This window comes from Strix aluco, chromosome 26 (genome assembly GCF_031877795.1).
Source record: "Strix aluco isolate bStrAlu1 chromosome 26, bStrAlu1.hap1, whole genome shotgun sequence".
NCBI classification, from domain to species: Eukaryota; Metazoa; Chordata; class Aves; order Strigiformes; family Strigidae; genus Strix; species Strix aluco.
In genome coordinates, this window is record NC_133956.1 from 761,757 (window position 1) to 1,049,230 (window position 287,474).

Genomic DNA, 287,474 nt, shown 5'->3' on the forward strand with positions numbered 1-287,474 from the left:
TGCACTTCCAGCAGCCAGTGCTTGGACACAGCCCACGGTGACACTGAAGTCACCGGAGGGGTGGACACGGCAGAGCGCCGTCGGGGCGCTGGCAGCGTCTCCCACCGTCGGGACCCCTCCTGCGCCGGCGGCGACCAGCCCCGAGGGTGCCTGCACTGGCCACACGCCGGGCGTGCACCGGGCGGGAGGCCGGACTCTCTGACACACCGTCTCTTGCACCACTTTGATCCTGACGTGATGCAGGTGGCTGTGATTCAGCCGGCGGAGGCTTTATCAGCCCGGGCTTTCGGAGGAGATAAGAGCCGATAGGAAGCATGTGTCAGCCACCGGGACCTGTCCCCTGACTACTCGCTAAAGCCACCCCTGCAGACAGTACGTAACTGCAGGAATTGAACTAACATTTCACAATGTGCAGAAATTTTACGTCTCTGACTTCTGATTAATCATTCCTAAACAATTTAATGAAGGTAGTTGCAAATTTGCTTCCCTGAGGCCATGTACCAGAGCCCGGCTTAAGAGCAAGGGAACTCTCCCAGTTACAGGAATACATTTGCATTTATCTTCCTTGTGGTTACCCTGAAACAATCATTTTTTCTTGTCTCTGGCCGTGTCTGAAACCGCACTGTGTACTCAACAGTAACACACACACAGAGGCTAGATTCAGATCAGAGATAATATCCTTAGTCAGTACTTAAGTAGGTGCTTTCCCAACTCTTCTTTCCCTTGGAATCTACTCCAGTCAGCATGAATTTAGCATTGTTTGTGTGCTTTTGCTTCCAGGCTAAAGTCTATTGCACCAAAAAGTATGGCCACAGATGTGCTTTTTATAGGAAGTACCCCAAGTAAGAGCTACAAAGCTGGATCTTCTGATTTATGCAAAGCAGTGACAGCAACTGTGTGCTGCCTGGTTTGATTTGGTGAAGAGAGAAGCCAGGATAGAGAGAGGGGCTGTTGGCTTTTCCACCCTAAAACTCAGAAGGGGTCACAGGCTGGCCACACCCCAAAACTTCCACTGGTTACTTTTGATTTTTTTTTTTTAACTCTTTCACATTGGCAAACTGCTTTGAAGAGAAAGTGCTTCAGCTGTTTGGCATTGCAAGGGCTGTTGTGGAGGCTGCAGCTTCCGAGGATCTGAAGAGTTCCAGAACAAAGCCTCTGCAGGACCAGGGATGCACCCAGGCCTGTCACTACAAGGCAGGAGACTGCTTCTGCCCTGAGGCACAGGAAGGGTCCCCTGGACAGGGAGAGGGGCTGCAAGAGCAGAGCTGTCCCACAGTGCCGCCTCCTCTGCTGCTGAGAAAGGCTCCTACGGCTTCTCGGTCCAAAGGCAGAACCCGGCTCTCACTTAACTGGTGTGATGTGAAAGTGTATTGACCCGTTGCACTATGCAGCACGGAGGTACTGCGGTTAAATTCCGTGTGCCTGGAGTGTCTTCGGGGACAGTCACGCCTCTGCTCCGCTGTCCCCCGGCCTCACGCTGTGTGGCTGCTGCCGCCTCCGCCGTGGCTTCAAGAACCAGCTGCGTCCTGCTTCCTCCCAACGCCCCGAGGTCTCTGTCCCTCTGCTCACCCGGTGCCGTCACTGCCCGGGGAACAGTAACTGTGATCGCAGCAGCCCACTGGCCCGGAGCGTGGAGCCGCGAGTTGCCCTGGAGTGGGGAATGCCAGAGGAGCTGCAGAACGGGGCATCGGGCTGGGAGGAGGGAAGGCAGCCCTATTCAGAGGAGCCTAAATAGCACCGAGTCTGCCAGAGACGTGCCAATAACCATTTCATGGATTGCACAAGGGGTGCTGAGCACCTCCACCGCGTTTCACTTTCCAGCTCGCACGCTCTGCTTCCACGTCCAGACCCCAGCAAACGGCCCCCTGCACCGCCGACCTTCGGCGCTGCGCACCAGAGCTCAGGCCCTCGTCTCTGACTTTCTGTCGGGCCGGGGGGGTTGGACGGGGTGCGGGGGGGACACAGTCCCGGGTCCCTGGTCTGAGGCACCCGGGGGGGGCTTGGTGCGGCGGCTCGGCGGGGCTGCATCGTCCCCTTCCCGCCGCGGGACGGGCCGTCCGCCGGCACTGCTGGGCCGTGAGCGGTGCTGGTGCCGCCGTCCAGCTGCGAGGGATCTGCCCCACAGGAAGGCGGTGGAAATCCCCTCCGCAGCGGGCGCGTGCACGGGGCCTTTCCTGAGGAGGAACTTGTCAGAGCGAGGGGGAGGGCAGCGGGCAGGCGAGGCCAGACCACGGGATGTGCCCAACCGTGCCGGGCTGGGTGTCGAGGGTAGCCAGCAGCATCTCACGCTGCCGAAGGGTTCTGTCTGTCCCGGGGCTCCCAGTGAGTGAAAAGGAACAAAAGCGTCTGGGGGCAGCGCTGACAGCGGGGTAGTAGGAGCCCTGTCCCAGGGATGGGCTCAGTCCCTCCCAGTCCTCCGTCTCCTTCCAGGTTTCTGCTGACTCAGCGTAAGCTTTCCTCCAGTCTGGTTCCTTGCTCATGAACAAGTCTCATAAAATCCTGACATCACATTTTTCTAGGGATTTTTCTAGGGATTACCACTCCCATGTCCCAGATTTTAAAGGAAGAGCTCGTCCTCTGGCAAAGCCTTTCATCTCCCACTCATACATTTAACGCAGTCAAAATAGGTGGTATTCAAGGATCTTATTATCTGCTGGCGGGGAAGAAGCTGGCCCCGTGCCAGCTCCGTGGGAAGAGATGCCAACGCTACAAAACTATTGCTAACCAGCCTCAATCAGGAGCCTTGTCAGCAAAGTGGCCGTGGACCTGGCTTGCCTACTTAGGGAAGCTCAAGGCAGCTAACTCGCTCTTAAAAATGGGCTAATTAAACCTCATTTATAAATGCCTATATGGGACCACTTATGTTAATTAAAGACAATTTAAATGGCCTTATTTAGTAGCATTTGGGAGTAAATTAAACTGAATTAAGGCCACTTTAATTCTGAATGAGGGTTTTATGCAGAATTTTAATGCTCTTTAATCCACTTTAGATTTAGTTACTTCAGTTTAACTTTCCTAAGAGTCCTGTGTGGACAAGCCCCGAGCAATGAGGGGCAGGTACCTGCTCAGCTGCCCTGGGATCTCTGCGTTCCGACAGCTCTGGCTTCCTAAATCCCCTGCTCATCTGGGGAGTGACCTACAGGCTCGTCTCACTGCACTTACCAACACGTGCTCCCAGGTGATGCGAATGATACCAGGTAGATTAACTGAATCCTCCCATCACCTGTGACACAGGGATTCAAGGCTGGCAGAGCTGCATCTGAATTTTCTTCTACAGTGAGCAGTATAATTTATTACGCAGTACTCAGCTCATCCAGAAATTAGAGAAAAAAACAACTGATGATTTATGCCCTTTCTTTGGAAGAGGGTCACCATGCCTCATGAGGAAAGCCGAGCAATAATGCTGGAAGGAAAGCTTAGCAACATCCCTTTATAGCAGTTTGCTTTTATAGCTGCAACCACTCACATTTATGGAGATGCTGGCTGAGAGACCATCTGCTGCTCTCGCTTGCCTCAATAAAGACGTCTCTGGTGGCAGCATCAGAGCTGGTTGCCAGAGTGAGATCCCATCAGCTGCCGCATCGCTCCGGTTGGGAAGGGTGCCAGCGGAGGCACCGCTGGGAAGGTCGGTCGCTCCCCTCTCGCAGCCCAGCTCCACTCCCGTGCACACGCACTGGGCAAGAGCTCCTGGCCTCCCGACCCTGGTGATTCAAGAGGAGAAAAGGTGGCTCGAGTCTCCTCAGAAAAAAGGAAAATGTAGGAAGGGGGAACTAGCGGAGATGCTAAAGAAGGATTTGCAGAACCTACTGACTCCCGTTTTGAGCCTGGATGCCCACAGTGCTCGTCACACCACTAGCTGGCTTCCCAGTGCCACTTCATCCACGCGTACGGGATTCCTCTGCAGCTGCAGACAAACAGACTGATCTTCTTTCTGAAATATTCTCTCTTGAACTTACTCCCTGGCTTTTAAGGAGATCCTCATAAGCACGCTGCAGAATAACTTACTCCCTGCGTAGCCCGAGGGCTCCTTGCAGAGCAGACGTGGTTTGGAGGCAGTCGCTTGCTCTGGAGCAGAGCGCACGCTCCCGAGGGGCCACGCCAGAGTAATTGATTTGGCTGTTGCTGCGGCTGCCCGTGTGCCTGACTAGACACGGCCTTCGGTACTACTCCGAGTAAGCAGCCTTGATCCCTACCTTTGGTCTTAGTGAATGATGGCATTAAGTTATAGGAGGACGGGCTTATTTCCTCAGTGACAGATGGATCGGGCACACCCTGACTATTTTTTTCTCTTGCGCTTCCGTCAAGGAAAAGAGCCATCCTTTCAAGGTCCTTTTGACTATAAATCTGTTGTTGTTGAGGGTTGAAGCGGCAGAAACAGCAGAAGCCTCACTGTGTGCGTGAGTGTACGAGGTCTCGGCTGACCAGCTGGGGATGGTGACCCTGCAAGGGGTCTGCGAGACGAACCCTCCCCGACTGCCCCACTCCAGGGCTGTGCAGCTCGGCGGGCACCTCCTGGGGTCTTCCAGCAAAGGTGAAATCACACACCAGCCAGGCACTGACAAACCATGGCTGGTGTCTGCTCCCATGAAACCCTGTTGCCAACCATCCTGGCTTGGCTGGGCCTGGGAAAGTGGTTCCCCCACATCCCTGCACCAAAGCAGGGAGGATTGGGCCCACTGCCCCTGCCCAGGATGCATCAGTGGCTCAGTATCTGGGTGATTCCTCCCTGCTCTGATCACCTCGTCCCAGCAGATGCGTTTTCCAGAAGTACCCAGAGCATTTGCACTCAGGGAACACCCTCTCCTTTCCAAAGCAGCGCTTCTGGCTTCCCGGGTAACCTCGGGTTTACCACGGCAGGGTCAAAGGCAGAGAGAAGCAACAGACAAAACTAATAATCACGGGGAAAACCAAGCAGTTACGCAAGTGTCAGTGACAGCAGCTATTTACCGTTTTGCTAAGCCCTTCCCAGTCACGGCCCCTCTGCCGGAAAATGTCAGCTTCTCCAGAAACATCCCTGCCTGCTTAGCCCAAGTTTTGTTCAGATGCAGCATCTGTAGCTGTGGATTTGCTGTACTCTGACATGCCTGGAAGCGTTTACTACTTCAGAGCTAAAAGAATAATAGAAGTTGAACAAACATTTCATGGTATTAACATAAGATGTTTAAATAGACAGTCACAGAATATTTTATCTCACCCAGAGCAATGTGAAGAGCAGAGGATTTATGCCTATTGCTGAGCAAATACCTCCTGAGAAGTCGCATGCATCTGGGAAGCGGTTTTTGTTCTAAGGAACTGACAGCAGAGCACGCCTGAGACAAGCGAGCGGCGGGCAGCAGTGCTGGGAGCTCTCCTGCTCTTCCCTGCCAGGGGTGGTGGGGGATCCTGCAGAGCCGACCTCGCCGGCGGGCAGGAGGTGCCGAGCTCCCCGTGCCTACGCTGTGGGCGTGCAGAGAGGAGAGGGCACAGCTACACCGCCCGAGCCCCCAGAGAAGCTGGCAGGGGCTGCCCCTCACTCTGCAGGGGACGGGAGACCTGTTTGCTCTCTCCCTGTGCTTGAGCCTCCCAGACCACCCAGGGCTGAGATCCCTGCGGGGCCCAAGGGAGAGCCCTGGGGCCCACTCGCAGCCTCGTGGCAGCGTATCCATCACGTGCCTCCAGCGCGCGGGTACGTGGTGACGTGGGGGCCCAGCTCAGCAGGTGGGCTGGGAGCGAGCCGGCTCAGCAAGGCTGGCTTAGCACTGGGACGGCGCAGTGCCGGGGCTCGTAGCTCTTAGTCACCCGTAGGCACGATGAACGGAGATGCGTAGCAAAACCCAGAAGCGTCAAACGCTTCCTGAGCGAAGGGACACCCGTCCCCGTGCTGTCTGCTCTGCGGTTTGTTGTTGCGTTTCCAGCCCCGAGAGGAGGAACATCTCCCCAAGTCCTGGGGACGTGCTCTCATCTGGCAGCTCTCGGTGCCCGCGGCAGGAGGGAGCAGCAGAGGGGCAGCCAGTCACGCCAGCTCCAGCCCCCAGCTCCCCCTCCGAGGGCACCGGTGCCAGCAGCTGCTCTTGGACAGGCCAGTCCCGAGCTGCTGCACACGCTGGTGCCGCCCTGCAGTGGGGGTGTTACAGGAACAGTGTCCATCCAGGACTAAATTCCAGATGTTCCCAGGCTGGAGGAACTTCTGGGCACCCGGCAGCTCAGGGACGGGCAGCTCCAGTCCTGCTCTTACGAGCCCTGCTGAGTCTACAAACCCGAGGGGTTAATGCCTCGACAGCAGCTCAGGGGCCTCTTGAGCTGACCAGGCTCCCTGTGAGCCTCTTGGGACACAGCCTGGGTCTCCCCAGGGCTCCTGTTAAAGCTGTGTGGAATGGGAGGTCGCGGCTCCAGCGCTCATTGCCGGTCAGGAAACTCATTTCCTCCTTCTTGGGTCAGGACGGCGGGATCGGCGCAGACCCCAGACACGGGGGCCGGGTGTCAACACCGGGGCTGTGCCGCTGCCCGCCCGCCCGCCTGCGCAATGTGGGGCAGCCCTGCCTGCCCCGGAGCCCTCCCACGAGACGGATGTGTGTCACCGGGGCCGAAAGACAACCAGACGGCGCAGCTCTCCGCTCGTGGCTCCCATGATGTCAGTGGCAGCGGGAGCCGCTCCTGCTGCCGATCTGATCTGAGTCAGCCTGTGGCAGCCCGCGGGCCGGCAGGAAGGGTCCAAGACGGGGTTTCCTACCTGCTCGGGCTAAACGTAGAGAAGGTGTTAACGGGCCCGCGGAGCAGGGGCAGAGCTCATTCCCTGCGTTCGGTGGGCGGCCACGAGCGCGGCCAAGGCCCGAGCTGCCTGGGATCAGAGGGAAGCTCCGCGTCTCGCTCACCTGGCAGCAGTTGTGCAACGTGCACAGCGCAGAAGCACAAGCGGGGCTGGGCTCTCCCTGTGCTCACACAGCTGCTAGAGCAGCTCCACGAGGCAAGACGGCGCTTTCGCTGCCTTTGGCTGGGGATTTCCCCGGCGCCAGGAGGGCCGTGCTGGAGCAGCCTCCGGCTGCGCGGGGCTCTGGCTGCTCCTGGGGAGCTGCGGATTCCTGGAGCATCTGGAGCCCGGGGAGCTCCCCCGGCACAGCACCGGCTCAGGACACCGTGGCCGGCGCCTTGGGCCCCCGCCACCTCCTGCGCTGCCCGGCCCCGTCCTGGTCCGCTCAGTCCTGCTGATGTGCCGCAGCGGGAGGGCACAGCCAGGCCCCAGCCTGTCTTTCCACTTTTACACAACAGAGTACAAAAGGAGTGATGCATTTATTGCAAAACAGCATCTGGAGCAGAGGACTCAGGAGACACAATACTCAGGAACACGTGGGATCTGAGGTCTCTTTGTCAGACTATTTCAGTTAAAACCTCGCAAGCCTTCGACAACATCCTCCCAACCCACACGCCTGATTCACATCTGACAGCAAGCAAAGAGGGCAAAGAAGGAATTGCACTTTTAGTTTTGTTCCTTGAGACAAACTACCCCTTTTCTAATAATTAGGTTTGTTTTCTCAGCCTCCCACCTAGGACTGAACAAGGTTTTACAATTTAGTTCAAACTTTCTGACTGATTGTCCCCAGCCTTGTGGAACGAGCCTTTGGGATGAAAAGGATGATACGATACACAGCAGGTTACTGAGAGGCAGAGGCCCAGTTAATGCCACCTTCCAGTCATGCTGATAAACACGTGCTGCGTTTGTCCAATCTAATGTGCAGAAATGGAACTATTTCCTTTGGTTTATAATCCTGAATTCTCTGTACAGTAAATACCAACAACTTCTGACTGCTTAGAGCAGAACGTTAGTCTGGTGTGCCTCTCCCAAGCCCCTGTTTGCTATCCTGCCTTGAACGAGCAGCACATCCTTCTCTTCCTTCCTGACCACAGTGTTTCTGTGATGGGTGGAAAGTTGGCTGTTTACCAGCGATAACTGTATTTTGGTAGAAAACGTGTTTTCGTGAAAACAGAAGACTGGCTTTCGGTTTCCGTTTAGGTCTGCTTTCGCAGTGACTCTGCTCATTAACGTGCTGTTGAAAGGAAAAACCCGGGCATGCAACAGCTCCTTAAAAAGTATTAACAGAATCAACCCAGTGGTCTACTCTAACTTCTTTCTTGGGAAAGAGTCTGAATTCCTCAGCCAAATCCGTTTGGAAGCATCAGGCCTCGTCTCAATTTCTGGGTGTTGCTGACATGACACGCTTCAGGCTGCTCCCACACAGCCCCGATCCCGTGGGTCCGGGGGCAGCTCGTCCTGCGGGGGGGCCTGCAGAGCCACTCCAACACTTCCCCGAGGGATGGGGATGCGCTGGGGAGAGCTGTGGGGTTCGAGTGGGGGGCACAGGGTGCGGGAGCAAAGGCGGAGTTCAGAGAGAAAGTGCCCAACCTCACCTGGACGGTCCTGCCCTTGGGGGACGGTGGCCCGGGAGAGCCGGCGGTGCTGTGGGAAGGTCCCTGTTCACCCCCCGGACCCCTCGCGGTGCCCAGTGGGGCTTGGGGGGTCGGTGCCCCCAGACTCCTGCCTAGAGGAGCCAGCCCGGCATTGCAGACCCGTGAGATCTGCACTGAAAGCCCCCCAAAATGTCTTGGGGTGTGTCGGCAGGGAGTGGGCAGGGCAGGAGCGCCCCCTTCCCCTGCAGACCCTGTGTGGGGGCTGACACAGTGCAGGGTGAAGGCTTCTGAGCTGTGCTTAGCACAAAGCTGCAAATACTAATCCATTTAACATGACTATTAAAAAAAAATCCACACTAATAACCTGTTGCAGCTTAAGGCATTTAGACAATTCTCTATCTTTTTGTAATTCTTTGTAATAATAATTAAATGACCTTTAAAATGGCAGTGGGTGGAAAAATTCAGTAGAGCTGAATAGCAATTCAGCAACTGCCAAAGAATATTGAAAATCAAGGAGAAAAAAACCTCACTTTGATGTTAAGGGATGAGGAAAAAAAAAAAGTGAAGCAATCCAGTGTGAAGCTGGAAGTTTGTTCTTTGTTTGCACTGATTTACAGATCCCATTGGGCACAATAAATATGGGAGCACTAAAAACCCAACAGATCCGTAAACCACCCACATCGCACAGGAACCTCGACTGCCCTCAGAATGGGTTTAAACTCACAGAGGGCAGATTTAGATCAGATCTAAGGCAGAAATTCTTCCCTGTGAGGGTGGTGAGGCCCTGGCACAGGTTGCCCAGAGAAGCTGTGGCTGCCCCCTCCCTGGAAGGGTTCAAGGCCAGGTTGGACGGGGCTTTGGGCAACCTGGGCTAGTGGAAGGTGTCCCTGCCCGGGGCAGGGGGTGGGACTGGATGGGCTTTAAGGTTCCTTCCCACCCAAACCAGTCTGTGATTCTGTGACTGACCCAAAGTTTGCCTCACAGGGAGCTTTGCCATGACCAGCAGCTTTGGAGCGGGGCTGGGCCGGGACTGCTGAGGGCTCAGCTCGTTCTGAAGGTCCTTCCCGAGAAGCTGGTTAAACCGTCTGTGTGCGCTCACAGCCCAGGGCTGACAAACCAGGGCTGGAGGGGAGGGTGCTGGTCCCTCTGCCCCGTATCTGCCTGCCAAGCAGCACACGTCCCCTCTGCCCTTCTCGCTTCGGGCACCCATTTGCCCCTTGCCCACAGAACGCCAGGGCAGCCTCGGGCCTGACCCGAGCACCAGCGATGGCTTCACGGTGTGAGTGCCTCCCACCTGAGCACAGGGACCCGTCTCCCTTCGGCGCTCCTGCTCGCTGGGGGGGACAGCGCAGCCGGGGAGGCGGCTGGAGGCACCCGGGCTGGAGGGGGCACCCGGGGCTGGAGGGGGCACCCAGAGCTGGAGGGAGGCACGCGGGGCCTCCTGGGTGCTTTGCAGCGGGTCCCGGGAGCGAAGCGGCGGGGGGTGGCGGGGGCCAGGCCAGGCAGAGCCCGCGCCGTCCGGGGAGAGGAGCTGTCGCCGCGCCGCCGGCCCCGCCGCCTCGCAGTATCGCCGCTGTGCAGCCTTGCCTTGGATTTGATCCCCTACAATACATGGGATTTATCTCTCTCACTTTCATGTGCCTTTAAGGAAACACCACTTTTTATCTCATTTCTGCTGCTTTTTATCATCACAAAGAGTTTTTAATGAAATGAGAAAGCGTCTGTTTCTGCAGGCCGGAGTGGCGTGGGTAATTTCAATATAAAACAAACAAGGCGGCTTTCAAAATTAAAATTTTATGTGTGGCATTTTCTCATTTAACGGAATGCACAAAGACGGGCAAAACCAATTAACAGGAGGTTGAGACTCAGCACTCGGCAAAATTAAACAACAGGACTCTGCAAAAGGAATGATTTGTTCAAAGGGAGCTGGAGAAAGGGATGGAGAGGAGGAGAGGAAGGCAGGCGGCTCTCAAAAATTCACCATCTCTTCAAAAAATAAATGCAAACAAATCTGCAGCTTACCTCAGGCTCCTCAGATGGGCTTCAGAGCCCCGCAGACCGGGTGGGAACACTGGGAATGGCAAAGATAATGTCTGGGAACGCCAGCTGCAGGGGCGAGCCGGGAAGGGCCTTGTCAGGGCTCGGGTGCTGCGGGCGGCGGGAGAGGTCGGCTCCCAAAATGTACCTGCCCCGGGCTGGCGGCTCGGGCAGGGTGCAGGGCTCCTCTGGAGACCCCTCAGGAGGGTGCTGCTACTGGCCCCAGATATCCCTCTGCTCCCAAATCCCCTCCCACTAAGAAAAAAATCAGTTCCAGCAGACGTTAAGCTGGAGACAAAAAGGAAACAAAGGTGGAGAGGAAGAAGGTGACTGAGCAGGAGCAGGAGGGCAGCGACGCTGCCACCCGCCCCGGGCATCGCCCGCGCAACTGCACAGCTCCCGCGCAGGCCGTGGGTAGCGGTGGGGTTCGTAACGCCGTGGGGGCTCCGGATGAACCATCTTAAAAGAGAGGCAGAGGTGGAATTAAGGCTGATCACTCATTATCAGCCTGGGGCCTGTGCCTGCAGAGTTCAAGATCTGCAGTCCCTGGGAGCAAGTCTGAGTCGGCCTCTGATTGCTGCAATCACTGCAAAATGGGGATGGGGTTTATTTGCCTGTTCTGCACACAATTTGTGGGGTGAAGTGCTGAATTCTTTAAGGTGGTGACGTGTCTGGACGTATTTAACCACCGATTTAGCCCTGCTGGGCCAGAGCAGGGGCTCTCAGTCCTGCCTTGCAGCATCACAGGCGTGAGTCGAGCGTTTACCTCGGGTGCGCTGCCCTTTGCCAGAGCGGCAGAGATCACAGGGGGAGAGTCCCTCTGCCTGGTGAATAAAATATGGAGCAGCATTATTTACCTTCCAGCTCTGGTTTCCACAGAGCAAGTGATGCAGGAGGCAAAAGTCACTTGTTAACGAGGGGCAGCAGCAGTCCAGCCCCAGGCAGGAGCCTGCTCCTTGCACATAGCAGCTCTCAGCTCCGTGTCTTGAAAGAAGAGGCGATTCCTGGGAGGAACTCGGGAAGGGACGGGCTGAGCAGCGGTTCGGTGATCCCGCAGATCCCACAGCAGCCTGGGCAGAAAGAGGCCACGAGTGCTTTACACCCACCTGCGAGGGAGACAGAGCGAATGGAGCACTATTTCAGCCCAAAGCTATTGATGACTGACAGTCTGGCGGTGCTGGATGAAAGGGGGGAGCCCCAGGCCTGGGTTTGGAGGGGACCCCAGCTCCCAGCCAGCTCGCTCACTGGCCACTCTGGCAGAGCTGCAGGCAGCCGGGGAATGGCCCGAGGGTGCTGGCAGCCGCCGGCTCTGGGGCTCCCAGGCATGCTGGGGCATGGGCACGGAACAGAAACCCTCCCGTGTCTGGAAAATGAAACTTTTCACCAAAAGGAGAGAAGAAAGCAAGCCTGTGGAAAGAGAGGAACAAGCTGCCAAGCCAGGTAATCCATCTCTGGAGTGTCTGCGTCAAGATGATTCATGTCTTCCAATTTACTCCCAGCTCAAATCTAAAGTAAATCAGCCCAGATTGTTCCCTGCCCCATGCTGGGGGACGCAACGCTGGGGTGCGGCGGCACATCCCGCCCATCCATCTCGCTGGTCTCGCAGCTCCTGACTTCAGTGCTTGTCCTACGTAATTAGAGCCAAACTGTCCATCTGTTGATAGGTGAAGGGAGGGGAGGAGGTGCCCTGGGAAGGGAGATGGGATGTGAAAGGGGGGGATGAGAAGGGATTTTTTTTAAATACGCTGTTCAGTTGCTTTTCTGCAGCAATTCCTTTCACATGAGAACAGCCCAGAAGAACATTATCAATATTAGCTCCCATCTGTAATAAGAAACCCCCCCAGAGGTGCTGGGCAAAGGGGGTCGCGGCTCCACTGCAACTCTGCCCAGCCTGGGGGCGCTCGGCCGATGGGCTGTACCCAGGACGTGTGTAATGGAAAGGTTTGGCTGCCAGTCCTGGAAACAGGGACAAAGCACACTCAGTCTGCTAATGAGCCAGACACACTTTAAACACTAATTCACTTTATGATGAGAGCGCTGTTGCTGTTCAGATTCAGTATTTATCTACTTGTTTAATGCAAATCAATAAATGAGTAACAGTTCGATGGCAGTGACATTTGTGGAACTCCGCAGTCGTTTGTAACTAACTCGTGTTTTAATGTCTTCCCTAACGAGCAATACTGCTCCACACAGCTCAGGCCGTGCACCGAAAGCAATGATCCTGAGCAGCCCATCCCCAGGAGCTCCCCTCGGTGCGCCGGCCCGGGGACCGTGTCCACGTCTGCTTTCCAAGTTCCTCCTTTCCCTTGGGCAGCAGCGAGCCAAGGGGGCGGGAGGCAGCTGCCAGCGAGAGCGGGAGGCGAAGCCAAGCGCCGCCGAGCGCTCAGCCGAGCATTGACAAGGGCTGGGAACCGTTTTGACTTGTTCTCTACCAGCGCTGCCCTTTGCAGGAGCTGGAAGAGTTATCCCTGAAAGCCTTATTTTCATTTTGCTTCTATTATTTTGAGCCAATGGGTTTGGAAATTGTTGGAACATGGGACTTGCGTGCCTGGATGAGGCAGGACTCTGCAGAGCTCAGTCGTGTGTCTCAGGCAAAGGCAGCTTCTGGGTGAGAAAATGCAGGAGAGAGTCAGGGAATTGGAAAACGTGGGAAGGGCAGGACCTCGGGGTGCCTGCTCAGCCCTCTCCCTGCTCAGGCCCCGTCCATCCGGGCTCTGACAGACCTTTTTAGGGCAGTTCCTAAAAGAATCCATGAAGGAGATTTTTTAGCTGCTCTTGGGCAGCCCCTATCGCTTAGCATCCTGCAGACATGGTTTCTGGAGCTCTGCCTCCAAAGTGTCCTAGAAAAGGTCCCCAGAAGAAATCGCTTCCAGAAGGGCTGGCCTTTATGCACTCCAGCCATGTTTAATTTACTGAATATTTCATGTTGTTGTGTTTGCTAGCTCTTCTAACTCCTCAAAAGTGAGAAGGCAAACTTTAAAATCTATTACCTTGGGCCATTTTGCATCTGTTACCCCATGGCTGCGGTCCCAGTGCTGGAGGCACCATATGGCTCACATTGTTATTAGAAAAGCAGCATAAACGCAAAGAGCAGTAGGACTGAAAGAATGGTCTGGAATTAAAATTCACCTTGCTGCTAACTGCAGACTAAATGACTAAGCCAGAGGGACCGGATATCTCGTTGCGGTGGTTAGAGCGGTGTTTATTTCTCTTCTGAAGGAGCCCTGAAGTATTTCTATATTGTGTCTGATTTAAAAACACAGGAGTCGCTTCCACTCCAAGTGCAGCACAACGCGTCCTCCTATTGCTAATGAGAGCTGCACAAATATGAGAGCGGTAAAACAGGCCCTAAATAGTACTTACATATTTCATGATATGGGAAATAACAACGTCCCTGAAGGGAGCTGCTTCTGTTAAGTACTGGCATGGTGGAAATAATCCGTTCATGCAGCAAACCTGCAATTAGCTACCTGGGTGAGCTGCCCGTCCTCCTCCCGCCGAACACGCCGCAGCCGGGTGCAGGGAGGCTGCAAACAGGGTCCTCCCGGACCCACTCTGACTCCATCAGTGACAAAAGCGTGTGGCAGAGTAAAACCCGTCCGGCCCCTGGCTCTGGGCACTTCCCCCGGGAGCTGGGGGTCCCGTTGAGCTGGGGGCTCTGTTCAGCCTCTGCCTGCGGGTGAAAACTGCAGCCCAGACCTCCCTTGTCGGAGGTAACTGCGTCTCCCCAGCCCAGCCCGTCGAGGTGCTCCCCTCCGTGTGCAGGGCGCACACTTCTCTGTGCTTTGGGTTGAATGCTTGGGCAGACCTGGGTTCAACGACCCAAGGCATCAGTCAGAGGATGCGTCCTGTTAATGAGATCTCCGAGGGTTTCTGCTTTCACCTTTCTCCACTCTCCTCCGTATTCATAACAGCAGCCGGGCTGGCGGTGCCACCAGCACCTCCTGCTACCACGCAGCTCTCAGGCCCTCGCAAAGGGAATCTGCTGCGGAACTTGCTCTGCAAGCTGAAATCTGGCATTAAAGAGTCTTCCCTCCTCCTCAGAGTTGAAGCTAAGAGCAGATTCGAAACGTGGTGGTTTGAGGAGGGAGCACAGGAGTGAACCAAGTCCCGAGCTGTGCCATCGCTCTGCGCGCTGGACCGAGCGGATCCCAGGATCAGGTGGATCCAACCACACACAGGAACAGAAGCTGTTTTCTCTAGGAGCTGTGCTGGCAATGTTATCTGCTCTTTTTGAAGACAGAAAACACTGCTGCCTCCCTCGTGCCCTTCTGACGGTGCCGCCACCCCAGCGGCCCCCCGCAGCACTGAGCACCTCGTCGTGTCCTTCCCCAGCCAGGCTCTGTCTGGCCAGGCCAGGGCAGGACTCAGCTTTCAGCTCTGATTTCCTCCACTCTGTTTTCTCCCTCTGCATGGAGGTTTTTTCCAAGACTCGTAGCTGTCTTTGATCTCAGAATATTGATGTAAATATTGTATGATCCTGCCTCAGCCTCCAGGAAACCCAGATGTTCAATTGATTAGATCTTAACATCGAGTTCAAGAACTCTGAAAAGCACATGAAATAATAAACTTGTTCCAGTGTGAAGTTTCTCTGTTCAGGATCAAATTCAGGGTCAATTCATTATTCTTGACAGCTATTGCAGGAGACGGAGCAGTTAAGTAAACTAATTGCAGGGTGGATTCTGCCTGAGCTGAAGCCAACAGGTCACATACAATTAATATTCGAATCAATCTGGCACAGACAGGCGTAACACGCTTCTCATAGCTGTGGACTGTGTGCAACCTGTGAGGAGGATTGAAACATCTCACAGGAGGAACGGGGAGGACTTGAGGACTGAAGCAGGAAGCTGAGATGACATCTAACTGCAGCCACTGTCCACGTGCATCCCTTCCCAGCCAGCGAGATGTTCTGCTGAACGCTGTCACCTCTGCCGGCCCAGACAGGTGGAACTTGCTTGGAGTATCCTTATGCATAAGCCTGGCTTATACTTCCAGAGCAGGGAATCCAGCTTTGTTTTTATCTCTAGAAGAGACAATTAATCATTTTTGGTGTCGAGAGAATGTTCTTGCCCTCAACACCTGAAATACTCGTTAACGGACAGTAGCAAAACCTGTCTCTTACCTGGCTGGGGAACGGCAGGGTTTGAGCCCTGGTAGCGTTAATCCTTCTGACGAGGGAGGGGTTCTAAGACAAAGGGAAGTGGAAAAAATTAGATGTTAAGAGTTACAGTCATCATTTTTACAGCCCAGCCAGGGACACTGTCTTCAGGCTCATCACAGTCAGACAGGCAGTGAAATTGCTTCTCCGCAGCAGCAGCGGGTGCAGTAAATAGACCCGTGGCAGAGCACGAGTGTTACAGAACTGGGGACCCAGCTACAAAGAAAACAACATATTCATGAAAGTCGCCTCTGGTTTAGGTTGGCACAGGTGACCCAGCATGGGTGGCTGCCCCTGCCCCGCCCCAGGGCTCCTTCCCTGGGGCTCTTCCCAGCCCGTGTCCTCCCCCACGCGCTGTGGGCTCCCTGCCCCTCCCCAGGCTCTCCCGCCCGCTCACTCCTGTGTGTAACAATCCCCCCCAGCTCTCCCCGGCCTTTCCTGCTCCCTGCCTGTCAGCCCTGGCAGCCGCCTTCCTGTCGTTTAATTAAGTGTTCAAATATCCCGTCCAGGGACGGGATTTGCGTGTTGGGTGCCGGGGTCCCAGCACGCCGGTGCAGGACGCGTCGCTGAGGACGCAGGAGGCGGAGGGACCGCTGAAGCTCACAGGTGCTGTGGTCACGCGGGGATGGGGGTCACGGGAAGGCAGCTGCCAGCCGCTGCTCTGTGGCTTTTGAAGAGCGAGGAGGTGTCTTCGTTCAGCGTTGGCCTCTGTCCTGCGCCCTCCTCAGCTCGTGGCCCTGCGCCATGCAAGGCCCTGCCCCACTCCGGTGCCGTCCCAGTGACCAAGGTGATTAGAGAACTGGAATGAGACGTTCCCAGCTCGCAGCGTGGGGCTCTGTGGCTCCGCCAGACACGGGCACAGTCATCAGGCACGTCACCTCGCAGGGGTTTACTGCTCCTTACGCCTGGATTTGGAGCTGGCGGGATGAGGAAGGTGGCAGGGACAGCCCCAGTTACATCACGTCGGACTGGTTATGCCGGCTGTTCTGCCCGGCAGTGCTGGCGAGGTGCCGGGAAGGCAGAACTCAGGGCTGGTGTCCGACGTGCCCGGCGCTGGGCTCAGGTGGAGGCACCGAGCTGCTCCATTTGCCGCTCACCGATGGTTTCCATGTCCCGGCCCCGCCGCAGCGCGTGGGGTGCCAGCGCAGGGACCCCCCTTCCCCGCACGGCGAGGGCTGCCAGAGGAGCCGCTGAAGGTGCTGCAGTCCCAGCCCCGGCTGAGGAGCGAGGGGCGATGGGGCCGTTACGGCGCCGAGCTGCCTCCCAGCGTGGGCGCGGGGGAGCCGGAGCGGGGCTGGACCCCGGCGCAGCCCCGCGGGATCTCTGGGTGGAAAGCTGAGTAAGGCTGAGCCCAAGTTTTCCTAGAGTTCCTCGTGCTGTTGTTTAGATAAGTTTAAATGAGCTGTGATTAAGCTAATTTCAAGCTAATTAACTCCGAAAGATATCCTCCACTTTTTAGAATTCTAAGTGGTTGTTCATTAGGAGCAAGTGAACGGGTAAAAGCTGCGTCACTGCAGCACGAGGAGCTAAATGCAGAACAAGCAGCAGAGTCATTACTGAAATATGAATATTTGTTATCTAATTAAACGGCATAATTAATGGACTGTTACTGTACTGCTGCTGTGGGGATGCGTGCCCTCGTGCAAGCAGGGAGCGAGGGATTTGTCTCCTGACCCCCCACTGCCCTCCCGGCCGCTCCGCACAGGGTTGGTGCTGCCGGACGCCCCTGGGCTCGGCCCCGCATGGTGGGTGCCAGCGCTGGGGGCGGCGGCAGTGCTCGGGGACCAGCCCTGGGTGCTGTCTAGCCTGGCCCTTGGCACCCCTGCCCAGGACACAGAGCAGGAGCCTGCCTGGAAATACTCCCCACTTAGAGGCTGGCTTGTGCCCAGGGCAGGAGGCCACGCGCACCCTTCCCACGTCAGTCTGCTCAAAAACCAAGATGGAAAAACCTGCCCCAGCCACGCTCCTGGGATGGCTGAGACACGGCTGCACCCCAGCACTGCCAGGGAGATGAAAAATGGATGAAAACAAGATTGGGAGAGGAAGGCGCCGGTCTGTCCCCACTGCCTCTGGGCTGAATGAGTCTGGCTGTGCCGTTGCTGAGATCTAATGGCTTTTGCGGTTCGGTTTCTGGCTCACTGGAGCATCACTTGATTGAATGCACGGAGGAAGGGCTGGGCAAGCCCCAAACCATCTTGGCCTTCAGTTCAGGCTGAGCGAGCAGCCGGGAGCGGAGCAGCGCAGAGCGGCTGCCTGGGCAGGCTGCTGCTGGTGACCGGGGTGTGGAGCAGCCGGGGTCCCTGGCCCAGCCCTCCTGCACCCTGATGCTCTCCCTCTGACACTGACAAATCCCCTCGGAAAGGCGGCGAAGGAGCTCTGGCTGTGCCTGGCAGAGGGTGAAGCGACAGCGGCGCATCGGCGGGGGGGATGTTGTGAGCAGCAGACGTTGCTCAAGTAGGTGACCTCCGCATTAAAAACCCACAAAGCCGTAACACAGAGCATCACGGGGTGCAGCAGAGATCTAAACTGTGTCTCATCATAACTCAGAGCTTTCCTTTCCTGCCCGGGTCAATCTGCGTTGAATGGAAACTAGAGAGCTCTTTCCTTTATTCTTACGTCCTCCTCTCCATAGCTCTTGTTCCTTCAAGTGAAAAACCTGAAAATCCCTGAGAAGGTCATGAAATACAGTTACAATGGAGTGAGAGGCATTAGATTGAAGAATTGATCCCGGCAGCAAAGCCATTTCCCTCTGTTGTGCACATATAAATAAATCTGGATTGTGTGTTGAGTGATGAGCTGCCTCCGCAGATGGGCTCTTGGCACAGGGAGGGGGCAGAGCAGGTTCTGCGCCATGTCCCCGGGCTGCCAGGGCTGGCCCAGCCCTCAGCCCTCTGCGTGCTCCTCTCTTGCCCCTTGAGAGGGGCTGGTGACACCGGGGGGGTCCTGGCGGGCTCTGTGGTGCTGGGTGTCCCACCAGTGGGCACCAGTCTGGGTCTCTCTCCAGCTCCTTTTGCGTGCAGGATCGCCAGCCCCGGCTGCCAGAGGCAGAGGGACCCCCACCCCCGCAAAGCCTCAGCCCCCCACAGGCCTGGGCTGGGAGGAGGCGCCTTCAGGGCTGCTGAAGTTTAAGAAAGGGCTTTGGAAAAGAGACCTGATCGTTCACATCTGACTCATGCATAAATGGGTAAAGGTAATCAGAGGCTCTGTCTGGGTGCTCTGAGCTCTCCCAAGCACTCTCACTCCGGCAGAGGGTGCAGGTGCTGCCCTGGGGGGGTCCTTCTGCCGGGGGAGTGTCACAAGATTTCCTCCAGGATTCAATACGGTGAAGTCAAGTGGACAAGCAACGTGGGCACAACCTGGCCTTGGGATCCTTCTGTAAATTCTGCCCTGAGTTTTCCCAAACCAGACAGAGGGACCCTCTGGGTGTCTGGGAGCCTCCGTTTCCCTGCCTCGTCTGGACCAGTTCGGGGCCACGTGCCTCTTCACTAATGCCAGGTCTCCGATCTCCCTCTTCCCCCCAGCTCTCATGGGCAGGTCCCCTTGCAGCCCTCCTGCAGGGAACATGGTGGCCCAGCTCTGGGCCTCCCGCTGCCCTGATTCCTTCCAGCACCCCACAGCAATATCATTGAAATTTCACAGTCATCAGTTTCAGAAATTATTTCTGAAGTTTCCACTGCTCTTGGAGTTGTAATAATTTATTCATACATTTTCCTCCAGGAGCAGGGGAGCGGGAGCCGCCGTCCCTGTCAGCAGCTCCTTCCTCTGATGTCTTCAGGTTGCAACAGACTTTTTTCCTTGATAGGTGCAAACAATAATAACACCCCCCAGAGCCTGCTCGCCCCTCTTCTGCTCCTCCCAGGGAGACAAGAACACCCACCGCTGAAGCTTTAACAGCAGGTTTCCTTCCTCCCTCGCCACCCGGCTGACGATGCACGGCCGTGCTGCACTGACACAGCTCCTGTGCTGTTAAACTCAGCTTAAATGGAACAGCACAGCAAAATGTCTTTCCACAGGATGATAAATCAATGCTAAAATCTATTTTGCCTCATAACGCAATGATATCTTCTAGCAGGGTGGAAGACACTATTTCGAAGGCGATCCAATAGGAGCTGCTCCTCCCTGGCCTTGCTCTCCCCAAACCTGCTCTGGCTAATCCAGCCCGAGCCGCGCGGTTTGGACAGCTCAGGTCAGGGGCTGTTCTGTGCGTGGGAGCTCTGCTTACAAGGCTGTGTAGTTTGATGCTAATTTGAGGTAATGAATTGAACTTAAAAGTCATAATCTCCAGTTCTGCGATCTCTCATCTGTGGCTTCAGAGATTTATGAAAGGTTTAGTGCAAACTAATTCTTTGTGAGAGCTTGTTCTTGTGATTAGAAGTGATGAAGGGAAACACCACATGATTATTTCATAACTCTCAGAAATGCAAAGAGATTTTTTCCCCCTCTTGCCTTCTTTAAAGGGAAACAGAAACAAAGCTGTGAGGGAAGGGCAGAAAAACCATCCTGGTTCTGGACCTGGCGTTGTGCTCCAGCTTCCCCTGCAAAAGCCGACTCTGTTGGGCCTTGCTGATGCTCCCCTTGTGCCGGGTGACGACCAAGCCGAGGGTCCTGCTGTCTCCAGGACGGCTGCGATCTGCACTCTCCTGTGAAGGAACAGCCTCTCTGCACTTCTGCTCTTCTCGGGGATGCAGAGACTCCAGGCGGGGGAGGAAGCCCCGCTCAGCTCCGCGCAGGCCGCGCGCCGCCAGCTCTCCCCTCCCTCCTCCCAGAGAGTTGCCTTCTACTCACTTCTCTGCACTTCGGTTCAGCCTCCGCCCGCCGTGACGCTGTTTTACTCCGATGGTTGCAAGTTTCTGGTAGGCAGAGGCGGGTGAAAGAGGCTCAAACTCTGGCAGGTCCCAGCCCAGCTCCTTTCAGCCCAGCATCGCCAGGTCTCCTCTGCCGATGCCGCCAGCTGGGCTGGGCGCAGTGCGGACCCCAGGGGACAGGGCCGGGAAGACAATAAATCAGATCGACAAACACATGATATTGCAGAGAAAAATACCCTCTTTCCAGGTTATGGAGACTGAATTGTCCTGAGGGACCCTCTCCACTACGAAGGAGGATGCTGGGAGCTGGACAGGTTTGCCTGAGTACAAGGAGGGCCCTAAGCTGAGATTAACAACTCTGCTGACATTATCTGCCCCCCCCAGCCCAGGACCCCCGATGCCGTTGGGGACAAGCGGCCACGCTGGGCCCCTGACACAGTGGCACTGCTGGGGCTGTGCCACTGGCCCCCGCCGAGTCCATGACCTGACCCCAAAGGGGACAAACTCAGACGCTTAAAATGAGTCAGGTGCCTCGTTGGGTGGCGATGGGATTACTCCTGGCATTTAAACGAGGGGCTCTCTTGGCACCCTGTGAAGTGCAAAGGTCTGGCACTACAGATCTGGGAGAAAAAGCTCCTCATCTGAATGCAGTTCATAATGATAATGGCAACATATGGCAAGTGACATTTCAGAGCATCTAAATCTCACCAAGGCACAGGTAGGCTTCCTAAATGTAAAATATTCAGCCTGCTGCATCAGAAAACGTGAGAGAGACAGAAAATCCAGCACTGACAATGCTGGGAGTTACCAGAGTCCCTGGAAAATGACTTAATAAATGATACCAAAGTTCACAACTTTAAGAGTCTTAAGAGCGCACCTTCCCGACAGCTGAACATTTCCTTTAAGTCTCATCATCTTGTAACAAATTAAAGGCAAACAGGCATTCATCAAAAGGGAACATTCTCAATTGTTATAGCAAATTGACTTTAGATTATTGCTAGAGATTGAGCATGTCAGGAGGACAGGGGCCCTGGGCTCCAGCTCCCCGAGCAGAGCAGGGAGGACAGGTGCTGGCGGGGGAAGGATGGGTTAAAGCACCCGCCGGCCGAATCAGAGCCACCGCTGCGACACCTCTGCATCGCTCAGCGCTCCCCTCGCACCCCTGTTGGCTCCCTGGGAGCCCCCCAGCCCTCCCCGACAGGCCCACCGCCGCCGAGAGCCGCCCCCCCGCCACGCCTCAGGAGCAACCGGCCGCTCCCTCCAACAGCCAGGCAGGATTAAATACTTAAATGGATCTCCAAGCACAGGGGAGACCAACCCCAAACTCAAGCTGTTCATTGTTCCTGTTTCGTGACTGCCCCTGATTTACTGGCAATTTTGGTCTCATCCCGAGCCTCATCTCTGTGTCCGCAGTGGAAAGCCGCGTGCTTGTGTGGAGGAGCAGCGAGCAGGCACCGACGGGGCGAGGAGAGGAGACTCTGACGCAGCCATGTAGCTTCTGGGGCTGTCGCTGTTCCTGAGGCCTCAGGACGGGCTCTGCGGAGCCAGGCAGGTCTCTGGCACTGCCCCGTCCATGCAGCTAATTCGGGATGGAGCCAGGTGTGGAGGGGCCGTCCCTGCCCTGCCCCTGCCCTGCCCCTGCCCTGTCCAGTCCCCCAGGCAGGACCAGGATGGCCCTTCAGTATCAAACTGCAGAGACACTCGGTTGCTCGGCCCGGGCCCTGCCAGTGCCGTCGGTGAGGTCCCCAACACCCACCTTGGGTTTTAGGGAATTGCTTTAGGATGGGCTACAGAGGCACAAAGCAGAAGGAAAAGAGTGGTTTTGGATCAACCCGTAGGAAATGTTTGATTGGACAATATCTTCCAAAGAATTGTTGGGAAACATTGCTTTTTGTGGTTCCTGGTAACTGAGAAAATGTTTGGGCTTCCTTCCCCCAGCAGCGAGGGGCCGAGCTGGTGCCGGCTGCCCTGCAGCCCCCAGGATAGCCCGGCAGAGCTCCTGCAAGGCTGGCTGGCTGTCCATCTGTCTGTCTGTCTGTCCATGTAGCTCTGGTGGTTATCACCATCTCCACTCCTTGTCAGCTTTATGTTTGTTAGTGTGGTTGAGCAAAACAATAGTGGGTTGTTGTTTTTTTTTTTTACCATTATAAAACAGCTGAGATACGAGTGGGTGAAAAATGAGAGATGAGCGGAAGCAAATCCTCCAGAATCATAAAAGATACCAGAGGGGAAAAAAAAGACTTTCTACTGTGATTGTGCAGAAAATCAATAAAGCACCACTACAAGGCAGTGCTGCAGATAACAAGCAGATTATATCAGTTTTCATGGAACATATTGTTTGGCAGGCAGAATGCTCTCAGAGGCTGTAATGGTGCATCATAAAGTTTAAGTTAGTGTTGTTGGCTAGGAGATTTAAATAAAACCTAAATGCTGACATTTTTGATGGGTATTATTTATTCAATAGCCTGAGATGTCAAACCTTGTTGTCTTCAGTTTTCTAAGCAAGAGAAGCTCCAGGCAGAGGCCGGTGATCCTCACTGGGTGATGGACAGCCGTTTCATCTGCGCCTCGGCACAATCCTGGGTGAACACCTGCCCAGAAACGGGCTCCAGGGCAGCCCCAGGGACACTCTCCCTTTGGACACAGAAAATCCCCACAGCAGCAGCACCCACCCGTGCCCGCAGACGTGCAGCCCCCTGGGAGCATGCCCAGGGCGAGCAGGGTGCCAGCGGTGGGTGCTCCATCCCCGCGCTGGAGCTGCTGCCACTTGCCAGCCCAGCACCCCACGACTCCGTCTCGTAACCGCTGCGGGAGGTCAGACAGGCCAAGCATTAATGGGATGGGCTAATTATTGCAGAACTCCATGGTTTACCCTGCAAATCAAGCTGATCGATGCCACGCCAATGACAGAGGAGAAATAAGTTCGCCCTGAGCAGCTAACCTTCCCTCCCTGCCCCTAGATCATCTGGGACATCAGATCAATAGAAGAAATATTATTGGTACTTAAAGTCAAACAGTTTCAATCTACCCAGCTGAAACGCTATTATTTTTTCTCCACAGGACACGTTTTTAATCGGCCCGTTGCCAATTGCAGGCAGTTGCAGAGCGCTCACTCTTATGCTAATTGCAAAGCTAATTGTTCTTATTGCAAAACCCATTATACAGTATAGTTATACTGCAGTTAACGAGATGTTTGGATTAAATGGCTCACTAAAGTCAATAAAAAGAAATTTGCTTGACTATTCCTTTAATTTTTCAGATGCAGTATTAATATACTGTTAATTCTCCCTGAAGGCCTGGATTCATTAAACTGCTCAAAGCAGGGCTGATATATACAGATGCGCGTTGTGCAGCTGCGCTAGCACAGAACACCGCAGCGGGACGGTGGGACAGGCCCCACGCAGGCGCCACAGGGGCGTGCAGCTGCCCAGCAGAGCTGGCCCCCGCGATGGCACCGGGTGCTCCCCGGCAGAGCTGGCCCCCGCGATGGCACCGGGTGCTCCCCGGCAGAGCTGACCCCCGTGATGGCACCGGGCACTCCCTGGCAGAGCTGACCCCCGCAGTGGCACCGGGTGCTCCCCGGCAGAGCTGACCCCCGCGGTGGCACCGGGCGCTCCCCGGCCCCTGGCAGCGTTCGGCACCGCAGAGCAGCTCGGAGCGCGGCCGCCTGCGCTGGCTCTGCGGCGAGCGTGCAGGCCTTTCAGTAACTACCTTTTTGTTTGGGTTTAGCGTTTCGCCTGCGATTTCTGAAAGCAGATTGTCAGCCTTTCGGGACACAACAAAGCGCAGCAGGAGCAATTTGAATATATCTCCTTGCCAAAATTAGATGGAAAAGCTCGTAGCGTTTTTAGAAAGAATCCCAAGCATCTGAACTCTGAGCAGAAAAGCCTCATTTCACCTGTAATGAACTACAAAGAATGAATAAATGCCTTTTATACTAACTTGTCTTGTAAAAAACCCCTTCCAACTTCATTCATCTCATTGTTGTGGGCACTCCATGGGACGCTGCCGTCGGGTTCTCACCTGCTGCTTGACCAGAGCTGGAGCCACTCAGAGAACTGTCAGACCCCGTGTCTGGTCTCGGGGAGATTCAGGCCAGGTGGGCAGAGGTGGGTGCCAGATTTCTGCACAAGAAACATTTTCAAGGGCAAATGCAAAACAATCTGGTGAATACCAAGAATATTTTAAATAGAAGTGAATGTGCAAAGGAAATCCTTTAGTCTCACTTCCCACTTTGCCTGGCACATGCTCCTGACATGCTGCCAAGCAAGATATGACAGAGAATTACACCGTTAAATATGAACAGAGGAGTGAGAAGCTGAAAAGGAGAAGAAAGGGGCAGTCACACTCCAATTGCCTGAAACAAGGCTGTTCCTAGTGACCCAATGGCTTAATTAGCTAACCCCAGCCCAGAGAGAAACAGGAGAAATGAAGGATGCTGGTATCACTGGTTCTGTTCCCAAATAGGTGTTGCTGCTCCCAAAAGCCAAGCGCTGGCTCCGCCACAGCAGAGTCACCGGGGCTGCCTCGAGCGCCGCAGGCTGTGAGCGTCCCTGAGCACGCGCTGCCACAGCGGGGCTGCTCCCGCTGCCGCCCCCCAGCTCCCACCGCTGCCCTCGCACTTCTCAGGGTGTTTCGGGGCTCTTTGTTCTCGGACAGACTCACTGTAGTTCTGCAAAAAAATAATGACGCTAATCCCCAGCGCTGCAGCGCCCTGCGCAGCGAGGTACAGCGTGCGGCACTAGGGCTTAGCGACTTCAAAGTGTGCAGCAGAATAAACAAGATGACAAGGAACCATGAAAGGCACAACACGAAATGAGATTTAACGAGAGTTCAGAGTCATTACCTAGATCAAAGTTAGACAGGACACGGGCGTATTCAGACATCGGCCGTAAGAGCTGAGAGCGAACGGCAGAGCTCGCCGTGCCCCCGCGCCCGCTGGCGAGGGCGAGCAGAGCTGTGCGGCACCGGCCCCGGCTCTGCCGCTGGGGACACCGGCCAGGGGACCAGGGGCTGGGGAGCTGCTTTCAAAAATTCAGCGTGGCTGAGCTGATCCAGCAGAGGCTGCAGGAGCAGGGGCAGGCGTCTGCAGGGAAAGGCGTGGACAGGAAGGTACCGCGAAGCTCGTGTCACATTTGAGCTGGTGCCAAGTGCCGTGCCACTAAAGCCACCAAAGCCCAGGTCCTGTACGGTCCTGGCCAATGCTGGGAAGGGAGGGGAAGGGAAGAGAAGGGAGGGGAAGGGAGGGCAGCTGAGAAGCCCCTTTGCTCCCCTCGCCCCAGCCTGGCCACGTGCCCTGGCCCCAAGGACTTTCATGGGACACACAAGTGGCTCGAAGGGACGGGAGGAGCAGCGCTGCGTGGCCAGGGCGTGAAGGTTGGTCTGTATATTCTGGGAGCAAATTACACTACAGTTAAAAATCAAGAAATACATCAGGGATCTCCAGCACGTACTTCTGTGAGCACAAAAGAGAAAGAAGAGCAGTGAGTAGCAGGACAGCTGCTATGAATACGCTGTAAATCAATTTAAACCCCAGAAACCAGGATCTCAGTGCATCTCGCCCTTCAAGTTCATGATGGAAATCGCTGCATTTTGCAAGTCTCAGTTGTTTCTCCACGTTACAGGGCATCACTCGAGAAAGCCAAGCCATGAAAGGCTTCCCACCATGTTTTATATTTTACTCTAGAACTTATTCCAGTAGCAAGAGAAAGGAAAATAAAAACGCAACTTTAAAATCCCCCAAGGTTACGCTCAGACTCCACTGAAAACCCTTCCCAAAGCGCCAGCTCCTGTTCCAACTGGGAAAAGACAGGGAGCAATCCATCACCCCCGAGAGGCAAATGGCAGCAGTCAAAGCCCCGGCTGCGAGGCTGCCAGTCTGCAGGCCCGGCTGGGCCGTGGCCAGTGACCCGCTGGCCTTCGCTGCGCGCGGCTGCGCCGAGACAGACGGTGTCGCGGCGGGGAGGGGGCCGAGCGCTGGCGTGGGCGCTGGTACTGCCGGGAGCGATGCGGCCCTGTGCCGTAACGCCCTCGTGCAACGGCCGGCAGCTCGGAAACGCGGCTTTGGGAGAGACAGGACCCTCGGCGCCCAGCGCTCCCACGGATCGCTGCCCTCTCCCCCGAGCACCCTGAAATGCCCCGTCCCCAGGGGACACGCGCTGGGGGCGCGGCTGTGACCTTGGTGGCTCTGGCTGCGGATGCACCCAGCTGCCAGCACCTCGCTAATCCCACAACTCTGGAAATCATTACTGCTGCTGAGGAGGAGGAGGAGAATTCTTCCTCGGTGAGGATGCAACCGCACCAGAGGAGATGAGGGCTGTGCCCCGGGCAGGATCCTGGCCAGCGCCTGCAAACGGCACCGTGTCCCCATGGCCCCCGCGGCACCCCCAGCTCGGCTGGCTGTGCCGGGGCGGTGGGGACAGCAGCCCGGCCAGCTCTGGGTCCTCCCGCTTGTCGCCCACCCCAGGCAGCTTGGACCGGGCTACAGCAGCGGGGGCCTGCATGCCAGAGACCTCGCTCCAACCAGGAACAGAAAGAAAACGTGGAGTAAATGAAGTTTTAAAGTTATTTTCAAATTAAATTACAGTGAATAGAACAGGATTAAGCAAATGCCTCTATTACTTCCAAGAACCGGCTTTGCACTCTAACTTGACATTGCTATTAAGAAAATGGGCGAGATTTGTCAAACCTTCTCTTTTAGGAGGCTCTGACTGCAGGACCAGCGGGACCTTCTCTATCAATCCTCCTTCCAAAGTGGGTGTTTGGTGGGTCTGAAATACACCCTTGGCAACCTTTGATAACCCAAGTGTCCCCAGCCTGCCCCTCGCCCCCTGGCACAGCGCTCAGCCATCCACCTGAAGTCAAAAAACCGAAATCACCACATCGCTGCAAAGCTGCAGACCCAGGGAGAGAACGTCATGAATAATTTAACGCCAGTCCCACCTCAAAACCTGGCTGGGCAGGAAGCTCTTCTCCCTCTCCAGGGGCAGCTGCAGGGAAGTCACATTCAGGCTCAGCCTAAATATTGTTGCCCTTGGTTGCCCGTGGCCTCCTGCCCCCTCGCCCCTGGCAGGGGGTTCCCGGAGCCCAGGGTCGGTGCCTGCCGTGGGGCGAAGCCCCCCCTGAGGAGCAGGGGTGGGGGACGCACTGCCAGGCCCCAAGCGCCGCTTCGCTGGCCGGGAGCTGGCAGAGCGGGGTCTGCAGTGAACCCCGAGCTGTCTCGTTTGCCCAGGACCTGAGGGGGGTCGCTGGCCAGCTGATAAAGTGAGCTCCAGCCAGCAGGGACAGGAGCAGGAGGCAGGTGATGATGACACATTTTACATTTCATAAATAATGAAAGCAGCCAAGGGACAGTATGTTAAATCACTCACTGAGGAAAGTTCTAGTGCGTGCCTGAGTTAAACACAAAAGACCGGTCATCTTCCCTTGGGGCAAAGCTTGCTAGCCTGTCCTCTTACTGCTCGCTGCGGCTGGCTCACGCCTTCGTTTTTAATGAGCAGACTTGTGTTCGAAAGAGAGGAGGCAGGCAGGAGGGAAGGGTCCTAACTGCTGCTGTAAGAGAGCGCCCTGCTTTCGGGGAGGGGATGGCCAGATTGATATGAGGCGACTCTGAACTCATAACAGATGCCGGGAGCGTTCCCGGGATCGTGGTAATGGGCAGATCTCTCTGGGGGGTCAACCCGCCCCACCAGCCGCTGCCCGGAGCCACGGCCGAAGGTGGCAGGGTGTGGGGGGGGGAGGCAGCCCGGCTCCATGTCCCTTCGCTGACGCCTCGCTGCCTTTCAGCAAGGGCCACCCTTCTGCCTTCTTGCAAACTTTTACCAAAATCCCACTGTCAATCAGCCTGGAGAGCAGCGTTACCACGTACCCAACGGCAGGACGAGCCTGTGCTGCACGACAGCGCCTGCCTTAATCATGGAGCTTTGCAGAACATCTAATTAATTAGTTAATGATGACGAAGTGCTCTGGCCAGCCACGCACCGTGCCACCACTGCAGAGCAGTCACCAGGACCAGAGCCAGCCGGGGCAGGAGCTCGGGCTTCGGGCCGCTCGCCGGGGCTGGCCCACGCCGGGGCTCCCTGCACCCGAGGGCAAATCGTCTTATGGAGAGACCCAAACCGCTTCCCATCGGCGAGAAACCTCCCCGCCGGAGGGACTTCACTGTGCCATTTGCATTTCCCCACGTTCACATCACTGGTCGTTATTGCCTTGCCAAGAAACAAGCTTGTTCCGTAGGACTAATCTTCAGTTTCATTAAGAGCAGGGCTTGATTACTAAATCTTTAACCAGGGGAAGCTCCCTAGTCCATTACTGCCTTCCTCCCATGTTTATTAAAGCAATAACTTTGTTTTTAAAAGGGACATGTTTCCCTTGAGCTCTCTCACACTTTGGTGCCCTGATTAAAAAATATAAATTAGAGATTGAGCAGGTCTCTTGCTTCAAAGGAGCGTAAATTGGGAGGCTCGAAATCCTGGGGAAAGTCAGACCATGAAACGCTCTGAGATGGGTCTGCAGATGATGGCGTGTGAGATGAGAAGAGGATGAAGGTGTAGGTGGAGCAGCGCACTGAGGCCCTTATTTACAGCTCTGCACACTTTGTGGAAGTTCTGATTAAAATTTCATTACCTCTTTCTTTCGCAGCGAGGAAGGGCTCTGCAGGATGCTCTGCCGGATGGCACAGCGCCCTGCCTCCAGCGCCTTTGAGGAGCAGCTGCTCCCGCGTCCCCCGGCCCCGCATCCCCTCCAAGCTCCGCTCCACGTCCTTGCTGTTGAGTTTTGCAGCCCAAATCTGAGGGACAAGGAGCAACCTGGGGTGCAGGCGGGCTGGGGCTGTCGGGCAGCAGCGGTGCAGATGTCCCGCAGCGGTACGTGGTGGAGGCAGGCTGCAGGGATAAACCTGGAATAAAGGGTTATTCTAACGTGGTATGAGCATCCTATAGGGGATGTGCTGCTTTAACTGCATTTGAAATCTTGCTTTAATTTCACCTCCTCAGCAGAATGTAATCCCTTTCAACAGGCAACACAGGAGATGAGTTAGCCTGATCATCTCTGGAGACCCTGGCTCCTCTCATAGCTCCTGGTTCTGCTTTCTTGGTGGAAAAAAAATGGCACTTTTAAGACTGGATGGCTGAGAATCACAGAATCATTCAGGCTGGAAAAGACCCTTATGATCATCGACCTTCATAATGCAGCTGCTCCACAGCCAGAGTCTTTGGCAGACGGACGTGCTCTCTGCACCCTTAACCTGATCACTCTTCCCATCTTCCAGGATTAACAAATTACCTAGAAAACACCAGCAGCCTGCTCTTCACAGCTCGTTAGGAGCTGCAAGTCTTCAGTGCCTCTGCAGACCAGACAGATCTCTGGTCTCATTTTCTGAAGTGTGGGGAGTTTTGTTCGAATCTGGAAAATGACCATGTGGGAGCTCTTTTCATGGAGCAGAGCCTCAACGTCAGAACCTCTTCCCACAGCCTTTCACTTAATTAAACCGGGCACGTGGCGGCGGCCTTGCACGGAGGCTGAGCGACACGGCCGTCCCAGCTACGCGCGCTCAGAGTGCCATGGGGTTGTTTTCGTTTTCCCATTATTTTGACGATCCCGTCTTTCCTCTTGGATGGTGTTAGATTTGTTCCAATAGCTCTGGACCACTTAGTCGCCTTTTTGACATGGAGAGTTTGTTTTCAGTGGGCAATAGCCCTGAAATACACGGTCCCCATTTGTCCCTTATGAGCCCCGTGAAGCTCTTTTGATTGCCACGCCACTGGGCTAATTTAATGAAAGAACTTCAGAACCCGGCACTGCCGCTGGGGTCGGACAGGAGGGCACTTGGTTTGCTTCTGCCTGCAGTAACAGGAGGTCTTCTGACAGAAGGAAAGCTAAAATGCCTGCACAGAGCTGAGTGATACTTATCTGATGAATGAAGTACTCAAAAAAAGGCAGCTTCAGGTTGATTGAGATTATTCATTATGTTGTGATGAATTTAGAAAATCATTTCAGACAAAAAAATAATTTTATTAAATGTGAAAAATATCAAAAATTTCTAAAGGGAGCATTGCAATCTTTCATTTTTAAATGAAATGATCAGGGATTTTATTTCCTGTATTTACTGAAGGAAGGAAACCTTGAATGCAAAGAACATTGAAAGGTTTAATTTCACATTAACCCTAAATTATTTGTTAATTATTTCTCCAGGTCGCCGCTGTAGTGAAATCGCGGGGCTTCCCTCACACAGCCTTGTTCTCCCCCTTTGTTCCTTCCCGAGCTCTGCAGCGGCGCTTCCCGCACGCACCCGAGTCCCCCCCACAACGCCGGGCACAAACCAGAGCGCGGTGGGGACGGGGGGTCACGCACAGCTCGAAACGCTCCCCCGAGATGACGGGGATCCCCGGGGGCAGCTCTGTGCCCCCACAGCACCCTCAGACCCACGCCTCGCCGCTGCTGCTCCTCCACGCCTGCTGGAAAGGAAAATCGCAGCAGGGATCTGCTGAGATCCCCAGACAGACCCGGGTTAAGGGCGCTTCAGCAGTACTGATCGTCGGATTTAAGCTGTTAATGTATTTGCAGACATGAATTCACACGTAAAGGACCAGGAGTAACAGGCGCCAGGATTTCTCAGCTGTGCAATACTCAACATTACCAGTGTGAGCCCAACTGCCTGGAAATAATTCTACACGACAATATCTTGTATATTCTGAGGGGTGCAAATCCATCACTGGCATATTTATTTACTTCTGCTTTATTTCTTACTTTTTAAAAGCTGTGTCATTATCTGTTGCTCCTATTTCAACATTGTGAAAGCTTCATGGATATTTTAAGGCCGGTACTGCACAGACATACTAATGCAAGCCTACGCACGGCTGCCCCTTTTATTTTTTTTTACATCACATGTACATATTGATTGACATCATGGGAAAGGCATAAATCAGAGTCCTCTCAAACCACCCGGAAGCCACGGGAGCAGCCCTTCACCCCACTGGGCCGGGCTCTGCACAGCCCGACGCCCTGTAAGGCCGCGGGTTAAAGCCCAGCCTGGCTGGAAAGTCCCTGGATTGAACCATCTCAGTCCTGCGCAGGGAAGGGCAGCAGCAGCCCAGGGACAGAGCCCATCGCTCCTTCGCTGCGGTGACGGGATCCCTGAACTCAAACCCCAAACGGAGAAGGTGCATTTTGGAGAAAGTGCTGGGGAAGCTGCATGATTTTTCAGTGCCGGGGATTCCTGCAAAGGCTTCACTGGGAAGCAACTGTTTCTTGACAAAGCTCTTCCCACCACAGTCAGGGAGGAGGAACATGTACTTCTGTGTGGTTAAAGCATCAAACCACCCAGCTGTCCCGGTGGGGAGGGCCGCAGAGTGCTCCTCCAGCAGCCGGAGAGCGGGCTGTGGCAGGGAGGAAGCATCCTTCGTGCTTGCAGATCCCCACAAGCCTGTCCTGGCCCAGGGTCATCGAGCCTCGCTCTGCCCGGGACCCAAATCTGGACCACGACAGAAAACACAGACGTTCAGTCTCTGCCTGAGCAAGAGGCAATTGCTCTTTCATGGCCACAGCCATAAATTGTGCTGTTTGGGAAAAAAAAAAAAAGAAAGAAGGAGAGAACAGCTGACACAATTTAATTCCCCAAATCTCCAGCTCTGGAGCCAGAATGAAAATACCATTTTCTTTGTCCTTCACATCCTGCGCGCGCTCCGTGGTGGTGGGAAGCCGGGGCTGCAGTGTGGGGGGACGTGTCTGCAGGAGGAACGGCCCCGGGACGGGTGGCGGGGACAGCCAGTGAGCAGGGGGCACGCTGGTATCTTTGCATTATTACAGTTTGATGGATAGACAGATCAGGGTTTCTATGAGCTCTTTTCTGACCTTAAACTGCTAATTCATGCCCGAGCTCCTCTCTTCTATTTTGTTTCTACAAATTCAGTCAAGTGCTGATGAGATGAAGATTTAATGTCGAGCAAGAAGGAACAACCGGCTGGAATAAAAACATTCATCACAGCACGAGATTTACGGGGAGCAGGCGGGAGAAAACGAGTCACATTTGATAGTCAGATGCCAGTTGCCTCCCTCTGCCCGCAGCGTGAGGGAGCCAGCACAGACCCCGGCGCTGGGGGGGCATTAACCCCTCCAGCCCTCTCCCCTCCGCGCCCCCCCGAGGGTGCCCACACCCCGCGGCAGCGCCGGACACGCGCCCCGGCCCCCGGAGAGCCCGACCCGCAGATTTCCCACATTCCTTCAGGAAAACACCCCCTTCTCCCCTCGGGACAGCCCGGCTTTCCTGCTCTGGGGTTTTGCATGATTCAGTCTTACACCATTTACAAGTCTGGAAAAACAGAATTTAGTGTTTGGCCACAAATAGATAATCCTGGCACTTTTAAAAAAATGGTATTTCTTCTGAGGTTCCCGTCACATTTGTATTTATGTATTCACACACACACACACACACACACACACACACACACGAACCCCTCAACCTCCTGGCCTCTGGCAGCCTGGCCCAGGGCCAGCCTGGTCGCTGCTGCCTCATACATAACCATGGCACATACATAATACATGGCTGCCTCCTGCAGCCGGGAGATGTGACCGGACTTTTCTCTGTTATCTTCCTGTTTCCATGGTAATAAAAGTAGCTTCTGATAATGGCTATTTCCTAAGTATAGTGAGGTTTGGTAATTTTAGAAGCATTATAGCACAGACTTAAAACGTTCGGTGCTGCGCAGGGTTGTTCTGACTCGGGCTTTTAATTGAGAGTGGATGCGAGCAGGTCCCCGGTGTCCAGGAGGACGCGGCCGGGCTGAGGTTTCTCGAGTTACCGTTACCTTATTCTAGGAAGTCTGTTCCCAAGGGTTAAAGCCCCACAAGTGACCCACAGGACTTTGCTCAGTCTCAGGCATGTTCTGGGGCCACGGCGGTTGGTGTGACCCTGCAGGAAGCCGTCAGCTCCCTTCTCCCCTCAACAGGCCTTGCAACCAGCAGCTGATTTACTCATTACCATTAAAAAGAAATAACGCCTCGTATTTCCCAAAGCCTGTAATACAACTGTGTAAAAGTGATACCCAATTCATGTACTGTAGGATGAAATCCAGCTCTGCCTGGGTCATCACAACGACTATTGATCTCTGCGCTCCGCCCCCGACGCCCCCAGCGCCGCGTTGGCTCCCCCATAAGCTCTGACCCGAGCCTGCACAAACACACACACACCCCCCCCGGGGGCCCTTTGCCAGGCCAGGGATTTGCGGGGGGAGCACAGGACCAGGACCCTTCTCCTTCCCTTGGGCACGTGGGGGCTGCAGCTCATCCTCCGCCTCCCGCGATGCTGCCCCAGCGGCTTCACCACGCAGAGCCCCTGGTCCCCCGTGAAACAACCCTGGCAGGAGGGAACAGCCCATTTTTTTCACATTTTCAGTGCCTAGTTTGAAGATTTCGAGGTGATTCAGTCCCTCGAGCAGGCGGGTGCCCCGGCTGCAGCCTCGCTGGGGGGGCTCAGCAGCTCTTCCCATGCCCCTCCCGGGACCTCACCCAGGTGGCATCTTAACGAACCGCGTGGCAGTGTGTAATTTAATCAACAGATCTGCTGAGAATAATTCTGACCTGCAGAATCAAATTTCCCCTACCCTCAATAAGCCAATCTTTAATATGAAGTGTGAACCTTTTAATTTAGTGTCGTATCAAATAATAAATGTCGTGTTTAAACTGTTGCTAATATTAGTCAAACAATCACAGATGAAAGCCAGGGGCTCCTTGTCTCTCTCGTTACCACATACTTGCAATTAATATTTATAAAGCAGGAGGGATTTTTTTTAAAAGGGAATTTTAAGTTGTCCTTCGTATTTTCAGACCCAAGCTGCAACATTTATAGGCTCTCCTGCACCTTCACTCTAAGAGAATGAAGCTTTTCATCAGACATGTTTATACTTTCAGCCTGTAGGGACAGACACGAAGCCAACCAGGGCAGCGACCGCAGCGAGCTGGGGAGGGGAGAAGCCAGTGGCCCCGGCCGTGGGTCGGGGGGCTCAGCTCCGCGAGGGCCACGGTCCCGCTGTCCCGCAGCGACGGGCACCAGCAGCCACCGGCACCGATAGCGACGGGCACCGGCAGCTTTCACCCTTTGGGGAAAGTTTTAATAATTTCCCATTGCTCTGTGTGGAATCTTTACGACTATTTATTCACAATATTCCTGAACATCTCATTGTGAAACTAAAATTAAAACATCCCAACAGACTATGGCAGAAACCTTCGCATAAACCTGACAGGATTTTCTCACAGTAATAAGTCCTCAAGATAAAATAAATTACAGAAGAAAATGTTTCAAAATAATTTCCCAATTAAAACTTCACCCAGGTCTTACATTCCGCGAGGACTCTTTTTTCAACACAATAAGCACAAAAATGACACATTCCCAGCCAACGAAAATGAGCTGATAAATCAAGTGATTTATTCCCTCTGCCTGTCTAAAACACCCGCCCCGGGGACACGGGCCCCTCTCCCCCCTCCCTGTGAGCCGCACTGACACACCGACGCTCTCGCTGGCCAACGCACCCGCGCACAAGAAGGCTCATACAGACGTGTGTGTGTGCGCGCGTGTGTCTGTGCATGTGTGTGTGTGACACAGTGACACACAGGGCACACGCAGGCACACATGTACAGTGACACAGCGACACACGGGGCACACATGTACAGTGACACAGTAACACACGGGGCACACGCAGGCACACGTGTACAGTGACACAGTAACACACGGGGCACACGCAGGCACACATGTACAGTGACACAGCGACACACGGGGCACACATGTACAGTGACACAGTAACACACGGGGCACACGCAGGCACACGTGTACAGTGACACAGCGACACACGGGGCACATGCAGGCACAGGTGTACAGTGACACAGTAACACACGGGGCACACGCAGGCACACGTGTACAGTGACACACCGACACACGGGGCACACACAGGCACACGTGTACAGTGAGACAGCGACACACGGGGCGCCTGTGCAGGCACAGGGATGCACACACGCGTGTGCACACCAGGAACCCGTCCCCGCTGCCGTTACAGGACAAGGCTTGTTCGGCCAAACCCTCCTCCCCCAGCAAAGAGCCAGGCCGCGGGACGATGTAAAATGTCCGTCTTGCTGCGGTCCTGGGCAGGGAGAGCAAAGGGGAAGCAGGGAAATGCAGAGTGATGTTTCCTCATCGTTCCTGGGCCATCTGGATTTCGGGATGGGTAACACGATGCTTCTCCTTCTCCAAGCACTCACGAAGCCCAGCCCTCGCCACCCTGTTTGCCGTGGAGCAGCCGGACGTGCCACCCTCGCAGGGCACACAAAGGTCTGCGGTGACCCGGCCACAAAGAGCCTTTCAGAGCAGCCGCCCCGCTCAGCCCCGCACGCAGGGGCAGGGAACGTCACCCACAACTCCTGCCCGCGAGGAAGGTGAGGGCGGCCGCTCCGACCCGCGGCCCTTGGGCGAAGCGGGAGCTGGAGGAGCCGGCACAGCCCCGGCGCCAGCCCCGACCTGGCTTGGGCGAAGAACAGCCCAGTGCGACACGACGCTCTGTGCTGGCTGCCGAGCCGGAATGGCCAAACTCCCTTCTGTCATTTCTCACTTCATTATTCCCTTGCATTTTTTAATTAATATCAATAAAAGATACATTAGAATTGCAGAAATCATGGAAATGTCAAACATCTCTCACTCGCTTTGGTAAGAACTTTGTTAAGTACCAAATGCAAATGTGCAGCTGGTGCCTTTGACATTTTGGTTCCTTTGCTGGCACAGGCTAATCAATTCAGCTTCTAATTTTAATTTTATCAGCAGCAAATCTGTTAGATTTTTAAGGCTCTGATGTAGGCCAATTAATTTCTAATCAAATTACCTATCTTCTGATAGGTTTTGCCTGCGCCCTCGGCAGCGCTGTGAACTGCAGTCCCAGGTCTGCAGCCCACGACCTTGCCGGCGGCAGGAGGGAGCGATGCCTCGTCCTGCCCCGCTTGGCGAGGACACGTTAATTAACTCATTAGCGGTGGTGAGGGGGCGGAGGAGCCCCCCCCCCCCCCCCCCCCACCTGCTGCAAATGCTCAGCCCCAAAACCGCGCAGCCCCAGCCCTCGCTGCAAACCACGCTGGGATCTCCATCCTTCGCACCAGGTGGGACCTGCCCTCGCCCACCCTGGGGAGGAGCCGCTCGCGTCCCCTCGTGCCACCCAAACCGAACTCAGCACCGCCATGGCCATGCCCCTCGCTGCCCCTCGCTGTCCCTTGCTCCCCCTCGCTGCCCCTTGCTGCCCCTCGCTGTCCCTCACTGCCCCTCACTGTCCCTCGCTGTCCCTCACTGTCCCTTGCTCCCCCTCGCTGTCCCTCGCTGTCCCTCGCTGTCCCTCGCTGCCCCTCGCTGTCCCTCGCTGTCCCTCGCTGCCCCTCGCTGCCCCTCACTTCGGGCAAGTGGAAGGATCTTCACTAAGCTCGACCGTGGGATCTGCCGTTAACGGTTTAAAAGCGAGGGGTCCTGCCCAGCGGTTCCGGGGCCCTGCGGTCCCCTGCGTCCCCCTGCCTGGCCACAGCCCTGGGGACAGACCCTGTGCAGGTCCCTTCCTGCCCATGACCCACAGCAGTGAAAGCAAAGTCCCACTTTCTGCCGAAAAGGGCCCCTGAGCCAGGAGGGTCCAAGAACACGAGCACACGAGCAAGTGCGTGAGGCGCTTGTTGCTGGGAAAGTTTCTTAATGATAAAAAATTGTTGAGTTTTTAGAACTGCTAGAATAGGAAACAGAATTGGAAATACGGTTCCTCTCAGTGTTGGTTAATTTGCTATTTAGATGCTTGTTTTAAAAAATCTTAGGTGATGTACAGCAGGAGTTTGTATTTATTGTCATTTTAATTTTTTAAGCTTTTTTTATTTTTGCCTGCAAGTCTTTTTGACGAAGGGTGTTATTAGTGCAGCAATTAACCAACCCGGCTATCAAACTTGTGCAATGCAGCATTAAATAAATGGCAGAATTGATTGCTTTCCAAGCCTGAAGAGATATGTATGTGTCTATGTGTGCATATATATACATAGGCAGAAATATCTGTGCCTATGTGCGCCTGCTTGATTGTCAAGTGGGAATGAATCACAGCTACGGCTTGATTTTACTTAAAGACACCTTTAAAAAGAAACACTCTTAAATATCAACATTATCACTTACAAGAAGTATTTCCTATAAAAAATATTACATGTTTAAAGCAGGGATGGCACACCAGGACAGACAGACGGGGGCCGGGGCTCCCGCTCAGGTCACGCACGTGGCCACAGGGACCCTGCCCGGGGCCGAGGCCCCTCTGCCCACTCCCCCCCCAACTTCTGACAAGGGACCCGATTCTGACTCTTGGAGGTGATTTTCTTACATAAAATGGAATAATTTCCAGCGAGCGTTTTCAAGCCCATTTGCTTGATGAGTGGCAACAGGGGGAATGCAGAGATTTGTTGGCTGATGGGCTAAACCCAGGGGCTCCCCGTGCTGAGCCCTCGGGTACTGGTGTCCCTTACACAAGGGATCGGGGCATTTGCTCAGGCAGGTGACACCTCACCCCGCTCTCACCCCGGGATGCGTCACTCTGCCTTGCCAGGACAGGGGAGAACTCGCCTCTAGGATCTCACTGCCCCTCTGCGCCGAGCAAACACCAGCGCGACACGTTACGGAGCGCAGGTACAGTAAAGCAACCTCCAACCAAATGGCATCTCTCAGGGATGTCCCCATGTCCCCGGCGGCACAGAGCAGCTGCCGGGGCTGCCCCGCCGGGCTGGGGGGGCCCTTGGTGTTCACGTCCCCCTGGGCCCAGCCCAGCCCTGCAGCTGCCGTCCAGCCTTTTTTCTGGCTTAAGGGCAAGACAGGAGGGGGAATTAGAGAAAGTCTTCCAACAGCTCAGTCTGTGGAGCAAACATCAGAGCAGAACAAGGGAAGGAGCGTGTCTCCTAATCAGGAGAGACACCAGCTCTTCACAGGCAGATTAGCCTTTTAACTGGCTCTCCAACAGCCAGTCAAACCCAATCCCGTCTCTCTGCTGGCAGTTTTGCACCACCAGCCAGCTCTGCTCATGCACGCGCCTGCCCTGCTTGCATCCACCAAGGAAGGTTTGTCTTCCCTCTCCTCTCCCCTGGCAAAGGAACCCCAGCCAGCGTCAGGACAACGACCTGTTATGCTGCAGAGCTACGCAGGCTTTAATAGCGCTGATGGAAATATCAGCAACTTGTTCATTTACAGGCCAGAAAAATAATGAGTTCAAGTCTGAACATAATGACCAAGGTTGGGTGACATTTACCTCTCATGACAGCTCTTGGAGGATTATTCAGGCTGGGATCATTTTCTCTTCACCTTGTTGGCCTGGCTCTTCGTAAGAGTATTTGTTTTCCTCTGGAGGCCAACTTTTCAAAGCCAGGCCTTGAGCTGCACACGCAATATTAAGTGCACATCGCTGCCTTCGCGCCTACACGTCTATTCCCGCGTGCAACAATCTGCCCGTGCAAAAACTGATGGTAATGAAATCAGGTGGGTTTGGGGTCCAGCCCTGCCAGCCACCCACGGCGCTTCTGGCCAAACGGCTCCTGCAGACACTCCAGGAGAAGCACGAGGCGGTTGTCTGAGGAATGGCACCGCAGCAGCGGGACTCAGCCCTGCCTGGCCCTGGGGAGGAGGGAAGGAATCACCCCTTCGCTCAGACCCTCGTCCCAGCACTGGCAGCGCGTGGTGATGTCCCTGTGGGCCCAGAACAAGCCCCCGGGGCAGCGCAGGGAAGCGCTGACCCGCTGTGGGGACAGATCTCGATCTTATGTCACAGGCACCAGTGTTCTGCTCCGCCGGCCACCCCGACCCATGGCGCAGCCTGCCAGGGCACACGCTGCACCCACAGCGCGGAGCAAAGCCCCCGGGACGGGCTGTAACACAGCTCTCCTGCTCGCACGGTCACTAAGTGGCCTGAAAAGCACCAGCTTTATCATTTCAGATCCAGCGGGAAGCAGTCGAGAGCACATCCTACCCCTGCTCCAGGTTTGTATCTGCTCCATCACTATCTGCAGCCCATAGTAATCTCCAATCTTTATACTTCAATTTGTAAGTCAAACAAAGAGGTTTTTTCAGCCTTTCATGTGCTGAATGACAGGCTCAGGTTCCTCCCCAAGCATTTCCTCTCTGACTCACTCATTAGAGGCTATTTTAAAATGTGCTAATGACAAAAAAATATGTTTTGATCTTTACTCTTGTAAGTAAAGAAACTCCCATTCGGGGTATTTATAAAGGGTTTTGTCTCTTCCTACCCCACATCCACCGGCCGCATGCTGTGGGACGGAGCCGGGCCATGATGCAAAAGGGCTTTAAGTTTCTTCACAGTGACAAGCAAGACTCGCCCAAGCTATTCATGCAATAAAGTCTTCACTCCAACCAAGGTTAGGGTAGCAAGCCAAAGCAGGAGAACCAAATTACTGATTTTCTCACTACACAAGGGAATTTTGCCCCTTTTATGAGCTGTCCTGGTCAGAGACTTTGCCCTCCTCCCTCTCTGTCTGCAGCCCCAGATGGGGTGGGAGGAGAGGGAAACCTGTCTCCATCGCCCCAATTTGCAGGATAAGTAAGTGGAAGCTCTGGAGCCAAGATGTTTAAATCATGCATCCTAATGCGATGTTGCTGCGCAACCGGAGCAGAGCAGCAGGCGTGCCTGGAGCGGGCGGCCCCGCGGGAGGAGAACTTGCATAACACAAGTTTCTCTATTGACGGCGCCGATCCCGCGCAGGCTCGTTCCTCCTCCCCACGCCTTTCCCTCCAGGACGGCAGCTGCTGCTCGAGTGAGCCCAGAGCCTTTTTCGCCTCATCAATCCATCCTGGTGGGCCTTCCATACATTTCTTATTATTCTGCCTGACATCTGTTCACAATTTGTTTCTAATTTCTCACTCTGCTCCTCCTTGTCTGACTCCGGCCGTAGAGCTGAGATAAACTTCTTACGCAGACCTCAGGCACGTGCAGCTTGCTGGGGAAAAAACTTCCACCCCACCCCGCTGTGCCCAGCGTGGGAGAAGTTGTTTCTCTCGGAAGGTGAATCTCTGCAGCCCAGCCCCGCGCAGGGCCGGGGCGGTGGGATGGGGCTGGGAGCAGGTCCCCACCTCCCCTGGACCACCAGGCAGCTGTGGCATGGCTCACCAGGGAGGTCTGGGTTTCAGTGGACAGCTAAATAACCCTTAATAGCAGCTTTTCAAAGGACAACGTCAGCTCTGAGTTATTCTGGACACATGCAGGTGCAAGTGAGAGCCAACCATTGCCCAAAGTTTGCAGGATGCTTTGGATCCTCTGGAACGGGAGATAGAAACTAAGGGGTGGATGCCAGCTGCTAATGGTAAGCAGATGGCACGAAGACTGCTGAGAGAGGACTGGTTTATTTACTTGCTTATTCATTTATAGACCATATTTTGGGAAAAGAAAATGAACCTGACTTTGTACCACCCACCTGCACACAGAGAACAGGCACGGGCCACGGCTACCTGTGCCTCTCCCTACCCCTCCTGCTGTGGGCTCCTGCTCTCTCATATTTATCTGCTGTTGATGAAGGATCAAGGATCGGGTCCTTCCAGTCTTCTGCACAGCTCTGCAAAGCCAGGCCTGATCCTAGAGTGGAACTGGGATGTGAAAACTAGTAACGAGCACATCAGAACTACAGAAAGACACACTGCGAGGGGCCACTTGCCTGCCTCAGGCGAGAGCGGCTCCGCTGCGCCATTCCTGGAGATGCTTATTTACCCCGTTCTCAGAAATCAAGAATCCCACATTCTCTCCAGCAACCTGCTCTCATGGTAGTTGTCCTTGAGTTGAAAATCCCCTTTGTTACAAGTGAGGACTTGCTAGCATCCTGCTCCCTCCCAGCTCTGAGCCCCACTCTGCTTGTTCCCACATGCGAGACCCTTCAACTTCCTTCTGCAATAACCCCTCTATGCCTCAAAAATGTCCCCAGTGTGGGAAACCCCGTCCCACCCCCAACTGCTACACACCTCACCTCCAACACCGGAGTCTTCCTAAAACAGCAGGAGAGCACCGTGAGCCCAGGGCCGACAAATCCCACACGAACCCCCGGGCGAGCCAGGTGCTCTCAGGGGCCCGACAGCGCGGGGAGCCGGCTCCCGGCCAGTGTCCAGAGGGACCTGCCCGGCTGGGCCCCGCCTGGGCCAGACCTTCACAGCACACGGGGCTGATGCTGGAGCAAAACCACCACGAGAACCCGACCTTGCTACAGCTTGCTCCCCCAGAGATGCAGTCTCAGTGGCAGCAACACTTTTGCCTTTCAATTTGAATTTAATTACAACATAATTAACTCAGGAAAAATTCAGGAGTCATTTGGCACACGTGCCTGTCTCATACACGACTGCAGGAGCTTCCCTTTGCCACTCGGCTGGCTTTTGCTAGCCGTGCGGGGAAGTCACGAGGCTCCACACCCCTTCCCCTTCCAGCCACACGACGTGTCCCAGCTCGCTGGATAAAGCCACCTCCGGGCTGATCTCGCGTTCAGCCACCCTCAGCCTCAGCCACCATCCACCCGGTGCCGTCAGCCTCGGGGTTTAACGGAGGGAGGTGGCCAAAGGGACAGGCCCAGTGGCCCAGCCCTCCCCGGCCCCCCGGAGCCCACGGGCGATGCTGGTGGGTTTTGCTCCCGAGATGCGGGAGGAGGGCGGCGACCCCCTGCCCAGCCCCGGCACCGTGTGCGTCCCCACCTCAGCGTGCGCAGCAGGGACAGGCCGGGCGGGTGCTCGCCGCCGCTCAGCAGTGCTAGCCCAGCTTCATTTGCATCGTCGCTAATTGAGCTTTTCTTCCTCCCTCTTGTTTTTGCTCTTAGTAATTAGCATTAATAATCCCCCTCCCCTCCACGGGGAGTATGAAACAAATCCTCCCGCGAGAGCACGCCGCCTCCACGCCGCTTGGCCCCGCTTGAGCCCCACGAGGCCGAGGCAGCCTCCGCACCCCCAGACCCCACGCACCCACCTCCTGCGGCTGCCGTGTCGGGGTGCAGAGGGGTGGTGGGAGCCCTCCTCCTCCCACCTCGCCTCCCCGGAGGTGGGCAGGGACAGCCAGGGCGGCAGAGCCTCTGGGAAGGAGCTCGCCCAGAAACTACAGAAAAGGATTTCGGGAGCCAGGAGAGGAGGAACTCGGGTGGGGAGGAAGCGCGGAGCCTGGGGAGCCCTCGGCCACCCCGCGCCAGGCATCGCCGCGGCGTCTGCGTGAGCCGACCCCTCAGCCCTGAGCGATACCTGTCTCCCACCCTGCGTTTGCTGTACGTTTTTCGCCTTCTTGATGAAAAGAAGTTCTTTTCTGATTGAACTAATTATGCTGATTGAATTTCCTCCCTCTCTCTGTCTCTGAGTGTGAAAGGTTTCCTTAATTTGATGGGGGTAATTGTTATGCACACACTGTCAGATGTTAATGCAATTCCATGATTGACAGGTAATCAGCACATCAGTTGTACAAAAAGAGTGAATAAGTCTGTAATTTTATTTCCCCTGATTCCACTGTGTGGGATGGCATGAAAATCTAAATTAGCAATCAGGGAAGGCAACCCTGCTCCAGTGCAAGCTGCTAACAGGCGGGTGGATGGCAGGGCCGGGCCTGCGGGGCCTCACGCCGGCTCTGAGGGGGTCACTCGCTGCCCAGCGCCGTGCGCCTGCTCTCCCGGGAGCTCGCTCGGGGCTGGGATCGGCTCCCGCCAGCGCCTGCAGCCGCGCTCCCGGGGTCCCCGCGCGTGCACGGCTCCAGCAACAGTGGGAATGCGCTTCCTACAGGGAGAGGCAGAAGCATTCCCAGAAACCTCAAGGTTTTGGTATCCCAAAGCTCCCCCCTGAGAAACCTGTGAGCAACGTAAAGGCCTGTGGGCTTTGTGAAGCAGGAGGATAAAGTCACAGGACACCCAGCTCTTGGGCCATCCCCAGGGTGAGAGCACACGCTGCCAGCAGCTGCCTCCAGAGAACCTGAGGCGCAGAGGCTGTCAAAGAGAGACCTGCTGGCTGGGCGCTCCCCCGGCCTCCCCACCGCCGCAGCTCGGAGATCTTGGCTTTGCACCTTCCATGCGGGCTGGCGGAGCTGAGTGACAGCGGAAGAACTAGACCGGCAGCGGCTGCCCATTTCATTTACTGCTTGTCAGCTGCTGGCAAGCCCCAGACAGGCAGGAGGTAGGAATGCCAAAACATAAAATTCTCCAGAACATTTTCCAAGGCTTCTTATATTCCTGCTTTTCTTTCTTTAGTAAGACCCTGATGTAATTTTTTGCTCATCTCCTAGCTTGGATCCCAGGGATCTCACCCCGTCTGCACAACAGCACTGCCTAGAAACGCCGAGCAGAAACACCGTACCCAGAGCTGTCGGCTCCTGCTGCCGCGGCTGAGGCTGGTGTGTGCACACACACGCTCCGGGTACGGCCTCGTGTGTGCAAACAGCCGCGGAGCCGTGCACAAGCGCCCGAGGAATTGCAGGGTGTCAGCTGCCCCGGGGCAACTGGTGAGCCTGGAAACCCCCCCAGAGCTGGAAGAGAGAACCGCAGGACATGGAACCCTGCGACCACCTGCAATGCCCCAAACAAACGGGCTCACTTCTCCCTCCTCTCCTCTGTAGCCAGAAGAGACCCATGGCGGGTCCCCCGGGGAGCGGGTGCTGCGGGAACCACCAGCCCCGGGCTGGCAACTGCAGCCTGGGTCCCCCAGGAGCTCCCGCAGGCGAAGGACCCCCGGCTGCCCCTCCCAGTACAAGGGGCGAGCCTGGGGCTGGGGGCTCGGGGACCTGCAGCTCAGGGGCTGGGGGTCACCGAGGGTGAAATGGAGAGGCTGAACGAGATTGGAACAGCATCCCCTGAACGCTTGTATTAACATAATAAAGGGTCAAATCCTGTGTAGGAAGAGCTGGGAGTGAATAGCTAGATTTACCATTAGTAAGATTTATCTGAAATACTTAAAATCCCTTTTGGAAGGATTTTAGTCTTTAGCGAGGCTGGTTCTCTTCCCCAGAGCATGCACAAACCAGGCTATTCAAGGGAAAAAAATCAGTGGTGATTCGGATGCACAGCACTGCCCTGCTCTTCAGCAGGACTGAACAGGGCATAAGCCAGCGCAGAGCTCTGCCCATAACGGAGATGATACAGGAGACTCAAGGAGCTTAGTGGTTCTTAGGGAAAGAAACAGGGTGTGAGAGGAGAAGATTAGAGCTGGACCTCACTGTAGTCAATAAATTCCAAGGAAAAGAAGAGAGCACTATGCTGGCAGAGCTCCCCTCATATTGTAGAACACATAAAACACCATCTCCAGCTAAAAGGATGTTTCACATTGGAGAAAATTAGATAGCCTTCTTTTTATCCAGTGTAAGTCAGTCACATGTAAATTAAATTGCAAAGGGCAGCAGCAGGAGCAGCTGGTAAAGACAGATTAAAAATCAGATTTAGACAAGCATCTTCAGGCAAAAAAGATACTTAGGATTAGGCTGCTAATTTGTAATCACAGATGGGGACAGGGCTGTGCTGTCTCGGCAGCGTAACCAGGCTGGAGGAGGAGCACCGGGCACTGCGCACGCAGGAGGCAGGAAGGGGTGAATGCGCCAGGAGGAAAACACCTGCGTCTGCGGGGCTTGTGCCGAGGGCCAGGGTCACCCCAGGGCTCGGGGCTGCCCGGGGACCCCAGCAGTGCCCCTCTCACACGTACCAGGACGCAGCAGTTGCCCCCTCGCACCGCAGCACAGAGGTGCTCACGACAATAAAACCCAGTGTGTGAATCGTGGTTTCTTTTACAGCCTAGAATAAAAGATTAAATATTAATTAAGCCAAACTCTACAGTGTGCTGAGGGCCTGACTGCGGGGCTGAAGGCCGTGTAAATACTTGGGAGCAGCAGAGATCCATGTAACTTCTCTTCCTCAATGTGAAGGTAATTTCCACTTCAGCACAGTCTTCATTTGTCTTTTTATGACCTGAATCAGAAATTTTCTGCTGATCGGTGCCTCAAATACTCTGGAATACTTGTGAATTGATGGGGGTCAGGACAGATTAAACAAATCGACTGTAACTCTCCCAGTTTATGCCTTTCCAGGCACCAGCAGTCCCAGGCTGGGGGGTGGTTTATCTCAGCGCAGCTGCCGGGTTGGGCTCAGGGTCCCAGCCGGGGTTTTCCAGCAGCCGGTACCGCTGCGGCGAGAGCAGCACGGCCGGGAAATGCCGAGGGGCTCAGCCTTGGTGTATCTGTGGCATCCACAGAAAACGTGCTCAGCGGACACGTCCGATGGGTCCTTTCCACTTCAATCCCAAGCCTCAGACAAGCAACATGTTGCAATCAAGGACAAGGCAAATGATAAATAATAACGAAGCAGAGGCAGCCCCGGTCCCAGCGGGTCTCTGGGCTGCTGGATGGGGCTCGCTGGCTCCTCTCTCCCACCAGCTCCGACTGGGAAGAACAAACCCACCGCGCTTCGCTTGCTCTCGCTGGATTTACCAGCTCATCCCAGCCTATCCCATCCCCGGGCAGCAGCAGGGGTTTCCTTCGAGGGGAGACCCAATATTGCCAAAATTGCTGCAATACTGCGGCTTCGTCCGCCTGCCCCGGCCCAGCTGCAAGCGCGCAGGCGGGAGCGCGAGCGAGCGGCGTTGGAGCTGCAGGAGCTTCCCGCTGCCGAGCAGAAATGCGGGAGCGGGGACTGTAGGTGGCAATCGCATCTTGCGGGAGGGAGGGAGGCGGGTGCTCCGGCCGCTGGCTCTGCCCGAGGGCAGCGAGCTGGGGAAGGGGCTCCGCTGCCGGGGAGCCCCCAGCCCACCCTCTCGCTCGCGCCGTGGGGAGCAGCTCTCCTCAGGCCGGCTGTGACACGCTTGCTGCGCTCTGACAAAGAGCCAAGGCTATTTCCTCAGCAGGGAATAATTTCCAGACAGGAATAACTTTCCCTTCTGATGCTGAGCCCTTGCAAACTCTGTTTTGCAGCTGCAGGCCAGGTCCCGGGCAGGAGCCCCCTCCCAGCCCAGGGGCTGCGGCACAAGCTGCTCTCACGCAGGCTGCCCTGCTGCGTGCGGCCGCGCTCCCGGCAGCCCCCGCGCACAGTGTCGACGCAGCCGCACCACTCGGCAGAGAGAAAGAAATATTCACCCACCCGAGTGCTGAATCATACAACCCTACCCAGTGCTTCCAAGAAGCCAGAGGCGCGTTAGGGTCGGAGTATCGCCTGCTCATTCATTTCCCCACAGCGTGCCAAAGCCGCGTGTGTGAGGCCTGAAAGGAGCCGACCTTTGCTTCCCAATTCCTGATGGCCGGGTGGTGCAGCCAGGCCATCAGAGCAACCGGTTACGATTTCTTCCTGCTCTCACGCCTTTGTGCTTTCTCTCACACGCACACGTGGCTTTTGTGCCGCTTCTCCGCTCTGGCACAGACACACGCGCGCTGCTCCTGTCGCAGGCAGGCACTGCAGGGGAACCGTCGGGCTTTGACACCTTTTACCCCCCTTCAAGCTCCTGTTCCTTCTTCTCACGCGCAGTTCACCAGCTACAGCTTTAATTTAAAAATGGAAACCCCAGATGTTTCTGACTGTGGCTTATACGGGGTTATCCCACCGCTGGAGTGGCACACACAGCTCTCGGTAGCAATGAAAATCAGACCCAGGAGCTATAAATCACTCCTGTTTGTCAAGCTCCCCAAGCATGAAATAGTCTCGCAGCGGCTCCACGGGCTGCCAAACCCCGCGGGACGCCGCTCTGCCTGCGAGGCAGCCGACCTGCACCTCCTGCCTCCTGCCAGACCTGGCTCTGCTACGTCTCCGTCTGGACGGGACACCCACCGCCACGCCGGGGTCACCCCTTCCCACGGGATCGCAGCTCTGCCAGCCGCTACGCCGAGTCAGCCCGTGGGAAGCAGTCAAATGCTTTGGTTCCGATCCCGTTCCCGTGCCTGACGGGAGAAATAAAATAATTTCCTCTGAAATTCATTTGGAGCGGGTGGCCAAAGACCCTGAATTCTTCGCCCCCCTTCCCTTATCTTGAAGAACAACTGACATCGAACCCAAAGGGACAAGCGAACGCCCAAGCCTCTGTATCTCTGAGCTGGAGGAAGCTGCTAAGGAAAATATTGGCTTGAAAAAGTGCCAAGGGAAAAATCTTCCGTGAGCGACAGCAGCACAGTGCTCATGTGCAAGAGGAGAGACAGAAATGCTGGAAGGAGCAGAGTGGAGAGCTGACAGCGGCCACAGGAGCGTGCCGGCCGGAGCAGCCTGAAACCACAGAAGAGTCTGGGCTATAAAAATCTGTGTCCTGGGGCGGCTTTTTAATTTACTGGTGAAGAGCGAAGAGCTGAAAGCGGGCCACGGGGATGCCTGCCGGTCGGTGGCAGCTGCCTGCCAAGGGCTCCATCGCTGCTTCGGCCACGGGACACCGCTCCGTCGGGGCTGCGCAATGGCAGGGGGGTGGCTCATGCTGGGTGTGAAGATCTTATCGCGCTGGTCTCGCACCACGACAGCTCAACAAGCCCAGCATGAAGCGTTAAGTCCTTCCCCAGTATTTTAACAGCATCACAACACTTCAACACATGGATAAGAGCCTTGGGTGAGAGTCGAGTGCCATCCAGCTGATTTTCTCTGCCCTGTAGCACCTTGTGCCCCTTCCCTGCCTCGCCCCCAGCCCTCTTCGAGTCGATGGCCTCGGGCTGCTGGTTTCACCGCAGGCAGCTGCTTTGTGCCTCCCATTTCTGCAGCAGGAACACATTTAGCTCTCCATTCCTCTCCCCCCGGGGCCGGGAGTGAGGTGGGCTGTGGCTGATGCCGAGTAGCAGCTCTGAGCATCCTTCTGGGGCAGCCGCAGCACCCGGCAGCGCTGACTCACGGGCTGAGCCGAAGCCGTGAGCTGCCAGGGTTGCTCCCTCCCGCACCGACACGGCGCTGGGCTCGTTTGTCTCTAAGCTTACGCTAACCAACGCGCCCGGGCGCGTGGCATTGGCCGTGCAAGCTGAGAGTAATGCAGGCCAAAACCAGACTCAGGTCTTCATTTTCCCACAACACTTGAAAATCAGCACTGGGTAGATCAGAGGAAAAAATGTCATACCAGTAAAAACCAGAAATAGAAGCAGAACTGAAGACCCTCTTTAATCACTCAGCTAACCTGCCCTTTCTTGGGAAGGGCCCTCGGGCAGCGCCCGGCTGGTGAGGAGCCGCCGAGCTCCACCAAAACCCTGAAGGATCTTCCCCTGAGCCGCTCTCGTGGGTCCAGGTGCCGGTGCTGCAGCAGGTTGGGGGCACCAGCGTGGAATTCTAGGTCAGAACTCACAGAAAACGGAGCTACTGAAAACAGAAATTCCTGGAAGCTGTCCCCTTTCTTCAAAATATTTAGAATTTTTGTCAAAAAAAAAGGCTGACAACACCCAAACTGACTCTTTTGGACTGGCTTCTCTCTCTCTGCAGTTTTCAGCCAACATTTTTCAGTGGGTTTTGGCAGAAAATCTTTGGGTTTTGACAGTTGTTCTTTTTTCAACGACAAGCTGACATCTTCCACCACATTTTTTTAGAATACTTCTGAGTTTTGGTTGTTGGAATTTGACTCAAGAAAAAGAAACTGATTTTCACAAACTCTCTAGATAATAGAAGTGAAACTATCAGTGGGTCCAGGGTGATCTGACGCGGTGGGTCACGGGGAGCCCTCGGGCAGGTGTCGGTGGGGAGAGGGAAGGGAGCACAGAGCACGACCTTCGCCTTCACGTTCCTTACAGCTCAGCCAGGAGAATCAGATTTACTGATCATATTTCAAACACTTGTGTCACTGTCACCTTCTGCCTCTGAGGCTGTGAATTCACTGACGCCTGCCAAGGCCTGGAACAAAGCGAACGGCTGACTTGGGTTTCTCGGCTGCTGCCCTGGTTTTGGGGTCTGCTCCGGTCCAGACTGAGCATCACCAGGCTCCTCCTCACGCTGCCCTCCCTCCATACACCGAGAAGTCATCGGGCAGCTCCATTTGATAAAACCTTCAGAGCACTCACGGGAAAAGCCCTAAATGCACCTTCTCTGGTTCAGCTGGACATGACCAAAGTGTTTGAGTTTGTTCCTGCAGCCTCCCGGGACTTCCCGGTCCCTGAGCTCCCGCTCCTGCCTGGCCGGCCTTGGCAGTGGAAGGGGGTGAGCCCCAGCCCGGAGAGACTCGACTGTCACGTGTGCGAATCCTCTGTATTAATGTTGCCCTGACACGGCTTTTTACAATTTATTATATGCAGATGGACTCTGTGAATGTAGTTGTTTTAATTACAGTGAAACGCCAGGCAAGGTTGGTTATGCAAGTCAATAAATCACTCAACTGCACTGATTAAACAGGAGTAATATTTTGAATAAGTGACTGTCTCAGGAATGATCATTACTATATTACATTATCATTCTCCTCTACATGTATACTGCAAACAAAATTAAATGAAGATGTCAAGTTGCAAGAGAGACTAGACACTAATTAAAACGAAAGCAGCTAGGTCCTTTTCCCTTTCTCAAAAGTTGAGAATCAGGTGCAAGAACAACAGTGAACACCGTCTGCCGAGTGGCTTTTCCCATCGGTTCTCTGGGCTTTGATGCTCACCTGCAGATGCGGCCGGTGGCTCCGCTCCACTCCTGGGCAGCGTCTCCAAAACACGGTGACAGATGGAAAGAGGATTAGGGGAAACGATCACGTTAGGCAGAAAAGAGACGGGTGTCCTTACGCCACATGAATGTTCTGCCCAGCGACGGGCTGTGCTCTCCACGGCTGGGAGAGGAGCCCAACCCAAACACCAGTTACGCTTTAGTCAACTGCACAAGAGACGTGGCTCCACAGACACAGCGGGGTGAGGTCTGGTGGCCCGTGTTATAAATGAGGTGAGAGCAGATGACCTAGTGGCCCTCTCTAGTCTTAAACCCTCTGAAATTACAAATTATATCAGACATTCCAGGAGAACGTTATTTATTTGATCTGATTTTCACAGATAATTCATTTCTCTGAAAGTAACTAGTGGTACCTTTAGGAAGCATTGGCATGTTCGTTATATTTATAGCTTCTTCCTAGGTAATTACCAATACATGAAAGATCTGGTTATGGTCCCTGTGATGAAAGGCAGCAGTCTCCTGGGAGGGATATACCAAATGAGAGAAAAGCCCGTATTAAACAAACTGCCCAAAATAACTGTAATGGTGCATCTGAGCCAGTTGCCAGAGAAGATACAAGGGAATATCATCAAGGTGAAGCACTTTCTGATGAACGTCTTTTATGCTGCAGAGCCCCAGCCAGGTGCTGGAAAGCCTTCCAGCTGACCTGACGTTAAATCCTGCATCAAACAGCGGGCTTTTGTTCCAGTGCTCATCAGCTCGCCACTGCTCTTCCAAACCACCCGGAACACACCGTGGGGCCGGTCTGACTCCTCAGGCTCTAACTCCCTGCCGCCCCGCGCTGCCGTGCCCTCCCGTGCCCTCCCGCTGCGGGCAGTGCCCTGCCTGCGCCGGCGGGGACGGGCCGAGCCGGGGCCGAGCTGGGGCTGAGCCCCCCACACCGCGCCCCACACACGCGTTTTGTCATCAGCTGCACTGAATTAATGTTTTAGCACCAGCCGGCAGATGGGGTGTTAAAAGTCAGGAGTGCAATTTGGGGAGTTTGCAGCAGTCTGGCATGTTTCCTTTATGTATTTTTTATTGCTCCAGCCTTTCCTAGCTGACACGGACGATAGTCAGGGCTGTTATCAGGCTGGTTACTGCTGCCTGTTTCCTGGCTGCTTGTTTTCTGTGCCACAAGCCTTTTTGTGGGCATCAGAAACACCCGAGTCAGTCTGACCGGCCTTGGCTCACCTCTGCTGTTGTCCTCACTGTCATGGACATCCACATCCACACCTCTCCCTGCGCCTCCCCCAGAGACCCGGGCATCTCCCTCCCATCCCCTCCCGTGGGTGCTGGTCTGTGTCCCGGGACGTGCTCCTCTGCCTCGGCCTTCCTCTGCCCGAGAGACCGTTGCCGCTTTGAACCACGCCACGTGCCCCTGCTGCTGGGATGGGTTTGGATTTTACACTGGGGGAGTCTCAGCCGAGCTGGAGTGGAACACTTCTGGTTAGTGTCACGTTGCATTATCAATAAAAACTGAGCCTTGACGAATAATTTGCCAAAAAATTGCTCTCTCTAATGAAGAATGCCCTATGGACTGCCAGCAGCAGGCTTCTCCTGCAGAGCTAGGAGAGTAATGCAGAACTGCAGAACTCCCACATCACATTCATTAAAATAAGGTGAATTTTTAAGGTAATTTCTATGTCATTCGCGTTGTCTTTGGACCATGTCTCATCTCCCTTGCAACAGCATCCAGATATGTCTCAACTGTGCAACATGCTGAGATTTTTAACATTCATTTCCATCCATTTCTCTTTCCTCTTCCTTTGCCCTGTGGGGCTCAGAAAGAGCCAGGAACGTCTTTTCCGTGGGACAGGCCGGGGTTGCTGCAGCAAGGGCTGCTCCACCCGCACCACAGCGATTCCCCCCTCTGTGAAATGAGCAGCAAACCCCCACGAACGTGCGTGCGGGTCGGCGCTGGTGCTGCTGCGAGCGCAGGGGGCGGCAGCGCTGCTGCTCTTGCACCGGAACCCCCCAGATTTAGGTACTGCCACAGGGTGACCCCAGCGAGCGACCTTCTCACAAGGAGCCTGCCTTGCACTGCCGGCACGGGGTACGTACGTACGAGTAGTCAAATATCTGTCGTCAATAAAAGGTTCATCGTCCTGATGAGGAAGGCGAAGCTGGCAGGATGGCAGAGGGTGAGGGTTCAACAAGCTCTCGCAAACGTAAAGAAAAGAAACGACTTTCTGGAAAGCACTGGCAGATCTGATGGTCAGACCTGGCTCTGCAGAGGCATTTATCCAGAGGAGAGGCTCGTTTAGGCTCTGCTGGGGTGAGATGCAGCAGCTTAAAAAACCTGACACATTAAATAATTCACCAGGCGCCCAGCAGCACGCTGGGACCCCTCGGAAAGACGCTGGGAAAGAGGCAGTTCATAAAAGCATTTACAGCCCGTCGCCAGCCAGGCAGGGATCAACACAGCAGCTACAGCCAGGAAAGGAATCGAGGGAGACACGTCCCCACATCGCCTGGGGCTGGACGCGGCTGGACACGAGTGTCACCAGGACACAGGTCACACGGGCACAGGCTGAGGCGTCCCGGCCTCGGTGCGCGGGTCTCCAAAGGCGATGGCATGTTCACCGTGCCGGGAGAGAGCTCAGGCCTGTGCTCCCCCTCCCTCCTTCCCCCCGCCGCCTCCTCTCCCTCTGCCTCCAGCCTCAGTTCTGCAATGGTTAAAACGCAGATATTGCCTTTCTGCTCAGTGAACCAAGTGATAGGATTGCAGTTAATGGTAATTTGAACATGTTTGGTCAACTAGAAATACATAACTAGATTGAAACATGAAAATGCCCTATGAATTTATACAACTGATGCATTTGAACGCAGTCAGCTGTTAACTTCATTGCAAGAAGGATGGTAGAAATAATTTGCAACAACCCACACATTTTTTATTGAACCTTTGCAAATAGGAATAATGTATCAAATGTACCTATATGTCTGCCTCACACCTACATATAGCATCACTGCTCAGATATTAGGAAGCTGCAGCATTCAGGACCAGATATGAGAGGTTTTCAGCTACAAAAGATCTCTCTCTCATCTGACCTTGCTGCTTTGATTGCCAGAGCTCTCCTGGCGGCTGCGGGCACGGTCACGGTCTGCTTCTCCTCCCTCCCGCTAAGTCAGGGACCTCGCTCTTAAGTTTAACTTTGAGTTGCACAATGACCATCAGGCCATCCTGCTCATCCATTCTGCCATTTAAAGAAGACTCTGCTGCTGTCATGGCCACACGCAGAACAAAGTATCCAAAACCTCCTTCCCACTTGCAGCTCTCAACGAACCTGGCTAGGTTTTGCTAAGAAATGTGTCAGAGAAATGTAAGCCATGCCTGCCTATCACCCAGCTTCCAGGAAAGGAGGTGGGAGCAGATCTAGCTGGGATCCCCCCACGGAAATTCACTCCTGTGCAGAGCTTGAGGTATTTCATGCTAGAGGTGCAGATGTTTCTGCCAGGATCTGTTCATGGTACCGTTATCCAAACCTCCTATCCCATCCCATCCCATCCCATCCCATCCCATCCCATCCCATCCCATCCCATCCCATCCCATCCCATCGGGTCTCTCTCGTTCCCCTGCTGCGTCTTTTCCCTACCACTTGTTGCCTTCCCTGAGAGGGAGATGAAGCTCTTGGATGGTCCGTCTGTACAGCGGGAGAGGGGCGGGAGGCTGGAGTCAGGGCGATGCTCGTGCTGAGACGAGCAGTGATGCTGAGGCTCCCCGTCCCTCTCTCATGAGCTTGAGAGGCTGGAGCCCAGTGAGTTGCCAATAAATGCTCCAGCTTTCCTTATTTAGACTTCGCCATTTTCTCCTCTCATCTTGTTAAAGGATGTAATTTATGTTGTGTGTGTCCATTTATGAGCCATTATATCCTAAATGAAAGAAGAGACGAAACATATTCTCTATTTAAAGCTTCCAAAATAGGCCTGATTAATATGTCCAATTGATTGTTCAGCTGTTCTACTTGCTAATCTGCAAAAACTAATTAGGCAAGTGGGAAACCAAAATACTGGGTCATTTCCATCGTGTGCTAATGAATGTTCTTCAGTTTTGCAAATGTTTTGTTTCTACCACGGAAAAAGAATAACATTGGAGATAGATCTGGCTGCCATATAGAGAAAGCTGTGCTACCAGTTAGATCCATAATTGATAAGTCTGAGTAGACTGGCCTGCAAAAAATACGTATGGACTCACTAGGAAGCCCGTGTTTTGGGCCAGACTGCAAACCAGCTTTCTGGGTTGAATCCACTCAAGAAAGACGCTACTTCAGTCCGATTCCCCAGCTAACGGCCCTTCTTTCTCTCTCACATCACCGCCCCAGCTAATAAAGTGGTTTTGCCCAAAGGCTGCCTTCCTGAAAGTGTCCTAGAGGGGCTCCAGATATTCTGGGAAGATCTTCTTCTTCCCTAACAGAATTATTTCAGAGATTGTTTCCTTCATCTTTCCATTTGCAATTTGCTGCTGAATAAGAGGATTTGCTCTCGGTTTTTCAACTTTGGAGCATCTGCACATCACATCCTTAATTGTCCTAATTGCTAATAAGGCTGGTGGGGGCTGTGTCATCTCAGGCCTTCGCTACCTTAAAATGTGCCCCTAAAAACGTGGACACTAAAAATGGATGACTCCGAACAGAACGAGGAGGCAGAGAAAGCTGTGCAGGATGCAGGGAGGAATTTGTCTGCAACCCAGCAGCAAGGAGAAGCCAAGTGCTCATCTCCAAGTTTCATTAAGCCAAGGAGAGTTAGTTGAGATGCAAATGTATGCACTTTGTAAACAACCCTTTTTACTGCAGGTTAAAAGCCAGTTTCTGGAATCACATACAGAGGAGACAATTAAAGCAACTCCCAGCCTCTGACTTGCATCAGATCAGCATGTGTAGCACAGCTCTCCAAGAATAAAGAGCCCTTCCTTGATCAGCTTTATCCTCTCTTGTTTGATCTGGAACTTACACAATGAATCTCTCATGCCAGCGTGCTCAGTACCGCGACTCCTTAAAACTGAACAACTGATTCCATTAAAAGGGCATTAGCTCTGTACGCTCATAATTAATCTCCTCCAGAGAACTAATAGTTCAAAAGACTTGTATAGAGCAAGGACATTTTACATCACACAGCTCATTTTTCCTAATTGATTAATTTAAAGCAATCTCTAGAGCCGGGTTTTGTGGCAGAGAATCTTTTCACCCCCCACACAGGGAAAATAAATAGCTATCAGCCAGCGACTACACCACGTTCCTCGAGCCCTGGCGAAGCGGAGCACGAGCACAGTGTGCACGGAGTCAAGAAAAGGCTTTCAGGAGCCCTCACCGTGCCGGGGCCGGCGGCGCGCGGGGACAACTCAGAGCAGCAGCCGCCTCCGCTCATTCTGTGGCTCTGCTCCGTCCCCTGGCCTTCTCCTGCAGCGTTTCAAAGCAGAGAGAGCGTCTGAAATACCCTCGCTGCTGCCCTCTGCCCTTTCATGAGCACGTTGTGGAGAGTAATGGCTCTTCGCTTGCAGACACGACACAGCCAGACACTGAGCCCGGGCTGCAGCAAGGAGAAGGCGAAGGTGAGAGCTCCAGCCTGTGTTAACTCCCTGCAGCACCTTCCCGCAGCGTTTGCTCCTCTGTACCTCCCTTCGTGACATTTTCAATGAGCGTCTTGTTCTTCCCCCACTGCCAAGACACGCCGGCGCCTGCAGCCTCCCCGGGAGACCCGTTTCCCCGGGGCGCCGGGTGCCGCAGGGCTGCTGCGGGGATTTCTGCTGCACGGCCAGTGGTTGCTCTCGTCTTCTGCTGGGGCTTCGTATCGGCCAGCTCAGCCTTGCTCTGGGCACTGGCCAGCGGCGCGAGGAGAGGAGCAGGCCAGGCGGCTGGTTTTCCAGGGCACCCCACCAACGGGGGACGCAGTGACCCCCAGGGCCCACGTGAGCGCTGTGGGCTTTGCAGGACACGGAGGGTGTCAGAAACCCGCAGGGCGTCTCCTTCACAGGAGAGGACGGCTTCTTGCACCGCTCTGACGGGCGGCAGGAGCGCGGGCGGGAGGGCACTGGCGTTACCTGGCGATGCCGGAGGAAGCATCACCCGCAGGAGAAGGCAGGAGAGGGAATTCCCCAACACTCCCCTGCCCGGGGGCTAAACCCCCGTTAATCGAATGTCCTCTTGCTGTGCTCCCTGCGGCTTGCCGGGGAAAACTTCTATCGTGAACAGAGCACTCTGCATAGCTGATTATATCAATTACTTTTCAGAACATGATTTTGATCCCAATGCTGCTTCACTGGATCAGTAAATAGAATGTGCTCGCAGAGAAAAATGGCCTTTTTTGTAACTGGCAAAATGCTGCTGCTGATGATGAGAGAAACCACCCAGAGAGTGCGGTATAGCACATGTGATACATAACTAACCACAAGTATCATCTGCTAAATTGAAAACCGTAATGTTGTCTGCTCAAACCGAACATTAACGTGGTGTTCTGCCACGGCCGCACCCCCGGGGGTGCTCACTTAGCTAGATGTTGGCACCATCTTTAAGTTATTTGATTAACTTCTTATAATCGGAATTAAGAAAGGAATCATTTTACTCAAAAGTGAAGCCACAGGAAAGATGAAAGCAACAAACCCAGACCCCCAAACAAGTCTTCGCTGCTCAGGAGATCCTGGGAAGGTGTTCCAGCGGGATCAGCTGGATCCTGGGGGGATCCCTGGGCAGGAGCCAGGGCTGGAGGAGCGCAGAAGCTGGGGTGTAACACCCCCCCTCCTCACCCCCAGCAGCGCATCACCCCTCCACTCTCCTAACAGGATAAAGGAAGTGCATCAAAATCACAAAGAATTGGGGGTTTCACTGTTTTAACTAGGAAGGACTCAGATGCTGCAAAACAGCACCGAGAGGGAGCGGCTAAAAGCGCTGATCACCCTCTGCACTGGCTCCTGGGGCAAGAACGAACCGTTACGTTAGGGGGGTGCCCTCCACACATGCCCGTGAACCCACAGCCTGGCAAACCTGCTGCTGCGGCTGCTGCCTCTGCCAAGTTTCTACCAGCACATAAACCACTTGCAGAAAAGTTTGAGTGTAGCTGGAAAGAGGCTTTTTGTCTTCAGAGTCGCAGCAGATGCTTCGCTGCAGTGCTGGGCGCTATTAACGTCATGGTGACTGTTGCATTTTCTGCAGAGCTACATGTGCTGGTCTTGGAAACCGTGTCTGAGTTTTGAGCTGAAATTGTTTTCTCTCTGTATCCCGCTTTGCCTGTGCAATCTGCTGCCGCAGCAGAGAGCGACGGGCTCCGAGCGCAGCTATTTCTGCTCCAGAGCAGGGCTGCGCGATGGGCGGTTGTTATCACCACCAGACGTGTCTGTGTACCAAGTCCTGGAGTGGGATCTCCATCGTACCCAGTACCTCCAGCTATGCCAGAGCTGTAAATGAAATGCCAGCACAGGGGAGCTGCCGATCGGCACCCCTGCAACCCCGTCTCCACGGCACGGAGCTGCCGCTGTGCCTCGTCCCTCAAGAGCTCAGTTAAGGCCAGAGGGGCTGCTTCTGCCACATGGAGCTCAACACCACCGCCCCTTCCCTCCGACAGACGATACACGACTTGTGGGTTTTACCCCTGACACCCCAGTTTTGAGGGTCCCCAGGTGAGGACGCCGCGGGGACGCTGCCGTGGCTGTTGTGGCAGAGCTGCGATGCTCGGCGGCAGCACCGAAAGGAGCTGGGACACGGCGTGGGGGAGCCCAGCCGGGTGGGACGGGTCCCCCTCAGCGCACAGCCACTCCCAGGGGAGGCAGAGGTATGGGAAACCACCTTTCTCGTAATTAAAAGGCGTTTCAAATGAAACCGAATTGCTCATGATGCTCAGAGCCAGATACCGGATGAACACGGTGTGTGCTGGGTTACCAACACACCTTATTTACAGTAGTGCCTAAAAGAACGGACAGTCTTTAATAGCTGCTGCAAATGCTACATAATGATTTTCCGTTATTTAATTCTCCAAGAGGTTTGATAGCTTTCCATAAGTCAAGGTTTATTTGCCTTTCCTTGAATGTCACACATAATTCTTGTGGAAATGTTTATTTGCCTAATGCAACTTTTAGTGTCCAGGTTATTTATTCCTTCTATTTGTCAGCTAAAAAGAAAGCTACCTTTAGCCTCAAGCCTGATTACTTAAAGTAATACAGTGGCTCAGGCTCTTTCATCTTCTCAGTGTGACGGAAATGCATTTACAGCTGAATGGCTTATCACAAAAAAAATCTAATTTTAAAAAGTATACTACATTTTAATACACTTTGCATTGCACATAAGTAATCTGCAAGCTAAAACCTGATCAGAAACATCTATTTTGTTAACTGTGAAAATTAACCATTAAAGGGAACACATATAGGGAAATGCAGAATGAGGGAACTGTTGGTTTTTCATCACCATTATTTATGTGACAAGTCCCCACCAGGCCTCACTCATGGCACCTCACCGCAGACACGGAAGGGCCGTACATCTGCGTTACCAGTGCGGTCCCACGTCCCAGCTGGAAGCTGCTCAGCAGCCCAACAATTCCCCCAGCACCCGCTGTCACGACCTCGCTCCACAGCCCCCGGGCCCGGTCCCTCCTCCACCCCCTCAGGTTTTCCACTAAACCTGCAAAGCCTCTTCCCGGGTCTGAGCCCCCCGCCCCGCTGTGCTCCCCGCTGGCCCCACTCCCCCGCCGTGTCTGGCACCGGCCCTTCCCGTCCAGGCCCCCCAGCTCCCCAGCCCAGCCCGCTGGAGCAGCCGGCGCCCGGCCGTGGGGCTCCGCAGCACCCATCGCTCCTGCGGGCACACGCAGCCCGACGCTCCCAGGAACCCGCCCGCTCACCGGCCTCCAACACACGGAGCTGGTAAAAAGAACAAAAAAAGTCCTGCTAGAAGAAATTACTGTATGTCAAAAATAATACTTTGCCCCCGGACTTTCTGCTCCCACTGACAATGAATCATCTTTCGGCATTAAGCAGCCACAGCTTTGTTATTAACGATCAATACCATTAAAATACACCTAAACCCTGACTAAACGCAGTCACGGCACACCAAAGAATATTACAGCTTGAGGGGTTTCACAGGCCGCTCAGCGAGGATCCTGAATCCCAGGCCTCGGCTCCTGCTCCCCGACGGGGCGAGAAGCTTCGTCACCAGTGAGCCGGGGCAGCGGGAGCAGCGAGCAGACGCTCGGGGACAGCGTCCGGGGGGACCAGGGGGTGGACGCGGTCGCTACGAGCCGAAGCACCGTCCCACCGCATCCACAGCCCGCCCAGCACAGGCATGGCCCTCGGCGCGGGAGCTTAATTTAGATGTTCAACACTGCAGAATTAACTCGGTGCAAAATAGCAATTAGCATAACAATGCTTCCTGCAATTAAGTAAAAAGGAGCTCTGTCCAAGAGGAAATTATAGAGTGAGGTCTTCTCGCATTGTCACCCACGAGCGTTGGGCTGGCCGAAGGGCCGCTGCTGCGCGGTGGCCGTCCTTGTGGGACAGAAGAGGGTGGGTTTGGGACGGGGATGGATCCTTCTGTCCGTAGACTTATTCTGACGTGGTATGTGTGCGTGCATTAAAAACACAGCTTTGTGCTCACTGAGAATGAATTCAACTTTGCAAGCAAGCTGTCACCTGCTCTGAGAGGTGTGAAAAAATTATGAGCTGCATTGTACTGGAAACTACAAATAGTGCTTACTCCCAGGAATAAACACATACATTTGAGCTATGAAGTTGAAATTAAGTTGTATACAGAATGTAGATTTATTTGGTGGGTTTGCGAGGAATTGGCATATTATATCACTTCACCCATGGAAATCAAAGCTCCTGCCTATCATTCATAAAAATAATCACATCTATTACCCTGCTTCTCCCACGGCTCCAGGTATTTGTACACCTGACCCCGTCCGCCCCTTCCAGAGCCAACTTCAGAAGGTGCAGCCGCCCCAGGGGCCTTCGGCATGGCTGGCCCAGCCGCTCGGCTACTGGCCCGTTTCATTGACGAGACCTCGGGGCCAGCATGTCGAAATGAAGCCCCTGAAGCGCTTCCGATGGGCCGGCTCGGGCTGTGGGCGCGTCCCCTGAGCACCTCAGCCCCTCTCCAGCCCGGGCACGAGGAGCAGCCCCGGCTGCCCCGGGAGGAGACACGACTCCTTCCCTTCCCTCCACCTGCCCCGTCACCCACAGCCGCAGACAGAGCGGTTTATGCCTCGTTTGCTTTCTGTGCTCTTAATGCAAGCGGAACAGATGGAGAAATGTTACCTATTTTTATCCTCTTACACTGTGTGTAGTATTTTCCCTCGGATGAGGCTGTCACAACACCTACTGCTCCCTGCGCCAGGTCGGGCAGCCACGGCTGTGGTCACACCAGGGACGTCCAGAGCTCCCGCTGGGACAGCTCTGCCAGGGGGGTTCAACCATGACAATACAGTCATCTGCCAGCAAAGCGGCCAGTTTACACTGGCTGCAGGCAGCTTATTTTTTTGCAATGCCATTCCCACTTGCTGGGGAAGAGCTATTTCTGTAGGGAAAGAAAAGGCAGAAGGCAATGTGTGAAACCTCTCAAGACTGACTAGTCTTTCCGCAGAAAACCACAATCCTTCCTTCCAGTTGCCTGCTTTTCCCCAGAAGGAATAGTAATATTTTTCCCCTGAACCGAATTAAGAGAACACTTTTCCTCAAGTCTGAGCTGAGCTTTGGGCTGCAGCCCCCCGAGAGCCGGTCGCTCCCTCGCCGGGACAGCACCCGCAGCCAACCGCCGTCCCAGGACACCTCTGCCCGGGTCCCCCTGCGCTCGGCACGTCCCGGTGCTCTGCCGGGAGAACCCGACGGATCCCTTCATCAGTGCGTCCCTGCTCCTACCTCCAGCCGCTGGGAGGGAGCTGTGGGCCAGGCACCTCCCCTCGTCCCCTGCAACCCGGCGTGGCTGAGGGACGGGGCTCCTCCAGGCTCTGTCCCACGATACCATGTGGCCCACACGCAACTGGGCGGTCGGCAGGTCCTCGGGTGGTGGCAGCTGCCGCTCTGCCAGCCCTGGGGCTGCCTGGGCTTACGGATCCGACCCCTTGAAACTCAGTGGAAAATTCGGGAGCCCTTTCCAGTTAGCTTCAGATCCAACAGCAATTATCTGGTGTGACTCACCAGCACCCGGCGGTGTCTCTCCCTCTCTCCTTCCCCGATGACTGTTATTATGACCAGCAAAACGGTCCTTCTGAAGGATCTCCTACTTCTAGCAGGTGTTTAATTGCTCTTGCAGCTGGAGGAGGAAGGTCACAGCACTGGGGGTTTCCAGGACCTGTGCCTTCTAACAACTCACTGCTGGAGGTGGGAGGACTCTCAGTTTGCTCCAGAAAACCCCGCTCACATCCCTGCACCAGCCGTGGCCCCCAGAGCCGCCCGCGCTGACGGGGGAGCAGCTGGTAACTGGCTTTTCGGTTTGTGTTCGCCCAAAAGTCTGAATCCAGCGAGAGGGACCCCGGGTGCTGCCGGCGAGGAGCAGCGGGGCCAGCGCAAGTGTCTCGACTGATTCTCACTGAAGGCATAGGAAAGAGAACCCACTCGTAGAAACCTCATTATTTTGATTTAAAATTTAAAATATTTCTTTGCAGCTGGTTGGACATGAAGGAACGCTTAAAATTACTTTTAAAATCAGAGTTGCTTTTTCCATGCCACAAACACACAAGGAATGTGATGTGAATGTCCTGGCTTTGCTGTAACAGCGAAACTGCTGAAATCAATCAGCCAGTGGCAAACGTGTGTATCCAGGAGTGATCTGAAGGTTGCCAAATGCAAAGCATTATTATTTTTTAAATAACTGTTAAAAAATGCACCAACTTAAGCATTAAAATAGCTTCTATTAACACACATCTTGCTGACATGTTTCAACATGCATTATTTGCCTTGTGAAATCCACACGAGCCCGGGGCTCAAACCGCCGGGGTTTTGTCATGCAGTTGGGGTCAGAGGAGAGGTGGGGAGGGAAAATGCTGCATATTCAGATGGTTTGAAAATCGCAAGATAGAATAAAGCCCTGAGAGGCGCCGGCCTGGGAGCCCGCTGCACAAAGGCGAGCCCAGGCACCAACGTCCTCGGGTGCCTCTCCCCGGTCACCCAGGCTGGAGCGCGGCTGCGAGGAGGGATCCTGAGGACGATTCGTGGGGGGCGGGCGCCAGCCTCAGCCCCTGCCTCAGCTATTTTAAAGCATCAAATCGCAAACAAGGGGAAGGAAGCTGAGGAACTGCAGAGGGGCTACTATGTAATTAATCTTTAAACATTAAAAACTAAAATTATATCTTCCTTATTGAAAACAGGCATTTAAGAGCTCACAGTCCTGGAAGCATCTCAAGGGTAATGGCAGCCACTCATTAAAGCAGACAAAGGAAGCATGGGCTCTAATTTGTCTTTAGTCAACTGTCTTGGGCTTGAAGGCCGTGGAGCTGGTGAGAAATGCTAGTATAGTAATGAAGAAATTAAGGGGCTTCTAAAATTAAGCAAAATGATTTTACCTCTGTTGCATGAGGTTGATCTAAATATAAACAGAAAGGAAGGAAAACTCTATGCTGCTTATCTAAAGCATCAGAAAAAGTCTTAAGAATTGATCCCTGCACTTTATTTTCTAATTTTTATTAAATAATTCTATCATAATGACCAAACTGATGAAAATTTTCTTTCTCTTCCTCAGCTTTTATTAATTTGCTATTAGTATTTTATTCAAATAAAGACCTATATTCTTGTCCAGAACAATCTACCTGTTACCTAAACAGGCCAGTGAAAAGGTGCCACTTATCAGTTTCTTTTAAAAATTAAATCTTCCCAAGCACGTGGATGTTGGAGTTTTTGACAGACTCTAGAGGTAAGAAAGCAGCTCCCATCCCATCCCCAGCCTGCGAGCAGCAGCAGTTATCAGCTCAGAGCATTCACCTTTCAGAACTTAATGCTGTGACTCAAGAAAGACCATTGAAATCAAAGGATTGCTTCAAAGGATTTTGGATTACTCCCTAATAGCTTCGGGGCCTGCAAAATGCTTAAGGGCAGGAGACCCCATTAGGTTCTCCAAGAGCGGCTCTGGGGTCCCCTGGTCGCTCTGGAGGAAGAGCAGATCCTTAAAGAGCTTCCCTGCTCACTTCTGCCGTTGCAAGCCCCGAACGCCCCATCAGCGAGCGTCCTCCCCCCGCCGCGCCCCGACATACGGGGGGAGCAGCGTGCCTGGCTTTCAATAGGGGACTAGCATTTTACTCAGCACCCCTTGGGGAATAAAGCTTTTGAAATCTATAGGGTTTAAAATGGCCTGTATGGATTTTCTATTTCCTTTGCATGTAAGGATGGAGATTACATGCGCATTTCTCAGAAGCCAAGGAGCTGCACACAAAAGCCTTAACAACGCCTATTGTCAGGGGAGAAAAACATTCCCCATCCATCTTCGATCAGCTTCATCCCAGCCCTTTGAAATTTTGATTATGCTCCAGTACAATGAGGAGTACGTGATGATGGGGGATGACATTAGGGACAGAATCAAGAGGTGAGCGTTTCATTATGATGAAAATACAGGATTATTTGCCTGCAAAAAGCAGAGAGCTGCTCCTGCTCCGCAGGCAGTTTCCAGGGTGAAGATATCCAGGTTGAGGCGATTCACAGAAGCAATTTCTCCTCCAGCCAGTTCCCTTTCACACCAGCTCCTGGGTTCAGCCAGGACAAAGAGGACCTACACAGGAATGTGTCAGAAACCACAAAATGTTGGCTTTTAGGGCTCTGGGAAACACCCGCTATCCTTCGCACTGAGCGTCCCTCAGTTGCTGCTGAAGTGTTCCCAGTTTTCAGACGCGCCCGTACACAGCTGTTCCCTCTCTGTAGATCCCCCACACCGATCCCCCATTCTTCACTCAGTGACTTACAGTGTATCCTCTGCCCGCGCTAACGGCACGTCGCATTCGCATTAATGCTGCGTTAATTCTTCACTATTAGTATCCAGAGATTTAATGATTGGCCACTTACTTTGAAACAATTATTTTTATTGTCAGTCATGTAAATCTAGTGAAATAATGAAGCGTCAAGAGATTAGGCACTTGGTACTAATAAAACATACCACATAGGTAATAATAATATAAACAAAGTGCGGGAAACAATAAAATATGTGACAATTTATTTCTACACTTAATGCAATGACCTTCCTGACTCTCTCCCGAGTTAGAGAATGACTTACGTCCTTCAACCGCGTGAACGCGCTGGATTGTGGGACTTCTCCTCTGTCTTTGCTCTCTCGCTCTCCCTTCCCGTTGACAAACGCTCTGGCACACCCTGGATTTAGTCTCGCCTGAGCCCCCAGACCCACCGCGCTTTGGTGGTGCCGAGAGGCTCAGTGCGGGGCCGGGCACCGCTCCGACGCCCACAGCCCGGCGCCCCAGGGCCGAGGAGAGGCCGTTTGCCTCCCACCAACCGCGGCCGCACCAGCTCCACACCGACCCCGCACCCTGCACCGGCCCCGGCCCCCGCGCCGGGAGCGCAGCCCCCACCTCAAAGCACCAAGACCCCCCCCGGGCCGAGCCAGGAGCTGCCTGGGGAGGGGAGCGGGGCCGTACCTGCCCCACGGCCGCTCCCGACCGCGCGTCTCCCCGGGGTGTGCAGCTCAGCCGAGCTGGGACCCTCGGGGTGATGGCAGCTGTTTGTTACTGAACTTTGCCAGGGAGGAGGAAGAGTGGGCGCGTGTCACGAGGTGACAGTTTCAGATTGATGAAGGGGATAATGAGAGATGCAATGACATTATTTTTGTACCCCGGAAGGCTGCGTGTGAAGCGATCGCTTCTCCAGCACCTCGCGAGCTCCGCGCTGCGCAGCCGTGCCGAGGCGTCGGAGCTGGGCAGCCCCGAGGAGAACCAAGAGCAGAGACCCCAGTCTGCTTCCTCTTCTCCAGGTACAATGGTGGTGGTTTCTTTTAAAAAGATTCGTTATTTTGGTAAACGACCAGACAATATAAAGTGCCTACAAACCCAATCCAGCCTGCAGTTCGCTGCGTTCCCAAATACCCCCCAGCCCCCCCGGGCTCCCCGGGCCGTGGCAGCGGGGCTGGTGCTTTCTGCAGTCAGAACACGACATGAACAGAGCACAGCAATTGAAGCTGGAACTTAATGAAAACCCAGGCACTCCTCTTAGTATCATTCATTTACTATTCAGCTCAACCTGTACATTAGGAAATTAGCCGCAGAATTAATTTTCTCAGGGAATGTCAGTTCAGATCTTGTGCTTGTTTCTGAGAAGCAGTTTCATCTCCAACTATTCCAGTTAGAAGCAGCAGAACATTATTCCTTGAAAACGGGACGACAGCTCTTTCTGTGGCTCGTGTTACCGCACTCACCGTAACCGCAGAAGAGGCTGCGAGAAACTGCTCGGGAGAACCCCCCCCGGTCCCCAGCGTCGCCGGCCCCGCCACCGCAGCAGGGCCCCGCACAGCCCCGCGCCCCCGCCCGACACGGCGCTGGCAGGGGGACGCGCAGCGAAGGGCGGCCGGCGGGGCAGCACACAGGTAAAGCCAACGCGGCCCAGCCGCCGGGCACGGAGCGTTACGGATCTCCTGGGCCTCCCCCGGCTTTCTGCCATCACAGAGTTCTGACCTGTTATAAACCCGGCGTCCTTAAAACACCCCTCTCCGGTTTAAGGAGAGAGGCTTCACCGCAAAGGAGCCTGACAGCCCCTTCATTCCTGCCCCAAGGGGTGAAAAATTGCTGACCCCTACAGTAAAACACTTAAAACCATCAGTGGCTGCTTTGGTGGCAGACTATGACACACAAATTTCTGCTCAGAGATTAATTTAATCACAGTAAATGATTCCACTGTTCACTTTGTGGGAGTTGATGAAATAAGAGAATTCAGTTCTTTTCTGAGTTACATTCTTGAAAAGCAAATTTTTGGCACAAAGTGAAAGTTTAATTTAATTACAAAATTAAACTCACTTGCACTGGAAGAAGCAGGGCTTCTTCAGAAACGTCAGGAGACCAGCCAAGGAAAAGAAACAGCCTCCCGGTACCTGGGCTGCCAGCCCCAGAACCCAAGCCTAGAACAGCGAGCATCAAATAAAATGAAAATCTGTAAGCATTCAAAAAACCTGAAATCTGTTCCTGCTAATTACTCATCAGTTTAATATGACTGAACAAAGGAGTAAATAATCTGTTCTTTCATAGAAATCTCTGTAGAGGAAAGCTTTAACTTGCTGGATAAACTACACCTTACAAATTATTGCCCTGCACCATTTCTTAGAAATATGGTATTGGTTTCATTCTCAACTTAGAAAGAGATGGGAGCACCACGAGATCAGAATTAATCACACTTTTTCATATTAAAGGCATGGACTGGGAATGGGCTGCAGGAGCCCTGGGCAGCTGGACGGGGGAGCAGAGGGGACGGGCGCAGCGGCCCCCCCCGCTCTCTCGGAGGGTCTGTAACCCTGGGGGATCAGAGGTGACTGGGGACACGGAACCCCGCGGTACCTGGGTGCCAGACGTGTGGCACCTCGGGGGCGGCCACAGCCCCTCCAGCATTTCCGAGGATGGAGAACGCACCCCAGAGTGGAGCCCCTGCAGAAACTGTAAGAACACCAGAATTAGTCTCTCGGCCGTGGGGTCTAACCTGTGCCTGTGTTTGACAAGTGGCTCCTGTCATTCCTGTCCCCCATGTTCGGTTAAAGAGATTTTTTTTAAAAAGGCATCCAGGCTCCTCCTTTTCACATTAACCAAGCTGATGATCTGAAAGCTTTCACCCCTCCACAGGCCAAGAAAGCTGAACTCCTTCCGAAAATGCCTCAGAGCTATATAATATCATCATCAGAAAAGGTAAAAAAAGTCACGAACAATTATTTATTGACTCATCATTTAAGAAAACACTGTTTCCTTTCTCTAGCAGAATAAAAGGCTCTAATGCTATTTCTCCCACTCTTCAGTCAATAACTTCAACAATAATTCAGCCCCTCTCACCCCGGCCCACACATCCAGCCTCATTTCTCAGCGCTTTTGATGAGTCTGGGAGAATAGAAGGATGCTGAATTACACCAACCGTATTATATGCAAGCGATGGGAAAAATGCCGCAACCCCCCATGCACCAGCTGCTGGCTCAGTCCATAAATTCAGCGGCGGTTTCCCCTTTAGGTGGGTGCCACATCCCCCGGCAAAGCGCCGTTCCCGCGCGTTGGAGAGATGTCGAAGAGGAGACAGCGGCTCCCCGGTCACGATGAGCAGCACAGGGGTGCCCGCAGCACCCCTCCACGCTCCCTGACGACAATACCCCGGCACAGCTGGTTTACAGTTGCCGTTGGGCTCCCCGGGCTCGGCCTGAGCAAGGTTTTGCTTGTCAGAAATCCTCAGCCCGGCGAGATGGCGACTTGTGACTCTGTCACCCGGCTTTGAAGCAGCTGCGCAGGGGCGCGAGAGGAGCACGGCCGGGCTGGCGATGAGGCTCATCATCACTAAATGCCAACGTTGCTCCCGGTTCGTTTCTCAACCTCATTTTCAAGCCTTTCATTTCACGGCAGGCTCTTGACTCGCGGTGACATTTACAGCTCTCCATAGCATCATGACTCCATTACACGTACATTTATTTTGGTGGTCTCAGATAATCAGCTCTAGGATTCACCAGCTTTCTCCTTGACAACCAAGGGCCCATAAGGGATGGCAGAGAGAAAACCCCCTCTTTCCCCACAGCAAAGCTTATCTCTGGAGATCTGTCAGGGAGATCACGGGGGAAAACGTGGAAGCCAATAATTAATAAGTCATCTCAATAATTGAGATTTTTCTGAAACAGCGAGCTCCGACTCTGGAATATCTCAAAAAGCTGCCAGGCTGTGCCGATCACAGAATCACAGACTGGTTTGGGTTGGGAGGGACCTTAATGCCCATCCAGTCCCACCCCCTGCCCCGGGCAGGGACACCTTCCACTAGCCCAGGTTGCCCAAAGCCCCGTCCAACCTGGCCTTGAACCCTTCCAGGGAGGGGGCAGCCACAGCTTCTCTGGGCAACCTGTGCCAGGGCCTCACCACCCTCACAGGGAAGAATTTCTGCCTTAGAGCTGATCTAAATCTGCCCTCTGTCAGTTTAAACCCATCACCCCTCATCCTTATGTCGGTGCCCCCAGAGCTGGACCCAGCACTGCAGGGGGGTCTCCCAGAGCGGAGCAGAGGGGGAGAATCCCCCCTCGCCCTGCTGCCCACACTGCTCTGGGTGCAGCCCAGCACACAGGTGGCTTTCTGGGCTGCCAGCACACGTTGCTGGCTCACAGGCAGTTTTCCACCCACCAACACCCCCAAGTCCTTCTCCTCGGGGCTGCTCTCATCCCCTCCTCGCCCAGCCTGGGTTTGTGCCTGGGATTGCCCCGACCCATGGGCAGGACCTTGCCCTTGGCCTTGCTGAACTCCATGAGGTTTGCCCGTCCCCCCTCTCCAGCCTGCCCAGGTCCCTCGGGATGGCACATCCCTCCCTTCAGCGTGTCCCCGCACCACCCAGCTCGGTGTCGGTGGGGAACTCGCTGAGGGGGCCTCGATCCCCCTGTCCATGTCCCCGGCAAAGCTGTTACACAGCGCCCGTCCCAACCCCGACCCCTGAGGACACCACTCGTCACTGCTGCCCACTCAGACATTGAGCCCTTGACCCCCAACTCTCTGAGTGCGACCGTCCAGCCCCTGCTCGGACAGGGCGGTGGGGTGAGCGTTTGCACCAGATCTGTCACCGCGTTACCCCCGCACCGACACGCTCAGACTTCACAGCACCCTCTGACGAAAAGTCCACGAACAGTTGAGCATCACCACAGCGGTTTTGTTTTACATCCCCCCCATCCTTATTAATATGATTAATAATTAGGGAAAAATGCACTTCAGCTTAGGATAAAATAAACATGTGAATAAAAGACAGATCTAATAAACCTGGACAGAATTTATGATTTTCTCAGACATTGCTTTGTGAGAGATAATGTTGCATAGTAATGCTGATTTGCTGGATGAGAACCATATAATTTATCCTGTCAGTGAACATAAGAAATCTTATCTATGCAGGGGATGACTGATGGTCTCATGAAAACTGGCAGGGAAGCAAATAAAATAATTTTGTCCGTTAAAAAATAGGTAATTATCATGTCCTTGTTTATGACAATGCATGAGGGTGAGGACTGTGTCAATACCTACAACAGATTTCGGGTTTATGCTGAAACTTTCTTTTCATTTCAGAGTTTTAGAATTTTTAAAGCTAATAATTACAGCTGTTAGTTCTCTGCTCTGATGTAAGCTCTCCTTCATGAGAGCAGCTCAGACACCCGAACTGACACAGCTTTCCTCAGCCAGATCTGCTGGTAACTCACCTACATAAAAAGCACAAGCTCAGAATTATCAAAACCCCGTGAAACAGCCTGTGCCTGTGCCGGGAGGGTTGGACGGGGCTGGGGCACGTTCCTTCAGGTGCCCGTACAAGCACTGGTGTGCCCGGACGCGGGCGCTGGCTGTGGTGGGGCAGAGCCGGGCTGGCAGAGCGGGGAGGCAGAACGACGCTCTCGGAGGAAACGCGCGTCAGCGGGTGAAGATGCCGCGCCCGGGTCGGGAGGGCAGCAGCCCCCGCCGCAGGCAGCACGTGTCTGCTTCGACCCCGCACGCGCGCACACGGCGCCCTTGGCCCCTGCCACACGTCCTGCAAAGCGTCGCTCCCGCAGGCCTGGGCCGTGGCACGGGGCTCTGGGGCTGCCGAGGGCTGCTGCCCGCAGCCGGCCTCGCCGCGGGAGGAGCAGCGGGCAGAGGACGCGGGCAGAGGCGATGCCGCACACACCAGCTCCCGGGAGTATCTGCTGCTCCCACACTCCCCCAGCCCAGCGTCACCCGGGCAGGATTCCTTCCCCTCTCCCTTGGTGGTTAAACCAGAGCGCTAATTAACATTCTTCCCTGAGAAAAACTGGTCCCAGCTGAAAGCAACCTCTTCCACAAAAAACCATACTGCTTTGGATTAAAGTCTGAGAGCTTTGACAGAAATTTTTTGCTTTTGGATTTTTGGAAAAAAAAATATCTGTAATTTGATATTGCTCTCCCCAGTTTCCCCCTCTTTTTATTACTGAAAGAATACACCACATGAATAAGGTTAGATGGAGAAAAAGGAGGGTTCCCATCACATTCTCCCTTTTCTCTACAAATTTAGAAGTCACTGAGTAGGAGAACAAGGCAGGAGAAAGCATTTATTCACTTTATGTTAGACTGTGGCAAGAGAGGAAAATCATCATCAACAAAACCTGACGAATCTTAAAATAAAAATGCTGTATCTTTTTTAACTTTCTGAAATGGGAACAATTTTTACATTACAAATATTTTTCCATGCACTAACGTTTCTATTTTTCAGCTAGTGCCAGGGAGCCGCGGCAGGCTCCCCGTGCAGATAAACCCACAGAACGTCAGTCGGTCCAACCTCCGGTGACTCCTGCTATTTTGGAGGAAACCTGGCAGTAGCCACCGAACGCTGCGGCGCTTCCCTTCTGCGCGTCCGGGTGCGACGGCGCGTCTCTGCCGGGTCGGGGGTGCTGGTCAGCAGCACCCCAGCGCAGACGGGTCCTGGGGCCACCCCGCACCCCTCCACCGACACACCGTCCCGGGTTCCCTCCTCCCCACCCTCCTCATTTTAACTCAGGTTTGGCACAAAACCATTATTGCCTTATTTCCAGACGTGGCACCGCCAGTACGGCGCTGGCTGATCCTCAGCCAACACGAGGGTTATCCGGGCTGGGGGGGAGCACCCGGCACCGGCTCCGCGGGTGGGAATTTGGGCTGTCACACGGTCCCCAGGCCAGTCCCAGAAGAATGTCACACAGGAGGGAGAGGAGAATTAAAGTAAACAGAAATGGAAAGTTGAAAAGCAACGTGCTGACGAGAAGAGCTATAAAAATCCCCATTTGCTGAAATTCTGGGAAGAGAAATAGAAAATGCACTTACATCTTAAAAGTCACTGCAGCTAAGAGCTCGGAAGGTCACAGGTTTTGCATTTTCCTTGCTGCTGGAAGGCCTGCTAATCGCTGTTTAAGCAGGGTTCATTGGTGAGGAATGGTTTCAGTGGCAGGGCTCATTCCTCGCCGGGAAGAGTGGAGCTAGGTTAATAACACCTTATTCTGCAGAAAATTCCACTTCACTGGAGCATGTGCGAAAAGGACTTTGATTTGAATGAGGATTGATATCAGTCCCGCAAAGCAGGGCAACTAAAACAGCAACAAAACGAAGCATTTATAACCAAACTACCGAGCTGTGTGCTAAATTGTAAACTTATCACCCAGGCTGATTAGTTTGCAATAATCTGAGGAAAAGGTTTGTGCTTCTCTGCCCAGCAGAGATACACTGTCAGGTCGTAAAGCCTTCCTGGAGCTGGAGCTGCGTGCGTGGGCTAATTGGCATAATTATGTCTGATAAATTGCCAACAGCAACCATTGCTCAGAGCGGAGCCGCCTCCGCAGTCCAGGGGAACGTCCTCATCCCGGGGTGACGAGGCCGCAGCGGGACGAGCTCCCCCGATCTCTCCAAGGCGGAGGCTCCCGGCTGGCCTGGCCCGGGGGCTGCGACAGGCCAGCCCGGACAGCCCCTGGCAAGCTGCACGCCCACGAGCCGGGCTGTTTGCCCCTCCACTGCACCGTGACACCGATGTCGGAGCAGGGCTGGACAACCTGGCAAGAAGCACGTTCTCCCCCAGGCAGGGAGGAGCGAGGGATGCCCAGGCCAGTCCCACTCCCTGCTCCCCAGCCCCGGACCCCGCACGAGCAGATCCTGGGCTCGCACCGACCCAACTCCGCCGCATCGGGTGGAGGTTTCCCGCTGCCGTGAGGGCACGGAGACACGCTGGGCATGGGGCTGCCCCTGGGCCGCTTTGCTGCCAGCGCTGCAAGGAGCTGCGGTGTTATTTTTAGAACACGTGTGTGCAGCTTTTTTGGCATCTATCTTCTCCGTACTCCCTTCTCTTACTTTCATCTCAAAGCAGAGAATGACACAAAGGTGCTTCACTGTCCTCACCTGGAGGTCCTGGTGCGGGACCAGAAGTGGCAGGTGCAGTGAGGTAAAATGCCAGGACGAGGAATTGAAAATAATAAACAGGGACAACAACGCGATAAAGTGGATTAAATCAGAACAAAATCAGGTGACATTTATGTAGAGCATCTTCTTTGCAGATTACTCATGTACAAAACGTACCCATATCATCACACAGCTCAGTTTAGCTCCACGATTAGATAATACTCAGGCAAATGACTCCCATAATTCTGCGTTATGTGTTCCAGAGTGGATCCTGTCGGGTTCCAGAAACACTTTTGCATCCAGCTGCGAGGGAAGACACGGCAATACCTGTGTCCCCGCTGGGGGGTGCCCAGGGTGGGCAGGAGCGGGCACAGGACGGGGTCTGGGCACGGCACAGAGTCCCCCTTCACAGACCCAAGCTCTCAGCCCAGGTTATCTTATTCCTGTGGAACAATCATTAGGGCTCAGCACGTGCTAATTACTGAAGCACCACTTCAGGGTTTGTGACATCCCCTCCCAGCCCCGCGCTGCCCATCGCTGCAGCCAGCAGCAGCTTCCATGTCCCCCCCGGCGCAGCCACTGAGGTTTCGGCTGGTCCTGATCGCTCCCTGCCTGGGTACCGGTCCTGACACCCCTTCACAGGATAATCCTGGGTGCTGTGGACCCTGTTTTTTTAGAGAGAAGGGTAATCCCTTGCCGTGACTGTGGTTATGTCCACGAAATAAAGACTGTGCCCAGCCCAGCAAGGTCCTATTCGCACAGAAGCCAATTCCCTGAAGCACTCATCTGCTCCACTGTCACCTTCATCCCCACCCCTAAAGCCTCCTGCAACTGTTCAAAGTTCAGGGTACGAGACTTTCCGGGGGGGCAGCTCTTCATGACACGTTTGCACAGTTTAATGAGGCCAGAGCCTAATCAATGTCTTCAAGCACCACCATGCTGCTGGAAATCACGATAAGGTGTGAGCAGGAACATCTCCGTTTCATCGCTGATTCGCAGCAAGGCGTTCAGGGCTATTCTTCTTGGGAATCTCTGTGGAAAGTGTACTCTGTGAGTGATAAGGGCTATAACTTTGCTTTATTTTTCCCCCCATGCTGCTTTTGGCTCACACCCTATGTGGTTCTTTGTGTCATTTTTATAGTGACTTATAATAGCCTCAGCGGAGTTAGCCGTGATTTACTTCTGAGAGAGACAGCCTGGCTTTTGTCTGCTTGGCGCTGAAGGGGAAGTTTTCCCATTGTTGAAACCTGTATGGCACTTAGCTACATAAAATCAGGCAAAAAAATGAGGAAAACACAGATATTCACTTCATATTAAATAATTATTTTGTCCTCAGAACACTACGACTACTCTGCATTTGCATGCTGCTGCAGGGGCTACTGTGTAAGGACTTCAAAATGCTGATGCACGTTCAACACCTGTGCCCAGGTGCACATCACCCAGGTTGAATGAGACGCACCCCTGGCTGGACGTCCCCTCACGCTTTGACACCAACACCAGTGACCCCAGCAGCTGCCCCAGCCCTCAGCCAGCCCTCGGCCCTGCTCCTGGCTGCCTGCTGCGGGGTCCCAGCCTGCCCGGGGCCACGGCAGGGAGCGTGGCCAGGCTCCAACCTGCCCTTTGCCGCTGCACCTTCAGAGCAGGAGAGGGGCTGTGCGGGGGCTCACGTCCGCCTTTTTGCCTTTACACAGCCCGAGACGCTCCAGTTGGGCCAGGCACTAACCCGGGACCCACCAACCCACCTCCCCCAGGAACCAGAGCACGGGCAGGCAGCTGGAGTCAACGCACGCAGAACAAGGGCAAAGAAAATCCAATTAAAAGATCCATTTGCAGACGGCTACTAAGTCGGACTGTCATAAATAAAAGCTCCATTTCCTCCTCCTGACCCGGCTGTGGGCCCCAGCTTAGCTGTGACCCCCCGAGGTGAAGGCAAAGGCACATCTTCCTTTTACCTCTGTCTTGGGCTGTCAATCTCCCCCTCATTAAAGCTGGAGCAATATGTCAAAGGTGGCAGCTCCCTGCTACTAAATTCCATCCCTCATAGCACATGTTCCCCAAGCCGGTGCTTCACGTTCGTTAAGGTTCATTTTCAAAGTCGCTGAAGCCCGTGCTCTCAATAAAGTGCAAATGCCAAGCTTTTGCAAGAGATAAGGGGAAGGTGGGGGAGATCCCACCATCATACCCTCTTTAAAAATTGATAAAAATAAGATTAACAGATGCCTCTGGCTGTGAGACTCCACCACTTGAGCATCGTGCCCGCGCTCAGCACATCTCCATGGCAACTCGCTTATGTGGCCTGAATAGATGTGTTGGGAAATTCGGGGTTCACCTGGACTTCTGGGGTGTTTCAGCCTGGTCAGACCTTGCACCCGCGGCCGAGGCAGTACAGAAGTGGGCAGAGGTGCCGGCTGCGCAGCCTCAGGGAGCAGCGGTGGGACCAGCTGCTTTCAAACACCTTCATTTTTGCTGAAATCACCCAAGTAAATCAGAATCGCAGGCTCTGAAGCAGGGAGGGATCTCGGGGAGGAAGAGCGGCTCCATGGGTGGGACGGGGCAGGGGCGAGCGGCATCGTGATGAATCCGAGATGGAGACTCCAATTCAGGGCCGGGTAAACGGGGCAGGACAGTCTGAAGGAGACCCGGGGGGGCTCCGGGCTCTGCTGCAGCCCCCATCCAGCTGCCAAGGAGCCGGCTGCAGCTCCGCAGGGCTCGCAGGAAAGCGGGGGCACCAGGGCCCCCCCACCACACCCCACCGCCTTCATCCCCCAACACGTCCCCCCAGAGCTGGGCTGACCGGTTCCCCACCTGCACACGGAGCAGCACGGATCCACTTGGGTGGAAATATTCCGTTTGATGCTTCACATCCCCTTTTTAACATTTCCTCTCCCTCCCTCCTGCCGCTCCCTGCGGCTGGAGCAGCCCCCCGGCCCCCCGCCTTTACCACCGCTCCCCTCGATGCTCCCCTCTCACCAGTCAACTTCACTTTTGGCCACGAGCAACCCTCGCTTTTGAGCTGCCTCTAAGTCACACCAGAAAACAACCGTGGCATCGCGCATGCACGCAAGGGGAAGGCTGTGTCCCTGAGCGGGTCCCTGAACAGCGTTTTCTGAGAATTCGGTAACTCTACACTCATGAGTGCCACAACTGCTCTTTGGAGAGATATTTAGGATCCAGCTGTTGAAGCAGGAATACTGGAAATCACAGGAGCTGTTTAATTCTCACAAAATTTCAAGTGTAAGACAAAAAAAAAAGCCTTGGGAAAGATCCAGAATTGCCCTCCCAGTTCAAACCAAGATTATTTCCTTGTCCCAGGCTTGTCCAGCACCATTTGTCTTTGTTTAACATTCACCTAAACTGCCCTTACTGCTTTTGGAGGTTTTAACTTCCTTCTGCTGATAAATGGCATTCAGTAAAGCACGTGCTAATGAGCCAAGATCCTTCATTTCACCCATGAAAAGATTAGTTATTGACAATAATCAAAGAGCAAATCTGTAGCTGTGCAAGCTGAGTTAATTCTGTTACACGGAAGAACATTGATTTGTTGTCGCAAAGCATTTGTTAACCAAGAGGCATTTCGAGCTGAAAAGAGAAGGATGGAAAAACCCTGCTGAAGTTTAAAGTTCTTGCAAATTAGACAAACTTTGTTTTACAACCAAGTGCACGTTTTCCAGTGGAGGGAAGGGCAGAGATGAAATCTGCTGATGTCGGTGCAGTTTCCCCCCCGTAACAACACCCATTTCAACGAACATGAGTTATATCAACACCAGCATCCGCACATCAGGTGGTGTTATTTTCTCATCTCTCTTTGCAAAAATCTTCACTAGTGGCTGTCTGTCCATCCAGGTCCTGTCCTGTGGCCACTTCGATGGCACCGGCCGTCCCAGCAGCTCTGACAGCGACCCTCGAGTGTACCCTCCCCTTCCCGAGCGCAGGCCCAGCGCAGGGACCGGGGGTGAGCTGCCTCTCACGAGCTGAGCCCCAAGGAGCTGCCCGGCCCCGCACGTCTGGCAGGGCGAGGGCATGGAGCCCACCGCGGGCACGGGGCGAGGGCACGGAGCCCACCGTGGGCACGGCGTGAGGGCACGGAGCCCACCGCGGGCACGGGGCGAGGGCACGGAGCCCACCGCGAGCACGGGGCGAGGGCACGGAGCCCACCGCGGGCACGGGGCGAGGGCACGGAGCCCACCGCGAGCACGGGGCGAGGGCACGGAGCCCACCGCGGGCACGGCGTGAGGGCACGGAGCCCACCACAGGCACGGGCTGTGCAGGGGCCTCCGCTTCCCCCCAGCCCCAAGCTCCCCTGTGCTCTGCAGGGAAGTTAGTTTTGCTTTTAAGTTACATTTATTTAAATGTAAAATCCTCAGCTTAAATTGCAGCAGGTTTTGTGATATTTAATATCCAAAGCTAGGAAAGGTCATGTCTGTCGGAAAATAAAATGAGGTTTAATCTGGAGATTGTGTGTGGCAGGTTTTTTATGAAAATTTGGTTTAGAAATAGATCTTAAATCCATAAGGTCACCAAGAGGAACGTTTTTCTTTCTCAGAGACTTATCACTCCTGTATCTCGGAGGAACAGAGGATATTTCAGAGAAGAGGAAAACAAAATCCTGCACCTTCCCTTCTGTTCATTTCTGCACCTGCACCCAGAACTGCTTCCTTCTATCTCCATTCGTCACACTCCTCTTCTTCTGTTTATCTGAATATTTGTTTTCAAGGTGTACCAAATAAGAGAACCTTTGTTGTATTCCTCCAATATTTTAACACTATTTCTCAGTACCTCTATGTTAAGTTCACAACTGCTGTTTCAGGGACCCTGCTGTACAGCCTTGCAGAAGCTGTTCTAGCTGAGCCCGAGAACTTCATCTTTCTTAATAAAAACATCATTTTGTATCCTGCACTGTGGAGAACACAGCACTGAGAGACTTTACCCCCCAGGAAATTTCAGAAACTTTTCAAAATCTCATTGTTCCTTCCTTTTCTGAACAAGAACAGAAGCCAAGGGGCTGGAAGGAGAGGCAGCTGCGGGTCACCCCACCTGGCCGGGGATGTCAGAAATAGCACGTTCGAAGCGTGCAAGCCCGAAGCGAGCGACGCAGCCGCTGCTCCGGCAGCACCTGGACCCCGCGCCGCGCTGCCGGGGAGGCCGGGGACCCCTCTGCGGCTCCGGCCGCCCGAGCCGTGCTTCAGCTTGTCCTCCCGCACCAACTCTCAGCACAGCCCTTTCAGGACCGTTGTCAGAAGTTATCCCGTGGCTGTGAACGTGGGACACATCCCCAGCGTTGCCTCCAGGGCCCTTCGTGTCCTGTCCCGGCAGCTCCTGGGTGGCCACAGCAGCAGCATCCGTGAAGGACAAACCTACCAGTTCCCAGCTGACAAACCCTCCTGCTGAAACCAAGGGGATTTTTACTGCGACGTGGCTCCAGGAGAAGCCGGGAGGAGCCTGACTGCCTGTGCCTGCTCCCAAAGCTCCGCAGAGACCAGCCTGAGGGTGCTACCTCCTGGCAAACCCCTCCAGCCACCGAAACCCCGCGCCGGGAGCCTTGTGGTAACAACCTCCTCCTTGCAATGGGGACGCTGCGTTGATCCCTCTGACAGAGGTGGGGAAGGACAACAAAGCAATCCTAAGAGTATCCTAAAAGATTTTTTCTAAAAACCCAATTGCTTACCTTCATTCTTTGTCCTTAATAGCACCCTTAAATCCCCCTGCCTGATGCCCCTCTCCAGCAGGATCCGTGTCCAGCAATCTCATATTCTGGACATGGCTATGGCATGAAATGCCCTTTCATAGCTCTGCTTCTGGGTCCAGGCTCCTCGGTCTGCACATGAGCTGAATTCCCCTGCAAACTCTTCCTGCCTTGCAGACTAACGGAGAGCTCCATAAATTTAATCATTCATGTACTTAGCATTAGAGCCAGGGAATCACACATAACACAAGGCTGCATTATACAGCAGCGTGAGAGCTTCCTACTTGTGCATGCAGCACTTGAGTAATTGTACGGTGTAAGATCAGATGCCAACCCCTGTTCTGTGCCGATGAGTTGTGTCGTGCTTAAACATCATTACTCTGTTATCCTTGCATTTCCTCCGAGCAGTCTCCTGTCTGCTCATTTACTTGACCCGTTTTATCTTACGTGGGCGCGCCGAGCTAAAACACAACCCGAGGAAAGGCAGGGAGAAAGAAGAGCCTGTCGCTCTCCCCGGGCCAGACGTGTTTCACCAGCCCGAGCAGCTGCTCGTGGCAGTGCAGCATTGGGGACAGGGACGGCGCTGGGGACAGCGACCACCTCGCCCAGCCCGGGGGTCCCCGAGCAGCCCTGGGCCGGGAGATTCTGCCCCCCGGCCATCAGCTCCCTGGGCCCTGCTGAGCCTTCGCCTGCCCCAACGCGGCTGTGCGGGTGCAGTCTCTGACTCATGCAAAAGCACTTGGAAAAAAACCTCCACATTCTGACCAAATTTGTTTATCAGCTTCAGTTCCTGTGATGCAGCGGGTCCTTCCCTCACAGAGCACCCCCCTGCAGCCAGCGTCCCTCCTAACCGCGAAAGGTGGATACATACATCTGTTCCAATAAATGAGCATTTTACGGAACCTTTTACTGGTATTTCTGTCATTCTGTTTGATCTTGTTAAGAATCAAAGAAAGCAATTACATCCTTAATCTTGTTCTGTAAAACTGTAGCTACAGATAAAACCACCATGGGTAACATGGACAGGAGCACGAACACAAAACAAAAGAGCAGAAATGACATGTGATCTTTGATGCCTGACTTAAGACACCTAGAAAGGAGCTTCAGAACTCCCTAAAATTTCAGATCCCTCTAAGGCAGCTTGAGTGCAAGTCGCAAACATACAGGCTTTTTTCTGGCACTTGTGTACCCAGAACAGAAAATACCAGCAAGGCCTGAAGATAAGGTTTCCTTCTAATTCTAGATACATTTACTGATACGATGGCGTATCTCTGAGATTTCAAGGGCCCAAAGGGGAAGAAAAACAGAAGAAAAGAAAAAGCTAAGAAAGAAATCTCAGCTTTATAAGTATGAGGAAGAGATAAAACTCAAGGAGCGTTGTGCATAGCATTTCTTTCGCTGAAAAAATAATTTTTTCACTTTGGGTGAAATCCAGCACAGTGGAAGCGCTAGCTATGACTTAAAAATCTCATTTTAGCACCACAAAGCCTATTCCCGTCCCACAGCAGAACTTGTGTGGCATATATGCCTTGTGTTGGCTTTTTGTGCTTGCATGAAGTCACTCATGATAGAGCCCCAGCGTGGGAAACTGGGCGAGCAGCACAGACGATATTTACTTTTCACTAAGCACCTGACTCCTTGCAAAAATACCTGCTCTAAAACAAGAAATAGAAATCCATTGTTCCAGGTGATTCCAGACACCCGGTGTCCCTGAAAGAGGAACAGCCTGTACGGACGAGGAGACATCACCTACGGCGGATGGGAAGCTCGGCCCAGGAGACGCTCGCCAGGGGAATGTGCTGGCACAGGCGCGTGGCTCGGCTCCAGGCAAGGCACGATTCCGTCAGAGGCGAAGAGCAGCACTGCGTGGGGCGGCGACAAGTCACCCAAACGGCGGTAAGTCACCCAAATGCAGCCCTTTGCGTGGCCTTGGCTGACACGTCCCTGCCCAGGCTGGATTTACAGAGGAGGCAGAAAGCACCACTTTGTTTACAGTGCAGAGAAGCAGGGGCAAGTGTCACCCTTAAAAAACAAACCAAATGTAAATAGTTTTAAACCCATTCCTGTAATGAAAGCAATCACGCATAATTCAGTGACAACGGTGACGTGGAGATGTTAAAAACCCAACGCACTCAGCCCTTAAACCTCAGAAATATCCAAGTGGCCGCTCCCCACCGAGAGCTGCCAGCAGGAAGCCGTTGCCGTGGGGAGCCCAGGTTCGGGGCAAACCTCGGGAACCTGAGGGCCTTCAGCATCTCCCGCATCAGCTCAGCGTCCCTGGGACTGCGGGGACTGGGGCCTGGCAGCGTCACATCCAGCTCAGCTACCGCATTTCCACCCCCATCCCTGGAGCACCCGGCCGAGCACCCGCTCTCCCCCTCCGGCCCCCGCACCCCACCGCCGCCCCACGGGCTCCTCCCGGCCGCTCCTGGGCCCTGCGGGGCGGAGGACGGACGGCGGGAGGACCCCCATCACACGGTTAAGCCCAGCAGGCCGGGAACGCATTAAAACCGGCATTTGGAGAGGAAATGTGACACCTGGATATTACACGATGTAATGGAATCAGCCAAGTGGTAAATGTAGCTTTTAAATAGATTTTGTGTTCCCCATTAGCTTGTCTGATGCTGATTAGTTCTGACGGGGGAAAGGGCTGGTCAGCAGCTTTTCCCGGCGAGGCTGCTCCCGCGCCCGGACGGCCGAGGAGCCGAGCGGGACCCAGCCGCTCCCGGCACCCCCTGCACGGGGTGAAGGTGGCACCCGGCCGTGGGACCCCTCTATGCACAGCATGGGCACCCCCCTGCCCCCCAGTGGGTTGGGGGGACCTGGGGGCCCAGCTCTGGCCCCCCACATTTAGCGAGAGGGGCCCAGGGTGGAGGCAGCAGTGCCCTGAGGACAGCAGGTGCTAAAAGAGAGCGGCAGAAAACAGCAGATGCAATTTGGGGGGAACTTCTGGCGTTGTGTAATGGCAGGAAGACAAACGCAGGTGCCACGGCACACCAACAGCAAACACCCCACGCACCGGCTCGGAGGCTCCACACACCCATCACAAATCAGGAGTATGTTTTATTCAAACACCTAAATATTATTTTTCTTAGTATTTTCAAAACACGAACAGGTGGGGAGGAAAACATGCGGGTGGGAGGTTGGGCAGCCTCAGCGTGTACCTGCCGGCTCAGACCCTCCCGTTTCCCCGCGCCCCTCGCGGGAGGCCCCGCTCTTCACCCCCAGGGACACCAGCCCCTCCTCGCTCCCCAGGGCAGCATCGCCTGCCTGGGTCATCCCGCGCTGCCTGGGGGGGATGAGGGGGAGAACGGGCCCATTTCATAGCCCTGGAGCGAAGGTAGTGAGCGCGAGGCCTGGCCAGGGTCACCCACGGGGTCCTGGCCCTGGCTGTGGCTCCTGGCCCCCGGCCCAGCCATGCCCCAGGGCGGCACAGAGGGGCAGGGATGGCGGGGGACAGTCGGGGGGCTCAGCCCCCCAGGCAGCCGCCTCCGCTCTGCTCCCCGTGACTCACTGCCGCGCTCCCACCAGCCTTGCTAACATGGACTGGAGACAGAAACCTGTCTGCTGGGTACCCCGGGCCCATCTGTTCTCCTTAAAAAAAAAAAAAAAAATTTAAATTATACATTCTGGAAAGATCATCTGTATAACTACTTTCTCCTTAACAATCTGGGCTTATGTGGGGTTTTTTTTCCTCCTCTGTGCTTTCAGCATTTCACACTGATCCAGTGCACTCTCCCCTCCTCCTTCTCCGGGAGGGATCAATCAGTCCTGAAACTCAAGGCTCTGCAATTTGGGAAGAGAAGGACACAGAGGTCTTCTGCTGTTTCATTCCACTATCAGCAACACGTATGAGCACTGCCACAGGTTTATCTAGTGCTGCTACTCTTCATTTTTTTCAGCCAGACAAGGTTTGTGAAAAGGTTTTATCTTCATTCACAGTTTCTAATAAGAATAGACCTAAGATTTCCTCATTGCTTTGCTTTTTACTATGAGCTTTCCAGTACTTAACAGATTTTCAGAGCTACACAGCAACTGCCTTTATTCTTTTCACTTGCAGTTCGCTCTCTCATGTTTTCCCAGGATAAAGCTTATTAAAAATGCATAGAGAATAGAGGCTTATGTAGAAAAAAAATGCTAAGAAAAAATTCTAGTTAATTGGAATTTGGAAAGAGTTGTACTATCACAGGTTTAAAATCCAAACCAGATTTCCAAACCCAAGCTGGTTAGATTTGCTTTGGCCCAAAACCTGTTTTTAAGAAAAGTGTTTAATGAAAGTGTTAAAGGAAACATCAAGTCTGAGTTTCTTAAAATTCTGCAGTAAAGATGTTTGAAATGAAAAAGCCATTTTGACTCAACATGTCTAACTTCTAGCCTAAATGATCCCAAGAGAAATCTTTACATTTTCAGGTTTGTTGCTCCTTGTCCCGCGCACGACACCCTTCCTGGCTCCTGTCAGAAACGTTTCTGCTTTGAGGAATTGTTTCTGTTCAGAAGAAAAAGCCTCGGGAAACTTTTCTCCTGACATTTTTGGTAGAAGGCGGAGGGTTTCCGGCCAGCCCCAGCGAGGGGCAGTGCCCGTGGCCCGCGTGGTGCTGGCGCTGGCCCCGCACCGGCAGCCCGACCCCCTTTGCCAGCGTCAGGCGGGTTCGCGGGTGTCCCGGCCCCGACGCCAGCAGATTTCCTTCCCTGGAAAACAACAATACCCAAACGACAGTAACAGCTAGCTTCATTGTTATTTCCTTATTCCGTCATTTCTCAGTAAGATTAAGTAAAAGCCAATATTTTAATTGTACTATAAGATCTTTCATAAGCAATCATAAAAATTCACAGACATTTCCTTTTAAAACGAGAACATTTATTCAAAGTAGGTAAGAGAGCCCTCTTTGCCTAGCATGATGCTGAGAAAAGAATATTGCTTTTTTGCTAGAATAACTCCTGCAATTTATGCAAACACTGATGTATCACTGATACGCTGGGAATTTTCACTGTCTGTTTATGAACTTACAAGCCTAAAATCTATCCCATTCAATCTACTAAGAAGTGTTGCCATACGAGTGCGTACTGGATTCTCAACCAGTTACTAAAACAACAGCTCAGAGAACTAATTAGAGCCTTCATTAGGCAGCAAATGTTACTCCATAGCTCAAACAGCAACTGGCTTCCAAGAGGGAGCCCAGCCTTCAGCAGCGCAGACGTGGACGCGCCGTGCACACACCATCCAGCAACACCAAGTTCACTTTGAAAGGTCTGGCTGGAGCGAAGCACTTCTGCAAGCGCGTACACTTGAGAGACTTCAGAATGTTAGAAAAAATATCAAATAGTCCATCAGTTTTAGTTTTCTTCTCTCTATAAAATACCTCAAGCAAAGCTCTGCAAATGAAAAAAAAAGATTTAACAGATGTGCTGTACTTTTTAACCCTTGCTTACACAAAGAACATCAGATAACACACGGTACTTTCCAAATTTACTCCCGAGCACCAAGAACTCCTCCGTGCTGGCACAGCCTTTACTCAGCCAGAGCTCTTTGCGCAGAGTCCGAGCCCCGACGCTGCAGGTGATGAAGCTGCTGGGGCTGTTCACAAGCACCACCAGCACAGCCGTGCCTCAGCAGCGCCGCTTCCACCAGAACCTTCACTTCTATTTTCAATGTGGCTTATTTTCCTTATTTTCTGTGTCAGAGTTTCAGGCACAGCTGTGTTCCCTCTAATTTGTCCCATTTATGCACAACGCTGCCTATTCCCACTGCACTTAGCAATACCCTTTGAGAATTAGGAAGCATAAACCATCGGGTACTTGCCATAGTAAGTTTTTACACAGGAATATTTGGGTCTTCTGAAGTGACAGTCAAGAGTTGCTAAAACACAGCCTAAATGTGCCAACATAGCAAATCCTAAACCTTGCTTATAAAAGTCATAAACGCAACACTGATGCAAGGAATACTGGTTTTAGCTAAATTGCTCCGTTCCTTTCTAGCTGCTTCTAGAAACCCAAACCCGGATTTTAAAGTGATTATTCCAGCAGCTTGTAGCACTGCACAAAAGAAATCAGAAGGACTTTTCTAGGCTGTGAGGCAGCCAGGAGACAATGGCATCCAGGGGAACAAAACCAAAATCCTTCTTTACAGGCTCTAACGAAATTGCCTTAAGGGTCTACGCAATCAATAAAATATCACTGCAGATGTATCTAAGCTGGAGCTTGCTTTGCCTTTGCTTTGCATTTCAGGTAATGTTTCCTGAGGAGGGCTCTCGCCAGTGCACCGCTGCTGCGATTTCTGGCTGGTGCCCGGCATCACGCTGCTGTGATCCTCCCTGCGCTCGCTCTGCTTTGGTGGGTTTTTTTTGCCTGAGCCTACACAGGCTCTTTAAAGTGTCCCTTAAAAATAAAATGCTACCGGGGCAGCGGTGCTGGAGATGCAGATATATTTGCGATGGTTCTGGGCTGTGCCCTGAGGGGGTCAGAAATGACTGTGCAGATCTGGCAGCACGCTTCGCCCCGTCTCCCGCTGCCTGGCGCGGCACCAGGCACCTGGGGCCCGGCGAGCATCCCCGCGCTCGCTGCAGGTGCGAAGCCGGCTGGGCGAGGAGGCTGACAAGCCCCAACGAGCACGAACAATCAATGCACACATGAAAGAACACCAGACGCCAAGGCTGAATTATTAACCAGGGAGCACTTTTATCCTGGTTACTTTCTTCCAGTCAAATAATAAATAAAATGCTCTCTGGCAAGGACCCGCACACGCTTCAGAAGCCCGGGAGCATCACTTGTGCCTTGGACCTGCAGGTCCAAGCAGCACCTGGGGGTCTCCACGACCAGGCCAGAGTGGGGCTGCGGGGCTTGATCTGCTCCTCCGCTGCATCGCCACTGGCTCCTCTCCCTCGCAAAACCCTCCCCGCGCTCCCCTGCCCAGCAGCCGGGACCAGCCGCCGCTCCTTCCCCACGGCTGGCAACAGCCAAGCCCCGAATCTGCCTCTGCTGCTTCTCCTGTTGTTAACCGAGAGGAAAACAACACGAACGTGTGTTTGTTCTAAAAGTGGGAGGAAGAGCGGTACCTGGTGTCCGGGTCACGGCTGCTGCCCGAGGGTGCTGTGGGCACGTCCCCTCCCCAGGGCTGGAGCACACCGTGGTGGTGGCCACCCCGTCCGTTGGCTACAGCCCAGGGGAGGCACCGAGCCCACCCGCGGGTGGGACGTGGGAGCAGCTCCCTTGGGCGCGAAGACCGCCGTGACAGAAGGGCTGGAGGTCTCCGGTGCAGAGACACCCCGTGTCACCCCGGGGGGACAAAGCCTGATACACGGGCGCCCTGCCTGGGAGGCGCTGGAGCAGTTACCTGCCCGAAGAGACATCGGGGCAGCTGTCACAGACCTGGGTTTAATTATTATATTTGACAGGCAGAAGTACTGGGGATCTCATCCCACAGCACGAGCTGCTCCTGTCTGCACCCCCAGCCAGGCCAGGGCTCCCCGGCCCCGGGAGCGGGAGCGGACCCCCAGCCAGAGCCCACCCCTCTGCTCCTGGTACAGAAAAAGGCAATTTTGGGTTTAAACAGCTCTGCCTTTGAACAAAACCTGTGGCTCCCGCCCAACTGCCAAATCCCAGTCTTTCTTCAAGGAAAAAACTACCAACTGATTCTCCACTTTTACAAAATTCTCCCTTCCTAACGTGTTTATATTAACCACAAATTGGCTGATTTCCTGTAATATGACAGCAGTCACATTAATATGGCACATTTGGCTGAGACTTTATGCTCTTAAAATCTGGAATTGAAAAGTTCTGGTTCCCACAGCAACCACAGGTAGCAATTATCCTGGTTCTGCAAATTTCTAGAACAGAAGGAATATTTGCTTTCTGCACTGCTCGTCTAAATGCACAGCAAAGGATATGTCTCTGTGCATCAAAATGAATTTATTTTTATTTTTCTGTGTTTGTATCTCCGTTTGCACCTTAGAAATCTTTTCTATATCAACATTTTTAGACAGTTTTTTGTACCTGCTACAGAATATAGAACCTCCTAAAACACATCACGCTTAATTTATTTCCACTTAGCTCTAGTCTTTGCAACAAATACAATTCATTGCACTTGCTGCATCACGTTTTCTCTCTGTATATCACATATAATGAATATCACTACAATAAAATTCATAGTTTGTGACACTCCTTATTAATACCAGCTTCTCATGGAACAGAGAGATTACTGCAGCGATTATGAATTTATACAGATCTTGCTTTTCCCATTAGAAGCCACCCAGCGATGCACGCTGCCTTCCGAAAAGGAAGGACCCTTTCACGCCCGCTCACGGAACGAGCGCCGAGGAGAGACACACGCGAGCACAAACCCACGCACGCACCTTCCCGCGCGGTGGAACAAGCGGCCGCCGGGATTTGCAGCAGATCAATGCGCTCTAAACGCCACGCTCTCAAGAAAGCAAGAGAGGAGAAGCGCAGTGTTTCTATCAGGATTAGAAGTCGCGCGGCCCCCTGAACTCCCCCCAGTATATTACTGTGACTAACAGGCCAGTGGCTTGCTAGGCATTTAGTGGGTTTGTTGTTTTGGTTTTTTTTTTCTTTAATTAGCCAAGCTCCCCTAATTAGTAGTCCTTTATCTCCAGGACCCGATCTCCTGAATGCAGATCAGTTCTAGGAAACGCTGAACAGAAACCACGCTGCTACCTGGCCTACTTTGGAAAATGCTCTTTCATTTGGGGAAGTTCAGTAACGTTGCAATCACCTGGAAAACACTTACTGTTGCTTTCAACTTAAGATGCAGTTACATGCTCACTCTGCTGCTGCAAATTGCTTTTGGGTCCTCCCTACCCTTCCCGCATTACTGTCTAGATCACAAAGATTGAAGCCTGCTTTCTAATTGACTTCTGCTTTATGGGAGCGTGAGTTTGCCGGGGCTCTGTTATCAGCCCCCGTTAAACCTGTCTCCGTCCAGGTCTGGCTCACGGCCTGTCAGCATTAAACAACCCCAGTTCTGCCTCCCAGACCCTGACCCAACAGCTCGGTTCAGCTCTTCCTTCATGAAGTTCAGCTTGTGAGAGAAAAGGAATAATTACTGTCTACAGCTCAGCAGCCTGCCTACGCTTAATGGGTATTAGTGTTGCAAACTGTCCTGATCGCTTTAGTACATTCATTATGTACTCGGTCCTCCTAGAGCCAAGATACAGCACTTGATTTAAATTTTTGCTGTCAGACCTGATTAAAAATTAAGTTGAACACAGTTGTAGGAAAACTAAATTAACATTCTTTTTGAGTAATACCATATAATTTAATGCAACAATTAATACAATTGAGTCATGAAACTGCTAATATATATCTGGTGGAGCTTCGGGTTGGAAGCAGGCAGGGACTCATCGCTGATTTTGCACTCCAAAGGAGCTCAGGCAAAGGCACAAACAAGGGAGCCCACTGTCATTTCAGCACTCCAAATTAGAGGAAAGTGAATAGGATACTGGAGTTCTACAGAGTTGCATTTCAAGGAGGCAGTTCTCATTGGGCACTCTGTGTAAGGTGGGTGGAAATTTCCATCCTTACTTTTATTTTAGGATTTTTGGAGAACATTCCCAGAGTCAGATGAACACCAGATATGTCTGGGGATCCCTTATAGCCCAACGCCAGCTGACAGAACCTTGCTTATCCTTCTCCTCGTGCTGCACGTGCTCCCTCCCACAGACCATGTGTCCCATTGCAGACGACTTATGTCATCCTGACGGGATGAGTATTAAGGAATTTGTCCCCCCTCACCCTGAGCAAACACTCAGTGGCAGAGCCCTCCGCCCCAGAACTGCAGACAATGGAAATTCAAGACCGAGCTGCAGCGAAGCACAACTCGCCCCAGTGCCAGCTGCCGCGCGTTCCGCTCAAACACCACACAGGCGCTTCCCAGCGTTTAGCTCTGAGCACGCCGGGGTTATCAAAACCCATCGTGAGTCCACGTGTGAGCACACACAATTCAGGTACCTCTACCCCCAGGGTGATGCGAGGCAGCACGTGACCCTGGCGCTTTGGAAAGGAGCGTTGGACTTCACCATTCGTTTCTGACGGGGCTGCTGTAGCAGAGCATCTGCCACGAAAAACAGCGTCTGGGAGAACAAAACCCTCCGTGGAAGGAAGGGGGAGCCTTGCCCTGGTCGGGAATCAGAGCTGGGCTGCCCGGGCACCCCGACAGCTTCTCATTAACAGAATTGACAGCGCGGGGAAACGAGCCTGATGGAGGGACAATGCTTCTGAAAGCTGCAGTCTGTGCCCAGAGCGGTTCCGTATGCCGGCTGCACCCAGTGCTGATATATATTATCGCTGGTGGATCCCAAGCAACTGTCAGTTACTGAATAACACAGCGCGACATTACAGAGCTCTCTGCAGCCTCCAAGTACCTGCAAACCTCTCCAGCAGCCCCTGGAAGGACAATCTGAACATGCAACAAGGGTTTGCTTTACTCACTCTGCTCTGACAAGTTTAATAACGCGGTTTATTTGTAAGAGGTAAGAGCCCCAGGATATGGGATTCACAAACACATTTGCCACTTACTGTTTGCAAAAATGGCTGGAGGCAAACCCTGCGTGAGACACTTGCAAGGTGCCGCCGTGCTCAGCCGGGGCTCCCGGTGCCGGCAGTGCCCGCGCCGGGTCGGCAACGGGGCTCCGGACAGTGACGGGTCGCAAAACGTCCCCAGGCAGGGCTGGACCCAGGGGCAGTGCTGTGGTTTTTTGTGGTTGTTTTTTTTAAGGAATGAATTATTCAAACCCTAGTGACAAGTTTTCAGCTGTGACCACAAGCCTCTCCGTTCCCAAACAGCATCCCCGCACCTCGGCAGCGCTGCCTCCCGCCTCCAGCGCGCTCATCAACACAGCGAGGCCTCTCCCTGGCGCGTGGCAGGATTGGGCCCAGGGCACTGTCAGGGGCCCACGGACTGTGTCCCTGGGACTCTGGTCCTGCCCTTCCCCCCCAGCGTACCAGGGCCTGACACGCAGCACGGCAAGACAAGCTGCCAAGGCCACAGGGGGTCTGTGGTCGAGCCAGACGAGAAGCTCAATACCCTCAGTCCCAATCTCATAACCATAAAATCATGGCAGCTTTGCAGCAAGACGTAGTTAAAAACAGCTGTAGAGAAAAACATCCCCTCTCTCCCAGAGGGTGAGCAATTCTGGACAGCTTCTATTTCTTTGCAGCTTTCACACTGAATGGAGACAGCTCATACGTTGGGCTTTCAATACAAGGGTCATTTAGGATTGAAAAATAGCGATAGGTTTATATACAAAACGGGAACATTTCACAAAAACCCTGTCTGTCGCTCGCTCTCCAAGAATTATTGTCCCTTATTATGCTGCAACAATGGAAGGATTCACTTCCCAGCTAAGGTGAGCATGATCAGTTCTCCTGTCGTTGTGCAAAATGGAAGAGGAAAATAATGTTGACCTGAAATCTGAGCCATTGAGGCTGAGGATGCCATGAAACTCCAGAACCCTTTTGTCTGCTGCTCCCCACCCTCCGCAGGCAGAAAAGCACCAGGGAGAGAGCAGCAAATGCACAGCGCGACGGAGAGGCCACCATTAGCTGAACTCAGGGGTGCGAGTCTCCGTGCCGGCAGGACGGGATGATTCATTCGGTGACAGGGACTCTGTTAAACATGGCAGCAATTTTTTGCCATTAGCAGCATTCTGCAAATGTCATTCAAGCTGCCCATCATTTCTGTAGGTATTTTTGGCTCTGGTGAGCGCCGAGGTTCATTGTACAACCCACCCAGCGCCTCGACTCTGCGCGTCTATTTATATCCACATCCGCACAGGCCGAGAAAAGGCTGGTTCTACAGGCAGCCAAGAACTAAGAAGTTGCTGGTCAGCAGGCTGCCCGTTGCTGCCTTCTACTTATTTTCACAGACTTGCCATAAAAGCAGCTTAATGTTAGAAAGGCAGAGACATGGTCTGGGCTAGGTGCCCTTGCTTTGATCCAGCTGGATGAGACAGATGCAGAAACGGATCTGGGAGTGCTTGATCCTGCTCTCCCGTTCCCCTCCTGCGGGGCAGCTCCCAGGGAGCCAGGCAGGAGCTGTTGGTCCCGCCAGCCCGTCTCCTCCCTCCCAGCAGCCGGAGAAGGGAATGGGCTGGGAAGTGCTGGGACACTTCCAGGTGGGCCCTGCTGCCCCATCCATTTCTGCCAGCCCCTCGCCGGGCTGCGTTGGTGGGTCAGAAACGCTCCTGGGCCCTGAGGCACAAGAGCTGAGGCCAATATGAGAATTACACCCGACACGGCTGGTTCTGCTACAAGTACTGGTGTGTGTCACCGGTTTCTCTACACCCGTGGAGCCAAACGAGGATTGTGCCGATGGGACCGATGGTTTTGTGTGGCCCTTCTCGCTCCCCGGGCAGCGGCGGCACCGACCTCCGGGGAGGAAACTGCTCTGTAGGGAAGGCCAGGGAGCAGCTGCTTGGGATTCAAGCATCCATCTCGCCCATTAGTAAATGCAATTACTGTACAGGTGGCTTATTATGGGACACAGCAAGGTCTTCCTTCCCATACCAAAGGGCACAGAGATCCTGCGGCACCAACACACCACAGAGATGAAGCAGAAAGGAACCAGATTGGAAATCGTGACCCAAAGCCTCGGCACAGCTTCCGCCACCGTTGCAGGATCGCTCGACAGGAGAATGTACACAGAGAGGTGGCAGAAACTACAAATTTCTTTCCGTGCAGCAGCCATAGCAGGTCTTTCAGATCTATTTTAGATGTAATTGGAGGCATCTATATTAACAAATGTACCTGGAGCTCGCTAGCAAACCACTGCTGTGGACCTTCTCTGCAACAGGCCCGTTCGCGGCGCAGCCCCAGGATCGCCAGCGCAAGAGCGAGCGGCTCGGACTGTCAGCGCTGCGCTGCGGGGGTCCTCGCGGGAGCAGAGACTCAGGATCCTGCTGCGTTACCCACTCAGGCACGCAGCCAGCTGGGGAAGCTGCATGACTTTCTAAATGCCTTATTAGGTTTTATTAATTCTTTTCTAGAAAGTGCTGCCAAAATAGGTGTTGAGCAATTATCTGTAGACATAGCTGCCACCAGGAATAAACATCTGCAAAGGGACCTATCGAAAGAGCCCTCCTGCCTTTGAAAATGTTCAGTCATGACAATTTACAGCAAATGAAACTAGTGAGAGGACTGCAGCAAGAGGGGCAGAAGCAGGGTCTGCGCTCAGAGCAAAGCGGTGTTACTGGGAGTAGGGAGGGCGTGAGGTGGGGCCGTCTCCAGCAGCAGACCCCCATCTCCAGCGCCTGCACCACTGCGCCCTGGAGGGTGCACGGTGAGAACTACGGCGCTTCACCCCTAAACCTGCAAAAGCAAACAAATTCCATTTCTTCATACTCTGTAGTCAGGGCTTCAATGGGCATTTCTGCAAAACAAGGCTGAGGTGGGATTTGGGCCTGCTGGCCAGTCATTTGCTAAAGAGAATACTTCACCCTGGATGCTTTCTACCTGTCAACTCAAATTCTGACTCGGCTTTTCCCCTAATCCTGAGGCTGCAAGGTTTCAGATGAGAGCTGGCAGATTCTGTATCCACAGGCATGGAAGATAATTTGGCCGGACTGGCCCCTTGAGACCTGTCTGTGGCTTGGCCCCAGGGCAGCAGCACCCCCGCAGGACTCTGGCCCTTCCTTGCTGCAGCTCCCCGCCTTTCCCACGCTGGAAATCGCCTCTGAGGGCTCACACGCGCTGTAAGAGGCAGGAGTGCTCTGGGTACACGAGCTGGAGAACGTTCTTCTAGAGGCTGCAGCCCTACCCCAGCCCAGCCCAGCCCAGCCCCAGCAGCTGTCTTGCCTCATCCAGGGGAGAATTTCTGTTGTGTGAACCTGAGAGGTAGAAGAGCTCTGTCGCGCTGTAACGGGCATTATTCATTTATCGCTTTGCAGAGGTGCTCAAATTCTTCATCCCTAAAATTAATGCCTGGCTCTTTGAATCTTGTTCAAGGTGTCTTACCCCGTCTCCCTTTGCTCCTTGCAGTGTCTCTGCTCCAGAATATACCAGCCGAACATTTTTGCCTTAGGTCTTTAATAAGAGAAGTCTTGCCATAGCTTATTATCGCTAAAATTAAATGTCACCTTGGGTTTTCCTCGCTCACTTTAGCACACTCTGCTGCTGTCTTCTACATCTATAAAAGGAAACTTTATGGCTCTTTGCTCTACACTTCTTAAAAATTGCATGCAAAGAGAAAAATAACTCCTTTTCTTTCTTTCTTTTTTAAAAAAATATGCAGAAATAATTTGTGTTGCAAGTTCATTGTACAGTTGGTGCAAACTAGGTTTTACAGTGGCAAGAAAAATATCAGGGGAAATAAAGATTCTTCATTGACTTCTTGGACCTCTGGGGTTTTGCTCCACTACTTCATAAATTAAGGTAGTGTTAACCTAAAAAGAGCTTCATCCTGACCTGCTTTTACTGCCTTAACACTAAAATTACAGTCTGTAGTTGGTGGGGCAGAGGGATCCCAGAGGTACCTGCTTAGGTCTATAAGGATACAGGGATGTTGCTAGACAAGCATTTCAGAACAAGGACATTTAAGCCCAAATTCCTTAACTGTTTTCCAGTGAAGCATCTCATGCCACAAGACTGTCGGATTAACCTGCCTGACATTCCTCTTCTCTTTTACTAAGGTACTGCTGGGGCAAGAAAAGCCACTAAATAACAGCCCTGCTCTGGCTTAAATCCACGGGACACTCCAGGAAGAAAACCAACCCCTCCAAAATATCGAAGGAATGCAGAGAATCACAGTATTAATAACCTAACACAAAAGTTAATTTTTTTTGTTCTACTCATTCACTGCTCTTTCAAACCCAAAGAGACATGGCTTTGAATGATGTAACATGGACCCTCCACAGATCCCACCAGGATTTCCCTGTCACCAATCATTAGTGTCATTTCCACAGCCTTTAAAAAAAATAAATAAATAGAGCTAAATCAGAGTCCTAGCACTCCTTTATGCAAGTGGATGTATGGAGAGAGAGGACAAGGTGTCATGCACAGTGACATTTCCTCCTCTCTACCCTTCTAGCTTTGTCAGAGATTCAGGAATTTCCTGGTGGATTGGGCTGTCAATGCTACCCGCCACCCGCGGACCCGTCCCCCGTGTGCTTCATCTCCTTCCCTCCTCGTTTATACTCCTCGCTCCACAGAACCCAGCGGCAAGGAGCTCCATACTCCGAAAACAAGTATTTCCCCTCATTTTACACCAGCTGCCCAGTAAAGGCAGCAGATGCCTCTTCATGGGAAGACCACCAAATCCAAGCTCTCTGCACTAGGAAAGCTTTGCCTGGGATGTTGCTGATCCCGCTCTCTCCTTCCTGAAGGCAACACTTGGGTCTGTGTGAGTTCAGGGGCTACACCCAGCAGCTATTTGCAGGGTCTCCAAAATCCACAGTCAGATTTTTACCATTCGTTTCAGAGAGGATCCCGAGGCAGGCTGCCCTTTGCCTGGGACCAATCCTGCCTTTAAACTATTCTCAGATGGATCCTTTCATCCTGAGAGAACGCAGCTCCTTTCCCCCAGAGTAACCAGGATACTTTTGAAGTTGTTTTGCCAGCATCCAGATCAAGCTGGGTTCATTTTTAATGATATCCTTATACTCCTGTTGCACAGCTACAAAGATTGTTTTGATACTTCAAGAATATTTGACTCGCTAGTCAAGATAAAGTACTAGAAATTGAATAAAAACTACCCTTGAATAAAGAAATCGCTTATTAACATGGGCTTGTTCTGCAGGATACGATCTGGACTGACTCCCAATTAGCTCCGATACTGGAGTCTGTGGTTGGAGCCAACTGCACAGGACACAGGGCTGTGAATTAACTGCTGCAGCTTTCTTCAGCTTTTGTCAGCTCCTAAATTGATTTTTCTCGAAGCAACAGGGTGCGTGTATAACATAAGAGGGCAGCTGGGCAAAACAGGCAGCAATTCCTCGCCCCAGAGCCAAAAGCGTCACCATGGTCCCGTGTTCCTCACAAACCAGCGCTGGGATCACCCCCCTGTGGATCGTCCTTCAGCTCGGGGCTGCTGGGCCAGGCTCCATCCTCGTCTCGGTGTTAAGCCTAGTCTCACCGAGTTCTTTGAATACAAAGCCTAAGGAGCTGGTTTCAGGTTGACAAATCTTCCACAAGATTTCGTACAAAGTTACTCTGAGAAAGATGCAGAGAGTGCAGCACCCTGATCCTGCAGATCTGGGGCCGTCACCAGCCCGACGCGTAAGGAAAGAGGCACCCAAGAGGCGGAGAACACCAAATCCTTACTGCAGCTCTGTGTCGCTAAGCCAGCCTGTCTCATGCTATTTTTATTATTATTATTATTGCTGAAATGCGTATGAATTAGTTCTCTAGGGGCTTTGCACAATTTCTTATTTTGCTAAGCTGCATTTTCTTTTCTAGAAACCTTATTTTGATGTAAATCTTGTAAACAGGGGACTAGTTTGTTCAAATGCTGAACACAAAAGCTCTTCCAGAGAAGTAGATCAGAAGTCTGCAGTTGGCTCAGTGAAAGATAGACTGACAATTAGGTTGGGAAAGTCTGCATGGATCGGGGGGGGGAAAAAGACAGATTCAAGGGTTTATCAGCTGCCTGGCAGTACATGGAAGGAGAGATGCAAAACAGCAAGAAAGGGTGTGGGGGATGAACCCTTCTTCATTTTTATTACTATAAACGCCCTCGATGTAAAATGTCCATTGTTAACGCTTGTATGAAATGGCTGCACAAACGCTAAGTGCTGAGGAAAATAGAAAATTTAGACCTTTAGAAAAATTGTTCAATATTTAAAGTGTTTTCTTTGCAATCAGGTGTACCCATTTTGATTTCTTTTCAAGTTGCGCACCATTCCTGAAACGACTGCTAGGGGATAATTACAGTACTTCTCACAAATGAAGTATAGAGGATACAAGAAAAGCCGCCAAGCTGTCGATATCTGGCAATAATGCCCACACATTGTCTTGCCGTGACACCGACAGCATCGATCCTCCCTCCGCTGCCACTAACAACATGAAAGAAAAGGAGCGGGGAGGATGGGGCTGCGCTGGAGCAGCCGGCTCGCGCCGGGAGAGGCTGGGTGGCAAGAGAAAGCTCTTAGCTCCGGTTTGATCATCCCTCAAAGCTGGGTTTGCTTAGCTTTGAGCTTCGAAGGGGTCAGCCATTTCTTTCCGGGGCAAAACCAACCCAAGAGCCACACCTGGAGCTCGTTCTGCGGATGCTGGCCCTGCGCTTGCTCAGGAGCGAGCCGCAGCTCCCCTTGGCCAAGCCCTGGGGCTGCGGGACCTGCCCACCACGCTCCCACGGATCTAACCACGAGCAGCACAACGCAGGGAAAAAGCCCCAAAACACCCAGAAGTTTTATCTGGAAGTGAAGTCTGCACGTTTAAGCGTTCTGCATGTTAAGCTCTGTCACCTCATCTCCAAATAAAGAGAAGCAGAACAGTTAAAGTTGGAAAGGAAAAATGATCCTGCTTTTGCTTTTATCTAATCTTAGCTGGACACAGCAGATTATGCAGAATACCAAGGAAAGCATTATAAGCAAGATCCTTTGGTACTTGAAATTATCCACATTATCTTAAAAATAAATCACGCCTATTGCCCCTTTGAAGTTCTGTCACTATTTTTAATCACGGAGCTGGGGCTCGGGTTTTTAGGTGGATTCATCAGTAATTTATGCTAATAGATTTCTGCGCTGATGCTGTACGTGTATCTCCATGGCTGTCTAGATGCCAGCGCCACGATAACCACAGGCACATCAGCACATTTTCCAGCAGCCCCCGAGGCGGTGAGTGGAGCACCACTGCTCCGCCACGTCCGAGGGGGCCGTGACACTCCAGGGGCCAAAGCGCATCCCCCCTCCGCACCACACAACTAAAAGGTACAACTTAAATCTGTACATTTTGTCTTCTCCAAAGGAAAGACCATTTGAGGCCAAGGTTGCCAATTCCCAGTCTAGGGAGTACTCAGAGACCCACACAGGCTGGTAACGCACTGACCCACCGCATGCTGTGGCCGTCCAGGTGGTAACAGTCACTCGAAGGGGTAACTCCTTCAGAGAAAATAACAGGGAGTTGCTGCCAATCACCTATAGATGCCGTGCTGTGCACATTACTTTTGGGGTAAATCCTACACACACGCCCACCTCTCTCCAGAGCGTGGCAGGGATCCTGAAGAACAAGGTTTTCTTTCATCAACCCTGTCTCCTCCTGCCTCCTGGCAGCCATAAAAGCTGCCATAAAAGCTGCCAGGAGCAGAGCCCAGCACAGACCCGCGCTCAGTGCCCATAGCGAGGACGGTGACCAGCGAAGGCACTTTGCTCCCAGCTTCACTGCAGACTTTTTCCTCCCCTCCTCTGTTCCAGTGCCCTTCATTTCCCAGTCGCCTCCATTTACTGGGAGGAGGCAATAATTCCACCACCTTTGCCGGTGTTGGGAGGTCTGCATCATCCCTTTATCGGAATCATTATCTCACTGAAATCAAATCTATCCAAACCCAATATCTATATATAGAGAGGTATTTAACTGTAACATCTGTGACAGGCAATGCCAATGAAGTGACATTCATGAAAAATCAACAAAAACGTTATTTATGTATTTTTAAAGGACAAATGAGCAGGCTTCAGGCCCAAATCACATGCATCATCATCTGCATTAGTCAAGCACAGAAGTACATGCTTGACCTTCAAGCCTGTAAATGAGTAGCTCTTTACATTTGATATTGGCACACAGGGACCCGGAGCTGATTTGGTTTTGTTTGCATAACGCGCCACAGGTGAACTCAGTCCTGCAGTGGCCCTCGTCCGCCCGACCCCCCCAGCGAGGCTCAGCCCGAGCCAGACCCCGGCACCTGCTGACACCGGGCTGGGGGCCGCTGCCCCAAGAGCTGCTCGGTTCTCTGCGGGCTCCTCAGCTCAGGACCGACATCAAACCCACAAGAACCTCCCTCTGCTCTTCCTTCCTCGGCTCATGATAAGCCTCTAATATCTTGAATTTATTAATTTTTTTTAATATCTACAAAAGCAACACCTCCGGGTGTTTTTCTGCTTTCATTGTCACTTGAATGTCACTGGCAGCAAACAAGGACTTTTCCCCCTCTCATAATGGTCCTGGCACGAGGCTGTGGCATATTCAAGGATCGTTTCATTAGAGGCATAACACACTAATCTGTTTGGCTCAAATTATTTAGCCATATGATATATGTAAATCTGACCAACTCGCAGCAGCTTCAGGCCTTGATGTGTTTGTAAGTAATTTTGATCCTGCGATTATTTTGCAGTTTTGAATCTTTACTGTTAACAGGAGGATCTGAATAACAAACCCCTACAAATCAGTGCTGAAGAGAAGCCTGCTCCTCTGGAGGGCTGAGCTGAAGCACACCTGGTATTCTGAGAAATCAGAAACACGTAGACATTATTCTAGATTTGCCTTATCACTTGGAATTTGATACCCACAGCCAGACCCCCCGAGGACTGGCCCTGGCACCAGGTAATGGCCCTCCTGGCCCCAGTGTAAAATCTTTGATAACCGACATGATGGCAGACACCATTAGCTCCCCTTAAGCAGGGCCACATCGCCCTGCAGGGGATGCCAGGAAAGAAAAAAAAAAAAAAAAAAAAAAAAAAAAATCTGGTTTCACATCATATTTCTATTGGCAGTAGGGAAGTATTTTACAAGGAAAATATAAACACTGTCGAAGTTAGCATAAAATAACTGGCACTTGTTTCACATTTTTGGAGTTGGGGTTGGTTTGTCTCAGTTTACCTCCAGCACCGCTGCTGAGCGCCTCCCTCCAGCCTCACTGAGCACTTGCAGGAGGCTGAAAGAGGAGAAATGGGGAAGGACCCAGGTTAACTCCCGTCCTGTGCGAAGCAAACGCCGCCAAGCCCCAGCCCGGGAGCGGCGGCACGCGTGGGCACGGCCGGGACCCGCGGCTCCCTCCACCGCCACCCAACCTCGGCGGCTCCTGGACACGACGCCCGGATCAGAGAGGGAGCAGCAGCCAAAGCTCCCGCAGCCAGCAGAGTCTCCCCGTTATCTGAAGCAGGCAAAGCCCCCGCGTCTTCACTCTCCCTCGCTAACCTCTGCTGGAGCCATTTCTCATGCAAAGAGATTATACAAATGACTGGTTAGATCAATTCGGGGAAATTACCATTCGTTTCTGTAGAGTTCTCTTCTATTTCCTCCAAGACACAATTTCAGCGCAGATAAAAGTGAGGAATCACTTCCATGGTCTGGGGAATCAGCGCCCTGGTGATGGGCACGTCTGCAGGTGCCCAGAGCAGCCCCGGAGCAGCAAAGCCCCCCTTGGCCCACCTGTCTTCTCCCCACAGCAGGCACTAAAAATTTACAGTGAACCAGTTTAATGTAGAATAATGTGAAACGAAGCCCCTCAGAATATCCCACCTGTGAAGGGTGATTCCATCTCTTTCTCATGTAAGAAGGACCTTAAATAATCTTAGGTCTTACAGGCTTCGCCTGTGGTTTTGAGGAGGAAGAATAGATGTGTAACCTTCATGGATGAGGGGCTGCATATTTATTATCTTGCAACGGAGGAAAGGAAGAGCAGATAGATCTGTTTAGAAGAAGCACGGGAAATGAATCACGGAAGTGGAAGCAGTAACATCGTTATTTGGCACCAGGGAGGGAAAGCCAAGTGCACATGGGAACCCCCCAGCTCAAACACTTCTGAGTTTGTGCAAAGTACGAGTCTTCTGGGAGAACCCCCCCTCTGCCCCCACCCAGCGGGCCAGGGCAAGGAGCCCAGCCCAGTCCCACCACATTTGCACTTCCAGACTGGGCTCCAGCAACACAGAAATGATCTCACAAGGTCCTGCCAGCCCCGTTCACCCAGACTGGGTGCTGGGAACAAGGACATCCTGACGGCTCATCCCACCCCGGAGCTCCGCAGCTCCAAGCGCCTCCATTTCTCACCGCGGCATCGCCGGTCCAGGCACCTCGTGAGTCTTTTCGGACACGGCACTACCCACCAGCCTGCCAGGCTGCAGAGCTTTAGGGCACTGGTAAAGTGAAGCCTAAATACCTATTTCATCCAGCTTCTCACCCCCTTGCTGAGACAGGGCATCCCCACTTTTCCCTGGACTTGACAGCCAGCCTGAGAGTTCCTTGTCTTGCCAAGGGGCTGCTGCTGAAACTCTCCAGCCAGAGCCCCAGCCCCCCCGGCCCGGAGCACCCCCAGCTACAGGGGAGGGTGCTGGGATGCAGGGGGGAAGAGCCGTGGCAGCACAAGCCACCCCCTCCTCAGCCTGTGGTCACCACAGGTCCCCGATGGTGACAAGCGATGGGTTACTGGGGATTTCATCGGGCAGCTGGAGAAGGAGCTGCCCCCACACGTTTAACTCTCCTCTTCACATGACACCAGCAGAGAACGTGGGGAGGCCGGCAGAGACCGAGCGCTGACAGCAAATGAACCCCCTGGAGCCAACACCTACAGAAACACAGCTCGGGTTCAAATAAGGGGGTTTTCATGGAACAGCCTAACAACCGTTTAGGAGCTACACATCTGAGCTAGGGAGTGCTCTGTTTGCAAATACAGGCCTCATATCTCACAATTAAAAGGTTTAACGATAGTATCTTCACTGCAGAGGAAGGACAGTGAGGAGGAATTGGTGACAATCGAAATATGTGGTGGAGGAGAAAATGAATTGGGAAGCTGGTAGTAGCACCCCCTGCACACCTGCCAAAAATCAGTAGTCTCTGGCCTATAAGATTCATATTGAACTCTGGATTTATTTCATTTTTCCCCTTCTCTAGAGAATCTGTGAAATATCCAGTTTCAATGGAGCTTGTGCCCTTCGGCATAAACTTCCCCCAAGTTTTAGTTCAGCTCCCATGCCTCCCAACCTCTCCTACAGGAACAGAGAAGTGGAAGAGAAAGAAAAAGCACTAATAAATCGTAAGTTAAAAATCAAATCTCGAATTCTACTGGAATTTGCTCAAAAGGAAAGGGAATCAATTGCAGCCTGTTCTCAGTTCTTTAAGGCAGCCTTATATCGTTTCTAACGAAACAAAAATCAATAAGAAATGCTTCTTATGGTTCATTTTTTAAAGCTCGATACCAGCTATGCAATTTGGTTGACAATTATGAATGATCTGTTATGTCATCCAGCCCTTTTTCTGCTGCCCAGCTTGCTAAAGCCTGCAATCATGTATTATTGCTTGCAGGTACATCTTTAAATATTGGTTTGCTTTCCACTTTTCTATAATGATCATTCAAAAATAAACTGAATTTGCTGATCAATTCCATTGACTTGAAAGCAACAGTTATTAATGCCTTCAGTTTGTTGCTGGCTTCTAAACTTTTCTGATCCATTAGTTATAAGCCCCCATTGATTGAAAACACACATCCTCACAGCATTGTTTTTTCAAGAAAAAAAACCAAAGAGCTTTTTACAGTCACTCTTCCCCAGGAGGCACAGCGTGGTTTTTAAAACCAGCACGAGATGATAATGTAATTTCACCACAATAACTTCCTTTGTGAGTAAAAGTGACAAAGCTGTTTTTGAAGTGCTTCATTAAAGATGACTTCATTTTATTTCCAAATCATGCACTCTTCTCTTTCCCCTCCCGCTTGTGCTTCCCTAGATCTGTCGCTCCGACCCTCACGACGTGCGTCCTACCCAGCTGTGGGGCTTCTCTCGGCTCCTCTCTGCAGGGCTCCCACAACAGCCAGAGGTTTCCCTGCCCGGGTCCCAGCGAGGCTTCCCGGGTGCTGGGCGAGCACGAGCAGCAGATTTTCTTTCCTGCCGCGGAAAGCAAGTCGGGCTTTACCAGACCCCGCTTTGGGCCTTGTCCCACCAGCCGGGGCCGTGCACTCAAACTGCCCTCAACACTGTGAATTAGGGGCTCCCCCCGGCAGCGAGGCAGCCCGGGGGGGGTCAGCCTGGGGACACGAGGTTTGGAGCGAGCGCAGTTCCTCGCCTCGCGCGGGGAGCCCGGCCGTGGCGTCTCCAGAGCCAGCCCAACCACGCCAGCAGCTCCGCATCTTGTACTGAGGGTTTGTTCTGAAAATGCATCGTGATCATATTCACTTTCAAATATAGACACGGCTTTGTTAAAAAAATATTAGGTTTGTTTTCCCCCAACACCAACATCTTCCATCCTCCAACCCATCTCAGACAATCCTTCCGGATCAAAAGGAAAGCTGGAATATATTCATTTTGGCACAACATACAACCAAATGCTACATGTCCCCACTGAAAATCCTCAGTGAGCACAGTCCTGGTCCTGTCCCTGGTCAGACAGATTTGCCTCTATCAGATGAGGGGGGTGAGAGAGGAAACCTCCTCCTCTTCTTCGTTCAGAGGACAGCGTGAATTAGATGCCCATCCCTGTTAAAGATGCTTTTCCTGTGAATAATTTTCAGAGTGCAGAGGTTGTGCCTTGTCCTTGTTTTACCAGGTGGAAAAGAGAAAAATTCTTGATCTGAATGAGAGAGGAAGAACAGAGGCCCTGGGGCTGCCTGCAGGCACACCCCGCACTGCGGGAAACAAAGTCCACAAGAAACACCAGATAAAGCAGGAGATTACTTCAGGTTACAGGAAGCACAAAAGGTGCCTCACTGAAGCAGGACACAGAAAATCACGAGTGCAGAGAGGGAGGGCAGGGACACTGCGTTAAGAGGCCTCCTGCCAGCGGTCCGGGGACAGGGCCTGCCCTGAACCCAGCCGACCCTCCGCGTCGTGAGGCAGCGCCGGCACACAGCGAGCGGCCTGGCCGGCCATGGCCTGGGGGCTGCGGCCTGTCCTGCCCAGCACCCTGCCCAGCACCCTGTGCCCTGTCCTACCCAGCACCCTGCGGCCTGTCCTGCCCAGCGCCCCGCGGCCCGTTGGAGGAGATGAGCCCTTCGGGAAAGCAAGCCAACCCTTCTTGGGGAAAGGAAATGAGTGCCTCAGTATTTTTCCTTATTAATGGCTTGTGATCTGGAGCATGTGATGTGTGCACTCGATGGTGGATGGGAGGAGGAATGAGAGAGAAATTCCCCCCAGCCATTTCTGCTCACTCTCCTTCTCACTTTTGGAGCATCCTTGGGGACTGCCCTTCTCACGGCAGAGCACGGTTTGGAGGTGAAAGAGGGTGGCACATTCTGGAGGAGGTTATTTACAAGTGCTCTTTCCTAGAGATCAAAGTGTTGAGCCTGGTGAAGAACGATTTCAATTTTGCCTTTAAAACTTGGATCAAACAATGCTGACAATGCAAGCCTCCCTGCCATCCAGAGATTAAACTTGTTCTGCTGTTTTTAACAGCGGCCCGAGTGCACTGCTTGCCAGCGGGCTCTTGGCACCACGCTCTTTGTCTTTTAGCAGGTTCTGAGAGCACAGTGCAGAAATAACCCATTTGCATCCACATATTGCTCAGGATGCTTCAGTGCTGCGTCGGACCCGGGAGCGCCCCGCAGGACAGAACTGAAAAAGCATTTGGAAAACTGGGAAAACTGAGTGCAAAGAGAAGGCAAAACTACGGTAGTCAAACAAAGTGGATTTAATTCTGGGTTACTACAGGCTCTTCTCATGACCTTGAACAATTCACAGTGATTGAGGGCATGATGGCAGCGTGAGGACACAAGTGTCCTGTGCAGTGTTTGAGTTTATAAGAGGTCTATATTCAAACATCCAAAGCAATTTATAGCAAGAGGTACCCTTGGCATACAGCATCTCCTGGGAAATGACTGTCGAGCTGAGGTTGATCACCCTTGACTTCACCTAGAGCTGTTTACTCCCTGAGCCAGCAATTAATCCCACTGTCTCCCCACCCCTAAGACTTGGCTGTTAAAAGCACACACCCAGTAAAGGCAGTGAGTTGCTGCTGAGGTGAACCACATCTCTTATCTAGTGGTAGCTACACCCCGCTCTGTAAGGTCCATTTCCCAGCCCTGTAATGCAGTAAACCAGTAGATGTAACGCAAGAAACCAGTAAAAATCCCAGGGATCTGATGCTTTAGTAATCACAGAACCCACTTGTGCCAGGTTTTGCAAGGCCTCTCTAACATACATATAGTTCATTGCCCAGGGAGGAGCAGCTCACAACTCCAGCCTATTGTTAAGCACTTTAGCTGCAGAGCCAGGGCACCCGAACGCAACCCGAGTTCACCAAAGCCTTTTTGTTTGGAACAGTGAACGCGCTCCCGCTGTCACCCCGTGCCTGAAGGACGGCTCGTAATCCCCTGCTAGGATCACACTGGGGTATTTTTGTTTCGCTATGGAAGTGATAAAAGCAGTGGGTCACGCTTTGGTGCAAGTTAAGGAGCAAGCAAGCAGCATCTATGGCCACTTTGCTAAATGCAGACGAGACCCTTCAGCCACAGAAGCAGCACAGCAGCTTGCTCTCCAGGGAGTACTTCCCAAAGCCTTCAATGGCTTATTAGTTACCTTCAGCTAACTACTAAATCGCAGCAAATAGGATGGGAGGCATTTTGGCTTTTTCCAGAAAAGCACAATTTCTAAAATATTTACTTTACTCGTAAAGGGCGAGTCTTTCCCAAGGAACTCCAGAGCATTTGTTTCCCAAGCCTGTCCCCACTGCAGACCACAGCCAACGTGACACCGCACTGTGCTTCTGCCTAGAGGAGAACGCCCTTCACCCCGATTTGAAAGCCCAGCACTAAAAGGCAGTCTACTAGAAGAGTCCTCAGTCCAAGCTCAAGTCGTGAAGCAGATTTAGGTATCCATCGTCTTGCACGTGGCTATAAGCTCCTCCGGCAGCGCGCAGGCTGCTCGAGCACTGGTACTGCTCGTTACCGCAGCACAAATAACAAGTGACCATGGACAAGCAAAGCTCCAACTTCTCCCTTTAATCCTTGATGCCTACAGCATTTCTCTCCTTCACCCAGGAGCTCTGAGCCCAAACTCAGCACCTATTTTATGGGGCGCTCCCCTCCCAGCTGGAAGGGCTGAGGGGGAGCGGGCGCAGCTGAGTGAGCTCCCCGGGGTCACCTCTCCCGCCGCCGGCTCTCGCTGCAGCCACGGCTCATGCTCCTTCCCGAGTCGCTTTTCATCGCCTTTACGGACTTACTGGGTGTGCTGCTCTCTCTTTGCTTGCTCTTCATTTAGCCTCTGAATTGTAAAGCGTTATTAAACTTGTCCTTAGCCACTTCAGAGCGGCAGACAAGGCTGCCACGCTTCGCCAGCAGTTGATTTATTAGTCAGTTCTGCAGGACTTTAATCTACTTGGAGGATTTTTTCTTTTTTTCCAATTCATACATGGGTATCTTTATATTTAATCTCTAGTCAAACTACTCCTTACTTGATCTCTAAACTGTTAACATGAGGGTATGTAATTGCATCTCTCCAGGGCCACATCCTCCAGCAGCAAGCATCTGAGCCCAGCGGGCGCTGGGAGGGCAGAGCCGGAACCTCCCGCTCTCGCCCGCTTTCAGGCTGTATCTCGCCAAAATATGCGAAAGTGTCATGAGAGAATGGTGATTGCTGTCTGGGAAAGATAGAGATTCACTTCCGATCAAAACAAAGGCACTTGACTCCCCTGTTCCCTAAGGTCCGACGTGCAGACAAGCACTAACTGACTGATTTCGTGTGATTTTGGCCATCATTTATTAAGAGCAGCCACACAGGACAGCAGAGTCAGCCTCCCCACGCCTCGGGACAAAGCTGGCATCACCACAGCCAGAGCCTTATATGCACTGAAGTGCCTCGGGGATAAAGAAACACAGTAGGATTTTGGCCAAATAAAAATTATACAGAATGAATAATTTTGGCAAGACCTTGCTCTCCCTTCCCCCAGTAAATGCTTATAAAACAAAAATACAGTAATGCAAAATTATTTACTTTTTGCTTTTATAGCTTTAAAAAAGCCAACACAAAAGACTTCTCTATATACAAACACTTTAATATTTACTGGTCACAGTTCTGGTTTTTTCCTTTACATTTGAAAAAAGCTAAAGCTTCCCATAGAAAATTATGGAAATAAACTATAAAGAGAGGCTCATTATTTTTCCTAGGGTTTTTTCACATCAGGTTTCAATATGCAAGTCACGTTCCCACAATGAAGTGGAAGGCTGTGCAGAGCAGATACAATCTAGTGAAGATTTTGCGTACACTGTCTAAAATAAAGCTGCATCAGCTCTGTTTCACTTGTACTAAGACCTGCTTAAAAATATTATTCTTCTATCTCATCCCCAAACAGAAATGATACATAGAAATAGTAGCAGTGCAATTTAAACTGGGTATTTCAGATTCCAGTTCAGTTATTCTTGTGGCTCTAAGCCCTGTACGAGGCACCTCCTCAGCCGCTGCCGGGTGTCGGAGCAAGGGACCAGGTGTCCCCAGACAAACAAAAATTCACAGGTGGGTTCGTAACCTCCTCCCTCCCCACCCGCACGTGGGAGCCCTCCTGGCTGAACCGGGGGCAAACCCCAAACCAGCAAGTGGTCGCCCACAAGACGCCGCAGGCTGGTCCCTCTCTGCTGCGCCAGACAGGACACACACGAGAACTACTGGTAAACAAAGGAGATTAATTTTATATTCTTTCCAGGTGCAAGAAAAACTTGGAGATAAAACATTAATGAACTCGGAGAGTCAAGTGCCTTGTGTTTGGTTTGTGCCGATGGACCAGAGGGGAGAGCAGCTGGAAGACCACCCGGCTCCAGGTCTCTTGCTGCTTTTGTTCCCAGCTGTATCTTTCTCATCCCTCCAGCTCTTAGAGCAGAAGCACAACCAAGTTATCTGGAAACCCTGGGTGAATTTTGAGCCCTGCACCTGCTGTGTGGACAACAGAAGCCTCTGAAAATGGTTTACAAAAAACCAGACACGCTCAGCACAGCCCGAGGCACGTCAGCTTTCGACTTCTCTTCCACAGTGAAGTCAGCAGTTGGTGAAGTCGCTCGGTGGCACCGGCCGCTGCCGGAGGAGAGGTGGGGTCCTGGCAGCACCAGCCAGACACCGGCACGGCCACTGCCAGCAGCGTGTCCCTCGCCACTCACTGGGGCCACTGGGAGGAACTGGGAAAACCTGAGAGCATCTAACAAGTTACAATTCAAACCCCATTTTGTTTTCTGTCTTTTAATGTTCGTTTTCTCTGTTTTCTTAACACCTTTAAAATACCAAATAAACATCAGATTTAAAAAAAGATAATAAAAAGCAGCTTTTCTCTCTTGCTGTGAATAGGACTGCAACGTACGCGGGAAGCCTCCCACACTCGCCTTTCGATCCACAAATACGACGTGCTGCACAGCCCCCTTCAACAGGGGAAAACACGAAGCTGTTCATTGCTTGCTAAGCTGAAAAGCGCCAAAATTAACCTCGTGCCCAAGCACCGACAGCCATGAATAACAAGTATTTTACTGGCGCAACGGTCTGGTTTAGCACCGGTTTTAAAAGGAGGCTCACAGCAGCTTAAAGCAAGGCCGCTGGACCTCTGTGCTCGGCGCAGGCAGGTCCCCTCACACCCCGCGGTCCGAGCGCTGCCGGCAGCAGCCGATGGAGGTTTTTCCCTCTCCCATCGCCTGTGTCCGTGCAGATGCATTTGGAGACGGGCGGCATGGGTTTTGACCTGAACACCGTTTGGTCACAGGCAGAAGCTCTGGAGACCCGGGCAGGAATATCTGTGAGTGGTTTCTCCCCCTCTGCACTGACACCTGCGCCACTGCCCACCCCCAGCCTCTGCCGAGCCCCCCAGCCCCGCGCGGGCACGGGGCTGGCCAGAGCCCACAGCAGCAGGAGGTGGGTACGGCCAGGACCACGCGTGGGCTCATGAATTGTTAATTCATTATCCAGGCAGGAGAGTGGGAAAAGCGTGTTTTGCAAATGTTACAAAACCTTGAGGTTTAAGCTGAGATCGCATGGAAGTGTTGGGGGGGGGGGGCCCAAGTAACAACACAGTTCAGAGGTGCAGGGGGCAGATAAATACAAGGATGATCCCAATGCCCAGGTCTCCTCGGAGCATGAGGTGGCACCTCCTGCTTCCCCCACCCGCTCCTCTCTGCTCTCGTACGCCCCTTCCCAACGGTGAGAGCACGCAGTAGCTCAGGGCCAGGACATTTTCCCCCACCACAGGCACATACTTTTTGCCTCCACACATTTAACACGCCTCAATCTTTGACCACATCTTGCCCATAGCCAGTGCCCGCTGCTGTTTTCTCCTGGACACCCCGTGCCCTTCCCGAGGCAGGAACCTCCTTATCCCCGATGCAGCAGGTCTCCCACTGACGAGCGATGCCTCATCGTGCCTTGCTTTGTTCTGAATAGGTATGGCCAGATCCAGCCACAGCTTCCCCACCCAACATTTAAACTTTCTCTGAATGTGCTGGAACAACCGAGAAATTTGCTGTGAATTGGAAACAGGCCTGAGTTTGCAAGGGGATTGGGAAAAAAGACTGGCTGCAGCTGGCCAAATTAATTCCCAGCATAATTCCACTGAAGTCCGATTTTAACAGGCATTCGAAATAACGTGCTCTTTTCTTGCCCTTTGCATGGGTAGAGAAAAAGAAAGGTATTAACAACTCATTCCAAATCTTTGCATGGGTAATTAGACATGTGGGTAGTAAAGTGCCCTGTGCACTCGTGGGCTGGCAGGTGACCAACCTTCTGCTCAGCCAGTTGGTACACTTGTACAGGAGCAGAAAGGAGGTACCCTTCCTGGGTTTTGTACAATGGGCCACACTTTGAAGCTGACAGGTTGAAAATAAATCACATGAAAATTTATCAGAAAGCCAAGGAACATACCAAATTTTTTGTAAACTGGTTCCATGTAAAGATAATTGCAAGCAGAGTCTAATTCTGCAGTCTCTAATTTTCTTGTCTGACTAAGCAGGCATAATTTACACCCATCAGTTGCAAATGGCTTCTCCCACCAATCCTAAAGATAGAGGGCTTTTTTTTTTTTTAAAGAAAAAAAAATATTTCCTACCTCTGCAGAAAGCGGATGAAAAACACATGCAAAGGCTGTCTGACACAAATATGTATTTCCACTCAGCCTAGTTCAAAAGATTGTACTGCAGCTCAGAAAGGGAGCACTTGGCGGAGCTGACTGGCCAAAACAGCTTCTCCTGTCAGGGCACGAACATGTGGTGTGATAAAGATAATAATTTAAACCGGTCTTACTTACTCATTTGTTCCCTGTTGCCCTTTTCAGCCTATACGACATCTTACAATTGTACAAACCCGCCTGCTCGTCGCGTTCTCCCCAGTTTCTGCTGCCTCGGTGCCTCTGCGGGCGGGGGGAAGCGCAGCACCTGCTCTCCCAGGGCGAGCACCAGCCCATCTCCGGGTTCAAACCCAAGACAGTCTCCAAGGAAGCGGCCGATGGGATCGGAGGAGGCCCTGCCAGGGTCCCGCTGCCAGGGCTCCACGTGATGCGGCACGGATGCGGCCACCCTGGCATCAGAGCCAAGGTGGCTAAACCCACCTCCCACCACCACCGGAGGGTCCCGCACTCCTCCCGGGCGAGCGCAGCCCGAGCTCCGAGGGACAGATACCCCGTCCGACAGCGGCTGGGCGCTGCCGCCAGTGCCAGGACCCGGCTGGATTCCTGCCAGGCAGGTGACACCGCTGAGAGCCGGGAGGGGACCCTCACACAAGGCAAACTGTGGCATAACTGATTAAAAATAAAACAAGATTCCCCCTTGCTATTTTCTCATTCGAAGAGCCTTCATTAGCCTGCAGCTCCAGGCAGGAACGTCTGGTGAACTTCTCCAGTGGCTGCTGTTTCATAAGGGCTGTGCTGGGGCTGGGGACCCCGTCTCACCCCCAAGGCCTGCCCCAGCTGGAAAGGGGGTGGTGGGAGGAATTGGTGATGCAAATACCACCCGGGTGAAGGAAGAGCCTGTTCCCATCTCCTGCCGGCCAGGGGACATTGGGGACAAAACCTCCTGCCAGCAGAGACCGGCGGGCAGCAGGGAGCAGCGCGAGGAGGGGGCTGCAGAGAGGCGGGCGATGCCAACTGCTCCACAGGCAGGAGCGGAGGAGCCTTTTGATCCGTTGAGACACTCGGGCCCCACACGCGGCTCGGATCAGAGTTCTCCTGTAGCACCGGCCCCTGCAAACACCCCTGCACAGGAACAGGAGAGCAGCAGTTGGTACCGACTCCCTTCTTGCTTTCGCAGTTTCTGCAGAGCGTTTCTGCTCTCTGGTTTGACAGGAGCTCGCATTCTCCCAGTGCATTCGCCTGACTTTCACGATAATATATTCAGCAGAACTGGATTCATTTCAAACCAGCTATTACACCACAGTATGTTCCAACACAAATATATGCAGTGTAGTGCAGCAACAATTCTTCTAGGAGTATTACTCTGTAACACAGATTGCAGGAAAAACACATTTCCTTCCCTGCCCGATGCCCGCCCGGGCCCGGACACACGGAGCAGAGCGCGCCGCAGAACGCGCTGCCCTGGCAGGCTGTGCGCGACGTTATTCAGAGAGAATAAACCTGGTAAGAATTTAAGAAGCAGGAACTCTCCAGACGTTCAAATCACCCCACAGTGGGGGTGCCAGAACCGCCCGGTGACTCCGTCCCCCCCGAGCATCCTCTGCTTGAGCTGTGGGCGAAGCCCGGGGAAGCACAACGCCCTTCCCACTACAGATGAGATGCCGAGTAGGAAGTGGAAATTTTTCCTCTCCCCCCCCAGAAGCAAAATCTAACAGAAAATTACAATAAGTTTGAGGGGACAAACGCGGTTTCTTGCTGTTTGCTTCTGCAAGAGCTCCCAGAGCGTGGGTGGCACCGGCACCTCATCCCGCTGCGAGGCGTCAGCGCCCGCCACACGCCCGAGGCGCCGAGCGGCCCCGCGAGCTCTGGGGCAAAGTCGGCCTCTGCCGGGGCATTGCCCTGCCCGTGCCCGGCCTCACGCAGCCCTCGGCCTGCTCTGACAGCTCCCGCGTGACTATTGCCGAAGGAATCCTTGCTAAAGTATCTAAAGTTGCTGTTTAAAAAAAGGAAAAGCTACTGTGGCATATGCAGAGCTGCAGGAGGAGTCGGAATTAAAACCAGAGCGTTGAAAGAAGAGAAGGGAGAAGACGCGAGCGCGTGATCAGACAGGGGAGGAAAGAAAGGAGGGATTCTTCATAATGGGTGAACCCGTGAACCGCAGGCTTAAATTTAATTTAGCAACCCATCAATCAAGCTGCTGGGTGTCAGAGCTAAGGGCTACCCGGGACGGTTTCAGTAGAGGGCACTCAAGTCCCAGAAATCTGCATTTGCCAGCCCCGGTGTGTTTACTCCGGTGTTTTAGGAGAGGACTTCAGCACATGAATCTCGGTAATGGGAGCACTGGGCCTCATAACTCACGTTGATTGTAGTTATATTACACCTGATGCATATAATTCTAAACAAAATGCATGTGGATGTGGCTAATTCAAATGAACCAGTTTAGATGCCATTAAAAAAAAAATAAAGAGAAGCCTCTTTTTCTTCGTTAATATGGAAAAATGCCATAGCTATAGAAATGCTTATGTCTCTTTCTGCAAGGTTCGTACTTCTGCTGCTGCTCTGAGGCATGAATCTTATTTGAAAAGGTCCTTTGTCAATCAGCATTTTTCCCTAGATATTAATAATTTCAACATTTTTTCCACTTTCGCAAGCAGTTCCTTTTCATACTCTTACGTCCATAGTCTTCAGAACATCCATAAATCTACAGCTTTATTTGCAGGCAAGAGAACTGAGATTTTTACATATATAAAAACCCCATAAAACGCACACAATTATCTGAGTCCTACCTGTGTAATAAATGGAGCTCTAAATACCACGTGTACCCACTGTAACAAGGCAGCATGAAAATCTAACGCATCCAAATACCCTTGTAACAAGCTAGGAATAACCAAACAACTTCTTCTAAACGGTACACTATGTTCATAAGTTATAAATACAGCAGAGAATTTGCACTAATTGATATAAATGAAATGATGAATTACCACATTAAAGCTATTTTCACAGCAGTTGTGAACCGGGCAAATATATTTTTAGCATCACTGTAACAAATCGTAGCAGAACGCCAAAGCCCTTGTGCTACCTCTGACTGTCCTTCAGCAAGGCACCAGCCCCAGCCCCCCCCGTGAGATCCTCCCTTACCCCAGAACAAACCCCCCGACCACGGGCCGAGCCCAGGCCAACACCAGCCGGGCGGTTCAGCCTCGTGCCTCCCCCAGTCCCACACCCCCCCCCAGCACGGGACGGGGCCACACTTACCCCCAGGGCAGCACCGAGACGGGGCTCTGGTCCTGCGAGGGGCTCTGGCAGCCCCACAGCCCCCTTCCCCTCCCTTCAGCCACTCTGTCGTTGCTGTAATTCTGCGCTAACGAGTGGCTCCACCACAGCTGCTGGAGTTTGGCCTAATGGCTAAAGGGCTCTGCCCGCAGGTGGGGGCACCGGGCAGAGCATCCACAGGTGACGTATGAAGCCAAAGAGTCTTCGTGGGGGTAAAAAAAACAACTAAGGCAACTGTGGTGCAACATCTAAGAGTAGCTTCAAAAACATCCTCTTTTTAACCAGAGGCAGAGCAGCCCTGGGATCCCCTCGGAGGGCAGCTGGGGGGGGGGGTGGGCGGCGCACAGCCAAGCCCCAGGCCCGGCGGGGGAACTCGGGGGTCCGGAGGAAGGGAAGGGCAGCTGTGACCTGCTGCTCTGCTCGGAGCGCTTCAGGAAGGAAAGGCCACGCAAACGTCCAGCAAGGAGACTGCAGCTGTGGAGCCCCTCTGCCCGGGCACGTCTGGTTCGGTTTGTTATCTAACTTGTGATAAGCGATTGCCCCTTCCCGCCTCTCTGAGCCGCACAGACTTCCTCCTCTGGCCCACGTCCATGGCAAGGACTATTCGTGACCTCCATACACCCATCAGATACTAATCAAATCAGATAAGAAGAAATAAACTATTTGTGCTGGTACTGCAGTAGGATCCAGAGGCTGAAGCAAAGGTTAGAGTCTTATTAGTGCCTGGTGCCAGCAAAAAGGCAAGAAACAGCATCTTGACACTAACGAACTAACAGAATACATCATCCTAGCCACATTTTAATTTAAACAGTCCACAAAAATCTGAACCTCTTGTTCCAAATTACTGGAAATGAAACCTCTATGTGCTGGAGTCTGCAAAGAACAGCTACAGATGGAACAACCCTCTCCCTCCCAATAGGTTTGTGGGGCTTTTTTATCTCCAGGTGCAAAGACTCACCACGTTGTGACATTTAATTTTATAACAAGTTCACAGAAACAGCTGTCCTTCATTTAAGCAATAAGTAAAGAAAATTTCTTCCATGCCCTTTTGCTAAATCTTATCCTTTTTGGTGTCATGAGGGATAAAAATATCCTGAACATGAGACAGCCTTTTCTATAACTGTCTTTGACACTGGTAAGAAGATTTCCTGCTGGAAGCTGGAGCCTCAGCCTGCCCACAATAAACACTAACAACGGATCTCCGAGACTGAACTTCTGCACAGTGCTTTGGAGGTGCTGAGCGGTGCCTTTGCCTCTCTGCCTTGACTCTGAGGAGTCAGAAAGCCTCCTCCACCATGTCACAACACCGAGACCCCAGGCTGTGCTCAGGGGTACCTTCCCATCACCCCAAAAGGAGCCCGACCCGGACCAGGCTCCAGGGAGGCACCGCTGCGGGCAGCCACAGCATCTCCCGGAGGGGCTGGTCCTGCCACGGGCGTGCAGATCCCCCCATGCCTCTGCCAGCTTCGCCTTGAGGTTCCCAGACGGTGACGGCTCCCAGATGCCCCCGCCACCCCCCCGCTGCTCCTGCTGGGCAGCAACAGCCAGAGACTGGACACCCCCGTGATGGGCGCACAGGGGGTCCCCTGGCACCTCTCCCTCCCCGCCTGCTCCCAGACGCTTCACCCGGGAGCTTTGCTGTGGGTTTTAGGCTGGTCACGGTTTGGGTCTGTCCCCCGGGCCGGGTCACACGGGGCTGGCGGAGGCTGAGCTCCTGGCAGCGCAGCGCAGGCCCAGCCCGCTGCTGGGAGGGCGACGGCCGGGGAAAATTAAAAAGATGAACAGATACGGAGTAATAGTATGTTTGTAAGAAAATTAAAGATTTGCTCTTCAGATGTTCCAGGCGATGTAGTTAGCAGACAGCTGGCAAATGGGAGCGATTGGAAATGATGGAATAGATCAAATTATTTAAATGAGAAAAAATAAATTCGCCCCAGCCTAGCCCAGCAAGTTGACAAAGCTGCCTACTTATCTGCCGCGTGTGCGGCCCTTTGTCTCTGTCACCGAGGTCATTAAACTCTCGGCGGTGGAGCCCGGGCTGGGCGCCCGCCCGCGGGTACGGTCCCGACACCCCGGTACCCCGTACCCCGGTACCCGGCCCCGGTACCTCGGTACCCGGCGGCGGGGCCGTCGGGGACACTGGGGACAGCGGGACCCCCGGGGACACAAGGGACAGCGGGGTGTCCGGGGACAGCGGGACCCCCGGGAGCTCGGAGGACACCGGGGTGTGCGGGACGGGGCTGCCGTCGGGGGCAGAGGGACGCCGGGACCCCCGGGGCTGCTGGGCCCCCCCCTCCCCCGGTGCCGCCGGTGCCCCGCGGTCCCCGCCGAGGGTCCCCGGCCGCCTCCTGCCCGCGCCCCGGAGGGGCGGGCGGGGAGCAGCGGGTCGGGGTCGGTGCGTGTCGGTGCCGGGGGGGGTTGGGGGGGTTGGGGGGCGGTGTGCGTGTCGGGGGGGTGGGGGTGTGCGTGTGCCCACGCTCCACTCCGGGGCTTGGCGCGAGCCGCGCGCATCAGCGGTAGGAGGGGACAGAACCGCTCCCGCGGGCGCACCGGCAGCCCCGGCTCCGCAGGTGCCTCCCGACCGGCACCGGCACCGCACGGCCCGGCCCGGGGCGGCTCGGAGCGGCTCGGCACGGAGCGGAACGGCACGGAGCGGCTCGGCTCGGCACGGAACGGCTGGGCTGGGCTGGGCTCGGCTAGGCTCGGCTCGGCGCGGCGCGGTTTGCCGCGGGACGGCCCGGCGCGGCCGCACTAAGATGTGCCATGAGCGGTCCGGCCTCGGCGCCGACCGGCCGCTCCGCCTGAGCCGCGGGCAGCAGCCGCCCGCCCCCCCGCTGCCCCTGGGGCCGTAGGGCCGCGCCGGCCCGCGCCCTCCCCAACGATGCCCCATCTCTGGCCGGCGCTCCGCGGCGTGCTCTGGGAATACTGGGCAGCGCTCCTGGTCGGCGGCCTCTGGGGCCAGAGCTCGCACGGGATGCCGCATGTCATCCGGATCGGTAAGGCCGCCTCTCCCCGCGGGGCCGGGGCCGGGGGGGCGCCGGGCGGGACGCGGAGCGGAGCGGGGCTTGTCCCGGCACCGAGCGGTGCCGCGGCCGGAGCGAGCGGCAGCCCCGGGCTGGGGGCTGGGGGGGTGCTGGGCACCGTGCGGAGAGGGGTCGGGGTGCTGAGCACCCGGAGAGAGGTGCTGAGCCTTTGCAGAGAGATGCTGAGCCCTTGGAGAGGGGTGTTGAGCCCCCGGAGAGCGGTGCTGAGACCTTGGATGAAGGTGCTGAGCCCGCAGAGAAGGGTGCTGAGCCCTTGGATGGAGGTGCTGAGCCCCCAGAGAGCGGTGAGCCCCCGGAGAGGGGTGCTGAGCCCTTGCAGAAGGGTACTGAGCCTGCTACGGGGAGGGCAGCGGTGCCCGGTGCTCGGGGGGTGCTGAGCTCGCTGCAGTGGGGGTGCTGTGCGGAGGTGCTGTGACCCAGGGCCGGGGGTGCCCAGCACAAGGGACTGGCAGCCCGGGGGGGCCCGTGGACCCTGGCCCTGCTGCCCGTGGGCTGGCTCCGCCGTGCTGAGGGCCAGGCGTGTTTCATTAAACTGCTGAGGTTCTGGGGAAAATTAATTTTTAATAGTGTTACATAAAGTAATTGCACAGATAGCAGCTTGGGAAAGAGTCTACGGTCCTTCTAATTAAAGGAGATACTTGTTTGGAGCGTGGCGTGCGAAGGACGGAGCTGATCTGCCACATCCCGAGTCCTTCGCCACCCCTGCGCCTTCCCGGGGATTTGCTTCTGCCCAGTAAAAATGACCCGGCCGGGTTTTACTTCCAGGGACCAGATCCCGACCCAGAGAAACGAGTGCCAACTGCATCCATCTGCGAGGGCTCTGAAGGGGGGAAAAGGGTCTTATTTATCCCGGTGCAACTGCACCGCAGCAACGCCAGAGCCAGCCAGACACGGGCGGCTGCCGAGGGACAGTCGCCTTCCGAAGGGAACCCTGTCACCTCCAGCGCGGTTTGGGCGACTGCGCGGCCCAGCTCGTCCCTCGCCCAAGGGCGGGTTCCTGCCGGGCGAGCAGCTGCTCTCGCCGGGCTCTGGGAGCCCCACGCCAGGCAGACCTGGTCCTGTGCCTGTCCGAGTGCCAGAAATGTCGGTGGGAAAGGTTAATGGCCCTGCCCCCGGGGCCTGGCCCTGCCGAGCTGCTCGACGCGCTCAGCCGCAGCCGGGAACGGCGGGGGGGGCTCTGCCAGACAGGAGCCCCCTCCCAGGAACGCTGCGGTGGCTTCGCCGGTCCCACCGCGCCAGCGGGGAGCAGGCGTCATCCCGCCTGCCGTGGCAGAGCGCCCCCGGATGCCGCCGGCCTGCCCCCCCCCCGAGCACTGCCGGGGGTCCCGGGGCAGCCGGGCCTGCAGCTCGCCCGGCTTTCGGCTTGGCCAGAGTGGCCAGGGCCGGCGAGTGGCCAGAGCCGGCGAACTGCCAGGCCCGCGCCGCAGAGGGGGCGTGCGGGGGGCTGCGGCCGTGCCAGCGGGGCTGGCAGGGAACGGGCGGAGGTCGCCGAGACCCCTGGGAAGAGCAGCGGGGCTCGTGGGGGACGCTCGGGCCCCGGAGTGTCCCCGTGGCGAGGGTTAGTCTCAAGCCCAGGTGCCCCAGTTGCCCTGAAGATGGATTTTCTAGACGGCTCCATGCAGTTGCGGGGCAGGATGGAGGAGCTGCCAGCCCGGCGCTGCTGCCAGCCCTGCCCCGGAGCCACTCGCCCCGGCTGGAGCTCTGCTCCCCCCTGCCTGCGGCTCCCCGGCTCAGCTCGGGGGCCACCAGGACCCGGGCGAGGGGTCACTCAGCTGGGCTGGGGCAAACACAGCGAGGCCGTGGGCAGGGAGGTAAGCAGGCAGGGAGGTGGGCAGGGAGACAGGCAGGCGGGTGGGCAGGCAGGCGGGCAGGGAGGTGGGCAGGGAGACAGGCAGGGAGGTAAGCAGGCAGCAGGCAGGCAGGGAGGCGGGCAGGGAGACAGGCAGGGAGGTAAGCAGGCAGCAGGCAGGCAGGGAGGTGGGCAGGGAGACAGGCAGGGAGGTAAGCAGGCAGCAGGCAGGCAGGCAGGGCTGCCCACCGTGGGAGCACTGCTCTGCACCGCCTCTGCCAGCACTGCTGTGCCTTCTGCAGGAACAGCCTTGCTTTAATTGCTGAGAAATACCCCAGCACCCAGCACCTCATTTAGCCTTTTTCTTGAGCAGTGAAATAAGAAACTTAAAGATCAGAAAAAGGCTTTAAACGGAGCTGCAGGGAAATCAGTGTTTACCTTCGCTCTCAGCTAAACCTGGCATAATTCTGACCTCTTCTTCAGCCCACTGGAAGATTGCAGCTTTTTCCCCCTGCATTAATTTGTGCAAAGCTGCCCTGGCTTTCAAGTAATTCTTTTAATTATTAGGTTATGCCAAGAAGGGAGAACACTTAAATAAGTATTGGTTTAGAACTGAAAATCAAACCAGAGAGGAAACAGGTAACTTTTCAAAGCTGACTATTAAAATAAATACAGGGAGAGATAGCTAAGAAAGGGAAGGAAAAGCCGAAAGCACACTTTCTCTCATGAGTAAAATATAAATATTTAATCTACACATCTAAACATAATCTATACATATACATGTACAACGAGAATCTGCCTCATTACTGGATTTTTGTTATTAAGTAGGAGTTTGTATCTGAAGCTTATTCAACACCTGTTCAATTATTATGCAATCTGTTAAATATTTGAAAATGCTGTATCAGAGAACACCATCTAGATCCACTGCAAGGTGCTCAATTCATCCCTGAGTTATTCTGGTATAAAGACAGATAACGGTAACGGTGTGAGTGGAGTTACTCCGTGTTTACACCAGTGTGACTGAGAGGCAGGCTGTGATGCTGCCAGCCCCGACTGCGGATGAGATCAGTGAGATTATACCTGTTATTAAGTGCTGCACCGAGCAGCTGAGCGTTTGCAATATCGCGCCCCTCATATAGCGAAAGCAGGGAGTGCAGGATGATCGAGGTACCGCAGATAGCCTATTTATCTAACCTTTCTCTTAGATTAAAAAGCAGTAGTAGCACCCCTTCAAAGTGACAGACAGAGCTTGATGCCATTTTGTAGAGCCCGATGGCACAGGCCCTAGCGAAGCGAGGCGGGATGACTGGGCGCGGTGGCGCGCGGGGAGCCCGGCGTTTCTCCGCAGACCGGTTTCCGTTGCCGTGCTCTGCCAAAGCATCGTCAGAAATTACTCACAGTGATTATTCTGATGGACGATGTGTTAGCAAGACATACGTGCAGCTCAGACGGATGCCAACGGTTTGAGATTAATAAGTAATTGTAAAAAACAGGCCACAGGAGCCGTCAATCCAATTTTAGCACTTGTATTTGTTGATTAGTGGTTTTGTTTGTATTCAAGTGCTGCTGAGGTGACGCCAAAACCACGCAGCCCCGCTGCCATCGCTCCCCTTGGCCCCCCTGCTCCCGTGACAGCAGCAGTGGCGCCTGCCACCGCCTCTGCCACCGCCTCTGCCACCCCCCCTGCGGGCGGGGGTGACAGGCAGGGAGGGTCCCCAGCCTGCCCAGCCCGTGGGTCCCCCCAAATCCCCGCTGCACGCTCGCCTTGCCCTTCCTCTGCAGCAGCGCGCCGTGCCTGGGAGGGATTTCATTTTGCTTTCTACGTTTTAAATGGAATCACCTTCACCTCTGGGTTCTTGCTTTTGTTCTGGGTTTTTTTGCTAAGGTTGTATTCCTGCTGATTATTTGTGGCAATAATTATACCTCAAGCGTGTTTGAAAGTCCCACCCTTGTATCCCTGAAGTCACTGTGAACAGGATCGGGCTCCAGCTAAGCTTTTAAACAAACAGTCCTGCATTGAGGAATTTATCGGATTTTATTTCTTGTAGTCTCTTTCTGAGCTGTGTTTGCATAGAGAAGGGGTCAGGGCATCGATTGTTTGTATGATTTGCAAGTAACACAGAAAAGACAATCAAATTGGATTGGAGTCTGTGTGGAAAAAAAATCATTGATTATTTTATATAAATACATAGAAAACAAAGTCTGTGGATAATTATCCTCCTCTGTGTGATTGGCTTTTCTGAGGCTTATTATGCCTGTCTGGAATTTTATTTTGAAATCACCTTCCCACACTCTGCAAATGAAGTTTTATTTTTAAAAATAAAGGCAAAAGCAGGCTTTTGCAGGCTGAAAAAGGCAGTGCCCGCGGGGCTGGGAGCTGCGTGGCTGTGGGGTACGTGGATGCCGGGGAGGGAATCCTCAGCAAGGCAGCTCCAGCGTTCCTCCGCTCAGCTCCGGCCGATGGCCGGTTTGGCCGGGGCCCTGCGGGGAGGGGTGGCGGGACGGCCCGGCCGGTCGGATGGCACTTGGCTGTGAGAGGGGCCCGAGCCCCACCTGCACCCCCAGCCCCGTGGCGGGGGGGTTCTCACCCAGAAATCGGGGCGCTCGCTGGCTGAGATGTGACTTTTTACCCTTTTCCTCTGAAACGCCAGCAGAGTGTGTCTGCCTGCAGCCCGAGTGGGGCTGAGCCCCCGCTGCGGCCTGGGGGTCACTGGCTGTGAAGAATGAGAAATTCCTCTCGGTGGCTGGTGAGGTGATGGAACGTGGCGGGGTAGGAGCGGGCAGGAATTGAACTACGATCGATACGCTTCCCCCTCTGTGGAGCAAACAGCTTCAGAGAAGCAGCTTCGCGGCACCTGAGACCAGCCCACAGGCTCAGAAAATGTTAATTGGGGGGATCCTCCCCACGGGCAGCCTGGCTGCCCCCATCCCGGCTGTGTGCTCCCTGGTTTGGAGGGTGAGCACCCAGACAGCGGAGCTGGGCGTCCCCTGGCCAAGGGGCACCTCGCCCCGCGCCGGGAGCAGCTCGGACGGAGCCCTGGGTGCTGCAGGTGGGAGTCTGCAGCGGCGCCGACGGTGCCTCACGCGGTGCTGAGATGGGGATCTGGCCCCCGAACCTCCTGGGGCCGAGCACGCTCACCGGCTGCCTCAGGATTCTGCTTTCTGCATGTTCACTGTTGCAAGTAAAGTGCTATATTTTTTTGTTTTGTTTTGTTTTTCCTGTTTTTAAATCACTCTGTTGCCTTTGTGGCTTCTCCTGCGTTTCCATGCCTGTTTCTGTGGCCACACACCCACCACTCATGCATTTAATGGCTGATGAAGTTATTTCAGGTCATGAGATGCTTTGTGTGTCAGATAACATATTCCAGTAATTTCAGCAGGATATAAGGGTGGCAGTGTAAATTGTTTGGTGGTAAATTAATTCTGAATACATTTGAATAACAATGTTACCTCTTTATCGCAGAATAGTCTAATTATTTGATCTTGGCATCCTCTTGAGAACTTCATACAGGAAATTAAGATCAAACCACAAACCAGAATAAAATAGACCCTCATTCATCATAGGGCAGGAGTACCGCCAAAATAAACAGACCTACTTAGTGCTGGGCTGCTTCCTCGGAGCGGGCGCTCCCCCGCCCGCGGCACCAGCATGCTGCCATCCCCCGGGGGCTGGAAGGCGGCAGATTTGTGCAGAACTTGAGTGGCGAAGGAGCCTCGTGTGGACTTTGTGCGTGGGACAGAGGCGGTGGCTGTGCAGCGCCTGGCACCTCTGTCCCGGGGGGACGCGGCGCGGGCTGCCCGCTCCGGCAGTGCTGCTGCCTCTGGGTTTGCTGCCAGCCAGGTGTAAATCCACCGCTCCAAACTTAATTTCTCCATCTCTGGCTGTTTTTATTGATGAAACTAAATGGAGGTTGACATTATGAAAAGATTTCTGTAAGGCCTTTACGACGCAGTCACGCACAGAACAGTGCTGAGAGTAATTCAATCTACAGCAAAGTTGGGTCTCTCTTGTCCTGGTTGATGAAGAGCTCCTGGGGTACAGGTAGCAGTTTCACTAAATTCGCAGTCCTGACCCAGCCCAGCTCCTCCGGCTCTCGGCGGAGGCTCAGCCTGCGGGCCAGCATCAGCAGAGGGCACTGCGCCTCGCCGCTCCCACCCTGCCTGCTTCTGCCACCTTCCTCCCAGCGCCGCTTGCTTCTAGCAGCTATCATCCCGAATTTCCAAGCATTTGCAGGGAGCAGCTCTGCCAGAATAGCTTCGATGCTGGAGTCTCTCATGGAGACACGCTATCAACTAAAACCCGACGCTGCGCACTCTGTTTGTAGCAAGCACTAAGCCTCATAATCCCGCGTATTACGTTTCTCCCCCAGTTACGCTGTGCAATCTCCTCTCCCTCATTTTGGCGAGAGGTTTAATGTGATGCTGTCTAGACTTGTGTTTTTCCTTTGCATACTCAGAAGACGGACTGGTGGAATTCTCTGGGTACGGCAGATAACGAGTTGAAAGCACCACAACTCAATGGGCGAGGGGGGGAGAGGCAAATGCTGGAGGGGAGCTGAGGGCTGAAGGCGAGGAGAAAAACTGCGCTATGGCGATGCTGCCAAAGGGAAGAGATGCGACATGAGGAGCGCTGGTTGTCTCAAAGCCATGAGAATCGAAGCTGCTGTGACTGCAGACATTGCAGTTTGCAGTGACTGCGTGGGGGACCCTGAGGCTCCACCAGCGAATTCCGTGGGCTCCCACGCCCCTCAGACACTCGAGGGGGTTTTTTCAGGCAGGGCTTGTCTGGTTTGGGCTGGTGTAGCGGGAATTCCGATGTGGTGGGGTTTCACATGTTACTACTGTTGTCATTAACAGTAAAAACAGGGATAATGTGCTGGTACTTATGACAAAGCCTAACACTGATGCAGGTCCTTACCACAAACAAGAGCTCTTAAGGCAGGTGGGAGGCTCAGTTCACCGCTTTGTCTTTGCTCCAGCACCAGCTTTTCTTTGTGGCTGCCTCTGTTAGCCCCTTTGCTCTCGCCTCCCGCCGCCCCCCCCCCCCCCCCTTCGCTGTGCTGCCCTGCAGGGAACCTTCCTCTGACATTACAGCTTCATTTCTCAGGTTTGCACTACGAGGCGCTCGCCATGTCGAGTGTTACCTGAGCGCTCAGCAGCATCAGTCCTCGTGCTTTAAATCGGCAGCTAGACATTGTGCATGAATACACAAATACGGACGCGACTGCTCCGTTATTTCTGGGAGGGAGGATAATCAGGAAAATGCCATTTGGTTGCAAACGCTGCTGAGGAGAGCCGCGGGGTACCCGTGCGTCAGACGCAATCCCCAGTGCTGCTCTGAACTTCCCTCGACACACCCCAAATCGTTCAGCCTCTGCAGCAGTGCGAGCGAGGAGGGGACAGCAAACCCTGGCCAGCGGTGACAAAAGGCCACCTTGCTGGATCTGTATTATTTAATGTTTTAGCCCAGGGACCCGGCCAGCCTTTGGGTTTTGTTGCTGTGCCCCAGCCAACAACCAGCACCCCTCAGTGTGGGGGCAAAGCCATAGAATAAAAATCAGAATTATGAAGTAGTAAGGGAGTGACCGGCACGTTCAGTATTACCCGCCCTGGGCCTGGGACATTCAGGGAAGCGTCATGACCTGGGAAACAGCCGCAAGGGCTGGGCTGTGTGGGTACGGCCCCAGCGTGCCCCTGGCTGGGCAGGCACCTCCCCATGGCCCCAGGATTGGGCTGCGTGTCCGGCGGCACCGCACGTCGCCCTTCTCAGCCGCAGGACGGGTTATTCGGGGCACACAGTTTGGGGGGACAGCAAATACCTCGGTGCTGTCCGTTTTTAAATAGCAAGCTGGGCTGGGCTAATTCACCCAGGACACCACCATGTCTGATGTAGAAGACCCACCAGTTATTTCACTTTATGAGGCTGTTTTCTGTCACTATGCACTTCTAGTAAATACCCCCCCGGCACGAACCCGTCTGGCTGGGGGGGCAGGAGAGGAGGATGGCAGCGGGGTCTGGGGGGGCCGGACAGCCCGCGCAGGGCAGGGGAGTGCGCTGGGTAACTGCAGGTAACGAGGCACCAGCACGGGAAGAGAGGGGTCCCTCGGTGATCACAGGGTTTAAAATAACGAGATGAAGAGGGTGCTGTGGGAGTGGAGGAATACATCTGCCACAGTGCTTAGTAGTGCAAAAGGAAAAGAGGAGGGAAAAGGAAGTACGGGATTTCTGGCTTCTTGATGAGAGGTTCCCTAAATGGGGGGACAGCACAGCCTGGCATCAGGAGGAGTGAGACTGCACAGTAACTACTCCCTTGAGAAGTCACTCTGGGGAGGCACGGGGGTGCTGCACGATGGTGATAAACTTAAAGATCTGGGCGCAGCAGATTTTGGAAACAGGGCTCTGGTTTTCAGCTGTAATTTGTTCCTGCCTGTGCCCTCTGGATTTCCAGGTAAAGGCTCTCCCAGGCAGCCTGAAAGATGCTGTAACACATTTTGTCGGCTGCCTGGGCAAGAGCCTGACTTTGGTGCGAGGTGGCTCACTTGGGTGTCGCAGAGCGGGAGCAAATGGAGCCCCCCTGCCAGCCCCCCCTGCCAGCCCACACTCCAGGCCGCGGGGAAGTGCTCCTCCACCTTGCAGCAGCCACCAGCGCTGCTGGGGAAGGTCTGGAGAGGCACCGGTTGGTGTCTGGCTCAGCCCTGCTGGGAAATGATGCACCAAAGATTCACCCACCTGGAGAAGAATCCCCAGGGTTGCTTTTTTTTCTTTGAAGTACAGCCTGGCCTTTTGCTCTAGGCACACTAAGCCTAAAGAGTACACCAAACTAAAGAGCATTTGCACCTTGGATTAGGAGTTTAGTCTGTGTAGTTACTGAGTCAGAAAAACATCACTGTTCAGGAGAGGTTTTAATCAGACAAATAAACCAGCTAACATTAGAGGAATGAAACAGAGACTTACAATTACTTAACTGTTCAGATGAATTCCTGAATTTGTGCCCTGCACTTTGTTCACCACTCTGGAAACTGGGCACCCAGGGATCCCCACTGAGGGGCATCCGGATTCCCAGGTACCACAGCACTAGGCGTGTTACAAAGGCTTTTGAGACAGATTGAGTTAAATTACCCTTCCATCCTTGACATCTGCAAACAGTAGCTTCAGGAGCATTCATTAGTGCCACTGCAGCAGTTCGGGTTGTAACGGAGGTTCCTGTGTCCAATAAGGAATGGGAAGAGGCCACTGACTGCTCTTACATAGGCCACTGGATACTCATTAGCTGGTAATGACGTTTGATTGCTACAGCATGTCCTTTGTTCGAATTGGGGACTTAGAGGTGAACAGACCAGCTCTTCCAACTCACCAATACCCAGGTGAATCGGAACATAAACCGTTCTTAAAATAACAGAGCTGGTACTGCAAAATCCAAATTCGATTAAAGATGTGGAAGTGTATGGTGAGAGAACCGGCGTCAGCTGTGGGCGGCTTTCCTCCACTTTAATGAATAGATGGCTGTCATCTCTTACTTATCTCCCAGGATGAAACAGTAAATAAAATCTGGTATAACCCACAAATTTAGCTGAGTTACGGCTGTCTATTGGGACTGAAGTGTTAGACTTGTTGGTTAGTTTTGCAGTGAATTCAAAGCACTCGGAAGGAAGTCACAGCAGTAATTTTAAATTCCACCCCCTGCGAGACACCGCGCCTGCCTGGGCACACGGGCTGAGGGAATTTTTCCCTGGCTGCAGCAGAAGTTGCACGTCAGAAACAGGGCTGGTTTTGTTATGAACGGAGCAAATGGCTACAGCACCTGCTCGGCAGAGGATCCGAGAACAGATTTTCACATGAAGGACAGACCCAGGCTCTGCTTCGGGAGCCGCACGCCCCACAGCTCCGGGGGTGCGAGGCTGGGGGGGGCTGCGCTGCCAACGCCAAACGGCCTCTGCCAAAGGGAGCTGCTCTGCTGGAAAGTTGGCCTTTAAGTCATCGGTGAAGAATAATGTGTGTGTCTGTATCACTACGGTGTCTGGGAGTTTGAAAAAAAAGATGGCTGTTTTCATTGCCATATAAATAAAGGTTTTCTTTAAAGTGAACAGGTGCTGCTCGGTCTGAATCTCTCTGATTCATGCCTCACTGGAGGGGAATTATTAATCTCTCATATTCTGCACAAAGGTGGCTGGTATATATTTTCTAGTAAAACTTAGAGCAGATCAAGACCATTTCCTAATGGTTTCTATAACCGCTTGCATTTTTCTATACACGGAAAGAGTTCTGACAGCGTCACAGGGCTGCTGCTCTTCAGGTGACATCTGACCGCAGCGCGGCAGCGACAGACACAGGATCCCCCATGGTGGAGAAGCAAAGACAAGCCCTGCCTGAGGAGCACAGCGCCAGCCCCTCGCCCATCGCCTTGGCTCCAGCTTTACGCTGCAGGCAGCGGAGTTTCTTGGGCAAGAAGGCGGTTTCCAGAGGATTCGTGTTTCAGCCTTCTGGGGCAGTGTCAGCCCTGTGGGACTCTCGTCAAGTAACGTCTCGCAGCAGTTCCCAGTCGCTGCCAACACATGACTGGGAGCAGTTGCTCTGTTTTCTGTGTTGAGAGTCACGGGAACGTGATGGCACCAGGATGCGACCTGGAGATTTTTAGAAATAACTCAGCTTGGCAATATTGTAGTCATAACTTGTAGGAGTATTTGTGTTCTTTCCTCCAGATTCCTGTTACAGGAAGTTTATCACAGACTATTTCAAACGCTTTTCCCCAGAGAAAGCATCCAGCCATTAGGTATTTCCTTTCTAAAGCATGTCTCTTAGCTTAGCTTTTGCTGTTATTTATTAATACTGCTATAAGGCATTCCAATGACATGTTTTGCCCGAGTTTTTTAAAAGCCTCCGACTTCACCTAGTTCCTACTCCTTTCCTTTGGAAGCAGAAGTAAGGTTGCTACTGGGAAAGAAACATGAGGCCAACCTGCCAAAGCCAGGCCTAGAAAACCTGCTGGCCAGCTCTCCAGCGGGACACAGAGGTGGATGGTTTCTCTGAGTCCTAGATATTCCATTTTTCCTTTCAGTTTTCCTTTGTTCTCCTTTTTTTGCTCCGATTCCTGTGGCGTTCCCACTCCCTCGGCTCTGCTCTCCCCCCACACCCCATAGCTCGGGGTGCACAGGCAGGTCCCCCCCTCTGCATGCCGCCGGTGCGGGTGCTCCCCACCCCCGAGCCAGCTCCCGGCAGGCTGCAGCCACACTTCACTCTCGAAGGCAGAGCCTCCGCGCAGCCTCCCGCCTGCTGCGGCATTTTGGGGCACTTTCTTCCTCTCTGGTGGTCGTCCGTGGCCGCCCCGGCTGGGCAGTAGCGCGGGGGCTCACCCTGCCCGTCAGCTCGCCACAGGAACAGCCGGGGCGGCCTCGCAGCCACGCAAGGACAGTTCACGTCCTCGAGAGCTTTGGGAAGGAAAACGGGTCATTTAGCGCTGCCGAGATGTTGGTCTTCCATTGGATGTGCAGCAAAAGGTACATCGTGATTAACCTTAAAGGTATAAGCTTTTTCTTTGCCTGTGCGTGACAGATTTATAATATTTTCTCTTTCTTTTTTAACACCGGATTCTTAGTGCAGACAGTGATTTATTGAATAATCAATTTCCTTATCTACGTAATACATTAAAGTGATCCATCAATGCCAGATAATCAATCCAGCCTGGGATTTTAAGTGTGTAAGAGTGTATGTATGTATACTTGTATATATATTTTCCTCCTGTATTGTTGTCAGACCAAATAACGTCTCCCTTTCTGTGCTCCTTTTTCAGTGACTTTTGTTTATGGTGTGTAAAAGAAAAACCACGACATTATATTACACCTTGTAAGTTTTACGGTACTTGAGAGGTTTATGTGGTATGAATGTAAAGGGCAATGCAATAATGCAAAGGGCAGTGAGACATTTTTAAGCACAGAAGGATACACAAGGAGCTGCAGAGATAAATCTGGGTGGATAATCATCCCACAGTGTCTCTCCTATTTATGAGAGAAAAAGACATTCACTGCAAATCATGCTTCAGGTCACTTTTGCCCTGGTTTCTGGCTCTGCTTTGCGTTATAGGCTGCTTAAATTGTTCCTAATCTAATTTGGGATCTCTGCCCTGTGCTGTGTCCTGTGCCCAGCGGAGGTGGGCTCGCCCCCGCTGAAGGACGATGTAATTCCCCATCACTGACGTGGTACGCTGGGCTTGTGCAGTTGAGTAAATGGAAGATCGTTTGGCTGTCCTCTGTGAGCCAGGAGAGGGTTGGTCTAGAGAATTAACCATGGGAGGAAGTAAGAGGAATCAGAATTACCAAACCTGAAGCTTACGGATAGTTTAGATGAGGAAGGAGAGCCCGCGTTCGGTCTTCCCCCAGTTGGGGGATTTGCTGCTGGTGTCTGCTCCCTTCGAGCTGGGCAGAAACCGCCTCTGAGAGCAGGTCTGGGAATTTCAGCACCGTCTGTACAAAGGGAGAAACTTCACGGCATCTTGCTGTTATTAGATTTCTTAAACATTTAAGCAGTGAATCCTTCTCAAATGTGAATATTCAGAATTCGGCATTTGTAATTAGTAGAATTGGAGACAAAATGTCGTTCTGTTCTGAGGTCAAGATAAGTTTTATACTTAGGTCACTGTTCCATGTGCCTCATTCAAAATGCAATTTGTTTTGTGGGCTTACAATGGCAGAAACACTGATTATTGTGCTGTCTCCACATGTTCCGTACTTTCTGTTGCAGGAAAAGATTTTGCCTTAATTACTTTCAGTTTTAACTGTCTGGCACAGAGACGGGGTTTTCCTGATTTGAACCATCTCATCAGAAGTTGAAAACTTAAGTGGTGCCCAGAAATGCCGAGGCGTGGCGAAGCCCCGCGGGGTTCCCAGGGGCAGGAGCAGGCTGAGGGTGGGCAGCTGGTTCCCCACGGCAGCAGTGGCAGCTCTCCTGCAGCCAGCACTCGGCAGCCAGTCCACAGCAAATGCGGGGCAGGCACGCACCTGGGACGGGAGAGGGGAGAGGAGAAGCCGCAGGAAAATCCGCTGAATCCTCGTCCCTCTCCTCTGGGCTCCAGTTCTGCAGAAGCAGCAACCTCACTGGAGCTCGCTGCAGAGACCTGCACCTCCTGCAGCTCTAGATGCCATCACGGTGCAATTTTCTTTTGCAGTAATGCCATTACCATTTTAAGCTGAAACAGGGACACGTAAAAAAGAGGTTCTTGGTTTAAATTTCTGGTCTATAAAATCTTAAAGATCTGTTCTTCCTTTATAGGGAAAGAAAACCATTTTCTTCCTCATTTTATGCACTTTTCTTCTTACGCATTTTTATTTCTGCAAAATCAGTTTTTGTCATCTTTACTTAGAAGAAATTCAAAATGAGTCCTTGGACGTTTAGCTTCAGGGTGATATCTAGGCTTGGCTCATAATATTTGAATGGAAATAGGATCTTTAGTTGCTTTTCCTATTCATCTACATCATGGGGAAAGGGTTATCCAGAAAGTGTGTTGCAAGATCTCAGATGAAGCCGATATCATTTTTTAAAATGTAGAGCTTGTCTTTGCACAGATTATCAACTTCACTTAAGATTAAAGTTATAAATAAAAGTGTCAAATATAAACAATCCTCTGTTCTTCTAGCAGCTACCTTCAATCCCAGTGGTGTGTTTCAGTAGACAAGACTGACTTTGTACATGTGCCTGTCTATTTATAAACTGATCAGTAAAGAGACAGTTACAGCCACATTTATTTAAAATTCTTATACATTAATGTGGTGGTGGTTATTTGAAGAAAAAAATCATGAAATATTTTCTTGTCTGCAGTGTAACTTTATATGTTAAGTGTGGCAATTTCAGTTGCTGGATCAATTTCCTCCAATTAGAGGGAGAGCAATAGCATACTAAAATCTGAAACCCAGCCTGTTTCAATATCCTTATCTTTACATTATGAATTCGCATTTAGTTTTAGTAGTTTTTGGAGGCAATTCTAACCTAATTAACTTTCACTCCTTCTCTCTCGCTTACTCCAAGGAAGTCCCCCATACACTTGGAGTGAAGCAACAACTCAACCTCGCAGATGAGCCCCAAGAAAACCCCACGGTTTGCCCAGGATTTAACTTTGGCAGATGAGATCCGCCCCTTAGTCTTGCCTAAACAACACCCTCAGTCCCCCTGCACTGCAGCTCCCCCACCCACCTTCGCTTTGGGTGCTGAGCTCCACTCTTCACCCTCTGGCCTCAAAAGTGGAGGGAAGAAATTAATGCAGTTTAAATCCTGAACAAACTGTACCTTCTCCCGTTTAAAGAAAAAAACTGCACTCCCAGGCTTCCTCAGCAGCTGGTTGGGATTTTTGCTTATTGTCAGTGTTGGAAACAAAACGCTCAACATGTTCCTTGTCTCCTAAAGATCCTGCGAGGTGCCACCAGCCCGGGTGACGGCCCTGAGCACGCCGCCCTCCCTGCGCCGCAGCACACCTGACTCCACGCACACCCGGGGGTTTCCCCCGCCCTGTGACCGTCTATATTTAGTACTAGTCCCCGAGTCTGATGTATATTTTTGGACTGCATTATTAAGGTCATTCTCTGTGGTTACATGACTCTTGGTGCTTTGTGAGTGTTTGTGGGGAAACCTATTTCCATATGAATTATGAAAGTTTATGCCAACAGGACTGTAATTCGTAAATTGTTATGACAGCAGCATTTTGAAAGAAAACACAGAGAAACCAGGGTAATAAAACTTGCCATTAAGGGAGTGGACTTGTGAGTCCTGGAAAGAATTCTTGTCCAAGGATTATTTATGATTATTACACAGCAGAATGTGTTTTTGCATTTTTATTGCTAGCAAATTACTTGTAAACCCACGAGGGAGCTAATGATTTTTCCTTTGTGGCCATGCTATTTCGGTTTGGTTTTTTGTATGTACATTTTTGCGACCAGTTAAGCCATCACTTTTGATTTATAGTAACAATAATTATTTCTAAATAGCCTGGGTGTTCAAGGGTTAACCATCCTTTGATTTCAGCTGACAACAAGTACATGACAGTGATGGATTTCGAAGGGAGAACGGCTGGTGGTGCCTGGGCAGGTTCCATTCTGGATTGCTTTAATGGTGCTAACTACCTCTAATGGGGAGCACGGATTATTTATGTTCTTCAGTAGCTTCTCAGTAATTTTACAGTGCACTTGGTTGAAGATTCCCGATTTCTTGGCTTCTTCATTAGTGTTACCCGCTCAGCTGCAGGTCAGGGGAGGGTCTTCCTTCAGAAAGGAGCAATTCACGTTCCTTCAGAGGAGTGAAGTTCTGGGTGCGAAGCTCTGGCAGCTCCGATGAGGAGGTGGGAGCAGGGGCAAGACCTGAAGGACCTTTCAGTCTCCCCAGTGGCTCTGTGGGGACTCGGTGCCCCGAGCTGCTGGCTCCGCGCATCCCTCCTGCACCGCCGGCTCGTGTGCTCCCGTCGCTGGGGGCCGGTGGCTGGTGCTGGACCGTTCTGGATGCGGCCCCAAGAGCCCCGCTGCTGCCCAGCCCGGAGCGCGCGGTGGCTCCTCCGGCCCGCGCTGGCGAAGGGTCCCGGTGCGCGGCGCCGCCAGTGCAGCCGGCGTTCGATCACAGCACAGAGCCGCAGGAAGCTCAAGATCAACCTTTGTTCGAAGGTTCAGCGAGTCCTAAATTATTCACTGCCACGGCTACGGGGGTGATTCCGCCTGTTGTTTGCGATGTGCCGCCTGAGAAAGACCCTCCTGGTGCAGCCCAGGGCAGAGCTGCCCGGGATCGAGGCCAACTCCCGCTGTCCCTCCTGGAGCCCCTTTCCCCCTCTGGTATCTCCTGGACACAAGGGTGGAAGCGTTCATTAGATTTTGGGGATGGTGGGACGTCTGTACGTTCATTACCAATGTCAGTGACAAAACCAGCATACGACTAATTGCATTTTTGATCGTAATACAGCAATTTGTTAGAGCCGCATTTCCTTTACAGATTTTCAAAGCCTTATTTTTAGAAAAGTATTTTTTGATCTTTCGTTAGCTCCTGTTCCGCTCTGTTACAGACTCCCCGCGTGGCTTTGAACAAATGACTTTGCTCTTCTGTGCCTTAATTCTGTACTTGTAAAACAGGGCTAAGCACACTCCCTGCTTCTGGGGGCTGTTGTAACGGTGAGGGGTTTAAAGACTGTGACGTGCGGATGTAAATAGCTGCGATTGCTGCACCAAGGCAGGGTCTTTGAGGCAGAGCAAATAGGTATGAGCAGGCACAACTCTATTAAACTAGTGAAATACTGAGATTACAACCCGGGACTCTCTGACTGGAGTCATTCTGCAAAAAAACGAGTATCCTAAATATGCTTAACTGCTTATTTAATGTAGATTAAAAAAGTTATTTATTGAAATTTAACAACTGTTTACTCAATATGGGACTGTAAAGCCTTAAAAACATACTCTTAATAATCCCTTGGTATTTAACTAATGAACAATAGTGTGTGCTATTACATCCCAATTAAATCCCTATTTGAGACACTTAATTAAAAAGGAGGCTATAATAAGCTCCCGATCATTTGGCTCCCCAGCCAGATCCGGGCGATCAAGGATTCTGTGCGTCAGTCGGTGCCAGACGCAGGCCGGCGCAGACGCTCCCGTCGCGCAGGGCTGGGCCGCACTGGGCTGCACTGGGCCATGCTGGGCTGTGCTGGGGGAGGCAGCGAGGGGGTGGTGCCGCCCAGAAGGACAGTGACGGCACGGTGCTCGCCGGCCCTGGGAGCAGTTCCTACCCTGTCCAGCACAGCGGCGACCCCGGCGTGCGGCATAGCCAGGGCGCTGCCGGAGAGGGCTCGGGCCACGGATACTTCACATTTCCAGACACCAGAGCTCTCCAGGGGTGGGAAAACTCCCTGGGTCCCCCTCAGGGCAAGGACAAGCTTCAGAACCAGGAGCCTGGAAGAGCAGATTTGGCTTTACTGCTGCCGTGGGTCGCAGCGTCAGGCCATTCCCCGCAGGAGAGCCACCAGCTCGGCAGCTCCTTCTGGCCAGAAGTCGTGGTGCGAAGGAGCCGTCTCAGAAGGGGCACCCAATACTGCCTGATGTTTATGGGAACCTTGGAAAGCCTGCGGGGTGTGGGGACAGCACTCTGCCCTGGTCGCGTCTGCAGCTGGGAGTGACAGGCCTGTGTCATCCCGTCCCGTGCCAGGCTTGCCGGGCAGGCTGCGTCAGATGGAGCCCACAGGACACCCGTCTGAAGACGGCTGCTTGCCATCCAGCCAAGTGACTTCCCTCTGCCTCTCTTCAAAAAAAAAAGTAATCCAAGCCCCCTTTAAATCAAGCCTGTTTGAACTAGGAAGTGACAATAGCTTTGTGCGAGCTCCACAGCATGATGTGATGTTAATTTGTATAAGTGATTTTTTTGTTTTTAATTATCAGCCTGAGATTCAGAGCTGAGGAATATGGGGACCCCATGAGGCATGCTTGACTGTTTCAAGGATGGAGTTTGTTTGTTTATTCAAGTGCTTAAATATAGCTCTTAATTGTGTGGCTGATATTGGAGTACAGTGCAAAAATAAAAGGCAGGATAAGAGATTGGCATCCAGGAGCCCCAGGTCAGATCCCAGCTCTGACAGAGACCTTGGGTAGCCTGAGGCAAAATACTTAAGGAAAATACTGTTCCCGTTTTGCGAATGGTGGGCAGGATGCCAGAGAGAGCAAACGCTGCTGAGTCCCGTGGGAAGCACACTCTGGCTTGGGTGGACCTTGGGTCACCCGCTGCCACGGCCCCTGTTTCCCTTAAGCCGGTCCTTTCCCTCAGCCCCAAGGCCAGGGCTGGGCCGTGCCTGCCGGCACACGGGGCGATGGAGACCCCGGGCTACACCGTGAGAGCAATGATGTGGCAGAAAAAGACGCTTTCACCTGTATTTCTGGGTAAAGACCTGCCCTTTGGTGTGTAACTACCCTCTCCCCCCAAATCCAAACGCTTCCAGGGACGGGAGGCTCGCAGGTTTACACAGCACGTGGGTCCTCGCCCCATCCTGCACCGCCACTGACGGCTGCGGTGAGTAAGAGAGGAGAGGTGGGACAAAGGGCTCCTAAAGCAGCTCCGCCGGCAGCACCGAGACACCTCGGCTCTCCGGGCCAGCGTCCAGGCCTCGCCGTGTCGCCTGGTCCAGCAGCTCAGGGCTACGAGGCACGGAGCAAACCAAATGGATTTACAAGCGTGGTGTCATTTCTCGCAGGGAGATTGATGCCCTTGTTTCCTTTTGTGGGCAGATAAAATAAGTACAGAGGGATCTGTGATGTGGCAGCTCTTTGGATGCTGCAGAGGATTTTGAGGCAAGCCATGGTTTATGAGCAGCCCATTAACACAGCGCACACTGTGTCTCATAAAAAAATCCCATTTTCCCCATTTCAGCTCTACAGTTGTATTTCATTTGCAGTCTAAATCTAATAAGAGGATGAGCGGAGGTTTTGGCAGGGAACCGTCCCTGTGCTGGGAGCGGTGGCGGCGGCAGCCGCGTCCTGGCTGGGCGGGTGCAGGAGGGAAATCCAGAGCGACCTGCCCTTCCCTCCCGGGGGACGCCTGTTCTCTGGGGACCTCGTGAGGAGAGCAAAGACGCTCCAAGTGAAAGGGAAATATGAACATCTACTCCATTTTTTTTGTTGTTGTTCCAGCTCCTTTAAAATAATGTTTAGATTTTGTGTATTGCTAATTACATACACTAGTGTGGTATTTAATGCCAGCCAGTGATGGATGCTCTATAATCTTATATAAGAGACAGCACATTTGTTTTCTAAGGCTAACTGCACACAATCTGTTATTGTATAATGCTGAATACTTTGAGGGTTGGTGCCTTTCAGTGTTGAGCATAAAAGCCAGGCCTCCCCAACAATAACCTTCATTAATCAGGCTTCCCTAGTCTGCAAGCATCGGAGACCACGATGTCTTCTTTGTACGTCAAAGCTTGCTAGGATTACACTTTGAAAAGCCTCCCACCGATCTTCCATTCTTTCATTTTTCTTTATTTGGTTTAAATGGGAAAATATCCTCCCAGTACAGCTACCATCATTTCAGTTGCATCTCCACACATTTCTTTTAAAGTAATAGACAGCTTAAAGGGGGGGAGGGAAAAGCAGCTGCAACTTGCTGGGAGCGGGGTGAACTTCACTTAAAGAGGATTCAGCTCCTTTTGTTTTTCATAAGAGCTGTTGAGTGTTCAGAGCTTTAAAAAATACGGCCACTTATTCAGACTCCTGAAACATAGATTTAGGGAAGAGGTGTTTTGAGGGCTTTCAAGAGATTTAGAAGCACGAGTGAAGGTCACACAGAGCTCTGCTGGCTGGCGTGCTCCACAGCACCTTCACCAGCTCCTGCAGGAACCGAAATTTTGGTGCTTCAGCTCGTTTTCACAGCTGCCTGGAGTCCCTAGCTGTGCTTTTAGATACAGCCCAAACTCCCGAACTCCTCTGAGTGCATCAGAATTCCAAGGTGCAGGATCGCTCCAAAATGAGCCCAAATATGTCAGGGCTTCCAGAGCCGCTTCCCGGGTGGAATCACCCCAGTGGCGGGCGGGGGGTGGCCCGAGTGAGGCCGTCAACTGTCCACTGAGAGGCAAGAGGGAGTGTGAGCGGGGAAGGGCGCTTTGCTCGCCAGGCTGAGACACTGGCTTTGGGGAGCCCCGACCGTCCCCAGGACACAGCCCCCCTCAGGGCGGCTCCTCCGTGTTTCCTGGGCACCGTCCGCGGGCCGTGCGAGCAGCGCCCGGCTTTGCAGCCGCGGCCCACAGCCAAGGCGTCGCTGGTCAGCCAGTCTGCCCCTTTTCCGAGGGGTGGGAGAGGCAGCGCTCCATGGTGTTCCTTAGGGAGAAGGACTTGCCACCGTCATTTAAAGCACTTTGGAAAAAAAACAAAACAAACAAGAAAAGCCAACGAAAATCGGACTGCGGCTGAGCACTTCAGTCTTGAGCAGCGCGTAACCCTGACCTCACTCAAGCCGTATTCTTCTCCTGGCAGTCAGTCTCAGAGCTCCCCGTCTGTCCGCGGGGGGCAGCTTCTCAGTGGAGGCAGGACTCTTCGAGCTGCTAGCCAAAATAAAACTAATTGTTAGATTGTGTCTGAGCAACTCTGAAAGTTCCTAGTAACAGCTATCTCAGGCCATTACAATCAGCACAATTTTAGCTTTAATTGCTAAATATTGCTGTAGAAAGAACAGTTGTCTTCCTGCTCTGAGTCTGCACAGTTGCTCTCCCAGGTTTCAAGATGCAGTGAAAGTTTTTGGGTTGTTTTTTTTTGCACTCTACGTTTCAAATGCTTCATTGTCAAACTGGTTAAAAGCCCTTATTTATAAAATGTGTGCGTCTCTTTCAGCTTAACTGAAAAGGCATTAAAATAACTGCAGCTGTGGAAAGAATAATTACAGCGAGATTTTGTCAAGGACTCTCTTGTCTGATGTTGCCATCTGTGACATGGTGAATGCAAAGATCATTTTAAACATAGGCAGTTAACGTAGAGAATAATTTGAGAGCTTTAGATATTTATGGTAAATTATTTAACTTTATTGTTTGGTTTTATGGTCTCATTATTCCATGTAGTAAGGATCTCTGCATTTTGTGTTGTTCTGCACTTTGATTTTCACTTTGTGTCAGAAAAGTACACTGCAGTAAAAGTAACACTTCACACGTTTCAGAAATGTTTCAAGGAGACATCATATTAATCAGATTATTTTCATGCTCTTCAATATCATTCTTGATGCCTTTTAAAAAAAAATCTTTAGAGAAAGATCTTGTTATTGACCAGGTGTTAATAGTCAGTCCTTCAAGCATGGGCAGTGACAGGGGCTTGTAAACACCACATTTTCGCATTAATTTTCTCCTGTCTCCTAGAATATTGTTTTTGAGACTCCCACTAAGAGGACATTGCTGCATTATTTCCTTCAACAACCCCCTAACTGCCAAATTAAGAACAGACTGTCGCACTGGAGATGAGTAATTGGCTGCCAGAGACACAGAAAAAGGGGACTTGGCCTTAGCGATATTCGCTGCTCTGTGGACGGGGCTTACACCAGGGCGAAGCGCCTGCGCTTACGAACCAAAGCTGGGCAGGAGCGGCCGGGGGCTCTGCCGGGCTCCCCCCTCGCCTGCCCGGCCCGGCCCGGCGTCACGATGGGCCGCAGGTGCCGTGGGACGTTTCCCTCCCAACAGCTCCGCGTTGCCATTCCTCCACCCGGCTCCGAGCGGGGTTTGCGCAACGTTCTCCAGGGAGGTTGTGTCCAGGAGGAGACTGAGGTGGGGCGCGGGTTACCCCGGGCACGGCGCTTGCGTCCCTGCAGCCCACGGCCTCTGCTCCTCGCTATAGCTCCTGACTCTAAACACCCGACCAGCTTTTAACGGGCAGTCTGGGGGATGGTTCTGCTTCCAGAGGATGAGTTTGCTCCTTTGGGGAAACTTAATGTGGCTCCATCTGAAAAGTGTCTAACAGCACGTCCCTGGTGGTGCTGCCCAGCGCGTCCTTAACGTCACAGTGAAGCCCAGCAAGTGCCTCCCCCCGTCCTCCCCTGCTCCTGCACCGCCACAAGCCCAGGGACACCCGGGACAGCCCAGCAGAAGTATCTTGTCAGCTGTGAACTTTCAGTGGAGCTGAGACCATCTCCCTGAGAGCTGAAGGCCGCAGCTCCGGTGTGTGGCTGCAGTCCTTGGCAGCCACCTTCGGAGTCTGCAAAATGGAAATGGGAAGGGAAGAGAAACCAGCCCCTCCGCACCCTGTGGCTGTGTGTGCCCTCTGGATCTCTCTCTGGCTCATTAAGAGGCTCTGCCCACACTAACGAGGAGACCCCACCGCTGGCCAGCCCCCCAGAAAGACACCACTCACCCATCGGCCGCCAGCCTGGGCAGGGCACAGCCGCTCCAGCTCAGAGCGCTGCCCCGCACATAAACGTTTGTCCCCAGGAGATGAGAGGGGGCGGATCTGGAACCATCTGAGGGAGCTCAGATGCTGCTGGAGGTGACAGGGGAAGGTGAGCGGCGCTCAGACGTGTTGCTGCAAGTGCGCCAGAAATTGGGGCGTAGTGCAGCTAACAGGGCAGGGGGGGCAAATCCAGCAGCTGGGGACTTACTACAAGGTGAACTAAATTGGGAACAAATGTGTGGGCTCCGGACTAGTAGGGAAGAAACCAGGTAACATTAATTCCCCTACCTCCGCTCCAGCCCCGGGGCGATTCCCTGTTTGCTCTCAGCTATGCAGGTGACACAGGAAAGCCTCGGGAGGTTCTGCCTGAGCCTCGCTTTCCACTCCAGGCTGTAAAGGAGGCTTTGCTACATTTGGCTCAATCTTTCACATTTCAGTCCCTAAAATTAGACAGCTAACTCCATCCCTGTATAATTGGAGTACTTAGCTTTAGAGAGGCCAACCTGCAAACATTTGAGAGCACCTGAAGAAATATTTAAAGAACAGCATTTGCAAACCCCTGGAAGTCAGACACTGCCAGGTGTTCCTTTGTTTAAAGGAAAAGTAAATTTGTGTACACAGGTGTTTTATACTATTTAGTAAATTTTGGTAATTTGTGTGAGTTTGTGTATGCAGGTGTTTTATACTATTTAGTAAATTTTGGTAATTTGTCTATCACTGGTAACTCGCATTGCAAAACAAAGCAGCTGTTGGCCAGCGGCGGGTAAACAAGTCTGGCTTTAAATGAGACCTCTCCCAGAGACCCGTCCGTTCGCCGCTCCCACCCTGGTATTTTATTCCTCCCTCGACCACCTTCCTTGCCGGCGCAGGGTGGAGGAGGCACCCGCCAGGCGCGTGTCACACGGGATTCGGGGGGTGGTCTCCCCGCTCTGCTCCTCCGGCCGAGCCCGCAGCTCCTGGGCAGTTCTGACAGCCCCGGGGAAGGTGGAGGCCCCCTGCTTCTTGGCTCTTCTCAGAGAGAACCAAAGCAAATGAATTCAAGAGAATTGTGCACAGCTGATGAAACAAGGGGAGCACTTGTGGACAGAATGGTTGTCACCACTAGCAACTCCGGGTTTTTTCCTCTGAGCAGTGATGGTTTCTAAGCAGTAGCATGTAAGAGAGTGAGAATCCCATGTACAGCTCAGCCCCAGACGGAGAAACAACCCGCTCCTGCAGTGCTCAAGTCTCACCAGCCCACAGCAGGAGCGGAAAAACACCCGTGGGGATGGCAAACCGCCGGAGCCCTGAGACAGCCTCGGATGAGGAGCGCAGAAGATCATCCTCAGGATTCCTGATCTCTCAAGGACTGTTTTAGTGATGGGAATGTAAAGGCCACAGAAGTATCTCTACGCAGTGAAACGTACTCATCACATTTGTATCTCTCTTGCTTGGCATCTTTCAGTGCAGGCAAGGCCAAAGACTTCACCCTTTGTCAGCAGTTATTTTGATAGATGGACACAGAAGCCAGGAGCCAGCAATAATTCCTCAGTTTGAAAGGCTATTTTCTGCAACCTCACCGTTTGTGTATATAAAGACAAAATCTATGCAGTGTTTGCTTTGGCCATATGGAGGTGGAGCAAGAGGGCCCGATGATTAATGCAGGCATTAGGTAGAGAGCGTGGTGAGACGGGCCAAGCTGACTCGGCCCGATTCCTGGGCGTAGACAGCAAGGTCAGAAATTTCTCTATTCCCCCAATTTTGCGTTGTGAATTGAGGTTTGTTTACAGCCACTGTCTGAGCCCATGAAGATACCATTGGCTCTTTTTGACACGATGCTGCTTAAAGATCTGTCTTATAGGAAGAGCCTTTCTCTGAAGCTCCCAGAAGCCTGTCCCCATAGGTCTCTGCCGGCAGCAGAGGCTCCCTTTGTCCATACGTTTCTTTCCTCTGTACATAAAGGCACAGATGGCCAAGCCCTGGAGGCAGGCATGCAAAGTGTGTGAGGGCACGTGTGTGTCTGGGTGTGCACGTGAATGCACACTTGTCTGAGAAGAGCCCGAGCGTGTGCAGGGCTCTGAGCGCTGCATTTGCTGCTACTGCTGCAGCAAGAAGTAACAAAAATGCCAGACTTAGTGCTGATTTTGGTGTTGACCTAGACAGCAGTTTTTCAGCTCAATACCACTACAGTATAAAGGTGCATAAATAGATAATTGTGCATATAACAGCCAATACATGTCTGACAGTTGCAAAGCTCATTCACCAAGGTCCTTGGACCCGAAGACCAAATATTACGAAAAAGCTTTTACTCTTCTATTCACAGTGGTGCACTGTGGCTACACTGGACCCGCCGACAAAGGCACTGAGGATACTTAAGAATTTAAGATACTTCTACCTTCTTTCAATGTGACTCTGTAGCTGGAAACAATGGGAAATGGGGTAGTATGATGGGATCAGAAATACCACCCAGCCGAAGCGTGAGCTCTCCACTGCATCCATCTCGCAGTGGAGAATGGGAGCAGGGAGGTGCAGGAGAACATCTGTACCACGTGGTACAGCCACGGCCACGTACAGCAGGACACAAGCGATCCACAGCACAGAACTTGCTAATGCAACACTCAGACACGAGCCTGTCCCGAGCCCCCCTGGCCAGCACCGGCGTCCCCGCTGCACAGCCCCCACAGACGGACCCGCATTTGCCAGTGCTACACCGAACGCCCGCAGAAACCCGGGCTCGCTGGGCAGTTACTAGTAAAAACGGGCAGGAAAAGGCCCTGCGCTTGCTCAGAAGCTAGAAGTCCTCATGCTCTTTGGTTTCTTTTCCTCTAGCTATCATACTGGTTAACTCAAATTAACATTCATAATGCAAAATCTATTGGAACATGCCTTCCAGACTCACAGACATTTCTGTTATGGTCAGGATTAATCACAAGGGATAATTAGAGTATTAAATGAAATAATTATAACATTATGACTCTAATAACCAAATTCATGGATATTAGCTGCTGAGAAAAGACAAATATGGGAGCTAGAGAAGTTTTGATGGATGCCTCTAGCTACATTTATTTTTCTTTGCATTTTCGATTAAAAATTCCCAAACATCTGCCACACTGAGACAACTCACCTTCATCTGAGAAGACGAGGTAGCGTACGAGCCACGGGGCTGACAGCGAAACGGGCTGCTGCAGGAACACCCCACAACTGCTCCTCGCTGCAGGCAGCCGTGTGTCGGGCGCCGGCCCACGATGAAGACCACGAGGCAGCGATTGCCCCCGGACCAAAAAGCTGCCTCCAGCACCCTGCCGGGCAGGTGTCGAGGGAGGAGGAGATGCTCTGGCAGCCCCACAGCCTGGGGCTGGGCGCTGTGGGGCGGAGAGGCAGGGCTGGCAGAGCTGGTACCTGCGGGGAGGGTTTGTGTGCATGGCAGATGCTGCCCGCCCCCAACCAGCGCCGCTCTGCCAGCGCAGAAACGCTCGGCAGGTCCCGCTCAGGGCCAGGGCCACGCTCAGCCAGCTCGGCTCCACAGGACAGCAGGCTCTGGCAGCATCTCCTGGCCCTGGGCGCCACCTCCTCTGAGCAAATGGGAGATCTCCGCTGCCTCCGAGGGGGTGATTATCCCATCTGACAGACCCTGTCCCCCAGGACAGCCAGTGTCCCCCAGGGACCCACACCAAAGGGCCGGGGCTCGTCAGCACGATTGTCAGGGGCCTCCTTGGAGTTTCTGCCCCTCTAATGTATGCACAGCCTCTCGCCAGTATTCTGTGTCGTGCTACAGCGGAATAAATGAATTCATTAAGGTATTATGCAATTGCAAATGTTTAAAAATACCAAGTATGTACATTTACGTAAGCCTACATAACAGCACAGAGCCAAGCACTGCGAGCTGCCGGTACGTGGATCTGCACGTCCTCAGTGTTCGACGTGTTCCGGGCGAGGGGATGCAAAGTGCTGCCGGGAAGCCGGCGCCGGCGCTGGCCCTATTCCGCACACACCTCTCGGTGCCTTAGAGATGCGACCAAATTTAAAATCCACAGGCTAAGCAATTTCATCTTTTCAACAAGAGATATTAATTCTAGATAATAAATTACAGTTTTTATCATATCATTCCTCAGTGATTTAGAGTACAGCCAAATTTATATTGAGTATTTCCTCTATCAGGCAACAAAAGAGAGAGTTCCTTCTGGTACCTGGAAGCAGTTCCTATGATCTGTGGAAGGAATCATCTCAGTGTGAACTATTAATATGCCACACTCCATATATAACCTAGTATCTCCATTTGCAGTCTGCATATGCTCGTCTAAGTTTCAGTATCAGCCAGTTCCAAAAAAGAGATGTGACTTACAGAGCAGTTACACTCCAGAGCACACATACATATGCATTGGCTCCTCTGGACACACAGGGCTCCTCCTGTGCCATGTGCCGTCCTGTTCATGCGCAGGTTGGCTCAGTGCAAACCCACACAACAGCGATCTGGTTTGTATTTATGTGCTGTTCTGGAGTCCACTGCATGGAGAATACATTACACCACTTTGGTTCCTGAATTTCTTCACAATATTAAATGATAAGAAGTTTTTTGCACAGTTCTGACAAAGCAGTCAAAATCCAGTTGCAAATGCTATGCTGTTTATTGATAGCTCCATAATACAGGCGAGGTAGGTTGCCAGACAGCTGCATTTCCTGGCATTTAAAAAGAATTCACTGTAATGTATTGTAATACATTAGCATAATAATTGGTAAGCATTCGCAGATGAATAGTTTACTGACTGATAGATTTTGTACAGAAACTGTGAAGGTTACATGGAGGGTGAAAACATTTCACTGTGTCAATGAACATACTTAATTTTTCTGGAAGTGCTATTTAAATTGTGCGGTGCCGGGACATTAGCATAACAAAGACATAACGCCTTAGTTTGTGCTGTAACAGGGAACACTGCCCTGCGCTGCTCCATCAGGTGACCCGTGAAAGATGGGGCCGGAGTCCTCCCGGACCTGGCTACTGACACGCGCAGACTCGTGCTGTGGCCGTGGCTCCCTCCCGCCCCGCGCGCCTCTCGCAGAGCTCTCGGCTTTACGGACGCCGCCTTTGGATCCCTCTGGTCCGTACCGCTACGTGGCACCGGGCTCGGGGCAGCCCGCGGCCCCGGCCCTGCACGAGTCCCTATAGCTCTCTCTCCGTCCCCTTCTTCTCTCGTCACTTCCATTTTAAATCCTTCACCATTCCCTCCCGTGCGTTTTCATCATGAATGACTTGGTGGGGAACCCCGGCCCCTCCTGTAATTCCGTGGTGGCCCTGAGCCACAGTGGCTCCGTTTGAAGTCACAGGGGGTGAGGAAGCTCCCTGTGGCTCACAGAGCCTTCCTCCCCACTCCAGCAGCTCCCGCTGGGCTGGCGGTGGCTTTCCCTGGCCCGTGTCCCCGAGCCACCGACGCTTTGCTCTCCAAACGCGAGCCGTGGAGCTCTGCAGCCGGGGAGGGTGCGGGACTGAGCGGAGAGGGTGAAGGTGGACGGCACCCAAGCGGGTTGGGGCTCAGGGGGAGAGGAGTGACACAGAGGAGCAGATTTAAATATACAAGACGTGTCACGCGCGCCTGTGCCCTTTCGGTCAGGGCGTGGGTACAAAGACCTGCTCATGGACAAATGTCATCTCCGATCGGGATATCTTGGCAAGGCTTGAATTTAATCCCAAGTTTTCTCTGGGTCTTCTGAGTTCTTGGGCATGAACAGACATCACCCGGTCCCCTCGAGAAATACGTGACATCTCTGAATAATTTACACCCTTTGGCTTCTGCCTCAGTCTTTTCTCTCCCTCGTTTTACAGCAGACTGTCAGAATGACAAGTTTGCAATTAACTTAGAAAAAACTGAAAAGCTAATTGAAGGGGACAGAGCTGAATCTTTTGGACAGAAAGTTTTTGAAGATCATTTTAAGTCAGACTTTTGCTTGCCATTATATATGTTAATTCCATTGTCATTTGGAATAAATGGGGGAAAACAGATGTGAGGAGGAATGAAATATTCCAGCATATGAGAAGACAAAGCTTTCATCTCCACTGTCACCAAATGGAAGGAGATCAGACACATGCACAGACTTTGCTGGCTGAGGGATCCCAAATCGTTTTGCCACAGTTACCATTCATCTCCACATCAGGAATATGATTTTTTAAAAATATCAAAGGAGCTTTTTGCCCAGGTGACAAACCAAAAATACCTTCTTTCAGCACAACCATTTGACCTGCAGTTTCTACCAGAAACGTACAGATTTTAAGTGTTTCAAGATTTCAGCTGAAAGCCTCGTGAACAGCAAACTCTGGAGTATAGTTCAATGCATTTCTTCCAGGAATGATGGAAAGATGAATCAAACCTCATTTACAGAGATCTTTTAATGTTGACACTTGTGGCTCTCGCTTTTCCTTCTCAGAAAGTTCCTATGGCACAAAGAGGGTAGGTGCAAACAGGATCTGTGCTTAACTTCAAACTTTGTCATCAACAAGACGCCTTTCTGAATATTTGTAAAACCACCCTATAACATGAACACATGGGATATAAATTAAGGATTAAGAAAATCTTCCTAGAGGTAAGAATATTTAATTGCTGGGAGAGGTTCCCGATTTAAGAACAGGGATCTTCAGGGCTGTGGGGAAAGAACTCCGCTGCTGAGGAGTCCACAGCCAGACAGACACCCTGGTCATCCCCATCCCCAACCAGACCGTTCCCCCTCGCCGTGCCTGAGCACCAACCCCTTCCCTCGAGAAAGGCAGAGTAAACAACCAAACAGCGCTTGCTCTCGTTATTTTAACTGTGAAAGCTTGTTCCTGACGAGCTGTATACAAATATGACCTGTTTGACTCTCTTAGTCTAATTGGTTATAAGGAAATCGAAACGCAATTTATAGTAACAGATTTCTTCCTACTTTACAGTTGCAACGTGTTTCATTAACACTTTGGCAGCAATTTGCACTATTAGGGACATATTTGCTTCCATTAGAAGAGAGGAAACCTAACAGTGTGGAGTGTGAGGGGTCAGCGTGCCGCGGTGCAGCGCTGCTGCGGCGCCCAGGCCCCGGCAGGGAACTGATGAGCCGGTGTGATGCGAGGCCTCTTGTAGCAATGTCATTACTGGTACTTTGTATTACTGGAGTCTCCAGGAGTCACCAAAAAGGGCAAGAACCCTGTTGGACAAGGCTTAATGCACCAGAATTGGTGTGTAATGGGAGAGGTGATGGCGGGTCCTACAGGCAAACGTCCCAGCACAGGTTTATTATCGAAAACGGGCAACACTACTAGAAGTGCATCAGTAATTACACTAAGGAGGGAATATAATTTTTCTCATTCTTCCACAAACCAATTTCTGTATCTGTAGTATAACACTCATTCCTTTGTAATTCTTAATGACTTCACCACATTTTTTAACATGAAGGAAGAAGAGAGAACATATTCCCCAAAACACTCTCTAGAGGAGGATCGTCCCGTGTCCCGTCTCTCAGCCCACAGCTCCCAAGACCCGAGTCACTGTGCTCTACCAAAGCAGCATCAGAGGACCCTTTGGCTCCTTGTGCTAAATAAAGATCTCCGAGGAGCTCGGAGCTGCTCAGACAACAGCAGCAGGAACCACGCCAGGACCTCGACAGTCCTCTTCCGCGTTACCACCCCAGTGCCGGCTCTACCTGGTGCGTAAGGCCACGCAATAGAGATAAGAATACTTAATGCCACACGTTGTATTTTAAGAGCATAGTCCTCACCAAGAAAGGGCATCATATTGTGAGATGCTTTGTGAACTAAACGCTGCTGTTATTCCTAAATATACCTTCCCGTGAAGGTGTGAAATTAGCTCACGAGGAAGCGAAACGATCAAGGTAACTGGAGCAATTCCAGTTTGGGTTTGCTGAGGCTTTGGAGGGGGACCAGGGCTTTCTCCAGGGACAGGCTGTCTCAGCGCAGCTCTGGGCCTTGCAGTTTGCTTGAGAATAGCTTTATAAAATACTGTATTTATTAGCCAAGGACTGGGTTTGGAGAAGAGCTTGACTGCTAATGAGAGGCGACAAAAGCACACGGCTGCCAAAGCCCGGCAGCGGCAGAGGGAGCGGCGAGGGGCCGGTCTGGAGCGAGCGGTGCCGCTCACTTCGGAGCTTTGAGGTTTTGCTGGCGGGGAGGATGGTGCCTGGGGCTCAGGACGCGGTAAGGCCACTGCGACTTCAAAGGGGAAAACACACCCCAACACCAAACACTCATTAAATTTTACTTCTCCTTCTTTAAAGGAAATCTATTATTTATTTCTGTTCAGATATGTTTAACAATTAGCATGAAAGAGAAATCTAGCAGCAGATGGGGACATTCCTGGGGAAAATTTCAGTGGTGAATATTTCATTATGTACAAATGTAACTTTCAGCCCTTTGCTTCAGACAGAATACGGCTGCAGACAATGTGGGAAGCTGCATTTTTTAAAAAAAAAAAAATGCTATTTGTTTAACAAATAAATTGTACTTTATTTAAAAACATGTTTTTAAGTAGTCCTGAGGAGTATGTTCAAATTCATGTTAACAACTGTTTTACTCCAGATGAAAACAGATCACTCCTGCAAATGAAAGTGATGCTAATCCCTTGATAACGTAGACAAAATCCTGCGTATGGCTGCGAGGGGGGTTGCCCATGACAGCAGTACTTTCTCCTTGCATGAAATCCCAGGGATTTCAGAAGAGTCGGCAATTCTGCCAATTTTAAACACAAAGCTCATAATATTTTGCATTTGGCTTAAGACCCCAGGTGATGGTGTTCTCTACTCAAGGACCAACCTCATCATTCCTTAACAGAAAATACAATTCTAGTAATTTTTGTTAGAGGAGGGTAGACCTTGCATGATCAAATCTTGGTAAAGATGCAAGAATGGTCCCCAAACTTATAAAATATCATGATTTTCAGTCCAATGCTTCCGAGTTGCTGGAAAAGGGTATGAAAAGGCAGCTCAGCTTCCTGCGTGCTCCCTGGGATGGCTTTTTGGGTTTAACTGCGTCTGGAGTGATGAGGAAATTCCTGGTCATAACTGTGATTTTACAAAAAAGAAAGGAAGATGTCGGCAGCGATGCTCATCCTGCCGCCTTTTCAAGGCCAGTGGGGCATGCGAGCTGTGCCTGGCTTCAGACAGGACCATAGATTACCGCACTTAATTAGTTTCTATCCCAAGGGAAGAAAATTGAAAAGTCTCATTCTTGCTTTTGTTGCTCTGGGTGAATCACTCCCTTGCTCAAATTGTCAACTGTCAGATCGTAATCAGAAGATGATAATGTGTCTGTCTGGCAGCAGCTCTGCAGAGCTGTGCCTGGGACAAACGCTGGCGACTTCCCGCTCCTGTTCAGACACGGGTCCCCTTTGTCCCCGGCGGCACGGCCGGACCAGGCTGCAAACCAGTGACGGACTCGCCCAGCCCAGCAGCGCCCTGGAGCACCGATCCGGGGCCTGAAACGTCCCTTAGAAATTAGTCAAAGTTTGATCAGTTCTTCAGTGTACTTTTTCAGGAAAATGTCCCTCAAAATTTAACAGGTTTCTCTCCCTCGGATTATTAAAATTCCCCCAAAGTTTGAATGTTTAAAAGTTAAATTCTACCTCAGTGTTGTAAATATACTTTGCCAAAACCACTGTAATCGCAAAGGGTACGAACACTCCCCGGGCGCCCTGAGCCCTCGCGGGAGGTGCTGGGAGAGGAGGATGGGTGCCGGGTCCTCCCGGCACTATTGGCACTCCCCGGTCCCGGTCCCCACCGCGCGGCGACGCCAGCGAGCCTGCCCGGCACAGGCCAGCGCTGCCGGCTGGGGATGAATTAGTGCCCTCAGCATCGAGAACATCCTAGAAACGAAGAGAGCGGTGGTACGCCGTAAAGTTGTGTCCTGATATTAGATGCTTTGTGTGCACAACACACTAGGCTGCCCCCATATATATTGGGTAATAAATGCCCCTTTGGTAGGAGGAGACAGTATTTCATTGCAAAAGTAAAAAATAATAACGGGGGAAAGTGCTATCTCAGCTTGCTGCATAAACAGCTAAAATAAGCAATATGCAGGCATATCATTTGGAACACAGATTAATAATTTCTGTTCTGAGTAGTGGTAGCTAGCCTGATTTATTGTGCTGATGGTATTATGGTCCCAGAGTTTATTGTCCTTTAAATTATACTGCAGTCTATACAGGAGGCAGACAGGGATCTAAATCAAGTATTATTGCCTGTAAATTTGGAAACAAATAGTAGTTTTCCCCCCTTTAAATCACTGAGTTTCTGTGTTTTACAAGGTGAACGTTACGACTTTTTATGTGACCAAAGTTTTTGTTTCCCTGCTTCGCTTTTCCCAGCCCGCGGAGTCCACCTCCGCTCCCTCCCCCCGTCCCTGGTGGTTTTGCAGCCGCTGCAGCTCCACAACTGTCTCCATTTTCCTGTGTGGCGAGATGGGCCGAGGAGTTTTGCTCCTTTAGGATTTCTGCATAAAGGAGATGCTTTTCACCTGACTCAAAGCCACGCAGCTACCTCAGGGCAGCCAGAGCCGACGCTCGCTGCGGCTCCCCTCCCGCACGTGGCCGGCGGGGCAGCAACCTTCGCACGCAGGTGTATTGATATTAATTTTGCATAAAGCAGCCGCTGCCCACACCACCGGGAAAGCCCTTTCCCCACTGCCAGGATGGAAATCCAGGGCTCTGGGTACTCGGGGATGGACACAGCCCCATGACCCGGGGGCAGGGGCAACAGGAGAGCAATCACTGCGCCAGGGGGATTGAGTGAGGGCTTCAAAACCTTCTCAGCTGGTCTTTGTTCTTCACCCCTTCCGAGGAGAGGGCCAGTCACTTTCTATCAGGGGCCGGTGACTTTTCTGCCACCCATGAGGTCCACTGTTCAGCAGGTAATTGAAAAGATGATGAGAGGAGCTGTCATTCCCCGTCAGCTCTGCTTGCCTGGCTGCTGAATTGCAATTCATTTGCAGGCACTAGCGTGCTGTTTATGTTTTTGTCATCTTATACCTGAATGTCTGGATCAGACTCTTTATTTTTGTCTTGCCCTTTGTACTGCTCGGTGTATTTGCAGTCTCCCTGTCTGTTTGCTGCTTTGATTACACCGCGGGCGCCGCTCGCTCCCGCCGCCTGTGCCGGGAGCTGGGAGCAGAGGGAGGGATGGCTCCGACAGCCGCCGGGATGAAGGAGCAGAGACCACCTGTGGCAGAGCCATGCCCGGCGCGTCTCGCTGCACCAGAGATGCTCCCGACTCACGGCGCAGTGCAGGGCCAGCGCGGGGACGGGGACACCGAGGAGGTTCCAACATCAAAAGGGCCCTATCACAGGAGGGGCTTTACAGACACAGGGCGAAAGGCAGTCGCGGCTGTGAAGAGCTTCTGATGGAAAGAGCCGAGAAAAATAAAAGAGGGGGAAGGAAAGGGAGGGTGGGAGCCTCACGACGCAGATGGAGGAAAGAGTGGCTGGAGCATGGTGGCGGGGAAGACGGCATATGGCACGTCACAAAGTGAGACCTGGAAAGCGGGTGCAGGAACCCACCCCTTCTTTCAGGCTTCCCTAAGCGCAGTATTTCAGCTGTCAGCTCAGCACAGAGGGAACCGGGCAGATCCGCTGCTCACCAACCAGGGGCTGGGAAGGCATCGGTTCAGTCCTCAGCCCCGTCCTGCGTGGCACAAGCCTTGGACAGCGGGTTACAGGCAGGGCAGCGGCGACGGGAGGCCCCAGTCTGGTAGGGGATATGGACAGAAGGATTCACAGATTTTTGTACATTAGTTGAGGGTTGTGATGTTGCTTTGCAGACCCTGTGATGTATTAGCCTGGCCTCCTCTCAGACAGGAAGAAAAATGGGGTAGGCAAAATGTTTCTGTATTAGTAGGCTTAGAACAAGTCACTTTTATGTTATGAGCAGCTGTAACCATTAGGGAATCCTGGCAGCCTTAAAGAAGAGCTGCAGAAAGAAACCTCCCCCTGAGCTCATGTGAAACCCCCCGGGAGCTGCTGGGCCTGAGACAGGCTGTCCGCAGCGGGGGTGCGGGCTGGGGGAGCTGCAGGTCCCGCGGCCGCAGCCACGGGCGCCCGTATCGCCCAAGAACTGCCTGGCGCCGGCACTCGTACAGGAGACGCAGGGAGGTTCAACAAGCTGAGCAAGAAACGGGGTGGCACAATAGTTTGTTTGCTTGTCGTCTGAGCTGGGCCATATTGAAGAGCTGATATCTGCTCTCCCAGTCTATCAGCACCGTGTTTGCCAAACAGCTCTTGGCAGAGCCAGCAGACACAGCCCTGCCAAACTCCTCCTCAGCACCCGGGAGCGATCGCGCTGTGGGGGCAAGTGAAGATGTCCCTGTGTGGGGAGGGGGAGGGAGGAAGGAGGGACAGGGCTCCCGAACGAGATGACCTGGGCCCAATCCTTCACTCCCTGTCCCTGGTGCAAAGCCGCCCGCGGTCGGGGGCTGCCAGAGGAGCTGCAGAGGGAGGAAAATCAATCTCTGGGCATTAAACGCTTCCCTTCCCAGTGTGCTGGTTTCAGTCTAACAAAAAGCTTTCTAGTAATGCTGTCTCCTGTTCAGCATAGTATAAACCAAAGCCTTAGATGTAAATAAACAGAAGAAATTACTTACATTATCACATATGCACATTTTAGTCAAGTGAAAGCCTGAGTTACATGCAGCATGAAATGGCCTTTAACTGCAACAAGTGGGCTAAAATCCCTATCAGTAACCCTGTCCTGATCTCTTAAGTGCTCAGTGCCCTCAGAGAGGAGAAACAACTACGTTACCTTAATACTTAATGTTTCTGAGACTCCTCCCGGTGTTCATTACTCCTCCTGTGCTTTCAGGCAATTCAGCTTTCAGCAGCTTTCTAGCCTGTGCTGTGCTTCAGCAGAGAAGCCCCAGCACAGCTGAGCAGCATGCAGAGGCAGCACAGGCAGTTGACCTGCTGTTCTGCTCTGTGCTGAAGTAGAGATCTGTACTTGAGAGATGCAAAAATGGTGTAAGATACCACCTTTCTGAGGTGTGTCTTACACTGCCCCTGCACAGGTAGAACTGCTGGTAAGAGGCCCCAGACCTTGGACAACTGACTGTGTCTCGCCTGCTCTCTTCTCCCTCTTTGTTCAGGCACTCAGAGTTATGACACAGACACTATCAAGGCTGAACTTAAGATGACTGAGCTGAGTTTTGAGCCCCTGCTTTTTGAGAGGGTTCATAAATTAAGCATCACATGATTTCTTTTTTTCTTTTGTGATCTATAAAAAGCAGAGTGAACAGTGCTCCAGCAGGGCATCAACACCAGAATGTCGCTATTGTGAGAGCAATTTCCCTCTGGCTCCTATTTTTAAACCACCTCCTGGAGTCCCTCCTGCCCACGTTCTGGTAAAAGCACTCCAAAGCTTAACAGGTTTGACATTTTCATTTCTGGTTTCCTTGAAATCCCTAACATCATCTGATTGAGCATTACAGCTCGTCTGCGTCCTATTGCCCGCCAATATGTATCACAAGCCCCAACACCAGAACCACAAGGCAGCGAGGCTGAGACAGAGACGTCCTGATTAAGTGAGTGATTGCAGATTAGCTGCTGCAGACCCCCCGTCTCTGCGCTGCTCTCCTCACGGTCCTTCCTGTACGTGATTTGCTTTCTGGGTAATGGCTTCTGGCATGTAGCGCAAGAGGCAGGTTTCTATTTCATGAGCACCGTGGAGCTGCTGCCCAGACTCCCGTGCTCCATTTTGCTGGGGACACAACTTTGCACTTTCCTCCCATCAGCTGCTGCCACAAGTGCATTACGGACTCTGTGCTATTTAGTGTCTCCCCTCAGCATCCCACTCATCTGGTACAAGCAGTTGGGAGCAAAATGCAGCCTCCCTCAAGTCAGCCTTGCCCTTGACTGTATGTCGGTGCCTCTGTGTCAGTAGATGGAGCTCATTCCAACCCGCTTACTGCTGGGAGCTTCTAACCACAGAGCCGCTGCTGGGAGCGCTCTCCTGTTATTAATACCCATATACCTACATATTCAGACATGAGCAACGTGCTCCTCACCGCTCTTTTCAGTTCTTGTCCCACAGCTCTGAAACATCATCTCCCACGAACTTGAGCCTCCTGATGTAACAGACCCTCTCGGCGGGGTAAGGGAAGGCGGCGGGGCGAGCACATGGCTGCTCCGCGCAGCTGGTTCAGCGGCAGCCGCAGCCGAAGTGCTGCTCCCCTGCCTTCCCAACCCGCACTGAGCCATGGCAGCGCCCGCCGCCGCCGGGACTCCCAGGAGCGGGGGGAAGAAACAGCACCCATGTAGCTTTGCTGCCTTCAGAGCTGCCCCTCTTACTCCAGCCCTTACCCCCGCCGCAAAGCCTGTTCTGCTTCCCCCTCCACCCTTGGTTTCAGCAAACCCATCACTGACAAAGGGAGGGCTACAAAGTCCCCAGCAATCCAGAAGCTCTTCCAAGCCCCATCATGTTTTCCAAGGCTAATGCACTGGACATCACATGAACCTGCTGCCCCTTTCACTGCATAGCAACTAATCCTGCCAAAATTATTACAACGATTGCCATAATTTCAATGCCATGGGTCTCTCCCCTGGACCGGCAGCACGGCAGAAGAGCGAACAGCCCGTAGTATGGCGCCAGGGACACGTCAGTGTCCCCTTCACAGGACATCTGTTCTGTGTGCCAACACATTCCAGGGATTCATTCACCTTTGAGCTTTGGTTTTTTAAGCTTCTCATCTCGTGAGCAGAGATTCAAATCTGGGTATTAGGCCAGCCCTTGCCTAGATGACACGCTCTGCTCTCGGCACAGCAGTTTCATCCGTGAGCAGCTCCAGTAGAGGTGGCACCTATATGGCTGTACTCGCTTTTTCTTTCCTTTCCTTAGGGGGCCCAAAGCATCGCAGGGTTCAAAGAACCCCTGGCAATACAGCAGCATGCTATCATCTCTGGGAGCATGATTACAGCTAGGACTGAAAATTGCACAAAATACCTCCCCAATGATGAAGATTGCAGGGAGGCTGGGAAAATTACCTTTTTCATTATGTCTTAAAAATACTGCAATCTCAGCCTGTGCCTGAGATTCTAGGAACTAGTGTGTTATTCAGAACAGCCCTGCTGGAGCGGGCTTGCAGAGAGCAAAGAAAATGGAGCCTTCTCTTAGCCAGGTACATCAGGACCCCCGTGACCGCTGGTTTTAAATCCCAGTACTTTAAATTTACCATGGCAGTTGAAAAGCTTTCTGCAGCTCCCACTGAACAGCAGCAAATGCTGTAGGCATCCTGGAGGAGCTTTAAAAGAGGAGGAATTGGACCCCAACAGACGCTTTTGCAGGGTCTCAGAGGGTGTATCCAGCCCTCCACTAACCCAGGCCAGGGTCTGCAGAGGACCTGGGAGGCAGGAGCCCGCTGGAGCCCGCACTGGGAAGGGGAGCATCTCACGCCAGGCTGTGCCAGCGGCTCCTCGCCCGTGCGTGTCCCCTCCCGGCCTGCAGAGAGGTGGGAATCGTGCAGCAGTTCAATCGGCACCGCAGATGAAAGCACCCAGAATTCCCATTAGCAAAAACCGGCTTATGCTCAGCGGCAGGAGGACATATGCTGAGGTGGGAGTGCCGCGGGTGCCAGCCGACGCTCTGCGCCCCAGCCCTGCCAGGGTAAGGCAGGATCTGCCAGCAGCTCCGCCAGCCGCCTCCTCCTCCTGGCTCCCTGGGCCAGGACCAGCGCGCCCCGCAGCCTTCGTCCCCAGCACACATGGAACTTGGACACAGGCTGGTCAGGCACCCGCGAGGGTGGACACGGGCTGGCTTGATTCCCATCTGACTACAGGAAAAACCTGCTCAGAAGTGGCTGGATAAGGTGCTTCCAAGTCCCAGAAGCAGCTACTTGGTGTCAGCCAAGGAGCATCTCCCTGGAGCAGAGGACGAGCACACCAGGAAAAGACCTCGCCCAAAAGGAGCTGAAAACACCCGTCATTGTGGTGCAGTCAATTTAAAATACAGTGTATATAGATGCAACACACCAAGTCGTTTCATCTTCCTGAGCAACTTTCTGGTTCCGGGCACCTGCTGACACAGCGCTGGCACCAGAGTCCTGGCCAGCGGCTCCTGGGGAGCCCTCACTGCCCCTGACCCCAGTGAGACGGGGACACTGCGACCAGGCAGCTTCGGAGAATTTACCAGAATATGGAGATACATTTTCCTTGGCAAATCAGAGAAGAATATAGCTTTGGCTAGAAGCCCATCCTGGTTTATTGCTGAACTGAAGCCAGCAATAAAATTAAAAGCCAGAAACAAAACACAAAAAGCATAAAGGAAAAATATTAAATTGGTAACAATAAAGATAAATTAGAAGTTATGCAAAGTAGAAAATTTATTAGAAAATCTAAAGACATCCTGGTAAAATATCCATAGTTAGCAAGGTAGAGAATAAGTGAAATCCTATGAAATGCTACTAAATCAATAGGACATTATTAGTGAATATGATGTAATTGTTAATAGTGCAAAGAAAGGATTCATACATATTTTCTGATCTTTACAAGAAAAGAAAAGTAATATCTAGCCCCCAGAGGGATGCTGAAGTGTATTTCTTCCCATGGGTATTGGAGGGGGAGCCCAGACGTGGTTGCAAGGAGAGATTCAAAACCCAGAGAAGCTTCCCCAGGCCCGGGTGGTGGCCGAGGGCAGCGCTGGGGAACCACGGGCCCATTTCAACAAAATGGGCAAGAGGCGGCAAGTTCCCAGAGCCGGGGAGGCAGCAGCGTTAGGAGAGGAAGGCAGGATCCACCCCTTAACGTAAGCTTGGCAGAGCTGACAGGAAAGTCAATTAATGAAGCATTTAGAGGTAATACTAATGTAATGACTCTCAACACATTTTCCTGGAAACCAGTTGTCAAACAAACTGACTTCGTTCTTTGATGAGGTTTGGGATTCGGGCGCCACGTCCCTCTCCCTTAGTGCTGGATTTTAGCGTCAGTGTGAACGGGGGCAGAGCTGCGTGGAGCCCGGAGGAGGCGACTGGCGTGAATTAATACGAGGAGCTGTTTGGGAGGATGGTGAAGGCACAGAAGCTGGTAAGGTGCATCTGGAGGGGCCGGCCTGCACAGCCCAGGTCATGGGTATTAAGGTGGAGTTTGGCATTTCTTGGTTTCTTGTCAAATTTCAGGGAAAAAAACCATCACTATAAGACTAACTCTGAAGCCTCCCTAGAGATGACATCACCTTGGAGTGCTTTGTGTTACAAGTGGAGAGTTCACACAATTCTAAGAGCAAGGGATGAAGGGCTCTATTTTTTACAGTGGATATCTGAAAATGTCACCACCACCAGGCTTCTGGACACCAGAATCAGAAATTGGATTCTGGAAGAAAAGGGACTCAAGGGCTATTTATTTTTCTTCTTCGCTTTATTTGCTTTAATCACTCTTCCCCCCCAGGACCTTCCCATCACTGGGAAGTAACACATCCTACACGCTCCTGAACCAAGAGCTCTAAACAATGTGCCATCTTTAGCTAAGTGTGAATAAAACAGAAGCCAGCACATTTTTTAAGCAGTTAGTGCTTCTGCTATAAAAAGAAGTTTATATGAAGTGTGCTAGTGTGGCACAGCTGCTCAGGTTACTACTGTTGCTCCATACATCCTTCCTCTGCCTGGATCAATTTTTTCTGGCATTTTTATCATCCAGTGAATCCTACTTCTTGAAACAGTATAATAGTAGGGTGCTAAATAATTTCATTAGGGGAGGTGAGAACAGATGCATCTTGTTTTTGAAAACATTATTTCCAATTGAATCAGCCAGGCGAATTCACTCTCAGCCTGTGCTATAGGGACTCTTAACAATAAAGGTTCCTCCTCTTTAGTTGCTTTTCTAGGGCACAAATCTAATATATGACTTCCAAATTCTTGTCCTTATTGAATTTGCACTGACTTTTTTCCTGGCTATCAAAAGCAACAAAAATGGCCCCAGACTCAGGTGATTTGTGGCTATTTGGAGGAGCCAGCGATTTCCCCCTCTAAGCCAGTTGTTCCCAGACACTCAGAAACCCCCGACTGTGCTCAGACACGACTGCAGATCTGCACATCATTTAAAGTGCTTCAGTTTGGCTCATGAGTCAAACTCTTTCAGGCCAAGGGCGGGAAACAAAGGGGATGATTGATGCAAGACCTCCAAAGGGTGACGAGGGTCACGCTTGGATGCAGGAATGATCAGGCAGCAGCTGGTGGCTCAAAGGGGCTCTGCAAAGAACCCCATGGCACTCCTGCACGGGCATGGCCACGGGCACGGCCACGGGCAGCACGAGCGCTCTGGCTGATACAGGGGGAGCTGATCCCATGCACAGGCAGCGGGAACACAGGAGACACGAGCAGGGCTTCCAAAGCACCTCAGTTCTGCCCGTGCAACCTTTGCTCAGCCCCATCTCGCCCACCCTTCCCTCCCTGTGCTCCCCGCGTCCCACTCGCATAACGGATTCAGAGCATCTCGGGGCACGGCCTTGCCTAACAAGGTGCCCTGCTGAGTGTCTGCAGCACGCTTAAAACGATGAATATCAATGCAATCATAAGGATGCACTAATGCAGAAAAAAGAATAGCAAGTATACAGCACCCAGCTGAGAAGTCAGGGCCAGGCTGACCCTGGGTGTAAGCGATCTGCTTCCCCGTGGCCACCGGCCTTTCTCCCAGCACCCACAAACCCCGCCTGTAACACAGGCATGAGATTTCCAAGATGAAAGACAGGAGAAAGACTGGCAGGTTAGTGACTGAAGGCTGGATTTGGGCTGTGTGTGCGTGATGCATGAACAAAGCAAGACATTAAAAATTAATAATAATAGCAAAGTCTCAGCTACCGGGAGATGTCATCCTCTTCTGCTGTCTGCTTACCAGGTTCCCGACAGCAGAACAGCTTCTGCACCGGTTCTTTATTTGAATGTCGTTGTGCTGACGCTGAGCAGAGCCGAGCTGTGGGGCCTGCTCCTCACCACGCTTCCCATTTGACTTTGGGACCAGTCTTAGTCCTTACGGGGCAAAGTGGTTTCTCCTTCTGTCAGAATTAACTAAATATCGGCCCCTTGGTGAAATGCAGAAGTGAAAAAGCACGTATCAGACTAAGAAGCATAAAACACTTTTTTTAGCTGGGTTTCTGAAGACTCTGCATTTGAAGTCTGCGTCTCCTATCAGTCCCGTGGCAGTTGAATACCTGTGATTACGTACTCTCATTAGATTTTGGTGTTAATTGAAAATGCTTTTGAAAGCCATGTAGTGTTGTTGTGCCGTCACCTAAGCGACCTCAGCGAGGTCTGAAAAAAGGAGCTTTTTCCTTTGAAGAACTCAGGGAAGAGATGTCTGTCACCAAGATGCTCAGAAAATTTGCTCTATTATTATTTTAGAAGCAGAACAAACCTAGATTTGGCATCAGCAGCAGAGAGCATCTGGCCTAGGTCAGTATTTCTTGCTTGTGCTTTTTCCGTTCAGATGCCCATGCATCTCCTGGCACCGTGCACCACAGCAAAAACGTTTGTCATTACTACACGGCATCAGAACTTTCGGGCAGCAATTACTGTCTTCCCATTAAAGCCCACTGGAAAAGCCGGTGCTCAGAAAGCTCTTGGTTATCTGCAGCCTCGTGGGCTGCCTGCGCCAGCCGAGGAGGAGCCAGCACAGGGTGGCACCGCGTCTGCCGAGAGGCTCCAGGTATTTGGGAGAGGCACCGCGCAGCCACCACGGCCCAGGGCGAGCTCTGACCGGAGGGAAAGGACGTCAGAGAGGAAACGTCCTCCCGTGTCTCCTCGGGCTGGAGAGCTGAAGTAAGCCAAGCTTGGTGGGAGTCGGTGATTCGAGGCTGGGTTTTACCCTTTCAGGCACCTACACTTCCTTCTTATTCAGGGCGATACATACAAAAAGTACTTGACTAAGACATGGGGTTTCATGCAGAAATCAAGTAAAAGCTTTTTTTTTGGGCTCTGATAGGAGGCAAATAAAGAGTAATTTGGGATGAGTTTTCCTTTAAGTTTCTTCAGAAATGAAACCTGAAATGACAAGGAGCATGAGGAAAATTGTGCCTGTGTATCCCTGAGAGCTGAAATTGCTGAGTATTGCAGAGCTTCACCAAATCCTCTTATTCAGGACACACTCTTGCAGTATTGGTAGATGGGACAGGGCTGAGACTTGAAAATGTCACAAACAGCACAATGAACAAGCAGAGGCTCTTTTCTACCCAACATGTGCATACCAACTACAGTAGGCATCATATTTCAAAATATTCCTCATGTAAAATTGATTATTTTTTTTAATGAATCTATTTGCCATGTATACACCGTGCCTGCAAATAGACAAGGGACACCACTTTACAGACACGAATGTTTGACGCAAGCTAATTTTACCACTGCACTCACAGAAGACCTGTATTTGAGCAAATTAAGTCTATATGGGCACCAGAAGTAACTATTTGGTCATCCAGTAGAGCAGAGAACACGCACTGGGCAACCTCCTAAGAGTTCAGCTTTTGAGATGGGACAATCAGTGATTAATGACCGTTACCTCAGCATATTTTCATACTGTCTAGAAGAAAGTTATCAGACTCTGAGCCAGGGGTCAGCTCCAGCACAAGAAAGTTTCTCCTTGAGATAAATCCCTGAGCATCAGCGAGGGGAGGCTGCAGTACACACATACACGCTTTCTTTAGGTCAAGGTTGAGGTGGGCTCTGATTTTCTGATAGGGTTGGGAAACAAAGCTCTTCTGGCCTCGGGTCACTGCTAAACACTGTCCTGTGGGAGAAGGTCATGCTAACAGACAACAAGCAAAACACATCTGTTGGGCGTTTTAAAGGGTGCTTTAAAAAATTAAGATACAAGAGTGCCTGCAAATCTAAAATACCACGACCATGTCGGTGGATTTAGAGAACAGGCTCAATAAACAATGGAGCATCTGTTTGCAAAAAGCAGACAAAGCCAATAATCAGGCCTATGCTTATTTTTATATCATAATTCACTGCTGGAGTGCGAGTGGCTGTGGCTGGACTCCTGATAAGCAGCAGCCAGACAGAAACGTGGTCACCAGCTGGTGCTGCTGGCAGCGCTGCCGGCACTGCAGCAGGGCTGGGGCGCAGGCAGACGGAGCAGGGCAGGGGCTGCCGAGTCGCGCAGAGAGAAAGGACAGCAATGCCCTTAGAGAGGAAGGACAGGGCGGGCAGCTGAGTCATGTCCCTGGTGCACAAACGTCCCAGCCATCGCCTCATTGCCGGGCCAGGCCGAGGGCAGTGGCGTGCCCTCGCCGTGCCGAGAGCTGGTCTGGGGAAGGACACGAGACTCAAGAGCCCGAAGGACAAGGTATTGGCAGAGAGAAGAAAAACGACCCAAATATAAGTGACAAGTGATGTTCAAATAGGAAACAGTGTCGCGCTGAACTCTGCACATAAAATGAGTGGAGAGAGTGGAAAATGTCTGAAGCAATTTGAGGAAGTTTATTTAATCCCCGCAGGGAGTGTGGTTTGTGTGGCTAGCACAGCTTTGGTTGCTCATGCAAAAGCTGCCCTGAGTTTTCTGGAGCACTTGTGATAATAATGGTGTTTGCTTTTCTCTCTCCCTCCCTCCAAAGACACTTGGATATTCTCTTTCCCCACCAAAGCACTACCGGGGCCCCTCTCCTCCCAGTGCCAACACCAGTGTCGGCAGAGAGGAAGGTGCCCTCCCTGTGCAGCACAACAGCGTTCCTCCCCCCTTTCCTTGTTCTTTGGGAGTTAAAGACTCATCTTCAGATCCACACTTCTGGTTTATATGATGCTTAAAGCCGCCTTTGTGGCCTCTATAATTAGACAATCTGTTGTCATTGAGCTGTAGGCTGTTTCATTAGGTTTGTAGCCACATTAATGCTTGACATAGCATTTCCTTTGGGGGATGAGAACCACAGGGCTGCTCCGGGCTCCTCTTACAGCTTCCTCTGCTGAAGCCACTCCAGGTACAAGCCTCCATCCTGTCCCCAGTCTCCAGTTACATCCCCCAGTAGTTTAAAAGCTTCAGGTTTAAATCACATCTACAAGATTCGCACAGTCCTGTCACAGAGCACAGCTGTCCCCTGTAAACCCGGAGCAAAGGCATGGGACAGATGAGACCATCTCTTCCCCAGGCTCCATTTTTCATGGTCTCTCAACCTCAGGCTGGAGCACCAGAGCCAGACATTTGACTGGTGTAGAGCAGATGAATCAAAGTCCAGAGGAGTTCCGAAGCAGCTCGTGACTTTGCAGAACATCTCAGAGGCAGAGAGGTGTCTTTCATCAGATGCACATGCCAGCTAGTGTTTGCTTCCAGTTTCCAATTGTCTTTCCCCCCCCAGATATGCTGTGTTCTCACTGTATTCTACCTAAAGTAGAAAAGTATTCGAGGTTTTCTTTTTTTAGTCATGCATTTTTAATTGGACTATAAATTCCACTTTGTTGTGTTCTAGAATGTTGTTTTTATTTTCCAATAGAACTGTCTCTTCTTTGATGAGGGCAGAGATTTATTACCCAATTTCCAGCTTTATGTTTCCCTTTTGGTCTGTTGTTTTAGCTGTTTCCTAGTTATACAGACAACCCCTTTTCCCCATTTTTTTATAGTTGAATTTCCTCATGTCCTTATTTCTGTGCTACTCATTAATGCCCATTTCTTTTACCCAGTCTCCTCAGGATTCATCTTGGATCCATCCATAGAGCTACATTTCCACTTTATATCTTCTTGGGGATGTCTTTGAGCTTTCCATAATTAGACAATATATTGTCATTGAGCTGTGTGATGTTACAATGATTTTACGGCCATGTTTATGCTCTGGGCCCCTGCACAATGCCTGCACAGAAGTACTGAAAGGACGTCTTATGTGTTTATTTTTATACACCCATGGAGAACATAACACTGTGACCTTCAATCCAGCTTGTGGTTATTAATCAGCAGATAAAGCCACAGCCACCTCCTAGAGAACCCATTAGAAGTCTGCACTACTACGTGGTGTTTTAACTCAGTTTGGGTAATGGGAGGAGAACGGAGCCAAAGTTAATTTAGGCACAAATACCTTGTAACCCGGTAATTAAACCAACTCCCTAGTGCTCTGCCCTAAGCCACCTTCTCATTAATCGGTGCAGGCGGCACAGGGGCAGCGGCGACACGAGCAGGACAAAGCTGTGCTGTGGTGGAGGGTGTCCTGCCTTGGCCAGTCCCCCCCAGGCCGCGGGGCAGGGGCCCGGCAGACGGTCACAGACCCGCGGTGAGCTGACCTGCCCGAGCGCGGAGCTTGGCCTGGGTCCCAAAGAGCCAGGGCGAAACACGGCTTGAGGCAGCTCCTCCCCGGAGGGCAAAGCCCAGGAGAGGCCGAGCACTGGCCACGCTGCGGCCCAAATGCAGCTTTGAAACAGGTTGGGGTTTCGATACCAGCCTCTGCGCTGGCATGGGACTCGGTTTGCTGACCTCTCTGCACACACTTGCCATGTTTAAGGAAAGCCTTTTTTGCTTCTAAATTGAAGAAACAATCATCATCTTTTGATACTATTTTAGTCTGTTTATACAAAGTGCATCTCAATGCAGACTTCAAAGGTCACAGGAAAACTCAGAGTTAATTGGCCCCGTTGTTTCTGATACTGCCTCTGACATGAGGAAGATTCCTTGTTATTAAACCAGGAAAAGGCTTAGTTATTAGTACCTGATACTACTTTAAAAAAAATGAAAATTTATAGAAAGAGATTCAGCACATGTACTCTTCAGCACAGCTGAGATGCCTTTTCCCCCTCCTCTCCCGCAGAAAAGGCTGCGTTACTGCACTGGTGGTGGGTGAGCGTCAAGAGGATGAGAGTGGTTAAGGCAGGCATTTGTGTTTATCCCTTCAGCTCCATGGGCAACCCTCACAGCTCTCCCTGTGACCTTTAACGTACGTCTCTCCTCCAGAAACAGACATTTACGTATCTTTGTTTCAGCTCTTAACAAGCAATGATTATTTAAAGAACTCTTAAGAAAAAAATAAGTTTCTTATATTCATGCAATATACTCTGTAATAATATGTTCCAGATTTGCTAGGAAGATCTATTTGAGAGAGATCAAAAATACAGGCTTCTGGACGAGGAAGCTAAAATAGCATTATTAACAGTAAAATCTGCATAGAAGGAAAAAGCAACACCTAAGCACGCACATAGAATTATGAAGTCATAGAATCATTTAGGTTGGCAAAGACCTTTAAGATCATCGAGTCCAACCGTTAAGCCAGCACGGCCAAGCCCACCACTAAACCATGTCCCCAAGTGCTACATCTACACGTCCTTTAAATACCCCCAGGGATGGTCACTCAACCCCTTCCCTGGGCAGCCTCTTCCAGTGTTTGACAACCCTTTCAGTGAAGAAATATCCAGTCTAAACCTCCCCTGGCGCATCTCGAGGCCGTTTCCTCTTGTCCTATCACTCGTTACTTGGGAGAAGAGACTGACCCCCACCTCACTCCACCCTCCTTTCAGGGAGTTGTAGAGAGTGATGAGGTCACCTCAGCCTCCTCTTCTCCAGGCTGAACCCCCCCAGTTCCCTCACAGGACTTGTGCTCCAGACCCTGCACCAGCTTCGCAGCCCTTCTCTGGACACACTCCAGCACCTCAAGGTCTTTCTTGTAGCAAGGGGCCCAAAACTGAACCCAGTATTCGAGGTGCATGGCTGCACACCTCCCCGCAGCACGTTCTTTGCTCAGGTCCCATCACCGTAGCCGCGCCACAGCAGAGGGGGGCCACACCCGAGGGGACCCCATAGCGACACGGGAGCTGCTGCCTCCTCAGTGCCCAAAGCCGGCCACCCCCAACCCTGTGCTGACTGCACCAGCGAGGTGATCCTCAAAATGAGAGCACTGGTGACCCATCCCTTCATTAAGGGATAAAGGAAATGAAGATGGGTTATCTCTGCTGCCCAATCCAATATGTTCCCCCTTCCACTGGGTCCTATTGACCAGCTTCAATTGCTGGAGAGATTAACCCGGCTGCTCCTAGGATTTGTGTCTGGATTACTCTACCGTAGGAAATAAATAGTTGTACACTTGGTTAGGTGAGGGAAAATAGAGAGACCAAACTTACATTTCAAACCCATTCACTTGTTTTAGCAGCACATTAATGAATGAAGTCGGAGAAGCTCTTGAGAGCAAAGGAAGCCCAGCTGGAATAGCCGGTTCAGCTATGCTAATCCAGCTCGGGCTTCCCTACCCCTCTGGGAGGGTACTGCAACATCAGTACTGCATTAAGGCTCAGCTGCACAAAGCAGAAGGAACAGAGGTTGAACCGGTGGGATTTTTGGTTTCATCAAGCCTGACGTCTGAGATAACGCATCATTTTCACCTCCATTTAAAAGCATTAATAAAAATTTGTTAGTTCAACATGAATACTTCAGGAAGAGCCTCCCAAAACCAAAAAACTGAACACAGAGCTTGAATGCACCAAAATGAAGTCCTGCTTATGGGGGAAGCAAGCACTTTATTACTACAACATGGAGAAGGATCATGGCAATTAGAGTCTCTCAAGCGAGGGGGTAGGGTACTGTCAGGGACACGCCCCAGGTTTTGCAGAGGAGGATTTGCAAGTCACTGTTTGTGCTGAAGCCTGGGCGAGCAGCGGGGCAGCTGGGCAGGCTCAGCTCAGGCTGGGCAAGGCTCCCCGGGGCCCAGCAGAGATGGACACACACAGCAGCAGCCTGCAGACCCTCCCTTTGCTTTTCTGCATCCTCAAAAGACAGATCGCTCCTGCTAGGAAGCAGACAAGAAAATCTGATTTCCACTGCTCTGTGCATTTTGCCCAGATTTCAGCACTTCAGTCTGGATTAAGTTCCAGAAGTTCTGCTGCACTTCCCAACGCTTTCAGTTACAAAACCAGTGCCTTTCCAGCTCATCACCTTGCCCTCCAGTGACCTGTCCATGTGTACGAAGCCTCCATCGTCACCGGACCCCGTCAGAAAGCACGCACCTCGGGAAGGGGTGTGCCAGCACCTGGAAGCGCCGTTTGAAAGAAACGCTGCAAACCAGCTCGGTGTCAGAGCCCTGCGGTGCTGAGCAAGGGCGCTACTTTGCTAGTCCAGTCGATAGCTTCTCCTTGTATCATTCGCTCAATGTCTTTAGTCATTTTTCCGCAGGAAAAACCCTGAAGTGAGGGCATTTAATATCAAGCACTGCTTCTCCTTCCACATTAGCCTCTCCTCAAGGATAAGAAACACCCGCGGATCACCAGGCCACTGGCAAAAGCTCTTGTCTAAAAATAAAAGCGTTTGTGAGCGAGCAGGAGGCCAGGCAGAGCCTCCCCCAGTGGCCGCCCTCCCTGGGGACCCCTCACCGCTGGGTGCTTCTCCCCCACAGCCCGGGGGGAAGCCCCTTGCAGGGTCTCCTGCTGCATTCCGTGAGCATGAAGGGATCCCCCCAGCTGCGAGTGTGCTAACATGGCACCAATTTTATTCCCAGTTCCCACTGCTGTTTCATCTGAGAAAAGCAATTACAGCTCAGAAAAATCTCCACATCACCGCGTTGTGCCTGTCATCGTGGGGGAAGCGTTCACTGCCGCAACCTGCTCGCCAGCCAAACCCTCTCCGGGGAGCTCACCTCCAGCAAGCAGGACTCGACCTGCCTGATGGGGACACAGACACTACCTTGAATCTTTAGTCACTGCTGGCAGGTCGCAGTAACACAAGGGAGGCAGCTTTAAATTTACTAATATTGATAAGTGGAGCAAAATTTCGACCCTGGGAATCTTTGTCCTTTCTTCAGCTGAGTGGAGCTTTCAGTGTCCTAAAGCTCCTCACAGTAACTCCAAAGCAGCATAAAACCCAAGATTCCTGCAGAGTGAACTAAGATTTTTCCTCCCAGTGATTTTCCAAGTGCTTTCCTGGGTGGCAAAGCATCACAAGTCATTACAGCACGGCTTCCAGACACTCCCTCCCATTTGCTCTACAACATACCAGGAGAGCATTTAATAAGTTTCCTTTCCTTAAAAATGTAGAAGTGAGGGTTTCTTTCACTGTGAAGCGAGAGATTATTTCCTAAATAGGTGTCCCTCCCCAAACTGCCCTCTTGGTCCCCATCACCCCGCAAAGGGCTGAGAAGCTGCAGGAACAGGAACGGGAGCGGGGTGTTGGGAGAGGGGAGGCCGCCGAGGACAGAGATCAGCGGGATGAGGTGCTGGTCTGCCTGTGCCTCGGTCTGCCAGGATCCATCTGCAGCCTCCGGCATTTCCAGGGAGTTTTCAGCCAGGGGTGACACAGGAGGTGGAGTGTGAGGGGAACAGGCTGCGTGTCAGGGCAGGAGTCAGGGAGACGCCGCACCTCCTGCCTGCAAGTGCTGACCATCAAATGGGAGGGTGACGCTTGTCACAGGTGGCAGAAAGGGGAAAGAGCTGAGCTGGGTCTCCGCAGGAGGACGGGATGCTGAGGAAGAGGCGGCAATTCTCAGAGCTCACAACCATCCCCCTACTTTGGGACTGAGCTGTCAGCGCAGCCAGCTTGGCTCTGAGGTTAATCCTCTCCTGCAGTCGGTTTAAAGAGAGACAACTGGGAAAGCTGGTTTATTTAATAGTTGTGAAGCACCTGGTGCATCTGAAATGATTTCTCCAGAAGCCTGGGACACTGCCTGGTCTACAGGGAAGAAGCGGGATGCTGCTGCCCTGCAGGTTTCTTGTTCCATCACCCTCCCTGCACTGCTCTGCCAAGGCGAGTATCTAAATTAAAGCATTGCTCCCGATCGTGTCACACGTATTGCGGCACACCCACTGTGATTTGGGGTTGTCTGTCAACTGAAAGCAGTTTTTCCTGGCTGTAGCAGTTCCCAGGAGCCTGATTTATCCTTCAAGGTCTCTGGCTGGGCATTCCTAAGGACACAGGCCAGGAGAAAGCAGAAGTGGGGGGACAGCAGTGGGAGTTTATCTGCAGCATCAGGAAGATTCCCATCCCAAGAGGCTGTGCCTTCTGTCTGTTGGCTTTGCAGCAAGGAAGCTCTTTCTGAAGTCCAGCCTAAAATTTCCATCTGATCTTCACTATCTCCGCTCACCCTCCTGGGATCTGTGCAAATAAGAGCTGATGCCTTCCGAACACTTACAGACAGTTGTCACATCTCGCTGTAGTCCTCACCCGGCTGAGCTCGGTCCTGTCCTCCTCGGGGAGCTGGGAGGGCCGGGGGGATGAAGCTCAAAGCAGCTGCCACAGAGCTGGTTTGCTCCCTGCGATGGAGCACATGTCTCACAGCATGCTGTGGTACTGGAAGGGCTCTTCTCTAGCAGGAGGGGCCAGGCGGGTGCTGCAGGGCCCCCAGCTCCAGCCAGCGAGTCCCCGAAACCTGCCGGCAAGGCGGGAGGGAGGGAGCGAGCTCACACTGCAGGTTGGGTACCCAGGACTTGGTGCCAAACTCACTGCTGGTCTTGAGCAAAGAATTATCTTCCTGGGCCTTAATCCTACCACCTGCAAGTTTTAAAAGTCACATCTCTTCTTCCCCTTGCCTTCTAGCTGGTGTCTGGTTTTTCTCTTTACACTATAAAGCTACAGTAGTCTCTTTATACTACAAAGCCAAGTGAAATGCTAAGCAGTAGGGTTATTCCAACTCATTGTCTGGTGAGATGTGACTTAGGTCAGGCCTTGAAGTATTTCCATAAACAGTATTTAAGAAGTAAAATAATTCACACTGCATTTCTTGCAAGTAGTTACCCAAGAGGGACCTGAGCAAAGCCTGGAGATCCGCACTGTTCCCCGCTCAGGAGAAGGCAAGGTCATCTCCACGCCCGAGAACCTCCTAGTAGCTGCCCCCCTCCTGCTCCAAGGAGGCTCTGCTGGGGCAACAGGGAGGGGGCAAGGACTGCACCCGCCCTGCACAGGGACGGGGAAGGGAAGAGCACACCAGCATGCAGGAGCCTTATATCTCACTTCATGTTTTAATTTCAGATTTTTTTGGCATTGTTTCTACAGCAAGGTCCACAGCATGACCAGAAATAATGCTATTGATTTCCAGTGCTAACTCATGTATTTTCATTATTACAGCTCCAATGTGTTACTAGTTGATTTTAATTTAGGGAATCCATGGAGCGCAGGGGCTGCAGGCACCCCCGGCAGAGCGGCTGAGTTGTGACACCAGCTGTAGGAGTGCAGCACAGAGCAGGCTGTGCCCCCGGCCGGGCACCGGCACCCGCAGAGCTCCGCAGAGCCAGCAGCTCGCCAGCCCCGCGGCTCCTGCTGCCACACTGGTCCCCCCCGCGCTCGGCACAACCGCTCCAGGGCGGAGGGTACCTTCGCACATGATACACAATTTCTAGAGCTGGCTCAGCGCCCTGCAGCTTCCCCCAACCACCCCCAGGAGTTACTGGGACCGACGCATTTGCAGTAGCTTAATTCAGGATTTTGCGCAGGGCACGGACTGACACTTCGGTCTGTCAGATTCACGTGCTGCTCCCCAGCAGAGTCCCACTTACTGCTGGGCTAGAAGGTGCTAGAAATACCTTTTCCAAATAGCCTTTAAATATATTACACGCATCAAGAAGAAAGCGATGCATAAACCAGGTGCTCAGCACTATTGTAGGGTGCATGTCTGCAGCATCCTCTCGGAATTTGCTTTCAGAGGGACTGTTCTACTTATTAATCTGGGTTTTTCACACTTAGCTCTTTGAAACTGAAGCGATTACTAGAGCTCTGCACCGCTCATCTGTACATTAGAGGATAAGTCGGGGACACAGTCCCTGATCCAGCTCTGCGGCCCAGGCAGGGCAGTAGTAACCCCCGTGGGGCTGCTCCACAGCTGCTCATCCCACACGCCGGAGGAAGAGAGGGAGGATTGTTTTGCCCAACTTCATGTGGTTTCCCCACAGACAATCTGTTTACTGCAGACCCACTGTGGGGAGGAGGAACGCCAGCTCATGTTCACTGGTTTATAAATAGGGTGGGAAATAGGAAACCTTCACTCCTCGGCTTTCCTGTCAGAAAACTCTTCCTTGAATATGCTTTTTAATTAAAGTCAAATTCAGCTCAGCCACATTTTAAGCTCCTTTTGCATCTCCCACTCACAAGTATCCCTTCCTCCCGAGCTTACTTAACTTCTGTCAAATCATTTTTTTCTTGATGAATTCATGCTACTCCCAGTTTACTTTATACCATACAACCATTACACAGGAGATACTGACTCACCTAAAATGAAAGAAATAGCAGAAAAAAAAAATCCAGAAAAAAAAATGCAAGGAAGTAAGGGGTTATTTAACACCCCACAGGAAGCCAGTCAGTTTACCTTCCACAGTCTCACCCACAACTTCTCACCCCGTGTACTACCCCGACAGACCTGGAGCTAAGGCAGTGACACGGGGGTACAGAGATTGCGGCCGAGCTCCCCGCCAGGCCCTGACCACGGCGAGGCCCCGGTCCTGAAGCTGGAAGCTCCCAGACTCGAGCTGCCTTCCCAGGCATTGCCAAGTGCCTGGCCAAAGCTCGATTCCTACAAAGGCCCCTTTAGCTCCAGAGCTGGCACAAGGAGCTAATTCCAGTATCGCCTACAGGAGGGGCTCCAGATAACAAATAAGAAATTTTTATCTAAATAAAGTTCAGCAAGCATACCTTAGATCTACAGGTCTGCCCTATGCTCTGATCACTCCTCCAGCTCCTCAGCCTCTCCCACTGCTCTGACAGAGGACCCAGCTGCCCCAGGGAGGCACAAATCCCCACCCCAAGGCCGGGGCAATTAGAAGGGAGCGATAACCCGCTGCAGCGCGGCCCCACAGGCAGGTGCTGCTTTTCACTTCAGAGCAGGTATTATCCCATTAACCCTTCCAGAGACCTGCCCCCACGCTCCGTGCTCCCTGCAGCAGTTTGCTCGTTTGCACTAACGAGGCATGTGTTATTGCTCATGTTTATGATTGGGTGATGTATCTCATTAATGAGCTCTGCATGAATCAATAGGAGCCACTGAACACATAATCCTTGGTAATTCATAATGCTGTAGTTGAGGAAACACTGTCCTTAGCATTAAATAAACAGTGATCACTGTGATAAATCTTGGAATTATCACAAAATGTCAAAGCTTTGGGGTTTGCTGTGAACAATTAAGTGGTTAGGTCACTGCTGAGCAGACAAGTGGTACCGTCACATCCATTGTCATTGATGACAAAGGTGTGAAGCACTATACGGTGACTAACATGCATTTTTAATTGGATTTGAATCTATTAATAAAGTTTTCCTATTCCACCTCCTCTATAATTGGAATGGTCTTCAAATTTCCCCTTTTCTGAGCTACCAAACTAATAATTTACCCACTTTAATTTGTGATTCATTGAGTTTGTTTAGTCATAATAATGAATATTCAGCTTCATTAGCACATATTTGGTTCAATTCATACTGAAACGCCTTCAGCTCTGTCAGTGTGACAGTTGGATCCCTGCAGAGCGGCGGCTCCCGGCTCTGGGTAGGGACATGCTGTAAATGGCACCTGCAGCTCGTCACCCTCCAGGAGCCGGAGGGGAGACGTCAGCGCGGCCTCGCCGGGTGCCCGGCAGCGGGTGCTGCCCTTCCCGAGCGGCCATTGGGTCTGGGCACCCCCAAACCCCTTTTCCCACGGGAGCAGAGGTCGGCACGGACGGGACCAGGGCCCCGCTCTGGTGTGACACTGGTTCCGCAGGTGCCACGTGCCGAGCCCCGGCCTCGGGCAGAGGGGCCGGGGGCAGCGTCAGACGCCCCGGGCAGCCGGGAAGCGTGGCCGGGTGCAGATGGGTGCCCACCCCCGTGACGGGGACCCCGCAAGCCCCAGAGCGAACGGTGCCGCAGCCGAAGGCACTGACGCAGCCCCACACAAGCTGCTCTTTCATGTGCACCATGTTCTTTATCAGATGGAAAAGATTCTTAATAGCCCATTTTGATCATTTAGGGGAACGTAAAAGTCCTCTGCAGCCGCGCTGCTGGGCAGTTCAGCGCATCCCTTTGCATCCCCTGCTCTCTCTGTAGCTGTTTGTAAATTGAGAGTACAGATGACAGGAAAATAATGAAAGCATTTTTCAGAGCAGATCCTTTTGTCATTCCCTTTTTTTCTTTCATTCCCTGGAATAAAGTGCTGCTTTTAAGTCAGCAAATCTTTCAGCTGTAATTACCCTGGGCATTCAGGATTGACAATTAAGAAATGAAAAAAAAAAAAAAAAAGAAAGGAAGGAGGAATAACCATTCATAAAAAATTTTGAACATTGCACGTTTACAAAATGCCTACCCTAGGCAGATCTTTCTCACCGTGAAAGATGTTAGTCAAGGTAGATTGTGAAGGAATTTCTAAAAACTCCTGAGCTTTGTCTTCTCACAAAACACCGGATCCCGCAGACGCAGCGGCCGCCCTCTCCCCAGGATGCTCCAGGGCTGCGTCTGCCCGCGCTGCCAGAAACGCTCCCCGTTCCTCCCTCCTGCTTGGTCAGCACCGAGTAACCATCTAGGAACAGGGGGGGGAAACCCCATCTCCACAGAAATGGGCTTGGGCGTTATTTTCCCCAGCATGGCCCAGTGTGGGACAGGGAGCACAGGGCCCAGGCCCCAGCGCTGCCCCCCAAGCCCCTGCCTGGAGCAGCCCCCTGCTCCCCACCACCCCCCCGCTCCCAGCACGCACAGTAAGAGCCACATCCTGGCAAAGGCTGGTTTTTAATTCTGTTTAACGACATTAAAATAGGAAGATGAAAAGGCTAAAATAGGTGTCTAAATCTCCCAATTACATCTTTGGCAGCCCCGAGCACCAGCAGCACAGGGCAATTTAATCACTCCAGCCGTGAACTCCTTTCTGCACCACACACCTCTTGGAAACCTGTTGAAATCTATTACAGACCTTTGATCTTTTCCTACGTAAAGGTTTTTCTGTGGAGAGTAGATGGGATTAAGCAGAAACAATTTTTCCAGAGAGCTCTGTGGGTTTTTTTTCCCCTCTCTCTGCTTTCTTTTAGAAAGAGGGGGAAAAAAACAGAAGATGTTAACAGCAAAGACCCTGACAAGGGTTTGGGATTGTCAGCTCCTGAATAGAATCCATTTCATCAATCAAATTCCGCATCTATCAGGAGCAAATTCTCAGCATGTGGCATAAAAATCTTGTAAAACTGAACTGTTAAATATTTAGGGCAGATGACAAACAATATGTCATAATATTTGCAGAACTCCATTTGTTATTCAGTGCATCATCTTACTTAAAGCCCTGATTTTTTGAAGCATCAACACAAGAATGAGAAACAATCGGTTGACTGCCGCTATTGGGTTACACTGTAAATGAAGTATAGAAGTTAATTTAGATTTCTTAAGTTTAATATTATATGCTACGTGCCAGGTAGGTATGAACATTTATTAAGCTGGGGCTTAGCAATGAATATTTAAGAAGAATTTAATTGCCCTGTGTCCATCCCTACGTGTGGCGTTTCAGACTGGGCAGGGTGTGTTGGCTGGTCACCAGCTCAGGACCTGAAGGTGGCCCGAAGGTGGTACCTGTGCAGAGGCCACCCCTGGTTTCAGCAGTTCTGTGCCCCAGATCCAGGGCTCCCTCAGGGCAGAGCCTCGAGATTTGCAAATCCCAGTTTATCTGAGAAGGCAATTTTTTTCAAAAAAAAAAGTGGGTTTGGTTTTCACATCCTGTATTCAGTTTACAGCAAATTTTCACAAATTAACCAGTTGGACCCAGTTTGCTCTGGGATAAGTGAGAAAAGCATTTGCCTGCCCGGGCGGAGGCTCGACTCTGGCACCCATAACTAATCACCCATGAGGGCCCAGGGCAGCGGCGGGGGGCGGGGGCCGAAACTGGAGAGCGTGTGCGGAGAGACGCGGTGCCAGCGCTGAGCTTCGCAGCACGTAATAAAGACAAATCTGAAGTACTTGATCATCCTGCAGGTTTTGTTACAAGCCCAGTCAATCACAGGCATGAGCCTGGATTTATTTCAGTCGTGGCCTTGCTTCTCTGCTTCGTATTTCGCTCGAGCTGTGCGCCAGATGGACACCACATCCCACACTAGATTACACCGCAGGCCAATAAAACACAGTAGAAAGAGACACTTACAGCTGTGTCGCCTAAACCCTGTATTATAGATCCTTAATAATTTTAAGCTTTCAAACATTTTTTTCTCCCATATATTACACTTTAAAATGTGCTTATAGCCCAAAGCACGACCATAAAAGTGACATCTGAACATGCCTGATTTATTTGGTCATCGGTGATTGCCAGGACACATTTGCTGACTTTACGCAGGCTCAGGAAGGTCTGGGGAGGGTGTTGCTCATCGCTCAGAGCAGGTGAGGGCCCAAGTGGACTCGCCTCCTTCCGCACCCTTCTCCTGCAGGGCAGGTCTGGGCATCGGACTTGACCTTCGCCGGTAGGCACGGTCCAACCCAGCTGTTCCTCCCCAGCCGCAGGGTGTCATGAACTGGAGGCATGAATAAACACTGCAGTTTAATTCTGTACTTGTGGCAACCCACACACAAAAAATCTGAATTGCTAATTAATCAAAGTGAGCCCAAGTATTTCACAGAATCACAGACTGGTTTGGGTTGGGAGGGACCTTAATGCCCATCCAGTCCCACCCCCTGCCCCGGGCAGGGACACCTTCCACTAGCCCAGGTTGCCCAAAGCCCCGTCCAACCTGGCCTTGAACCCTTCCAGGGAGGGGGCAGCCACAGCTTCTCTGGGCAACCTGTGCCAGGGCCTCACCACCCTCACATTTCTGCCTTAGATCTAACCTAAATCTGTCCTCTATCAGTTTAAAACCATCACCCCTCATCCTTATGTCGGTGCCCCCAGAGCTGGACCCAGCACTGCAGGGGGGTCTCACCAGAGCGGAGCAGAGAGGGAGAATGCCCCCCCTCGCCCTGCTGCCCACACTGCTCTGGGTGCAGCCCAGCACACGGGTGGCTTTCTGGGCTGCCAGCGCACGTTGCTGGTTCACGGGCAGTTTTCCACCCACCAACACCCCCAAGTCCTTCTCCTCGGGGCTGCTCTCATCCCCTCCTCGCCCAGCCTGGATTTGTGCCTGGGATTGCCCCGACCCATGGGCAGGACCTTGCCCTTGGCCTTGCTGAACTCCATGAGGTTTGCCCGTCCCCCCTCTCCAGCCTGCCCAGGTCCCTCAGGATGGCACATCCCTCCCTTCAGCGTGTCCCCGCACCACACAGCTCGGTGTCGGTGGGGAACTCGCTGAGGGGGCCTCAATCCCCCTGTCCATGTCCCCAGCAAAGCTGTTACACAGCGCCTGTCCCAGTAGGTGACGTCATTGCTCTACCTGCACCCACCAGTGCTGTAACCCTGTCATAGAAGGCTGCCAGATTCGCCAGGCACGAATTTGATGAGGTATCTGATAGTGAGAACAATTCGAATGCGAGTAGCCCAAAGCTTGCAAGATCTACCTTTTGCAGAGAAATAAACCTGCTTAAAGTAAAACTGCAGAGCCTGTGCGAGCCTTTCCCAGCCACCACCAAGGGAAAGTGGTGGGACTGGTTGTCACTGGGCTCCTCCTGGCAGCTCTGCCCCTTGGGGTTTTCTCAGGCTGCAACACACTGGTCACTTGTGGAGATCTGCATTATGCTGTGAGTTGTGTGTTGGGTAAATTAAAAATTTCTTGGCATTTTCATTGCCCTTATCTTGATGGGAATCCATTCCTAGAAGATTATGATGCTGGGTTTTTTTTTTTAATTAATTGAGCCTGCTTAAAAAATAAAAATGCCCATTTCATTTTAATCATGTATTATGCAAATTAAAAATGTAAATATCATAAAGAAATCTGTTGCTAACTTAATTTATTTCTGCTGTAGCACTGCTAAAGGCCTTTGATCTCAGATTAGCGCTTTGATCCGCTCCCTCGGTCAGGGTTACGCACTGCTGCTGTGGTAAATGCTCTTTCTCAGATGTAAAACATGCAACACCAGAACAGCTTGTTCAAAGAAATGGCAGAGGAAACATTGCCAATTAGGCCAAGCAAGTAGGAGCTGGGAACCAGGAGTTTGTTTCCCGGAGCTGCAGCCCCTGCCCGCGCGCGCCCAGCGTGGCCCAGCCGCGGGGCTGAGCTGTGCCCAGACGTGCTGACGAGGACGCGGAGGCGTGTGCTGAGCAAACCAAAGCTGCGTGGCCCGTGGAGCAAACGGGTCATTTCCATTAGAGGTGGCATCCCTTTCCAGACCACCCCTATCTACTTTTCATTAAAAAACAAGCCGCCATATTCTATTAATTTCTCATTTAGTGTGAGTAAAGTGCTGATACGTACATTTTAGCTACAGTGTTTTTAATCAGTTAATTTAACCAGAAGCATTAATAATGTATTTCTTTGCCACTTGACTGCTCATCTGTTAAACAGCTTATACATAGGAGAAGAATGTCACCCCCTGTGACATGAAGTACCTAATACAGTGCAAATTAAATAGGATTTTGCATATTCAATATCAAAGTGAGAAAAGAGGGAGACGCCGTCTCCTGGGAACGGATCAACCTGCTGCGATGGGCTCCGTCCTGGCAGGCGGGAAAATCCCTCCTTATGGGACACACGCGTTTTGCATATCTGATTTTCTGGTTGAATTCATTTTCTTGGCATTACTCAGCAAGTACGTGGCCTTTCATTATGCTGCAAAATGTAGTGGAATCTGAGGTCCTGGGAATGTCGCTCAGTCCATCAGCTCCTCCCAGCAGCTGCTGTGGGGTCCCCAGGCCCCCCCCAAGAGGTGAGCAGCACTAGGGGAGCCCGGCTGCAGGCAGGCAGCTCAGAGCTGGACTGTTCCCCTCTAAAATTCAGCCCGGTGCTGAATTCTGCCAGCAGCGGCTGCGCGGCACTGCTGGTTAGCTCACAGGGGTGCAAAGCAGAGCGAGAGTTGTCTTCCCTGCACGTCTGGCCTCTTCCGAAGGGCGTTAGGGAGCAAATCTGGCAGCATAAGCCGGGCATTCCCAGCCCCCCAGGTAGGCTACCCGAGCAGGCAGACAGACCACAGAGGGGCTGCGCTGAGACCCCTTGGCTCCATCGTGCTGTAGGGTGACGTGGACACAGGGGAAGCTTCCAGCTGGGAAGGGACATCATGGGCTTCATCAGTCCATGGAGGAAGAGTGAACCTGGGGCCCTCAGAAAATACAGCTGGAAATACCCAAATACAGCTGGAAATACCCTGGACCTTGGAGCCAGAGAAACTGCCAGGGGAGTGGCGTTTGTCTGCACGGGAACAGGCCCGATTCCTTTTTAATTCCTATGAAAAGAGATGGGTGATGAATACAGGCAGCGTGTGAGCGTAAGCAATGCAGACACACCGGCTCTGAGGTTAATCCTCTTCCCGCGTTCCGACTCGGATCCTCCTCCTGGGTTTTTAGCAATTAGCATCCAGAAAGCATCCTCTGCGGGCAGGGGCAGCTTGGGCCCGTGAGCAGCAGCAGCAGCAGATTCCTGCACAGGGGCTCTCTTGCGTGATGCATGTTTATGAAGCCTGAAATTGCTTTGGATACGTGGCTGTGCTGCATCACATTAAGCAGCGCCACACTGAAGTGACAGGGCTGATGCATGATCAGCAGCGGTTTAAGGGGACAGGAGCTCAGATCCATCCTGCCGTGCCGTTGTTCTGTCAAAATCAGAAACTCACTGACAGGCCTAAGAAATTATTTTCAGCTCCTTCCCAGAAGGTTTGTTTCAGTAAGTTTGCAAGTCCTGTTCAGTGCCTTTGCGCTGAGCCCGTCCGTGGTCCTGTGGCGTCGGATGGGAGCCCATGGAGCATCAGGGCAGGGGCTCCACCGCGCCTCTCCGGCTGCACGGACTTCCCGGGTGGGAAAAAGGGCTCTCGAGTGAAGAGGTGCCGAAGGGTGGCAGCCCCCAGCGCTCCCCAGCACTGCCTTCCTCACTCATCCATTTACAGGAGGCTTTTGTTTCTGCCTGGAGAACACCAGTTGGCATCAGCACCAGATCCCGGGGCCCCACTCAACGCCTGGCAGAGCGAGGGACCAACTCCAGCTCCAGCTGCATTTACTTGTGGAGTGTTTTATAGTAGCAGCTTCTTGGGAGAAAGTGCAAGGAGAGATTTCTTGTGAAAAAATATGTCATTGCTTTGCCTTTTTTTTTTAATATTTATTGCCTTCTGGATTTTGCTGCTTCCGCTGCATTCAGTATTATTGCACCAGAGACTGTAACAGCCCCACGCTGGCGGGAGGTCTCTGGGAGTTTTAGCTCCATTCCCAGTGCACAACCTCGTGCTCCTGAGAACCTTCTTTTACTTCCCACCAGTGTTATCTCATTTCTCTTTATCGGTATAAACACCAGCCCTGGAGGGACCTGGACCATGACAGGGAAATATTCTCCACCAGACTGGTCAGATAAGCAGAAGCATCAATTCTCAAAGCCTCCCCGGGGCAGGCACGTCTGTGAGGAAGGGCTCTCTCACCCTCCTGCTCTGGGTCCTGCCCAGTGGCACCCTGGGGGAACTGGCACTGAATTACGTGTATCGGTCCTGATCAGCCCGTTTGCTAATATTGTCCCCAAAACAGAGCCCATCAGAAGAGGACAAATTGCCATGTCACAGCCAGCCATGTTGTTCAACAAGAAAGACATTTTGTAACCTCAGAGAAAAAAATACATAAAATACAGATCCCTGGGCATGAGAGGTCTGTGAGACGGAGGCAGGAGCTCAGGCTGGCTCCATCCTCAGTAAGAGCTATTTCAAAACAAGTATTTCTTCCAGGATGTCACATGGAAAGAGACTGTCAGAAAGCTGTCTAAATGTGTTAACAACACTGTCAGCGGGGGAGAGAAAAGTGTTATCAGAAATAGTTGTTCTTCAAAGCTAAGTAACTCAGTGATTTTATAAGGAGTAAAAGATAAGAGATCACACCACACACTGAGGGCTGTTGGAATTTTCTTTCCGAGAATGAAGCTGTTTGTTTTGTTAAAAAGGGGAAGAGGGGAGAAAGTGAAAACCTAAAATACTTTGACTTTCTTGACTTAGCTTTCGCAAAGCTAAAAATAACTTGGATTGCACTCAGCCTGCGCAGCCGCTGCTCAGGATGAGCTAGAGCACTGGAGAAGGATTCCCATCCCATCCCATCCCATCCCATCCCATCCCATCCCATCCCATCCCATCCCACTGACCAGGCTTCTCCCCGTCTCCCTCCCGGGGCCATTCCCAGGTCTTCCCATGTCACCACCTGGGGATGGGAGCAGTCTTTGCTTGACACAGACAGACTTGGGCCTGTTCTGCTCGGCATTAGTGGGATTTTGGGTGTTTTGTGGGATCCAGATTCTACCCCGAACAGAGAGGCTAATTTTCTGCTACTCAGAGTGAGATCCTCCGTGTCTTGCAGCTAAACCTCCCTTCACGTGCAGCGTCAGCCTCCTTCCCATGGCCCTGCCCTACTATCGCTCTTCTGGGCGAGATTTAAAGCAGAGTTTCAGGCATTTGCTTTGGATTCTTATTTTGAATTTTTAAAACTCCCCACTTCAGCAGCAATGCCAGTGGTCATCAAATAAAATAACATAAAATGATAAGACGTGAAGTTGATTCTCATTAGCGTGTTTTCCTGTATGCTGATTGACATTCTCTGGAGAGCAATTAGCCTGCTTTAAAGGTAAAAGACAACTGAATAATTATTTAACCTGCTTGGTGATTGATATTTAAAATCCAAGAAGTCAGATGTAATAACGGATGGCTCCATCAAAAGCTCATAAAAGTAAGTGATAACGGTTGATAGCATTTGATCCTGTCCTGCCTGAGAAGATACCGACTGTTTGTGCCGAGGCAGCTCCTACAAGCTCCTGACTCCCAGACCCAGACCCCACTGCACTGAAGGCCGTACAAACATGGCGTAAAAAAAGGTTTTCAGGGAAGAACTTATATGCAAATAAACTCAACCTGAAGTTGATAAACCTGAACAACACAGGGCGTCGCAGTAGGGAGCCTGTGGGCTGCACTGACCAGTCCAGGAAATGGCACAGGCCCTTCCTGGAGAGATTAGGCAGCAAATACTCTCGTGAACCTCAGGAGAATGTTACAGAGCATGACAGACCTCAGCACGGCCGTCTTTTATCTGTCTGCAAAGCTACGGGAGGTAAAGAAAGAAGGAAGGGGAACTGGGACCTGAACAGACAGAGGCAATCCTGGGAAAAGGTCGTTAGCACCAGGTCAAGTGAGCAGCATCCATTAATCTCCACGACATTTGAAATAACTTCAAAAATAGGGCAAAGGCAGAAATGGTTTAGAGAAAGACCTTTAGTTTTACTATCTCAGATGAAAAAAAAAATGAAACTTTTTTATAGGTAGTATATAAAAGTGGAAACTGTTTTGTTGTGCCTTTTTATAGCCCATTGACTTTCTATACTTTTATAAGAGTAAAGTCTCAGTGAGGTTACTGTCGCGAGAGCCCCATGCGATCACTCTCTGGGGACACAGGGAGAGCTGCCCAAGCGAGTTTGTCCCGACACTTTGGAGCAGATTGTCCAACTTTGCATCGCTTCAGCTTTCCTGTTGAGGGTTGGAGGGGACGCATGGGGTCCCCCAGCCCGGCGATCAGCCAGCTGATGTCACATCCCTCATTCTCTCAACAGCACAAGCTGATAGTCTCCATTTTGCTCAAATGGAAAAGCTGCAACAATTATTTTCATAATTAGCTGGCTTTTCAAATTAATGCCAGTTATGCTATGTAATCATGATGAAGATTATGCATTAATCAGCTGTTTCAAGCCGGTTATTAGGCTCTTTAAATAATGATCCGAATGAACATCTCTGAAGGAGAGGCGTGCGAGCCAAGAGGGACGGCAGCGTGCGATCTCCGGGAGCGGGGAGCCGCAGCGGTGGGACGGGGCTGTGCTCAGCACGCCCGGCTGCACTGCAGAGCTGCGTCCGGCGCCCTCTGGCCCCCGAGTTTCTGAGGAAGGAGCAGGCTGTTGCATGTGGTGGCTGCTCTTCAACACCTTAGCAACTGCAGCAGATACCACATTGCCCCAACATACTCAGCACCCAGCAGTATAACCAGAAATACATTACTTCTGCCTGTCTGCTTTCTCATTGCCTGGCACTAGATTCAAGGTACTGGGTGGCTGCACAGAAAATTCTTTTCTGTCAAAAAGCCTATTACATCCAGTTGGATGTCTGGAACATGAATTTATTTGGGATCAAACACCAATAATCCACATACCCAGTCCTATATTCTATCCTAGTAAGACATGCTCCAAAGCAACCCTGAGAGCTCTGGGCGAGGGCAAAGCCTGATGTCAGGTAGTTGATAATCAATGTAACATGAACCCAGTTATCACTTCAGGATGATGCTAGAAAACAAAAAATCCCTTGCTAAAATGTTCTGGACAGTAAAGCTTTGAACGGAAAGACAGGGATGAATCTCATACTCACTTTAGTTTTGTTTATTGTTTCTGCTGTAATATTGTGTATGAACTTTCTCTGCCCTAAGAGTCTTAGACTGAGCTACCAGCATGCGCAAGCTTTGATATGGATGAATGATTTTCCTTGCACTGGTCAATAACCAAATGTTTTGGCATGATCCAGTGAGAATGAAGTACTTGGACAATTTTGCTAGGCTCCTGCCTACACTGCTGGGCATTCCAGATTGAAAACCTGGTCCTAAGTGAGTTGCTGAAGATTGCACAGGACTGAAATGGGTCTCCAGAACGAGCATTCAGCCTCTTTTTTCTTTACTCTTCCCCCTATTACTGAAGTTAGTACTGAGATCAATAATATTTTTTTCTACCAGAGACATGCAGTGAACAGCTCAAATGATTCTGGACATTTATGAATGTAAATTAATTACCACACTCACTTTACAACTGGGGGCACAGATGCACAAAGTCTGCAGGGGAAGAGGAGGGAAGTGACTTGCCACAACTATGGGGAGCAGAAAAGTCAGAGGCCTTCTGCGCCTCCCTTTGCCCCCTTGCTGGGGAAATCTCCAAGCACTGCGACTGCGGTTCGCCCAGCCCACGGCCTTGGTTGGGTTCCTGGGAGGGCACACAGGGCAGGGCTGTCAACAGCTCCTGCCAAACTGGCACTCTTGGCTAACACCACATTGCCACAAAAACGACAGAGAATGTGTTCTGGCTGCTGGAGGAGGATTCATGCAGTTGTTTGAAAGCTAGGAGGGCTGAGTAGACATCTGTTGTCTATAACAAAACATTTCAGGACTACCTTAAATTGAAGAGGAAGATTTTCCTTCTGCTAATGAACCCAGAGACCATCTGTTACCAATTGCACTTGCTTATCTCACTCATCCATTAATTATTTTGGTTTACTTTTTAATAAGATAGAGCAAGGTTTATGTGTCTTTCCATGGCTCTGTAAGGGGCACAGGATGGTGCCTACATCTCAGCGACAAGGACATGCAATTACATAATTTACGCCTGCACTGAGTCACTGCAATTAGAGTGGCTGTCAGTGGGGAACTGAGGACAAGACGCCCAGATACGGAGCCAAGAAACCCAGCGATACCGTGACATGAGCTTGTTGCCCCTGGGGAGGTGTAATGGCATTAACAACTTTTGAACACAGGAAAGCATGCATTCACGATGTGCATTATTGAGCAGATAAGCTGTAGGGAAGGCAAATTCAGAAGTCTCTGCTGGTCTGAATCAAGAACCTGGATAACTAAACAGGAAGAACAATAAAAGATGACAAGGGCACTAAAAATGGCACTAAAAATAGCAAGCAGCAGTGCTGCACTGCCTGCCTCCTGCGTGAGGACTTGGAGATGGGTGGACGAGGCAGGGGGGGGGTCCGGCATGGCACGGGGCAAGCGCAGTGCCAGCTCCCTGCTGCAGACACCCCTCGGAGCACAAGCCCAGAGCATCTCTGCAGCTGAGCAATAACCCTGTCCACGCTTCCCAAGGTCTGGTCCTAAAGTTTTACGGGAAGCCACTCATCTGTTTCATAAAAATATTCCAAGACTTTAAATTTGTCCCCTATTGCCCTGCAAAGCTGGCATTCTGAACACTTTCATGGACCAGCATATAACAAAAAAGCCAAATGTTTTAATGTCTTTATCTCAGTCCAGGAAATGTCCTGGAGCAAGCCTTGTTCAGCCTGCAAATGTCACAGCTCTGTCCAAGGGTTCTCTCATCCTTGCTACATATGACTATGAATCAAACTTTATGTGGCTTAATGCTGGTTTTCTCTTGTTTTGCAGGAGGAATCTTTGAGTATGCAGATGGCCCCAATACCCAGGTTATGAGTGCTGAGGAGCAAGCCTTCCGATTTTCTGCCAATATTATTAATAGAAACAGAACTTTGTTGCCTAACACAACACTAACCTACGACATTCAGAGGATACACTTCCACGACAGCTTTGAAGCAACTAAGAAAGGTAAGAGCACAGCACAGCACACTTCTTAGCAGCTTTGTTTTTATTCAGCAAAAGAAAGGCACGGTTTCACTTGAGACCCAGCAGCTCATTTTGTCCTGCACTAGTCAGTGACTGAGATGAGAAGTCCTCCAGGAGCTGACCTTCCAGAGGCATTTTAATATAAGGGGAACAACTCTTCTATTTTCCCTCTGCAAACCTCACAAAACTCCTTTCAGTGTTTGCTTCTAATACTGAGCAAAGGTCTGTAGGCCATGCCTTTGTTTATTTTACTGTATCCCTGGCAGTTGTAACATCCATAGCGTAGACATTCTGTTCTCTTCCTAACAGTCAGTTTTTAATATCAAATAACAGCAGCCCACTTGAATTACTGAAGGGGAGGGCAGAGATGGGACTACACAGCAAAGGCTGTGGAGCTGCTGACCTGAGGGCTGCTTGAGTTGGCTTCTGTCTCAGGAGAAATGAATCCTGCTGCCTGAGCTCGCAGCTGGAGGGGCAGCACCAGAGAAGGGGGTTTTCTGCTCACAGGTGAGCTCACTGGCCCCGGCTGCCCCTTTTTAAGACTGTTTTGTTGTGGAGGTTCCCTCGGAGCTCTGCCTGGCACTCCTCTGTGCCGGGCTGCCAGGAGCACCCAGCCTGGCTGCGCCGAGTGCCAGGACGGGAGCGGAACACGCAGGACCCGCGCCAGGGACCCGTGAGAGTCGGGGGGACCCTCTGCCCCAGCTCCTGTCCACGTTCGTGCCCCTGGGGCTGGGAGCAGTTGCTTCCCTAAAACCTTGTCATGAAATGTGCCCATCACAAAGCCCCTGCTGACAGCACTAAGCATTAGCGTTCTGTTTGGAAGGACCTGCAGAAGCAGTTGAGAAAAAATCTGTTCCTGTTCCTCTGAAAAACTTTTACTTTTTTTTCCCTCCTAAAAACGCAGCCCCAACTGCAGCTGTTGTGTTTTAATTTCTCAGTGAAAGTTTGAACAAAGCTATGAAAAGCATTACTTTGCAGGAAAACAGTTCTATTAAAACTGGCGGAAAAACACATTTGTCAGAGCGGTTTTGATCATCTTGGGTATTTCCTTCCCAACTCTGGAGGCTCAGCCATTTCTGTAGCCATATTCCCTCCTCTGGACACGTCCTTGTGCCACTGGCCCAGACACTCACCTGCCAGAATTCCGCCCCCCCCCACCCTCTGCCCCTCGTCACTGTTGTAATTACCTATTGCCTGTGCTGCTGTTAGTGCCCAGGAGCTTGTCAGTCAGACCCGGGCTGCTCCACGGCCCAGGTCAGGAGGGAGCTGTCTGTGTCCCCAGGGCTGCCCCGTCCGGTACTGACTGCTCCTTCCCCTCGTCCCCTTCCCTTTCCAGCCTGTGACCAGCTCGCTCTGGGGGTCGTAGCAATATTCGGACCTTCCCAAGGCTCCTGTACCAATGCTGTCCAGTCCATCTGCAACGCCCTGGAAGTCCCCCACATACAGCTTCGGTGGAAGCATCACCCTTTGGATAACAAGGACACTTTCTATGTCAACCTGTACCCCGACTACGCTTCCCTCAGCCACGCCATTCTGGACCTTGTGCAGTATTTGAAATGGAGGTCAGCCACTGTGGTTTACGATGACAGTACAGGTAGGTAAAGGAGGGGCTTTAAAGGAGGAATCCAGGAGATTTTTGGTTGTGGGTCCCATTTAGGAACTTTTCTAATGAACCCCTCTATAGGAGCAAAACACAATAGTCAGGGCACGGGGGCACAGTGGTTCCCAAGCACTCAGGCGAGCGTTGTAGAAGGCCCTGGGATCCTTTCTGAAGCTTTTCATTCACAAAGCGCTTAGAAAGTGGGTAACCCTCAGCAGCACCCCAGCTGACAAAGGGTCAAGGGGAGGATTAATTGGCCGCTGGGGTGACCTGGCTCAGCTCGGCTGCATTTGGCACCGCGGTGCCCATCTACACAAGCAAAGACCTTGGGCTGCGGCTGCCATTGAGGGTGCAGTTTCCCAGCTAAAAGCAAAAGCGTTTCTAGAAAGTGTTTTGTTTTCTATAAAACATAGCTGAGAAAGTTTTTCACATAAAGCAAGCTGTTGATGATTAAACAAAACAAAGCACTGCACAGCACTATAGATAAAACCCCCCCAAACAAAAGACACATTGGATAGCCTGTCCAACCTAATTCCACTAAACCAAATGGTTTCTTTAGGGGAGGGCTGATGAGAACGCAGTTTGACATTCCTGTTTGGCAAATGTGGGTCACAGTATGTTCCCTTCGTGGCATATTCTAATGTATTTCTTCTACTATGCAGAGGGACATGCTTCTCTTTTTCTCCTTGCAATAGGCATCTGCTGAATTTCTTCTTGCAACATTAGATACCAATAATTCCTGCTCAGCTGCATCCAGCATGGCTTTGTACCTTCTGCATAAAAAAGAAATTAATTCTAAGCGTAGTAAGAAAGTTACAAGTTGTGATTAAGTGACCGTTATGAACTACGCTATTCATAAATCTAAGTGCATATTCATTTTTTTCTTTTGCTGTTACGCATGGTAAATACTGCAGATTTTAATTTGTTGTATAGCTGATTATCACATTCTGCCCTTTCTCAAGGGCACATTTGCTTAAGAAAATATGTTGTGATCACAGAGATGTCAAAAGTTCGGACCAATCTGCCATTATCCTCCTCCTACCTAGTGCAGGGACCCCAGCTCTACCACAGCTGGGTGCGGGGGCAGCAGGGAAACACCAGGAAAAGCCAGCTCTGCTCTGGAAATATCTGGGGGTTTAATGGTTGATAAATGACACCTTGGCTTTGATACGCCTTTAGCAATGGCCATTTGAGGGAGGGAGGAAAGCCCTGATTGCATTTTATAAAATAATATAGGAAGAAATAACTTGCTGTGACACGCAGCTGCAGGGCCAAGGCAGACTCCTGTAACACTGTGGGTTTGTCTTTGTGCAATGCCTGAAGGCCTGATCCGGCTGCAGGAGCTCATCATGGCCCCATCAAGGTACAATATCCGGCTGAAAATCCGCCAGCTCCCGCTGGACACCGACGACGCCCGGCCGCTGCTGAAGGAGATGAAGCGGGGCAGGGAATTCCGCATCATCTTCGACTGCAGCCACTTGATGGCGGCTCAGATCCTCAAGCAGGTGAGTGGGGGGCGAGGGGGTGCAGCCCCCGAGGGGGGTGGCCGAGCTGCAGGGAGAGCCCCACGGCCGGGCTGCGGGCCTGCAGCTCTCCCTCTGCCCACAAGCCACGGCTAAAAGCTACCGCGTGTCCATTCTGCAAGGACACTACTGGACTTCTACAGAAAACGCAGGTTCCACTGAAAAACTGGAGGTATCAAAAAGCGACTGTCGGTTAGAATGAACAACTGTTACGGGAGGAGACGGTGCGGAGCACGGCGGTGCGGAGCGTGGCGCTGAGAGCAGGGAGCAGGCGGTCGCCCCGCGTCCCTCCATCCCCGCTCTCCGCCCGGGCATCAGGCAGCAGCACCGTGCTCTGGGCCGCAGCTCCCACCTTAGCCCTGGCCGGGCCCTTCGTCCTTGCCATTCTAAATATCTCCTCGCCTTCTGTGCTGCGCCGTGCCCCCAGGTCTGTGCAGAGGGGCAGGGTACCAGCCGCCTCGCCCTGGGCAGCTCTGCCCCAGCGGCTCTCGCAGCCCCGCGTCTGCTGCGGTGGCCAGGCCTGGGCCAGCCGGGGAGCGACGGCATCCTCGGCCCCTTCACGGCCACCGTGTGCAATTCTTGGACTTTAAGCCAGGTGTCAGTGATTTTCCATTCCTTTGGTCTCTCCCCTTTCTCCCCGAGTTCCTCCACTAGCAGGAGGTTTGCTGCTCACCCCAGTCCTCCTCATCCAAGCGCCTTTAGATTTCAGGGTCAATATGAGGCAGAGGAAAACACTCTCACAAAGAATGCTAAAAACCGGCCGGTGGAAGTGTTGCTCGTATCAGCCCAGCAAGACACTACCACAGAGATTAAATAAATCCCCTGAAGGGCTGAGAAAGCAAGCACATGGAAGGAGACTTCTCTTGCAGCCTGCTTGATGCAAAATGAAGGGAAGCGCTCAGAGAAATCAGAAAGCCTGGGAGGGATTATTAAAGAAAGCAATATAAGGGACTCATTGTCTTCTGCCTATTATTTTAACATGCTGGCTGTGTTTGGTGCTGTTCACTTATTATGCAGTTTATTATAGTTTATTGTGCCATCTGCTCTGCTCGTCACTGTGAGTGCAGAGTGAGGAAGATGGAGGAGAGGGGGGACTAGGGGAAAAGAAGTCTCTCTAAGTCCTTCTGGCTGGTTTTGTGTGTCTGTTGGTTTTTTTCAAGACCCAAAGCCATAGACTTCAGCTTAGCAATATTACATACTGTATTTTTACTCAGGAAAAAACTGTTCAATGTTTTCAGAGTTTGGGCAGATGCACAACCCCAACCACACCCTGATGGGCCCGTGCACACCTCTACGCTCCGGTGTCTCGGTGCGGTGCGCGCCGTGACCCTCCTGTCTCTCCCACTGTTGGCACTCGCGTTTGCTGAAGAATTAGGAAGCCCAGAAATCTCCTTTTTTCCTAACTTTTCTACCTGTATCAAGAAATGCACATCTAGAGGTTCCACCTTCACTTGTGAAACAGCTTTCTTCTTTTCAATAGGAGGGGATAGAAAACCAGGCTTCCCGACCCTCCTCCACACGCCCTCCTCCCGCTCTGCTTTGCACATTCACCAGAAGTAGGAGCTGGGTAAAGCCAAAACCGCCTCCTGGGAGAGGGGATTCTGCTTTGGCTTTGTGGTGTTAGAAGAACAACACACAGAAAAAAAACTGGACTGCAAAAACAGTCAGGGAAGAATGGCCTGGCCTTCTGTTTGTCCCAGGAACACGAATGTTCATGTATCACTGCGATTATTTGCCTTTTGTAACGTTTGGTAACTGCACCAGTCAGCTTTGCAGACGCCTGGCCTCCGGTGTTTGCTCCAGCCAGGCACCATCCCTGGAGCCTCTCGGCTGCGCTGCCCACCCCGGTGCCGTGCCGATGGATGGCACAAAGGGTCTCTCAAGACTTGTGCTAAAATTTCCACCGCTTGGTACTGATTTTAACTGCGCATCTTTAGGTAACATAGAACGGTCTGACCAACCCCAGGCGACATTCACTGAGGTAGCTCTGACCAAACACACACCATCATGACAGTCCAGATCTTGCTCCCAAGTTACCTGAGGTAACGTGCTCCCACAGCACATGAGTGGCAAGGCACTTCACTGATAATCTGGGCAGTATTTTTAAACTGGACTAGTATAAAAAACCCCATGTCTTAGTAATCCATGAATAAAATGCAAGAGCTGGCACAAAGATGTACAGATGACATTGCCACACACTGCTCCAGTCTGGGTTCCTCGGAGTGACTGAGACATCAAACCATTCATTATTTTACCCTCCTGGACAAACAAATCCTTGTACAAACCTATCAGAGAGCTAGGCCTGCTCGTGAGGCCTCCCCATCCTACCCCAGCATCTCTGGCCTTACTCATTTTTGGTCACTTGTTAATGCTTTACATCTGTTCTCTGGCTTCCCAGCTTCCCTGTTCTCCTTGGCAGCTGTCTCTGAACAGTTGCTGCACTCTGCAGTGCACAGATGTGCCTGTCTTGACTTTAATGGAGCTCCCATCCTCATCATGGCGATTGCCTGTAGCTTATCCACCAGGTTCATCACTTATTCATTTCCCCACCAACCCAGATGTACCCTGCACACAGGCTGCCAGCACTGGGAAGCTGGAGCTCGCTTCTTACAGCAGGTGTGGACTCTTCATCCACCATCGAAATGATCCAGCTGTAGAATCTGAACTGGAGTCTCGTGATTTACTCCCAGTTGGTTTCACATCATCTAACTGATGCTTCACACACCGAGGTGTCGCTCCCTGCTCCAGCTCTTTGCACCCGCGTGTGCAGGTCGGGAGAGGGCTGCGAGCAGCCCCGCAGATCCACCCCCCAGGCAGCGAGGGGGACAGACGGCGCAGAGACAGCTGCCGGCCTTCCAAAGGTATTTCCAGGCCAGGAAACGTGGGGTAAAATCACACTCTAGAGTTACAATATCTAGGCTGGTAATCTAGATCCTTTCCTTTTCCCTTGTTTTTTTGACATCTCACTTCTTTTCAACCTGTCACTTCCTTCCTCGGAGCTAAATTCTGCCCTAGTAATTTTAGCAAAAACCAAGAGAAGCAAACGTTTCCTGGGGGGACTTGAAATCGCTTTCCCATCGGTGGAGATTTTAAAGTGCTCTTGCATGTGTTTTCTCCAGAAACCGTGCTCACAGAGTCAGCACCGCAGTCAAACCCACAGCTATCTCTTTCCTTTAGCCAGCCACTAATTTCAAGGTGACTCTTCTCACAGGCAGAAGCGCTGTGTGGGGCCTGGGCAGGCTCACCCAGCCGAGGTGCCTTCAGCTCACGGTCACCCTCTGACAGACCTCCCAGGACAGCATGTTCTCTCCACTGCTCAGTTGTGCAAATCCCAGCAATCTGCACGAACCGTCCTCCGTGTCGGGGCTGGCACACCTACAGCCTGGGCTCGCCAAGAGCCCTCGGGTCCGGACCATGATCTCCAAGGGCTGAGGGACGGGAGATGTCCCCGCTCCCCAGCCCTGGGCCTCTGCCTTCACTGACCCATTTCTAAACCAGGCACGACGTTAGAATCTGGCTTTTGCACGCAGGAAGGAGGGACTCGCAGAGGAGAGCTACAGGTACACGTTATACAAACAGACACTGAAGGGGAGGGAATGCAGAGCACCAGGAATACACATATGATTAATAAAAAGCCTTTTAAGTAGCTTCTTAGCCAGTACATGGACTTGTAACCATAAGAACAGGCTGCTTTACAGTCATTCTGCATGGGTTTATGGCAGGTTGCTCGTTGTTTGGTATCTGAGAAGGAAAGGCAACTGCCTTTCTCCCAGTTGTGTGGCAGAAGCAAGCCTGCATCCCTGGAATATTTTGCCCCAGGCGTGAGCCTTGAGCACGGCGCTGTGCCGCAGTCGGTGTCCCGGCTCTCTGCGGCACAGCAACACCCAGAAACGCCACCGGCCTCCGCAGGAGCTGGGCACTGAGGCTTTGCCACCATTCCAGAAAGGTTCGAGGACCACAGTTCAGCTCAGCACTTAAGCACATGCCTCTCGCTGGCTAAGCAGGTGCTTAACTGCTTCACGGGACTGATCCAAAATCCAGCCTCTGTGTTCCTGGGTCTGCCTCCTGCCGCACTTCCTAGTCAGCTCTTTAGGGGTTTATGTTGCACGACTGTTGTTATTATATTCTTGTACCCACTCTTACTAACCTCCTTTCCCTACTCTCCTCAAGGCCATGGCAATGGGAATGATGACAGAATACTACCACTTCATCTTCACCACTCTGGTAACGTATCTGATCTGCGCAGACACCCTCTCCCCTCGCTGCGGGGCCGGGAGGGAGGGCGAGGAGGTGCTCTCAGCGGCAGGAGGGCGGGCTGGGCGTCCCATCCCGGGCGTGCAGTGCACAGCCGCAGGACGCTGAAGCGGTGGGGTGGGAAAGGCAAGGGAAAGGGAAGTCTGGAACCCTAACAGAAGGCGAGAGCAGGGCTAGACTTAGCTTCAGGTTAGAATCAGACCGCAGTGATTTGGCTGTAACATCTCTGCAACTGCAGCACTGCCCGGGTGCTCATTCTGAGAGACGTCAGCCTTTTCTTTCGCTGCTTTTGGACTGGCTCACTCCTTTGGAGCTGCTCCAGCTTTGCACAGATGTAAGTTCTGGTTTTATTTCCCCTCCCAGTCATTCTGATTTCAGTGCAGCTACCCACATGCTGAAAGATGAGCATATGTGTGAATTTGCGAGGCTGTAGTCCCACAGACAGGATTTGATGGGACCATGCTGCAGTCAGAACTGGGAATGTGTTTCTGTGTGTTTGTCTAGGTCTCCCTTAGGAGCCAGGAGCAGCCCTGCTGTGGTCGATAGTTCAGTACTGCAGGTTTATTTTGCATGAGAAGAACCCAGCTTGAAATTAACTCCACTCTCATTAAACACGGGCCAGTTCTTCTCTGACTCCAGGAGGCATTTTGGGTTTGGTTTGGGTTTTTTGGCATGCCACTCTTGTTTCCCTTTAGGATGCTATTGTCTAGTATACTGTGGAATTCTGTGTGATTTTGAAAATCCAATTTATCTTTTTTCCTTTAGGAAAGAAACAGACTAAACTAACCCTTAAAAACTGCAAAATTTATTTTTCAAATGCAAAAGACATTTTAATTACCCCTGCTGCCATTATCTATTCCAGGCAGCTTTACGCATTTCCCAGATAACCTCCTATTAATCAGCCCCAGCTGAGCCTAGAGTACATTTCATGTGTAGGTACAGCCTGGAGGTGGGAAAAGAAGAATTATAATAAATTAATAGATAAGCAATCACAATTAATGCCACTTTCCTGAAATAACAGTTATATCATGGGAAAGATATTTTAATCTGTCATTCCTTAAGGCAATGTTTTCCTAGCTTGCAATGCATGTGCTTCAGCTTCTACAGTACTAGACCCATGGGGTGCTAATGAATTAGTCTATTATGTTATACTGAATGTTTCTAAAAGGTCCCTAGTCAATACTGAGCACAGTGTATCAACACTTGGCATGAAATGCTTCAACATTTTGCTAGGCAGCAAGACTACAGTTCACTGACTTCAGCATGAAGAGCCCCATCAGCCTTTTCTACCCGAGGAAGAAGAGGAACTCTTCCGAGCCTTTGTCTAACGCACGGCTTTTAAATCTTGCGAAGGCCCCAGCAGTGACACCCCCCTTAAACTCAACACTTCTAGGAATTTCTCAGCAGCTTGTAAAAATGAGTCCTTGCAAATACAGAAGTTTCCCCACTGCCTGCTGCCACTTCTGGGGGTGTTTAGCCTGGAGAAGAGGAGGCTGAGGGGAGACCTCATCACTCTCTACAACTCCCTGAAAGGAGGTTGGAGCGAGGTGGGGGTCGGTCTCCCAAGTAACAAGCGATAGGACAAGAGGAAACGGCCTTGAGATGCGCCAGGGGAGGTTCAGACTGGATATTGGGAAAAATTTCTTCACCGAAAGGGTTGTCAAAGCACTGGAAGAGGCTGCCCAGGGAAGGGGTTGAGTGACCATCCCTGGGGGTATTTAAAGGACGTGTAGATGTGGCACTTGGGGACATGGTTTAGTGGTGGGCTTGGCCGTGCTGGCTTAACGGTTGGACTCGATGATCTTAAAGGTCTTTGCCAACCTAAATGATTCTATGATTCTGCTGCTTACAGCATTACAGACAGGCAGAGCAGGAATCTCTTCCCATGCTTTGAGTCAATATAAACAAGAATTCCACACCCAGCCCACCTTCTCCCGATGCAGCACTAAACCAAACCAGTCCATTTTCCACTGGCACTGACAATCAGGTACTCGTTAAACTCCTGCCCCTGGGGCTCATGACATGACACGGGGGCACCCGTGACTGAATACACCAGAGGTTATTACTCAAACAGTGCTGTACGTGCCACGGCCCACTACGGCCACGGCCGCTCCTCCCAGCGAGCGCTGCCCCAGCAAACCCGTGCCCAGACAGGGATCCTTGGCACGATATCCGCGAGTTGCTTTGCACGACAGCAGATGGAGGATGCCCCTCCTGGACGCCTGCTACTGCAGCTTCCTACTGCAGATGCTAGATCCGGTGTGGCTCAGACCTCAGCATCGCTGCCTCCGACTGATGAACCAAAGCTGGGGATTTTAACTGGGGAGGTGGGAGAGTGTGTAAGAAAGGGGAAGAGCTCTACAGAAACACCGAGAGTAAAACTTTCTAAAGGTAGTAGGATGGAGGGGAGAATTAATCTGCAGTACAGAAAATAATGAGTGGAAGGGAGTGTAGATGAGGTGGAAAATAGAACCAGATGTTTCAATTTGTGGCTGTGCAGGAGCAGAAAATCCAGAAGAAACTGATACAGCAATTCCCCCCACACCTCTCCATGTTCTAACACTCAGCTTGTATCCTTAATTATCCTCTAATTCCAGGAGATGATATATGAGGTTGCAGCTGAGATTCAAACTGGAACCAAGAAGGGACCTGATGGGAGGTTGGCTTCTATAGGAACTTGCTGAAATGGAGGGTCAGTGGAGAGCAGCAGCATGGGAGGGCACCCACGACACCGGCAGGATCTGAAAGGTGCCCAGGGCTGGCGGCTGACAGCTGGGCGAGGGACACCGCGAGGGCTGGAGCTCCGTGGATCACAACGTTTGTCAGATACAGCCACATTCTGAGGGGGAAATGATCTGCTTTTGCAACCGAAAATTACTTCCCCTCAGCAATTGCCAGAATACAAACTGAAATGTCTGGCAAAGAGTTATGAATCCTGAAAAAATAAATCTCTTGCCGTGGGTCAGGCACGGGACTGCTGCACCCTCACATCCAGATGAAATGAGCATCTGTCTGAGGTTAAACAACTGTCTTTGCCCTTAGTTACTGTAAGTCATTTAAAAGTCAACATCATGGCCTGGTTTTCACAACGCCCTTTAACAAAACCTGGAGGTTTGTACTTGCAATTTTTCAGGGAAAAAAACCCCAAACAACAGAGACCCTGAACTCTGTTGTGGGTGTGATTAATGACTCGGTCCCTGGCTGCACCTGCAGATTAAAACATGGCATCCATCAGCAGTATGCCTTGGGGGTGCAGAGTCAGAGGCCAGCACTTAAGGAAAAGATCAAACCCCCAAAGCTTATTAAAGCAAAACAGCTGTAAGAATTCCTTGCACTCCCCCTGAGAATGAAGTCTCAGTTGCTGGCAAGGGCTGGTTGTGTTATGCTTTGCTTAGGGCAGTATGTTTTAGGACCGGTGCTTTTCCAGCTCCCCCGTGGGCAGAACAGAGCTCACTGCTGACGGACGCCGTGTCTGGGTGAACCCACAGCACGGCTGTGCCCTGCCAGCGCAGCCACGTTACACAACACAGCAACAGCCACGTAACCTCATGCTGTATTTAAACTCTTTTATGATCCCTTGTGAGAGCGATGAACATTGTTCCCGTATTTGTCCCCCACCCTCTATCACAGAAGACAGTGGCGGTGCCTTTCCACTTCCCCACATTTTTACTACCATTGAACACTTGCAGAAATTGTTCAGGATAAACTCTGATTGATTATGTCCCATCCAAGAAATGATTCTCATTAACAAAGCCCCATCCTGAGTGCCGTTCTCCACCACATTCGTTCACAACGCTCTTCGGGCCAGCTGCCCTGAGTTTTTGCTGAGCAGATCAGCTGCAGTATGCTCTTGCCGTGCTGTCTAACCCCAAACTACTCAGACTAGTTACTGCACGCTGAAGTTCATCCCTGAACTGAAGTTAATATTTAGACGTGCAGCGGAGCCAAGAGATGCATTAAAGAAGTGCACTCGCAGAGGCCTCCAAATGCCCCTCTCCCGCTGCCTGCCAAGTGATGCTCATGGGCTGGCTGCCAGCAGAGCTGAGGACTGCCTGGCTGTGGGGTTTTTAAATCATATAAAGGGCACTCTCATTCATTTGCAGACTGTGTAGGCTGGTCGTAATGTCAAGAAACGCGTCTTAGTTCCTCTTTGATAGCCGCCTGCAAATTGGCATTCTGCATCCAGAGTTACTCTGTCATCTGCAGCGCCCTGTGCGCTTCAGCACTCACAGCAAACCCTCCGGGGAAAGGCCCAGGAGCTTCAGATACAGGATCTCTGCCTTGTACCCTCCCCCTTGGTCGAAAACCACTTTTTTCATGGTTACAGACAGGGATTTTGGTTTTCTCCCCCCAGTTCACTTGACTCTTTTATGCAGTGAGTGAGTTCTTTGGCAGGAGTTTCCCTCTGCTGTGCGTGGGTGAACCTGCACATATGACACCCGAATTCCACTAACACCTACGAGTCTCAGCAGGCAGCGACTGATGGCAACAGACAGCACAATCCACCAAACTCAGGAGGGCATCATCCCTCCTCCCACCTCCTGCGGGCTCCGCCTTCTCACTTCAAACACAAACATGAACTGATGCAGAAAAGACAAACAAAATAAAGCTAAACAAAATGTTTAAACTGGTTTCTCTCTTTTAAGGATCTTTATGCATTAGACCTAGAACCATACCGCTACTCTGGAGTGAACCTGACCGGCTTCCGGATCCTCAACGTGGAGAACCCGCACGTCTCCTCCATCATCGAGAAGTGGTCCATGGAGCGGCTGCAGTCAGCGCCCAAGGCGGAGCTGGGACTGCTCGACGGCGTGATGATGGTATGAGAAGTTTAAACAAAGCACGGGTGAAGTCTGGGAAGGAGACCGGAGTGGTGGGGAAGGCAGGAACATTCATTAAGGCCTAAATGTTATTTTTATCGGTTCTTGTACTAGCAACAACTCATCCCAGGTATCTTCCCTAAGGTAGTTACTTGCTTTCTCTAATAACTGTCCCTCAAATGCAGTGAGTTCGGCTGGTGAATCCCCTGCAGCCCACTGCTGGGTTAACGCTCTCCTTTTGCAGGCCCAGCTGCCAACAGATTTGCCAATTTGTGCTCCTCGCCTCCCTTCCTGCCGGTAAAAAGCCGCCCTCAGGCCCAGCAAAATTCAAAGCTTTCAGTTCCAGAAGGGGCCCAGCACTGGGAGCACCCAGGAAAGGGCATCCTCTCTCTTTGGGTGCCCCCCACAAATCCTCTTTCAGCTCAGGGCAGGACTGTTGCCTTGCAGGTCCCTCCGCCCAGCCCTGGGGGCCGAGCCAGGGAGCCAGGGCCTCTCCCTCAGGGGCTCGCGGGGCTCCAGCTGCCAGCACCCCCCGCCCAGGCCCCCGGAGCGGCCGAGCACCCAGCCCCGCTCCCAGAGCACGGCACGCGGCTGGCCTGGGCCAGGCCATTCGCCGAGATTGATGCAGGGAGAAGGAGCCAAAGCTATGCCCAGAGACGGGCTTTGCTGCAGCTTTGATGACTCCTTTTAGGGTCTGATGGCAGCTCTGCTCCGCTGAGTTACTGCTCGGGAGGTGCAGCACCTGCTCGCCCATCTGTCTTCCCTGCGAGGCTGTCTCCGACCCCCGTAATTGCTGACTGGCTCCCTCCTTCCCTCTCCCTTTAGATCTGCCAGAACCAAGCCCACAAGTGGCAAAGCCTCTCAGACTTTCACCTTGAAATGGCTCCTCGTATCCCTCCTGTTCTTTTTTCCCTTAGAGGAGAGCCCCACCATTCTCCTTTAGCCGCTGCTTTCCTGCAGTGTTGCCCACAGCTGAGCATCGTGTTGGCTGCAATGGTGCTGGGTTCCCCCCGCCGCCACCAGCTCCCCTCCCATTCCCTCTCTGCTTCTTCAGAGGGGATCCTGCCCTTTATTTGTGTCTAACCCAGCAGGGCCCTGATCTCAGCTGGGCATTACAGTACGGAATTCACCGTGAGATCACTTGGACATATTCTTGTACCCCCTCCCCCCTACCCCAAACGTACAAACCCCGTCCCTGCTGCTGTAAACACAAGCCCATGGGATGCAGGTCGGGCGCTGCTCTTCATGGTCGGGAGTGCGGGAAGGGAAGGTCACGGGGATGGCTGCCAATGTTGGAGGATTTTCTCCACAGCCACGTCCTGTTAGGTATTTGCCCAGTTGTTTGCTGTATTATTTTGTTTTATTGTGTTTTGTTACGCTGCTGCTACACTCACATCTGTTTTGTAGCTTTGTGAAGCCAGCAAATAATGTATTTTCACTAGAAGGTCTTACCATATCAGAGTGAAAAATAAATCCAATTCTCTTGATCAGTGTTTGGAGGTGAGATGGGGCATCTCAAATTGAATCTAAAGCCATCACAGTATATGGAAGGAAAAAAAAAAAAAAAAAGGTTCTCCCTAGTTCAAATCACTGAAATGCAGGAAGATGTTACAAATTTGTGAAGTCCTGATTTCAGTGACAGTTTGGGTCATTTTGGAAAATTCCATGCCCACGTACAAGCCATTTAACTTCTCTGTTTCTTATTTCCCCATGTATAAAATAGTGTGGATAATATGTTCTCATATAGGTTTTTTTTTACACTCAGACAAAACAGACTAAATAAGAAAATTCTGTTACTATCTTCTACATTTAGGAATAGCCAGCTTCCTTGTTTGACAATACAGCAGTAAATGCACTAGAAATAACCAGAATGGATGCGCACAGACAAATGACGTTTTCACAATCTCTGATTTTAAGACAGAACTAGGACCTTTTAGTCTAAAAAGCCACGTAACAGATAAATGCACTCGGGAGGCTTTGTCATGTGCAGAGCTACGTGTTTTGCAGACGTGTTTTGCATGAGAGGTCAGCTTAGAGGTTTATACAAGTCTGGTGTGAAAGCAAATGCGTTTCTGGCAATCCCTTGAGATGCCCCTGAATGTCCCGAGAGCCCAGCCCTGCCTCGGAGCGGTTCGCAGGGTCAGACCCCCGGGAGCGGGGATGGCCGGCAGTGGACCAGGACAGAGAAGCCCTCGGGTCTGCCGGGTGTTGGGCAGGGGGTGACTGAGGGGGTTCTTGCAGCTTCTCCTGCAACACGTTAGGGATCCCCCACTGCTGTCTGAATGCTTCCCTGCTCTGGAACTGCTAGCGACACAAATGCTGTTCCCCTTTACTTTAGACAGACGCTGCCCTCTTGTACGACGCGGTGCACGTGGTCTCTGTCTGCTACCAGCGCGCCCCTCAGATGACCGTGAACTCCCTGCAGTGCCATCGGCACAAAGCCTGGAGGTTCGGCGGCCGCTTCATGAATTTTATAAAAGAGGTAAAAGCATGATTTGCAACCGTAATTGCTTCCTGCTAATGCAAAACTTCCCCAGCAGAAGCAGCGCAGCTGCTCGGCGCGGAGGTACAGAGACACAGGCAGAGAGGCTTGGCAGGTATAGGGCTATAAAATATCCCCCGCCTGGGCAGGTACAACTGGATGGGAGCACAGATACACACCAGGCTGCCGAGTGCACCCAGAAAGGAAAAATCCTGTCTTTGCCTTCAAAATAACATCTATGCAGCCATGCCAAAACATCCCAAACAAGCTGAAATCTCCCATGCTGTCACCGAGACCTGCCCTGGCCTCTTCTTGCGTCAAGAGCAGCTGGACCACTCTCTCCTGAGGCTGTTTCTTAGCAGAGCAATAGCCATTTGCCTTTTACAGGAACATTTGCTCGGGGTCCACAAAGGGCTTCAGTGTCGCTAAATCCCAGCGGCAAAGCTGGCAGCACCGAGCGTCTCGGCCTGTGTGCTGATGGCACGGCTTTGGCAGAGCGGCAGATTTACCAAGTAGGGAGCCCGAGGAGCAAGGAGGCAGCTTCGTTCCTTCTCTGTTTCCAGTCATTATGATTTCTCTGTGTTCAGCCCACGTAATTGTTTGTTTGCATCTGGCTTAAGCACGCAAGCAGCCTCAAAGCAGGGGTGTTTATGAGCAGTGAGCTCACCAAGGGCATGCAGCAGAGGGAAGCTGCAGCGAGAGGTGGCCAGCCCTCCCAAAGAGCCCCCGAGCACGCACGCCTGCACTCACACCCCGGGTTTTGCTCTGTCTGCAGAAAGGAGCTCTCACATAAGGAAAAAATGAAGGCAGAGCTGCAGGGAGATACTGCAAACCCTACCAGATACATCTTTGCGATAAAACCCCCTTATCCACCCTAAGGCCTTTTTAAACTTCTACGCCTGTGGCTCTTCACATGGCAAGTCATGAAACCGGCTGCAGCACTGGATATGTGATTGGGCCACGTTTGAAAGGCTGGGTATAAAATCCCCTAAAGTTTTTAAACAGAAGAGCAGAAGTACCCTGTTAATCGTTACTATGTTTGTGCTGCAGTATCACCTCCAGACCCCAGCAGGCCCTGGGCACCGGCACGGGAGCGCAGTGGGAGCACCCACCCCAGCTGCCGCCTCAGCTGCACGGAGCGCCCGGGCGTAAGGGAGAAGAAGGGAAGAATGATTCCCATTGCAGAGAGAGAAGGAACTTTTTTCTTAATAGGCACCGAAGATGTTCCCTCTCCTCTCTCTCCCCTTTTTCATGTTTTGTTCCCTTCACAGAAAGCCGCTCCAGCTGGCTGCCGAAAGAGAGTGTAAATAATTTGTTTGGTTGGCTCCTTTTGCAAATTACCCTGAGCCTTACACTCCAGTGCCTGCCTGTTGTTTCCCCTTCTGGCACCATGTCAGCTCGTTGCAGGGATAAGCTTCCTCCCCGTTGCAATCAGAACACACAGTAATTGCTCTCTCTGAACCCTGTAAAGACAAAGCAGCGCGCAGAGGGCTGCCCCGCCGCAGCCCCCCGCTCCCTCGGCCCTGGGCTCTCCGCGGACACCAGCACTGCTCACTCTTCGGGCACACACTGGCCGTGGTCCCCGTCGAACCGGCCCGCTGCAGACCTGTCACTCCCGGGGGGAAGCCCGGCTCCTTCCAACTTGCCCAGGGGCAAAGGGGCCAGGACGGTGGCTCTGCCAGCCCCAGGGAGGCCGCCCTCACCCCATGTGATGTGGGGGGGCAGGAGGTGAGGGGATGCTCCAAGCTGGCACTTAGAGTTTGCTGGCAGAGACAGGGCCGACCACAGTGGGCTCCGAGCCCGTCGGGGGCTGTGGCGATGCTGCGCACCCCCAGCTCGGTGCCGGAGCTGTGCCGCCCGTCAGTGCAGGGCTCAGCACCCAGCTGTGTTTGCTCCAGTTGGGTACATTCAACACTGCGTGTTCTCCCCGGCTCCCTGGGGGCTCCGCAGGCTGCGCATCCCACAGGCAAATCCCCTGCACGCCAAAATGAGCAAACTCAGCACAGCTTTCCCCAAAACTCAAGGGTGGCGAGGCTGGGAGGAGGCTGACCTCACTCCTCGGGAATTAATGAGGAAGAGCCACAGGAGCGTATTTACTGGGAAATACGCCAGTCCTTCCCCCTGACAACGCATTGTGCCACCTTCATCACACTGGGGTATTTCAGGCTCCCCCACCCATAAAGGAAACATTCATCAGTGAGGAGCGTGCACAGAACTGCTGAGGGGAAGGAGCCTGAGTCCAAGCTCTCCACTGCTGAGACACGATTGCAAAGCATAAACCACGTCAGCAGCCTGGCACTGCCACGGAGCGTCCTCCCTGGGCCGGGCGTGACAGCACGTCCTCGCGCTGTCCCTGGGCAGAGCTGGCACCGCACCCCACGCTGTCCCCGAGCACCTGCCCTGCTGACACAGCCAGCGCCTGCTGTGTGGGGTTCTCACCTCCTAAATCAGAGAGAGTCATTCTGGTGGTGCTGCGAAGTGTGCAGTGGAGAAGAAACAGAATCGTAGAATAATTTTGGTTGAACCGAATATAGCCATCGTTACCCCAAGCTCCTCCTCAGAGCAGGACTAGTCCCAAGTCAGACCAGGCTCTGCAGGGCCTCGTCCAGTCAAGCACTGGAAATCTCCAGGAACGGGGCTTGCCCAGCCCCACCTGCCCCGTGCTTACACTGCCCAGAACCTACGCCGGGGCCCAGCCATTCCCATGCCTGTTTCAAAACAGCGGAGCCTGCTAACATGGACAAGTTCTTGGGCTCTGCTGCTCCACTTTCCATCTGAGAGGAGGGAGGGAAGTGTTCAGGACATTTTAGCTTCCACACACCTTGGAAGCATCAGCAGGTTCACACAAAAAAGGTTTATTTATGAACTTGACTGGAGTTGTCCCAAATCCAGGCTCCCTGCAGCCCGGCATTTATCAGTAACACAAGGATAAACGCGGCACACAAGGATACCGTGATAAATGCAAGCAGTTTTCTACTGAGTCATCACGTCCTGCAACAGCTGGCGAACACAAAAGGTGTGAACAAAAATTGTAGCAAAGACTGCAAGAGAGTTAAAATCTCCAGCTCCGTCTGCAGTCTGAACAGTGACGGAGATGATTATTAATTAATCATGCTCTTTAGGGAGAAAGAACCAGTATAAGGACTAATTAAAAGAACATACAGTGGAGGGCAAAAGATTATTTATGATACCAAGTAACACCCCTGCTACTTCTTCTCTCTTCCACAGGCCCAATGGGAAGGATTAACGGGACGAATTGTCTTTAATAAAACTAGTGGTTTACGGACAGATTTTGATTTGGATATCATCAGCCTCAAAGAAGATGGCCTTGAAAAGGTAGGCAGGGTTTGTCTTATCTGCATACGGCTTAGTCTAACTCCAATACTTGGGCAACAGAGATAATGGTTGGTGGTTGTATTGTTTCCAGGTTTTCTGGTTTTTATATAAAAGGATATTTATTTTGTGGGATTTCTCAGATCCTTTTCCATGCCTCAGCCATGACTCACTAGCCCCGAAGCGACGTGGGATTACAGTTACTAGCTGCAGAAGTGCTTGTGGCACTTTCCTGGGATAGTAGAAGCAAAAGAAACTTTCTGAGCAGCCATTAACCTCTCCTTGCCCAGGCCAAAGGTGGAAAGAATAAAGCCCGTCCCACGCCCCTGTTGCTGGGCCGGCTTACAAAATAATTTTTTCCCTGAGGAGGCAACAGCTCTTGAAAGCATCATCTCAGTGTGATTTCCCCCAATGAAAATTACCTAAGGCTTGGAAATGGCACCAGCTTATTACAGCCTACATTCTGCAGGAGGATGCAGTCTGTATTTTCATTTATTTCTGCCCGGTGTTATCTAAGGGATGGTAAGAAAAGAAGTGAAGTGCAGTTTTGCCTGGCTGGCTGGCTGGGTCTCCTCTGCTGCCCGCGTCTGCCCGGCCACCCAGAAGCGACGCGGCACAAAAGCTGCAGCCTCAGCTCCTCCTAATGAGTGGAAACCTCCTCTGGGCGCAGAAGTGCGATGCTGATGGGCAAACTGACTCTCAGGTGTTCATGGGGATTTCATTTCCCTTTATTCAATTACTTAAAAAAAAAAAAAAAAAAGGCAACACGCAAAGCATTAAAGCTCCTAGACCACAGTTTCAAGGTGAGATCAGTTCATTCGGGACACCAGGGAGCAGTGAGTGGTGCCCAGGGGCTGGGCTCCCAACCCAGCACGCGAGGCTGCCGAGGGCTCCCGGAGCCTGACCCCTCTGGAAGGAATTCCGAGTCCCCGCTCTTCCAAAGGTGTCTCGTAGATTTACAGCAGAAAGTTGGCGCCTGGGCAGCAAATCCCTTTCTAGAGCAGAGTCTGCTTTTCGACACGCACAGGTGCCTCCTGGCAGCGAGGGCCGAGTCCCGTCACCTCTGGGCACGGAGACAGGTCACGCAGCCGCGGGAGAGGCCGGCCGGGCGCAGGGAGAGGGAGTTTTCAATTAACCGGGCAGCGAGCGGCCCAACATGCACAGATGCCTTTTCCAGTTAAGGCTGGGGAATTAATCACCCCGTGCAGGTAGGCAGCCCCCGGAGGCAGCACTCTGACCAAGCCCTCCCCGTTTGGAGGGGACGGATCCTGCGGGGTGAAGCTCCCCGGGACCAGACAGCTCGACTTCCCCACCCCCCTTTTTACAGTTTGTTTTTCCTTCGCTTTGAAATAAATTGTTGCCACGCTTTCACACCACAGCAGTAGTTCTTTGCTTCATGTAAAAAATCTCAAGGTCACCACGGCACTCTCCTAGTGGGTATCTTTTGGTGTCAAATACAGAATAAAGAAAACATTTCAAATAAACCCAATGACCTTCAGTCTCAGCTGCGATCAGCCGAGCCTGTGCAGGAGGCAGGAGAGGAGCAGGGGAAGACGCCACCTTCTCACAAGAACCGAGCATGAGATGATTTTTGTAGCTTGACAACTTCTTTTTTACAAACAATCTGTTTACAGAGTCTAAACCAAAAAAGACCAACACATCTTTCTGAAGTACAGCGGCACTGACGGACTGCCAGAGAGCTGTGTTGGTAGAATAATAGAAAAATGTGTGAGTATTTGGATACCATGTGAATCTAAATGTTTAAGTACAGCCACAATACCTATCTGTCAAACTAACACTCCTCAGGTGTACTGGGGAATAGCTGGCACCAGCTGTATTTATTGCTATTGTGCGTCACATAAAGCCCCCAGGAAGCCGCCGAACCTCGATACACACTCTGTACAGCCATTCGACTTTTGTCTCCAACAATTCAGAGATTTCATGGGTCCCGCTATTATTTTTTTGAAAGCTTCTTGTCAGCTCTAGAGGGGTTTTGAAGTATCGATGTCAAATCTCTGTTGAAGCTAGGTTTCTGTCAATAGTTAATCTGAAATAACAAAATGCCAAACTACAAACAAATCCCGTGCAGATTGTGCATTATGTATAATAGCTTATGTTTGCTGAGCTTTAGGATTGAACTCCTGATCCTTACACCTCCTGGATGTTCCAGGGATTACAGGAGTATTAACTAAACCTAATTACATGTAGTTTGACTATCTGACTTGCACAGTTCTCTTAATGCACTTTTTTCCTTTTTCTTTCCTTTTTTAATATTTTAAACTGATTAATTCGGTCTTAAGTGCCATGTATTTAATTTTTTTAGAGAAAACTTAGCAAGGCGTAAGTTAACTGAGTCTGCAGTGCTGCTAGCAGGGGCCTCATAAACTTGCTTCTCTTTTCCCATGCACAACAATAATCTTTTGATATTGCAGTTGTTGTGATCGAAGGGAGATATGGGGGGATTGCTTAGGTTTCACCTGAAATATTTAGAGCCTTTCACAAAGTTCTTGGAAACTCTTCTAGAATTTATGACTTTTTTTTGCCAGGCAGTGTTGCTCATTACAAAGTCTCTTTTTGGGGATGCAGTAAAACCAAGTTCTCCCCTTGGACTGCGGAAGAGGCTGAAGAATCTTAAAAATAGCAATAAATAAAATATCGGAAGTTCCTGGCTCCCCAGGGGGTTTGAGCTGTCTGTCTGTGGTTTTTCACTGAGTCCCACCTCACAGTTTGACCCTACAGATGGATCGTTCTGTTCCCATTTCCATGTGGGGTCTGTTTTTTCTGTCAGGCTGGCTATATGGCCACCCGGCTCCGTTTGCTGGCAGCAACCCTTTATTCCTCCAGCTTTCTGGACATTTTATCTCACCATCACAGTCTTGTAGCTGGTCCTGCCTTCAAAGTTCATACTAAAGCCTCCCCTGCACCGCGGAGATCAGGTTAACAGGCTCAGAGTGGCCCCGATGACTTCTCTTAGAGACACGTTTTGCTATTTCTGCATCAATAGACTTCTTCAAAGTCTAATAATTTACTAAAATTGACAGCTTGAGAAAACCAGAGCACCTCAAATTGATGAGGAACGCAGCTGCCCGTGCCTGAGCAAGTCTGCTCCATTCCCTCCTCCGGGTTTGCTGCCAGGACTGAGCTGTCCCGTCGCAGTGGCCTCCCCCGAAGGGGTGACCAGGGCCCTGCCAAGGGGACCTGTTAGAAACGTCCCTCCGGTCTGCCCAGCGCAGAGGACAGGAACGGTCCCTGCAGGGATTTGCAGAGCTGGTCAAGTCGTTTTTAATTCTCCCCACCAAAGCAAATTGGTGGGGAAATAAAAAGGAAAGAAAATAGTCTAGTATTTGTGGGTTTTTAATTTGTTCTGCTTTATCCTTGCCCAGAGTTAACTCTCGAGCGCTGTTTGATCGTTTGCTCTACACAGTCCCTTTGCAAACCGCTCACTCAGCCCCTACATTCCAGTCATCGTGGTCTTCTTTCAGGCACCTGCATCAGAGGGCAGCGTAGGGGTTGTTTATTACACATCTGCAGCTGGAGCGACCTGCAGCTGAAGTTAATGCCGATCTTCTGTTTAGGTGATACAAGACGATTATCTCAGCTTTGCTTCTGTTTACTGCAGATGAGAGAAGCAGGTTCCATCTCCCAGGCCAGCAGGACACTGAGAGCAAGTGAGGAATGTAAGCCGGGTGTTCACGCGGCCGTTTGCTTACTTCGTTTCAGGTTGGAGCGTGGAGCCCTTCTGATGGCTTGAACATCACAGAAATTTCCAAAGGACGAGGGCCTAACGTCACAGACTCGCTGAGCAACAGATCGCTAATTGTCACCACTGTCCTGGTAGGAGACTGCACACTTGTCTTTTTCCTCCACCCACAAATCTCAGGGATATCCGATACCTCTGAAAACTCCCAGCAGATCCCAGCACAGATCTGCGAGTCCCTCTGGAAAGCCGAACAAGGGCACAGAGAGCCCCTGCGAGCGGGCTGGGCTCAGCAGGGCACAGCCATGCCCGTGCACCGAGCTGACCCGAACGGGCTGGCAGCCAGCGAGGCTGCCACGGGCCAGCTGGAGCCGCGCGGGCTCCCCGTGCCCAGGAGGCTGCTGCTCCTCCCAGCCGAGCTCCTCCGCCGCAGCTCTGCCCGGCCAGGTCCCCTGTCCCCGCTCGCTCCCTGCCTGCTGGAGGGCGCGGGAGGTTTGTGGGGGCTGAGCTCCAGGGCAGCCCCGAGTCGCCCGTTTACCACCAGCGCTGGGGCAGACGGTGGCCCAGCGACGGGCGCTGTCAGATGGGCGGCGCTGCCTGCCACAGACAGCCGCGTTCTGACAGAGAAAATACTGAGAACAACCAGACACCCCGGCTTAGCTGTGACAATCGCGTTTCTTTCCCCCTCTTAAGTACATATTTGATAAACTAGCTAAGAGTAATGCCGTTATCCAGCAAACCACGGTTGCTTAACAGGTCTCCTCCGCTTCCAACTGTCACACTGCATTTTGCTCTCGCATTCGCTATTGGATTTGACAGCAGGCATCAGATCAGAATGAGTTTTTATTTACTATCTAATAAATTATGACTAGTGGCATTGGTTTCTGTATGGCTGTATTATACAGCGCAGGCTCAGGGCACGTCACCAAGAAGCAAAAAAAATATCGGCCCTTGGACAGCCTCTGCACAATTGGGCCTGAGTCATGGTTTTGCCTATGGCAATTTTCTGGCCCTTTTGTCTTCCATATTTTCAGGGAACATAAAGGTACAGATGGTAAGGAGCCAGCTGGGGATGCATTCCCCAGTCCAGAGCAGTGTGACCCCTCCTGACGTCCCTGCCTTCCCAAAATGACGTGACCTGGCAGAGCCACAGTTTGTATCGTAGAAGGAACGGGACCAAGAAAGCGCCCAGAGAACAGAGATAGGAAACTCTTGGTCCAGGGCAGAAGAAGGGCGGGAACCAAAGGTCTTGTATCCCTCAGGAAGGGGTCAGCAGAATGGAAGCAGGCAGAATGTGAGCCAAACACAGATGCTGCTGCAGCTTTTCTTGCAAATTAGCCACTCCTCCTAACGAACTTCCCGTTCACCACACAGGATCTGTTCCAATGAAACACTTTCGCTGAAGTCCCTCTCCCCAAGAGCCAGGTACAGGCTTAGCTCATTGACTACACTGAGGAACACACCGCTTTCATGTCTCACCACTGGAAAAGTTCCTTCCCTTCCCAGTCCAAAAGTTCTCTACCGTGCCAGTCCCGTGAGACCGCGATGGGTCGTGCTTAGAGGGGAGCCTGCACAGGTTCCTGTGCCGTGTGCGGCAGCAGCAGCAGTTCCCCACTGGCTACAGTTACTGAAATGAATCGTTGCATCAGGAGTTACTGCGGGAGCAGAGAAATGACAGAGCACAAGGCACTTAAACCGTTCAACATGCATCAGAGGGAAGGGCTGCTCCTGCTGAGACCCTTGCAGCAGCGTGTGTGCACCCAGGCACCATACACACACAGCTTGGTTGGTTTTTTTCCCTTTTGCATTTAAGGATTCTCAGTGTGTTCAGAAAGCAGAAATTTAGGTAGTGTTTTTCTAACAGGCCAAATGGAGAGATCTGTCATGTCAGGTTTAGTTCATTTTAGCAAGGTAACCTAAAGCGCTGCTTTTAGGGCAACATGAATAACAGATCACATCAGGTCACTCCCAGGTGGAGGCTCAGGATCAGTTCTAAGGGAACTGTTCAACCCGCACCGCAGCTGGATAAAACTCCCCAGAAGTTGTATAATGACTCCTCTTGCTCCCGCTCTCTTTAATTAGAACTGTGTGCAGCACGTTAGGGAAAACTCCTGGGGCAGGACGGCTGGGAGCGCTGGGGAGATGGTTCCAGAGACGGCAGCAGAGCTGCCCGCACCGAGAGCCCGGGGAGCGCCCGGCTGCGGGGTGAAGCCCAAGGGCAGCAGTTCAGGCCTGGAACACCGGTGGGGGCGGATGGACAGGACTGAGGGAAACCAGAAAAGATGCATCTTGTCAGGAGTAAGATGCATGGCCAGAGCTGTGGAAATGTCTGCGTCTAGGGTGCGATAATCACCGTACCTCAAAGACCACAGTGTAATGCAAAATGATGGAGCCAGGAGGAGACCTGTCAGCCATCTGCCTTTGACAGGCTTTTTTGGGGCAGCATTTTCATCTCGTACTCCACAAGCATGTACAAATTACATAATGTACAAGGGTGGTATCAGTTCCTATTAATTGTGTCGTTCATTGGGCCTGCACACGTGCCACAGGGTATCTACCTCGAAACCAAAGCTATCCTGCAATTCCCTTGCCTGCAGGAGAAAATGTGCTTAGACCCAAGTTCTGCAATAATTGCATTTTCATATACTGGATTCTAAAAAAGAAAATACAACCCCAAATTTTATGTGCATTTGTAACACCTCTTTATGCTTTTGCACTGGTGTAAATGATTGTAGAAAAGCCATAGGAGGAACCTTTAAAAGGAAAAGCATGAAAGGTTATTTTTTCCCCTTTTGATCATATTGCAGTGACTTGTTGGAAGAGAAATATTACCCCAGCAGCCAGCGCCGCTCTCCCCAAGCAATATGGGAACTGTGAAGTTATGAAATTGAGGGCACCTTCACTGAGAAATCGATTAGCAAACCGAGAGAGCTTGTGAATTGGATGTCTGGCCATTTTCAGTAATAAATTGTGAAATAGTCCGTGAATAAGTGGTTCACAGAGTTCAGAATTACCCCCTAGGAAATGTTTGAGACCTGCAGATACATTACTGAAGCGAGTGGCGTCCTAATGTTCAGTGCTTTGGCTGTTAAATATGTATGTAATCCCTACAGCGCTTCCCCAAATTAATAGTGCTTTATGGCTGCTCTGGAGCCGGTGTATTTATATCAAGATCCATAGATTCAGCTGATCCACAAACAAAGCACTAATTCCAGAGAAGAAAGCTGAGGAGGAGGCCAGGGAGAGGAGGATTTAACCAAGCTGCTCACGCCAAGCTAAACTCTATAGGCGTAATGGTATCAGTTTTGCTTTATAATTCTGTAAATTGAGTTTCACGTGCTCTCTCGTCCCCTCCCTACCCTGCTTTGGGGCCGAGCAGGCACCTCCTGCCCAGTTGCCTGCTTGCCCCCGGGCTGCCAGCGGTCTCCCACGGCAGAGGCTGGCCCAGCCCCGCGCCAGGTCCCGAGGCCCCTCCTGGGTGCACTCCCCGCGGCAGGGTGCCTGCGCTCCCCCAAACCGGGCATCTCAGTCGTACCCTAACTGGGACTCCAGACCTTCCCCCCCACGACCCCAAGCCCCCCCATCCCCGTGCAATACCGCAGGGATTCCAGCAACACCGCTCGCTCGCCCGAGCAAAATGTGAGCCCTCCCCTCGCTGGCCACCCCGCGGGCAAGGACAGTAGCCTTGCAGGTACCTTCAGTTCAAGCCACGTATTAGCTGCTGTTGATACCTCACCCTCCCCAGCCTTCTAGCTTTTGCCTGCTGCCCACCATCTTTTGCTATTTCCATCTGTCCTCTACATGTTTTCTCCCTCAGGCTCCCCAGCGTCCCTCGTCCTCGGTGACTGCCCAAGCCTGATAGTCCCCAAAGGGCTGTGCAGTTTGCTGTGTCTTGACTAACTTCACTTGCCAGCCTCCGCTAAAGAGGCAGGGATCCGTAGGGCAAAGCCTGCTGCAAAGCACTTTATTCGTTATTTTTCACTTGTGCTGGTGCTTGGCACTACTGTGATTAAAGACGCCCCCCAACCTTCCCACGGCAGCCGTAACCGGAGCAGACGGCAGAAACTCTCCCTGGGCAGCTGTGGGGCCCCAGATCCCATCAGCGAGTGCTGGCAAAGAGGAGAGTGAGCTGAACTGGGGAGCGAGCTGAACTGGGGAGCGAGCTGAACTGGGGAGCGTTTTGGGCTGGGCACCAGCCACGCACGGCTCCCTCGCCCTGTATCTGCAGCTGCAGCAAACAACAGGTACTGCAGTGCGGGTCGGCTGCGTTTCTGCTGTGCAGGACTTGGGGTTGAATTTGTTCCCCCCCCTTTTATTGTTTCTCTACACTCTTCATTTTCAGAGCATGAAATGGTTATTTTTCTCCCTGAAATCCTACCAAATGGGAAACAGTTGGCTGCTCAGAAGAGACAAAATTAAATTTTGTGGGGTAAACAAGGTTGCTAATTAGCTGATGTACTGTGCAAAGTTAATTTATTCCCAACATGTCATGGTGCCAACCCTGCCTGGAGAGCCTGCGGCTCGCAGCCTGGCCTGGGGTGGGAGCTGGGACCAAGCTGACCCTTAACGGGGACTTTTTGCCTTCCCATGTGCAGGAAGAGCCCTTTGTCATGTTCCGTAAGTCTGACACAGCCCTGTTCGGGAACGACCGCTTTGAGGGTTACTGCATCGACCTCCTGAAGGAGCTGGCCATTATCCTGGGCTTCACCTACGAGATCCGGCTGGTGGAGGATGGGAAATACGGGGCGCAGGACGAGAAGGGGCAGTGGAACGGCATGATCAAGGAGCTCATCGACCACGTGAGTGAGGCCCAGCTGTCCCCGGGGCTTCCCGCCTGGGGTGGGACGGGTGCCCACCGCTCGCTGGCTCGGGATACCCGCAGCGAGCTCCTCACCCCGCCTGGGCTCTGCGTCGCACCGTTTGTCAGAAGAGTGTCTCTTTGTCTGCCTCTTCCAAATATTCATTTGGAGCTTCTGAAAACGGACATTCTCACAGTACAGAAACGGGCTCCACAGCTTCAGGCGCAGACTCTCCCCGCGGGGCTGCTGCCCGCTGGCGGGATGCGGGCTGGGCACGCAGGGAGGAGGGATGAGGCTCCTCCGAGGCCCGGCTGCACGCCAGCTCCCTGGCCACCCGGGCAGGGGCAGCGTGTCCTCTCTCATCCCCCGAGGACGCTGCTGCTCTGCCCCTGGCAAACACGGGCCAGGGCACAACACCGAGGTGGCTCAGGGCCCCCTGACGTGTCCCAGACACAGCCCAGCTGAATCCAGATGATGCATCCAGGCTGCAAGAGCAGGTGCGCAGGGGACAGTTTAATACCTTTTTTTTTTTAAATAAATGCAGCCTATTTTCTAAAATCTCCTGGGACACAGAGCTCCCCCTGCAACAGAGCAGCTGTGCTGTTCCTTCCACGGCCATTCTAAAAGCCCATTAAACACCAGTGAAACTGTCGTGGCAGCTTTACTCTCGCAGCCACCAAAAAGTCACCTAGTCTGAAACCTGGACGCGGCCAGAGGTTGCTCAGTTTCCTAATTAGATATTTTGCCTCCAGCACATCCTGTGATCCCAGAAGCCCAGTTAGGGAGGTGAGGAAAGCTGATGTTTTTATGAATATCTGATTCCCAGAAAAGGTTTTGGGAAGAAAAATCAGGACAAAATTGATCTGTGATCTCTGCAGCACGGGCAGCAGCATAAGCAGTCCTAGAGCTGCAACACAGCTCTGCTCCTCGATGTCCTGCTCAAGTGGTGCAGCCCCTGGACCACCTCTCAGGTTCCTGGCTACATTTTGAAAACATTGCCTAAGCAGAAAAGAGACAAAAATAATCCCACGTACGTAGCAGCTGTGATGCTCTTACAGTTCATGTGAGAAGAATGTATTTGCTGGGTGAGTCACTTCAGTAAATGAGCTGCGCTGTGAGCAGATAACAGCGCATTGTCTGGTGGGGAGACGCGGAGCTGGGGCTCGGGGATCTAGGTTGTGTTTCCGGATTTGGCTTGTCTGCCCTAAATGACATTGGACAAGTTGCTTCTGTGCAATACTTCCTCCATCTGTAAAACACAGATGATAATGATTCCGTCCCTTACAGAGACAAAGCGATGCTTAATCAGTTTGCGAGGAGCGCTGCAGTCCTTAGATGGCTCAGCCCCGAGACGCGGGAAGGGCGGCAAGGGCACGCAAGGACAGCCCTGGGGGGAGCAGGACGCTGTGTCTCACAGGGGAACACGCCACAGGCTGTGAAACCTACCTTTGTATTTTTGCTTCCAGAAAAATCCATACACCTCAAAATATAGATTTTATAGTCTCTTACCCAACAGCCTTGCTAAGGTAGACAAGTGACAGCGTCCCAGCGGAAGAGACCGGCGCTTTGCCGCTCCGAGTGCCGCGTAACACATATAGGAGCGGACCCTTAGCGTGTGCTCCGGGACATGGGTCCTGCGGTCCCGCTGCTGGGAGCACAGTGTCTGTCCTGCAGGGCTCTGAGGAAGTAAACTGTGCCAAAGCAGGACATAAGATATCGGGAACAGAAGCCAGACCGTCACTTAGTGCGAGCCACATCACTTCCAACGTCCTGCAAGATGTTACAGGGCTCTCGGGAGGCTTTCGGCCATTCCCAAAGCTGCGATCAGCTACAAGAGACAGAGCGAGGAGAAGGTATGGGGAACGACCTCACTAAGTAACAGGAAATTCCTGGTCAACCTGCATTAAAGTGTTTCTTGGCTAACTATTGAAAAAGCAAACATACAGCAACAGGAAGGACCAAATCCCCTCTTCTTGCAAGTTTAACTGTAGCATCAAGTTTGAACTCTAACAGGTGTGGCTGGGTGCGTGCCTTGGAGTGATTTATAACCATTGCCCAAACCCCACATGAAGCCATTATTTTCTTTATCTGCATGTCATTGCTTTTTATAGCAGTGTTTATGTAAAGCATTAAAAAGTGAAACTGCAACCAGATGGGGCCCTTCCTCAGCAGCAAAGCATCTTCAAATCGTGTGGGGAAAGGAACAACTGATTGGCACTTTGCAATGGGAAAGTTCAAACTTATTTTGCACCTAGTAGGAAAAGTGTTGGAGGCAGCATTCAAACAAAGTTGTAGTGAAGAAAACAGGGCTGCCTACACTGTGAGTTTGATATCTGGGCTGGTTTTCCTCCATATTCGGTGTCTCCTTCTCATAAAAGAATTGGGATCATTCAGGTGGGAGCATGAGGCAGGTAGGATTCTGTGAGGTCCAAACATCCAGGCCAGGATTAACTCTACGCAGAGTCTGCGCACGGCTGAACACCTGCTTAACTCTGAGACCAGAGCCCCCTGGACTGTGCGACAGACCAGCTCTGGCGGGCTGAGCTGAGGCACAGGCTTGGCTGCAAGCCCTGGGCGCAGGAGAGGGGGCTCTGGAGGTGAGAGAAGAGGCTGAAACGGTGACTGTTATCACTCAGATGGTCTGAGAGCCGGGGAGCAGCAGATGCTGTGCACTGGAAATAGCCCGATCCGAGGCTGAAATTCGCTGAAAAGGAGATGGGCAAGGCAAGGGGCAGCCCTGCGCTGGGCTGGGCAATACTCAGGCTGGGCAGAGAGGAGCTGGGCGCAGCAGCAGGCAGGTATATGCAGCATTTTGGGGGTGATGGTGTAAATCACAGCACCCGTGACAGAGGATAGGCTGGTTACCCAGCGAGCTCTCACGGCTTGTTTTGGAGTCTCACATCATCCACTTTCTCCTGTCCTCTCTGATCCAGACAGGCCTGGCCACAGGCAGTAATGCCTTAGGCTGTGATCCTTTGTAAAATTGCTTTGTCTCTAGTCTGGCCTTAAGCATAAACAGGAAAAGCAACAGCAATGAGAGCAGCTCACAGCATGACCCTGCCTTCCAGGTCCCCAGCAGCAGATCTGGAGAAGACAGCCCCGTGCGGTTAGATGCAGAAAGCCCTGCCCCGTTGCCTTTCATCGCCTGCTCGTCCTTCAGCACAAAAAAATCCCCGCGTTGAGGGAGTTCAGTCCATTCCCTGGAGAACTAGACTCTTTCCTCACCACAGTTTGTTGTTTATTGTCACGCTCCCTGGCCACTCCTGCTGAGGAGCCTCAATCAGATGGGCCGGGAAAGCTGAACACGCTCCCAACGTCGGTGTCTGGGGCACCCAGGTGACACAGAGAAGCGCCTGTGCCCTGCACCCACGATAAATGGGGAACCTGGCAACTGTCAGATCTCCTTTCATCAGTAGTTAACTGTTATTGATGTCTATTCACAGAAATTATTACTGATACAAGCAAAACTACACTGTGCAGTGTGGCCCATCCATTCTGATTTACAAATTCTAGTTGTCTGGCAAAATAATGCCTGCAAATCTTCCCTATTGTTTGTGGGCAGAATCCCATAAAAACAGCAGAATGAGTTGTTCTGGACATTTTGCACAAACTTGTTCACAAATAAAACTTGTCTTCTGCTGAGACAGTGCCTATCAAATTTCCATTCAATCTGAAACTTCATGAGGGAATAAAAAAGGTATGAAAAATAATAGGGTTTCTAATGGAAATCCCTGCCAATGGTAACTATAGAGAAGATGTAATATCTACCCTTAGGGACGATTTATGACAGTTGATTTAACACCTTCACAATAAATGGGCATTTATGGACAGTAAATTCTGGCAGAAATACATATTGCATCACATTGCCACATCCCCATTAATGTTCCCGCACTGGTGGATGTTTATGTCAGGTGTCATGAACTGGGGCTTCATTTGGAAGCCACTGGGCCAAGAACAGGGAAAAAATTATTTTGTTGGCTAAAGTGTCCTCCATCTCTTGTTCAAACGCTGCAGGAACTCAGCGTTAGGGAGGAGATGGGAACAAGCCCAAAGAGCTGGCTGCACCTCCTCCTTCTGTGCTCAGCATCGTTAATTGGGTGGATCCACATTTACCGGTCAGGGATCCAGGCGGTGGGAGCACACCCAAGCGTACGCCGGGAGCCCCGATCTCTGCTTGCTCCTGCAGGTCTCTCACCTGCCAGCAGCTCATAGGACAGGGCTCGTCTCTGAAAAAACCAGCTGTTCTCACTGGGATCCTGCAGCCTTCGGCATCCCTCAGGCACAATTAATGGCAGTTCCCTCTCTCAAGAACTTCCTTAAAGAAAAGATTACAAGAGGCCCAACAGGACTTCACAGTCCTCATTTCTCCTCTTCGGCTTACAGCTAGGTTCTCCATGCTGACATCTGTTCTTAATTCACCACCGATATTAAATAAATTCAATGGCAAAAATTATGTCTAAATTAGGACTGAAATTGTAAGAGCAGCCATTAAGAGCTGGAGTCAGACAATTAATGCTGACCCCTGCGCACGGGGCAGGCCGAGGCGTGTCCGGGTTGCTGCTGGGCACGACCTCCCTCTCCTCGAGCATCGCTTCTCACGCCGAGTGGTTTCCTATCCCCGGCCAGCAAGAGGGGAGGGCTGTGGGCACAGGGCTCTCGGCAGAGCGCTCCGACGCCTGCTAAAGCAGCAGCCCCTCTGCCTCCGAGCCATGGGCTGCAAGAGAGCCCGGCTGCCTCGGCTGTGCCTCGTCGTCCCCCCGTGCTCCAGGACGCCTGTGCCCGAGGACGCCCAGGGCTGGCTCCGCAGCAGGGAGAGATAGAGAAGGATGTGGGAGCAGAGCCGCGGGGGGACAGGGTGCAGGAGCCCGGCACAGCCACCGAGCAAAGCAGGGAGGGGGCAGAGGTGGGACCTGAAGCAGGGAGGTGGGAGCAGAAGAGCAGAAAAGCGCTGCAGCCCCAGCACTGGCGGCGGCAAAAGAGACCGAGGGATGAAAGTGTCAATGCTGCCAGCCAGACACCTGAATAATAATTAAATAAGTAAAATATGCACTATTTACCTGTCTCTCAGGCAACACACACATAATTAGTTTATGTAAATACCTAACTCAGATTGGCAAAATAAGCACAGAGGCAGCTTATTTTCTTGAATCAATATTTATCTGGGTGCTTATGCTGTGTGGGCTCTGCTGTGACTGGCCGTCACACACAGCTTTCCTCCGGCCGAGGTTGGACGCTGCAGGTTTCCACAGTGACCGTGGCTGTGCAAGAGCTGTTCTGACCCACGGGTCACATTCCCATGATAACTGAGAACTTGAAGATAAGACTTAGCATTTTCTGATAAAAGCCAATTATCTCTGTAGAGAATACGATCCTCCATCCACTGAACGCCCAGTGAACTCACATCAGTTCCACCCAAGTGAAAATGCTGTAACACTGGGTGACTAAGGAAATCCAAACCCTTCGAGGTGTGTCAGAGAAGTGTCTGCATTTGCTGTGCAGCTGTCTTGGCAAAATTCATCTTTTTGGCCTCAATTCAGCAGAACACTTAAGAACATACATAAGACTTGGAAGGTGTGCAAGCTCCAGTAAAACAGAAGCATGTGCTTAAGTGGTTTTGCTGGACAAGGGCCTTTAAGCTACTGGCACTTGCTATAATTCCTCATTTTTAATAAAACCCATCTTACTGTGCAACAGCATAAAAGTTGGGGCTGAGTGAAGGAAGCAGTCAGGGCCTGATAATTGACTTCCCAGTTTTTAATGTCAGAGCACGACAAATGAAAGCTTCATCCTTGGTGGGTTTTGATTTAGATCCTCTCAGTCAGCAAACCCTTAATTAGAGGCCACCTTCAGAAAAATCTGCATTGATAAAAAGGAGATGGAAGTGCAGCCCTGTACTGCCTTTAATAGCTCAGGACACCACACCAGACTGGGCTCCCTAATACACGCTCCATTCTGCCTCTGTGTGACATTTACTGCCAAGGACACGGGGCTGTGATCAAATCACAGGAGCTGCTAAAATGGCACAGTAAAATTTTATTTCTGCACTAAAAGCCTTTTGATCCTTGGGCATCCATGCAGATTTCTCTCTCTTCATTTTCTGTGGTAAAGCATAAACTCCTAGCTGTTATTTAGCTTGCTATATCATTTTGACAAATTTGGCTTCGGATCTTTCAGACAGGCAGTTGCTAGCGAGCACTGACCACAGAACTGCTCATTTGTTTCCTCCTTCAGAAAAATCCACAGCCAAATCCTTCAATATCTCCTTCGGTTTTCCCTCTGAAGTCAGGACACCCACACAGAAGTGATGGAGAAGCTGAAATGCTGCATTTCTTTTGCCATTTCTGCCTTGTGACTTTGGAGACTGATAAGCCAAAATCCTCCAGTGTGCCGTAACGTGGGGAGAGCAGCCGAGCTGCAAACCCACCGGGCATCCTCCGCCAGGACGCTGCCAAGGCTGCAGCCTCTGCTCCGCCGGTGCAGAACTTCACCATCTCGAGCTGGGCAGCCAGCATGGCCTGTCCCCTGCTGAACACCACTGTCCTTCCGTTTCCATCAGTCGCCACAGCGGCAACAAAAGGGCTCACCAGGAAAATACTGCTTCCATTTGCTCTAAGTTCTGGCAAATACCAGTGCTTCAAATGGACACCTTCTGTACCAAGCGGATTTAAAAATATATTTCCATTTGGAAAGTGAGAAGGGAAGGGAACCAACCAGGGCTCAGCTGAAGAACCATGTTAGAAAAAAACCCTGTCATTTTTACCCTTGTTACAGAATTCCTGAAACTCTTCTGTTCAGGACCTCTAAAGCTACGTTCTTTGGAGAGGAGACCCCTTTCACACACACACGTATGTAATGGATAACAGCTCATGTAGAAACTCTCATAGAAAATGGCTCAGATTCCTGTATTTAAAAATATTCCAGTGACTTTCCTCACAGATTTGCAAGGTCAAACGAGATCATTAGTCTGACCTTCCTCCACAACTCGGGCCACAGATCTTCACCAATTTCTACAGTGAATCTATAGTTTCTATTGGATTAAAGCATGTTCTAGCAAGACAGCTAATATTGATTTAAAGTTTGCAAGTAATGACGAATCCACTATATCTCTAGGTAATTATCACTCATGGTTAGTTTAGAATTTTAATTTTCAGAACCAGATGTTAAATAAATCTTGCACGGGTATGTTAGGCACCTGGCACAGGGGGAGGTACTGCTCAACTTAGGAAACCTAATTTATGTGCCTGCATTTCCTCTGAAGTCAGTGATACCCAAAGAGTGATTTGCAAACCCCAGGCAAGGCAGCTGACATTGAAGTAGCCTTGGATGTATTTACTTAAGGTTTTTTAAAGAACCTGAATGAATGTTTAGTGAGAGGAATGAATGCAGCTCCTTAACCAACAGAAAGAGGTTGCATGTGGTCACTCACTGAATCTAGCGTAGAAATTATTTAGTAACAGAAATAACAGAAAGAACCACAATTCATACAAGAAGACAGGATGAAAAATATGCTCAGCTGAAATTCCTCATGCAGCTCAGAGGGTTCCAGCACCATGAGCTGTGAAGTCCACCATTAATTAGCAGAATCATGAGAGGAGATGTGCCCAGGCGGGCGTTCCCAGACCGCAGTGCTCCCACCCCACCCCACGGCTTCCTTAGAATGAGCCTTCGCGTTGCATCGTGAAGTCAACTGAGGGGAAAGAAATTGAACCTTTTACCTCACGCTGCTACAATATTACTTCCTGCAACTTCATTCTGGAGTGGCCTCCCTCTGCGACTTTCTCCTCTTGCAGCAACATCAAAACAAAGGGCAACAAAAACAAACCATCTCTGCAAACGGTGGGATTTGCACACAGCAAACTCTCTGTGGTAAAGAGTGCTGTGGCAAGAAGCCAGCACAGCGAGGATTGCAGACATTTTATACGATTGTAAAATATCATTTTTCTGACCATTTTAGAAGAGCCTACCGAAATGAGCTCATTGCATTTGGGCAAAAGCTGCGGAGACTGTAACATCCCTCTGCTGTCTGTACTGCATGTCACTAGCTAACATCAGCCAAAAATCCACACAATGAAAGTCACAGAGTATGATTAGCAAACGACAGCCCACTGATTTAAATCTGCAACTCTCTTAAAGATGGGAACACCAGGTGGCCTCCAGAACCTTGCCCTGTGTGTTTTGCAGACCCTGGATCTGTGCTGGGTGTTGTTTAGGTGATGAGAAGCGTTTGTACTGCCTGGAGCACGTCGGATCAGCTCCACCTGTCCCATCTCAGGTGTTCTGGGCCGAGCGCCCACAGACCAGCCCCGGGCCCTTACCCGAGGGCTCTGGAGGAGAGCTCACGGAAAGCTGCCCGCGGTGCGGCTCTGCCACGGCTTTGTGTCCGCCCGTACAGGGAGATCACGGGTCTGGAGGGAAGCAGCTACACGGAGCCCAGCCTAGGCCAGGCACAGAGGGCCCTGCCTGTGCCAGGGAGGGGGCAGGAGGTCCAGCCAGGCTCTGGCACAGGTACCCCCTGTGCAAAGGGAGGGGGGAAGCCCAGGGCTGCGCTTTGGGGGTTTTTTGGCCCATTACTGCAGCGTGACTGCCGGGGGTGTCTCCACCTCGGTTTCTAACGCTGTCCCTCTCTCTCCCCCTCTGTGTTGCACACAGAAAGCTGACCTGGCCGTTGCTCCTCTCACCATCACCCACGTTCGGGAGAAAGCGATAGACTTCTCCAAGCCCTTTATGACCCTGGGGGTCAGCATCTTGTACCGGAAGCCCAACGGGACCAACCCCAGCGTGTTCTCCTTCCTCAACCCCCTGTCTCCCGACATCTGGATGTACATCCTCCTCGCCTACCTGGGGGTCAGCTGTGTGCTGTTTGTCATAGCCAGGTAAGGGGACACCGGTGCCACCTCGCCACATCTGCTGCCGTGCAACAAGACGCTCTCCCCGTGCTCAGATCCCTTCTGCTGCCCGGTGTGTCGCGAGGATCCAACCACCCAGTGGGACCCATGGCATTAAACCCGTGGCATTAAGGAAATTACTTTTGGTCCGTTACCCAAAGGCAGGGGGGTCTCCCGGTGTGGGGTGTTCCCCTGCCCTGTTCTCTTTCGGACCTGTATCTCAGCGTGGCTGTAGAGGTGATGCAAACCCCACGGTGAAAATCAAACATGGGCTATCCACAGGGGAAATGCGCTTCCTTCCTCACTGGCTAGAGCCTGTGTTACATCCTTTGTGCTGCTCTACCGTACTAAATGTGCTTGTGTGTGTTTGCTTTATTAACATAAACCTGTAAGCCTCTTCTGCCATATCAGGCCAGGCAGTTCCACAGATTTAGCAGACTTCCAGTACAAAAGAATTTTTAAATGCACCTTCTTTTATGATTTTAGAAATGTTGTTGCCTTTCCATTTCATTAGCACCTCCCTGGTATAATGAAGGGTAATTTTCCTGCTCTGTATTGTTCACCATTCATGCTCCTGTTAGGTCACTTCTCGCCACCCCCTCCAGGAAAAGCCCAGCCTCTCCACCGTGTCCTGGACACAAAGCTCCGTGTCCTGCACCATTTTCAGCTCCTCTCTCTGAACCCTCCGCCAGCAAAGCTCTCACAAACCCTTCCCTATATCAAAAGAATGGAAAAGCTGTTGCTACGGATCAGACAATGTGTCTGTTTACAAAATTAATATGCATCTAATTAGCATGTTTAAAACCTCTATATTTAAAATCAGTGGAATTTGCATATATTTGCATGTGTTATTACTTTCACAGAGTCTTTGATGAGACGAACAGTCCAGGGCTGCTCTCAATATGTGATTCCACCTTTTCAAACCAAAACAAAGCACTTGCCTCCCTCCTGCCAGGCAGCCGCCCTCCCTGGCCACGCACAGCCCTCACTGGATGTTTAAATATCTTGCATAAACACCATGGCTGGGGAAGTTTCTGAAGCACAATCTGCAGTTAGACACTTGTTTCTCATTCCCTCCAGTTCAAGTTATGCCAGTGGTGCCTTCAGAAACCCCCCTGCTGACCCCACACCTTGGAGTGGGGCTCTGTGCGGATGTCCTTCCCCCAAGGGTGGCTCTGCTGTACTTTCCTCAGAGCATCCTTCAGAAACCAGCTCCCGTCTAATCCACTGACATGAATCAGATAGTCAAAGTAAAGATTAAACACGAAACTGCAGCAACCAGAATCCATTAACCCTCCTATTACAACAAATCTGCAATTTTCAGCATCCCTCAGGTCCATGAAGGCATTTAGAGATGATTTCCCGAGTTTACTGTGTAATATCCTAATTACACATAACGGCAGTTGTCAAAGTAAACTCAGCTTAGCAGACAGCATTAGTGCTCCAAACCATCTGGGATGGCGAAGCAGCTACATCCCCCCACCCTTCCTCTGCAGAGGTGCAGAGCCGGAGAGGTTGCGTTTCTCTCCCAGAGGACACAGAAGGCCCCTCCACGTTCAGGATTTTAACGGTGGCCGCTCTCCCCAGCCTTTGCGAGGCAGCTCTGTCAGAGGGCCGCACACCGGGGCTGCGGGCGCTTCCCGGAGCTCCCTCAGGAGCTGCCTGAGCACGGAGGGCCCCGCGCGCCGTGTCTGCCCAGTGCCCGCGGGGAGCACAGGCCTGGGCTCCCGCAGCACCAACACCGGCTCCCAGAGCCCGGCCGGCAGTTCACCGCAGCAGGACGGCGGTGGAACGCGCCAAAGGGGTAGCACTTGTTACCGCCGTGCTGTTCTGGAGGAGGACGAGAGCCGCGTTGCCATTAACACATCGCTCCCCCTTCCTGCCCGCTCTGCCCTGCCGAGCCCCAGCCTGGGCCCACACAAAATGTGGGACAGTTCAGCAAAACGCTGCTGCCAGCTTTGTCCTGTCCCAGCCAAAGCCCCTGGGCAGGTGTCGGGGACTGCAGCGGGGCAGGATGAGGCCCTCAGCAGGTTTGCTTTGTGTCAGAGAGAGAACCACCAGACACTCTCAGCACGAAAAGATACTCATCTGGGAAAATGAACCCAAGGTAATTACAAAAAGGGAAAATATTGCGATGACTGATAGAATGCCTTCACTTTATGTCTCTGTTAGCCATGCAGAACACGGCTAGATGGGCTCTGCTGCCATAACGTCTTTGGCTTTAATGCCATAAAGTATTAGACGGCTTGTGCGGCTTGGAATGACAATTCAAATACAATTTTATGTTTATGAGCTTATTTTTCCCAACTCCCATGATGGCCAAACCCAGCCCAAAATGTCCAGATCCCACTTCCAAAGCATGTTAAATGGGCAAATTGTATCTGCACATGAAATTCATTGCAGTAAATACTGAGAAGGGTTGAAGGAAATGCCAGGACAGGCCCCAATGTGAAAACACCTCAGACACCACTTGGTACTAACAGCAAAACCCAGATGCTTGTCCAGAGAGCCGAGCACCCAGGCCCCCAGCTGGGTACTGGCCCGATCACCCCCCCGGCCTGCCCGGCTCTGCTAACTCCAGCCCCCACGTGTGCCCAAACACAGGGCAGCTGCGCTCGGGAACCCAGGGGCTGCTCTGAGACCGCTCTGGTGAGCACCCCGGCACAACCAGCAGCTGGCCTTGAGGGACAAAACCCTGAAGAACTGTGGTTTAGTCTCTGTTTTTGTTCTGGAATGACCTGAAATGAGCCTTATAATCTCTCTACATCATAGAAGTTATGATGTAATACAACAGTTTTCTCTATCAGGCTATTTTTTGGCTGAAATTGAATCTTTTAAATATTGCAATTCTATTTTTTTTCACATTTTGCTCCTGACATTTCTTCTATCTTCTTTTTCTTTCAAAGGACACCAAGTATTTGGTGTAATTAAGGTTCTGCAGGAATGATCTTTTAACATATAGAGATGGAAAGCAAGGGATTTCATGGGGAAAATATTTACTGTATTCAGAAGTAATAGAAACAATATCTTCTTTTGACCCCAGCAAGGCCTCTAAAATTCCATTCTCAGGAGAAAACCACAGTCAAAATAGCAAAGTCTTAATTCAGAGACATGAGTCTCCTGAACTAGGCACCAGAGTCCTCTGCTGATGCTATAATCATAGGTCAATGCCACTTAAAACCAACTTAGGGACTATTTAGAGGCAGGCAAAGGATGTATTTGATCCATCTCCCCTTTTAATCAGTCTTTCTTAGTTATTGATGGAGCCTCTGCTCCTAACCACCCCAGCCCCCAAAGAGCCATAAACACTAGCAATTTATAAGGCTTCGTGGGGGTAATTTGTCTGGTGACTCTGGTGCGAGGTTGCACGTGAGCTGTGCAGCTGGCTGATGTCAACTGCCACCCGTCCTCAGACTCTCACGGCCCTCACGTTACAGCTCATCACCTTCGGGTGCACGGCGGGGCTGGGGGGTTGATACTCATCTTAATTGCAACGAGGTCAGCCATAAGAAATTTCTCTGGAGATGCAATTTAGACTTAAAAGTATTTTGCGTTAGATCTTTAAAACTTTGAAATGCTCCCGTTTCCCTGTCAAAAAGGCCAAGAAGAGACAAGAAAATAATCATAGTTTTTGATGAAATATTTCTCAGACCCCATTCTGCACCTGAGGAAGAGGGAAGCCAGCCCACAGTGAATCCTGAGCAGCCCCCATTTATTATGGCTCCAGCTTGGGGTCAACGAGCTCCGCTCAATCCTGCCCTTCATTACGCCTCTGTTTCCACTAATGGTCCCACTCGCTTTTCAAGCACTGAAGACTCTGCCATTGCTTTGCGGTTTTCTGAATATTTCTGTGTAATTTGAGCAGCACCAGTACGTTTTCACTCAGAGACCTTGAAGTTCTTCCGCGTGTCATCTTGTCAGGCTCATCTGATCTTACCAATTCCCTTTCTGTTTCATATTCTTCCACTAGCAGCCCAAGAAAGTTTTCATCTAATTCTTGAACTCAAGCTTTATTCAACACAAAGGTCTTGGGCGCCATCCTTTATCCACGTCTGGCATAAATTTACAGCAAGTTTCAAGGAATAGGCAGCATGTAAAGCTAGGTCTGAATTCAGCCTCATTCTTGTTTTCCTTTCTGATTTCCTCTTATCTGAAAAAGCAGAGGGAGGTGGGCAGTAAGAACAGCCCAGGTGTTATCTGGAGGAACGAGCAGGACTGTCAGGGTGCAGCCTGAGCGAGGCCTCTGGTTCTGCACTCTGCAAACCCAGCGCGGGCAGCGGTCCCCGCTGCAGAAAGGCGAGATAACAGGAGGGGAAAGGAGAGGTCATTGAACTGCATCTTGCATGTGGAAACTAGAAGCAAAAAGTGGGACAGATGTACTCAGGATGAACCTTTCGAAAACCTGTGACCGGGTGTTCCCCGCGGACGCCCTCCTGCGCTGAGCCCTGCTCGGACCGCGGGCCCTGGGAGCGTCCCCGTGCTCCGGGGGGAATCTCACAGCGTGACCATGCAGAGCACAGCCTGGGGGAGGTTTTCGCGCCCGGAGAGAGCTGTGGCTCTCCTCTCCAAACACACCCAACTGTCTGACCGAAGGCACCCGTGAAATTAAGCACCAAGACATCTCCTTGGGTAGCAGCACATCTGGCAGAGCATTACAGAGGGAAATATCTCCCAATACAAACTGTGGGCTGGGCTTTGAGAAAGGGCTGCTGTGAAGCTACAGGGATTTCAGAAGGAAACGGAGATGATAATTAATGTCTGGTTCAAAAGCAATTATACCAATTATGTTTTTAATTTAATCTCTGTAAAATTTGGGACTCTTAGAAAATGTAAATAAACAGCTCTAAAAATATTAACATCTCTCCTGTTGAGCATCCTCCCCAGATCCTGGCTAAAAGAGCTACAATTCATGGCGGCGCTTGCCTACCAATCCTAGGCAGGATTTGCAGATCACAGAAAATTCCCTGGGTTTTGCCCAAGAACTACAGGGCTGCCCATGGAAATACGCCCCCCCAGGGGACAAGCATTCTCCCACCACCCACACCCGGGCCGAGCATCACAGCAGTCCACAGAGAACCTACACCAGTTCCCACTGTTGCGCTGGTGCCCTGACTGCGGAGGATTCCTGCTTGGCAGGACGGTGGGAAGTTCTGCTCCCACTTAGCTGAATCCTGCCCCCATTCCCATGGGCACTAGTGGGACAGTCCCCTGAAATACCGCAGTTTGTCCCAGCTACCGCTGCGGAATCACTGTGGCATCTCTCCTCAGTCACTCTAGAAATGCCATTTTTCCCCACGTTTTGGAACTGTTACATACCAGAGGCCGTGTGTGTGCACCACATCCCATCCCATGGTCGTGTGCTCGTTGCTGTTGTGTGACGTAGTGCTGCAGAGATGATCCGGAGTGACCGAAGGCTCTGGGGAAGCAACCTGAGACACCTCAGAAGGACCTGGCTTCCCAGGTTTCCTCACTGTCTGCAATGCAGGACACAGGGCTTACAGCCGTGCTGGTCACTTCTGAAAATCTTGGCTGAATTTGTCTTTGTCTTTAATAAGCCTCACAACCGAAGGGGTCAGCAGGCCCCGTACCGCAGCATGAGATGTATTAAGGCTCTTTTTTTCCTGTTCCTTTAGGATCTTGTCATGCCACATCCCGACTAACGAGCTCTCGCTTTCCATGTGCCGCCGCAGGTTCAGCCCATACGAGTGGTACGATGCTCATCCCTGCAACCCGGGATCTGACATCGTGGAGAATAACTTCACCCTATTGAACAGCTTCTGGTTTGGGATGGGAGCGCTGATGCAGCAAGGTACGGCGGCACCTCCCCGCTCACACCCCCTCCTGCTGGTTCTCCAGAACAGGCCTTTTGTCATGGCTTTTTAAATTTGAAATGTACTTGGTTTGCAACAGGAACGAGAAAAAATATCTGAAAGGCACAGAGGTGTTCAGCAGCACCAGCTCCCGGCTGGACGGCAGCGAGGTGTGGGAGCGGGGAGGCAGCTCTCCCCCGACACCTCCTGGGACCCGCTCGGTGCCCGCTGCTCCCAGTGGAGATGTGCCCCGGGAGCCGTGGGCACGGCCAGTGGCCTCCAGCTGGGGCCAAGGCCAGCAAGGGGCTAGTGAGAAACCACCTCCTCAGGGGGAACCAGCCGTGCTCGGCAGTCCTGGCCACTGCATTTGTTACCGACCACTCCCTCTGAACTTCACCTCCACCCGGACCCCACCGAGCCGTGCCAGCCCGCCCGCACAGCAGGGATGGGGAGATGGAGGGGGAAATGTTCCAGGGCCAAGCCCTGTCCGGGCACCTCAGGGAAAGGTCCAGGGTTTTTATGCCAAGATCCATCCGATTTCTTCTGTGTCAGAGTAGGCCAGAGCTTTTCAGTCTGCTCTTTTTGGGCACCTGCCTCTGTTTGTACTTTCCGCCTTCCGCGGGCCCAAGCCCCCATCCCACCATCTCACCCCGCAGCTCCAGGGATGGGCTCCTGGCTCGCCCCATGCACTGCAGCTGGCTGCCAGCACACACATGCTGCTGCATAACAATAATTACTATTAATGAAGCGTGTGCGCACTGGCAGGTGTCAGAAGGAGCAGCTCCGACTCTGCCATCTGGAAGCACGCAGCTAGACAACGTGCTGGCACGTGTCCTGCGGCTGGTGCGCACCGAGGAGCACCCACCACCGTGCCCCGCGGGGGAACGCTGCCTTGGTCTCCCTCGGCTGTTTAATTCACCAAATGCAGCAGCATCCCACAGATTCTCTAAATTCTTACTTCTGTGAATTCAAGCAATTTGTTTAATTTCAGGATCTCTGTCCTGGCTTGCTCTGTTTTAAATCAACTTTTACAGAAGACAAGGCATCTTGCCCTCTGGTCTGTCTCCATCTTCATCCTCACCTGGTCATTCTGCACATTGTGAAATGGCCTGAAACTCCCTCTAGCAGAGGGCGAAGGCTGCTGGGGCAGAGGATGGCAGGAGCTCCCCCAGGCAGCTCTGCCTGGCAGCCACTGCGTGCGAGACTGAACGTTTGCAGTGTTACTGGTGTAAAATACCACAGTGACAGAGACCTTAGAAATGGGATATGGATGGGATTACATTCGTATGTGTGGATGGAATAGAGCAAATGGAATATATATAGACAGAATGAATAAAGTAAATCTGTTAGGCAGACAGCAGAGGGGGAGCTTGTGAGCAGCTCTGAATAAGAGACGAAATTCAGCTCTGATCTAATTGAGGAAAATCCAGGAATAGAAATAAGTGGAAAATGTCAAACATTTGTCACACTTTAATTTACCGTGTATCAGTAGTTATACCCAGAGAGCAAAAGAACCACAGCACCGGCTTGGCAGCACGCACAGTGCTACGTCCCGTGCTCCTCCTGCTGCCGCCGCGTGTGACGGGGATTCTTCCCCGCTCCCCGTCTCGGCTGCCCGGATGGACGGTGGCAGCTCCCAGCAAGACACTTTAGCAGGATGAATCATCCTCTTATCAGATGCTGATAAATGAAAAGAGCTGTATTCTTTTTAACTCTATTCTGCATCTAAGAAGAAAAATATTTCAAAGCTCGACTGATGTCACACCGTCCAGTGCATCAAAGGGCAAGAGATGGAACAGGAAAGAAGCAGGACCTTGAGGAGAACCGAAGCAGCCCTCAATACCCAGAGCTCCTCTGCTTCCCGGTGCCTCCTTGCTGCACTGGGAGAGGAGGACAGCTGCACTCCATGCTATGCTTTGATGCCACACTGCTTAAAATTGCTTTGCAAAGCCCAATCTTTGTTGCAAATTCCAGTTTGGAGGTATCCTCTGAACACAGTTGTTTCAAACCAAAAGCTCTTTCCTGGCTTTAAAAGGTATCCTGGGCGATTACAAAAATAGCACAGCCCATTTAGTCCTTCATGTCTGCTCAATAAAAGTCATTCCAGACCTGTTACACCTTTTATGCTGCAACATCTCCTGCTTCCCTATTTCTAACTGGTATTCAAAGTACTGGACCCTGATAGTTCCTTTCTCTCGCTGTTTGATTTTTTTTTTTTTTTAAACCTTGTGTATTTGAACACACTCCCTAGAGTGAGTCCTTTGAAAAGTAATCCATATAAAAGCAAAGCACTTTTTAAATGGCAGAACAAAACACGCATAAAAGTTCATAAATAGCTTGCTATTTAAATCTCATAAAAGCAGCCTAGTTAATTACTTCAGTTTGAATGTTTCCTGTAAATTGTGCACTGTACCCAAGGTCAGCCATAAAGGGAGAGGGGGTTTCTGCAAATGCTACAAACCCCGCCCTGACTTCCCTGCATGCAAGATGTCTGGATGATTTGCCTCAAAACCAGTTGGCTTTAATTGCGTAGCTGTTGCAGTTTTGACAGTGAAACCTAATCCTTTATACAAATATATGTTTGTAAATAATGTACTTATGTATATATAATCTGGGTCCTTTCTCTCTCTCGTTTCCTCTTCCCTCCTTCTCCTTCCCCCTCTCCCATCCCAGGCTCTGAGCTGATGCCCAAAGCACTGTCTACACGGATCATTGGTGGCATATGGTGGTTCTTCACCCTAATTATCATCTCGTCCTACACGGCCAACCTTGCCGCCTTCCTGACGGTGGAGAGGATGGAATCCCCCATCGACTCGGCAGATGACTTGGCAAAGCAGACAAAAATAGAGTACGGAGCAGTGAAGGATGGAGCTACGATGACCTTCTTCAAGGTGAGACCAGGCAGAGGCTTTCTACCTTCCAGGCAGAGACGCAACGCTCTCAGGCCAACGGGAGTGAGAACAAAGACCCAAAGACAAAAAGCCTCCTAAGCCACCACTGCGGCTCCTTATAAGCAGGTTGTTTCAGTTTCACGTCCTTGTCAAGACTCTGACAGTTTAGCTTACCGGGATTCACGTCATGGCAAAGCCTCCTCTCCCTGTGGCTAACTGAAGTCACAATTACAAATTATATTGATTTTACAGCTTCGGAGCCTGTACCCAATATTGGCTCAGACACCCCAATACAAAGCGTGTATCAGGCACAATGAGACAGATGCATCTTATATTAAAGCCCTACAGAAAAATCTTACATTCCCTAAAGTACCTTCCCTATTTCCACATCTCGCCCATTGCAGCTCCCTCCTTGTCTGCGAGAACAGCTCCACAGAGCCCTTGGGGCTGACCCGGCCACCCCTCAGGGACAGAGGAGAGAACAAATTAAACCTAAAGCTGGGCAGATGTTGCAAAGTGCCCTCCCTGACCCGGTTTTTTACAGCTGAAATATCTTTCTTGTCCTTCAGGTATTCACATTAATGTAGTCAAATTTTATTAACCTCTGAAACCCAGCACAAGGTAACACCACCAATGTATCAGAATCAAATTACATTAATTTCTTCTCTTTAAAGCATAATTAATTTCAGAAGTTAGCCAACACTGCAGAGGAGGGTGCTAAGAGCATTCATATTTCACTATTGCCTCAAAAATAGAAAGAAACTGAAAGACTTAAGCCCTTTAAAACCACAGCTGGCCTGTAAAAACACACTTTTAAAAAAAGAGAGAGAGAATAAAGGAATAGAAATGAGGGGTGATTAATCTAAGGAATGATCACCCTGCCTTAGAGAAGAATTTAAATTCAAGACGAACTCAAAAAGCCGTCGTTAGGGACAGGTCTGGGGCTCCCACTGCAGGCGGTGCCGGGCTGCAGCCACGCTCCCCGGGGAGCACCGCTCAGAGCTCGGGGTGCAGCACCCGGCCCACGCTGACACCCCGGGAGCGCTGGCAGAGCAGAGCCCTTGGCTGCAGGGACGCGGCTGCCTCCCCCCGCACCTCTGCTGCGAGCAGCGCTGGGGAACAGGCCTTCCCCCCGTCACCCTAATGCAGGAGGAAATACACGGGCCAAAGCGTGACACACACAGTCCACACTTTAAAAAGCAGGTTGGGCCTGGAATGCTGCAATAATTTGAATAGGCACGGTGCAAAGGCAGCTAGACTAGGCTGTCAGCAGTTTAACTGCCAAGCCTCGTTACAGGAAGCCAATGTGCTGAATTTTAATAACAAGGAACAGCAGCATTCTCCTGCAACTTTTCTTGGCTATGACTTGGTTAAGGAGCCACTGTACTTTCCGACCATCCACGCTTACTTTGACAGGCAACAATACAGATTGGTAAAGAAACATAGAGGATCTGGTTTGGTTTGATCTTTAATTAATTCTGGGAAATGAAAGTGCTGCACAGCATAGCAGGTTGCTGCCGGTTAGTTTGCTCTCTGCAGTGGAGCTGGTGCAGGCATTTTTGTCTTTGGCATGGCCAGATGCATCGCGTTACCTTCCAAAAGCAATATAGGCCTACAACAGCTATCAGGAAAAGACAGGCTTTTACTGTTGTGTTTTAACTACTCTTTCCAATAAGAGTTTTATATGGGAATAAAAGGAAACTGTCTTTTTTAAAAATCATCAAGGACACAGTATATTTATTGCTTCATATCGTTATCCACCAGAATCATTCTTCGGGCTTCTAACGGGCATTTGGCAGGGTTTATTGATGCAGTGTATTTTCCTTTTTCTTTTTATTATTATTGCTGTTTGGAGATGAATTGTCCCTTCTGACAAGTGTTTCGATTACTGGAGCGGTGAGAGCGTTCGTGTGGGATGCTGTGCTCACTTGTCCCTGTGTACAGAGAAATATGCGAGAGCCAGAATTTCTCCCTCCCCTCAGCGAGGTCTTTGTCAAATGACAGGGCAAATCCCGGCGTGGTTTCGGTACGGCTGGGGCCCTGCCCTCCCTCCCCACGGGTGGGACCGAAGGGGCGGCCAAGTGCACAAGGCTTCACCTCACCTTCCTCCGCTCTGCTAACGGGGGTTGCCAGCAGAGCCAGCCCCGCGCAGGCTGTACGCTGCCGTGCGACCGCTGCTCTTGAAAAGCTCCCGCAGATCTGGAGGGGAAGCCCCTGCAGTTTGCTGAGCTGGGAGAAAAGGCTGATGGCAGCGTCCGAACTCGGATCTCACCTATTTTGTGGATTATCCACTAGGACTTAGCCCAGGTTGCTGCTTTGCTCCTTGTATGACTGTTCCCCTCACACTAGGAACTCACTCCTCCGCTTCTCCGTGTTAAAGAAGCTGCAAACCTCATACACGGACTCCCCCAGCTGCGGCCTGGGCCCTGCGGCCCCCGTCGGCTGTGGTCAGAGCTGTCCTTAGCTGGACCTCACCCGGGAGGCCTGACCGAGCGGGATCTAGGGCTGCAGGAGGAGAGTGCGATCCCAGAGCTGGGAAACGGGAGGAAGAGGGAGGCAAACGCCTTGCACGCTGTTCCCTGAGGTGGTTCCCAAAGCACTAACCAGTCTTCTGCCCGTGGTCAGGCCCAAGGGCTCGTGCAGAGCAAGCTCCTGACTGAACCAAGCCAAACCACATCTCTGGGGCAGACCCACAGTGAGCCATCTTGCTCCCACAAAGGTTTCTGCCTGTGCAGCTGAGCTACAGCCTGTGTAGCTGACCAGCTACAGCAAATGGGAAGCAGAAGAGGGAGCTTTACCAGCCATTCTGGCAGATTTCGACTTAATGAAAAGGACTTTTGAGAAGCTATTTATTCCCTGGCAATGCAGATTGAGTTACAGGAATAAACACAGATCAATTAATTTAGGAACAGCATCTAGTGTTCATTATAAATCATGCCAGAAATCCTTCCTATCTTGCAAAGGATGCTGTCTGTCTCTGAACAAACGCCGGGTTTAATGTGCAGTTTGGAGTACAAGTGTGAGAGTGTGTGTACATATATATTCACTTGTACAGAGATGTTAAATCCTCAAGAGTAAGTATCTTCAGTCGGTGAAAATCAATTTATTTTGTCATACAGGCTGGAATTGAAAATCTTAAGCCTGAAAGTTACTTTCTTGGCCATTTCACTGATAAAAAAGCTTGTATGTCTTGGCAAGATGCCTTGTAGTGGCTCCTCTAAACTATTCCATTAATTTATTTGGGTGACTGGTCTTGAAGCATTGGTTATTAAAGGTAGCTTCTGAGCTGTGACTCTAAAGAATAAATTTAGAGGCGTTCTCAGTGTCGTTGCAATTGCTGCATTCAGAGGGGCTGGTACTCAGCTTTTCATACCTGCATCTCATTTAGCACTAACACAGGGTTTTATTAAGATGCAGAGGACAGCAGACCAGAGACACGATCCCCCTGGTGTGAACCATGGCTGCGCTGATCAGCAGCATTAAACTACTGCCTTTGTTTATTAGCCATAATCTCCATCATTCCTGACGTTCCAGAGTTTCCGACTCTGGAACTTCTCTGCCAGGAAGAAGTCAGTGTCAGGCCATTTATCTTAATGCTTTGGAGCAACCAGGCAGTTCCTCTTCATCTACCCATGGCAGCAAAGTCATCGCTGAGGGGGACCTGGGAGGCTACAGAGGATGCAGGGGCATAGGATGGTCTCTCTGTCTGCACCAACTCAGATTTTTTTTTATGCAGCCCATAAAAGTAAATGGTGATTCCATAGAGAAGGAATTTGCACAGCACAGCAAACCAGTAACTAACCCCAGTAAGGGTTTTTTAAGGTAAACTACTTAAGCTGTAAAATTAGAGGTCCAGCAAAATAAAACGTACAGACACAAAAAAAAAAGTCCAGCAAAATAAACACAATTTATGTTCCTTCTTTATGGAATGTTAAATTACTACTAAGATGGTTTTGCTTGTTTGTATGGTACGTTCTCAGGTGACGTCACCCAAATTCCCCTAAATAAGTGACCACCTTTGCAGTATGGCTGAAGAATTCCGAGAGGAGCAGGGGGAGGAAGGAACAACTTTTCCCCTAATAGGAGCAAATGTATAGTGGTTGAATTGGGTGTGAGCTGGGGCACTGTACGCTCCTCCGCACGGCTACTCCTGCAATTTTTGATTGATGACTACTCGTACAATGACTGACAATTGCTTCTAAATTGGACTTTTAACAAATAGCCCAGTCTACCAAACTGCTAGTGCTGTGCTGAGAATTACAGGTGACAAATTTTCACTTGGAAAAGGAGTGTTCTTATCTCATGTTAGCCAAGTTAAAGAAACTAATAGGAGATAGACTCCCAGTGAGGAGGTGGCAGGTTTCAGACTACGCAGAAAGCCTGAGGGTGCCTTGACCAGAGCCGTGTCGAGCTGCCCTGCCCGCCCCGGAGGAGCCAGCACAGCCTCATCTCTGGGGAGGATGAGGCCACCGCAACGAGAGATGTTGTGCTGCGAGGGGACAGCCCTTCGCTGCCAAAGGGCTCAGCCCTGCACCTCCGGGTCTCCGTTTCGGCGGCAGCGTCAGGCAGCCCCGGCCTCGGGCCGAGCCCCAGCCTGGGCACGCTCCAGCCAGAGGGTGCTCGCCCACCATGGGTGACCCCTCCGGATGCCCGGAGCAGGGCTCCAGAGCACAGAGGGAGCTGAGAAAGCTGGGCTCCTCCCGGCATTTCAAAACACAATTAAGTCCTTTCAGCTGGTCAGAAGCAGTGATTTAAGAAGAGAAAAGTGTTTTTTCTCTTCCAGGGAGCCCTGTCTCATGTAATTTAAGTTGCCTGAAGAGCTACAATGCCTCATGCAAGTCCTATTAGCTTCACTAAATGCAGCCTATTGATTTTTTGCCAGTTTATTTTGCTCTATGCTTTAAACTGGGAGAACACTGATGTTGTTTAAGAGCTCTGTGTCAACACCCAAGGAGCATTAAATGCAGGAAGAGAAGGAGAGGAAGGGAGAGCCAGTGAACCCAGCAGAGGCCTCTGATGTGAACTATATAAATGTTAAACAAGTCCTTATCAGCAAGCTGAGTGCACTATTCATTTCAATTACCCATTGTAATGCACAGATATTTAATAATCCTTTTGGAGGCTACATTTCTTGCTGCTCTTTGAGGTTTGATAGATGCCACAAATCTACCTTACAGGCACTGGTCCAGATTTTCAAGTGAGGGAGATTATCTAGCCTCTTGAATGAAGTTTGCTCCAGCACATCCGCTACTGCACGTTCATCAAGTGGATTATAACAAGCTTTAACTGAGAAGAAATGAGTCCACGGATATTTCAGTCAGGAGAAGGAGCCCACAGGGTTAAAGACAGATGAACAGCCTTTGTCACCACCTACACTAACCAGCTTTGGGGTGTTAAGCTTTTGTTTAACTTTTGTTAAACATGCTGGAAAAAAAAAAAAAAAAAAAGAGATGGACAGGCAAAGCATTTGAAATATAAAACATTATGAAGGACTTTTTTTCTCAGCTAATTTACCCTTATTTATAGTGTTTTTATCAGAAGACCCTATGGTGGCACATTTTGGGTGATACTGAAAAAACGAGGGGGAGATGTGATAGCAGCAGTTGGGATGGGCTGGGGCTCCATCTCCTGCTTTCATATGGAAGGACAGAGACCTGAAACAGATAAACGACAGCTAAACCAGAAAGCACAGCTTCTGCCACAGCGACTCCTCACGCAGCTGCAGGTGAGCAGTTACCCTTATTCAAGGCAAAGCACAAGGACTTATCAGCCCCTCCAACTTATCAGCCAGCTTCAGGCTCTTGCTAAGCAGTGCTGTGGAGGAGGAGGTTTTGGCTGACTAAGCTGCCTCTTATAAAATAAGGCGGTAAAATAGATCTAGGAAACACAAGAAATTAGGCAGAAAAGCAGAATGGCACATAAAGGAGCAGGCAGCAGCACAAACACGAGCCTCAATACCCAAGTGCTTACCCAAGCTCACCTGGACAGATAGAGCTGGTTTGATGAGAGCTGTGTTCACCCACCCGAGCACAGGGACCAAGGGAAAGCTGGTGTGCCTTTCCTGGGGAGTCCTTCTAGACTAAGGCCAGCTACGTCTTTCGTGACAGCCTACACAGAGACAATTCAGAGGCTGGTCATAGACAAATGGTGTGTTTCAAGTGGTATGGAAAGACATAAAATAACCATATTTCTTCTTACCCAACACGTTTTCTAGAAGAAGAAAAAAACATTCACATGAATAATAAGCTGGAAAACATAATCCTGCTTTTTTAACAGAATGTCTGTTGATAGTGGAAGAATATCCACTTTTATTTTTAGCTGTAAGACAATTGTCTTGAATATTTCTATGCCTCTCTCTACGTGGATACGTTGAATTTGTTTAGCAGTTGCACATATCTCAAGAGGAGACATGTTTCCTTGTGACGCTTAAGGAAAAACAAAAATACAGTGTGCATGCAAAAGAGAAAAACATGCCCTCTGAAATGTTCTGTCTTCTCTCATTGTGCAGAAACATTACAGGATAAACAAAATTCTGGTTAGGAAACGAATACATTTAAACAGATATGCTGATAGCCTGTCACACTAGCAGGTTCTGCAGGGCATGGAGGCAGGGTCTCGCTGCACCTCACTGAGGTGAATGAACAGTTCAGTCCCACCCCGAGGGTAAGGTCTCCCGAGCGGTGCCTTTTTGTGAGCTGTGCTGGAACCTTTGTCTCTTGTTACGGCAACATGAAGCCAAACAATGTCAGGCAGTGAAAGTAGAGAGAAGTTTAAGACAAGGTCAAGTTGGTAATAGTTCCATTGTGTGATCTGTTCTCAAACTGGTATTATTACTATTTACTGAAAAGATACCAGGTTTCAGAAAACAGAAGATTAATTCTTATTTTGGGGGTGGGGGGCTATCATCCTTCCAGAAATCCAAAATTTCCACCTTTGAAAAGATGTGGGCTTTCATGAGCAGCAAACCCACGGCCCTTGTTAAAAACAATGAGGAAGGAATCCAGCGAACCCTCACAGCCGATTACGCCCTGCTCATGGAGTCAACCACCATCGAATACATCACCCAGAGAAACTGCAACCTGACTCAGATCGGGGGGCTCATCGATTCCAAAGGCTACGGGATTGGGACTCCCATGGGTAAGTCCCAGCGGTGCGGTCTCTGTAGGTACCCTGGAGGGGGGGTAGTTGCCACAAATACAACAGATGGGATTGAGATCATCCAGTGCCAACAGCAGATTTCCAAATACCAAAGCTTACGCTGTCTGCCTGGTGGAGAGCTCTGAACAGCCCTGCTTAACGCAGACATGGTCCCCTTCTTTGTGCGAGTTTTGTCCTCCCTTCCCTCTGTGTGTAATGGTGTTCCCTCTCCCCAGGGTCACCCTACAGGGACAAGATCACCATCGCCATCCTCCAGCTCCAGGAAGAGGACAAGCTCCATGTAATGAAGGAGAAGTGGTGGCGGGGGAATGGCTGCCCTGAGGACGAGAACAAGGAGGCCAGCGCTCTGGGCATCCAAAACATCGGTGGGATTTTCATCGTTTTGGCAGCAGGCTTGGTGCTGTCCGTCTTCGTGGCCATGGTGGAGTTCATCTACAAGCTGCGCAAAACGGCAGAGCGTGAGCAGGTACTGATTTCCTCCGTTTCCCTGCACCACCATTAGCCCAGCGTTGAGGATTTTGCACGCTGACCCCAGGGACAGGCAGGGAGACGGGCAGAGGGACCCAGCCCTGCCCCTGCTGCCTGGAGGTCCAAGCGCCCGCAGCCCAAGGGCTGACATGCAGCACCCCCAAGACGCCATCCCTAAGGCTCCTTGCTCTGTCCCGCTCTGACAGCCTCAGGGCAGGGGCAAACCACGTCCACCCCGATCAGGGTTGTCTGCTGCTGCAGTAACTGGCCTAGTAAACATCTGTAGGGCAATTTTGAGCAAGCCGACACATAAGTCATGAAAATATGGACAGAGGTCCCTGGGAAGGACCTTTCTGAGCTGTTATATCCACTCGCCACTATCCCATGCAATCGTGTTGCGTATTCCAGGCGTAACGTGTACATGCATGAAGTCTCCATCTCTCCTCCCTCCCCACTCCCATTCAAAGAGCCTCAAGGAACTGGTCAGGGCCCACCAGGAAACCTCAAACTATCTTATCAACAACACTGACACAAACAGCCCATCCCACCCGCAGTGGCTGAGTGGTGCTCATGAAACAAGAGGACTGCTTTTATGTTTTTCCCCTCTTCCTTGCGTGTCATGGTGCAGTAAGTGGAAAGTGCTTTTGTGTGCACAACCAGAAATCAAAGCAAGCTGCCCACGTGACGGACTAGATAGATGAAGGAAAACTGCCCACTAGCAAGCCCAGCAGGACTCGATAGCCCTCTGACTCCCAGCACATAAACCTACCAGACCCCCAGCAGGGATCACACAAAGCACCAGCACTCCAACAGCCGCCTGTAGCTCTGCCTTTTTGCAGGATTTAGTGTGTCAAAGGTACAATTCTTGCCAAAGGAGAGAGGGGTCAATCAGACGCCCATGCATCACTGAAGCCCCACTAAGCACAGCTGATGCCTTAAATGCAACCTAAACCCGGTGCTTGCCCTCTACAGAGCCCAGTTTCAGCATCCTCCTGCTCACGGAGAGGTTAGCAGAATGTTTTGCCAGGAGTAACGGTGCTTTTTGTCCCTGCTCTCCCCAGCGCTCCTTCTGCAGTGCCATGGCCGATGAGATCCGGCTGTCGCTCACCTGCCAGCGCCGGGTCAAACACAAGCCCCAGCCACCCGTCATGGTGAAGACAGACGCCGTGATCAACATGCACACGTTCAACGACCGACGGCTGCCGGGGAAGGACAACATGACCTGCAACACTGGCTTGACACCTGTGTTTCCCTAGGGAATGGGAACAGGGGGGCGGGAGGGACAGAACTGCGGCAGACAAGGCTGGATGCACTCTTAACTAGGAAAGAAAGGATTAAAAAACAAGAAAAAAAAAAAAGGAAAAAAAAAAGCCTGGTTTGGTTCATTTCAAGAACAAGGCCTTTGCAACACAACTGCATCGATCACTGGCACAGAAGAACTTCAAAGCACGGACTGTAACATGGGTCTTGGAGCTTTTCTGGTTTTTGTTATTTTTCGTTCCTTTTTTTTTTAATGCTTAGATCCTACAGGCCTCATGGAGTCCAAACATGCTACCATCCAGGAGTCTGATGTTTACATACTGAAAACACATGGAGGCGAAAGAGAATTGAGCCAAACTGACCCTCGGCGGGTAAGGAGGAGCCCCCGAGCAAGGCTTCTTTAGCATGGCAATAAAAAGAAACACTTTGTCAGGTGCAGCATGAGCAGCCGTCTGTGCGAGCATCTATTCCACACTGACATACACAGCACACGGAGGACACGTTGTCCAGGAAAGGGAAAGGTATCTGCGAAGCACCGTGACGGTCCAGGCCGTGCCGTCTCTCGAAGCAGCTCACGGTGGCCCTTTACCTCACGGCTGTGCTGGCCGTGGCCACCCACAGCTGGGGGTGCGCTGGGAGAAGGCGACACACGTTCATCGGTAGATCCAAGCCAGCTGCCCGCAAAGGGGCAAGTAAGCCCGAGGGAGCCGAGCTCCTGGCCAGGGAGGCGTGCACAGGAGCTGCTGCCATTCCGAGTGACAGCACCCACACGCCCTGTGCCAAACGCCAGCCCACGCCCAGGGTGACACCATGATCTCTGGGTCCTCAGCTCCTTCACCCTCTCTGCAAAGCTCGGTCTCTCCTGCAAAGAAGCACGGAAAGCGGCCGAGCCCACGGGCATCAGCCGCAGCTGGAGCAGAGCTGTCTCCAAGAGCTGAACGGTACCAATTTCCGTGAAATCCAGCAGCGCTGAACTGCAGCTCTGCTGCGTCTGCACTCAGAGCAGGAGGGGACTCTATGGCTGGTTTAGGACTAAACGCTCTCCACGGCATCAGAGACCTGAAAGACGAAGTCTCCGCCTGCGGGGCCAGGGCTGGCCGGGGACAAGCAGCACTGTGTGAGCCAAACCTGACACCCCTCTTGCTCTGCCCGGGGAACCACAGCCCCTCAGGCAGCATCTCCACGTGATTTAAGCAAACACACACTGAAATGTTTTTAAGAAATCTTCCATGAACTGTGTTCTTATTTTCAGGTTGCTTAATCCAGAAGGCTGGTCCTGCAGATGAATTTAGTCAGAATTACCAAAGACCCCTCTGCTGACTGAAAGCAACACTCGAGTAACATCACTGAGCTCCATCCCTCCCTCCACGGGGAACCGCACGGGTGGCCAGTGGGACACTCTGTGGCTTAATTTGCAAAACGAAACGAACAGAAATGGCTCTGCCCATTGTAACCCAGAACATCAGAGTATTGCAAAGGTGCTTACAAGCTCTGATTTAAACAGTGATGTTGAAGAAAAGAGTAACCTCCTGCCCTCGCAGACATACCGAGGACAGTGACCTGCCGCAGACCACGCCGCTGCTGGGACCCCTCCTGCACCCCCCCCAACCCTGCTTTGGAGGGCAGGCAGGGCAGCGCGGCGATGGAGCAGCCGAGGCCCGAGCTCTGCATCCCGAAGCTTCGCCCTCTGTGCCGTGAGCGTAGCGAGGTGCCGCGGCCACCGCAGGAACCAGCAGCTGAACTGACCCAGTTTGCCCTCCCCTACCTGCAAGGCCTTTCTGGAAAGTTTATCCTCGCCCAAAGGAACAAACCTGTTTGTAACTGATTTCAGATTTTTTTTCCCCACCTGTTTCTTTCTGAGGCTGTCAGGAAGGTTTTCTTTGGAGCTGATCAGAATTAGCAAATTAGCTCAAGGGGAGATAGCTGTTCCCCTCCCACCCCATCACAGAACATAATTTGTCCTTATTTTGTTTTTTCTGTGATGTAAAGAAGCAACATAGTGACCTGAAACAAAAAAAGGTAATTTGTCATATTTTGACTCAAAGATACGCAAAGAATTTAGATTAATTTCCACCTTTTCATAGAAAACATGAAAAATTAGGGGTAAAAGCTGCCAACTCAATGGACATCATATTCTTAATAGTTTGCTGACCAAATACCTACAGCAGAGGACAGACTGGAAGTATGGGTCTGCTTCCCAAAGCTAATGACATTCTTTCTGTATTCCTTTGCAAATCCTTAGGCTTGTCAGAGTAAAAGATTTTGTTTTCTTTGCAGATTTCTAAACTCTTAGAGATTCTTACAATTAAGGCAGATTAAAACAAAGCCTGAAACTGGCTTTAAATGTCCAGAGAGTAAATATTACCAATACCATAAACCCCATCTATTCATCTTTGACACCAAGTTTGATTTGATTTTACTCACCAATATCCCAGAGTAATAGGTGAGCATCTGGAATTACTGGTGCTATCTGCCAACAAGCCCAAACCCTGCAGATTAACCTCTCCCCTTCTCTCTCTGCACTGACCATACACTGGCCATGAAATAGCCGCTAATTTCATGCACCTACTTTACGGTTTTCTTTAAATCTTGACCATTAAAACGTTTGACATTTAACATCAAGGCAATGTTCTGCACTGCTCAAAGCGAGGACGGAGCAGGGGGAGCTGCCTGGGAGCGCAGCCCGGCAGGGCCCTGGCTCCAGCGCAGGGTGAGCTGCGGGCCCCAGGCCCAGGGTTAGTCCAGCCTGTGGCCACACTGCTCGGCAGAGACCGGAGTCTCTCCTGTTGCTTCCATTTACCCTGTGAGCTCCTTGCCTTCACCCCGGGGAGTGCGGGAGCCCCTAAGCCATGAGGTGCTTTATCCCAGAGGAGCAGTGACGACTGACGCTGAGCAGCGATGTGCTGGGCGACTTCAGAGGGGACAGACCTGATGACAAAGCCTCGGAGCCTTCTGCAACCTGTTTGTGACTATCGACAACTCAATGTCTTAGAAACCATCTGACTTCCAACTTTGTGTAAATCAGTTCCTTTCCTCACTTGGTGGGCAGAGGGACCGAAAAAGTGAGGAGGAAAAACAGAAAAAACAGGTTTGGGATATTAAACTGTATCTAAACTGTCATCACCTCAGTTCACTGTCCCTTTATCACTCGCTTTTTCCTTCCAGCTCTCCTGTGAGACAGAGCAGGGGCACAGTGGGGAGCTTTGTTTGGGTTGCTTTTCTGTTTGGAGTTAACCAACAGCGCGTGTTGGGTACGATGTCGAGAGGACAGATCCACAAAGAGACGGAATATGCAAAGGGGAACCAACTCCAGCACTGGGCAGCCACTGCTCCCCGCCGGCGGGCGCTGCTGCGGAGCAGGATTCTGGGAATCGCCACAAAGGGACTCTGCAGAGCCAGACAGCTCTTGCCCAGCGCTCGCTAACCCCAGCCACGCGCAGCCAAACCGCGGGGAGACCCCGAGCCCCAACACCCGGCAACTGCGGGTGTGACGGCACGGCCCAGCACAGGCATCCCCGGGCAGCTCGGGCTGGCGGGGCAGGAGCGCTCCTGGGCAGCGGTGCCGCAAGCCCTCTGCTGACTGTACCTTACTTTGACATGTTTCTCAAAAAAAGATGAAAAAAAAAAGAAAAAAAAAAAAGAGTGGAAAAAAAGGAAAAAATGGTCTCCGTGACATTCAGGGGATTTTCCTTTGTGGACATGCAGAATTTCTATGAATATAGTTTTTTGTAAACATTTTGTAACAATTTTGGTTTCATAGTAACTGTGTTACTTGCTGATCATTCTAGGCTGATGTAAATAAAATTTCAAAAAAAAAAGAAAAAATTCTGATTATTTTCCTTTTTAAGACACTGTGATATATCAAAGTGCACAGTTTGCTGTATGAAGTAATATGGTTTTAAATTTTAAATAAAAAATAATTTCTAGAAAATAATGAGGTTTATGCCTGTTTCTACTGAACAACTCCCTTCTTCCTTGTTGAAATTTTATACCTAAAACCAAGCTGTTTAATGACATCCCCTGCCTCTCCTGATAATCAGCCATAAAAAGTCAATGATAAAAAAACCAATTCACAACTAAACCCAAACATCTGAGAAGAGCTGCTGGTGCTGCTCGCCAGAGGGGATTTGTGCACGTTTAGGAGCAGTGATGATGGGCTTGACCGCGCCCCACGGAGAGGAAGGAAAGATCCCCATTTGCTTCATCTTCGGGCAGAGGGGGGTAAAACAGACGACGGGGGTCAGAGAGCGTAACTCTCCCTGTCCTCGTACACCTACAGAAAGTTTGGGATCAGACAATTAAGTGCCAGGACTCCCCGAAGAGCCATCTGCAGCAGCGCTCCCCCAGTGTGGTTCGCCCGGAGGCTGCGTGTGCTTTTCATTACAGAAAGGTGCCTGAGCCCCTCCGACGAGCCCGCAGGTCCCCAGCGGGCTTCAAGGTTCATAAAAGCTCTGTTTACCTGCTTTGCCTTTCGATGTAAGTCAAAAATCTTATTAGCCTGATAAAAGCTGAGAGCACCCTAAAGGCCAATGTTTATTAGTCTGAAATCTTTATGACTCTGCTTTATTATATTGAGGCAGGGAGAAAATGTCTGCGGTTTTTGGGGTGGGAACAATGAGAGCGACTGGTGCTGTGCCATTCCAGGCCACCGCAGAACAGACTCGAGAAGTGGCGGCACAGCCCTGGGGACAGCGAGCCTCGCTCCCCAGACACCCCTCTCCCTCACTGCAAGAGACGGGCACTGCCCTGGAAATGCCTTGGGGCGGAACGGTGGCATTTTAGGCGCTGTGCTTGTGCATTTATTAAATAATCCCCAGAAGTTGCCATTTCCTGTACACTGAGATTTAAAAGTCAATTCCTTCCCATTTGAATTAATTTTAAGGGTCACCCTCATAAATCTTTCTCATCTCTATCCACTCAGGCCCCCTGGAAAACTGCAGCTTTGACTGCCAAGGAGGGACTTTCAGAGCAGAGCCGAGTCTCACTTTTATACTCTGAACCCTGATCAATATGCAGAGAACATGTCAAAAAGAAGAAGGGAAAAAAAGGTAAAAGCAACCGATGCCTTTACAAAGCTTCTTCTATATTGCTTATGTGAGACCTGCTTCTGGGGATGAAATCCCTTCCCACGTGCCAAGGGTTGCAGCAAGGGAACGGCTGCTCCTGTCTGCTGAGGGGAGCACAGGGCAGCGTGGGCTGACCCTGCGCGGCAAACCTCCGCCTGTGCTAGGGATAGGAGGAATTGTCAACATAAATCGTTATCACCAATAACGCAAGGCAGCAATTAACCTTGTCAGTCAACAGATCACCCTTTACTGACTGTGAACCCACCACCTCAAAGCTGCCAATCATGCTACAAATGAATAATTAATCAGACAACAGATTTCACTCATAAAAAAGGAGATCGGTTTCCTTTGAGCACCAATTAGTCCCTCTGGGCAAAACAGGGAGAAAAATTGGGAAGTGGTGAGAGAAGCATCTCTGCCCAGTCTCCCACCTCCCTGTCCCATCCAGGCACCTTTAGGCATTTTAGATTTTCAGCTCAGCAGAGAGAATAATTTTTAACCTGTATTTCTTTCAGCAAAATCCCATTTTAAAGCGGTAATCACACATCTGCAAGCAGGTGTTTCCCTGACCCTGGATGTCTGAGCTCTGACACAGCCCTGTGCCTGCTGGCAGGGAAGGCCAGCCAGCACCGACCACCACTCCTCCCCTGCGCTCCTGCTCTCCACCTGGCAGCTACGAACACCAACTCTTTCCTGCTCCCTCAAAACAAACCAAAACGTTGTCACTCAGGAAGGACTCAGGCAAATTTGGACCTAAATGTTTCCATCAGCAAAATACACCTGATTTCCTTAACGAAAATTTGGGGATGGAACAGAGAGAATGAGGACAGCAGGAAATCCAGCGTCTCCTCTAATGCACTCCGTGGTGGGTTTAACAGAGCGAGAGACGGTCGCTACATGTCAGAAGAATTGGGTATGCGTCATTAACATGCAGGCCCATAACCACCGTGGAAACAGGGAGCTGTAACTACATATAATAAAATAACTTTCCACTTGAAAAAGCCCTTGCCTTTCAGGCATCGAGAGCCTTTCAGGATCTTGATGCGATTTTCAGAAGTGGCATTATCGTCACCCCGAGCGAGCTTGCTGAGCACGCCAGGGGTGAGCACGGCTCATGCCACCTCCATCTCCTGCTCTGCAGATGAGAAACTGAAGCGACTTGCTCCCCGGGGCGGTCAGCAGGGAGCAACGGAGCCTCCTCGGGAGCCCCCTCTGCTATCCCCGCTTCCAGGAGGAACGACGCGGGAACGGGGCAGGCTGGGCCCTGCAGAACCAGAGCGTAATGGCAACAAGAGGTGAAATCCAGCAGCAAAGCGAGCTCGCCAGCTCACGGCAGAGCAGCCGGCACAAAACAAAGCTCACCCTGAGCCTTCGCTGGACACCCAGTCCGAATCCAAACTTGCTCGTGACATTTGGGAGAATTTGGTGACATCTTCCTTCAAGAATTTCTGTGCAACTTCTGCACTGGATTCTTCCACCAGAACTGAAACATCAAACCAGCCACGGGGCCAGTGTCGTACATTAACGTTCTGCGTTTAACTAGAAATATCTGGGGTTGTGGCTCGGATAGCTGTGCATCCTGCAGGAGCTCAGGGAAACAGAAGAAAAGAAACAAAGCAGAAGACACCAGAAAACTGAAAGACCCGTCGTACCTAGAGGGGCAGGTAAGGGGAGGAGAGCAGGAGTCCGGCTCTGTCAGCAGAACGACAGGTGAGGGTCACGGGACCGAGCTCCCGGCTGGGCCTGGGGCCGGGGACAGGCTCTGTGCCTGCTCACACCCCAGCAGAACCCGCTCTTTCGCCGGATGTTTACAGCATCAGCAGCCATGGACACGTGGCTCTGGTTTTCCTCTGCATTTCCAGACATTAAAAAAAATTAAAAAGTGCAACGCCCTGCTCCAACCTAAGAACGGGTTCCCTAATGCTGCTCCTGCCTGGGGCATCCCCGTGCTGCCTGCGGACTCGGGTGCGCGGGGAGATGGGGGAGCACCCAGGGCTGCTCTCCACACTGCGAGGGAGCACCCAGGACGGGTCAGGACTGGAGCAGAATCAGGCCCCGCTGCCAGACAGAGCGAGCAGGAGCAGCTCAGCCGGAGGTGTTGGTGCACAGGGACGTTTTCAGAGCTGAAAGTGCTGAGCAATTTGCTGGGGCAGACAGGGTGCTGACACCTTTTATTTTAAGTAGTATCAATGGTGCTATTTAGTACACTCTGAACACCGACTGAAAGCATGATCTTAGTAAACAAGAACTCTTTTGGCAGCGCTGAAGTAACATATGGGCTCTGTATATAATGTGCCTTGAAATGGTTTCTGTAGATTAGCAAAGTGACTGTGATACAGCTAATACTTCACAACCCCAAAGAGACTCTGCATTGGCTGAAAGGAGGAGCAGGTCTGGAGCAGCTTCTGTTTGGGGGCATTAAAGGGAAGCAGGTGGAACCAGAACCTGACCTCCAGCAGAAGGGAAAGGGCATCATTACAGGAAGAAAGGGGGCACACAGCAGAGTACAGGGTTAGATGAATCATTGCAGAAAAGGCTGGAAGTGCGCTGCAGAAAGATTTCAGGCACAGACCATCCCATCCTTTTAGGGCGTTTTACCCTTCAGCACTAGTTAGCTTATTTTCATCCTCCCCTGCTGCCCAGAATTTCTTTCCATTTTCTACATGCATGCTGTTTACTCACATTATGGCTTTTTCTCCATTAATGTGTTTATCTTTCTCCCTATGCTTTGTTGGATGCACCATTCACTGCTTCTTTATAGCAAAGTGTCTGCTACACTCTGACAGTGAATTTTGCTCAGGGAAGTTTAGGCTGCTGCTAACACTGTTGTTATTGGGGTATCATTAACCACAGAGATCTGCACCATTTTTACAGAGTCGGTGGCAGCCCCCTGCACTCCTCAGTGCCGAGGAGCGGAGGGGCTGTGGGTGCCGAGGGGAACCAGCCCACGGGGCACAGCCACGGTTCTCCTGCTCCTGGGGATCAGGGCACTCAGCTCCCTGGGATGGCAGCAAGCAGCAAACCCATGGCAGAGCCCTGCTGCTCCCAGCCGCCTCCAAAAATTCAAGTGGGACAGCACAAGAAATCACAGTCCCCAGCACCCTGGTGTCTGCAGCACACAGACCTGCCCAGGCCCTTGTCCCTCCTGCTCAGAGCTGGAAAAATCACTGTCCCCCCACGCAGCGATGGCCGGGTCAGTGTCTGGGATCTCACAGCCTGCAGCTCACGCCATCCCACCCCTGCGGGGGTCACCTGCCTGCGAGGACTCATCTGTGCTCTCCCAGGACCCGGAACAGGCACCCCCTGAGCCAGAAAAGCACTTGAGCAAAGGAGAAAAGTTGGTTTGGAGGAGACTTCCAGTTGTAGAAAGGCAATGAGTTTTATTCCAAGTATTTTCAGCAATATTGCTCTCCCTTTTTGTGGCCTTGCTAAAACTGCTCTGAGAGACATAATTAAAGTGTTTAAGAAGCATCTGTCATTATTAAAACAAAGTTGCTTTGCAATTTTACTATTTTGCTGCAGTTTCATTATCTTATGTAAATGAGCTGCCTATTCCCTTCTGCAGCGTGGGCTGCAGAGGGATAGAAGCCCCAGTGAGAAAATTTATTACCAGCTCTCACTCTTGAGATTATCAATTGCAAATGAAGGAGCATAAATACATCTTCTTTAGCTGCTTATGCCACATTAACGAATATGCTCCAAGCTAATGGCTTTGCCACCCTTGTCTCCTCAGACAGGAGCAGAGCGTGGGGGGGAGGACTCCTTTAGTTCACAGAAGCATTAGAGAGGCTTGAGTAGCTGGGTGTTAAGCAGCAGGTTGTTACTACAATGCTAATCCCAATCTATCCTGCAGATGATCGTGCAGCTACAATAGGCACTACAAGTGCAATCGTTTGTCTTTTAGCATGAATTCTGGTCCTCTTGATGCACTGCAACATAATCACACCCCACAGCCCTGCTCACATTTCCAGCTTTATAGCTTGTTCCTACACACACGTCTACGATTCCAGTTTGCCTTGTGCCCTGGTGTTTCCATGGCACAAAACACACTTAGAGACACTGTCTCTAACCCCAAACCTCCTTGAAGGCTCTGAGCCTGCCAGGATCAGCTGTCCCTGACCCCCGAGCAACGGAGCGAGCCTGTGGGGAGCCCTGTGGCTGGACCACCAAGGCGAGGGGCCGCAGCCACCAGAGAGGCCCCGCTCCCCTCCTGGATGGAAATTCGGTGTGAACATAAGTGGGGTCACCGGCACGCATGGGGCTGGCAGAGCTGAACGGCTCCAGACCAGACACATCAAACACCTGAGAACAAGAGATCATCAACCAAATAGCTTCTAGGCTGAACAACCCTGGGGAAACTAGAAAAATTAAATGCATTTTTTCCTCCACACAGAGGAGGACATATATACAAGAACACAAATGATCTACATTATAGATGCTTAACCATTAACAGGGCAGGATTTGGCTCAGATGCGATACAGCTTAGCCATCACCTACACTCACACTTACAAACCAGGGTCATGGTCACTACCCATCAACCATCTCCCCAGCCTCACCCATCTGGGGGAGCAGCCTTTAAGGTGCTTTGCAAGCCATTACAGGTGCCCTTGTTTCTGTCACCGAACATCCAGCAGCATCTGACATTAGTCATCACCAAAGAACATCAGAAAAGAGGCAATTAGCTAAGTAGACCAGCCACAGACATCCAGGCAGAACGCTGTAATCAGGACGTGGTTTGACAGGCTGCCAAGGCCCAGGCTCACCTCGGGCTTTCACAGGGATGCCAGGGTGCCCCGTTCCCCAGCATCCCCCAGCACGGCGGGTCTCCTCCACATGCCAGAGACCCCCGACAAAGGCGGAGGGACATCTTCTTTAGAGCATTTCTAGCAGACTGAAATGGCGGCTAATGTTGTGCAATCCAAACCTGGCAGCCAGCAAGCAAACATCCATCAGAAGTGGGTAATTGATGCTATCTAGGGCCAGTTTATTCCAATCAATACAGCACTCTCTACATCGGTATTCACCACAGCCCTCTTCTGTTCCAGAGGGTTAGAAAATGTTATTATCCAGACAAACCCCTAATTCCAACAAATTCGATTACCCAGGCAAATGAAAATAACACAAACAAAACTGTCTGAGATTCTGAGGACTGAATTGCATGTTGGTGGGTTTATTTATTTATTTCCAACAGGATCTACAGTGCACATCATGGACGCGTTGGGTTTAAAATCAGTTTGGAAAGAGCAGCCCTCCGGCACCCGCTTACGCAAACACAAACCCACAATTAGCTTAAAGACTACACTCCAAATGGCTTCTCGGAGGACCTGGCCCTTCCAGACTAACTGAGTGAGGCTTTTTCTCTCCCTCTCATCTCTTTCAGCCTCGTCTGCAAGAGGCAGGCCTGTTCGGTGAGGTCCAAGTGCTCAAACTTGGACCTAAAGAACTATTTAAATAACCATGAATGTTAAATACGAGATTTGGAAACCTTTTGAATTTGTTCTTACTCCCTTTAGGCTTTTTTCCAGTAGATGCCAATAGCTAGAAAGGTCTGGTAAACAAATTTGCAATCCCAAATGTTTTCTAGCACAGTGCAATTGAGGTGGATGCTGCAGAATGGTCCCAGAAAGTAAAGCTGGAATTTTTATTCCCCTCAGAATTGAGGTCTGATGAGACAGTCTGGACTAACTCACCAATGGACACATGCCAAGTGACTTCTGTATGCAAGCACAAGAACTGAAATTCCAATTTTCACACCCAAGAAAGCTGTCGTGGCACTCCTTTGAAATGAGCAAGGATGATTGATGAAGTAAACAACAAAGCTGGGTGGAAAGGGCAATGTTATTGTTTTTCAAGGGGGGAAAAAGAATAATTTTCATTACAAAGCCTCCAATGAAAATTTTAAAACAATCGAAATTGTTTCGATTTCCTTAAAATGTAGCAGTGAGAGAAATGCTAACTTCCCTGACAGGGCTGCAGGGATCCACGGACCAAGAGCTCGGCCTCTCCACACAGTCCCCCAATCCAAAAAGACAAAAACTGTGCATGGAGCCGCTCAGAAGTGTTTCTGCCAGGCCAGCTGACGTCTCGGCACGCTCCCCTCGCCAACGCCAGGGCCTCGCCCGTCAGCTGGGGCAATGGCTTCCCTGCACTCGCCATCGTGTTCTCCCCAGACACCACGTCTGCACTGTTCAATCCAAACCGTGGGTGCTCCCTTCCTCTAAGCAAGATCATTCAGAAACACTTTGTTGCTGCTACACACCAGAATATGTAAAAAAGTCATTCCTAGGCTGGTGGCAGGCCTAAGGCAGCACTCTAATTAGGCCATCAATAACCCAGAGCAGCTGCTCAGAAAGAATTCAGCTGTTCAAAGATGGAAAAGTCCATTAAGTTTATTGCATGAAATGTTGGACATGGTTTAGACAGAGGATCACTGCCAATTTATATAAACTACCAAAAATCTGCCAAATGAAGGAAGTGGAGGCAGGACAGGGCATTTTTAAACTGTCATTACCCCTGGAGGGAAGGGAAGATCCATTTATCCAGTGTTGCTATCAAGAAGCAACAAGTACGATGACATTTGCAGAGCCGGTGCTGCTATTCCATGGCTGGTTTAGAAGAACAGAGCTTTCGGGGGAAAAGGGCTGGACTAAAAGGCTTCTTAAAAGGTTTTTTTCCTTGCAAGCAGATAGCAAGTTAAGGTCATAAAATGCTAAAGAAAATAACGTGTATACCCTCTATTTACTAACAACAAGAAGACCTCAGAACTCAGCTTTGTTTCAGGAGCTTCGAAAATTTATCTGTACCACCAACTCGGAAGAGGCTTTTACTCATCAGATTACCAGCACTTCCTTCCCAGCCACAGCACAAATGTGCACAATCAGGCACAGAACTCTTGTTAGCTTTATTTTATCCAAACTTTTCAAAGTATAAAAGAGATTCTGCTTGGAATTAGCTACAAAGATGAGCAGAGACACCTCCAGGCAAAGACATACAATTAACAGCAGCAAGCGTGATAGTCTACAGCTGCCAGCAACGTGATACGGCTGGAGTCTGAGGGGGCACTGACAGTGCTCACCATGGAAGAGGCCAGGGTGACCTCAGATGCCTGGAACTCCTGCAGTGCCACGGGGTGTAGTGGCCACCACCTGCCAATCCTTGCACACTGAACAGTGGAGCAGGTCGTGGTGGCAGCTTCACGCTCACCGGAAAACCTGTTGGGAACGTGCAGAAGCATGTACGTGTGCGCAGCCACGGAAACGTCACCCCAGGTGGGCAGAGGGACCACAGAGACCAGGCTTCCGGGGACCACGATGCTGAGAGTGTGCAGAGAAAAATCCAGAAATTGATATGGAATTCATTTGCCATATGACATGAAAATAGCTGGAGTAATATAGAACTGGAAAAAACCCCATGTAGTTATCAAATAGCGCAGGAATATAAGATAATTACTAAGTATTTCAGTAACTGTGGGGTTTGAAATGTGACGATATAACAAGCCACACAAAAGGCTTTTAAATGTTTTCAAGTTGTTCAGAAGGGGAAGAAAGTTATACTTCATCTGCCCATAAAGGTGATAAACCATACACAGGATTAATTAGCAGCAATTAGCAACTAGTGAGTTCCTCTGATAATGCTTCAGGAAAGGAACCCGTGTGTTTAAAGGCTCTCAGCCCACAGCTACGTTGGACGGGCACACAGCCCAAACCACTATCCCAAGAATAATTTCTGTGATTTGCATCAAAGCCTCAATCCTTCAGGAGACCAGTGACCAGGAGACATTTTGATAGATACTTCGGCAAATAAAGAACAAGTGGAAAACTCAGTGGGCAAGTTGCTGCAGCTCCTTGAGCTGGAAGGCAGAGCAGAGCAGGGAGCCAGCGGCCGTGGGGAGCGCAGGGCCGGCTGCCGGCAGAGCCCTGACCCAGAGCAGGCACCGGGACCAGCAGGGCCACGTCTGCTCACACATTCGGGCTCCCCGACCTCGCCAAGGCATGATGCAAACTCCTAGAGACTGCTGGGCCCTTTGAAATCCCACGCTGCAGAGAAGCTTCCGGGGACGTTGCAAGAGCGCGTCAGGGCAAGGAGCACGGCCAGCGCCGAGGCGGCAGTCAGGGACAGGAGGAAGAGGAGGAGGAAGCAATTCCAGCTTCTGGGGCACATTATCCAGCTGCTTCGCTGCCAACAGCCAGCTCTGCGGGGACAGACTGGATGGCAGGAATGTGCAGAAAGGTGCAGCGGGGATCTGAAGGCTCTGCATTGTCAATCTAAAGGCAGCCTATAGGGAGGTATTAGAGTATAATACATGGCTGGCCCCAGCAACTGCCGAAGGCTGGCATAAAGAGAGGAACAAAGGAAGGAACTTGAAACGGTTCAAAGAGGTCCTATTTTTAGGAAAAGATAAAGGACTCGCCTTTGGAACTGCCTGCCTCGCTGGTGGCTGGGCACTCAAATCACCAGGCGTTTCTGAAGATGTGCCTGCAACTCCAGAAAAGCCTTTCTGTGCCTGGGGAGCCGGGCCACACGCCGCGAGCTTCAGCTACGGCACCTCTGCAGGAAAGAGTTGGGCATCTTCAGTAACTGCTTTTTGTAACTACCAAAATTAATCTGTGGGGTAAAGATTCCCATCAACACTAATAAATAAAAATCAAGCCTACATCTTCTCAAAAAATCCTTTTCTTTCCACTCTGGGGATTGTAAATTCCCACAAAACTAAGAAAATTGAGAGCAATTTTTAAATGCTGGTCTGGCAATAAAATACCAATCTCTCACAAATGGAATTCGGAACATACAACAACAGGCTATACATTATCCTGCCTGAAAACTCCCTCGGGGGAAATAAGGTTATCAAAACTTCAGAGAACTTAATGCAAACGCTGATCCTTCTCCAGTGCAAATGAACAGCATGGGGAGGTATTGCTGTAGCACTTTCCTCTGCTGCAGAGAGGTTGGTTGGAATTTGAACTTGCTGAAATAGCCCTATCGCCTCTGATTTCTCATTCATGCTGCAGTTCCTCCCCAGCATTCAGCATTTATTTACAGAAAGGTTATTTTCATGCTACCCTTCACATTATGATACAAGCTGCTGCAGAGTTCACAGACGAGGTTCACATAAACAGTAAGCTTAAATTTGAAAAATCATTCATAATACTATGGGGGTTTGGGGGGAAAATTAATCCAAAATCTGAAGTTACAAACTGAAATTCTGTCTCAAGCTGTTTCAGTATTGGATGGGAGTCAGCAACAACCCATTTCACCTCTGGCTATCTCAGGAGAGGAAGAGCAGCAGCAGCAGCACTTTGCCAGCCGTGGCGAGGTGCGAGGGTTCGGGGTGTGCTCAGCAGCACCGGAGGAGTGTGAGCACCGCAGCATGGGACCGGCTCACTGGGGAGCCCAGCTGGGGAGACGCTGCCCACAGCACGGCCCAGGGCCCTTGGAGGTGTCCTCAGAACAAGTCTTGCTGGATGTCTACAAAGCCTAATGCATTTTTTTTGCTGATGCCACGTGCTTCTATCCAGCAGAGGATGATCTGGGACTGCACGGGCTGGATGTTTTTAAGAGCCACATCCAGTCCAGGCAACATTAACAAGGCAACAACTTCATAAACTTTAGAATTAGAATTTAGAAATATGCTTTTCCTGCAAGTTTTTATCAGGTTTCCCAACTGGAGACTGACCTTTGTCTGACCAGAGGAGGACAGGAGCCTCTTCAACAGGCACTGCCATAAGCCCTGTCACGTACCATCACTTCTGCATCTCTCCGCACTCTGCTCACGCAACCACCTACCCACCAGATTTCGGTTTGCCGTGTCTCCGGTGGGTGGCAGGACCACATCAGAACTCTCTTTATCCAGCTGTATTTTTAATTAGGGTATGTTTTGCTTCTACCTGTTCAGATGTCTGCTCTAAATACCACATCTCTCTCTGGGGTGCCACAGGAGACTGATATACAACATACAGTGCTGGAGTATTTGTTTTCTTCAGCTGAGACACAATTTCACCACATTTAGCAAGAAGAAACCTTGAGAAACATAACTGAATTAGAAGAAACCAACTTGTATTTCCAAGAAGGAGGTTTCGCCCAGCTAACTCACTGGATGCATGCCAAGGCTCCTCTGCTCTGCGAGATGAGGGGAACAGAGTGGGCTGTTGTATTTGTACACTTAACTGCTCAGAACCTCTCTGCAACGCATCGCCTTGTCTAAAGGGAAGGATCCAGTAATCAGAGGTGCTTATTCAGTGACAATTGCCGCCATTTTTGTCATCAATTTTGAGACACTCAAATGATTTTTCTTTTTCCACTGGAAAGTACTGAGTAGAAAAGTTGAGCATACTGGTAACAGTAGAAAAATAAGAAAGAATGAAAAATACTAATCAAAGTAAATTATTAAATCCTTGTGTTCTGGAGCAAAAGCAGACCCAAGAATTATCCATCTTAGGACAGATATGGTGTTTCTAGACTGAAACAGTACCAAAACGTTTCCTAGCTTCAAAGACAGATTTCAGCATTAAGCCTCTCTGGATCTAATCAGAGAAAATTTAGAAATCCTCATAAACAAAGGTTCCCTGCAAGCAAAGGGGGTCAGTAACGAGGAGCACAGCGAAGCCCCTCTGAAGGTGGAGAGCTTGAACCGCTCCCATACAGATGCATTCCAGATTTGGTCATTCTTCTTCTTTGCACTAAAACAGAGCAAGCCTGCAGGACAAGGCCCCTCTTAAGGTCCCAAAGCAGCAAATACACCTGGGTTTAGAAGGAAAGAGGGCATTTTTATGGCAAGAAATAAAGGGAGAGGAATAGATAGAGAATTTAAGGATGCAGCGGTAAAGACTGAGGTGAGGGTTGGGATTAACTTCAAAAGAAAAGCATCCCCAAGAACTGAACGGCTGCTTCGGGCACAGAAATTTCTTACGGCCTTATCTTTACAGACAGCTGGGCCTCTGCCATGTAAAGCCGTGGCTACAGACACGCCCAGTTCTGTAGAAGGTGTTTGAGAGGAAGATTTGTGCCTGCCCAGCAGCGGGAGAAGGGACAAAGGGTCCGTTGTGTAACAGCCTGTTTCCCCTGTGATGCTTTATACTCGTCAGGCTGAATCCACGTTTGGGAAGTTTAACACAGAAGTGAAATCCCACAGCAAACACCTGTGCACAGCTCAGGGTGCCACTTAAATACACGTCACACAGTTCAATCCAAATCTGCCTCTGCGGGACACAGACGTCAGTCGGGCCTAGGGCAGACACACTCCAGCCCGGGCTCCACAAGGGCTGCGTCCCCTCTGCCGCTCCGCGCGGCCGCACCGGCGGGCAGCCAGCGCTGTCCTCTGCTCCCAGGAACGACTTATTTTTTAGACTGACCTGTCAACATTTTGTAACCCAACCAATAGCCAGAAGAATATTTATACTGCTTTCCTTCCCCAGTACACTGTGAAAGAGATTTTATAGATGTACTAAATATCTGCTTTAAATTATTATGAAGTGTAGTAAAACGCCATAAAGCCATCAGTCACCTGTGGGAAATGAACTGAATTAAAGCTGGTTACAATTTACAGTCCAAGCTCTCGTCCAGCTGTTTAGGGTTTGTTGCATCCCAAAATTAGCAATGGAGGAAAGCCAGACTGCAGATGTAGGAGAAGCGATATTGGTGGCAGCAGTACCAGTAGCACTGATTTCTTTCAGTAGCAACAGAAATAGCACTAGTGAGTCCCCACAGTACTGCCAGGCAAAAAATAAAAAAAAAAAAAAAAAAAAAAGAGGCAGCAAAGTAAGTTCCAGTTTTATCCCCTTTTTGTCTCATTCTGTGAGCTGGGCAGAGGATGAGAGGTGAGCGAATGGCTGTCACTGCAGAGTGTCCCCATCTCCTGCAGGAGGGTCACCGGCACCTTCCCCCTCCTCCTCCTAACGCCTCTGGGTCCAGGATAGAGGCGAAGCTGGGGGGCACAGCCCCTGCTCGGGGGGCACAGCCCCTGCTCCAGGACCCATGCAGCCGGGGAGCCCCGGCTCCTTCGGTTCCCACGATGCCTTTCTGCCCAGGAGCTTCTGCCTCTTCTCACATGTGGCAATATAATGCCTGACCATTTTGTACAGCCTCTTTTCTGCCATAAAATACCATTGCTCAGCCTCACCTGCGATAAAAATCCTTCCCATCAAAGCTGCTTCCCAGACACCCTCAGATGAAGGAGGTTTCTAATGATCTTGGTTAAAATGACCACCAATCTATTTTTCAACCTTTTTTTAATTTCATTTTAGCCAGGCAACATACACAGAGTTTTGTATGCACCTCATGAAAACACTAGTCAAAATCTGCGCTTCTGAAGAAATTTATAGCAAATTAACATTTGTCAGTTTTTTACTTTTTCTTGTTGTTCACAATTAATGAGGCCTCATATTCTCCCTAAAATGTGGAATGATTTCTTCTGAGATCCCACGAGACACATTAGACTTTTGGAATATCAATCCAATTCACGCCTTCCTGAGATTTTAAATTAATCACACTGATTATAGCTTTATTTACTCACTGAGGTCTACTTAGTCCTTCCTTTGTTGCTGTAAAAAGCTTGTTATTCTCTTTAATTGAACTGCTTTTGTAAACTGCATGCATTCTCACTAATTATTTTCCTTGATGAGAGTGGAGTTCCTAATTACTAATGCTCCCCTGAAATCTGTCATCTGACAAGGAACGTTAAAGCGGCGTTATGGACCAATTCTGGGGTAGGAAGGGCACGGATCAGAGAACAGGGAAGGGAAGGAAGAGGCTGCGGGGAGCGGGGGCTTTCGGCCCCTTTTCTGTGCTCTCCCCACGCCAGGCCACCTCGCCCCGTGCCACACGGCCCAGCGCTCCTGAAGCCGCGGCAGCCACGGAGCCAGCCCTGAGCCACGTGCAAGCAGGAGACGAGAACAACGCCGACATCTGCCTCGCTCGAATGCACGATAACTGGGGGGAAATTACAATTATGAACTTTACGATATTTAGAGTCTTCAAATGAAAGATTAATTTGATAACGCATTTCATGTATATCAAAATTATTCAAACACTTGCGCTGCTTTGTTGAAGACGTTCGCCTTTTAAATTTATTTTTAGAGTCAAAACACAGACTTCTTAAATTAACATTTTTTTATTTCAATAAGATACTTTTGAGTTGATTTCCCTCAATCTAATTCTAATGCAGCATTAAAAAAAATCAGAAACATTTATATCAACTAACAGAAACTAAATGTGCCATTTGATCAAAACCGTCTGTGTTGTCATTTTTCATTTTGGCTAGAAACAAGCTTTTCTGCAGTGAAACATTCCGAGAATAGTGTAGCTTTTAAGTTTAGCCCATAGAAAATAATTATATTAATAACACACAGAATAAAGACACATCAGTTTCCTACTGAACATCCTGCAACCTAAGGAGGCGGCGGCAGGCAGACAGGAGGACGCCAGAAAGGACCCTGGCCCCGGTGCGTGGCCACGCTGGGATGACACCGGCATCATCCTGTCTGGGGCAGGTTTGAACAGGGGATTCAGAGGAAAACAATGAAATGACTTGATAGCTGCTTACACAGAGCTCTCACAAGGCGCAGTACCAGGAAAAACTCTATGTTTGTTTGCAAATCAAACAAGTAACCAAATAAATCCAGCGTCTTGAGCCAAATGGAAGCGGGGGCTGACCTCATCCCAAACGAGGAGCGGGACAAGAGCCAGCACCTGAAGCCGATACGCTGAACTCGGTGCAAGGGGAAAGGGGGAGCAGAGGAAAGATGCAACAGCCATAAAATAATGGCTATAGCAGGGCAGGATTGCCCTGACCCCTGGCTATGGATAAGCAGTTTCAGGCAATGAAAACCTGAACAAGTTCAGCTATGCAGATGGAGAGGAATAGCTTCCAGATGCTAAGCAGGAGCGTACAGGACTTCAGCACAGCCTGGACACAACTCCCTGATAAGAAACTCCAGTCTGAAGTTTGGAAGCTAATCCCGGGGTTAGAAGTGAGCAGGCTGTGCTGTCGGCTGGGCTCCACAGGTTTCTGGACATCAGGATGGATTTGCTCAGGAAGGGAAGAGCGCCGCCGCCTACAGTCACCAGTGATTGTTCCTATGGGTGTCTCATCCCGCTACGGCCTCAACCCGGCCTTGCTTAATTCAGGAGAGCGGGCGAGTTCGCAGTTCGTAGTGACTCTGATGCAGACACTGTCAGGAGCTGTAAATACGTTGTACACGCTTGTTCACATTTATTTGTGTGTTTATTCTTCTCGCTGGCAGTTACATGGGTTTTAGGTCAGTAAGAGCATTGTAATGCTTGGTGAATGAGATAAAACAGCGTCTGTCTCTAGTCAAATGCATAAAATACCAATATCTCATTTTTAGTTGAATACGTACACAGGTCTCTTGCAGAATGGATCTCCTAACCAGATTAGATGCCATTTGAAGTCTCTGGAGAGCACTCATAAATACATTATGGGATTTGCATAACAACAGGCAGTTTAAGTGGCACACAGAAGGAACAGATGATGATCCGCAAAACAAATCTGCATGTCTGAAAACTCCCTCCTCTGTTGGTACTCATCTTGTACGGCATCAACCCACATCTCAGCAAGCAAACAGCAAGTCCTCTGACTTCATCTTAGTGATGCAACACTAATCTGCAATAACGTTCCCTCCTGATTAACCAGCAGGGACAGAAGCCCACACCTCCTCTCCACAGCCCCGGCTTACACCATGACCACGCGCGGTGTCTGGAGATGGGCACTGCGGTGGGATCCCACCTGCACGGCACGGCACGCTCCCCGGGGCTTTACAGAGAGGGCGGGAGCACGGACAATAACAAGAGCAGGACAAGGCAGCTGACGGGTGACTGGCAAAGCGCTGCCACCTTTGAAAGGTCAAAGTGCAGTCTGGTACGCCCAGGCTGTAACAGGCTGGTGATGGAGACCCGGGAGGAACTGACTCTGCCCTACAAAAGGAATGCACAGAGGCATCAGGCAGAAGGGTTTCAGTCAGCTGCCTTCTGCTCTGCATCCTCCCTCAGTGTTAAATGTTTTAAGAGACTGCATGGGAAGGTTCATTTTCTTGGTTCAAAGAAGGTTGTGATCCTCTGACAGTCACTTAAATAAACAGTACGTGGTTTCTAGAAGCAAGTCCCAAGCTGCAGCGACCATTAAGGCCACGAACAAATGGCACAATGCAGAAGCACCCCAAGCCAGCAGCGGCACAAGCTCCGAGTAGCCGGGGGAGCAGCGGAGGGGGGCACAGGTGCAGCTGGCAAATGTGTGGGGAGAGCAGGGTCGGGCGTGAGACAGGAGTGAGTGCCCCAGCAAAACTGTACGGGTATGCTAGGCTAAAAATGAGCAGAATTTGACCAGAGCTGGGGAAAGAGTCTGAGATTATATCTGACTTTGTCACTCAGTTCCACAAACACTAGAATTACCTCCTCTCATCCAAAGGTATACTCTTTTTTTCAAAGAAAATCCTACTGGAAAAGCCATTTTTCACTGTGACAGATGACCATTTGCATCCAATTACACATCTCCCCCTTTCCAGATGTGGCTGGAAATTTATATACTCGACTCAGGGACACAGCTAGATGCCATCCCCAGCCTCACCTCTTCCAAGACTAATGAGACACTATGAAGAGTGAGGCTTTGATAGCTCAGCACATCACAACAAAGAATCTCAGGTCATGCCTACAGTCGGGAACATTTAAATGAGACGACCCCAGTTTTAGTACAGGGCTTGCTAAGTGGAGAGCTTGCTATTTTGGGTAGACACAGAGGAGTCCCTGGTGCATTTAGAGCTTTAAGAGGACTATCGTGATGGGCAGTTCTAATGAAACCTCAGCTGCAGAGCTATTTACACAGATGTTTTACCAGCACATAGTGCAGCAGGCTCTGCATCAAGACCTTCTGATGGACCCAGGCCCAATTATCTGCCAAATGTTCTTCAGCTTTCCTCTGACCGGCACTAATGGACCCACTTACAGCTACAAATAAAAATTGCTCAGCTTTAAATTGGAAAAAATACTTCTCTGTGCATTCATGTGGGGGGCAGGGTTGGACTGGAATAGCAGAGGGACAAAGAAGAGCAGCAGGACTCAGCTGGATTGGCAGAGCATAAAGGAATGAAATGTGAGAATTGCTGCAAAAGCCCCACTTGAGTGACTATCAAATCATGTTTACCAAGGAAAGCTGTGCAACGGCTCTGGAACGCCCTTCTTCCGACAAGCACCCACGCAGTACTGCAAGCGAACAAAGCAAAGATAGAAAACAGATGGAGAAATTAGCAATGAAAGGAGAGTTCGCCATCTATACTGCAGGTTTCCTCCCAGTCTGAATAAGCGTGTACACGGACAGAGTTCTTTGTGCGAAACAACTCGCGCTGAAGTTAACACTTCTAGTGCTCTCTGTGGTTGTTCCAACGCTGCCTGAGGCTAGAACAGCAAGCCTTGTTGCAATGACGTGGGGTGCATTCACAACCCCTCCGGGTGAAGTTTCCTCCTGGCAGCTTGGATCTAATTGTTCACAGGTATTTTCACTAATTTTTAGAGGCTGGCACGGAACATGCCACATTTGCCCGTACATCAGAGTGCAGACCCCTTTCTGAATCTTTCTTCCCCCTTCTCTGAATTTTGTTTGGGATCATTTTTGCTCAGATATTTTGTTCAGTTCTGATCTTGCATAAATCTCTTCATTGTTTAGCTCTTCCACCTCTCTATTTCTCCCCTTCCACCTAGGCATGGGCTCTGACATTCCCCCTCTGCTGCAATTCTTTTCATGCAACTCTTTGCTCTTGCACAATCTTCTGAAGTTTCAAATTTCCCCATTTGCTTCCTCACTCACATCCACTGGAACCTTTCCATGACAGCATGTTAAACTACAAAATCCATGGCACTTCCCAACCCCTTAAAAACCGCCTTCAGTTCAACAGTAGGGACTTGGCTTGTACATATGTGTCATAGAAAGGCATGCAGCGATTTGTCCCAGTACGAAGCAAACGTTTTCCAGCAGAGCAGCAGCCTCTGAGCTGCAGCTCCCCTCTGGGGATTGGGGCTTGGACACAGAGATTCAGTCCCTGCCCGCGCCCACGGACTTCAACCTCTGACACACTGAAGGGGCACCACCTCCTTTCACCCAGCCTGAGTGGAATCACCCAGCTACACCCAAAGACAACCACCGAGCGCCCGCTTAGCTCAGGGACATCAGGATTTTGTGCACGTTGTTCCTCCAGTGCCTGGCTCAAAGGGGCCAAACCAGTAACAACCCCAGTGGGAGCGGTAATAGGGAGGAAAGAGGCTGCTAAAAAGGAAGTGCTTGTTCTGACAGTGCTTTAGACAACTGCCTCTTCTGCCAAATAATCTTACATTGTTTTTCCTGAAGTGCTTTTAAAACTGAGATAACATTGAGTTAGAAAGCTCTCAAATGGTATTTGAGATGTAAGGGGATGAAAATTAGCAGCTGATACAAATTTTCTGCAAGTGGTTCACAGAATCAGACTTGACAGAACTTCTAATTCAAAAGATAAGTGTGTTCATGAACATTTCATGTGTCATGTCAGGGCACAGCAGAGAAATGGAAATGCAACAGGGTTGGAAACAAGCTAACTTTTGTTCAGGAGTCAGGGCGAGTGCACTGAACAGCCAGAGCCAAGTGAATAATGAATCATTTATTCAAGAACTGTCAGCTTGCTTTCTTCATTGAATTGTCCTGGCTTCCTCCAGTTTACTCTTTAGCCAAATAATGTGTGTGATGAAATATCAGCTGTAATTCATTTGAGAGCAGTTCCCTGACCTTACAAACAGCTGCAGTTGGGCCCAGAGGCCACAAGATACATCATATTTCTGGCTGAATAAACACAACCTTGTGGCTCTTGGTTTCAAGCGCAGGAGACATGCTCTGTTCCAGGTGGAAAGGAGGATCTGGCTTATTGGACGCCCCATCACACACCTCCAGAGCCCAAATCATGGGAGAAGGGGGAGCAGAGGGGCCCACTGAGCCACCACCCTCACAAAGAGAATTCACCACCGCTCTGCCACTGCTCTTAGCTACAAAGGGTGGGTCAGGGTGCCAAGCGCTCAATGGAAACGATCTTCCCAGACATCTGGCGATGGAAACCAGCTGTGGGCATCCAGACTGAGCCCTCGTGTTCCCGGCACAGGTACGCACCCACAGAGCTCCCAGGGATGGGGGGTTCTGCACTGCCTGCTGCTGCCCCCCTGCAAGAGCTCTGCCTGAGCCCCGCTGCCCCTGAGAGCACGCAGCCAGGGACCCCAGCTGTTCACAGGACCCACCATACGAACGGAAAACCGTTTCTAGGGGGAAGTGACTCCATACACCACACACAGGCAGGTTCCCTCGAGAGCCACAAGCATCAGGGCCACAGGCTCACCGATCGCTTCGAGCAGGAACAGCCTTGGCCCAGCACCCGACCACGGCTCAGAGAGGGTCCCGGGGCACCAAATCACCCCAACCGACCTGCCATTAACGGCGAGAGCTCTATCTCACCTCTACTGGTCTGATCACTATCTCCAGTCGCCCTAAGAGTGCAATGTTGTATTCAAAACCACGTATTTATAGCTGGCTAATCACAGCTTAATTACAGAAGCTCAGCAGGCTCTTGTACGAACACTGAGTCTGAGGCAGTTCCACTAGGAAACTTTTTATGAGATAAGCAGAAGCATCAAATGACTCAAGATGTGTGAGAAAAACCTATTTAGTGTTAATTGGGACAATTACCTTTTTTCCTAATTTGCATGTGTCATGAATATTAAAACCATAATAAAAAGAAAACACTTTCACCGGCTAACTGCTGCCCAAAGAAACAGTCCGCGGGGAGGAAGGAAAGGCAGCGAGCTGGAGGGGAGGAGGGGGCCGGCAGCGGCAATGCACGCCCTGGCTGCGCTGCCAGCAGCCTCAGTGCATCGCCGAGGTCAGAGGTATGGGAATCTTCATGAGAACAAAACAGAACAGACAGCAAAACCAGTAGCACCCCTCTGCAGATGTCAGCGGGAACCAGAGCACCTCGATTCCGCCCTTTGTGGTGCCTGTCAGAGCCGCAGGAGTCCCAGCAGCTTGTGTGAACAGTGATAGATGAGGCTGACCGGAGAAGCTGCTGCGAACGCGGGGCACAGCCCTGGCTAGTGGCTCGGTCCCGTGTGCCAGCGACAGGCACGTCCCCTGACATTCAGCTCGCTCTTACGGGCACAGCCCCAGTGTAAGCCAGTCTGGGTTCACATCCCAGTTGGTTGGGGTGAGCTGGAGGCTGAGCTGCTGGCATAGCCCTCGCCCCTGAGCAACGGGAGCTGTGGCTCCTTCCTGCCATCTAAGCAGCCGGGAGGCCCCACCGCTCCTCAGCCAAGAAACCCCTTCCCCACAGAAATCGGACAGTGTGCCAGAACAGTTGCTAGAACTTTGCTGACATTAGGCAGATATTAAGTTCTGTTAAGCCAAACATCAAGCTGTATTGACCCAGAGTCAAATATTGACGGAGGCGATGCAGGCGCTATCCGACTGGCTGCAGCAGTACTTCAGGGAAAACTCTTATCAGCTTTCGTGAGCCCTTCAGACGCCGAAGTTTGCACATGTGATTGGACTGACTAATGCCGCTCGCAGAGTGAGCCTGTCTGACCTTCAAGGAGCTACGCAAAGCAGGATTTCCTAATTCCTTGTGACTTTCAAGCAAGGCACCCTAGAATGCTATTTTTTTCTCATCTGTAGTGATTATTGGTGCTGGCAGAAACACAGCTGGGTTACCACAGTAACCCCAACCCAGGTCTTGGCTTTCCAGGAATGTGGGGGAAATGGTGGTGTTTTCCAAAGTACCTAAATATAGTCTAGAAAGAACTTCTGGAGGTTACTACATTCAGTGCCACAGAAATAAACCATTAAAAGTGACAGGTGTTTAAAAGCTATTAAAATGTGTAAGCCTCAATGATGTTTCTAAAAACATGACTTAAAAAAGGAGAAAGTGAGAAGAAATGTGAGATGAAACTCCTCCCCGGGGCTGTGCTGCCCTCAGGAAAGCGAATCCCCACGAAGCAGCTGCTGGGGGCCGGCCGGGCACGGCGGGATCGGGCTGTGCCCTCTGCTCTGGCACCAGCAGCAACCTGGCACAAGGGACCTGCCGTCGCTCCTCCAGAAGTACCAATAAACCGAGCCAGACACTGAGAGCCCATCAGAATCAGCCCATGCTCCTCTTTGTTTTCTCACGAGAGTGATGGCAAACCCCTGCACTAAGGCATCTCAAAGTTCAGCTCATGCCTACAGAAAGCTGGACGGGCTTGCTGGGGCGCGGGCTGCAGAGGAGTACGCTCAGCTGACCTCTCTCGTGCCTTCGTAACTTCCTCTACTAAAGAATCCTAACAGCTATTTACAGCAGCCATTAAATAAGGCGATATTTCAGCATTGATTTTGTCTTTCTCACTAGTGCACACAGCTTTTGATAACTCAAACCTTATGGATTTTTCTATAAACAAAAAAATTAATATCTGCAGCAGGAGAGAGTGCACAACTGGTTACAGCAGTGACAGTGCAGGGCCTTGCGGGTGCCGGCTGGAGCAGGGACAGGAGGGAGAGATGGCTCCAATGCACTCCTGGCTTGCCTGTCTGGGGAGTAACAAGAAGCCAGAAAAGGATGTTTGAAGAACAGAAAGTGATATGGTGTGATCTGTGCTGACATTTCAATTGCCCATGAAATGCTCTTCATTTACTTTATTTATTTCTATTAAATTCCAATGCTCCTCAGGAGACAGTGTCTCAGTCTCCAAGGGCACAGGCACACCAAGGAACTCTGCTCCAAGCAGGAGGAGCCCAAGGATGAAGAGGGAGGCAGAGATCCTCCTTCAATGGGAGCAGGAACATTTCCAGCCCAGCCCTCACTCTGCTGTCACTGCTGTTAGCCATGACATGCCAACACCTAAGTAGTGCGTGAGCATTGCACGAGTCTTGTTCTGACTTCCTACACAGAGCACCGTGGAGGTTTTCACAAATACACAACTGGAGCATGAGAAAAGGGTCTGTAAAATGATGAACTCAAATACACACAAAAGGGAGGGGGGATGCTGTGGTTTGTCAGGGTGGGCTTTTTTTCCCTCTAATCAAGTGAGATTCACAAGAGAAAAAGCAACCAGTTCACACAGACAAACTTTAAAGTCCCAAAGTGTGTATCAGTGAGAGCGCAAGAAAAACTCCCAGGGTCAGCACTGCAGCTTGGAGACCAAGCGCTCTTCTCCGATTTTGTTTGGGATTTGGCCAAGTCCTTTCATCTCTGATTTTTCCACAAACACTAAACAGACTAGGAGTGAAAACCAGAGACAGGAATTGCTGGAGAACAGAGTGTCCAAGGACAGCAGTCAGGCACTGGGAGAAAAGAACACAGGAGCTGGAGCAGGGAAGGACAGGGACAAGGAAGCCTCGGCTAACGGCCTGGGGTGTGGGAGGATTCAGGTGTTCTTATGCTTCACAGCTTTCACCTGCTGCCATAAGATAATAACAGCAGTAAATTGGGACTCAAAGTCTTCATTTAGAGAGTTGAGCAGAGCAGCCCCAAGGCAGTTTGGAGATGGCATTGCTGGCATGGGGGAGCAGCCAGCAGCCAGCTCTGGCACGCGCAGGTATTACCTGGCCATGCTGTTTGCTGATACCGGCTCTCCGGGCTCTGCTCTGCAGTGTCTCCACGTGGTCGCAGACCAAAATGGTGATGGCATCTGAAGGCATTCTCCAGCCCTCTGCATCAATCCACAATCTCACATCTTTTTGCTGCTTTATACTGAGAACATACAGGAGAAAATGCACTTTTCTGTGCCTAGCTGGAGTCTGACCATTTTAATCACCTGAGCTTGTGAACAGCGCCATTGACTTCGCAGGTGGCAGAAACCAGCTCCCAGTCCATGGGCACTGGTGCAGGAAATTAAGACGAATTCAGTGACTGCACACAGGGAGTGGAAGGAAATTATACAGCCTGGTCTCATCTCATGTGTCCATGGAATATTAAAAAAAATAAATATGTTAAATCTTTAAAATCCCCAGCCGGAAATATTAGAAAAATACTCAACTCGGAGGCAAGGATTGCCAGTAGAGGCAGTACTTTTGTTAACCAGACAGCAGGGCTCCTTCCCCTGCTCTTCCCCCGAAGGCAGTATTCCCTAGCCATTTCTTCCTCAAACCCTTTATGTATTACTCACAGTAAATCAGAGGCTCTGCGGCTGCTGAGATACAAGCTGGCAGGGCGTACGCTGCCTGCAGTGCACTTCCTCCTCAGTGCTATTAGCCAGCAGTCGGCAAAGGCTGGGCCAGGCAGCGAGATGAGCCTCCTTCCTTAATGCTCAGAGATCAGTCCCTCCTCGGGGCAGCAGCCCCGCTCCCGCTGCTAATGTTAAGTGCCTGTGAACATCTGTAATCGGCGCTGCCTGGCACGGCATCCCGCGTCAAACTCCTGCGGCAAGACCGGATTTCAACCCTCCGCCAGCGGCTCACGGCCACGTCGCTCGGCGCTGCCGGCCCGGGCAGCGGCTGGGCTGCCGAAGGTCAAGGTGCTGCCGAAACAGCCCCGAGGGCCGGCTCGCTTCGCCTCTGCGCTGCCGAGCTCGGCTCCCTGCGCACAGCCCGGCTCGGGCCATGGCAGTGCCGCTCGCCGCGGGGCGACCGGGCACAGGAGCCCTAACAGCGCTCGGGCACCTCGCCCCCAAACTGGGGGGCTGCCGAGGGAGCAGCCACGCGGAGACTGTGTGTACGGGCGGTACATTTGTGCTTACTAACGTTTCTATTAGGTTGTTTGCAAACTCTTGTTGGTTTTTGGCTGGCTGGTTTGGATCACAAATCCCTTTTTTTGATAGGAATGACTGCTGCAAGAACAGCGAGATGAAATTAATAAAGCAATAGTAAATTACAAGGCAGCCATGCTGCGTGCTTTTTATGAAGACAAAGGGGTCAGGGAAGCTATTGCACTAATCGCAGTAAATATTTTTCCGTGTCATGACATTTGTGTACTGAATTTATTGCAAAACAAAAAAGACTTCTTATTTTAAGCAAAAGAAATCAGCTCATGGGATCAGTCACTAAATGAACAAATCTTTAAACTGATTCAGTCTTCACGTTCCTTAACGAGGCCAAGTAGGGGCAATACAGGCTTTTACAGCTCCCCCAATTTCAGTGTCATTTTTTCTGATTCTTTGTCATTTTGTATTAGTCCGATTCCATTAGAAGGAGTTACAGGAGAAGTAATGGGCAGATAAAGGGATCCAACCAAAATCTAATGGAGAAAACAGGGTTTCCTTCCATTAGCCAAGCGGTATGACAGACAGTAATGGATTTCATACCCGACTGATGTCAAGCTTGTATTAGACTGAGGATAATTTAGTGATAACAGTTTATCGACATATTGATGGAAGATAATGGGTAACAACCACCAGCCACAGCCCTGGCTGTGTGCACGCCTCCTCCGGTGTCTCACTGTTCACTACTCAAGGCCCTTCCCCGCACTCTGATCCCCCGCTGCACTCCCTGCCACAGGCAGCAGTCGTGACACTGTCAGCACGACACCTTTCTCCTGTTCCACAAGCAGAAGCCATCTGTAATCCACATCCCAGGAAACGGAGGGACACGTTAACTCATCTGCTACAGCTTTCTATTTTGGGAAGCAACTTGGAAGTAGGATTTCATACTGGCGCTCTCCCAGGAAACCTCTCCAGAGTAGCAAAAAGTCACCCTCAATCTAAACTGTGCTCTTGATACAAATAATTCAAATTTCACTTTAAACATGAAAACTAATCTAGGTAACTGCTCAAACAGCAGCAAGCCCAGTGCAGCACTTGGATTAGCAGTTCATGCCTTTGTAAAAGGATTAGTGGGACTCCACTGAGCTGAGGGTTAATTTGAAAATAAATTTGCATCTATAAAGATGCATAATGCAAAGTGCATGATGCTCTCCCAGGCCCACATATCCTGCATCTTCATAACTCCCTTGACTAGACATGTGCTGCAAACACTGCAAAACATCAGGGATTACACTCTAGCAGTGCTTTGTTCCAACAATACAGATCTCTCAAAATTACAGATTTCAATCTTCACAGTGCTGTGGGCTTCGGGAAAACAAAGAGATCCAGCCCAGAAAGCATCAGCTAGAAAAAGTCTCCTATGATCTCCTTCAGACCTGTCATATAATCCTGACATGTAATCTATGAAGTAAAGATACACTTGATAACTGCTGATGCCTTTTTTTTATTCCCCTGTATTTCTTTTGGAAGGCTGTTTCAGGTTCTATCTCCTCTGACATGTTGATTTTTCTTTCTCATTTTTAATCTAAAATTATTCTTGGCCTGTTTACACCTATTTGTTCTGCATTAATATTATCTGGGAGTTCAAAGAGCTTGCTTTCCTTTTTATTTCGATTTCTTCATTGACAGTGATGGTATCAGCTCTAAATTTTGTATTTCACTTGACCAAGGAAGCTGAGAATTTTCAGACACTACATGGGACCATATACACACATGTAAGTGCACAACATAGAGACTGTGGAGAGTTGGGGGGAAATATTTTCATTGTATTTTAGTGAAAATACAAATTTTCACAGCAAGCCATCTATTATACTATGTCTTCCATCCAAACAAATATGACTTTAAAAAATCATTTCAAATAGCAAATTCAACAAAATAAGGACTATTATTGTTTGCTCTCATTTTGTTTGATGGATAGGTAGATTTTTTTGCTGGAATAATTAACCTGCCTAGCAGCCCACAGGCAGGCTGTGGCAGCACTGGCATTTTACAGCAGTTTTTAAGTTCCGCTCCAGAGTCTCGGCTCTCTCTTGCTCACGGTCCGTGCTAATGCACTCAGGCTGCCCATCCCGAGATGCCATGCACAGACCCACTCTCAGCCCATTGGACTCGTCCCAGACTCCCTCACCAAACAGGAGCAAAACCCAACCCCCAAAGCGGTGCTCACCAGAGGGAGCTCAGCCTGGAGCATCACGTCCCTCCAGACACGCTGGTGGCGACACCGGAGCCATGACAGCGGGCAGCGGGTCACGCGTGGTCCCAGGGCAGCCAGGGAAGGAGGTTATGGACGGCAACTGCCACTAAGAGAGCAGTGGCTTACAAGTGAAAACAGAGTGCCACCAACAGTTACAACACTTCAAGCACTCCAGGCAGCACATGCTGCCGGCTCTTCGGCTCTTGGAGGCGGTGGCCAAGCCAGCGCAGGAGCACCTCAGGGCTCGTAAGGCAGCCGGGCACAAGCTGTGACCAACACACTCGGATCGGAGCCCTGGAAGGGTCAAGGGCTCCAGTGACTGACGGCTCCTTCCACCAGCAAGGACAGGAGTCCATCGTGACACCCGCAGGGTGGCTCCAGGCATTGCCTGGTGCGACAGAGGCTGAAACCTGGGCAGGCAGAGCTGCACACACGGGGCTGGCTGGTCTCTGAAAGCCCTGGTCAGGGCAGGATGCGGTTTAAGTGCCGGATGCTCCAGCCAAGGCAAGGAACACATCCCATGAGCATCAGCTCTGCAGGGCATGACCCCTCAGACACGGCCCAGCTGCAGCTCATTTGTCGTGGGCACTGCTCTCCGAAGCCGGCAGCACCATTCCAGCAGGGGAAGAGCGCAGAGCCCGACTGCGCTCATGGGCTTCAAGGAGACCCCAGAGCTGAGGAGCACGGCCAGCCCCAGCCTGGCAGGGCCGATGCCGCAGAGCGGACACTAGCACAGCACGTTCAGCTGTCCTCCCGCCACTGTTCCGGGATTGTCAGAGCTTTCCCTGACACAGCCATTGTAGCAGATAAAACATTTCATAATGCTATGGGCCCAGTTTTCAAAACTCGTCACTGTCTAATGCAGACATTCATTTTTAATGGGTGCTTATACTCTAGCTAGTCAGCTGCTGAAAACAATCAGGATATGAGACACAAGTGCTATTTGCATCCACAATTCTTTCTGAGATAGCAATCTGCAGAAAAGGAGCCTCTTTTTGCTCAGATGTGAGACAACAGGAGTTTAGCTCTATCAATTTATTTCTGATGAGACCACAGCTCCAGCACAACTATGAAGATTTTTTCCCTAATCAACTCCCTCTGCTTAGGAATACTTTTATAAGCATCCCAGCTGGTCTCGGCAGAGAGCCTCCACTGTGTCACGCACCACAGCACAGCACAAGACTGAAACTAACCCCGGCCAAAGCACGTCCAAGCAGCTCCACCATCAGCCCTCCACTTCATCTCTGGGGATGCTCAGCTCCTCTAACAGTCACACTGCCCCTCCCCTGAGCCTGGCTTGTTCTGTGTTCACAAATCCCCTCCTGACACAACCAAGTACAGCACCCCTTCAGAAAGAGCTTTGCCCACCCACTTGGTTCCACGTACAAACGATGCATTAGGCCACCAGGCAGAGTATCTGAGGGCTGGATGATGTGAAATTCTGAATGTCAGTGCAGGGTTGGCAAATACTATCTTTCGCCTGCCCAGGGGCCAGTTAATTACAAACCCATAGAAAGAAATATGTATGCAAGCTGGTTAACAAAGAACAAGTGCAATATTTCTACAATTCACTACCCCTTTTCCACCCACTGCTTGTTTTTCAAAGACAGGGGGACTGGCCCATCCCCTATTTTTAGGTTTTCTTTTAGAAAAGAAGTTTGTAACTTCCCCTAACAGTTGTCTGCTCCCTCCTCACAGGAGGGCACAGCGCTGCCCCACTGACCAGCATGAGGTTCCCCCGAGGGACTGAAAACATCACTGCAGCTACAGGGCTTGTTTCCAGCCACTGCCCTCCCTCACCCACTGATGAGAAATTTGCCATCTGAAGCTTTCTGTGGAGACAAGTCATTGACTGTTTTGACCATATGCAGCAATAACCACCCAAAACTCCTCCTTACAAAAGCCCTTTGTAGCACACAGATACGTATGTGACATAATGCTGTTTCTCCTGCTCATACCCATATGCACGCCCAGCAAAGCGTATAAGTAAATAGCCACTGTCACACAATTTATCTTCATTTGTCAGGAGTGACAGGATAACTCACTTGTGACTCCCCTACTCCATCCTCTCCTCACTCATGAAGATTGATGCTCTTACAGATATTCCCCATCATGTATTTTTACAGCCTTCTAGATGCAGGAGTTTCTTGTTTCCCGGGGGTCTGGCAGTTGGTGGGGACTGAGGGCAGCAGCGGGAGCAGCACCCCCAGGGTCTCAGCCCATGGCTGCAGGCGCACCCGCCCTGCCCGCACCTGGAAGGTGGTGTTTGTTTTATTCTCCCTCTGCATCTCTGCATTACAAGCTATTACCACAGCTTTCCTACAGCAATTTGTCCTACACATCAGCACGTGTTCTTCATCACCCTGTCAAGCCTTGCCTCAGCCTGGCACCTCTGATTGCTAAGCTAGGACAAAGCTGTCAGCTGTGATGAAGGCAGGGGCTGACAGACAGACACCCACCTCCCGTGCTACCCTGGCTCCTGCCGGGCAGGCGGCTTCCACCAGGCCAGAGGAGCAAAGAGCTCTGCCCACCTGTGCTACGGGGTTTTACTGTTTGGTGGCCACGAGGAAGGGTAGAGGAAGGGCACCAGGCTCAGACAATGGGCCACAGCAGAGCCAGAGCACAGGGCCCGTGTTGGGCAGTCGCTGCCCTTCCACCCCACTATCAAAATATTTGCCTCAGACTGACAGACACTCTCAGCCTTTGCCGTTGTTTTGGCCCCAAAGAAGGAAGGTTTTATCTGTATCTGCAGGCTGGGACCTAGGCCAGGTTTGGGCAACTCTTCCTGGCCCATCTCCCTGCCCTGCCCACACCATGCTCCTGCCCACAAGGAGTTTTCAGTACCAAAAAGGACATTTCACAAAGCATCTCCTTTTTCAGTCATCTCTAACACAACAACCCGCTCTGCTTAATGAAAAGTGCTCCTCGCACAGGGCCCGCGCTCCCGTCTCTGAACACCAAAGGGAGCAGGCCTGGCTTTTAGCCCCCGCAGCAGGGACGCTGGACCAGCCTCTCCGGTTAAACACACACTGCTATGCTGGATCAAGGCCAAAAGAGCAAAAGTTTCCAACGTGTTTCTGAAGCTTTCCCTGTTCTGCAGGCTCAGGGGTCTCACCGTTTGGCTGTTTGGTCCACTGGCTTTGGAAATTACTCACAAAAGCTTCTTATTTCAAACACAGCTGGTGGTAAGAAAGCGCATTTCAATACTTTCTTAGAGCCTGCTAGTAACCCAGGAGCTTTCTGTGCCTGTAGTTATGATTACCAGGGAAATGCACAATGGAATGAGCAGTTTAATCTAATACACACCTGTGTAACAACATTAGTAGTTGCCACACAGCATAACGAGCCCGGCACCTTCCCTGGTCATACAGGCAGTCCCCGGGTTGTGAAATGAGATTGCATGTCCCCTGTAATTATCGCACAGTGCTCAGCGTGCTGACACGTAACATGTATTTCTAGCATTGCTACCTGGCAAGAAATACCTGAAACTCCCCAGAGAATAAAATTATCTTAAAAATGGCATAAAGGATAATGACAAGATTACAATTCACATAGTGAAAATAATAATGAATTAAGGTGATGGTATTTCTCAATCTTATTTCCAGCCTGAATGAATTGAATTTGTGCCAATTTCTTTTCTTCCTGCTGGCTTGTTAGATGGGATTCTGCTAGAGCTGGATAGTGCTGCCTGCAACTTTGAAAAGTTACAAGACAGCAATTTTTATATTCCTAATTTGGCTACAGTATCCTTGAAATTATAAATAAACCAAAAGTCCAAGTGTCAATGCTGTAAATACCACCAGAAAACTTACCTAAATATTGATTTATTAATTTAATTTAAAAAAACCCAGATTTTTCTCTCCCGTGAAAATTTGCTGCAGACTTCAAAACATGGTATCATCTTGTATTGTGTTATTTTTTAAGGAAATAGATATTTTTAATGCCACATGAATGCGGCTTGGCGTATTCATCTGACTCTTGCCAGGGCTGGTTCATTAGCTGCTTCCACTAGTCAATCTGGCATTTTGTCTACTCTCTGTTTCACTTTTACCCCCACTGCTCAAAATTTTAGAGTTAGATTTTCTCTCTTCCTGGGTCTGGACTTAAAGCATGCTCGCTCTTTTTCTGATACGATAGATTTGGAAGAAAGGTGTGGGTGCACAGTCAGAATGACCCGCTCCAAAGAGAAAACCAGGAGTCAGAGGAAAGAGGAAAGGTTTGGGTAAAATCACAATAAGATTAGTGCAGCTGACCCAGCTAATAAACATTCTGACTGCAAATGTTCATGTTAATTTGTCTGTGAGAATGGATTTATATTAACACAGCCTAAAGAACATGCTGTGAACATTTAGAGCTGGAGCTGTCACACTGTGAGGCTGACTGAAAACCAGGCCTGGTTTCATGCTTATTTTTGCCAACATATGCTAATAGCAAAATATTTTAAAGCTATTTCTATTTTAAGACCACTGTGGACCAATTCAGAATTAGTCCTGAAGTCACGTAACAAAGCACAGAAAAAAGAGGCTTGCCCTTAACTATTCATGTATCTTTACTGTGAAACCAGGAGATCTCTACTTCAATCCAGAAAAGTAATTCAGTCCAGAACAGGGGATTGTGTGTGCAGGTAAGAGTTTAGCATGAACACTATCATCAGCTGGGGCCAGGAAGAGGTTTCAAATGTCTCAGCAGCACCACAGACAAACCACCTCAAATTACTGAATGTTTTTTTTCCTCTCCTGGATGAGGGGTTTGATCCAGCAGGTACCGCAGCAGGATCTGAGCTCCCATGCCCGTGATGTCAAACAGGACAAGCGTGGCTCCTCCACATCGGTCTCCTGAGCCCTTCAAACAGCGCGTGATGCCTTCCTAGTGTGATTCTTTTGCAAATTACATAATTCTCTGAACAACTGTGTAATAACATTATTCTTTATTGCTAATAGCCAACCACAAAATGGAAAAGACCTTGAGATGCAGTAGGTGGGAGGCAATGATAGCTCCCTTCTAAAGAAAATAAGGCATTTACCTTACAAATATAAAATGATCAAATAAAGCAATTAGTGCAGAATTGCACATATATAGAGTGATTCACCTCTAATTGGGTTGTTCTGAAAGCAAATTAACTTTGAAATGAGGAATGCTAAAAAGATTTCAAAAAAATATGGAATCCTAATTACTGCAGAGGAAGGAGCTTGGCTAAGTTCAGCCAAACACCAGTACAAACGCGCACGGAAACAGTGATACAAGAGGTCCAGACCTTTGATGCTTTAATACAGACACTTTCTGAAGAATTAAAAAATAGAAGCTTCTTTTTCCTCCATGAAAAAGTGACTCACTTCCAGCTAACAAGTCTAAAGGAATTTCTGGCCTGCAGGCAAGTTGTAAGCGGGACACCCAAGTCCCAGTCCCACGGCTTCTGCTCTGCCAACAGGCACGGAGGTGGCGAGGCCAGAGCGAGCCCCCGGCACGGTGTGCTGTGTGGCACAGGCGCCCGGGATGGTGCCGTGCTGCTCAGGCGGCTCCCAAACCTCCTCCACTCACCCCCAGAGCGGCCCCAGCCCCAGTCACCCACACTCTGCAGCGCCACGGCCGTGTATTGATTCCGTCGGGTTCATACCTACGGCCATTTTGCTCCTTGAGTGTTCTGATTGCAGTTTATACAACTACTTGCAGCTGAAATTACATTGCCTACAGCCTTTTATTGATAGACTGGCAAGGTAATTAAAATGGAGGCTTTTCAAAAAAATCTTGTATAAACATTGGGAGAATAAATCCATACAATTACTCTTTCAACTCTAAGAAGGACAGAGGAGAACATCCTTACAGTTACAATGATGTTCTAAAAAAAAAAATCTATTAAAACTGATAGTGCCACATGTCTTATGTATTATGAATGTATTAATACGTAATAGTTTTTATAAATATTAATAAGAGCTCACATCTAAAGAAGGAGCCTGGAACTTACATTCTTAATTAATCCAAAATTCATATCATCTCTAAAAATACATATGCATTTCATTATTTTAGATCAATGCCTAGAAGCATATAGTTGCAAAAACATCTACCAGGAGTGAACGCAAACACAGTCATCCCCTCTCCTTCTTCACAGTCCCCATGTTAACCTTTGCCCTGGGCCAAAGGAGCGTCACCTCTCACAGGGGAGACCCAGGCAGGTCTGGCTCCACAGATGAAAGTGGGGCCCTCGCCAGCCACGTGCCACACATACAGATGGATGGCACCCTGCCCTCCCCGCAACACTGCCGGGCTAAACCAAAGAACCGCCGCGGTGGTATCAGGCACTACCCGCTACCAGGTAGCAGAGGTGCGATGGAGAAAAAGCAGTGAAGAGATCTCTAAAAGAAACCTGTCACCCCAAAGTCTGGCACTGCCACGTGCTCGGAAGACAAACGGAGCATCTGTCCATAGGCTGGCTAATAGAGGACAGATGGTTTTGATTGGAAAGGTGCAAATGAGAAGCTACTTGCATGCCAAACTTTTTGAAATTTTTCACAAAAATTACTCTGCTTTTGTTTAAAACAATCATTCTCCTGATTCTTGTTCCAATTTCTTCCCTGCTGAAGGATTTCTTCAGATACCTCTTCTTTTGCCAACCACTAACAAAGCTTGGTGAGGGTTCATCTCTCTCTTCAAACGTTTTCCAGACATAAAACATTTTACTGCTAGTTGAATACCTTTCACTGTCTAGAATTTGTCCTCATCTCTCAAGGATGCTTTTAAAAACCTCATGAGAATGAGCTGGTCTGGATAATGCAGAAGACTAAGTACAATAGCAAGAATTTCACCTTTAGTCACTGGCTGCAATTTAGAATTCAGCAGCTTGGAAGACCTATTCTGATTAAATCGGTGCATAGCTTCACGTGGATGTTTTATATTCTGCTTAAAAGGGGATGATGTAGGCTTACCTCGGCTCAGCTTGGGACCAAAAAAAATTACAAGATACATCATTCCGTAGACAAAAAGAGGAGCATCCTCCATTTAGCACACTTAGTTTTAAAACAGTGCACCCTGACCAATGGGCACCGGGGTGTTCTCCTCTGGACTCGTGCGGACAGTAGCTTCCCTTCCCTGCCTGCTTCTAGCCCATTTGTTGCCCATGTCTTCAGACTGAGGGGCAGTTTCAGACCCTCCACTAGCCAGCAGATATACCTATTAGAAATAATAGAAGAAAATTGCTCTGAAAAAACGTACAGACATGAAATTTGGATGATATTTTTCCACTAGCACAAAACTGTGTAGCAGACGAAAGAAAACAGTGGGGCTAGATATGATATATTAGTGGTTTATCATCATTATTAAGCACTTCCTTCCACGACTGAACCCTTAGCTGCACACAGCTCAGCCGCTCAGGTTCGGGACTACCAGAAGTGCAGACTGTGGCTAGACAGATCCGCAATGAATTTCCCTCATTAACATAAATCCAGTGTTGACATCTGAGAAGGAAGAGTAAGTTCTTTATGTCATTATTAAAAATATTACGAAGACACTATTATTACACAGTGGTTTATTGCTAAATGATTTTAAGATATGCCTTATAGATCTTTCTCCATTAATCAATAAGATAAAATACTAATTATAACCACAGAAAGATTTTAATTGGGGTTCGTGCGAACACGGAGCTGTTCTTGGACAAAAGCAATGCATTAAAATATTGACTGTTCATATATAACAAATACGTTAGGAAAGCATTGATGTGAATTATGTCACCTTAGTTATACTTAAGCCACATAAAGGACATACCAGTTAAATTGATAGGGCAGCCACTTTTTCTGGCAATACATCAATGGTTTTGTATATCATGTTTTTCATACACACACATCTATTTTTATATTACATCTATGAACAGATCGGACACAAAGAACATGAATCTATCAATTTCACAGAACTGCACGTAGCAGAGAACTGAGCCTTGGGGCGTTCCTCGACCCAGTGGAAGCGAGGCCGAGCGGCGGGACGGAGGGCCCACGGGACGCGCCTCACACCTGGGAAGGGCAGTGGCTGCAGGTGACACAGCCCACTCCATTCTCCCAGGAATTTTAGTCCAGCATCCAAAGAATGATACAGACCAATACTAGCAGAAGAACAGTGCATCTCTTCTCAGGGCCAAACATTTGCTCCCATGCTAAGCGATGTAAAGGGGAGGACTGTATCACTGCACCGCCCAGAACAACTGCCAGTGTTCCAGGAGCTCCCGGTTCATGTGAGCCCTGAGCTGGGTGTGTAGGAACACCTGCAACACCAAGAATTCATATATAATAAAGACTTAAATGTTCAAAGTTATTAAAGCATTGTATAAGTAAATATAATAAAAATTGCAAACAGTAGAACAAAATAGTATTTATATTTTTATCTTATTTGACCAGCTGCTGAATTTATATATACATTTTATTTCAAGCAAACTCAGGATCTGGTGTTTAAAAATTAAATTCTCCCTCTCTGCGTGAGTCACTGTCTTGTTAACTGGTGACCTACTTAGCTGGTAGGCTCTACCATTGTTTCGCTTTCTGTTCTCGATTGATCAGATTTTTGCTGCAAGCACAATCTTCAAGACATTCCTCCTGGGTTCACATTTAACTCGTCTCGTGCATTTTCCATGGGTTATTCTAAGAGGCACTTTCACAGTGTCATCCCATACAGAAACTGATGCCTTTTAGATGCCAATTGAAACATTCTCCTTTTGCTGTACCTATCCTATTATGCCTAATGCAGTCCCTTGTTAGATGTGCATTCAAAGCCATTTATAAGGCATGAATACAGGATGATCAGTTCATTGAACCATATGCTATGAATATACAGACGCTTACATGTGGTACTTTCTATCAAAACCTGTCAAATAATTAAACATGCACATCACAAGGTGAAACAAGCTTCATGGCAGTAAAATAATTCATTATTTCCATAGATACTGGCACTTCCTAAGCACTGAAGGTGCATTTGTCTTCATACCAGATCTGCCCACATCAAACAGGGGTAATGAGGAGAGATGGAGGAACTCGGGACAAATCCCCTTAACCAGCTTTCCTTTCAGCCAGACATCTGCACCGGGGAACAATCCCATATGGGAATGTTCCTCCCTTGCTAGAGAGCCTTGACTCGGGGTGGGGGGGCTTTACGCTAAAATACTAATTTTAAAAAAAAACCTAAATTTCTTTTAATACCTGTTTGTTAGTTTTCTTTTCAAAAAGCCACCCATCCTCAAAGTTCACAGTAAGGTTATTCTGAAAGCAAATAAACAAAGCCCAGGAACAACCAAATCTCCGCCATAGGCAACTTCCAGCCTTTAGCTGTTTCCTAAGGGCAGGGCCCGTGCCGCTCGGGGAGATGGAGTCCCGACTCGGCCAGCCCACCGCACTGGTCTCGGCACACCTTCGGCTGGGGTGAGCGGCTGTTCCCCAGGAGCTGCTGACAGAGACGCCCCTTCACAACACACACATCTGCAAGTCGGCCAGTCCAGCGGCTCTGCGAGAAGGCACTGGGCGACAGCACCGCGCGGCAGAGCTCCGCCAGGGAAATCCCTCCGCTTCGGCGTTTCTAGAAACACCACACCATCACTACAGAAGAAAACACTTCTTTCTCCAGAGGTTTCTCCCTATGGGCACTTCTGGCAAGTAAGCTGGCAGACAGTACCTATTAGTGTTTGCAATTCCTATTATAATTGCAAGGAATTCACTTACTCTAGTGATCTTGCCATACAAGAGGGATGTGCTGCATCCTGTGTTTCACTCAATGAATAGCCCCTTAGTAAAGTCTGTTGGCAAATGAGAATCTCACCGAGACATCCTCTAAAACACATTCCTGGTGATCTTTACGTGCAACAGCTAAAGGCTAGCATTTCATCTGGCACAAGTCTATTACACTTGCTAAATGACACTTTCTTGAATTTTTCTAACAATCTTTTTATGTCTTTCTACTTTTCTCTCCCTGGTAGTTCAATGAGATGCCCAGAGTCTCTTGGGAGAAAAGAGAATTGAACACTTATTCTGTGGCACTTCAGAGAAGTGGTGTCCAAAAAACCTAACCTCTACCACCTTTGGAGACATAACTAAATGTCACCAAGGAATTTCTCATCTCTTGAGGCAAATTAAACAGAAACTGGTCTCAGTTGCACATTTGACAGCTGCCATTCAAACCTCCAATATACTTTTTTCCCCACCTTCATCTGGCAATTCATACTCTGCCGAGTTCCCAGTAGGTCGATGCCACCTGCTGCTGTGGCACCAACAGACTTAGAGGAAAAAAGGTCCCAAATCCTGAATTAATGTTACAGTCACACTAAGACCAGGCACCGCATTAGCAAGACAGTGAGGGAAGGATGCACGGCCTCTGCTTCTGCCTAGTTCATCAAGGTTACAGGTACCACAGTGCTGTCTTTTCTGTAAAATTCTCTTTCCATTACTACACAGTAAGTTTTGTTTCTCTTTAAATGTTCATTTCCAAATAAATCATTTTCAAATGCCACAGTAAAAAACGTCCTTTTTAAGTTATAATGGCTATTTACCATTTCTTAACTTTGCAAGTGTTGAGACTATTATTTAACTCTTACTGAGTTTTTTTTCCTTCTTTTTTGCCTGTAATGACTACAAAGCAAAACAAGGGAGATAATGTCCCTGCACTGAATGTATGCTGTTTAATCTGCACTGTGACTACTCTTACTAAAAGAGGTTACTCTATACTTAGGGCTGATTAAAGCCTTTGAAATTCAGTAGATCAGATTACTAACCAGATACTGCAGCTACCAGTAGTTAGCATTTGGGGGAATGAGCATACAGCTCAAGAGACAGAACTGACTCTCTGAACAAAACGTGCAGATGAATTGCTCTGGGTGGTACCCAATGAGGTGCAGTGCACAACACGAAGCACCCTGCCCTGAACACGCCACATGGCACAGCCGTGGTGTGGGAAATTCCACAGCAATTGCTTGATTTGCAAAGCTAATTCATATTTTGCTAATTCCCTCTTTAGACAAAAATGCCTTCTCAGAGTTGTGGACTTGGTGCTCCTCAGTCCAGAGGCTGCTGCCAGCCAGAAACACCCCACACAGCCACGGCGAGCCCTGGGCTCAGCCTCCTCGCCTCCCTGCTGCCGGGGAGGGGAAACGCGACGGGGTTACCCCTAGTTTGCTTTTGCACAAGAGGGCACTGTCCCTGAGCACTGAGAACACACAGCTCCTTCAGCAGCTCTTCCAGAAAACACCCAAAGAGGCAGAAGCATCAGGCTGTCTCCCAACATCCCCTCCTGCCCACGTCTGTTCTGGAAGAAACAGCTCGGAGCAGCTCTACTGAACACCTTGTTGGCACTAACTGATAGGGCCTTGCTCCTCTGCCTACTTCTTTAGGAATTATCATTATCCTGAATGAAATGAACGAACATGCCATGCTCTGTCCTACTTCTGCGATGTATCTTTATTATTTTTGTATTCATTTTCTCATTTTTTTCAAAATTTTCAAAAATTAAAGGAAAAATTACAAAACACAGCTCATACCACATTCCTCATGTATTTGCTGTGTCCTTACAGATCTGCTGAACTAATATTAGCAGAGGTTTTTAACCAGCTGATTGATAACACTGCTGAGAAGGAAACACACGCTGAAGAGAAGGTGCTAGGTGACATGACTCGGGTTGCAAGCTGTGAGAGTATTTCCTCTGTGCTCTGGGGTTGTCCTTGAAAACAACTCCTCTTATGGACTTTCTGTGCTTATTAGTATCCAAACCAAATTCATATATTTGCAAACGATGCAAAGGTTTCTGTTGGTGATTACTCCATCCTAGGAATGTCCTTGGTAATCTCACACTCGGTCATCTCCCCTCGCAGAGGATACAGCTCAGCCTGCAAGTGCCAGGGTGACAAAGCTGAAGTTCGCACTAATGTAGCAGATCAATCACTTGACTGAAAGATACACAGACACAGAAAACATGTTTTATACCTGTCATATTCAAGGGTAAACTTCCAGCACTTGAGAAAGCTGCTCAGATAACTCTGAAAAGCAGACAGTTGTGCTAGCCTCGGTGTCTAATCAAAAGAAAAATATGTTGTCTGTTTAACAATACCAACAATTTTGAAACTCCTCAAAGCAGTTAACCCACGGGCAGAGATCAAAGGCATCTGAAGTTTGGCTAAGAACTAACTTGTATGATTGAAAACCCATGATTTAAATTTTAGTCATTGAAAAGTCAAGCTGAGCCATCAAACAAAAAATAGTGTCTATATCCTGACATATCAGGGAATAGACATTGTACTTTTCAGGTGATAAACAACCAGAGAGCACAAGCTTCAGATCATGAGAAACCTTCATGCTTTATACTGCAGTCTGGTTACATCAATTGGAAAGTTGAGACAAACTTTATTTTAGGGTGTTAAGAGTTGAAGGTCATGCTGCACATCACCAGAATGAAAAATTCTTATTTCTCGTATAAAGTCCCAGAATAATACCTTTTGACTGATGCTGCAATTGTCGACACTAGGTTAAGACACAACATGTGGTGTGAAATGGCTGATGAGATCTTTTGAACACCCGCCTCTGCTGGCAAGGACTAAGAACTTGTTGAATAGTAACCAGTGGAAATCACTCCATTAACATCTTTTTTTGAAACAAAAGATGTTTTAAATAGTAACATTAACGGAAATTCTATTCGTAGGGTATTTCCATTTTTCTTCCAAATTCAGCGGATCCAGGCTTTCCTACAACCTCCCCATCATATCCTTGGTCTCATCACTGTCCTCCTTTGTCTCATTGTCCAAAGAGGGTGGCAGCTTTCCACTACTCTGAGAGCCTCTCCTGGGCTAACCTGAATTCCTGCCAGCACGGGGGAGAGATGCCGTAGAAAGAAGAGAGGAGGGAGATGTGTCTGAGATGACTGCACAGATGCTCCGTGCCATGGTGGTGTCGTACACTTGTTCATGCCCCAGCAGTTGCGCATCATGATTCATGTTATTCTTTTAAATGAGACCAGATCCATCCTCTGCACTTGTACCCCAGACAGCGCATTAGTAGAGACCTCCTGTACGTCCTGTCTTCTCTAAACAATGCTACAGAGATCAAACACCCACAAAACCAAGCATCCTCACAAACACAGGTCCCTTTCACGTGTCTAACCCCACCAAGACTTTACTCCAACGCATAGGAAAGGCACAGAGCAAACACCCAGCCTCGTGCATTGGCAGTGGCAGCAGCAGAGACTTGCAGGCTGGTCAGGCTGCACAGGGAACGGTGGCTCCTTACGCCTCCACCCAGGGGCACACTCAGGTCTTCTGTGCTATTTTTTTTCTGCGAGGGAAATAAGGCAATGAGACACTCTGCTGTTGAGAGTCTGTTTTCATTCCCTCCTCCCCCATAACCCTTTCATTCACTAGCCTGTTTCAGCCACATCTGCAGCAGAGTGGAGATATCAAGAACTTTTGTTGCAGCTGACCTCACGAGAAGAGGTGTTTGCACAGAGGAGAGAGCTAACAGCAGTACTATGGAAAGAAAGCCTTTTTGCTTGTGCTCCAAGCTTTTATCAAACACCAGAGAACCTTTAGGGGCGAAGGACAGAGTAAGGAGGGATGCTTGGAGAGCTCCAGGCTGCAAGTCAGAGCTCATGCCTCATTAGCAGAGAATCCAAATACAAGATGTACATCTATAAACAAGAATCAATACGCAGGCCTTGTTAATTCAGCTGTTCATGAACAACATGTTTTCATTACAGTCATGAATTAGGATTTTCTTCTGTTATACAGCAACCCACCGAGGGTAAAAGGGGAGCCTTCAAAATACAATTATACCAAAGCCAAAGTCAAGGCTCAAGGAACATTGTCAATAAAATGAAGATCTGAGTCTGTTTTGGAAAGCAGTGTTGACATCTGGCGATGCGCACTGGATGGCTCTTGCTCCTCTGTTCACTGAAGCTCTTTTAGACCACTCTGCAGTATAAAGCAGCACTAAAGAGACTAAATGCTGAGAATCAGGCCCCTGCTTGGTCTACTGCAGACTACAAAAGACAATTAGCAGCTGTTAAATGACACTGCAAGTTGTCAGCACCTCTTTGCTTTATTAAAAAGGACCGACTGTTACTTCAGTGGTTAACACTACATACTGGGGATGCAATCAGGTGCTATCTTGAGTTAATTTTTAAGACTTTACCCATTTAAAACTATGTCTCTTAAGAAACCAATATTGCAGTTCTGGTGTCAGTGTAAAAAGCACTAAATATTACTATATTAAAACCTCCTCACTCTCCAGGGAAAGATCAGAGCTTTTAGGGGCTTCACACAGATTAGCATCTATTAAACCACCAAGGGAAGGATGTGAAGTGCCACGTTAGATCTTCCATTTCTGACCAGTGGGAAAATCTTCAAACCGGGCAGGCGCAGTAGGTGATGATTGCTGTAGTTAGTGAGAAGGATGGACCAAAGGATCAAGATCAAGAACTTCTGTGCAGAAATTAAAACATCTACATTAATTGATCAGGTTTCACACATGCATGTGTTGTAACACAGAAATTAACTTACAGAGCAAACAGCCAAATAAAAACTTTAGAACAATTTCCAGTATCCGTATTTTTGTCTTTGTTATAGTGACCTCCAGAGGTACTAGGTAACAACTGAAGTTCCCAAGTAGGAAACGACAGAGTTCAGTCCCACAAGATCGTGACTGCAGCTCAGTGCTGTACAAGTTACTGGGAAGCGCAAGATGGAAATTCCATTGAAACAAGTTTATTGGAATAAAACCCACATCCCCACCCGTGCAGACTGTCTATAAGAAAGAAGGCTAATTAAATATGCTGTGTGTTTGGATGGTGCTTCCCCCCACGACTGCTACCAGCTCCCACAGCTCAAACAGTGCCCTAAAGATCTGCTGGACAGCAGATGAAAAGCAAAATAATACACAATGCTCTAGTCTCCCTCTTAATAAATAACTAGTATGTTTGCTGAAGGAATAGAATAAGGAACATAATTCTTACAATTTAAGTTGCACCAGGAACAAACTGACGGTGACACTATTCAGTCTTGAGGGAACTCTGTGCTCCCTGCAGAGGGGTTCTGCAGCCCGGCACAGGGCACCCAGGCTGGTTGCGCTCTGCAGCACTACACAGGAAAGGAACAGAATCCTCCCTTTCTCTTGCCTTCTGTTTTTCTGTTTTAGATTGTAAAAGACCTTCTCTGAGTACAGATGCTCAGCTTCTAGCACTGGATGCCTTAGGTTCCCCTTAAAGAGAGGGGCCTGTGGCAGCTCAGGGTGACGCAGAGCAGGGTGCCCCTCAGAGACGCTCCAGGCCCAGGTACCGCCGCACAGGGGCCAAGCTCCCGCCCTGCTACACGAGAGCAGAGATCCAGAGAGAGGGGAGAAACAATCATCTGCCTGCTAAACCGGGCTGGCTTTAACCAGTGCCTGGAGGTTACTGCACTTGAGATGTGGAGTGTTGCTCGTTCTGTCCACACGCACCTTCCTATGAACGTCTGTGCCGCAATTTGCTCGTGAATCCCTGATCGCCCCACGCAGTCAGCAGCCGGATCGTTGCCTTGCAAGCCATTTTCTCTTCTCGGATAAATCTGTGCTGTGCCATCAAATTTCACTCCAACCTGAATCCTCACCCGCTTCACTGTCATGTAACAAGCAGGCTGCCAGCAGTTTTACAATTAACATACAATGTTTGATTATGGTAAACAGACTTCTACAAGACAACAAAACACTGGCTTCTATCTTTCTATCAGCCTCTCAGCTGACAGACCAATAATTTTCTGACGGTTTCGCACAAAAAGTTGCAGTGTTTTAGGACAACTCTAGACACGAGAAGAGAGCAGGTTATCTGCAAGGGTTCTCCTGAGAGGCGTGTGAACGCAGAGCTGAAGGAGCCAGCCGTGACCCCGCAGTGGGCGCCCGAGCTGGTGCCTCGGCCGCCTGCTCCAGCCCCGCGCCGCTGTGTCCCAGCCACCTACGGGAGTGATGCTCCAGCTGATGCAGAGACGAGATAATAAGCATGAGGGATTTTCACTCCCGCTCCTCTGACAACCACTGCAGACACACGATTCCCATTCAGATTAACTGAACGTCATTAACAACGAATTACAGCCCCTGTAAGCAAGAGGATGTGGAAGGCTGGATTTCGTTGCATTTGCTAACCTAGTTTTTATTTCCTAATACAATTTCCCATCTAGGATGGTGTTTATAAAGAACATTACGCAACAACTCATTAAATTCTTCATAACTGCAGTACTTTATTCCAGCTTAAATTGCAGGCATAGCCTATTTTTATGCAAACAAATACTTTCTGAACAACTTTGAGCTCCCATGTACACTAATTAAATCTGTCACATGCACAGTGGAACCTTAAATTATATTTGCTCTATCCTTCAGCAGTAAATGGCGCTTTGAACTGAGTACATGATGAATGAAATCGCATTCCTTGGCCTGCTTAGGGGAAAGGAAGTGGGAATTCCTCCAAAGCATCTTAAAGTCAGTTCTCTGTCATTTGCTGTCGAATAGAAAAGTCAGCCTGCTGGACAAGCATCACACCAGGCTCAGCATTTACAGAGGATATTCTGCCTCCTATGGTTATTTCAGAGAATATTGGGAACAGATTGAGTCTGGAAAGGACAGAAATTGTGCAGGAGAACCCACACTGTCTTCTGCACAAGGGAGCCAGAAGATTCATGCAAGTATTTCGGCAGTAATCCCACCATTTCTATTTCAGAGATGGCACCTCTCAAACCTGATTCACACATTTCAGCTGACTGAAAATCTACATTATGGTGTATTTTGTCTCAGAGGCTACCGAAACAAGAGATGGGAGATGAAGGCTGAGAGGACCAAGGTAGGCCAGATGCTCACACCCTGCCCAAGTCGTGGCATCTGCCCTGCAGCAGCCAGTGCCTGGGACATGCACAGGGCCTCTCTGGGGAGAGATCCCCACGTTACCTGCCTGGCTGAGCGGCAGGGACTCTGGGACGGGGATTTCCTTGGCTGCAGAGTCAACTGGCTGTCAGTGACTCTGCTGTCAAGGAGTTCAGCAGGGAGACCCTGAGAGACATCTGTATTGCTCCAAACATTTCAGCCACAGGAATAACCCATCCCACAGGCAGATCGTGCATCCTTTCCTCTATGTGCAAAAGCTCTCACTCACTCTCAAACACTTTATTAGTGTATGGGGAATAGCAAAGCATTAGAGTTAAAGTGGTGGCTGACTGGGAAAACACATTGCACATTTCTTCACTTTAAATAGTAAGAGTCAATGGGAACGGTCTTTAAGCTCTGTTACAGTAATGTGCACTGTGTTTGTCACGGACACAGTATATTTCTGATTACCCCATGCTTCTGGGAGACCAGCATGCATTATTCATAGGGGGAGATTGAGTTAGAGCAAAAATATCCCTTCAGTTTGTATCACTGAGCTGCAAAAGACTTTTCCCTCCCAGTGCTTGCCCTGCTTTTTAAACACCTAGCACGCTTAGATGTGTATTCTCTACAAAGCACTTAGCACATTTTGCTCAGAATAAATAATAAATACAAGTACTGGTGTTGGACAGGACCTCCCTCCTCCCTAGCCCATCTTCACCCTTCCCCACCATGTATTATCTCCGCATGGAAGGGAACAGCAGGGACCACCTTCCCCCCACTGCCTCCCCACCCTGGAGATGGGGGTGCATGAGAGACCTGAAACAGCGTTCAGGGAGACACACAGTATTTAGTTTTCTTCCCAAGTCCCCAAAGACCGTAAAACAGGCAGAACCAGGTCTTAACTTCTAATTTTTTGGTATTTCCTTCCTCAGAATCCCATTGCCTGTGTTCACCGAAACCGCAGCAGCTGCAGAACCCAGGCCAGGGCTGGGGGTGCGGAGGGTTCTGCTCTCCGAATCGCGGTGGGATCGAGGCACCCCACAGCTCCTGCTGCTTCTCGTGGGAAAGGGGATCTACTTCCTGGCTGAAAAGCCGACCCATCTCTGCAAGGCCTATTTTCCTTTCATGCATTATCAAAGGAGCTGAAGCAGCCACCTGCACACGGAGCAGGCAGTGCCGAGCACCCCGCTCGCCGAGCGGCAAGGCTCAGCCCTCCGTGCACGCCCTGTCCCCCCGAGAAGCCCGTTCCTGCTGGGGACAGAACGTGTCGGGGAGCCGCCTCGCCAGGGAGCGATCCTGATGAACTGATGATGCTCAAACACAGCTTTTCCCCTCTAGGCCTTATAACTCTGCCGTCCCATACCCAAATAATCCTTTCAGCTCATAACATATTTTTAGATATTCCATTAATATTTAACGAGACAGCCCACAGCAAGTTAGATAGCATAGCAATTAATTTTTAAATGCCAACATTTATTACAGCATGTAACTGCTACCTAACTTGCTGTGGGCTATCTGGATAAATGTCAGTTAAATATCTAATAATTCCTTACAATTTAATATGAACATAAAAAAAGAAAAAGGCCTGTAATTATCCATTATTTGTAAAATTTAATCGAGATTTTAATTTTGGCATTTAGGTTTCTCTCACACATCCCCACTTCAGCCTCTGAGGCAAAGTCATTTTTGGTAATTAATTTATGCATTGATTAATTTAGTTTCATCTAATGTTTAAAAGCATGCTTGTAAGGCCCAAGATGTAGCAGAAAAAACCCTGATTACTGTCGCAACAACCTGGCATTACACCCAGCAGCCCGAGCAACAGACCTGCAATAACCAAAGGGAACGGGCACAGGCTTGACCTAGAAGGTGCTGGGAAACACCGGGGGCAGGCGGCTCGGGAGCCAGGACGGATCAACCCTGCCCCACGGGCCTCCAGCTCCTTGCCATTCCAAGGCAATTCCTCACACCTTGATCTCAACAAATAAAGGCATCAGGAAGGCATTAACAGCTTTGAAAGTCAGAAAGTAATTCTGAACAAAAGATTTTTGCCTTGACATAATAATTTTAAATTATTTTAAGTAGAAGGAAGAAAAGCTTCAAATTTATAACTATCAAAAACTTTCCACTTTGCAAAAGTTGGGGCAAACTGTTTCTTACAAAACCTATAGGAAGCGGTTCTATTTATTCAAGCAAGCCAAGCAGGAGAATCAACACCAAAAAATAACTACTTTTTCCCCCCCCAGGAATAAAACTGTGTGCAAAAGGACTATTCATTTGGGTTGCCTCCCTATTAGAAAAGGATTTTACATCTGTTCAATTGACAATTTGACTCTGAGCACGAGATAGCAGCAAAAACATAAAACATACAGGTTGGAGACGACTGTGAACTGGCCCAGTTTCAGGTAGGCTCATTCCTGATGAAGGAGGCAAAGAGGCGAGCACAATTACTGCATGTCCGTTACAGCAGTGCCACAGGACCACTAATCAAAGGGTTTCATTGCGCAGCAGCGAATAAGGGAAAGAAACCAAGGAGCAGCAATCCTTGTTCCGCTCACGTTCCAGGTGATGCAGCTGCGCTTCGGGCTTCAGAAGTCCCTGCCTCACCAGCCAGCCAGAGGAGAGGCCTCTGAAGCTCTCCTCAACTCCAACAAGGTTTATTAGCTCCTGATTACCCAAACAGTTTGAAATACACCAGCAACTTAAACACTTCTTCCACTGAAACAAAACAAAACCCACCACAGAATCTATTCATCTTCCCTACAATAAAAATGATATATGCCCACAGCACTTGGTAAGATGGAGTTTACTGTGACTATTCCCCCTCTCCCGCAGTGCGCTGCCTCCCACACCCCCCCCATACAGATGCCATTTGGAAAGCAATCATTACCTCGGGCAGCAGGGAACGCTTCACACTCCAGCCATTTATCAGTTGCCTAGAGAGAAGCAACGGTCTTCAACTGATCATCTTGAAACACTGAGGGTGTTTCCCCCCAATATAAAAAGTCAAGACAGACTGCTGAACATGGATCGCACTCCCATCACTTGCAGCTGTGTATATTCATGGATAGGTATAAAATGGAAAAATAAGGGAGAGAGATAATGTCCTGGCCTTGAAATCATGCTGGCACATATCTGGGGCTGCAATGGCAAGAGAGTTGTAGTCCTTCTGACTAATTACTGCTGACAAAGGATAGTCCAGGTCAGTGCTAAATACGTACGAGACATAGGAGCTATTTTCCTCTTTGTGGACCTAGGTAACATGGTAGAGCTGCCTGAAGTAGAGCCTGCGCCCGCACTTGTACTGCGGCCCCAAAGGGCAGTTGTAAGTAAACCTCAAATACTTTGGATTTGGACAACACTCAAAACTGGGATCAGGGCTTTTGGCCTCCCTCCAGGTGCTCCCCAAGAGCCATTCTCTCCTACCTTGCACAAAGGGAAGACTTTTCCTTGTCTCAATCCGTGACCGGAGAAGACAGTTTCTGCACAGAAATTGCAGTTAAAAAGCAGCGTGAGCAGCAGAACCAGCCGCTTCCTCCATCACGCTGCTCATGCAAAGCCTGATCTTGCGCTGCGCGTTGTTGCTAACGTGGCCTACAGTATAAAGACTTATTGAGGCTTCGTGGAAAATGCACTGCTTTGGAAACAATTCTGCTTGTACATCATACATTTTCCTGTCATTTTTATTCCCTGGGTATTTTATTACTGAGGGATATTTGCATGAAAATAGAATCTTTGTTTCATAAGAATTCATCTGCTTCTGTAACGTGGTCCTGGAGGAATTTACAGTGAATGAACACTCTGTATTTCTCATGTTCTCACATACACAAAAAAATTGCCAATTATTTAAATTATTGTGTCTTCTGGAGGCTTAATTTCCCTCCATGAATCTCCTGTTCAATCAATGCCACAGTAATCTTGAGACCTGAATGGGAAGGAAGCTACCAAGCAGCGGCTGTATGAACCTGACAGCAGGTTTTTCTAGAGGGCTCTGGGGCTGCACAAGCACTGCATTTACATTCTGCAAGGCAATCGTCACGGGACGGGGGCTGACGGGACACGTCAGGAGCTTTAAGATGGGACAGATCAAGGGAAATTTGGGGTTGGAGTCTGTTGTCTGTCTGTCTGTCAAAACCGGTGGCAACTTCCTTCCCCCCAGGAGAGGTCTGTGCCCCAGAGGGCAATGGGTATAAATGAACACATTCACGTTTTTCATAAAACGAGATTTCTTTGGGGAGAGTGCCTGTAACAGCACATTCTTCACGTGTTTCAGTTTTAGAGCTTTAATCAAAATTTGCTTTGAGATACTTTCCAAAACCTTCACAGAAATATTGTGTTTTCCAAAGAACACTTGTAATTGAAAAAAGCAATACCAGCTTTGGAAACTAACCTGATAAAACTTCCAATTAAAATTTTGGTTTAACAAACAACCAAAACTTCATAGAGAGGAAACTGAACCTCATAGGAAATGGGAAGGTTTAGATTCACTGAAAAACAACTACATCAGAAGAGTGATGTTTGCTGCGTCGCTTTGGCTCGCCTTCCCTTCTCCTGGGCCTCCTAAGGCCACGGGAGGGCGGCTGTGACCAGCACAGCGGGGTTTGCAGCCACTGGACCATTGCCCATAACACCTGGATTCGCCTCACACAGGTGCTGGATACTTGGGTCCTCCAAACTCTGCATCTGGGCTGAACCAAAGGCCACTCCAAAGCCAGACTTCTGACACCAGCCCATCCGGAAAAGGCAGCTAATGTGAGATCTACATTAAAATGCCTTAAAACGCATCACCAGCAAGTGAGCTGGCTCCACTGCTGGCACTCTTGAGCCCACACCTACAGATACCAACTGGTCAGAGACTCTTATTCTGGCTCCCAATGAACTGTTCTGCCCTCACTCTGTTTGGGGGGGCTCCCCCACAACAAAAATAAAATTCTTAATCCCCAAATGCAGAGACATTAATCCTTAGCCCAGGAATCAGAGTAAATCAGATGGAAACCTCAGTCTACAATAGTTCTGAACAGGCATTTTGTTTCCTCTTTATTTAATTGAAACAAATGTATCCATTTAAATCTACATATCTCCCAAATTTCTAATGCCTCCTGTAATTCATGCCAATCTTTTATCACTTGAAAAACAATCAGGTTCTTTACTTGCCTAATTCTGTTTTGCTTGCTCCCAGGCAATTTAGCTCCTGAACCATCAAGCTTGTGCACATGTTCATTAGCCTCATCCATTTAGCTGCTTGGGCAGCTGTGCTATTTAATGGAGCTGAAAAAACTGCATGAATGCTCCCTTCCAATGCAAGCTGTAGAGGAGGAACCTGCAGGATTTCCTACTGCAGAAGCAGCTCACCCAGGAGCAGGGAATACGAGACACAGAGCCCAGCTCATCTTCCATTTATGAGGCTGCAAATTCTTGGCTTTCCTGTTTAGATTCCCCTCCTCCTCATGTCAGCTGACAGTGAGAGAGTCTCAGTTCTCTTGGTTAGAAAGAAAACCAAGTGCAACTTCACTGCACAGAAACAGGAACAAACAGAAGTAATCCAAAAGTGCTTACTAAAAAGTTTCACAATTCTGGCATAATTGAGGCACTCGGGGCTAGCAATAACGAAAATATTAAGGCAGCCAAACATGATAAATATGATCTGCGAAGTCAACCTCTGCCTAACCATAAAGCAGCAGGTTGCGAGCTCTGCCCTTCCAAGCGAAGCTCATTGCTGAGCAGCAGAGCGCGGGGGAAGGATGGAGCGCCCACGGGCTCCACGCCGCCCGCTCCGCAGGGCTGACTTCCACCACCGCCACTCCCACTGTCCAGGGGCTTCCTCTGCACCACGGCCGGTGGGAGTGAAAAATATTTTACCAACTTCTGTGCTGTAACAAAGAATGAGTCAGAAAAGATGTGGAGCTGTCTGCAATAGCTTGCTGACCTGTGGATGGAACCAAAGAACCGAGCAGCCCCAGGAGGCTGCTGCCCACTCCCCACCTGAAGGAGCCTGCACAAGCAGACGGGCTGACAAACCCGTTAGCACCTCCCTGCAAGGCAGAGCACACTGTGGTACAAACTATTGAATAGTTAAAAATCAGCTCCTGTTCTCATTCCTTCCAGTTGTCCAGACTATGGTTGTGTCCCATTTTCCCTTCAAAATGCAGAATTATGTATACTGCAGAATAAAACCCCATGAAGCTGAGCATAGCCACTGGCAAAGTAAAAAGCGTTTAGCTTGTTGTTTACTAACAGGCCAGAACTAAAATCAGTGCAAACCCATTTTGTGTTGGAGAAGTTTCTACCACAACGTTGCAGGAGGGGATTTTGCATCATCACACCAAGAGACTAACAAGGAGCTAAAATGAACAGGTTGCAGGCACAGCCCCGGTGCCCCGGCAGAGCAGGGCAGCCAGCCCGCCCGGGGCAGACGCGGCTCATCCGAATTCTGCACTCCTGCCTCCCCACGCCGCCGGTGAGCGCAGGCCAGCACGCCTCACGCCCACTTCCCTCTGATTTTCCACCAGCCTCCTCCCTGCTCGCAGGGCTGTCTGCTAAACTGGCAGCAGGCTTAACCTTTTCCAAAGGGCATTCCCTCATCATGCACCATTTCCACCATTTCACACAGCACATCCCAGAGGATTGGGAGACGAGGTTGTGTGAGCAATAACCTTTGAAACTTCCAAGTCTGCCGGGCCCACAAATTACTACATTACTGGTTGGCCTTACCTTTGGAAAAGGCAAATACACTGAGTAAGCAAGGAACCTGAGCAGTCAACTTAAAGGGAGTGAGAGCTATTTCCTACATGCCTTCTGTCACTGGAATGTTTAATTTAAGCAAAGGATTCACTGAACTTTGCTGGAGAGAGCCAGCTGCCTTGGGATTCATAAAATGCATCTGACGCACCAGAAAAACATGTTTCCTGCCTTAATCTGGATGAATCACCCCATCGGTGTCTGAGGTCTCCTCTGTAACTTGGTACAAAGACACCACAGCTCTGCAGCTGCTGCCTACCTGCTCCTGGGAGAGCGTCCCTCTTACCCCAGTGGGGACCAGTAACGACCAGTAGCTGCTAGTACAAAGTGAAAGCATTAATAACAAAATTCCAGTCTGAGAAACTAAGGCTTATGCTACCGCACTCTGCATGGGTACATGCTCGCCCACTGCCTTTGGGAGACACTGAACACATGAGATGGGAGGAGGTGACAGACTGGAGTGTCTGTAACTCACATAGCAGAGCATAACCAGGAAAAACTTCCTCCCACCTTGATCACCCAGAGAAGAAAAAACCCCTTAGTAGACATGGGAGAATCCCAGCAGATAGCCACCCCCAGGCCAGCAATGCCGCAGAGCGGGGCTGCAGGTACCTCCAGGTGTTCACCAACAGGCACCGCTGCCACCAACCCAGATTTGGGAATACGTACAAAGTCTTCACAATGGCACAGGGTAAAAGAGTAAGTACAGTTCAAGGTATTTCTCATTGTTTTCAAGTTGTTCTACTGTTCTTTTCAGCAGTTCTGAAGGCTGCACACATCACCTTGTTTAAAGGAAACCTGTCCCTTTCCATTGCTCGCGATGTTAATTTATCAGTACATTTCTCCAAAGGAAATGCAGCACCATGGGAATATATAAATACATGAACATCTGAAAAAGTGTAGATGGTAATTCACCAATAGATACAAAAACATTGCTAGGAGCCTATCAATTCTGACAGCGATTTCCCCAAGGCTATCCAATTATAATACAATGAACTAGAACTACTAAAATCCTAAACGTGAGTGTATGTGTGATACAGAAATAGGCCTTAAACTGCAATTTAAAAACTACGCATGCAGTGCATAGCTACAGGATGAATTCCTAAGGTGAGGAAAGAACAGAGAGCTCCAGTACTGACTGCAGAGCTACAAGAGAGGGACTGTCACATTAACCTGGCACCAAAGTGACTGCTACAACCGGCTTCTTTAGGGGTGTTCAGAACTACTAGCAGGAATTGATCCACTTAAAATATGCACTAGCAGTGTTAGGAGTCTTCCCAGTCAAACGGGAAGCAGTTGAAAGCCAATATAAATGGCAAAATAGGAAAAGCATCTTTAAAGAATACATTTTTAGGAAGTATTTGGGGACTTGTGGAAGTTTCTGCGATTTCCCCATGGGTATGTGCAGACACAGACCCTTGCAAGTAGCTCACGTGAGTCACTTGGCCATCTCAGATTCAAGAAGTGACAGACCCTGTTTCACATTCAGGATCTTTTTTACAGATCCACTTTATTCTAACCTTGTCCCCTGCACTGGGACCCCCCTCCCTAGACAGCCGGCCCAGGGGACAGCAGGCAGAAGCTCAGCCAAGCAGCTCTGGTGCAGTCCGCCAAGTACACAGTGCTGAGGCTGTTTTCACACCTGGGAACGGGGAAGAGTTGATTTTCAAACAAAAGTTTTTCTGCCTGAATTCAACCCCAGTCCTTCCCTGCACCTGATTAATTGTGCTAATCACTTCACCTGGTGCTAATCAGACCAATGAAATGTTCCTCATTGTTAAACCAAGTGATTAATTACAAGGATTGCCATGGAAGTCTGCCACCAGCATCATAAATTCACAGAACACATTTAGAAGCATTTGCCAATGGCAGAGCCTGAAGAGTAAAATATTGCCTCATTATTTATCTTTCCCCATCACCTGGCAAGAGCAGTGAGAGGTAGCTAAGGCCTCTGTAGATTTAAATTATTGCAAAACTAGCAGTCTAACACAAGGATTTATTTTTATAGATTTTATTCAATGAGAACATGCCAAAAGCTAAGATGTAGCCTGTCCCTGAAGCCATCACATCCTGCAGTGCCTCCCAGGGCACAGCACTACGTAGCTGGCCATTACAGCACAGTCAGGCTCCAGTATTTCCACTCTGGGCAGCCAAATACACAAAAGATTTGAAATACAAGTAAGGGTGACAGCATAACTCAGGACAGCTGTAATACACTCCCCAGTAGGGAAAACTGCTGTAAAAGCTGAGGTT

The 287,474-nt window shown here is 51.0% G+C and overlaps 1 protein-coding gene across 1 annotated transcript; it reads left to right on the forward strand.

The window, feature by feature from the left end:
- Positions 1-113,656: 113,656 nt before the first annotated feature.
- On the forward strand, positions 113,657-235,588 carry GRIK3 (glutamate ionotropic receptor kainate type subunit 3). The gene is made up of 16 exons (XM_074850831.1): positions 113,657-113,781; positions 178,480-178,656; positions 180,011-180,268; positions 181,598-181,779; positions 185,968-186,021; positions 190,698-190,871; positions 193,210-193,353; positions 196,582-196,689; positions 200,407-200,520; positions 204,979-205,182; positions 213,832-214,055; positions 219,758-219,876; positions 222,551-222,768; positions 229,683-229,905; positions 230,142-230,392; positions 231,456-235,588. The coding sequence occupies exons 1-16, from the start codon at positions 113,667-113,669 to the stop codon at positions 231,648-231,650; spliced, it is 2,760 nt and encodes a 919-aa protein (XP_074706932.1). The 5' UTR covers positions 113,657-113,666; the 3' UTR covers positions 231,651-235,588.
- Positions 235,589-287,474: the final 51,886 nt, after the last annotated feature.

Bases quoted from the DNA above. Each gene is read 5' to 3' on its own strand.
- GRIK3 (XM_074850831.1), top strand. From the start codon at position 113,667: ATGCCCCATCTCTGGCCGGCGCTCCGCGGCGTGCTCTGGGAATACTGG. The intron at 180,269-181,597 runs GTAGGTAAAGGA...CAATGCCTGAAG, and splicing joins GGTTTACGATGACAGTACAG to GCCTGATCCGGCTGCAGGAG. The intron at 222,769-229,682 runs GTGAGACCAGGC...TCATCCTTCCAG, and splicing joins CTACGATGACCTTCTTCAAG to AAATCCAAAATTTCCACCTT.